Source organism: Canis lupus, chromosome X (genome assembly GCF_048164855.1).
Source record: "Canis lupus baileyi chromosome X, mCanLup2.hap1, whole genome shotgun sequence".
NCBI lineage: Eukaryota > Metazoa > Chordata > Mammalia > Carnivora > Canidae > Canis > Canis lupus.
In genome coordinates, this window is record NC_132876.1 from 109,872,474 (window position 1) to 110,108,848 (window position 236,375).

The 236,375-nt window shown below is 42.1% G+C and overlaps 1 protein-coding gene, 1 long non-coding RNA gene and 1 pseudogene across 8 annotated transcripts; 1 reads left to right on the forward strand and 2 right to left on the reverse strand.

Moving 5' to 3' along the window:
- Window positions 1-4,487: 4,487 nt before the first annotated feature.
- On the reverse strand, window positions 4,488-39,625 carry LOC140627621 (uncharacterized). Of its 4 annotated transcripts, none has more exons than XR_012026277.1 (5): window positions 39,523-39,625; window positions 27,597-27,791; window positions 24,527-24,689; window positions 23,221-23,434; window positions 4,488-4,999 (listed from the first exon to the last, which is right to left on the reverse strand). It is a non-coding gene; the product is annotated as an uncharacterized lncRNA (long non-coding RNA). The 4 variants fall into 4 exon arrangements; XR_012026275.1 differs by lacking the exon at window positions 39,523-39,625 and adding an exon at window positions 35,278-35,377; XR_012026274.1 differs by lacking the exon at window positions 39,523-39,625 and adding an exon at window positions 29,838-29,913.
- Window positions 39,626-47,270: 7,645 nt separating this feature from the next.
- On the reverse strand, window positions 47,271-47,370 carry LOC140628895 (U6 spliceosomal RNA; annotated as a pseudogene).
- Window positions 47,371-103,870: 56,500 nt separating this feature from the next.
- Window positions 103,871-233,793, forward strand: ADGRG2 (adhesion G protein-coupled receptor G2). Of its 4 annotated transcripts, XM_072815423.1 has the most exons (29): window positions 103,871-104,014; window positions 150,352-150,399; window positions 164,246-164,364; window positions 187,863-187,898; window positions 190,875-190,913; window positions 191,029-191,052; window positions 192,467-192,505; window positions 194,406-194,447; window positions 196,647-196,700; window positions 200,169-200,221; window positions 201,088-201,143; window positions 204,288-204,327; window positions 204,821-204,858; window positions 206,282-206,376; window positions 206,915-206,981; window positions 211,280-211,671; window positions 214,218-214,389; window positions 214,586-214,742; window positions 215,823-215,966; window positions 216,686-216,808; window positions 217,458-217,503; window positions 217,644-217,747; window positions 218,662-218,783; window positions 220,043-220,311; window positions 223,855-223,954; window positions 224,751-225,034; window positions 227,424-227,525; window positions 228,729-228,881; window positions 232,048-233,793. In XM_072815423.1, exons 3-29 carry the CDS (start codon window positions 164,247-164,249, stop codon window positions 232,230-232,232), a joined length of 3,054 nt encoding a protein of 1,017 aa, XP_072671524.1. In that variant the 5' UTR covers window positions 103,871-104,014; window positions 150,352-150,399; window position 164,246; the 3' UTR covers window positions 232,233-233,793. The 4 variants fall into 4 exon arrangements, with proteins under 4 accessions (XP_072671524.1, XP_072671525.1, XP_072671526.1 ...); XM_072815424.1 differs by lacking the exon at window positions 194,406-194,447; XM_072815425.1 differs by lacking the exons at window positions 190,875-190,913; window positions 191,029-191,052.
- Window positions 233,794-236,375: the final 2,582 nt, after the last annotated feature.

A 236,375-nucleotide genomic window follows, 5' to 3' on the forward strand; every position in this document is an offset into this window, starting at 1 on the left:
GCAGTGGTTTGGCGCCTGCCTTTGGCCCCGGGCGCGATCTTGGAGACCCGGGATCGAATCCCACGTGGGGCTCCCTGCATGGAGCCTGCTTCTCCCTCTGCCTGTGTCTCTGCCTCTCAATCTCTCTCTCTCTCTCTCTCTCTCTGTGACTATCATAAATAAATAAAATCTTAAAAAAAAAAAGAAATGCCACTGACTTCTGGGCATTGATTTAAAAAAATAAAATAAAATAAAAAGACTTTGTTTTTGAAGCCTTTGCTAAGTGTCCTATCAAAAGCTTTAGGGAAATAAAACTAAATTCTTCCCACTGATCTATCATTCCAGATGATAGCAGACTGGGGACTTTCTGGATGGTTATTTCTGCAAGCTGGACAGGTCACATCAATTCCTTGGGAACGTCAATTTTCAGTGGCCAGTCCAGCCTTTTCATTCCCGGATGCTTTGTGTGACATGACCCCCTGCTCCCCCTCCCCCCCGCCCGCAGTGACCAGCACTAGACAGGAACTTAAGAGGAAGCTTTAGTAGTCATGAGCAGCTGGTCCCAAGCTTGTCAGAGCTGGAGGATGCCCTAGAGATCAGGGACAACGACTAGCCTCCTGGTGCCTTTTGAGAGTTAAAAGAACTAAGGTACAGCCAAGTGAAGTGTGAGGTTTCACAGCTGGTGAGGGCAGAGGCGGGCCCAGGATTTGGGTGCCATTCCCTAAAGTAGTGGTTCTGGGCATTAGGGGCTCATTAGAATCACCTGGGGAGGTTTTAAATGTACACCTACCCAGGCCCCACTCCAAACCGATTAAATCAGAAAGTCTCAGAGGTAGGGTCCAGGCATTGAGTTTCCCCTCCAAATGCCTCCATAGTACAAGTCCAATATACTAGTAGTAGAGAACTGCTGTCCAAAAGCAGGATCAAAGTTAAATCGAAGATTGCCAGACCCCATCCCCAGAGCACCTGATGCAGTGGGTCTGGGGGCCAAGAATTTGCATTCCTAACAAGCTCCCCAGTGCTGCTGACGCTGCCGGTCTGTCCTTGAGGCTATGCATGTGGTCAGTCGCATTTACCCAGTCCCAAAGGCAAAGACCTGTGGCTGTCCCCACTTTCTGTATCCATCCCTCTGCACACTGTTCTTGAATTTCTTCCTCTTGAAAGGCTAATTTCAATAATTGTTTATTGCATATTTTAAACTGATTTTACTCATTGAAAAAGCACTGGGGTCTGGGTGAAGAGGAGAAATTGTATTTGCTCTAAGCTCTTCATCCTTCTGTGAAGTGGAAGAAGAATGACCTTGCTTATTCTGAACACAGTGTATCAATTTAAAGACTTTCACCAACCTTCTACACACACACACACACACACACACACACACGCACACACACTTTTTCCTCTGAGTTCTGTACATATGAATCAGAACATGACAATTTCATTTTCCTGAAAATACCCACTCAATTCCAAATTAATGACTAGGTTCCAGATTATACCAACCCCAAATACTTGAAAGGTCTCCTAGATGTTTGCCAAACTAAATACAAAAGCATGGCAACCACATCATGTTCCTCCAATGGATGTACTTTCCAAATCCAAGGAATGGCAAATTTGTATGTGAGGAATCTTCCCCAGCCTATTTGAACTGAGAACCTGGGAATCCAACCTCCAGAGCTTTAGGTACAGCCACATGAAGTGTGAGGTCTCACAGCTGGTGAGGGCAGAGGCAGGCCCAGGATTTGGGTGCCATCCAGGTATGGATGGAGATGCGGCTAAAGCAAAGGCAAAGGAGAAGATGATTTTTCCCTCCGTGAAATGAGGGCTGGGAGAACAAGAAGATCCTGTCTGTAGCAGTGAGTTGAGGGAGATTGGCAACGCTTCTGAAAAGGTGGGCTATGGTGGAGAAATGCTCCCAAGCAACAGGAAAGGCCTGATACTTGAAGCACTGACTGGGTCACGAGCCAATGGAAGATCTTCATGCCATCTTGGTGCAGTGTCAGAGCCTCCAGCTCTTGCCTCAGCTGCATGTATAGGCGGGACATTCTGTTTATGTGGACCGCAGGCTGGAAAGGACATGGCCTAGAAGCCAGAGCCTAGTTCAAACTCGCTTCCTTCCATTTACCATTTGTGAGCTTGAACATGTTCCCACTCTTCTCATCCTTAGAACAGGCCTAATATTTATAGGTTTAAACATAATGTATATATAGCACACAGTACAGTGCTTGGCACATGACAGGCACTCAATACGTGGTAGTTTTTAATTGAATCAACATCAAGTGTGGACTGAAGTTGGAGATACATCAGATTGGTAAGATGTCACTTGGACAGTTTTTTCCCCCTCATAATTCAGTCTGAAGAACACACATAAATGCACTGGAAAGAATTAAAAACAGAACATCTGGAGACTTGGATTACTGTTCCGGCTCTGACTTCAGCAGACCATGTGGCCTGGGCAAATCAGTTACTTCTGTTTTCTCATCTATAAGAGGGGGAGTTGTAGCCGTGCCTCCCAAGGCCCCTTCTACTCCAACATTACGTATGTATCTATGAGGCCACCAGAATGGCTCAAAAGCTCATTGTTTGGTATTCATCATTCCTTAAAGTGGCATTTTCTGAACTTACCTGATAAGAATCACCTGGGATGCTTTCGAGCATACAGATTTCTAGGCCTTTCCCAAGCACTGCCCTGTCCAAAATAGCAGCCACTAGCCATTTGTGCCTACTAAGTATTTTAAATGTGGCTGGTCCAAACTGAGATATGCTGTAAGTATAAAATACACATAGAAATTTAAGATTTAGCATGAAAAATAAGAATGTAGAACATTTCAAGAATTTTTTGTTGCTCACATGTTGAAATGATAATATTTTGGATATATAAGCAAAATATTTATATTTTAAATAATAAAATATTCCATTAAAATTAATAAAATATATTTAAGTTAAATAAAGTCTATTTCAAATATGTATTTAAATAAAATACATTATTAAAATTAAATATATTGTTTAAGTACTAGAAGATACATTCTTTTTTTTTTTTTTATGAGAGACACAGAGAGCGAGGCAGAGACACAGGCAGAGGAAGAAGCAAGCTCCCTGCGGGGAGCCCCATATGGGACTCGATCCCGGAAGCCCGGGATCGTGCTCTGAGCTGAAGGCAGACGCTCCGCCGCTAAGCCACCCAGGGAACTTAGAAGATACATTCTTGAAGATACGTTCACTGTTACTCTTCATTTTTTTATTTTTTATTTATTTTATTTTATTTATTCATGAGAGACGCAGGGAGAGAGGCAGAGACATAGGCAGAGGGAGAAGCAGGCTCCCTGCAAGGAGCCCAATGCGGAACTCGATCTCGGGACCCCGGAATCACGACTTGAGCCAAAGGCAGATGCTCAACCACTGAGCCACCCAGGCGTCACTCTCTTCATTTTTTAAATGTGATGACTAGAAAATGTAAAATCGCCTATATGTGGCTTGCATAATATTTCCACTGGATAGCACTGCCCTAGAGGTAAGAATTCAGAATGTCTACTAAAGTTGACATAATCTATAATTTTAACATCTGACCCGGGTTACTTGGGTGCATCACTATTTGGGAAACACTCCTTTAGGGAACCAAAACAGACCTCATAGCATAAGCAAACCTCACAGCTGTAAGATCTCATAGGCATTAGATGGATGAAGAAATTATCTTGGAATAGGATCAATCTGGGTAGATCTCACTTTTTTCCACTTTGCTTTTAAGAACTCTGCCAGTGCCCTGGTTTTGGCATGGAAATCACTGGACATAATTCCTGAGAGAGAAGGAAAGTCACCCTGAAGGGGTTAGAAAAAGGAGCCTTTCTACCTTGTTCTATGGTTTTACTACTCCTGGCTGCTGTAAGGAGCTTTCTTCAGGCCAGCAGGGTGTTGTCTTCAGGTCCATATCTGGTTAGAGCTAGGTGACCAGAAGCCCATGCCCTAGGAGGTCTAGGTCCACCTAGGGCATGGATGGTTCTTCCCCACTCCTGGGTGACTGGGTAACCTGATTCAGCGTGTGCCTTCTTGCTCTCAGCTCCACGAGTCTCCTGACATGTCATGGGGAGATCCTAGGGGTAATGTCACATTTCCTTCCCCACTGCCTGCCTCCTGCTGACACACAGGAGCACCCTGACAAGCGTCTACTTCACTCTGCTTACAGGAACTGTGAATAACTGAACTCCCCCCAACACCAAATAAAAATACTGTAAGCAGGGCGCCTGGGTGGCTCAGATGGTTAAGTGTCTGCCTTTCGCTCATGTCATGATCTCAGGGTCCTGGGATTGAGGCCAGCATCAGGCTCCCTGCTCGGTAGGGGGTCTGCTTCTCTCTCACCCTCTGCCCCACCCTGCCATCCCTGGCTCCTGCTCTGTCTCTCTCAAATGAATAAATAAAATCTTAACACACACACACACACACACACACACACACACTGTAAGCAAAATAAAGAAATTTCCAAATACTGACAATTTGACACACCAACAGAGGTCCCCATAAAGAGTTTATTTAGAATGTACCATGGACAGAAAGAAAGCAATCTCAGATGGAAGGTTGAAGATATAAGAGAAAATGAACAAATTAAGCAGATTTGTGAGCAATCTAAAACATCACTGAGTACAAAGGCAATAATGTTTTATAAGGTTGAAAAATAGAACCATAACATCCAATAACGGGAGCATGTACATCAGGCAGATGGTGATAAAAGTCAAAGTATGCTAAGTCCTTGTGTTTTTAAACAGGAAGGCAAAGATATTAATGTAAATATTGATGTTATTTTTGCATATCAAAACTCACAGGGTGACCACTAAAGCAATAGAAGTTGTAGGGGCGCCTTGGTGGCTCAGTTGGTCAAGCATCAGACTCTTGATTTCAGCTCAGGTCACGATCTCAGCGCTGTGGGATAGAGTTCCCTCACCCCACGCACTCAAGAGGAGTCTGCTTGTCCCTTTCCTTCCCCCTGCTTGCTTTCTCGTGCTCTTTTTCTCTCTCACAAATAAATAAATAAAATCTAGGAAAAAAAAAACAATAAAAAAGAAGTTGTATTAGAACAGGCTGACTGCTTTATAAAACAGGTCCAAAATCATAAAATAGCCAAAACACAGTAGAAATGTATTTCGTGCTCATGTAACAGTGGTAGGCAGACAGAAAAGGTCCTTGGAGTGGTTCTTCCTCCTCCGAGATCTCTTTTCTGGGCTATCTATCCTTTTCCATTGGTTTATATCACATCATCCTAATTACTATGGGTTTCAGGTAGTTCTTGATAATGGTAAGATGAGCTCCTCCTCTTTTTCTTTATTTTGCAATGTTTTGACTGTTCTTGCTTCTCTGATCATCAACAAATATTTTAGCTTGTAGAGTTCCACGAACACACCTTTTGGGGTCAGCCTTCTTTACTATATTGAATTTGCTTCTCTGTAAATGTGGTATTTCTCCTCAATGATTTGGACTTCTTTTGCTAATTTACAATGCAGAATTTTTACTTTTTCATGAAAGATCTATCTTTTGTCATGTTTATTTTATGATATGTTATACTTTTAGAAACTACAATTTTCTTTTTACATTTTCTACTGATTGCTATTGTATATAAATACAATTGCTTTTCGTAGTTTTTTTTATATACAGCAAAGCTGTCTAATTCTCTTATTAATTACAGATTTTTTTGGAGTTTTCTGGGGAAACCATAGCATCATCTTCCATAGTAGCTAACCAGTAGATAATTCTAAAATGGAAAACTTAAGAAATAAAAATAATAAAACTCTATACAAGGATATATAATTATTAAAGAAACTTGTAAAAAGATTTGAAAGGGGTTGCCTTCGAGAAGCAGAAAACAGGATTGGGAGGAGGGACAGGTGACTGCAGGCAGGGTTTCAGTTTAAGACTAATCATGCTACTGTATTTTTCAAAACAACATACTTACATAAAAATTTAAATTAAAAAATAAATGCTGGGATCCCTGGGTGGCGCAGCGGTTTAGCGCCTGCCTTTGGCCCAGGGCGCAATCCTAGAGACCTGGGATCGAATCCCACATCTGGCTCCTGGTGCATGGAGCCTGCTTCTCACCTCTGCCTGTCTCTGCCTCTCTCTCTCTCTCTCTGTCTCTGTGTGACTATCATAAATAAATAAAAATTAAAAAAAAATAAATGCTATGTTAGCTACCTTGATAGGATTTTGCATCACCCAAGTGTATGCATTTGTCAAAACTCAATGAATGCACACTTTAAAATTTGTATATTTCATCGTATATACATTTTACATCAAAAGAAAAAAAAGGAAAAAAAAAACAAAAGAAAAAAAAGGTAAACTAATACTGAATTCGAATTAACTGCATGCATACCAATGTCTGTAATTTACTTTGAAATCCTTCCAAAAATAAGTTGGGTCAGTGAATGGATTGAAGGATGGATAAATATGTGATAAAACAAGTAGTGTAAAATGTTGATGGTAGACTCTAGGAGGCAGGTATATAAGGGTTCACTGTAAAAATTTTTCAGTTTTGCTATGTATTTGGAAAGTTTCATAATAAAATATTGGAACAAATTTTTAAAACTCCAGTACTAAAAATAAATTCAAGAAAGAATCTTCTGTTTGGTGTACCAGCTTGGTAAACTTTAATCTGGAAGTGCTACTAGCTTTCCAGAAGCATTCTATAGCCATTTGACCCACAGACGACTGACCAAATCAAAAAGGGCAGTGACGTGAGAAGAGTGAGGGCAGGCCGATATTTCTTGTTGGCATTCTTACCAGTTTCCTTACAGGGTATGTGCGTGGTTCAGTGTTGAATATTTCATGTCTCTTAACAAGCTTTGTCCTCTGGTTATGAATATCCCTCTTGTCATATGTTCATCTATCTCTTAGCTCCAACTGAATTGTAAATTCATCCAAGCTATAGTTTGTAAACTCCAGGGTCACATAGCCAGTGGTTCATCAATATCAATTTTGCTCTAATACACCAGAGAGGAAATGTAGCTCTCTGGAATAATAGATGTAGGAAAAGTGTAAGCTAGTTGTCTGGGGAATAGAATCATACAATTTTCATTACAGTGGCTCTTAGGGCTTGGATCCAGTCTGGTCATTTTGTAGATGAAGAAACTGAGGGCTAGAGAAATTAAGCAACATATCCAGAGCTATTTAGCTAGTTAGTGTGGTTATCTTTGGATATTTTCTGCTTAAGGCCCATTTTAAGCTATGAAATAAGAAGCTTATAAGATGTGAACTCACATATATTTGAATTAACACCCACCCTTTGCCCAAAGAAGCACTTGATTTGAAAGGAACTATGGGATTTAAGGGACTATGAGATCCTATCCCACCTGTTTGTGGGGTGCAGCAGAAGTAGGAGAACATAAGTGATGGAACGCTCTCCCATACTCAATTTACAACCTCAATTAACAGTATCTGTGGTAAAAGTACTGATCCATGCTACATTGCAGACTAACCTCGAGCACGTTACATGAAGAAGCCAGACACAGAAAGGTCACTTATGGCATGATTTTATTTTTTAAAAAAAGATTTTATTTGTTTATTCATGAAAGACACACAGAGAGAGGCAGAGACATAGGCAGAGGGAGAAGCAAGCTCCCTGCAGGGAGCCCAATGTAGGACTTGATCCCAGGAAACCCCTGGGCTCACGACCTGAGCCAAAGGCAGACAGACGCTCAACCACTGAGCCACCCAGGCGTCCCTGGCATGATTCTATTCATATGAAATATCCCCACTAGGCAAATTCATAGAGACAGAAAACAGACTAGAGATTGCCAGGGTCTGGGGAGAAGGTGAACGGGAGTGACTGCTTACTGGAGACAGGGTTTTCTTTTGAGGGAATGAAAATGTTTGGGAACTAAATAGAGAGAGGTGATTATACAACATTATGAATGTACTAAATGCTACTGAATTGTTGGCTTTACAATGGTTAATCTTCCGTTATTTCAGTTTCACCTTAGTAAGGAAATATGGCTCTCACGAGAGGAAAAAAAGCAAATGTGACAAGATATTAGCCATTGACAGATCTAGGTATAGGCTGTTCATTGTACTATTCTAGCAACTGTTCTGTTAAGTTTAAAATTTTTCAAAATACAAAGCTGGTAACAAAAAAATATCTCTGGGAAACTAAGAAATAATTTAGTGAGATTGCCAAATTGAGGTCAACAGCTGCAATCTAAAATTCATACAGTTGGATATTTATCATTTGATCACTGACATGTCAAAATAGAAACAAACTATTTACATCCTTGGCCAAGAAAGTTTCTAGCAGTGAAAATTACCTTTAAAAAAAGTATGTATTTATTTGACAGAGAGAGAGAGAGAGCACAAGAGGGAAGGGCAGAAATAGAGGGAGAGAGAAACTCAAGCAGACTCTGTGCAGAACATGGAGCCCAACTTGGGGCTCGATCTCATGACCCTGAGATCACGTCCTGAGCTAAAAACAGGAGTCAGACGCTTAACTGACTGACCCACCCAGGCGTCCTGAAAATTACTTTTTAGGAGAGTCACAAGCCAACCATTGTTTAATGTGGGAGCCTATTAAGGTGCAAATTTCTGAACATCAGTGCCTAAAAAAACTTTATTGGGTCCTTCAGAACAGGTTATACTAACGTGGTTTAACTGAAAGATCTGAGCTTTTGAAATGAGGTGTGTATATTCTGGCTTTGTCACCCTCAGACACCCTCAGGTGTGTGTCTGGCTCACACACCTTCTGATAGCTAAAAGCAAAAGGGTACAAGCTGACTGGGAATGTCATAGGAGAAACATTAGGGGCAGAGGTGGCCATCCTGACCCTTGCCGAGTGTTCTGAGATTCAAGCAGTAATGTAGAAAAGATAATCCTGTAATCTCCCAACGTCACCCCATCCTGTAACTTCATGATGACGGGAGAGGATGGCTCATCTGCCTCCATTGCACCACGGGTCAGATGGAGTTTGTGCCTCCTTGGCTCCTTACAGGCCCATGACCTAACTCTAAATCCCTCATCCAACCATCTCTGAGACCTGAGACAATAAATCGACCCATCCACATAGGTGAGAACCTACTTGTTTCTCTAAAATACATGAAAAAAAAATGCACAAAGATGGATAAAGTTGCACAGAAATTCGAATATACTTAGCACTACTGAAACATACACTTAAAAATAGTTAAGAGGGCAACCTTAATGTTACGTATTTCTTACCAGAATACTAAGAGACTCATAAGATCCAAGTTTTATTTTTCATGCAGCAGACCGTAGAATTACTTCCCTTTTGTCTAAAATGGAAGTACACTGCCAATCTTTAAATCCCAATGCAGACTCCAGAAGAAACACAATCTGTGCCTACAGAGGGAAAATAAATCCGCTAGAAAAACACTCAGGCTTCTGCACATTCTTTGTTGAGCAAGAAAAATGGACACAAGAATGGATTAATGGCAGGACATTAAAAATAGAAAAGAACTATTGATTTGAAGGTGTTACCTCAAGAGATAAGTACCAATAAATATTGGAGAGCAGTGGTCTCCATACTTCAGATGATGATGGCAACTAATCTATTCTCCTCAGGGTTTTCTCATGCTTTTGAGATGCAATTATTGTTTAGACACAGCTTTGGAACTAAACAAATCATTAAAGGGAAGGAAGAGGTTCAGTTTGTAAGTATAACTTTTATAGGGTGACAGATACGAGAATGCTCTCCTTAAATAACTGACTTCTTTTTTAATTTTTCTGCAACATTTTGAATTTTCCCAGAATTTTTATCAAGCACACAAGAACAAATTCATGTCCAATCAACAAGGCCTAATAAGATCTTTAATATTTGTCTATTATAAGATCATTGTTGAGATTATAGAGCTGTGCTGACCCACTCAATAGTCACTATAAGCACGGGGCTCTTGAGTATTTGAAATGAGACTAGTCTGAATTGAGATGTGCCATAAGTGTGATATAATCACTGGATTGCAAAGACTTAATACAATAAAAAGAACATACAATATTCCACTAATAATTTTTATATTGATTACATGTCAAAATGATATTTTGGATACATTGGGTTAAATAAAATACATTATTGAATTAAGTTTACCTGTTTCATTTCACTTTTCTAACATGGCTACTAAAAAACTTAAAATTACATTATGTGTTTAGCATTGTATTTCTAGTGGACACCATTGTAAAGACCATTTGAATTTTCCATCTCATTCTCTCACCCTTTAAATATGTCAGTGTGTCATATGTAAGCCTATACATGGGTAAAAATATATTCTGATTGTCGAAGTAATGTATGTTGTCTTTTAAAAAGTGGAATAGGGGAGCCTGGGTGGCTCAGTTGGTTAACTATCCAACTCTTGATTTTGGCTCAGGTCACCATCTCGAAGCCCACCATTGGGCTCCATGCTCAGCACAGAGTCTGCTTATCCATCTCCCTCTGCTCCTCCCCTGCTCTCTCTCTCTCTGGGTCTCTAACAAATAAATTAATTGAACCTTTATTTTTTTATTATTTTGTATTTTTTAAAAGATTTTATTTATTTATTCATGAGAGACCCAGAGAGAGAGAGGCAGAGATACAGATAGAAGCAGGCTCCATGCAGGGAGCCTGACACGGGACTCCAGGATCATGCCCTGGGCCGAAGGCAGGCGCTAAGCCACTGAGCCACCCAGGCGTCCCTAATTAAATCTTAAAAAAAAAAAAAAATAGGAGCACCTAGGTGGTTCAGCGGTTGAGGTCTGCCTTCAGCTCAGGTCGTGATCCCTGGTTCCCAGAATCGAGTCCTGTATTAAACTCCCTATAAGGATCCTGCTTCTCCCTTTGTCTATGTCTCTGCCTCTCTCTGTGTGTCTCTCATGAATAAATAAATAAAATCTTTTAAAAATTACAATCTTTTAAAATACATAGATACATAAAAAGTGGACTATGTAAAAACCACTAAGAGAGGAATACCAAACATTCTTCCCTCTATAATTAAAATATCTGTTTAAGCATGACTTTTATGAACATAACCACAGTTTATATTAAACATTCCACTGGTAAAAGAGTTTACACTAAATAGTATTGGCACTGGAGTTGATTCAGTGCCACTAGAAATTGCTTTTGTTCCTCAGAAATTGTTTCCCAAAGGATTTCTTCTCCATTTGGATTAATTGGGGTGGAGTAAGAAATGCAAAAATATATTTTATTGTACTTGGCCCTATGCATCCTGGAGATGGCTTGGAAATTGTATCAGTTACCTGATGAAAAGTGATCTCTGGCTAAAAAATTGCCAAGGATCAGAGAAAAATTACACTGATTGTCAGCATATTCACAGGACTTAGTTGAAGAAGCCAGGATCTATTTAAATACCATTGGAAAATAAATAAATAAATAAATAAATAAATACATACATACATACATACATACCCTTGGACTTGGTAAAACAAACAAACAAGAAAAACAAAACAAAACAAAAAAAACAAAAATCACAACACACACAAATCATTGGACTTGGTAAAATGATGGCTGAGATTTTTTTTAATGCACTAATTATGATTCTTAAAAATTCATTATTGTCTAGCTAGCAAGCAATTGGCTGGAATGGAACATTTCCCCCTCAGTTTCAGCTGTCAGTACAGTGTTGTCAGATATGAAAGTGAGCCAGAGGCAAAACCCCACAGACAGGAGCTTTAGGGGACGCTTCCAGGTTCTGCTCCTGCAGCTCTGGGACCCTCAGCCAGAGCAAGGTTATCAAAAGAGGTCAGGGTGTGGAGAGGAAGGGCCTTTGTGAAGAAGACAACTGTTACTTGTGCTTTGGGGATGGAAGAATCACACCCTCCTTCACTTTTAACCTGGTCCTTGAGAGACTTCTGGAGGGCCTCTTGGGAGCTTTGGAAAGTGTTTCCTGCAGAGATGTGGAGAAAGGGGGCCCACGTCGCATCTAAGGGAGCAAAGGTGAGGGCTAGAGCCCGGGGCATCTGGAGCACCCGAGAACGGCTGGCCTACTGCGCCAGCGACCGACTATGGAGGGGCTGCTGCGATAGAAGAGCTTGAAATCCATGCTGGTCAAGTCAAAGAATCTAGGAGTGTCTCTCTGGGATCCGATGAGGCCCTTGTGGCTCATCTTGAGTCCTGTCCACTGGGACGCCCTAGAGGGAAGAGAGCAGTTTGTCAGCTAGCTCTTCAGTAGAAAGGATTAAAGAAATCCCTTCAGGGCTGCCTGGGTGGCTCAGTGGTTGAGCTTCTGCCTTTGGCTCGAGTTGTGATCCTGGGGTCTTAGGATCGAGTCCGACATCGGGCTCCCTGCATGGAGACTGCTTCTCCCTCTCCCTATGTCTCTGCCTCTCTCTCTGTATCTCTCATGAATAAATAAAATATTAAAGAAAAAAAAGAAAGAAATCCCTTCAACTGTGGCAGAGGCTGACTGCTGCCTTTTAGCCAAATGATTTATAAAATCTTTGTCCAAAATCATTTATGTATATGACATCACCAATCTATTGAGCAAGACTGACTCTTGCGGTAATCTGCTTATCACACATTTTCCCAGTCCCCAAAGTTCAAAAGCTCCTCTCTCTCTCCTCAGGCCGCAGACCCAGTCTGTCTGTAGCCTCTTGTATGTTTCTATGTCTGATCTTTCCTGCACCTTTCTGGCACCTCTTTATAGGCTTCCCACAGCTGGTTCGTCAGAGTGGCCTGCAGCTCCGGCACTGGAATAATTTCAGGATAATCCTTACGTGTCACCTGGCTCCCACCCACTGCTCCACCCCGCCCCCCCATGCCACCTGACACGTCCCACATATCACTGCCAGACTTGTCCTAACTGCACACCTCCAGTCATGTGGCATTCCTACCTTAAAACCTTGAATGCAGGGCAACCGGGTGGCTCAGTCGGTTCAGCATCTGACTCCTAATTTCAGCTCAGGTTGTGATCTCAAGGTCATGAGGTGAAGCTCCTCACCCGGCTCCACATTGGACACGGAACCAGCTTAAAATTCTTTCTTTCCTTTTCCCCTATTCCTCCTCCCCTCTCAAAACAAACAAACAAACAAACAAACAAAACCCCCAAACCTTAAATGCAATGGTTTGTAGCCCCAGGACAACATGTTACCCAGGGAACAGGGCAAAGGAAGGATTAGACCATGGGGGATTTTAAAACTATACATACACTTTTCCTAAGTCATTCTTCCATACCTGTCCTCCTCTCCATGTCTCCCTCCACCCCTAAAGAATTATTACCGATAGAAATATGTTGTCTATGTGACTGGTGGTGAGGCGGTGTTAGTTAAAGGTAGCAATGGTTTTGTAATAAGTAAGCCTTGAATACTCACTGGATTTCTCTCTCACACTGATCACAATCTACAAGGAGTGCTCTGCTTGAGCCGCCTCCTATGGACTCTTCAGGGACCCCGACTCCTGATACATTGTGGCTCTGCCCTCCTCTTTTGTGAGGTGGACATAGTGATACTATTTTTTTTTAAAGATTTTATTTATTTATTTCTTCATGAGGGACACACAGAGAGAGGCAGAGAGATAGGCAGAGGGAGAAGCAGGCTCCCTCCGGGGAGCCTGATGCAGGACTCGCTCCAATCCCTGGACCAGAATCATGCCCTGAGCCGAAGGCAGATGCTCAACTGCTGAGCCACCCAGGTGACTCTATAGTGATACTGTCTTTGTAAAGGGTTGTTGTCATGGTTGATATGTGAATGTATGCTGGTACAAAAGAGCTCCTCCATATTTCCTTCCCCCTTCCCTTTGTTAGGAGTTCCCTGGTAGGTCAAGTTAACTCTACTAACAACCTGTCTACTCCTCTTCCTGGGCCAGTTTTGAGCATTTTGAAATGTGAAGTTAACCTTTAGAATCTTTTCACCTTGCCATTCATTTTTCTCCTCTTGCTTCTAGCCTGTCCTATATCCCTCTTCCAGGGTATGGAGGCTCTTGTTCTCAGTCATCAGAGTAAGAAAAGCTCTGATATCTTTTTTTTTTTTTTAAGCTCTGATATCTTTAGTAACCTCCATCCCCCACCCCCCCAATATTTCCTCTTCATCTGCACTCCCAATCTAATCTCCAAGGGACGATATATTTTTTTAAAAACTGGGATATTCTTCTCTAAGTGGTATCTGTACCACAATAGTTTATTTCTATAGGTAGAAGCTCTTCAAGACTCAATAGAAGAAAAAGCCCTTACTGGAGGGACTTCAGGCATGGAAATAGAGGAAGGGGGAAACATTTGGGAAGGTGAATACCTGCCAGGTGGGTAGATGACAGCTCTGCCTCTCATTCTATTCTTCTTCTTTCCTTCCTTTTACCTTATGCAGAGAATTTAGTGTATGTAGACCCTTTCACAAGACAAAACCACTGTCTTAATTTTGGACCTAAAATATTTCAGAATAAATGCAAATTTTTTTATAAAAAGAAGAATTTTAGAGAGCATTTCTTCTAGGTATGCTTAGGTGGGTATCATTCATTCATTCATTCATTCATGTGTCCAGTGCTAACCTTGTTGGGGAAATTTTCACTTGATCTTAGCCAAAAGGCCGAGAATCGGTTGTTAGGGAAGTTTTAAAAGATAGCCACAGGGGTGCCTGTGTGGCTCAGTCAGTCGAGCTTCTGACTCTTGGTTTCAGCTCAGCTCAGGTCATGATCTCAGGATTGTGGGATCAAGCCCTGTGTCTGGCTCCATACTCAGCACGGAGTCTGCTTGTCTCTCTCCCTCTGCTCCTCCTCCTCCCCCACCCCCTCACTCTCTCTCATAAACAAACAAACAAACAAACAAATAAATAAGTAAGTAAATAAATAACTAAAAGCTTTTTTAAAAAAAGATAGCCACAAATTCTTTGACTATCCTTCCATAAATTGGTGGGGTCTAATTCTCCCCTTCCGCCATCTTGAATCTGGGCTGACCTTACTTGGAAGCAAGAGAACGAGTCAGAAATGATGTAAGATTTCCAAGTCCTTGTCAGAAGAAGCCTTGAAGCCTCTCCTAAGTTCTCTCTGAATACCTGCTCACCAGATAGCTTCCTCTTGGGACCCAGCCACCATGCTGTGAGAAGCCCAGACCACATGGCAAGGCCAGATGTAGGTACTCCAGTAGATCTGCAGTTGCACTCCCAGCTGACAGTCATGATTGACTGCCAGACTTGTGAACAAGCCATGGTGGATGTCCAGCCCAGCTGAGGTTCTGATAACTGTGAGCACACAGACATCTGAACATAATCGTGTGAGAGATCTCATTGAGCCTTCCCTGAATTCCTCATAAAATGGTGAGCAAAATGAAATGGTTGTGTTAACACCCTAAATTTGGGAGTAATTTGTTACACAGCAATTGATAGCTGGAATATTTGTCATGTTCATTTTTCTTTTATAATCCTGTCTTTTAAAAAGACTCAAATTTTGTTTCCAGCAAAGACTACAGGGCTCCTGGCCCCATAACATGTTAATACCCTTTCAAAATTTTCTTCCTTGGAGAAAGAAAAGAAGCAGGTTCCAGGTGATCTTCCAAAAACACATTCCTTGATTTCAAAATTTTACCTTCCTTCTGATGTCTCAAAGCAGTGACCATGAGTTAAGTTAATATCCTCATATTCTCTCAGAAGTCATACTTTGGGAATAGGAAAGGAACACCCAAATACAACCCAATAAAATAATGTTCCAATGTCCTAGTAAAACATGTTGCGAGAGAAGACAATTAGTTTTTCATTGAGCAACCCACCTACAGTGTTACCTTTTTGGGCACATTTTGCACATATTCCACCTGTGATGAAGCAGAGTGTATCTTGCCAGCATAGACATTTCTCTTAAGAATAAGAATTTTCTAGATTGATCAGGCCTAGAACTTGTATATAATCATCAGGGAACAAAGAAAACACAGTGTCTTTTAAAGTTCCAATGTTTACAATTGACTACTGAAGTTCCTCCCAAAAATGTTCTTTGTTGTATATTTTTCAAAGTAAGTCTGACCCAAAGCAAAGAATATTGACAAAATAGAGTTCAATGAAAGAAAAGAAGAGAACATACCGCTTTGCAACAGAAATTTTCATGCAAGGGGCACCTGGGTGGCTCGGTGGTTGACCATCTGCCTTTGGCTCAGGTCATGATCCCGGGGTCTGGGGATGGAGTTCCACATCAGGCTCCCTCTGCCTATGTCTCTGCCTCTTTCATGAATAAATGAATAAGTGAATGAATGAATGAATGAATAAATAAATAAATAAATAAATAAATTTTCAAAAAAGAAATTTTCATGCAAGAGAATAAAATTGAAATAATATGGCCATTTAAATGTGAGAATTTATAAATATGGGAACTAGATCCTACCTCAGTTAAGATATATGACTCCTCAGATGCAGAGACAAGCACTGGACTTTATGCACTGGCCCTCACACAAGAGAGCAAGAAGACAGTGTGGTTGCAATGGAAGACTACACATAGTGCTTGAGGCTCCAATAATTTGGTGTCAGAAGCGGGGTCTACCATCCATAGCACAAGCAGGTCTGGACCAAGACATGCTGGACCTCAAGGCAGACCAAGAATTTTGTGTGCTTCAAATGATATTTTTTTTCAATGTTAACACAACAATTTTTCAGTTGGGGAGCAGGCCTGGCACCAAGATCATTTTTTCGTTTCCATTGCCTACTTGGCTGGAATGGGACCAATGTATATTTTGATGGTTATGAAAGCAGTCACATGTGGAGATCTGAGTTTTTTTTTAAAAGCTTTAGTTCACTTTTATTTTTGTTATATGAAACTATGTGGTAACCACAGCTGGAGCTGGATCCTCTGCACGGAAACTCTGGTGTGGGTCTTTACAAGATGGTCAGTGAATTCCTGATAGGGAAATTTGGTGAACACAGTCTCTTTCCAGGAATCAGAGGTGAGATAGCTGCAGGTCTTGGAGATCGCATCAAAAGTAGCCTTGGCAAAGTTCCCTACAGTGGCAGTGCAGCCCCTGGCCGAAGTGTAGCAGTCGTCAATACCAGCCATCATCAGTAGTTTCTTGGGCACAGGGGCTGAAACAATGCCAGTGCCTCTGGGGGCAGGGATGAGATGCACCAGCACAGAACCACAGCGGCCGGTCACCTTGCATGGGACAGTGTGGGGCTTGCCGATCTTGTTCCTCCAGGAGCCTCACCGCACGGGGAAGATGGAAAGCTTGGCCAGGATGATGGCCCCACGGATGGCAGTGGATACCATGTTTCTAATTTCCATTGCGAATATTATCGTCCTTATAGATTGGTGCTCTGAGTACTTCTCCAGTTGGCTTATCTTTCTACTTGGCTCTGAGCACAAAGGATCCCAGAATAGGAGTGTCTGCTGACTGCCCTGGTGTGAATGGCCAAGGGCTGTCGTGCATGTGTGTGCATATGTGTGCGCGTGTATGTCTCTCCTCTGGAACAAGGTGGATTCTGACACGTTTGCCAATACAGCAGAAGGACTGGTGTTATAAAAATTATCTAAGTTTTATCACTTGAGATTTTAGAACTCAGTAATTTTTCTAGGTCTTTTTCCCCTTTTTTTTTCCAAACCCCAGAGCCTAGATTTAGGAGTCTGTAAACATGATAAAGCCAAGTCTCTGTTCCTTAAATGGCTCTTAGATCCTGGGAAGGTTACTTAACCCCGTTAAATGGTAGTTTCCTGGTCTATAAAATGGAGATAATGCTATTTAGCTCATAAGATGGTTGGGAGCACAAAATAGCATATTGAAAGCATTTGATGTGATTCCTAGGTCATAACAAGCACTGAGTAAGTAGAAGCTATCACTGTTAGAATTAAGGTACTGAGCAAGGGCAATGCACAACCATCTGCCGCCACAACTACAGTTGATGCTCATTTTACATTATGAGCAAAGTCTATAAATAGTTAAAACATTGAACTGACTGTAGACTTAACTAAACCAACCCACTTAAAATGGTCCATCATTTGCTACTTTACAAGGTACTCAAGAGCTATTCACTTCTCTTCCCGACAAACAGATGGCCTTCCCTCATCTTAAAATAGGCAGAATGACTTTGTGAACCCAAGCTGATCTGGCTTAAAAACCCAAGTATTTCTTATTTCTACACAGATTAATAATTCAAAACAAATTTTTCTAAATAACAAACTTCCATTTCGTTAAAAACAAGAGTCCACTAATGGATGCCTCTAAATTTAGCAACCACTCCAGATGTATTATCAGTGGCTTTGGGTTGTATCCCTCATAATGTACACTGATGGCCAGGCATTGGCAGCACTGGGTGGTGTCAGATGCAGCTGGGCACCAGGCCAGGACCATCTTCTTCCTGGGCTATAGATTCTAACACGGTTAGAGTGGACTTTTAATCCATTAATTAGCAATGAAAAAATAAGAGTGCTATTTTTCTGACATAAATAGTTTCAAACAGCCTAATGAGACATAGTAGGACGGCTTCCAAAATTGATGAGCTCAATCGCTGATGGGAGTAGCCGAAGAAAATGTTCAGCACAGCTGAGATAACCCAACCGTTCTTTCCTGAGCTACTTATGAATCCTGAAACTGAAGTTCATGGGAGTTTTTCAGTTTGTTTTGTTTTTTTTTGATTTAGAATGGGAAATGCCTCTAACTATCTCAAAGCAGAAAGTATATTTTTTTTCTTCCCACTGTCTGACATCATCAGGTGTCAGTCTACAGACAGTGTCAGTAGACTCAGGCTCGTCCACTGAAGTGAGTCTTTGGGTTAGTTGTTAGATTAATTACCAGGCTTCCATGTCTACACTTGAAGGAGGAGAACGGTAGTAACTCTGTAGTACTTTACAAATATGTTGCTTTTCCTCCCTTTCCCCTCCACCAAATACTACTCCACCATGGCAATGCAGAGAAGTCTCATGAACATCTCTGTCCTGCTGTCACCCATTTGTGGAGCAAAACCATTTAAAATGAGGACGTTTTGCCTGTGCCTGAATCTTAGCAAGTGTATTTCAGCTGGCTTGGAAGGCAAGCAAGGCACAAGTGCCTGAAGGCAGGAAGACAAGAGGGAGCTGGAGACAGCCCAAATTGGTTAAATGCAAAATGATGAGAATTTGATCTTTAAGTGTCAGGATCAGGACCAGCAGCAGGTAAACTAAAAATCTTAGCTCCTGGGGTGCCTGGGTGGCTCAGTCGGTTAGGTGGTTAGGCATCTAACTCTTGATTTCAGTTCAGGTCATGATCTCGGGCTCCTGGGATCGAGCCCCATGTCGGGATCAGCAGATAATCTGCTTCTCTCTCTCTTTCTCTCTCTCTCTCCCTCTACCTCTCCTCCTGCTTGCTCTCTCTCAAATAAGTAAATAAATCTTTAAAAAAAATCCTTGCTTCCATGTCTTATAGCAAGCAGCACAGTGTGAGTCCACAGCCAATGGGAGCAAAGTATATAAGGGGGTTGAGGGGGGCCCCTTATATGTTTAATGGATTTGTAGACCAGCGGACATTGCATCACTCTCCCGGCCAGTCTGTGGCAAGATGATGGATGTGGCTCCCTCTCTTTTTATTGTAACTATTGAAAACATATTCTGTAGTCTAGGGCCAGCTATATAATTTGCTAGGCCTAGGGCAAAATAAAAATGCAGGGCCCTTATTCAAAAAGCAGGAAAAAAGTACCATTTAGGTCCTGAAACATAAAATGTGTCCTCTGCTCTCTAGTGCTCTGTGTGTGTGTGTTTAGTTTCTATCTCATGTCACACTAAACTCTCATAGGCACCTGGAGATCCCATTCTGTGATGGGGTGCATGGGCTCTGCTGGCTGCCAGGTGCCCCCTCCCATCAGCCCCTGGGCCCACGTGCAGTGTCCCAGCCCCAGCCAGGAAGTCAGTACCCCTTCCTAGAGCCTGTGACAGACCCCCAAGGGATAGCAACTTCCATACCTACCAGATTGTCTGCTGAACCCACCACAGTGCTGCAAGCTCAGGGTTGGGTTGGCTCCTGCCACACACCACCTGAGACTCCATGAGGGGCACATATCCAACCCTGACCCCTACCCTGACATTCCTGCACCTGCGCCAGGTAGAATGTGGGTCTCCTTCCTGGGCACCAGTCCCCTATCCCACTCTACCCACACCATTCCACCCCCTCCCCCCAATGCTACCTGGATACTGACGGGGATTGATCAAGAACCCATTGGGGAAGGTGGGGAGGTGACAGGAGGCAGACTCAAGGTGGGTCAGGCTCCAAATGCTGGCACCCCAAGTGCTCCACTGTCCCACAGGACTTTACTTACAAAACACAAATCCAAAGATAAAATTATTAAGAATGTCAATGTGACAATTGTAGAACATTAAGCCACAGTCAGGGCCTTCGCAGCACAGGGCCTAGTGTGACAGCACTTATCAGACATCTACGGAGCCCTCTGGACTGTCGTCTCCAAACGTGTTCCCAAAGGAAGTCCTCCCGGGGTGACACTAACCAAATTCTCTTAGAGCCCCTGGCTTGTCAGCTAGCAGCCAGAGCTGAAAATATTGGGTCCCAGCATAGCTCCATTTTCTTTATACTCATTTATATGTTTCATCTGCTTTTGACTTTCTACATAAGTGAGTTGTTTGCTTGCTTAATGGAGAATAAATTCCCAGCAGGTAGGGACTATATCTTTCACAGCAGAATTTTAAAAGTCTGCACATCCCAAATTCATATACCTTGAGTCCAAAACTTAACCTGTCAAGAGTGAAGGGAAGAAATCATCCACTGCCAAACTCTCAAATGTTTTGAGTACTCTTCATGCAGAATTTTCTAGACCATAATTAACCCTCTTCATAGGCCTTTGAAATGGGGGAGCTTTGGGTCTTGATTACATTGGTTTACAGAAAGTTTTGACAACTCAAAACCTCCAGCACATCTGATTTCCCAGTCCAGTATTTCAAGGCGAGGGCGGCACTCGGACCCTGGTGGCTGCTGCTTTGACTTCTGTCTACCCCTGTAGACAGCCACAAGTTTCCCCCACACCCTCTTCAGTCTCAGGGCAGAGCCCCTAGAAGGTTCTCAAATACCACCATTCTCTCAGTCACCATCAAAGGCATTTTAAAAGAATCAATCAAATTCCATGATGAGTAAATTATGGAATAAAACTAAACCCCATGTTGTTTACCGACTGCCTGGCTCTTCTCTGGCAGTTGACAGTCCATTGTTCTAGCTTTCAAAGACAATGAATTTGACAGAAAAAGAACCTATCATTTGAAACAGACATTACGTTGTAGAGAGTGCATCTGGAATACGGTTGAGACAAAATACATTCATTTCCCGTCTTGTAAAAGTCATTTGAGCTCAGCAATATTATACATATTTCCTGGGAATTCATTTAATTAGCATCAATGAGTTAGCACTGAAGTGTTTGACACTATTTTGTAAAATCACCGTGGAAGTTGCTTTCCTAAAACACTCTCCTGGTATAAGGGTGTCTTCCTTCACTCGGAATTTATTTTATTTTTTAAAAAATTTTATTTACTAATTCATGAAGTGGGATTCGATCCCAGGTCTCCAGTATCACACCCTGGGCCAAAGGCAAGAGCTAAACCACTGAGCCATCCAGGGATCCCCATTTGCTCAAAATTTAGAAACAAAGAGGGGGATGCCTGGGTGGCTCAGCGGTTAAGCGTCTGCCTTCGGCTCGGGGCCTGATCCCGGAATCCCAGAATCCGGGAATCCCGGGATCGAGTCCCACATCAGCCTCCCTGCATGGAGCCTGCTTCTCCCTCTGCCTGTGTCTTTGCCTCTCTCTCTTTCATGAATAAATTTTAAAAATTATTAAAAAATAAATTAAAAATTTAAATTAATAAAATTAATAAAATAAAAATTAAATTAAAAATTAATTTTTTTTTAATTCTTAAAAAAAAAACGGACTGAAGAGGGTCGTACAGCCTGGGGGAGATATTCCCTCATATGATGTTTCTCTGTCATTGTGTGTGTCACTCAGGTGCAGCCACCTAATTTTTTTGAACCTCAGTTTCCTTCTCTGTAAAACAAAGCTAAGACTTACTCATCCTGCAGTTATTTTCAAGATCTAAGGAAAAAATACAGTTAAAGCACACTGCAAACTCTAAAGCCCACTTCAAATGTAAATGATTCTCCTTGCCCAAGGTCACAAGGAGCGGTTGCCTCAAACTAGATCGGGTCTGGAGAACCTGACTCCTGGTCCACACTCTTTCCACTCCATTTACAGAGATCCTGAGCCATGAAGAGGGAAGTCCCTTGTCACCCACTGCTCCGTCTGTTTATCCATTGTCCATCCACTCATCCATCATCCAGCCATCCATTCATTCATTCACCCAACTGACCCACAAATACTTATTGAAGGTCCCTGCTCTCGTGGACCTTACCAAGTAGGTAAATGTATCAACCTTGGAGTATTTACCACAAACAAACAAAAACAAAAAATAGAGTCTATTTCTTCAGTCTAGGTCCCCAAATGAAGATGATGTGTAGCAGAGGTAGCGAGGAATAAACTTTTGTTACCTAAGCCACCGAGATTTGGGAGTTTGTTTTTATTGCAGTATAACCTAGCTCATCTTGACCAATGCAGGGATTCACTACCCCATTAGTACGTTCAGGGACAGGAGAAGTTTTCCAGTAAAGAAATCGGTTTGACATTATTAAATCCAGGGTTTCTCAAACTATTTTGACTATTGAATCTTCTTTTCACAGAACACCCTAATATTATGGATGTAGTCCAACAAAACACAACTTGCATTATCTTATTCAAGAAGATTGGGAAGCATACTGTTTTCTAGAATAATTAAAATATTCCTAGCTCTTAGCAGTTTGGGGTACGAAGGATGTCACGTTAACATTTATCCTTCCATTTTTTTTAAAGATTTTATTTATTCATGAGAGACACACAGAGAGAAGCAGAGACATAGGCCGAGGGAGAAGCAGGCTCCCTGCAGGCAACCTGATGCAGGAATGGATTCCAGGACCCTGGGATCACGACCTGAGCCAAAGGCAGATGCTCAATCACTGAGCCACCCAGGTGCCCCCGAGGTAGACGATTTCTTGTCCCCATTTTACAAATGGCACATAAAAGTTAAGTAAGGTGCTCAAGGTAACAAACTTATTAAATAATAAAGCTGGAATTTAAATTTTTCTCTATGGATACTATATATTAATTACCAGTTCAAAAGGGCACTATGTGTGGTCAAATAGTATCTAGAGTTAGGAGACTGAGATCAATATTTTCAAATAAACAATGCATATTTTAAAAAAAACATCATTCCAGGAGATCAAAGAGGAACTCTCTGATATCTCTGGATCTTCCATCCTTTTCCAGTTCTTATCACAAACATCAACCTGATGAGTTAATAACAATAAGAGAAAATGATCAACTCACTCAGGCATATGAGATGGGTTCAGTGAGCTCATGCTTGCCTCCAGACAGGAGTTCAAAGGCAGAGTGACTGATGAGTATTACATGAAGGTGCAGTTTGTAGGAGGCATCAGAACAAAGTGTCCTTGGCTCTCTGGCCTCTGCATCTTCTGGATCACCCATTTAAGGGGGTGTGGAGAGCAAGTGAAAGCAGGAAATGGATTTCCTCTGTAGAAACCTTCAAGAATGAGGAAATTGAAATCTAGGGTGAGAAACCACTCCATGGGACATTCTGCTGAAGGGCAATCCCTTCTGGGAAGGGTTCGATGAAAAGGACTTACTCTAAGAGTCCTCACCACTCCTGCACACCCACGGACTCAGCCAGCCACTCCTATATATCTGAGAGGGATAGCCCAATCCACAATGCCCCATTTATCCCACTTCAGCCTTTGAGAGAGAAAGATCTCATCCACTGTCACACAGGCAATGCTTTGCCAGGGAAAGCACTAACTTTTGTTTGCTTAAGAAGCACGCCTATAAAAAACTTTCATCACTCCAAATGCCTTGGGCCAAGTTCTTTCAAGTAAGTTCCATAGGGAAGAACTTTTGAAACCAGATCAAAAATTATAATCAAAACAGCCACAAAATTCATCTCTGTATCAGACAAGACAATGGTTCCCCTCCTTGTCCCAGGCCATGAATCTGGCCACTTCACTGGATAAATAGAAGCCATGAAGTCGAAACCTCTGTTTTCCTTCTCTTCCTCTGTGTACGGCACAGAATTAGGGATAATTAAATATGAGATAGCTTTGGAGCTATCTTTTTTAGAGTTTTGTTGATTATTCTCTGGGGGAAATCATATTAAAAGGAACTAGGTTTATTTAATTCCTGAATTCACTCATCAATCATTGAGTGAATTTGCCTCCAGGTCTGATTTCCAGTTGCATTTTAAATCTCAAGCTGTTTTCAGAATCAGATTTATTCCCCCTTTACCCTCCCCATCACCTCTCCCATTCATGTCCCTTTCTCTCCATCATAGACTCACCATTACCCACCTGAAGTGTTTCTTTCCCACAAGGACTTAGTGGGACCGAGGCTGGGTTCCAACATAGCTTCTATGGTAGGAAGAAGTTCAAAGATCTCCCTGTAGATGAGTCTGGATACTCAAGTATTATGAAAAGTCCTCTACTCCCTTCTGAGCTATTGCCTGGGAACATTGCTTGCCACCTCAGCCTAGTGGTTTGGTGCTCTCAAGTTGGATATGAGACCGATCACCAACTTTCAATGACCTTAGGACAATAGAGTTGTGGCTTCCAACACCCATCATTACCTTGGACTGGATTTACTGAGGAGCTACAGAGAGGGCATGAAGGGTCCTTGTGAAACAAGGTGTCCCTGCTGAGTCCCAAATCAGTAGTCTGTGTCAGCAGATCCACCAGGCTGAGGAACCTGTCATCCTAGTCTTACTTGAGCTGATTTGAGGTGCCTTTCACCTGGGGACAAAAAGAGGAAGGGTAAGGGCACAGATCCTTGGCCTGGTATCTGCCTTGTGCCTGATCTGATGAAAGTTCTGAGACCTTAGAAATAAAGGGGTCAGGGCCTAAAGCTGAAGGGACTCCATTCATCAGGGACCTTCTGACATGCTGAGCCCAAGAAGAGGTCATGCTCCTCCTCCCCTACTCTGCCATATGGCAATGGCCTTGCAGGGGCTGGAGTGGCTACTAATGCAGAATGACAGTTCACGGAAGAGAAACAGGTGTCTACGTGGCAACTGTCAGGAACTAGGTACTTGGCAACAAAGATGGCTCACGAGAATGTGGGCAAATACTTTCTTGAAGAGACACTGGTCCTATGAAGTTCCAGGGATTGGTTGGGGGGATGGTTAGTGATGTACAGGAGTCCATGATTTGGGGATAAATGGGGACACCTGGATGGCTAGTGAAGCTCGTGACACCTCTCCCATTAAGTTAGCTGATCTCAGTTGTAGCGAATTTCTTACCAACTCTTACAGATTTTTAGAGTCTAGCCCTTGGCAAACACTGTTGTAGAAACTGACATAGATATGGATGTCGGGGGGATCCCTGGGTGGCTCAGCGGTTTAGTGCTGCCTTCAGCCCAGGGAGTGATCCTGGAGCCCCAGGATCGCGTCCTGCGTCGGGCTCCCAGCATGGGGCCTGCTTCTCCCTCTGCCTGTGTCTCTGCCTCTCTCTCTCTCTCTCCCCCTATGTCTATCATGAATAAATAAATAAATAATCTTTTAAAAAAAAGATATGGATGTCGGCAACTAAGTCTGGATTCAGTAAAGGAAGAAGAGACGATAAAGAACAATAGTAGGGGAGCCACTGTGTGGGAAGTTCAAAGACACACAAAGCTGAACCTCACTCCAATCTCCAGGTGCGGGCCACTGACTGGAGTTTTTTTCTTAAAGATTTATTTATTTATTTATTTATTTATTTATTTATTTATTTGAGAGAGAGAGAGAGAGAGAGTGGGAGGGGCAGAGAGAGGGACAAGCAGACTCCATGCTGAGTGAGGAGCTGGATGTGGGGCTCGATCCCATGACCCTGAGATGAAAACTTGATCTGAAACCAAGAGTAGGGTGCTTAATCGACTGTGCCACCCAGGTGCCCCTGGAATTGGTTTTTAATGTTAAATGTCAGCAAATACACTTTCTGTGTCCCATCTTCTAGTATAGTGGGATATGACTCTGGCTGTATATTAGAATCACCTGGAGAACTTTAAAAACATACAGATGTACATAATACAGAAATTCTGATGGAGTTTGTTTGGCAGCAGTGCCCAGATGTTTGTTTTCCTTAAGCCCCCAAGTGATTGTAATGTGCAGCCAGAGTTGGAAAATATTGCCCCTTCTAAGCATCAATGGTGACAATACTGGTGATGCCTTCTGAATGTGGTCAGAGGAGAGGTCCTGAGTAGTTTCTATGGAGTCTGTCTGCTTTGGTCAAGAAAGGCTCCAAACACTGGCTCAACTGGTTTTTATCTGGTACATTTTCTCTCATACCTATAACCTCAGAATATTCCAGTCTATTTTAAGCCTTCCTGTGGTTTCTAAAGCACAATACTTTCCATTTGAATCTCATGGGCTATGATTCAATCTTGAGAAGAGCTAATCAGAACTACCTCAATTTGTAACTGGACATTTTTTTATTAATGAAGAAAAGTACATGAAAATGCATCAAACTGTAAAGCCCTTCATAAAAGAGCAAAATTGTTACTTATATTGCTGGTATTGCTACCACCTGTGGTGTAAACTGCTGGGAGGTAGGAAACAGCCATGGAATAATCACTGATTTGGACAGGGGAATATGTGAATTTGAATTTCTGGCCCAGTCACTTCTTAGCTGTGGGTCCTTGCCCTCTCTGGGCAGATGTTTCTTTCTTTCTTTTTTTTAATATTTTATTTATTTATTCATGAGAGACACACAGAGAGGGAGGCAGAGACATAGGCAAAGGAAGAAGCAGACTCCATGCAGGGAACCCGATGTGGGACTCGATCCAGGAACTCCAGGATCACACCCTGAGCCACCCGGGTGTCCCTAGGCAGATGTTTCATGAAAGATGGAAACATCAATAGACCTCAAAATTTTGTAGATTTTTAAAAAGATTTTATTTATTTATTTATGAGAGATACAGAGAGAGTCAGAGACACAGGCAGAGGGAGAAGCAGGCTCCCTATGGGGAGCCTGGTGCGGGACTCAATCCCAGGACCCCAGGATCATTACCCAAGCCAAAGGCAGATGCTCAACCACTGAGCCACCCAGGTGCCCCAGAAATTTTGTAGATTAAAGGAGTTAGTGTAAATTATGCTTGATAAGGAGTGAGTCCTGAGTAACTGGCAGTTACCCACCTGTATTAGTCAGCTAATGCTATGATGCTGCTGCATAACAGACAACTTCCCACCCCAATCTTAGTGGCTTACTAAAGCAACACTTACTGTTCCCAGTCATGTGTCTATGGGTCAGTTATGGCAGCTCTGTTTAAGGCTATGAATCAGATATAGGCCTGCTCCACGTGTGTCTCATTCTGAAATCAGCAGCTTCCTGGGGCACGCTCTTCTCAGGGTAGATGACAGAAGTACAAGAAAAGTCTGGCAGAAAGTTGCAGTGCCTTTTAGCATCTTGGATCAGAACTCATTCATCATCACCTCTGACCACTTGCCCTTAGCCAGAGTAAGTCATACGGCCAACTCAAAATCCATGGGACAGAGAAGCATAATCTACCTAGTGAAGTATAGCACAGTGAAGGGAATAAAAGGAAGAATTGTGGAACCAGTAATACATTCTACTACACTTCCTTTCTTTTCTGCAGGGTGCCAACAGAGGAAAGGAAGAGGGGAAAGGAAGTAAATGGTTGGTTCCCATAGGAACTCTGTCTTGTACCTTATTTGTGAGAGCTTGTCTGGCCTCCTTTGCAGAGTGGGTCCAGCATTCACCCTGGGGAAGAAAAGCCATTCTCTGGTGCAGCCAATTCCTGATGCCTTCCTGCCTCCAGGTGTTTGTGATGAGGGATGAACTATTCAAAGGCAGTCCAGAATTCACCAGAAGCCTTTTCAAACATCGCTTGAGTCAACACATCTAAATTGATTTAGGAAGATAAATAGAAGGAATAAACGATGAAATTCAGCAAAACAGACTATACTATCAGTATCAGTTGTCAAAATAGCCAGGTCTTTGTCTCAACTCAACCCTTTCTACCCTTTTAACATCTCTGTAATATACAGGCACCATCTCTGAGTATTTTCTCTAAGTGATACAATCACTTTTCTGATATATAATGGTGATAGGCTATGAGCCCTTTGTTTGAATTCTAACATTTCATTTGGTTTTCAAAACTGGGTGAATAGGCAGCGCCACTGGTCTTATCTAGCTAGACGTTCTGGCCAAATATATAATGTGGTTAATAAACAGTTACCAGATATGCCCCTGTGTATTCACTAATTGCAGGAGGATTTTAGAGAATAACTCAAAGGTGTTTAACCAAACATAATTGTCATAATTGAGGATAATTCAGAATATGTTTTGAGATACTGAAGCTGTAGGAAAGTCATCCTCCCGAAGATCTTTGTTAGAGGATATTTAGTAAGAGCTGTGTTAGCAGAGGGTGCGGGGCAGGGCAGAGTTGGACCATTGTAATCTCAGACAAGCTACAAGACTGCCATTCTCCAGGAGTGATCCCTGGACCACCAACCTCAGAATCACCCAGGGCAGTTTGTTAAAAGAGCAGATTCCCAGGTAAACCCCCAGACTTGATGAATCAGAATCTCTGGGTGCAGGACCCAAGAACCTCCATCTCTATGCATGCCAAGGCTTTTGTATAACATCAAATGTAGACAGATGTCCTGCACATTCTTTGATCAGTTATGGAAAATGTGACCTTTTCTAATGCCAGATTAGTCACTCTTACAGATAAATGCAGCCAAAGGATTTTTCCCATTATTATTATTATTACTAAACTTTTTGAAAACTAAGTTTGTGGGCCCCTGGGTGGCTCAGTGGTTGAGCGTCTGCCTTTGGCTCAGGTTATGATCCCGGGGTCCTGGGATCGAGTCCCACATCAGGCTCCTCGCAGGGAGCCTGCTTCTCCCTCTGCCTGTGTCTCTGCCTCTCTGTGTCTCTCGTAAATAAACTCTTAAAAAAAAAAAGAAAACTAAGTTTGTTAACACTTTCAGCCAGGGTGCTACTGTAATAAGATTTTTGTGGCTTTAAAAAAAATACAGGGGTGCCTGGGTGGCTCAGTGGTTGAGTGTCTGCTTTCAGCTCAGGGCATGATCAAGGGGTCCTGGGATCGAATCTTGCACTGGGCTCCCCATAGGGAGCTTGCTTCTCCCTCTGCCTATGTCTCTGCCTCTCTCTCTGCGTCTCTCATCAATGAACAAATAAAAAATATTTCAAAATAAAAAATAAATAAAAATTAGAGAAATACAACCTGATCATGAGAAATTATATTTTTTCATTATGACCTGTATTTTGATGATAAAAGAATCATACCCCCACCGCCGTGCCATTTTCTCAAATACCAATGACCTACAAGACGTGTAGAAACATTGTTGGGTGAAAGAAAAGCAAGTTAAGACAAAATTATCGTGAAAGGAGAAGGTTTTATCTGTGTGTTAAATTTAGCACTTTTTTTTTCTAATGGATAGATGATAAACTGCCTTTTTATATTGTTTTGAGTGCAAGAATTATCTATAATGAAGGTAGTATGACCACTTAAGCCAGAATTCTTTCATTTTCCACTTGGTAAATGCATTTTAATATTTTTCTCTGTGTGCATGAGATCATAAAAAGCATTAGCTGCTTTAATAAATGAATGAAACAGAAGGATGACTTTGAGCACCAAAAGAAATATAGAAACTACAACTAGGAACAACTCGATGGAGTCCTTTATTCCCTCTCTACCTTCTTCTACCTCCTAGTTATTACATTTAAGTTTCAAGGTCCTCATATTGGTGGCTTCCCACTTCCAACTATGTGGAAAATGAATCTGAACCATTTGGAAGATTCTGAAAGCTTCTTATTGTAATCACTGAACACAAAGATGCAAAAAGGTGTGGGAACATCTGTTTCTTAGATTAAGAATGTTACTGGGATATTGAAAAAATATCTCTTCCATTATCTCACCTTTAATCCAATTAGCACACATAAGTCATTCTCAAAGACTCTGGTAACCATTGCTCAAAGAGGGAACAATCTAGAAAGGAAATGCAAAAGGGACATTTTCAGCATCTTTAGTGAAATTTCGGGACTAATTTCAGAACTACAGTAGGAAAGATCATGATAAGGCTCATGCATGTAAGCCTTTTATGCGCTTGGGCTGGGAGGTTTTTCACTTCATTTTATGACAAGTAAAGCTATTTTTTGAGTAGCAAGGGAAAAATCATGTTATCTCCAAGGTGATTTCAAGGGCAAAAAGATCATCCCTGACCAATGGGGGCTAAAATGTCAAGGGATCAAATATGTTCGTTAAGCACTTACTGCTCTTCTGAACTTTCCTAAACTATTTGCCTCAATGTATCCTCTAGCAGTTTTCAGAGAGGTCAAGGGTTTAACCAAACAGATCTCCTGTCAAAGGTTGAGTGTGCTCTAGCTGAACATAAAACAGCCCCATCTATTCGGCTACTGCTGATTTTACCTGCAGCATCCAGCAAATTGGGATATTATTACAGTGCTCCTGAAGTTAGGATCTGATTGTAACCTGATTCTGCTTTCTTTGGGTAGCAATTAATACTCTGAGAATACAGTGAGTACCAATAAAATGATACTGGAACATTCAGACAGGCAGCACATACTGCTTTTATGGTAAAAGGGGTTGATAATCATTTCTGGTTTTGGTACACATCTCTGCATAACAATCTCAGATTTCTTCTCCAGCATCTTGATGCCCTTCTTCCTCCTCCTCCTCCGCTTCTTCTTCTTCTTCTTCTTCTTCTTCTTCTTCTTCTTCTTCTTCTTCTTTCTTCTTCTTCTTTCTCTTTGATTTATTTATTTGAGAGAGAAAGAGAGAGAGAGAGAGAGAGTGCATGGGAGAGAGAATCTCAAGCAGACTCCCTGCTGAGCGCAGAGCCCAAAGTGTGGCTCAATCTCAGGACCCTGAGAAAATGACCTCGACCAAAATCAAGAGCCAGACACTTAACTGACTGAGCCACCCAGGCACCCCAGTGCCTGTTTCTAAAACAAATTCTGCACCATGAAATTGGTCTACACAGATACTTCACTGAATCAAAAGAATGAAGGATTTTTACCCTAATTTATTCATTTAGGTAAAGCTACTGTCTGAAGGACTCAGGACTCGTGTGTACAATTGTGACTGGAATAAATAGGGTACAACTCCTAACACACGTAACATGCTCTTGATCATTGTTCGTTGAATAAATGGGAAAAGAAAGAAAAATAGTGGTTTTAGACCCGGACTAGGACAGCAGTTTGCTCGTGCATGCGCACAGGTGCGTGCACACGCACACACACACACACAGATATATAACACAGACACAAACTTTTTTTGGTCATTGTGAGAATGAGCCAGAATTCTTTAAGATGTAAAGCCAAATTCTACATAGGGATGCCTCAGGTGATATTTAATTATTATGACAGCATTTCGAAAACCCCTGTGGTTCTCTGAATCTACTGGAGTACCTCTCCTCTATTGTCCTTATAGTGAGCCACAGATGCTTGATCTCTGGTGTAGATAGTCAAATCGTTGAGGGCAGAAGCCTTGTCTTACATCATCTTTTAAATTTTCACAGCACCAAATTCAGGGCAGTGGCATTATGTACACTTGAACATTGGTTGACCTGTAGCAAATAGGGTTTAGAAAACCAGAAACTAAAAATAAAATCCAGGGTTGTAGTGTATTAGTGTAGTTTATGGCAATTATCATTGTGTGTGTTTTCAGTGTGGGACATTCAGCTTTGCAAAGTATTTTCATCACTTCTGTTCTCACTCAAGCCCTCATGGACTAGAGGGTGGGTAAAAACAACACATCTGTTATCTTCTGATGTTGTAGGCCTACATGACTATCCTGTCACACCACCAAACCACAGGACTGACTTCATGCAGATAATGGTCAGTTGGTTTTAGAATCACATGGAAAGAACCTAGTAGTAGGTTATGTTTAACGATCCATGTTGGACATTTTGCAGTTCATTGAGCTGAACGGTACTAAAACAATAGGTAACTTTTACTGAGTACCTTTTATTGTGCCAGGTAATATTTCTTTAGACTCCCTATAAAGGAGGTATATTATTATGCCCATTTTTCAGGTGAGGAAACTGAGGCTAAGTGACTTTAGTGATCTTAAGTCAAGGTCAGATAGTTAGGGATGAAGCAATGCTAGGCTCTGGAGCCAGGTGATGTAGTATCTAAAGTTTCTCTAAGGTAAAGTAGCAGAAAGGGAGCTACTACTTTTTTTCTTTTTAATAAAAGTAAGGGAAATGATGAACTGTGAAATTACAATTCAAAGAAAGTCAGGGGTGCCTGGATGGCTCAGTCCGTTAAGCATCTGATTCTTCAGGCCAGGTTGATCTCAAGGTTGTGAGTTCTAGCCCCACATTGAGCTCCATGCTGAGTGGAGCCTACTTAAACAAAACAAAGAAAGTCACCTACAGATCTCCCTTATTAGAGTGTTAAAAAAACAAAATGTTCACAACCTACCTGCCAAGACATTGGAGTAACTTAGATAAAAATTGTGAAATTGTATTATTTCTGTCTTGGGTCTACAAGATCCTGAGAAATAAATATAATCCAAGGAAAGATCCAGTGGAAATCATTTTTTCCCCTCTCTGTAGACCCCACATTCCTCAGGTGACGAGAAAGACCTAAAAGGGAGCATAGTATAGGAAACTAAAGAGTGGGTGTCAAACTGAGGCCAGTCCTTTGGAATTGCCTGAAGCTCTCCAGTGAGTAGCAGAGGGGATTCTCCTCTAGCCTGCCAGTCCTCCACCCGCTGATGCCCTACCCCGTCTCTCTTAGCCAGTGTGCTTGGAACTGGATGGAGCATCCTTAAAGAAATGGGGTTTCTGCGGCACCTGGGTGGCTCAGTCGGTTAAGTGTCTGCCTTTGGCTCAGGTCATGATCCCAGGGACCTGGGATTGAGCCCCACATCAGGCTCTCTGCTCAGGAGGGAGGCTGCTTCCCCTTTTGCCTCTGCCCCTCCCCTCCTGCTCATGCGCATGCGTGCTCTTTCCCTCTCAAGTATATAAAATCTTAAAGATAAATAAATAAAAGAAATTAAGTTCCGCTACCTCACTACTTCTGATTATAAATATTAATCAACAAGTTTGGGAAGATTTCTAGAGTCTGTAGAAAACATGGACCAGTTTATTGAGAGAGATTGATAGAGAGAGAAGCTATGAAGTGACCCTGAAAAGTCCTTGGGAATGTATTGCCATTAGAAAGGCTTTTAAAAACCAATCACTAATTCAATATGATTAATTCTCTTAAAGCAGCTTGTAGAGTGTTTCCTGAGCAGCACTGGAGGTCACTTCAAACAAAGTAAATAAACCACAGCTAATGTGCTGACATTTTAAAGAGAAAAAACAATTGCTAAAAATGTCCATCCAATTTCCATTACTTATTCCAGTCATTAGAAACAGGGAATGTGTTTATTGATCTAACGTTGCTCAAACAGTATTTTTCGTTATTCAAACGGATTTAGCCAGAGGGATATTCAAGAGTTTGCCTCATAAGAGAGAGAGACAGCAGGAGAGAAGGATTCTTCAGGTAAGAAGCTGTTGTGTCTCAACCCTCCAAGCTGCTTGCCTAAGAGGAGTAACCGGCCTTCCACTAGAGCAAAGCCAGTTTTGCCTCTAATCCCAATTAATGTAGTTGTAGTTCCTCGAGATTCAAAGTAGGACTGGAATCAGCAACATTGGCATAACCTGGACACGCGTTAGAAATGTAGACTCTCGGGCCCCACCCCAGACCTAAGTGGATCAGAATCTGCACTTTGAGCAAGACTTTCTATGATCCATATCCATAGTAAGGTTTGAGAAGCACCGGTCAAGGCCAACATAAACGGTTACTGAAACATTTGCTAGAGAAGAGAACTGGTTAAGAAAGAGAGAAAATGCTACCTGATAAAAGCACCATTCTCCAAGGAAGTATTGATGTGGATAGACTGGCTCCGCATCCACTCATTCCAGCCTTGAAGTAAAAACTCAATAGGTCCCGTGGACACATGGCCCAACATATGAGCACAAAAGCCGAGTGTGAGTTTGTTAAGTGATATCTGAAATGCCAAGTAGACGCAGACTTCAAAGGACAAATCTTAATCTATTATTACACAGAAATGATTTAAAAGCATTTTTAATGGCTAAGGTTACCGGCCACGCAGAGTTTGCCAAGGTGGTACAGAAGTCTAAGGAGGAAGATTGCATTTGGTCTTGGACGTACAGAGTTTTGGGGAAATTCAGCTAGAGCAAACTTGAGTTTCTGCCAGCCTAGGCAGAGATGCCATCTCGGAAGACTGATGTAAAACATCTGGACCAGGTTTGGCAGCCACTGCACAAAACCGTTTTCGGGGAAAGGCTGTGTGAAAGAAAGCCTTCACACCCACAGCATCATTGGGAAAATTTCCCTTCGGGTGTCTTTGTTTGATAGCAAGTGGACAAATTTCATTTCTCTATTGGGATAGTTTTATTCAACTGTCCTGTAAAGGAACAATTGTTTCTCCCACTTTTCCATGTGGGCTCCCCCGGAATATTTGATTGTTTATTCCGAGGCTTTATCTGGAATTGGCATGAGGAGACTCATCCCACAGAATGAAGCAGAGCAGACACTGGCTGAGGCTGCAGAAATAATGGGCTAGAAATAGACAAAGGAGGGGCACCTGGGTGGCTTAGTCCGTTGAGCATGGGACTCTTGATTTTGCCTGGGGTCATGATCTCAGGATCATTAGATCAAACCCCCGGTGTCCCACGTCAGGCTCCATGCTCACTGGGGAGTCTGCTGGAGAGTCACCCTCTGCCCCTCCCCCTGCTTGCTTGCGTGTGTGCACGCAGGTACTCTCCCTCTCAAAGTAAATAAATCTTTTAAAAAATAATAAAAATAAAAACAGACAAAGGGCCCATTTCACTAACCCATCAGATGACCATATAGGCTTGCCAACTAGAAAATCTTCACAGGGGACCACTTTTGCCTCCGGCAAAACCAGCCAAAATCTCTATTTAGCAGATTCACTGGCAAGCAAAACATTTAACTTTTTTTGCTGTAATTTTCTTTTATGAAAGAGAAAGTGTGTGTGTTTTGAAACCAAGAAAAAAAAATATTTTCCTTCCCTGAAGCCAATCTACATTTTGTTCTTTGGTAAACACTGACCACTTTCACCTAAAAATTCCGGACTGTAGCAACACTTTGCCTGTCTTCACAGGTCATCCTAGAACAAAGGTTTAAATAAAATGGACTACTCAAGTCAATACTTTTTTTTAATGCTGAGATTGGTATCTAGTTTTCCCAGGTTGATAGAGAAAGGCTTGAGAAATACAAACCTAACTTTCATTCTAGTCAAGGGACCACCTCGAAGACACAAACAAGAACTGCCTCAAAGCAATTCATTGGCGCCTACCTGGAATCTTTGTGGTGCAGAGGTAGTTGTCATTACTGTCCATTTACCCGCTGGAGTGCCCTTTGCATTTGAGGAGCAAAGAGGTAATAGTGTTACCATGTTTGCAAAACTATGAGGGAAAGGCTGATAAATAATTTATAACTACCTTCCCAGCAAAGAACACATTTGTGGGAGCATTTGGAGGCTGCTATTTGCACAGTCGGTTAACAATTCACAAGGTAAAGAAAAAAAAAAAAAGTAAAAAAAAAAAAAAAACAATTCACAAGGTATGACAGGTTGCCTCCAGGATGGTCCCCAGGGATCCCCAGATATTGTGTACTCGTTTCCCCTGGAGTGGTGGCTGGACTTAGCAGTGACTTGCTTCTAATGAACAGAATAGTGCACAAGCGATGACAACTTGAGACTTGGTCATAAAAGGCAGTGAGGCCTCCCTCACTCATTCACCATCATCATCACCATCACCATCGCCACCACCATCATCATCATCTGCTCTGGGGCTGCCAGGTGTAAGCAGCCCTATGGTGAGGCCTGCATGACAATGAACTAAAGTCTCTGGTCAACTGCCTTGTGAGTATTTTTAGAAGGGGCTCCTCTGGCCTCATCAAGTCTCAGATGCCTGTTGTCCCAGCTGACACCTCAAGTGTAGCCTTGTGAGAGATTGTGAGCCAGAACCATCAGCCAAACTGTTTCCTGATTCTTTACTCACAGGAACTGTGAGATAATAAATGTTCATTGTTTTAAGATGCTAACTTTTAGGGTAACTGGCTGCACAGCAATGGATAACTAACACACAGGGGTATTATGCTTCTTCTAGATTGTTCAGCAGGTTATTTATTGAGAGACTACCACATGCCAGGCACTGCCAAGAAGTTAATGATCTACCAAACATAAGAAACCTATATTAAGGCACTCCTGGTTTCTGGGCACTATATACAGAACATACAGAGAAGGATTTACCCTTGGAAATGTGTGTTTGTGGTAGTCACCTCTGGAGATTCAATCTACCACCTATAGTTACTACAATCAATTTGCTATTTATCTATTTGTGACTCAATAGGTTATTTGTAGATTGAATACTTCTCTGTAAATTGTGCCCACTTGTATACTGTGAAAATGGAGATGACATTACAAGCCCCTGTCTCTGCTATGGACTGAATGTGTCCCCACCTCTGCCCGCCTCCCCCAGTTAATACAGTGAAACCCAACTCTCAAAGTGATGGTATTAGGAGGTGGGGCCATGGGAGGTGATTAGGTCATGAGGGTGGGAACCCTCGTGAATGGGATTAGCGCCCTTATAAAATAGACCCCAGAGAGCTCCCTTACTTCTGCCGTATGAGGGCACAGTGAGAAGACAGCCATCTATGTACCAGGAAGTGGGCTCTCACCAGACACCGAATCTGCTGGCACCTTGATCTCAGACTTCCCAGCCTCCAGAACTTCGAGAAATAAATTCCTGTTGTTTATAAACCGCCCATTCTGTTATTCTGTTATAGCAGGCTGGATAGATCAAGATACTCCCTTCCCTCACATATCCACTCAATCACTAGGTCTTTCCAAATTCTCCTGAGCATGATTCATGTTCTTTCCTTCTTTGCCATCTCTCTTCCACTATTTTATGTTTTTTCCCAAGATTTTATTTATTTATTCATGAGAGACACACAGAGAGAGGCAGAGACGTGGGAAGAGGGAGAAGCAGGCTCCTTGTGGGGAGCTGGATGCGAAACTCGATCCCAGGACTCCAGGATCATGACCTGAGCCGAAGGCAGACGCTCAGCTGCTGAGCCACCCAGATGTCCAGCTTCCACTGTTTTAAATCAGACCATTTCATCAACAGCAGTTCCTTACTGTCTTGGTATCCCTGCCTCCAGTCTTGCTGCCTTCCCCTCATGTTCTATGCACCACATTGCCAACAAAGGCGGTTTTTCTAATATTCAGATCCTATCCTGTTTTCACCCTACTTAGAACCACTAGATAGTTTTTAAATTTTTGTATGGATTTGTGACAGATCCCTGATATCTGCTTCTATCCCCCACCATTCCTCCTGTTGCCCTTTATACTCAGGAATACTGAATGATTTATAATTTCCTGAATGTGTTTATCAAGCCTCTGTGTTTTTGTTTTAATTTATGCTATTTCCATTGCCTAGAACACTAGTTTGTCCACTGTTAGTGGAGGACTCTCATTCCCTACTACTGAGTTTCCTTTCCATGTGAAGTGACTTTTTTATAAAAGATTTTATTTATTTATTTGAGAGAGAGAGAGAGAGAGAGAGAGAGAGAGATAGCACAAGTTGGGGCAGGGAAAGAGGGAGAGGAAGAAGCAGGCTCCCTGCTGAGCAGGGAGCCCAATGCGGGGGTTTGATCCTAGGGCCCTGAGATCATGACTTGAGTGGAAGTCAGATGCTTAATAGAGCCACCCAGGTGCCCCTCCATGTGAAGGGATGTCTATTAGGGTAACACTCCTGCCCTCTCCACCCCAGAGGTTGGGGAGGAGTGATTTACCTGATTAGTGAGTTTGGGAAGGATGTATTGAACTGACCTAAGCCAATTTGGCCGTTCTTTAGTGGTCAGGCTCTTTTGGCTCTAGCAAAGAAAGTAGGAAGGTGAAATATACATTACCATCTTCAAAACTTAGCTACTACGTGGCCTATTATAATGAAAGCTAGTCTTACACCAAATCGCACCAAATGTATATTTATCAGCAAGTAGGCACAAAAACAGTCCTGCCACATGTTCTTGTAAGTTTGTGGAAGGTCCACCTTTGGTCCTTCCACATTCCAACAACCACCTTACAGGAAAGACTTACTCTTTTTGTTTGTTGGGTGGTTAGTTGGTTGGTTGACTGTTTTAATTTAAATTAAATTAATTAGCATAATGTATTATTGGTTTCAGTAGGGGTCAGTTATTCACCAATCTTCTATAACACCCAGTGCTCATTACCTCGTGTGCCCTCCTTAATGCCCATCACCCAGCTACCCCCACCTTTCTCCCCTCCAGCAACTCTCCGTTTGTTTCCTGTGATTAAGAGTCTCATATGGTCTGTCTCCCTCTCTGATTTCATCTTGTTTTATTTTTAACTCTCTTCCCCTATGTTCCTCCATTTTGTTTCTTAAATTCCACATATGGATGAGATCATATGATAATTGTTTTTCTCTAATTGACTTATTTCACTTAGCATAATACCTTATTTCCACGAGGAAAGACCCACTCTTAAGATGGATATAGCAAAATTCTGGTGATGGGACTAGCCAATCCTAGAGTTAATCTCCAACTAAGTTCTCCATGAAAAGGTGAGCATAGAACCAAGGGAGATTTAGACCCAGGGCACTGCTTTAGCAATATTAGACTGCTCAGCTTACCAGATTTTTTAAAAATTTTATTTATTTATTCATGAGAGACACACACACAGAGAGAGGCAGAGACACAGATGGAGGGAGAAGTAGGCTCCATGCAGGGAACCCGATGTGGGACTCGATCCCGGGTCTCCAGGACCATGCCCTGGGCTGAAGGTGGCGCTAAACCGCTGAGCCACCCAGGCTGCCCAGCTTACCAGATTCTTATACTTCATTTGTGTAAAAAGCAGTTGGGCCAGTATAATCTTTCTATAATATATAATCTTTCTATATATATATATCAAATACCAGTTATTTCACCAATGAAAAATTATTTCTAATATATTTATTAACAAATCATCTCAGTATAGATTTAGACAACAATATTTTTTTAGTGCTCTCTGGAATGTGCATTCCTGATTAGGTGTTTCAAATGCTAACCAACCACCTTGAGGGATTACAGTTCATTTCTGCATCTCACTGTTTATACCATATAGACAACAGTAGGCATGCTTCATCCAATCACTACTTTTTGGGTACAAGTTGCCCCTAGGAAGCCCCCATTCTCTTCTAAAACTCCAGAGGCAAGCTCTGTCCCTGCAGCGGGCAGGGTCTGCCTTGGTCCAGGGGTGCTGGGTGGGTGGGTCAGTCTAATTCTGGGATTCAGCATTGGGAAGCCCACTTGTTGGCAGGTGTAAGCCACATTCTCCAATATCCATTGTACCAGGGATAAAGTTAATATTTTGGTCTCTAACTGCCAACTTCTTTGTCTTATTTTATAAGTAATTCAGATCTCAAGCTGGGGAGAGTTCTCTATTGGGCCCTTTCAAACACTCCAACTCCAAACTGACACTCTCTTGGCCCCATCTGAGAAGCCTTTCATGAATCCTACAGGTAGACCTATGAACTCTTACCTATTGACTTTCTTCACCTCCACTCTACTTGAAAAAGCAGGTCCTGACTGCATCTCTGTATCCTCAGCATCTGACATACAACCTGGTACACGGTAGGTACTCAGTGAATGTTTGTTTAATGAATGAGTCATTGTTAGCAGGACATGCTCTTCAAAGGGCTTTTTAAGAGGATTGGTCAATGGCTGTGACCTCATTAACAACCTGCTTGAAATAACTGAGATAGCTAACCTCAGATGATTCAGGCAAACACAAAGAATTTCCTAGAAACAATGTCTTTAACAACTTTAAGCTTTGTTGATTTGATGTTTGTTTTTATATTTGTCTTTTCCATTATTCGTTGAGTAGCAACTCTATATATTTTTTCACCTGCAAAAGGTAGATACTGGCATGTGAACTTAACCATTTATTCCACTGTGCCTGGGGCCTAGGCCAGGATGAGGCAAGTGAGGCACTCTTGACAGGAGGAAAATTTAAGGAGACGAGGAGACACCAAAAAAATTCAATAATCAAAAAATATATAATAATTTAATGCAATAATTTTAAGAAATCAAAATTAATGCAAGAATCCATGATTATTAAAATCTCACATTTAATGAAGGTCTGGCATTTACTAGGTAAGCACTGTGGGAACATAGCAGCCTTTTCTTTCAAAGGGCTCACAGCTTCATTTGGAAAAACAAGAGAATAAGCAGAAATTAATTTAGACAGTGTGAAAGTGTTGGGACAGAGCTACGCAATGAAGGCAATGATATCAGATGAGATCATATGTACAAAAATCTCAGCATCTCATCCCAAGCTGGATGCCCTGGGTTCAAGCCCTGCCTCTGCCAATTATAACTGCTCGTGTAATCTTGCACAACTTATCCTCAAACTTCTCTGTACTTTCCTTTCCTCCTTTGTAAAAGTGGGAATCATAATTATATCTACTTCATAGGGTTGTGGGGACAAGATGAGCTAGGACATATCGAGTCCTGAGAATAGAACCCAGGATGTGATGAAAAGTCAAATGTGCTAGCTATAACTAGGCCAGGCTCATTTTTGCAGCAAAGAAGTTGTAACAGATGAAAATTACAGCAAAATATCTACTAGGCAAGCTGGTAGGAATTATGGTGATTTCTGTCTTTCTCTGACTTGTCACTTACTGTCCCAAACCATTTTTCCCTAGTTCCAGTTGAGCAGGATAAGCTCTTTCATCTTTGGCTGTTCTTTCAAACTCAGTAGACTGTGACTGGATCATTTAGAAAGTTAATGGACAACTCCTGGCTCATGTACAAATGTACAAATCCTCATATTTTTTTTCCTTGAGCCTTTGATACAAAGAACAACAAGTGGACACTATAATATTTCCCCTTAGAATGTATAAAGAGTCTTTTATTTACATTGCCTCAGAAGGAGACTGATATGAACCCTCTGAGGTGGGTACAAGTGACCTTCTAGCACCTTACAAGATCCTGTGAACAGGAGCACACCATGAAGCCTGGAAGAACACTTTTAGTTTTTTTTGGACTGAAGAAGTATCAGAAGATAATTTGCTTTTGCAGCTTATCCAGACTCCACCACCTAAGTTTGGGTCAACTGGATGTTCTGAGGAGGTCTATTTCTGCTTCCCAAATTTATTACTATAAACTTGTCTACTCATATTGTAAAAAGGTCCCACTGTGTAAAAAGTACTTCTGTTTTCCCAATTATCTAGAAATCTAAATATGGACTGAGCAATAGATAATATTTATGAATTATTTGTTTTGTTAACCGTGATAAAAAGCATTGTGGCTATAGAAGAAAAATCTTTTCCTTCCTTTTTTCCTTCTTTCCTTCCTTCCATTTTTTTGAGATACACACTTAAGTGAAAGGATATGAGATTTGCTTTAGAGAAAACTTGGTGGGAAAAAAAAACGAGGATGTGAAGTACCTGATAGAACAAGAATAGCAAGGTATTGGTTGTTGAATCTGGGTTAAGTCCAAAACGATCACTTGTAGTCTCCACTTGTATGTGGTTTTGGAAATTTCCCAATAAAAAAGCAATTTTTTCTGTTTTTAGGCACTGGTTTTCAATCTTGCCTTGGTCCACTGGGTAATCCCTTCCTCAAGGGTGTAAGGTGGTTTCTCTACCCATACCACTGTGCCAGTGTGGATGACAGGTGTGGCTGAATAAAGACCCCTTAGCTCTGGGAGCAGCCAGCAGGACCTAAGGTGGGAGTAGGGGGAAGAGGCTCTCAGGCCAGAATTCCCGGCTGGTAACCTACAGTCCTGAAGAGTCTCATCTATCTACCCTTGCATGCCAGTTCAGATAATCACCATTGTCTTTGAGAGCCAAGTGGAGAAAAAAACACTGGTTCCAGATTGTTCCCATTAAGATGTAAATATCTCCTGGGAGGGATTAACTCAGCAAGCTATTATAAGCACTTAACACCTCAGGTGTTTCAGCAATCAGCTCTGGGGACTGACAGCTCAGTGACACCTTCCTCGGAAAATGGGTGAGTTTTAGACCTGGGCTGAGACTAGGGGGGATAAATGCTGGGGGAAGCCAGAAGGCTGGTTTCTGGGCTCCAGAATGAGTAGGCCTGAGGGGAAGATGCTGAGAAGTTAGAGCGTGGTGGTGGTAGGTGGGATCGTGGACAGGAGTGTCCCTGGGAACCCCAAAAGGAAAAGCCTCTGATCCCCCTCAGAAGGAATCTTCTAGTCTGCTACATGGCTGTGTGGTGTAATAGTTCCACATGCAGAAGTAATTTGTTGAAAACCTTCCCAGGGCTTCTTTATGTATGCCTGAAAATTAACCAAGTTGTTAAAGAACTGTGCTCAGGGGAATTATTATTTTGAATCAAATGCCCCAAAGTGAATCTTTACCCCTTTGTCTTAATGTGGGTCCCCTCAGAAGCAGAAACTAAGACCCGTGGGTGGGAGGCACACTAGCCCTGATCTCCTTTAGAGATATTCTTTTAATATAAGAAAGGAAAAACACTTCAAGCTTGTAAGCCCCAGTTGTTTCTTATTTCAGTAATTCATTACTGAACTGGATCCTAACTGAATCAGAATCCTACCAAGAATGGGAAGATCCTGGGGTTAAGTCCAACTCTAAGGTTGCACCAAACACTTTGAAGTGAGCCAGGGAAGCTGAGGTTTTTCTAAGCCAGAGGGACACGAACAAAGTCCACAAAGTCTCAGGAATTGGAATGAGCCCAAAAGGAGCAAATGGAAGGTTAAGGGAAAATCCAGGAGTCCCTTCTATACCTTGCTTTGTCAAGCACAATGCATGAAGGTAGTTTGCCCTAAAGGTGGAGAGGGTAGGAAAGAGATTAGAAGTTAGGATTGTGGGGCACCTGGGTGGCTCAGTGGTTGAGCTCAGGTCGTGATCCCAGGGCCCTGGGATCGAGTCCCACATCAGGCTCCCCATAGGGAACCTGCTTCTCCCTCTGCCTCTCTCTATGTCTCTCATAAATAAATAAAATCTTTTAAAAAAAAGAAGAAGTTAGGTTTGTAAAGACTTTGTGACCGATTAGGCATCAGAGGTGAGGAGAAGGAGAATGAAGGAAGGATGATCCTAGATCTCTGGCTTGGCAACCCAGATGGATAATACGCCATTTTGAGAGAGAACACTCAGGGAGGAGAGGAATTTAGAGAGAAGATAAGGTTTGGAGAGGTAAGTTTTGGACCTGTTGGGTTAAGGTGCTCAGGAGACCAAGTGGAGACATTCATTAAGCTGTTGGGTCTAGAATCCACCAAAAAGAGCAGGACTAGCAGTATCAATCCAGATTAGTCCATCTGTAGATGGGATTTGTGGCCGGCATGTGTTGAGGTTGATGAGAAGATTGTGTGGGATGAGAAGACAGATCACCAATATCTAAGTATAGGAAAAAGACGAGAAGAAGAATGGGAAGTGGCAAGAGAAGAGGACAGGAAACAAGTGGGGTGGTATGTTCCAGTATCCAAGGGAAGGAAGAATTCCAAAAAGAGTCACAAGTTGGGACACCTGAGTGGCTCAGCGGTTGAGCATCTGCCTTTGGCTCAGGGCGTGATCCTGTGGTCACGGGATCAAGTCCCGCAGCAGAACTTCCAACTGCCAGACCCTGCGTCTCTTTGCTTCTGGACTTTCTCTGGCTTCCTAAGTCTGCTTTGCTCATGGACGGTAGGCTGGGAGTGCCGGGAAATTAAGGTGCATCGTTCCCCCTCAAGCAGCTTTCCACCAACAATTTGACAGAAGTTGGTATATAGCTACCCCAGCTCCCTTGCCCCTTAGGTGACATAACTCTGAGATGCATGTCCTATGCCATTTCCCAGAGTTCCCCAGAGCAGGATTAAGCTCTGGTTGCCCATAGCACTAACTTGTGTGATAACGCACACTCTGGTGACTTCCTTCCCTTAGGTTTTCACTTCTTCACTCCTTTGCCTCTATTTCCTGGGCTCACCTCCCAAATAAACTTACGCTTGAATTCTTGTCTCTGGTTCTGCTTCAAGGGGAACCCAAACTAAGATATCTAGAAAGATAAGGCCTGAGAAACATCCACTGGCTCCGACAGTCCCGTTCAATTGGTGATTTGGGTGAAGAGATTGCAAAGGAATAGAGCAGCAGATGCCTCATTTCAGGGAGATAAGGAATGAATAGGAGAGGAATGGTGAAGGAGGCATGCCAGAAGCAAAGTTACCAAAGAAGATGCATAGTCATGACATCACATTTCAGTTCAATATGATTTCATCCCCCTTCCCAACAGTACCCTAGTAGTTTAGGGGCTGACCTTTCTCCCACTCTGCCTTGTCTTGGGGAGAGCTGGTGTCTGCCTGCCCCAGTGGAAATTAACAGGCCAGCTCCCTCACCCTGATGGAGACTGTGACCTAGGCTAGATCATGGGATGCCCTCACCTGGGACTTTGAAACCTGAGTGATAGAAAAATTTGAAGACTGATGAGGGACCACTCAGTGCTAACCAGGCTTTTCCAAGCCTTCTTTTGGTCTCCCAAATCCTTAACAAATTAACTTTTGCTCAAGATTGCCAGAGGCAGTCTCCGCAGCCAAGAATCATGATTAATAAAAGAGGGCTATAACTAAAGATTTTGCAGAATGAAAGCAATTTGTTTCTACTCAGATTTTTTCCTTTTTTATGATTTATAATCTAAAGATAGTTTTATTGTACTTTCATGTTTTTCTCTTTTTTCCCCAGTTTGCTGACATATGATTGACACATAACATTGTGTGAGTTTAAGATGTACAATGTGATCACTTAATACATGCATATATTGTGAAATAATTACAATAAGGTTAGCTAACACATCCATCACCTCTCAGAATTACCTTTTGTGGTATGTGTGGGAGTGGGTGGGTGTGTGGGGTGAACATTTAAGATTTACTCAAGTATATAATACAGTATTGGCTTTTTTAAAAGATTATTTATTTATTTATTTATTTGGGAGCGAAAGTGAGCAAGAGTGGGAGAGTGAGAGATTACAGGAGCAGTAGGGAGGGGCAGAGGGAGAGGGAAAGACAGGCTCTGCTGGGCAGGGAGCCTGATGTGGAGCTCCATCCCAGAACCCTGGGAATCATGACCTGAGCCAAAGGCAGATGCTCAACCAACTGAGCCACCCAGGTGCCCCTATAATACATATTGTAACTATAGTCACTAGGCTCTGATTAGATCCCCAGAACTTATTCATCTTATAGCTGGAAATTTATACCCCTTGACCAACATCTTCCCATTTCTCTCACCCGCCATAGCCCCTGGCAACCACCATGCTACTCTGTTTCTATGATTTCAGCTTTTTTAGATTCCACATGTAAAATCATACAGTATTTGTCTTTCGCTGTCTGATGTATTTCATTTAGCATAATGCTCTCAAGGTCCATCCATGTTGTCAGAAATGGTAGTATTTCCTTCCTTTTTATGGCTGAATAATATTATATACATATACATATATATCTGTGTGTGTGTGTGTATATATATATATATATATATATATATCGTATCTTCTTTATCCATTCATTATCCATCAGTGGACACCTAGGTTGTTTCCATTACTTGGTTATTGTTAACAATTTCGCACAAACATGGGGTGCAGATATCTCTTTGAGATAGTGATTTCATTTCCTTTGGATATATACCCAAAAATGGAATTGCTGGTAGTTCTATTTTAATTATTTTGAGGATCCTCCATTTGTTTGCCATAGTGACTCTACTGATTTATATTCCTACAAATATTGCAAGAAGTTTCCCTCTTCTTCACATCCTGCAAACACTGTTCTCTCTGGTCTTTTAGATAATAGTCATTCTGACAGGTGTGAGCTGATATTTCACTGTGGCTTTGATTTGCATTTCCCTGATGGTTTGTGATGCTGAGCACTTTCTCATGGACCTGAGAACCATTTGTATGTCTTCTTTGGGAAAATGTCTATTTGGGTACTTGGCCCATTTTTAAATCAGATTATTTGTTTTTTTATGCGATTGAGTTGCATGACCTCCTTATATATTTTGGATATTGACCCCTTATCAAATAATGTTTTGCAAATATTTTCTCCCGTTCCATAAGTTGCTTTATCATTTTGTTGTTTATTTCTTTTGTTGTGCAGAAGCCTTGTAGTTTGATGTAGTCCCACTTGTTTATTTTTGTTATTGTTGCTTGTGCTTTTGGTGTTCTATCCAAAAAAATCATTGCTAAGGCCAATGTCAAGGAGCTTTTCCCCCATGTTTTCTTTCTTTTTTTTTTTTTTTATTTTTTTCCCCCATGTTTTCTTCTAGGAGTTCTATGGTTTCAGGTCTTACATTTAAGTCTTTAAAGCATCTAAATTAATTTTTATGTATGGTATAAGATAGGCATACAATATAAATTTTTGCATGTGAATATCCAGTTTTCCCAACTCCATTTATTGAAGAGACTATTCAGATTTTTTTCTGATTATATAAGAAACCTGTGCTCAGTGTAGAAAGTTGGCAAAGTACAGAAAAGTATTCTGAAACAGAAAAAACCCAACAGCCTCTAATCCCATTACTCAAAGCAAACACTATTAATTTAGTTGAGGCGATACCACATATGCAATTGAGTATCCAGTTTATAGAGTATGACATACCTTTTTTTTTAACTTAACATTACACCATACATTATCTTTATTTTAACAATAATTTCTCAAATATAACTTTGATGATTCAGAATGCTTGGCCTTATGGATATACCACACTTTTCTAAAAATTTTCCACCATCTCTGAGCACAATGGGGGACTCCTTATAGTCCCAGCTACTCAGGAGGCTGAGGCAAGAGGAAATCCCAAGCCCAGGAGCTCTGGGCTGCTGTAAACTACGCCCATAGGGTGTCTGCACTAAGTTCGGCATCAATATGGTGACCTCCTCCCAGGGAGCGGGGGACCAGCCCAAGTCCCAAATGGAGCAAGTCAAAACTTCTGTGCTCATCAGTAGTGAGATCGCCCCTGTGAATAGCCACTGCACTCCAGCTTGGACAACAGTAAGACCTTGTCTCAAAGAAGTGAAATGAAATGAAATGAAATGAAATGAAATGAAATGAAATGAAATGAAATGAAATAATGAAATGAAATGAAATGAAATGAAATGAAATGAAATGAAATGAAATGAAATGCAATAAATTTCCACCATCATTGAATATTCTGGCTCTCTCAAAATTATACCAACTATAGGAATTTTTTTCTGAAAAATCTTCGTTCATAAATCTTGGCTTGGGCAGCTCTGATTCTGTCCATAGGCATGATTCCCAGAGGTGGAGTTATTGTTTTAAAAAGAATGAACTTTTTTAAAAAAAATATGGAATGCCTCACGGATTTGTGTCATCTTTGTGCAGGAGCTGTGCTAATCTCCGTATCATTTCAGTTTCAGTATATGCTCTGCCTAAGCGAGCACAGGAGTGAATATTAAAAGTACAGGAGGTCTTGTGCTGGAATCACATCCAGTTAACAAGATCCCAATTTATATTTCCTCCAGTGCTCTCGATAGGATTTTTTAAATGACTAATGCCAGGGGCACCTGGCTGGCTCAGTCATAAGAGCATGCTACTCTCAATCTCAGGGTGGTGAGTTCAAGCCCCACAGTGGGTGTGGAGACTACTGAAATAAATAAAACTTTAAAAATAAATAAATAACACAGTTAATGTGGAAAAACAAGTAATCTCATTGAGCGTCTAATTTCTTTGATTTAGATTGACTGAGTCAGTGTCTTTCTTTTTGAATTCCCTATCTTCAATATTTTTCTTAGAGATTTGCATAAACTTTTTATTTTATTTTTAATTTTTTAAAAAGATTTTATTTATTTCTTCATGAGAGACACAGAGAAGAGAGAGGCAGAGACACAGGCAGAGGGAGAAGCAGGCTCCATGCAAGGAGCCTGACGTGGGACTTGATCCTGGGTCTCCAGGATCATGCCCTGGGCTGAAGGCAGCGCTAAACCATTGAACCACCCAGGGATGCCCATACATAAACTTTTTATATATGAAAAATATTAACTCCATGTTACATCTGTGGAAAATATTTTTCTGTTAGTTATGTATCTTTTCAACTGACTGTGTTGCTTTTAGCAATTCAACCATTTTAAATGTTTATGTAGTGAAGTCTGGTGAACTTTTTCCTTATAAAAAATCTTTGAGATATTTTTCATTGTTTTAAGCTTGTAAAGTTCTCCCTCATCCTAGTATTTGATAAATACTCATTTTGAGTATGAGTATTTATCTTGAGTCCTCTGTTTAGTGATATCACTGCTGATGCTTTCTTTTGTTCACCTTTGATTGATGTGTCTTTCTTTTTTTTTTTCCAAGATTTTATTTATTTATTCATGAGACACAGAGAGAGGGGCAGAGACATAGGCAGAGGGAGAAGCAGGTTCCATGCAGGGAGCCCCACGCAGGACTCATCCTGGGTCTCTGGGATCACGCCCTGAGCTGAAGGCAAATGCTTAACTGCTGAGCCACCCAGGTGTCCCTGATTGGCGTGTCTTGATTCACCCTTTTAATTTTAACCTTTCTGGGTGGTCATGTTCTAGGTTGTCCTGTTTAAGCAGCACATGATCATATTTTGTTTATTTTTAGCCTGACGTGAACATCTTTGTATTACAGAGCTTAAACCATTTATAATCAGTGTAAGAAACGATGTGTTTGTTCTTATTTCTGGAATCTTTTTCATACCCTCTTTTTAGGTTTCTTTGCTATTTTCTACATTGTCTTGTCATTTGCTTTGTGATTCTGTTTTCTTTTCTTTAGTGGTAATTTGGAAAGTGTTCTTAATTCTAGTAGTGATTACCTTTAAGTTCATTAAATGTAGCCCTGAACCTACATTTCCCTGGTGCTCAATAGGAAGAGCAAAATTACTTTCTTAGGTCATCCATTTAACAATGAAGTGAGTTTTATTTTTGTGTGTTTTGTTTTGCTTTTACTTCCCACAAATTCCTGTCATTACTAATGTCATCTGGGGTCATAAAACTCAGACAATTATTATGTTATATTTACTATATAGTTTCAAGATTTGGCTTTGATTTACTAAACATATTTGCAACAATTATTTTCATTAAACTAAATATATATATTTTTTAAAATTTTATTTATTCGGGCAGCCCCGGTGGCTCAGTGGTTTAGCACAGGCTTCAGCCCAGGGCCTGATCCTGGAGACCTGGGATCGAGTCCCACATCGAGCTTCCTGCATGGAGACTGCCTCTCCCTCTGCCTGTGTCCCTGTGCCTTAAAAAAATAAATTTTTTTAAAGAATTTATTTATTCACGAGAGACACAGAGAGAGGCGCAGGGACACAGGCAGAGGGAGAAGCAGGTGCTTCACAGGGAGCCCGATGTGGGACTCAATCCCAGGACCCGGGATCATGACCTGAGCCAAAGGCAGAAAGACGCTCAACCACTGAGCCACCCAGGTGCCCCTCATTTAACTAAATATTTAAGTGACTTCCAAGTTTGCTGCCAACTTTTTTATGGTGTTACAATTTTCTTTCCTAGAGCATGCAAATGAGAATCACCTGGAGTGCTTTTTGGTAAGTTCAGATTCCCTGGCTCTACATCCCACTCACACATCTAGTTCTATGTGTCTAGAACAGCCTTTGTGCTACCCCCTCTGGCCTCAGCCCTACTCTACTGAAAATTGTAGTCTCTGAATGGCTACAGAGAGGATGTAGGAGAGAGCATCGGGAGGGTGAGGAAGGGCTTCAGGAAAGGGTTTCCTGAGAGTAGGAAGCATGTCTGGTTTTCCAATCAGTCCAAGTGCTGCCACAGCTTCTCTTGACACCCCCTCCCATGTTCCCTATGTCTCCAATCTCCAGTTGAGAACTGCTGGTGTAACAGGATGGGAATGAGGGCTAGAAACTGGCTTCAAATCTTTGTTCTGGGATGCCCGGGTGGCTCAGTGGTTGAGCCTCTGCCTTCGGCTCAGGGTGTGATCCCAGAGTCCCGGGATCGAGTCCTGCATTGGGCTCCCTGCATGGAGCCTGCTTCTCCCTCTGCCTGTGTCTCTGCCTCTCTCTCTCTCTCTCTCTCTCTGTGTCTCTTGTGAATAAATAAATCTTTAAAAAAATCCTTGTTCTGCCACTTCCTTGGTCCACTCTTGAAGAAGTTAATCTGTGACCCTCAATTTTCTCATCTGTGAAAATGGCTAAGTCTTACTTTCTAGGTTGTAATCACGGATATTCTGTGAAGCACTTAGCATGGTGCTTGATGATAGCAAGCTCCTAATAAAAATCATTATACTTGCTGTTTTGTATTGATACATCTGTTGTTGTAGAGCTCCATTTTTATGCAGTTCTGATAATTACTTCCTTCCCTTAAAATAAGTAAAGATCTGATGATAATCCATACCCACCACATGTTAAAATCCATTTCTTTGGGCTACCTTGGTGGTGCAGTTGGTTAAGCATCTACCTTAGGATCAGGTCATGATCCCAGAGTCCTGGGATCCTGTCCTGCAGCATGCTCCCTGTTCAGTGGGGAGTCTGCTTCTCCCTCTGCCCCTTACCCCACTCATGTTTTCTCTCTCTCTCTCTAATAAATTTTAAAAAACATTTTTAAAAAATCCAGTTCCTCCAAAGCAACTTGCTCTCCAGTGTTTTCCCAAACCACAGCTGCCCTCAAGCCTTCTTCCCATCCTACCCCTTACTCATCAAAACTCTATAGTGGTGCTGTCCACTAGAACTTTGTGTCATGATGGAAATGTCCTGTAATATAGAAGATATAGCTCCTAAGCACTTGATATGTAGTGAGTGAGACTAAAGAACTGGATTTTAAATTTTAATTCAGGGACAACTGGCTGGCTCACTGGTTGAGCATCTATCTGTCTTTGGCTCGGGCAGGGGTTCCGGGATGGAGTTCTGCATCAGGTTCCCTGGGAGGAACCTGCTTCTTCCTCTGCCTATGTCGCTGCCTCTCATGAATAAATAAATAAAATCTTTAAAAAAATAAATTTTAATTCATTGAAATTTAAGTAGCCACATATGGCTATTGGCTACCATATTGGACAGTTCAACTCTATAGAGTTTCTTTTTTTCTTGAAAAGCCATTGTGGGGCACCTGGGTGGCTCAGTTGGTTGGGTGTCTGCCTTAGGCTCAGGTCATGATCCCTGAAGTTCTGGGAGCGAGTCCCCACATCGGGCTCCCTACTCAGTGGGAGTCTGCTTTTACTGATGCCCCTCACATCGCTTGTGCTTTCTCTCTCTCTCTCTCTCTCTCACTCTCTCTGTGTCTCTCAAATAAATAAAAAAAAATCTTAAAAAAAAAGGAAAGCCATCATTAAATTAATGGTTCATCTTGCCATTAATGACGTTTTAGAAGGAAGAAATTCAGTGAAAAATTACGATTATGAAATTTGCACTTTAACATTAGATATAATTTTCTGTACTAAATTTCTAGCCTTTCATACATAGTTTTATTTTGTTCTTTCCTTCAAAAATAAATGCAGAGTTATTCTACATCAATCCAATGAGGGTCAAAATTAAGTAAAAGTTTTCCTGCTTAGGGACGCCTGGGTGTCTCAGCTGTTGAGCGCCTGCCTTCAGCCCAGGGTGTGATCCTGGAGACCTGGAATTGAGTCCCGTGTCGGGCTCCCTGCATGGAGCCTGCTTCTCCTCTGCCTGTATCTCTGCCTCTTTCTGTGTGTGTCTCTCATGGATAAATACATAAAATCTTAAAAAAAAAAGTTTTCCTGCTTAGAGCATAACATCTATCATTGCCTCAGTTATATTATGCTTGTGAGATTTTGTTTTTTAGTTTTGGTTTGAGCAGATTGACCAGAACATTTGGAGGAGGCTAAGTGCAGGGGGGATTCTGCTGATGATAGACCAGAATGAAAGAGAATTGGAATTTGGGAAGAGACAGAATATGGGGTCACATTAGGTCAGTTGCTTCCACATTTATTTTTACCATGACCCACAGAATGAAACACAGACTTAGGATGCACATATATACATATATAATGGAAATAAAGATTTCACAAGAGCAATACTTGCCTTTGCTACATGGAGTACATTCAGATATTTCCTATTTCATTCTATCCTCTTCTGTGCTGTTCTGCCATATTTTATTCTCTTCTGTTTTATTCTATTTAATCTTTCACATGCTGGTTGAGATTCATGAAATTGACTTCATAATCCACTACCGAGTTCCAACATGCCGCCTGGAAACACTGGATGAGAAGCTGTATGGAGCCATGTGGTTTGAGAGTTGGAGTGAAGAGAGGTGATGTGGGAGTGCTGGGCTTCAGACACAAACAACGATGGGGGTTGTATCAGTCCTCTCTGGCTGCCATAACAAAGTGCCACAGACTGGGGGACTTAAACAATAGGAATTTATTTTCTCACAGTTCTGGAGGCTGAAAGTCCAAGATCAAGGTGCCAACAGGGTTATTTTCTGCCAAAGCCTCTCTCCTTGGCTTGCAGATGACTGCCATCTTGCTGCCCATTCAGAGTTGCCCGTCTGGTACCTCTTCCTCTTATAATGAATGATACCAGTCTTGTGGGAGTAGGGCCCCATTCTAATGGCATCATTTAAACTGAATCACCTCCTTAAAAACCTTAAACACAGTTTAATATGGTTACATTCTGAGGTACCAGTGGTTGGGACTCTAACATGAATTTTGGGAGGACACAATTCAGTGAACAGAGAGAGGGGAGGGGGGGGTGAGCCTCAGTGGTCTTCAAGGCAGAGTGTAATGGTGAGGCTGTGAGTGTCAGAGAAGGAGGGTGGCTCTTGCTGGTGGCACTCAGAGTTTTGGGGCCCCTCTCCTTTCCCACCCTTGGAGGTTGAGAGCAGTGTACTACTTATCCTTAGCTTATCAATATCAGGTCTCATTTTAACCTGGAAGTTTTTTGTTGTAGTGTTGTTTTAACATGATAGAGGCATGAAAGTATTTATGTGCTGGAGTAAGGAGCCTATGAGACTTTTTTTAAAACTGCTTTTTGGGGGGTAGTTTTATGATTTTATTAACAAAAATATGACATGCACATGAGCCATCTATTCATTTTCTTCACCGTGCACCTGGCATTGGGATTGGTGACTCTGGTGGCCAGTTGCGCTGCTCTTTCCACAATGGCTTTTTTGCTTCTTGGAGGAGACACTATGAGCAATCTCTGCATAGTGGGATTTGTTGCCACCAGCAGCACTTCATGCTCCTTATCTTGTGAACTAGAAACTTCCAGAAGCCACTGGCAGCACAGGCTTTGTTTTCTTGTCACTCCCATAACCACTGTTGGGCATCAAGATCTGACATCAAGATCTGGCCCTTGACTCTCCTGCACACCCCCTTGTCAATGCCTCTGGGTTTCCACCAGTTGCACTTAATTTTGACACATTGGTCTTACTGGGGCCAGAAGAACTTCTTGGTCCTTTTTTTTAATGATCTGGGGCTTCGCCAGAGGTCTGAGGGCAGCCATGATGCTGAATAGGAGATGGCTGCCACCTCCACAGGCAGTGCCAAAGAAGACAAAAATCACTTTTCTTAGTTAGCTATTCAAGCTACAGCAAATGAAACAACTTGGGGATTGGGAGGTGAAGGGAAGCAAAAATTCAGGGAGGAGAAATCATACCATAAAACTAGAGATGCTGATTGGAGTGCCCCAAATCCTTTGGTTCTTATATATTTAACAAGTACCTGTGATACATGGTGTATCTTTATGTTTAGACAGAGAAGAAGAAGTGGATAAAATTAAAACTATGATTGCAATAATAGTTGAAGGAAAAATTATGCATTATTTTGACTTTGTGCAAAGCAACAATATAAAACTTAATAAATGAGTGCTAATGGTTCTTAGACTAAAGAAGAAATGAGAGCATAAATATGTTAAAACAAATTATTGTTATATAGTGAAAAGGAGTTGGTTAGGTTCAAGTGGTAAATTCTGAATTTAGACTATAAATGTATGTGCTTGCTTATATTCATATCTAACTAAATCTTCAGTTGCACTTGGCTTATTGATCAACGTTTGATTCAAGTGAGAACTGAAAGTTCTTTTGCAATTGGACAGGGAGCCTGTCTAGTCTCAATAAGCTATTTTTGAGAACATTTGAAGAACAGAACAGCATTTTCTTTGCAAACATTAATTTGCCACATCATACAAAACTATTCCCCTTGGACCACCTATATCAGAATGGTACCATCTCAGTTTTCCAGATACAGAACAGCTCAATTCTCTCCCTGAGGAAGCGTAAAAGCACCAGTGGCCCAAGCTGATGCCAAATTAAGCAGTCAACTGGTTCTCATCCAATACAGCTAAACCAGATGGGCTGCTTCAGAGACTTCCAGGCCAATTCCATTTATTTTTCAACCCACATTTAATAGATTTGTGCATTGCCTGCCTTTTAGGAGGAAGAAAAAGAGCACATTTTAAATACCTCCCTTTTGTAAGTATAAAATAATACCTTCATGTTTATGGAAAATGAAAAGTTAAATAAAAACAAAATATAGGTCATTCATAACCCTGCTTTAAGGCTTTAACATATTTCTTTCTAATATCTTGAAGGCATTTTTTAAAGATTTTATTTATTTATTCATGAGACATACACAGAGAGAGAGAGAGAAAGAGAGAGGGGCAGAGGGAGAAGCAGGCTCCATGCAGGGAGCCCGACGTGGGACTCGATCCCGGGTCTCCAGGACCACACCCTGGGCCGAAGGCGGCACTAAACTGCTGAGCCACCCGGGCTACCCTTGAAGGCATTTTTATAATGAAAATCATCTTGTATATACATGGATTTTTTTTCATCCTTCATTACTTAAGATTATTCCTATTCCACTTAAAACTCTTCCCAAGCATTAATTTCATGGCTTCTAGATATTTCTTTGTGTGTATCCAATAGAAGGAGAGAGACAGCAGGCCAGGGTGAGACTTAAACTGAGAAGGTAGTCCAAAAGCAAGCCAAGGGTAGATTAGTGATATGTCAAAAGGCCAAACTGATCATCAGGACAAGAGCCCAAGAGAAGGTCCAAAGCTGGGGGTTGATAAGCCATGGTGGAGAATGTTGGGGAGGAGAAAGCTTGTTCCACTTCTCTTGAACTCTCAAGCTGTGTTGCTAAAACCATTTATCACACCAAATTCTTTCTTCTCCAGGATCAATTATTTTTCAGGGGCGCTGTGGTCTTTTCCTACATGCTGGCTTTTGTTGGCATCCTCTTCTTCCCTACCGGAAGTATATCTACTATACTGGAGTATAATCTTTTTTTTTTTTTTTTTACTGGAGTATAATCTAAACTCCAACTGTGGGCTTCAGTTAATGCTTTTTCTGCTCCAGTGGCCATGTGTATGAGTTAATTCAGACCTATACTCAAAGGAGGGAACAGCAAACATATTTGCTTCTCTGTTCTGGCCTAACTGGGGCCCCTGCTGCAGTGATTTAGCTGTTTTCCTAGAAGGGGAGTTTAGAGCATTTCATGATTATAAATAATACTGTAATAGCACCTTTTTGCATTATCTCTGGCAATCATCCACATCTCAGGTAATTTCTTTCAGGAAGATTCAAAACAGAGGAATTACACAGTCCAAAGGTATAAACTTTTTTTTTTTTTTTTTAGAGAGAGCGAGAGTGTGCACGTGAGTAGGGGTAGGGCAGTAAGGGCAGAGGGAGAGGGAGAGAGAGAATCTTAAGCACATCCCACTCAGGCCCAGCTCAGAGTCCAACCTGAGGCTCAATCTCATGACCCTGAGATCATGACCTGAGCTGAAATCAAGTCAGATGCTTAACTGACTGAGCCACCCAGCCACCCCAAAAGGTATAAACATTTTAAAGGGTCTTGATACATAATGCAAATTGCCTTCCACAAAGGTGGTTCCAACTTTCACTCCCACCTGCCACAGAGGACAGAAGAAAAGGCACATGTGGGAACACATTCCTCTGTTTCCTTCTTTTTTTTAAAGATTTTATTTATTTATTTGACAGAGAGCACACATGCACAAGTAGGCAGAGTAGCAGGCAGAGGGAGAGGGAGAAGCAGGCTTCCTACTGAGCAGGGACCCCCCCCCCCCACACACACACACCTCATGCAGAGCTCAATCCCAAGACCCTGGGATCATGACCTGAGCCGAAGGCGGACGCTTAACTGATTGAGCCACCCAGGCGTCCCGCATTCCTGTGTTTCTAAGGGTAGGATCTGACAGCTGCAGTTACAGCCAGAAGCCTTGGTTTAAACTCTGAATTGTGACCTTGGTGGATCATTCACTTTTCTGAGACGTGGTTTCCTCGTATGTCTAATGGGACTAATAACATCTTCCCAAAGACTATTGGAATTTGTGAGAAACTGCACATATGAGGCTTAATTCAGATCCCCTTTCAGCTCTGCTTAGAGACCAATCTTGGAACACAATGAGAGTTTAGAATTTAATGGCCAACAATGGTCTAATGGACAACCCTTCCCAGCCACCTTCACAAGAGTTAGGTAAGTGAGAACAATCCTCTCCTTTCCTCTCCTCTCCTCTGCTCTCCTTTGTGACTGACCAGACATGGAGGCTGGAAGTGGGGCTTACCCAGAGCCCCCAGACCACACCACACCTGCACTGCCTGCCCTGCCTCCCAGATGTGTGTGTGTGTGTGGGGGGGGGGCTGCTACTCCACCTTGGTAGAATAAGAAGCCACATGGTGGATGCAAAACTTTAGACTAATGTTTCTGTTTTATAAATGGTTCCACAGTTTTGAATTCAGCTGAATTCCACACTTGCCAACAATAGCAAAGTAAGAACACAATTCAGCACCTCATTAATCCCAACATTATTACGTGTGTGGTTTTTGTTTCACATTAATATTTATTTATCTCAAAAAAAAGCCAGGACCAAGTTAAGCATGTTATAGTCATCCAGCCTGAAGGTCAGGAAGGTACTGGCAGAAGGGAAGAGACAGGAGTTTCTGGGGGAAGCAAAGACCGTAGCTGACTTTAGTTCATGTCCTGATGAGTAACACTCATTGATCATTTTTAAGGACTTCAAAAATTAGGTGAATTTTTGGACTGACTAAACTAAAACTATGAGATTCATGAACAAATTTAGAGTAGACTCTGAGCCTTTGAATCTACCTACCAACCTATTCATCCCCAACAACTAAAACCTCAAATCCTGGTGGCTTGTTAGTAGCATCTTAGCTCTTGAATGGATCTCAGGTACAACTTTCTGGTTTTACAGATAAGGAAGCTGAAGTTCAGAGAAGTTCCATGATTTGTTCAAGATTGCCCAAGTGCTTATGGGCAGAGCCAAGCTATGACTGAGGCCGGTTATTTTGCTCAGTCCAACATACACACTTCCTCCCTCTGTCTGCATTTGTGAAATGTTTATCATTACAGTACCTATTGTGACTTCAACAAAACAGAAAAGCAATCAGAAAATCAGTGGTTTAATTTTACTGGAATTAAAGTTAATTCCAGTATAAGAAACTGCAGTAGGATGGGACACCCGGGTGGCTCAGCGATTGAGCATCTGCCTTCAGCTCAGGGCGTGATCCCAGAGTCCTGGGATCGAGTCCCATATTGGGCTCCCTGCATGGAGCCTGCTTCTCCCTCTGCCCGTGTCTCTGCCTCTCTCTCTGTGTATCTCTCATGAATAAATAAATGAAATCTTAAAAAAAAAAGAAACTACAGTAGGGGGCTCCTGGTTGGCTCACTCAGTGGAGCATGCAACTCTTGATCCCAGGTTGAGTGTACAGCCTACTTGAAAAAAGGAAAGAAAGAAAAAGAAAGAAACTACAGTAGGACATGCACGTGGAGTTTTGTTCTAACTGAACTGATAAGAGCCCTATCTCAGGAAAGAGAGAACTGGGGGAGGCAAGGGAAAGCTGTTTCTAATCTATTTACAGAAAATGTGTAAGTGCAAAAAAGTACTTTGAACTTCTCTTAAGTGGGACAAAGATAGAAGTATAATACCCAGTTTCCAAGATCTATAAAGAACTTATTAAACTCAACAGCAAAGAAACAAACAATCCAATCATGAAATGGGCAAAAGACATGAACAGAAATCTCACAGAGGAAGACATAGACATGGCCAACAAGCACATGAGAAAATGCTCCGCATCACTTGCCATCAGGGAAATACAAATCAAAACCACAATGAGATACCACCTGACACCAGTGAGAATGGGGAAAATTAACAAAGCAGGAAACCACAAATGTTGGAGAGGATGTGGAGAAAGGGGAACCCTCTTGCACTGTTGGTGGGAATGGGAACTGGTGCAGCCCCTCTGAAAAACTGTGTGGAGGTTCCTCAAGGAGTTAAAAATAGACCTGCCCTACGACCCAGCAACTGCACTGCTGGGGATTTACCCCAAAGATACAGATGCAGTGAAACGCCTGGGACACCTGCACCCCGATGTTTCTAGCAGCAATGTCCACAATAGCCAAACTGTGGAAGGAGCCTCGGTGTCCATCGAAAGATGAATGGATAAAGAAGCTGTGGTCTATGTATACAATGGAATATTCCTCAGCCATTAGAAACGACAAATTTGACGTGGATGGAACTGGAGGGTATTATGCTGAGTGAAATAAGTCAATCGGAGAAGGATAAACATTATATGGTCTCATTTACTTGGGGAATATAAATAATAGTGAAAGGGAATAGAGGGGAAGGGAGAAGAAATGGGTAGGAAATATCAGAAAGGGAGACAGAACATGGAAGACTCCTAACTCTGGGAAACGAACTAGGGGTGGTGGAAGGGGAGGAGGGTGGGGGGTGGGGGTGACTGGTTGGCGGGCACTGAGGGGGGCACTTGATGGGATGAGCACTGGGTGTTATTCTGTATGTTGGCAAATTGAACACCAATAAAAAATACATTTATTAAAAAAAGAAGTATAATACCCAGCCGACTTTTCTCACCTTCCTTTATGTTTTCTGATTCTACAAATATTTAGCCACTGAGAGCAGGATAGGTCAGCAGAGCACCCTACACATTCAAGGGTTTGTGGGTCAAAGCCTCGGGAGGGGTATGGGCCGGATTATGAGTGGGGTGTGGACTTTTGTTACTACTTAGAGAATGGGGTAATAGTAAAGGATTTAGAGCAGGGGGAACAATACCTCTGAACTTTGCTTCACGAAGAAGGAAGATCTGGGAGCAATGTGTGCTAAGAAAGGAAGGAAAAGAGATCTCAGGTCCCAACCACTTGGCAGATGTATAAAATCATTGAAGAGACAAGTGGGAAAGACCTCACCTAACTTGCAGAACTAGGAATTATCTTAGTTTGGGATCCTTCCAGAAGCAGACAAGGATTCAAGTGCAAATTGCTTCTGTGAGAGGTGATCTCCAGAAACACTGGTTGAGGAGAGGGGAAACAGGAAGAGAAATGAAGACAGTCACGGGTGTGTTAGCAAGCCAGTTTGTAGTGTGGGTCACTGGAGGTCAATCCCACTGGGAAGCTCTGAAAGATAGAGGAGACACGCCTCAGACTTTTACCCACAAGGGACCAGGAAGGTGGAGGATTCCTTCACCAATTCCCCAACCACTGTTGATTTAGAACTGCTTCCAGAAACACTAACTAGCCAGCACTCAGGGCTTGCCCTGTCTATAAGCCCAATGTGCTCCAACAAAAAAAATGCTCCCTGGCACAGAGTCACTGGAATCCATGGGTGAAGAGTGAATGTCAAGGGAATATGGGTAGAGCACCGACAGTCTGATATGCAGACGCCTGTTTCTCTCCGGAGCTACTCAAGCAGGCCTGGATCCTGTCAATGGGATTCAGCACTCTGTAAGTAGCTGGGTGGGAAGAGCTCTGATTGGACTTTGTTCTCCAAATTCTGTGATTCCTTCACCTTCAAAAATAGGCCACCCTACCTATGAGCACCCTTTGCATTCTTGCCTGTATCTGATTCCATTTTTTAATCAATGCCCCTTTTAAAATTCTTCTCCACAGCACAGATTTACTTGAGGAACTAAAGAGGAGTGTTCTGCACATCTTTATACAATTGCATTTTTAAAACGCTTCTCTAATGAGATTACAGAAGACTGGAAATTATAGTAATGAAAGCATTAGGCATGTGATACCCAAGGTAGGAAAGAAAAACATATGAACTCAACGTGCCTTAACTTACTTCAGTGAAGCTGGCGACAAGCAAGCTATCCATCTCCATCATTTACTAGAATTAATTCAAAGTCCGTCTAGGGTTCGATCCAGAATAGAAACTTGCCAGGACTTCAAATTGGAAGCCATTCGAAATTAAAACCAGCATGACATATTTTATTTTCAGAACCACATGACTCAAAATTTAAGAAATTTGAAGAATTTCTGGAAAATTCCATAATAGGTTAATGACGATTTACTTCAAAAGGAGAGAAGGGACTTTCTTAGGGAAACAATACTTGCTTACATCTGTGGACCTTAAAGCGGATCTTTTTGTTCTCTTTCAGTTTATTAGAGGGGTAGGGGTGGGAAAGTGCTAACGGCTCCCAGGATGGATTTTTGAGTGCTGAGGTCCACCCAGTGAACTCCACAGCCAAGTAGCCAACCCTTGAAAATACATTTACATCATGGAAGTAGAAACGCCAAGCCCCAGATGACCTCTGTGGGAAGGAATAAACGTAAAGCCCAGGATGAAAACGTGGCATCTCTGGGTGAGACAGCTTTTCCTTCATTTTCGTTTGCCCCTTTGCCCTGGAAGACCTTAGAATCTGGTGGGGGAGATTAGACTCACCGATGAAGACCTCCAGGATAAAGTTGGGAGGAGGGCAGCCTGGGTGGCTCAGTGGTTTAGCGCCGCCTTCAGCCCAGGGCCTGATCCTGGAGACCTGGGATCGAGTCCCATGTCGGGCTCCCTGCATGGAGCCTGCTTCTCTCTCTGCCTGTTGTCTCTGCCTCTCTCTCTGTGTTTCTCATGAGTAAATAAATAAAATCTTTAAAAATAATAATAATGAAATTAGGAGGATTAAATTTAATCGTGTGTTCCAATTTCCCTTTGTACTTACAACGATTAAAATGATCATAACAACAATAATAATAGGAAGCCATTTGTAGAACATGTTCAGTAGCCTAGACTCTACGAGGTCATTATTATTACTACCTTATTTTAGAGATAGAGAAACTAAGGCAGTGACCCAAGTTCACACGGGCAGTTACTGGTGGAGCTGAGATTCAAATCCAAGCAATCTGGGTTCAGAGTCCACATTCTTAACAACGATACTATCAACCACACAGCAATTTTTTACTATTAAATTGTTCATGTACACAGCTGTTTCCCAGTTACTCCGGAAAGTTCTATGAGGTAAGAGACTCATGTTTTGTTTTGTTAAAGATTTTATTTATTTATTCATGAGACACAGAGAGAGAGAGGCAGAGACACAGGCAGAGGGAGAAGCAGGCTCCATGCAGGGAGCCCGATGCGGGACTCGATCCCAGGACCCTGGGATCACGCCCTGAGCCAAAGGCAGACGCTCAACTGCTGAGCCACCCAGCATCCCGAGACTCGTGTTTTTATTCTTGTGTTCTAGCACTTGACACAGAGCGTAGTCCCAGAAGATTCTGGATAAACATTTATTGAACAAATGAATGAATGAAGTTGAAGCGCAGGTGAGATTCTGTGGCTATTTGGAGAAGGAAAAAAATGACATTTATTCACATATATGAAGGAAGGCTGCATGGAAGAAGTAGCATTTAGTCTCTGTCTCAACTGATCAATAGGACCCAGGGAGGTGGAGGGATGTTTTTCAATTCTATGCTGAAAATGCAGACCTTTGGTCACTCGGGAAGTAACTGGCTGGTTGGAGTGTCTACAGCCTGTGACATAACAGGCCTGCTCACCAGAAGGAATGGATATCCTATTGCCAAGTGCTTAGAACCATGGGTCCATCTGCCTCCAGAGGCCGGAGACTGCTGGAGACACAGTGAGGGGGTCGACACTCCACAAGTGGAGGCCTATGCATGTGGGAGGCCAGGGAGTATGAGGCTACACAACCTGGCTCTGCTGGGCTGGGTCCCACCCTGAAGGGCCAAGGCTCTGGGCAGAGGCATCTAGTCCACAGAATGCCCAGCTCTGAGGGGCTGCTGCTGCTGGGAAACACCTGTCAAAAGGAATCTCATGGGTGGAACTGACCAGGTGACCACCATGCCCTATGGAACCAACCTAGTGGTGCTGCCGGTGGTGCGTGCATAGCAGCAAAGAAGGGAATTGGCAGATTGAGAGAAGCCCAGACAGCAATCCAGGCCTGAGGAGGGACTAGGAATAAATCCAGGCTCTGAGACACATCCCACCTATTGGGACTGGGTGAACATGTGAGGGGCCTTACTCGAGTTGGCAGCTTTGGAAATCAGACCGTAAAGGCACTTAATATCTTCATAATGAAGGGAACTTTTCACAGGGGGCCAGTGGGGAATCCAGTCCTCCTCCGAGGCTAGCCTGACAGGACTCCGGGAACTGATAGCTGGATTATGCAAATTCTGTTGACAGATACCAACCAGACTTGTGTAGGGACTCAGGGGTTCCTGGCTGGCCCAGTTGGTAGAGCATTTGACTCTTCATCGGGGTCATGAGTTTGAGCCCCATGTTGGGTGTAGAGATGACTTAAAAAAATAAAAGACTGGTTTAGGAATTTACAACCCTGCGTGATAGATATAGGGAGGACTGTTGGGGTTCGCCAAGGTTGGATTGTGTGAACTGTGGAGAGCTGACTCTCAATGTTAAATGACTGGCCATGTGTAGGAAGCAGCAGGAAACAACTGGAAAATCCCAGGCCCAAAATACAGGCTACCTAGTTTTAATTTCCCATTTGATGACATCACAACTTGGCAGTATCAGTAAAGCCAGGCAGAGTAGTTGGAGAGAACTAGAGGCACTTACCCAAAATCTTAAAATCTTTGACTCCACGGTCCCACACTCTGATTGCATCCTCCCTCCCTGCCATCCACAGTGACACTTTCAGACGTTCCCAGCACACTCGAAGTCCTCTGCCCTAGCTTGTGACCTCCCCACAGCTCACTGGGGGTAGGGGAGCCAAGCAGAAGGCCCTCTCCTTCATGCTGCCCAACACAGGTCAGACGCATTCCTTCTCTCCCTCCCTTACAGTCTTCCTTCCATTTCTGTCAGGGGGTGTCCACCTTCCATCCACCCTGGGAAGGGTGACCCCCCCCCTTCCCAGGGCTTCAGTCACCCGATTCTTCTGCATTTTCACCCCCATAGCTCTTCTGCCTTTTATTCATCTAGTGTTAAACTCTTTCAAATCAAACCCTCTTTTCAATGCCTCTCATCTTGCTATGGCCAATTCGTTTCCTTCCCTTTCGGTCCAGATCCAGCGTCTTTCTTCTGATCCTCACTTCTCACCTCCCATTCATTATTCAACCCCCTGTTGGTTAGTCTTCAACCCTGGGCAAGTGGGGCAAGCCGCTGCAAGCACTCCCCCTAAGCCAGTGAAGGACCTCTCTGCCAAATCCAGTTCACACCACAGGGCTGGCCACTGCCTCCTTTCAGAGGTCTCCTCCCCTGACTTAGGTGATATTGCTCTCTCCTCCCCTCCTGTGATCTTTGCTTGCTCTCTCTCTGTCTTCTCCATGGGTTTCCTGTGGTGGCCTCCTCTCTCCTTAAATCTTGCTCTGCTCCCGGGTCCTGCCCTGTCTTTCCCTCACTCTCCTCCTCTCACTTCTCCTCCCCTCGCCCCACCCCTCCTCTCACTCCTCACTCCTCATCTCCACTTTCCTCCTTCCCTCCCTCTCCCCAGCCAGGCCTTTCTCCATGGATGAGTCCATTCCCGAGATGTCCACCACCACCCATATTTAGATGGGCCTCTCCTCTGAAATCTACATTTTCCTGCCTGGACCACTCTCCTGAAGTCCAGACCCAGGGAGTCAGCCCATCTGGACAGTTCTCCATGGATGTAACCATGCTCAGCATGTCAGAAACTGAACTCCCCTTCCACAAAATTCTCTCTTGACCTCCTAAATCTCCCATCTTGAGGAATAATGCTAGTGCCCAACCAGTACCCAGAACCAGAAAACCCAGAAACCTGGCAGTCTTTCTCGATGACTCCCTCTCTCTTTCTCTCTCTCTTTTTTAAGATTTTATTTATTTATTCATGAGAGACTCAGAGACACACAGAAAGAGGCAGAGACACAGGCAGAGGGAGAAGCAGGCCCCACACAGGGAGCCTGACATGGGACTCAATCCCGGGACCCCAGGATCACACCCTGGGCCCAAGGCAGGCGCTCAACTGCTGAGCCTCCCAGGCATCCCAACTCCCTCTCCTTCCCCCCTACATACATTGAGCCACCACTGTCTAGAGTGTCTACCTGTCCCCTCTGTCATTTCGACCCCCCCACTGTGCATAGCTTTTTTTTTTTTATCTGGCCTGGATCCCAGCCTTGGTCCTCTAGCTGGCTGCCAAGGACTCCTTTGGAGATGGGCATGTGGTTATATCATTCCTCTGCTTTCTATCTTTACGTGGCTCCAAATGGCCCTCATGATTAAATCCAAACCTCTGACTATGACCTCTGAGGCCTCCTAGTCTCTTCCCAACCGCAACAGGCCACATTTGCCTGCTTCCCTCCTCTCTCCCCTGCCATTATTTCTACCTGAAATGCTCTCCCTCTTTTTCTTCCTTACTTCCCCTTCTTCAAACTCAGTATCCTCTGGGAAGTCTTTTCCAGCCTTTCTCTCCCTCCCCTCCTCCTGGCTAGGCTAGGTGCTCCCCATGCTGCCCACAGCTTCCATGCCCATCTCCAGCGTGGTCCTCGGCACACTGTCCAGTTTCCTTGACTGTCTTCCACCACCGATCTCTGGAGAACTTGACTTTTTTTTTTTAACTTGTGTACTGTAGCATCGAGTACAACTCTTGACACATATTCAGGTTGTTAGATCCACACAAGATTTTTCTTGCTTCAGAGGGCCACAGATATCACAAGTACACATCCCCAAAAGAAGTATCAAATACTTGGACACCACTGCCATGAGGTATCCACTGCTCAACCTGGCACAGCATCCCCTGTGGCCAAAAACATTTACTCTCGTGACTAACACCACTCAGGCTCCAGGGAAATGCTTCTGCACATCTCTCACCCTGTGTCCTTAAAACTAAAGGCAGCTAGCTATGTCCAGTCTTTGTAAGAGTTTGTAGTTGCACAGCAATGGACCTCAAAAAACAGCTATAGCTTTGGAGTACAGAGAAGATCTCAGTCATGGAAGTGCTTAGGCAAGAGAAAACACCAGTTAATCCATTAACATTTCTGTCACATGTAATGAATGTAATAGATCATTTCATAATGAAGTATCACTTCCACTACTCATCTCAGGCATCCACTCTTTCCCATCCCTTCTTCTTTAAGGTTGGGTTTCAGGCAGCCCCGGTGGCTCAGTGGTTAAGCGTCTGCCTTCAGCCCAGGGTGTGATCCTAGAGACCTGGGATCGAGTCCCTTGTCGGGCTTCCTGCATGGAGCCTGCTTCTCCCTCTGCCTCTCTCTCTCTCTCTCTCTCTCTGTGTGTGTCTCATGAATAAATAAATAAATAAAATCTTTTAAAAAAATAAAGTTGGATTTCCAAAGATACTCATGAATTACTGTGGCATTCAGTGTGGTTGCACACAATGACTGGCAAACATTTTGCAATATTAAACAATTCATTAATCTTGTTTGTGTGTGTGTGTGTAGAGACATATAGATGAAAAATGTGTGAAGCATGAATGATACGGAAGGCTGAATTGCATTTTCTTTACTCTGTGCTTTAGAAAAACCATTACTTTCTTATTATCCTCAAATCACTTAGTTGCAGTGGCTTCTAAATAATTCCATTCATGTGTTGTTTGTTATTAGTATGTTGTAACATGAATGTGGTAAGTGTGCAGTATGTTTTTTTTTTTTAAGATTTTATTTATTTATTCATGAGAGCCACAGAGAGAAAGAGAGACAGAGACAGAGACAGAGGGAGAAGCAGGCTCCATGCAGGGATCCCAACCCGGGACTCGATCCCGGGACTCCAGGATCACGCCCTGGGCCGAAGGCAAGTGCTAAACCGCTGAGCCACCCAGGCGTCCCTGAAGTATGTTGATATTAATAAATTCAGGAGGTTTTAGAGAATGGTGAAACAATAAAATCTGGATAACTTTCTTAATGTTCCCTTAAAATATCTTCAACATGAATCTTTTTGAATTTGAAAGAAAACAAAGAAACAATTTCAATAGTGAACTGCATGCAGCCTGTTACATCTTCTGGCAGCAAAAATCACAAACAGCCTGAAATATTCTTTGATACCGTGCAAGAATCACAAGTTCAAAGTAAAATAATTTGTAATTCTACAAATAACCAGCTTGATATTTTCAACAAAAAATACATGTAGCTTATTATTTCTAATGACATAAATGTTAAATGCAAATGGACTCAAAAGTTGTATTGCTAAAATTTGGAAGTGCCAAAGATTTTTTTTAAAGATTTTATTTATTTATTCATGAGAGACACAGAGACGAGAGAGAGGCAAAGACACAGGCAGAGGAAGAAGCAGGCTCCATGCAGGGAGCCCGATATGGGACTGGATCCCGGGACTCCAGGATCATGCCCTGAGCTGAAGGCAGATGCTCAACTGCTGAGCCACCCAGGGATCCCCCAAAGATGTATTTTTATCAAAGTGGCCAATCATGCTCTGTTCAAACTCATGGTTCAAGTAAAAAGCTCACCATTATCAATGAAGAAAAATTAGAAATAACATCAAGAATTATTCCCTAGGGGGATCCCTGGGTGGCTCAGCGGTTTAGCTCCTGCCTTCGGCCCAGGGCACGATCCTGGAGTCGGGCAACCGGCATGAAGCCTGCTTCTCCCTCTGCCTGTGTCTCTGCTTCTCTCTCTATCATGAATAAATAAATAAATCTTAAAAAAAAGAATTATTCCCTAAATAAAGCTTTTTAAGTAGTAAAAGCATCCCAAAACTATTCAAAATGTCAAAAAAGCAAATGAAAAACATTTAGGAAACACAATCAGAATTTTAAACAATGTCACTGTGTAGTTAAAAGTAATCAAGCTTATTTCCTAATCAAGGAAAGAATAATATTGATGTGAGCATATCAATGCAATCAAGACTTCAAGTTCTCCTTATTATAAAACTTACCTAGTAAAACGAGGAAATAATTCTAAAGAAAACATATGAAACAAGGAGCCACAAATTTCAATAATTATCTAAGTTTCAACTATTTTGCATAAAAGTATTTTAATAATGTATTTAAATTATGAAATTCAAGTCTGAATAAAGTTTAATGGGTTTTGTTGGTATTATAGAAGCAAAAGGAGTAATATATTAAACTGTATTGTTGGTGCTTGGGAAAAAATGATACAAATGACAAATATTTACCAAAAAACCCTTATTACCTGATGAGAAGAAATGAGCTTTAGCCAAAATTTTAGGAATCTCTCTGGATATATTTTTTTAAGATTTTATTTATTTATTCATGACAGAGAGAGAGAGAGAGAGAGAGAGAGAGAGAGAGACAGGCAGAGGGAGAAACAAGCTCCATGCAGGGAGCCCGATGTGGGCTCGATCCCAGGTCTCCAGGATCACACCCCGGGCTGAAGGCGGCGCTAAACTGCTGGGCCACTGGGGCTGCCCTCTTTCTGGATATTTTAATTTGGAAATAAGCCACTGCACTCAGTTATCTCTGGATGATGCAATAAAAATGTGTATCAGGGTAAAATCTGACCCACTGCCTGATTTTGTATGGCCTGAAAACTAAAGAAGAAAAATATTTTGTGACACATGAAAAACACATAAAATTCAAATTCCAGTGTTTATAAAGTTTTATTGGAACCCAGCCACACCTATTGATTTACATGTTGTCCATGACTGCTTTCCCACTACAAAGCAGACTTGAATACTTAATACTGACACCCCGTGTCCTGCAAAGCCTAAAATAGTTACCATCTGGCCCAATATGGAAAAAGCTTAACATTCTCTGAAGTAGAACATTTAAAATCCTTTCCCCATAAATTTTATAATATACTGCCATACAAAAAGTAATAATTGAAAAGAATTAAATAAGACAGCCAAAAATCTGGGTTTCCTGGCTGGCTTAGTTGGTAGAGCATGCAACTCTCAATATCAGGATTGTGAGTTCAAGCCCCTATATTGGTGTAGAGATTACATTAAAAATAAATAAAAACTGGGGCAGCCCAGGTGGCTCAGCAGTTTAGAGTTTAGCACTGCCTTCAGCCCAGGGTGTGATCCTGGGGACCCGGGATCGAGTCCCATGTCAGGCTCCCTACAGGGAACCTGCTTCTCCCTTTGCCTGTGTCTCTGCCTCTCTCTCTCTCCCTCTGTGTGTGTGTGTGTGTCTCCCATGAATAAATAAATAAAATATTTAAATAAATAAATAAATACATACATACATACATACATACTGGGGCACCTGGGTGGCTCTGTCAGTTAAACGTCCGACTCTTGATTTGGGCCCAGGTCATGCTCTCGGGGTCATGAGATCAAACCCCACATTGCATCAGGCTCCCCACTTAAAGCAGGGAGTCTGCTTTAAGATTCTGTCTCTCCCCCTCCCCCTGCCCCTACCTCCACATTTGCGTTTTCTCTCTCTCTCTGTAAAATAATAAATCTTTTTTAAAAAATAAATAAAATTAAAACTAATAAAAAACGGGATCCCTGGGTGGCTCAGCGGTTTAGCGCCTGCCTTTGGTCCAGGGCGCGATCCTGGAGTCCCGGGATCGAGTCCCACGTCGGGCTCCCGGCATGGAGCCTGCTTCTCCCTCCTCCTGTGTCTCTGCCTCCCTCTCTCTCTCTCTATGTCCAACATAAATAAATAAATAAATCTTAAAAAAAAAACTAATAAAAAACCAACTGTAAATCTGGAAATTGAAGTAGTGAAAGGGAGAATATTTGGATCTTCTGGAGCAGTCTGTAAGATTAGAATCTGCAAAAGCAGTTTGGGGACAATATCTAGCCTTGTATGGTCACTTTCATAGAAATTATTAAGTGGGATTAATTAAATATTTTGGAAATTTTAAGATTTTTAAGAGATTTGGCTTAAGCCAGTGATATTCTTCCTAAGATGTCACTTTTTTCAGCTCTCCGAAAAAGAAATATTTTGATATTAATGCTGGCAGATTAATATGATGAAAGCAAAATGTTGCTGAGCATATAAAATAAGTAAATCAAAGATTTAAAAGAGGTGGATGATATTATTATAGATGGAGAATTAAGACATACCCTTTGAAACTAGGCAATTATCAATTCCAAGAAGAAATACTATTCATTTGCCTTAAAAATTATTTAAAAATGGATTTGTTGCTCCATGACAAATATGAGGGAAAAAACACGTAATATTAAAACTTTGACTGAATGGTGTTTGTGAATCTCTTTGGATTGAAGGAGAACAAAAATTTCTAAAAATAAGACAACCAATTTTATATAAAATTCCAATAAGTGATTTTCAGGACTTAGTCATGAAAATAAGAAAGATGCTCAATCTACAAAATTCTCACCCAGAATAAGAGCCAGAGAGTCTTCCAATGTCAATGCTGTAGGTTCAGCAAAAGCTGAAAGAAGCATCAGCACTATGAACAATATGATATTAAGATGAATTATCTTGAGACTACAAGCTACCTAATGACTATCAAGTTAATAATGTAGCTGTTAGCAGAATTTGATGTTGCTCCCTGCCCCAAATCACTCGGAGGCATTATTTGGCAGTAACAGACCATGTGATACAAAAGACCACATAAAGATTTTCTTAAAATAACAGAAATTATTAAAACTATTTGATGAATGTTTTTTTTTTAATTTTTTTTTTATTTATTTATGATAGTCACAGAGAGAGAGAGAGGCAGAGACACAGGCAGAGGGAGGAGCAGGCTCCATGCACCGGGAGCCCGACGTGGGACTCGATCCCGGGTCTCCAGGATCGCGCCCTGGGCCAAAGGCAGGCGCCAAACCGCTGCGCCACCCAGGGATCCCTTGATGAATGTTTTTTTTTTAAGATTTATTTATTTTAGAGAGAGTGAGAGAGAAAGCACTCAAGCTGGAGGAAGGGCAAAAGGAAAAAGAATCTCAAACAGACTCCCCGTTGAGCACAGAGCCCAACACAGGGTTCAATTTCACCAACCCGAGATCACGACCTGAACCAAAATCAAGAGTCAGACGCTCCACCAACTGGGCCACTCGGGCACCCCTTGATGAATGATTTAAAAAGCAGTTTTATAATATATAATATATAATATATAAACATACAGAGTGAGAGAATAAAAGGATTTATATGCATTTAATTTTTGATTGATGTATAGTATGGATCAATATATCCAAATGTCTCTATCTCCATCTACATATATTATATTTCTGTATCTGTATCTCTATCTTACTATACCTGTTGTTAAATATTTTGACCATTGCCCCTAGGCAAAACTCACATTCCACACTAGTTTTCTGTCCTGGCTTCACCTTTTGGATGGCACACATGGAATTGACTTCCCAGCTCTGACCTTGGCTCCGGGCAGGAACTATTCTGGTTCTCCCCTACAGCTGGCTACACTGCCTCAGACTGCCTTGAGTCACACCCCTTTTAATTCAGCTCAGGCCTCAGGAGCCTTCCTCCCCTGGCACAGCCAGTGGACAGCATTCCCACTTATCTTTCCTAGGTCAGTCTCAGCAGGGCCTGGGTAGTTAAAGGAAGCCTGTTCACTCCCTTTCTGCATGTATCAAAACTTGCTGCCCGGGAATCGGCCGATCTCTTGGCCAAGATGCTCTTTTCCCAAGGGCCATTTTTTTTTTTTTCCCAAGGGCCATTTTTATTTCATGTCTTGACTTCAGTTGCAGAAGGAAAAGCTTTATTCCTCTACAGAAGAATTTCAGGCATCAGAGGCAGCTGGGAAAGAATTCTGGGAGCCGAAGAATCTAGAATGCTAATGTTTTATGAGTCCTTCTGCAAATCAAAAGAGAAAAAAATTAGACTTTTAACATATTTTTCCAGAGAGGGGAAGAAAAGTTCCCCTACATTCTTTGGTTTCTGCTTTATCACTGAATGCATCATGTGAGTACACAGGCTTAGATGAGATGCAGTTATTATCTGATACATCACTTGCTATGTTATAAGATATGAAGTTATGAAGTTTAATAGAAAAAGACAGCTTGGGGCACCTGGATGGCTCAGCCAGTGAAGCATCTGCCTTCGGCCCAGGTCATGATCCCAGGGTCCTGGGATGGAACCTGCATCGGGCTCCTTGCTCAGTGGGGAGCCTGCTTTTCTATTTCCCTCTGCTGCTCCCCTTGCTTATGGTCTCTCTATCAAATAAATAAATAAAATCTTTTTTAAAGAAAAAGGCAGCTTAAAAAGACATCTGTGTAAACCAGCTCTCAGAATCATGTTCAAGAGGTCTTAGATCTTTTTTTTTTTTTTAAGTAAGCTCTATGCCCAACATGGGGCTCAAACTCATGACCCTGAGATCAGAGTTGTGTGCTATATGCACAGAACCAGCCATGTGCCATAAGAGGTCTTAAATCTTTTTATTTTTTTAAAAGATTTTATTTATTTATTCACAAGAGACAGAGAGTGAGAGAAAGAGGCAAAGCAGGCTCCATGCAGGGAGCCCAATGTGGGATTTGATCCCCGGGATCATGCCCTGAGCCAAAGGCAGACGATCAACCACTGAGCCACCCAGGCGTCCCGAGAGGTCTTAAATCTTAACATCAATTGATCAACTGACCATAAGTTGAAACAAATAAGTATGTCTATATCTTCAATAGGGCATACAATAAAAAAAATAGCATAAATTGGATGCTTCTTTTACGCCGGGCATTGTGTTAAGAATTACATATGCACTAGAGCACCTGGGTGGCTCAGTCAGTTAAGGATCTGCTTTCAGCTCAGGTCATGATCCTGGGGTCCTGGGATGAGCTCCACTCGGGCTCCCTGCTCAGTGGGAAGCCTCCTTCTCCCTCTCCCTCTGCCTGATGCTCACCCTGCTTGTGCTATTTCTCTGTCTCAAATAAATAAAATCTTTTTTTAAAAAAAAAAAAAAGAATTACACAGGCACTGTCTCATTTAATCTTCAAAACAAATTTAGGATATAGGTACTATTTTTATTCCCATTTACACATTTTATAGCATGCTGGGTATTCTTTTTTTTTTTTTTTGAAGATTTTATTTATTTATTCATGAGAGACACAGAGAGGCAGAGACATAGGCAGAGGGAGAAGCAGGCTCCTCGTGGGGAGCCCGATGTGGGACTCAAGCCTGGGACCGGGACCACACCCTGAGCCAAAGGCAGATGCTCAACCGCTGAGCCACCCAAGCGTCCCAATATGCTGGCTATTCTCTACTTGAATCCCTCTCCTAATCCATTCTTGGCCCATGTGGGCCCCGCTCTGTGCCCCAAACTCCCATATCCTTTGGATTCTGTTTGGATTTGGCCAAGGGAGTCACCACAGGAGATGGAAGGGTGCAAGAAGACAGAGAGGTTGGGCCTGACTGAGGCCAGCCAGGCTGGGATATTTCTTCCCAGCTCCCTCTTCTCCCTCTATCTGGTTATGGCAGCAGCTGCCTCCCTTACAATGACAGCCTCTGTCAGCCCCTCTCCAGAGTACCAGCTCTCACTGGGAGCTGGAAATACCATTTCTTTCTCTTCTTTCCAACCCAACAGTCACAAGAGCTTCCCACTGCTGCTGGTATCTGGGGGCCCTGACTTCTCTTGCCGGTTCCTTTAACCCTGTTCACACCTATATAAACAGTGTCTTCATTAAATTATCTCTGCAGATCCCAGCTCAGTGTGCCTTCTGTTTCCTGCTGGAACTCTGACTAATACGTTAAATCTGCCAAAGATCCTGGTCCATTTAATTTCTTTACTTACTACCTTTTAAAAAATGCTATGTTTGTGTTTGTTTTGAAATGGCTATTTGGCTTTATTTGAAAAGAAGTGTTCTTACACATGAAGTTACCTGTTTTTTGGGTGGGCACTGACTAATTTGACCTTTGGCTGTAGAAACCATCTTCTGTAGCCATATATACATACTGATGAATATCAATCCTCTTCATGGGATTGCTCTTCTTATTCACAAATGTGTAGCTAAAAAGTCTCAAGGGCTGATGTTCAGTGTGACACAAGCACACATTATAGTAACTGGAAAGCAATTTTTATCCTTTTAAACCAAAATAAACATTTGGGGGCATTTCTGGAAAATGTGATTAGGCAACTTAGAGCAAGACACTGTTGACGGCTTTAGCAAGTTCTGTGTGGAGAACTTTATTGGCAGCTCAAAGGGTTCAAGAGCTCAATTGCATTCTTGGGAAAACTTGAATATTTATGATATAATTTCATATCATATATGGATAAATTTTCTTTTTTTAATTTTATTTTTTTATGTAATCTCTGCCTTCGGTGTGGGGCTTGAACTCCCGACCTGGAGATCAAGAGTCACATGCTATACAGACTGAGGTGAGCCAGGCACCCCAGGGATGAATATTCTCGGGTTTAGGCAAATTAATATGTTTTTAAAATAAGAGCAGAGGGTCACCTGGGTGGCTCAGTTAAGCATCTGCCTTTGGCTCAGGTCATGATCTCGGGGTCCTGGGATCAATCTCCACATCGGGCTCCCTGCTCAGTGAGGATTCTACTTCTCCCTCTCCCTCTGCCCCTCCGTGCTGCTTGAGTGCATGCTCTCTCTCTCTCTCTCTCTCTCTCTTTCTCAAATAAATAAATAAAATCTTTGAAAAAATAAAAGCACAGATTGGAAATAGAGATTTGAGTTGCAACTTCACACTGGCTCCCAATTTCTTAGAAGTTAGGTGGGAAAATATATTTAAAAGCTTGTCTTGGAATCTGTCTATATCCTCAGGCATAACTCAGTATCAAATAATGTGTAAGACAACCACACATAATAGATTTTAAATATCACATAAACGTAATCCAATTTTCCTTTTCCCAACCCTCATGATTCATATTTTCTTAGCCACTGGAATTCTTACGTATAGTTTCCAAGTTGATAGGGTTGACTTTTTTTTAATGGTGGTGTGACTAAGCAGAGATAGTTTCTGGGTAGAGCTCTGTTGCTCCAGGCACCAGCTCACCACCTGGACGTGCTCGGCCCTGGGCACGCACATGTGAAGATAATTGTGACTTTATCAAAGCCCAGTTCTTGGTTCTCCTTTCCTCAGCACAAGCCCAGGAAACAAGCCGAAAATACAGGTTGCAACATTATGTAAGTTTGCATTGCATTTTTAGAAAGATATGAGATTTTTATCAGAACCAATCAACTTAGTAATTAAACTTTTATATACTTATTTTAAAGTGTTCATTTTTGCACTTAATCATTTAAATAAATGGTTGCATAAGAAAGTAGCGCTTTAAATGTTATCTTAGGTCAAATAATATTGCAGAGTTGCTAAGGTAGAAAATAATTACAAGGGGCACCTGGGTAGCTCAGTTGGTTAAGTGTCTGCCTTTGGCTCAGGTCATGATCCTAGGGTCCTGGGATGAGCTCCACATCAGGCTCCCAGGGAGCCTGCTTCTCCCTTCCCCTCTCCCTGCTGCTCCTCCCACTTGTGCTCTCTCTCTCTTTCTGTCAAATAAATAAATATTTTTTTAAAAAAGAAAATATTACAAAACATAGCTGCTAATTTTATGGATATTGGACTACATTGGAAAGGTGATCTCAAGGTCTGAAATAAGATCTAAGACCTCAAAATCCTATCTGCTGATTTCTGCCTGAAACTTCCGGACAGAGTTTCTTTTAGGTGAAACTCTCAATGCCTGTTGAAATGAAAATACCATCACAGAAAGGTAGTAGTTTATATTAGATTTGGCTGCAAGTAACAGAAAACCCAAAATAACAATGCTTAAACCCATAGGAGTTAATTTTTCCCTCATGTATAATACATTTTTTAAAAAAGATTTTATTTATTTATTCATGAGAGACACAGAGAGAGAGGCAGAGACATAGAGGGAGAAGCAGGCTCCTTGCAGGGAGCCTGATGTGGGACTCGATCCCAGGACCCCGGAATCATGCCCTGAGCTGAAGGCAGATGCTCAACCCCTGAGCCACCCAGGCATCCCATGTATAATACATTTCGGAGTTGGTAGTTCAACATTGGGAAGGAAGTCCCATGGTCATCAAGAACCCAGTCCCCTTTGGTCTTTTTGCATCATCATCCTTAGCACATGCATTCTATCTCCAAGTTCCACTCAGAGTCTAAGATGGCTGCTGGAGCTCAAGTCATCACATATGTGTTCCAGCCAGCAGGAAAGAAGGAAGAAAGAGAGGCAAAAGGCCTATGCTAGTTTGTATCCCCTTCTAAAGAGGCTTCCTGAATATCCCATTCAAGAACTTCTCTTTATATCACATTAGTCAACCATGGCTGAAAGATAGGTTGAATAATAGAATCTTGTCACTGGTCTCAGTGAAATCTAGAATAAAACTAAGATTTGGTACCCAAGGAAGAAAGGTAACCAGTGGTCTCAGTCATAGAAGGATAACATTTTCAATCTTTTATCAGTCATTTGAGTGTTAGTGGAGATAAGGGACCTGAACAAATTATTTTAGGAGAGCATGAAAAGCAGTGGAATCTGAGAAGAGTGAAAGAAAAGAAATAAGACCAGGTTAGGGAAGGAAAGCTAAGGAAAAGATTCAGTGTTTGGCACTTACTAGTTAATCAAGAAGCACCTGCGGAAGGAAGGAGGCAGGGTTGAAAGAAGACAGGAAGGAAGGATTACTTTTTTGCGAATGCTTTGTTGATTTTTCTATCCCCAAAAGCCTCCAGCACAGGCTCTTGCCATTTAAATAGTTTTGGATGAGGGAAGCCTGGGTGGCTCAGTGGTTGAGCATCTAGCTGCCTTGCCTTCCACTACTCTCTCCCGCTAACCCATGCATTCTCAAAGAGAGTCATGTGGTCTCCAAAGGACCAAAAATCTTAGATATGACAATAATTCATGGCCCTGCAAAGGGCCACAAATACATAAGCAGGTAAGCAATATATTTGTGGATTTGAAATTTCGTGTGTCTGGGGGGCTGTCTATAGAGTGGGAGGAAGGTCAACGAAAGCACATTGAGAGGACATAATGAAAAAAAGGTTGAGAAACACTAAGTTATGAGTTCCTCGAGGTTGAAGGGGAGCAGAATATGCCACCCCAAAATGTGCCAAAATGTGTTCAAAATAATGTGGATTATTTTGAACTGAAGGCAATCATGACTTAGTAGACTCAAGGAAAACTTGTGCCTCTTCCTCACTGCCTAAAAGAATTCAGATAGGGGTCGTAGCCTGGAAAGTGAGCTACTACCAGAGATAACTTTGATCTGAAAGTCTTACCTTCATGGCAGGGCAAACATCTAATTATTGTAAATAAAGAACAAAAATGAAAGCAGGATTTAAATAGGACAAAAGGAGTAAAAAAGAAGTATTCTTTCTGAAAGTATCAGAAGAACAGAAAAGAAAAGGTCAAAGTGGGGAATGTGGACAATTTTCTGTCCCCATCTATCTCTTTGTTTCCCTCTCTCTTTTTAATTATTTATTTATGTATCTTTTAAGGAGGCTCTCTACCCAACATGGGGCTTGAACTCAGGACCCCAAGATGAAGAGTTGCATGCTCTACTGACTGAGCCAGCCAGGTGCCGCTCCCTCTCTCTCTTTTCTACTTTAATATTTTTTTTCCTTTTTCTCCCATTATAAAAGTTCTAAGATATGAGTAAACCTGCAGGAAGATAATGAAACTTCAAAAATAATTCATCTTTTAGAACTGTCAGAGAGCAAGAACTCCTGTCCCCTTCAAGGGTCCTTCCAGCTAGACTAAGAATCAAATTGACATGAGACATATTAACATGAGAAAATCAGGGACGCCTGGGTGGCTCAGTGGTTGAACATCTGTCTTCGGCTCAGGGCATGATCCCGCGGTCCTGGGATCAAGTCCCACATCGGCTTCCTGCATGGAGCCTGCTTCTCCCTCTGCCTCTGTCTCTCCCTGCCTCTCTCTCTGTGTCGCTCATGAATAAATAAATAAAATCTTTAAAAAAACACACACAAGAAAGTCAAATTTAATAGCATATGTATTGGAAGAATCCATATCGACATGGAAATTCCAGAAACAGGCAAAATGAGGTCTGTATGTCATTCTGAACATAGGAGCAGGGGGTAGGTGTCTGGGACTTCACAGGAAAGGAATGAACTTCACAGGATGATAAGAAGAGCAGATGTATGGTATTTAGATGTTTGCCCTACCATACACATGGGTCACTCAAATAAAATTTATCTCTGTTAATAACCCTTATTCTAGGAGAAAAAAAACCCAATTTAGATTCTTCTGCATGGTTAAAGAAGGGACAAAAGTTTCTCTTGAGCCCACAGGATCTCAATTGGACTCAGCTCAAAATAATCTTAGTGCGGGGGCACCTGAGTGGCTCAGGGGTTGAGCGTCTGCCTTTGGCTCAGGGCATGATTCTGGGGTTCTGGGATCGAGTCCCACATTGGGCTCCCCACAGGGAGCCTGCTTCTCCTTCTGCCTGTGTCTCTGCCTCTCTCTCCATGTCTCTCATGAATAAATAAATAAAATCTTAAAAAATAATAAAAATAATCTTAGTGCCAGAGCAGCCCATTTAGAGGTGGCCTGCTTTCTGCCCCTATAGAACACTGAGGGAAATTTGTATTCTCACAATGAATACAATATTAATCTGAAGCAGTGGCTCCCAAGATTTTTGGAGTTTTGATGTGTGGTTGTTTGAACATATGGACTACATGCAGATTGTACATAAATGCACAGACACACACAAAACAAATGTTTTATTATCCTATAGAAATAACTGAAAAGAAAACACTTTGTGCAGGGCTTACCAATTTTGATCATGCTGGGCATCTCTGATGTATTCATTTTGGTAAATCACTTCTAGATCATTCCAGCTGATAAGGACTTAACCAATGGCTACTTAATTTTTTTTCAATAGCAGCGTTATTAAGATATAATTCACAGGGACACTTGGGTGGCTCAGTCAGTTAAACATCCCACTCTTGATTTCAGCTCAGGTAATGATCTCAGGGTTGTGAGATCAAGCCCCACGTGGAGCTCCCCGATCAGCTAGGAGTCTGCCTGAGATTCTCTCTCTCTCTCCCCCTCTGCCCCTGCCCCTGCTCCTGTGCTATAAATAAATAAATAAATAAATAAATAAATAAATAAATAAATAAATAAATCTTTAAAAAGATATAATTCCCAAGGCATACAGTTTGTCCATTAAAGTGTAAAATTGTTTTTTATATATTCACAGAGTTGTACAACTAACTGTTCACCAATAATGAATTTTAGAACATTTCATCGCCCTAAAAAGAAACCCCTTACCCATTGGCAATCAGTTCTCATTTTCCCTGCCTGCTTCCCCCAGCTCCAGGTAAGCATTTAAAATTTACTTTCTACCTCTATAGATTTGCCTAGGCTGGACATTTCAGATAAATGAAATCATGCAATATATGTTTATGCTGACTTTTTTCACTTAGCCTCATGTTTTCAGGGATCATCCATCTTGTAGCATGTACCAGTACCTCCTTACTTTTCACGGCCAAATAATACTTTATTGTACAGATATTCCATATTTTGTTTATCCACTCATCAGTTGATGGACATCTGGGTTCTTTCCACTTCTTGGCTATTATTAATAATGCTGCTATAAACATTCATGTGCAAGTTTTTGTGTGGATATATGTTTTCATTTCTCTTGGGTATGTACTGAAGAGCAAAATCCTGCATCATATGATAACTCTGTGAAACTTTTTGGGAAACTGCCACACTGTTTTCCAAAATAGCTGCACAATTTTATATTCCCACTGGAATACTTTCTGTATATTCTTCCCTACAATCATATTATCATCTCTCCTTTTAATTGTAGCCATTGTAGTGGGTGTGAAATGGTATCTCATTAGGGTTTCATTTTGCATTTCCTTGATGATTAAGGATGATGGACAAATTTTCATTGTGCTTATTGGCTATTTGTATATCCTTGGAGAGATATCTATTCAGATCCTTTGCCCATTTTTTAATTGGGTTATCTTTTTATTATTGGGCTGTAAGAGTTTTTATATTTTCTAAATATAAGTCCCTTGTCAGATATAGGATTTGCAAATGAAGGGGAGCAGGATTTGCCACCAAAATATGCCTCTTTGACATATTGATTATCTGGGGCTGATTATTTTTTTTTTAAAGATCTTGTTTATTCATGAGAGACACAGAGAGAGAGAGAGAAAGTGAGAGAGAGAGAGAGAGAGAGAGAGAGGCAGAGACACAGGCAGAGGGAGAAGCAGGCTCCGTGCAGGGAGCCTGACGTGGGACTCGATCCTGTGACTCCAGGATCACGCCCTGGGCCAAAGGTAGGCGCTGAACCGCTGAGCCACCCAGGGATCCCAGGAAGTTGCCCTTTTATAAGAAACATTTACATGTATAAGGGAAATCTCCATCTGTAAGGGTGTCTCTCTCCGTACCAGGAAGAGAAGGATGATTATATCTCTAGAAACTCTTATCAGCAGAGAAGGTAAGGACTTGGGTCTGCATAACCTTACCCTTGTTTACTGTGCTTTTCCTGGTGACCTCCCATTACCAGATCTTTGTACCACCCCCTTCCCTGGCCCCTCCCTCCCCACAACATCTTTTGTCTTTACCTGAAGATGTTATTTATTTAAGGTGGTTGCTTAGGCCATTTCTGGGAGTTACTCAGTTGTCCTGGGTCTCTCTTGTGTGTACAGGAGGTATAAATGTTATTAGACATCTGTTTGTTTTTCTCCTGTTAATCTATCTTTTATTACAGAGGGGTCTCCACCAGGAATCTAAAAGGGTAGAGGGAAAATCATTTTATCTCCATTACACAAATATTTTCTTAATTAAGCTCTGTGAGTTGTCCTTTTATTTTCTTGAAAAAGTTTTCGATTTTGATAAAGTATAATTTATCAATTTTTTCTTTTGTTGCTTGTGCTTTTAGTATCATATCTAAGAGCCATTGCCTAATCCAAGACCTGAAAGATTTAGGCCTATGTTTTCTAGAGTTTTATAGCTTTTGCTCTTATATTTACATCTTTGTAAAGTAGGGATACAACTTAATTCTTTTGCATGTGGGTATCCAACAGTCCTGGCACCACCAACTGAAAAGACTATTCTTGCCCTGTTGAATTATTTTGGCACCTTTGTTGAAAATCTATTGACTGTAAGTGTGAGAATTTATTTCTGGACTCTCATTAATTCTATGCCATTAATCTGTCCTAATGCTAGCACCACACTCTCTTGATTAATGTAGCTTTGTAATAGGTTTTGAAATTGGTTCATTTGAGTGTAAATTTGTTATTCTTTTGTTTGTTACTCTTTTTCAAGATCATTTTGTCTATTCTGAGTTGCTTTCATGTCCATATGAATTTTAGGAACAACTTATCAATTTCTGTAAAAAAGCCAGCCTACATTTTGATAGAGTGCCTTGAATGTGTAGATCAATTTGATAACTATTGCCATCATAACAATATTAGTTCTTCTGAACAAGGAGATCTGTCCATTTATTTGGGTCTTTAATTTCTTTCAATAATGTTTTGTATTTCAGAATATAAATTTTTAATTTCTTTAATTTTATTGAGTGTTTTGTTCTCTTTGATGCTATTGTAAATGAAATTGCTTTTTAAGTTTCCTTTTCTGGGGATACCTGGGTGACTCAGTGGTTGAGCTTCTACCTTCAAAAGCTTGGGGTGTGATCCTGGAATCTCAGGATCAAGTCCTACATCGGGCTCCCTGCGAGGAGCCTGCTTCTCCCTCTGCCTATGTCTCTGCCTCTCTGCATTTCTTATGAAGAAATAAATAAAATCTTAAAAAAATAAATTTCATTTTCTGATCACTCGTTGTAAGTATACAGAAATACAACTGATTTTTGCATATCAATTTTATAACATGAAACCTTTTTTTAAATTTTTATTTATTTATGATAGTCACAGAGAGAGAGAGAGAGAGAGAGAGGCAGAGATACAGGCAGAGGGAGAAGCAGGCTCCATGCACCGGGAGCCCGATGTGGGATTTGATCCCGGGTCTCCAGGATCGCGCCCTGGGCCAAAGGCAGGCGCCAAACCACTGCGCCACCCAGGGATCCCCTAACATGAAACCTTTTTAAAATTTTTATTTAATTTCTTATTTTTTAAAAGGCAAAGTTGTGTATTTTAAAGATTTATTTATTTATTTATTTGAGAGACAGCACTCAAGTAGGGGAAGGGAGAGAGAGGGAAGGGAGAGAGAATCCCAAGCAGACTCCCCACTGAACATGGAGCCCAATGTAGAGCTTGATACCATGACCCTGAGCCAAAATCAAGAGTTGAATGCTTAACTGACTGAGCCACCCAGGTGCCCCAAACCTTTTTTTAAAAAAAGATTTTATTTTAGGGGCACCTGGGTGGCTCAGTTGGTTAAGCATCTGCCTTTGGCTCAGGTTGTGGTCCTGGGGTCCTGGCATCCAGTCCTGAGTCAGGCTCCCTGCTCAGTGGGGAGCCTGCTTCTCCCTCTCCCTCTGCTGCTCCCCCAGATTGTGTCTTCTCTTTCTCCCCCTCTCTCTCGTATAAATAAAATCTTTTTTTTTTTAAATAAAGATTTGGGGGGACCTGGGTGACTCAGTTGGTGAAGTGTTTACCTTTGGCTCTGGTCATGATTTCAGAGTCCTGGGATTGAGCCCCATGTCGGGTTCCCTACTCAGTGGAGAGCTTGCTTCTCCTTCTCACTGTTATTCCCCCGTTTCTGTTTTCTCTCTCTCTCTCTCTCTCTCTCTCAATCTGTCAAATAAATAAATAAGATCTTTTAAAAAAATTAAAGATTTTATTTTACTTTTGTATTTCTTTCTTGTTTGTTATTGTTCTTTGTTATTCTTTTAAGTAAACTCTACCCCAAGTGTGGGGCTCAAGCTCAAAATCATGATCCTGAAATCGAGAACTATATGCTCTGAGCCAGTCAGGCACCCCATATCCTAAAATCTATTTAACTACTTTGTTAGTTCTAATAGATTTTAGAGGGACGACTGGGTGGCTCAGTGGTTGAGCATCTGCCTTTGGCTCAGGTTGTGATACCAGGGTCCTAGAATCAAGTCCTGCATTGGGCTCCCCAAAGGGAGCCTGCTTCTCCCTCTGCCTATGTCTCTGCCTTTCTCTGTGTTTCTCTCATGAATAAATAAATAGTCTCTAATAAATAACTAAATAACTAAATGATAGATTTTAGAGGATTATTTGGGATTTTCTATATATAAAATCATGTTATCTGTAAATAGAGATGGTTTTACTTCTTTCCTAGTCTGGCTGCCTTTCCCTCCCCCCGCCCCCCAGCCTAATTTCCATAACTAGAACCTCCAGTGCAACATTGAATTGAAGTATTGTTCCTGATTTTAGAGGAAGCTATTAAGTATAATGCTAACTGGGAGTTTTTCACAGATGCTCTTTATCAGGTTCAGAAAATTTCCTTATATTCCTAATTTGTTGAGTGCTTTATCATGAAGAGGAGTTGAATGATTTTAATGCTTTTTCTGCCTCTATTGAGATGATTATGTTGTTTTGTCCTTGTTTTATTAATATACTGTATTGGAGTAATTAATTTTTGCATGTTAAACCAACCTGCACTCCTGGGATAAATTGCCCTTGGTTATGGTGTATAATACTGTCTATATGTTGCTGGATTTGTATTTTGTTGATTTTTGCACCTGTATTTATTTAAGATTTTATTTATTTATTCATGAGAGACACACAGAGAGAGACAGAGACACAGACAGAGGGAAAAGCAGGCTCCCTGCGGAGAGCCCGATGTGGGACTTGATCCCAGGACCCCTTAATCACGACCTGAGCTGAAGGCAGATGCTCAACCACTGAGCCACCCAGGTGTCCCGGGGATTTTTATTGTAGAGAAAGAATTGAAACTTTCTAGAATTCACTTGAGTCTGCTGTAGCTACTGTGTGCCTGAATCTTTAGAATTTGCATGCTGATTTAAGAGGTATAAAGGGCTATTATATATTATCTCATTTAATCCTAAAAACAACCTTAGAATGTAATGTCGATGAAAGTGGCAAATGTGTATGTCCTAATCACCTTATGCCCAGCACCTCCCACAGTACCTGGCACATTAGGTACTCAATAAAAACTTGCTGAATGAATGGATAGGCAACCTTGAGTAGATTAAGGACATAGAAAGAAAGGTTGACAAGAACCCACAAGCAGTTTATTTTTATTTTTATTTTTTTAAGATTTTATTTATTCATTCATAAGAGACACACACAGAGAGAGGCAGAGACGTAGGCAGAGGGAAAAGCAGGGTCCTCACAGGGAGCCCTATGTGGGACTCTATCCCAAACCCTGGGATCATGACCTGAGCCAAAGGCAGCCACGCTCAACAGCTGAGCCACCCAGGTGTCCCCCACCAGCAGTTTAAACCACAGTTCTTATGTCTAGAGCAATACTGAATGTAAAACATTAGTACCCAGCACATGATAGGCATGCAGTAATACAAATTATTTCTATATATATAATATATTTGTATTACATATATCATATATTCCATCTTCTATATAATAATATTAAATATTTTAATATAGCATAATTTTGCTAATTTATTTACATAAATATATAGGCTTCTTATCATAATTGGCATTAGAATAACTTTAGGACTTGACTATATAGCTTGAGTAAACCTGACAAATATACAGAATCCAATAAGAGGCATTTAAGTGTTTCAGCCCTATAGGATAGCATTTCGTAAGAGTGAAGCTGTAAAGAGATTAGGTAAATCCAATCAGACAATATGGCAATCTGGATTGAAGGGTCTCAGATTTTCAATGATTTATCAGATGAAAAAGGTAAAAACAGTTACAAAAGTAAATAAGCCTTGACTTGAATTTACTCAGGGGATTCTGAGAGCAAAACTAACTATGTTTACGGGATCAGAACTTGGAGTTGCCCATTGAGATGGCAACTATGAAAAACTCCATATGTAGCAGGGGGCGCTGTGAGGCAGTTTGGGTTGTAGGAAAGAGCACTCTGAATGTACGTAGCTCCAGATCTCACATTTTGATCAAAATCTCAGTCAACTGAGAAGGTGACCTCAAGATTCACTTGGGGAGTAACTCCAAATTTCTTATGATGACGTAATTGTCTTCTTTTGCTTCTTTTAAATTGAAGCATAGTTGATATGCAATGTTACATTAGTTTCAGGTGTACAGCATAAAGATTCAACAAGTTTATAAATTATGCTGTGCTCACCATGAGTGTAGCTGCCACCTGTCCTCATGCAACATTATTACAATACTATTGACTGTATTTCCTGTGCTGTACTTTCCATCCCTGTGGCTTATTCATCACATAACTGGAAGCCTGGACCTCCCACTCCCCTTTACCCTTTTTGTCCATCCTCCCTGCCTCCTTCTCCCTGGCAACAATCAGTTTACTGTCTGTATCTGTGGGTCTGTTTTTGCTTTTTGTTTATTCATTTGTTCTGTGTTTTTTTTTTTTAGATTCCACATATAAATAAAATCATATGGTATTTGCCTTTCTCTGTCTGACTTATTTCACCTAGCATAATACCCTCTAGTACCATCTGTGTTGTCACAAATGGCAAGATCTGATTCTTTTAAGGCTGAGTCCTATTCCCTTATATGTGTATATATGTGTGTATGCCTGTATATATATATATATATATGCCACATTTCTTTATCCATTCAATTATTGATGGACACTTGGTTGGGTTCATACTTGTCTCCTTAAATAGTACCTTTAACCTAGGGTTTCTCCACCTTGGCCCTATTGATAATTTGTACTGCCTGACTCTCTCTGGTGGGAGATTGTCCAACACATTGTAGGATATTTAGCAGCATCCCTGCTCCCTACCTACTAGATGCCAGCAGAAATTCTCCTCCGTCCCAACTGACGAAAAAAAAAAAGTTTCTGAACATTGGCAAATGTGACCTGGGAGGGAAAATCACCCTTTATTGAGAACCACTGCTTTAACCCTAATAAGATTTACCGTTGAGTATAGGGATAGATAAATAACTCAAACCCATAGTATTAATATTTTCATATGTGTGGGAATTTTTTTGTGGGTATCTACTTGTAATATTTAAGATAATTTTGAATATTTAATTATCTAACAGATTAGCTTTATGTTTCTAATTTAAAATACATAGATGAGGAATTGATTTAGGCTTGTGATGACTGGATTACCAAGTTTGCAAACAGTATTAGAATATTTGAAAGGACTTACTTAGAAGTTTTGTTTATTACATTTACTAGAATCAGGGACATTCTTAAGGAAGTTGTTAGGAAACAATTCATGCACTTAAACAGAAACTTAAATGTTAAATGTATAAATTTGGTTTAAGGGTATTTAAAAGAACTTAATTGATGAATTGTAAAAGTCCCTGTAAAATTATTGATAAAACCCAATTATATTTATAAACAAAACAAGATTTGCAAGTTGAACTTAAAGGCGTAAGATCTATTTTTAAGTTTTAAAATTTGTTAATTTGAAGCAAATATTATTTCCAAGAATCAAATTAGCCTCTGAATAATATTTTTTGTGTGCAAAGGCCATCCTTTAGGATGCAAAAAACACACTGACAATGAGAAGTTAGTTGCCTCATAAGGGGTGTGACTGATGGTTTTACACATAGTCCCTGGTGGTGCTGAGGAACACTCTTATGTCCTCTTGGTACGCAGAATCACTTTCTGGAATGATGAATAAAACGGTGACTAAAAATGAGAAAATCAAGGGGGAAGATGAGGGGAAAAATATTCCCTCAAAATGAGGGGAAATTAAAGGCTGTAATTTTTTTTTTTGGTTTTTTGAGGGAAAAATACAGAATAGGAAGATATTGTGTAAAGGTATCTAGAATAGTGTTTCTTAAATTTGAAAGTGCATATAAACCACCTGGGGATCTTGTGAAATTACCAACTCTCCTCTCGAGGGGATGGAGATGGTAGCTAATGCTTCTGTGGTAACTGATGGGAGGAACAAAGGCAAAAGAAAATGTAGACAAAATTAATGTCCTTAGAACCTGCAGCCCATTGACAGATTTTTGAGGTAGGCAGAGTATAACTTTCCTTCCCGAAGCTCCCAACTGTCCTAATGTTAATGCGTTGCTAAAGGAAAAACGACCTTAGCCTGATAATTGTTGTGCCCAAGATTGTGAATCCGAGAAACCACCAAGGAGCCAACACCGATGCAAGCGCACAAGGGTTTATTAGCAAGCTCGAACTTGGGTCCAAGTGTGCCTGACACAGCGGAGCAGGGACTTGGACCCCGAAGTGGGTTACAGCTGGGTTTTTAATAGGCTGGTCTAGGGGATTTTCAGAAGGGGTGGAGGAATTTCTCCAAGTTCTGTTTACATTCGGATGTGGGGCTTTCAAGGGCATTGAGCTCTGTTCTCATTCTAATATGGGACTTTCTGCCACTGGCTTGGGCTCAGTTGTCTTTCTGATATGGGATTACCTGCCGAGGACATTGAGGACATTCTGCAGTTTTTCCCATAAAGTTCAGCTCTTATTCACAGGGGCCTAAGATGGCTGTACTTGTGCTAATGCTAAACTTTAGGTGGGATGGTCTTAATTTTTCTCGGCCTCCACAATAATAGCTTGGCCTCCAGGGTCCTGCTGTCTTCTTTAGCATGTGGAAGTCCTTTTGGAAAGGTCCCTTTGTCTTTACCCCCACACACACCCCCAACTCCATAGTATATAATGAGCCATTCCTCACAACCCCAGCACAGCTCTTTCTGCCCAGGAGTCCTCTCCTTGGGCTTTAATAAGACCACCTTCTTGCGCCAAAGCCCTCTCAAGAATTCTTTCTTGGTCGACAGCTCAGACCCCAACACTCCAAACCAAGGCAGTAATCATTTTGCAATCTATACATGTATCAAGTCAACACGTTGTACGTTTTTTTTTTTTTTTTTTTTTTTTTTTTTTTTTTTTTTTAGAGACACAGAGAGAGAGAAGCAGAGACACAGGCAGAGGAAGAAGCAGGATCCATGCAGGGAGCCCGACTCAGGACTCGATCCCAGGTCTCCAGGGTCACACCCTGAGCCGAAGGTGGCGCTAAACCGCTGAGCCACCTGGGCTACCCCAACACGTTGTATGTCTTAAACTTACATGATGTCATATGTCAATTATATCTCAATAAACCTGGGAAATTTTTAAAAAGGTAAAAGTAGCACAATCAATTTTCAAGAGGGATGTGTTTATAATTAAAATTGCTGGTTTAGGGCAGCCTGGGTGGCTCAGCGGTTTAGCGCCACCTTCGGCCCAGGGTGTGATCCTGGGGACCCGGGATCAAGTCCAACGTCAGGCTCCCTGCATGGAGCCTGCTTCTCCCTCTGCCTGTGTCTCTGCCTCTCTCTGTGTCTCTCATGAATGAATAAATAAAATCTTTTAAAAAAATAAAGTCAAGATATCCTTCCTTGCCATATTGATCATTTTAAGTTGTTTTTTTGTAAGAAACTGCAAACACAAGAGAAGCTCTGAAAACCTAGTAGGAGTTACCCTTTTGTAAGAGATATTTACATTTATCTCCATTTGTATGGAGGGAAACCTCCATCTGTAAGGGTGTCTCCCTCCTAGTACCTGGAAGAGGAGGTTGACTCTAAATGTCTAGAGATTGTTATTTATGAAGAAGGCAATGATTTAGATCTGAATGACAACCTTACCCTTGTTTACTGTGCTTTCCTGGTCACCTCCCAGAACTGTCTCCCCACCCCCCAGCACCTCCTTTAGGCCTTAGCTGGAGATGGTGTTTAAGGTGATGGCTTTGGGCCATTTCGGGGTTACTCAGCTCCCTGGGTCTGTCCTGTACTTGCAGGAAGTATACCTGTTATTAAACTTTGGTTTATTTCTCTCGTTAATATATCTTATAGCAATTGAAATGTTAGTCTGGCCAAAGAACCTAGAAGGTGGGGTACTTGGGTAGCTCAGTCGGTTGGGCGTCTTTGGTTCAGGTCATGGTCCCGGGGTCCTGGGATCGAGCCCCGTGTGGGGCTCCCTGGTCAGTGGAGAGTCTGCTTCTTCCTCTCCCTCTGCCCCTTACCTGCTCATGCTTGCTCTCCCTTACGCTCTCTGTGTGTCTCTCTCTCAAATAAATAAATAAAATTTCAAAAAGAAAAAAAAAGAACCTAGAAGGGGAGAAGGGAGAACTTTTCTGTTCCTACAAAGGACTATCTTTAACTTATAAGCCTGTACCAAAAGAACTTCTGCCCTCCTAAGTGAGGGGAAAGGAGTGAGAAGGGTCTTGGTAACCTTCTTCGTTCCCAGCAGTGCCCACGGTGGCTCCCTTCCTCAGAGGCATGAAGTTCAGCAGCCAATATCAACTCTCTTCCATTGGACCAAGAGTGCTAAATATCAACACTTTTAGATGCAGGTGATGAGGGAGCAGAAGGCTAGCTGAGGACAGAGGGCCAGCTGACACCCCACAAACACCGCCCCCCCCAGGTGGGATATATGTGACATTCCTCCAGGAAGCTCCCAACGGTCTTAATGTTAATGCCTTGCTAGAGGAAAAAACAGCCTTAGCTTGACAATGGCATGGCCTCTAGTATCTTGTAGGACCTCTTCAGCATATGAGTTTTCTTTTTAAGATTTTATTTATTTATTCAGGAGAGACACACAGAGAGAGAGAGGGAGAGATGGACAGAGACACAGGCAGAGAGAGAAGCAGGCTCCCCACAAGGAGCCCCATGTGGGACTTGATCCTGGTCGGAACTCCCTGTGAGGAGCCTGCTTCTCCCTCTGCCTATGCCTCTGCCTCTCTCTGTCTGTGTGTCTCTCATGAATAAATAAACAAAATCTTAAAAAAAAAAAGTTCTTTTGAAAACCTCCCTTTTCCCTACCTCCCCCAACTCTGCAAGTATATAATCAGCCACCCCTCACAACCCCGGTGCGGCAGTCCTTCCTGCCCACGGGTCCAGTCCCTGGACTTTAATAAAACCACCAGACTGCACCAAAGATGTCTCAAGAATTCTTTCTTGGCTGTCGGCTCTGGACCTCACCCCACCAAACCTCACCTATATTCCAAAACTACAACACGTGGCCTCAGCCAAGGACTTTGAGTATTCCAGAATCGAATAGGGATTAGGGTTGAAAGAGGGAACAGGGCTAGCTGCACAAAGAATGGTTGCTATCCCCGCAAACAACCCCCACCCAGGGTGGGATATGTGTGACATTCTTCAGGAAGTTTCCAATTATCTTAATGTTAATGCCTTGCTAGAGGGAAAAGCAATCTAACTTGACAATGGCAAGGCCTCCAGTATCTTGTAGGTCCTCCTTAGCATATGAAAATCCTTTTGAGGGCAGCCTGGGTGGCTCGGTGGTTTGGTGCTGCCTTTGGCCCACGGCCTGGTCCAGGAGACCCAGGATAGAGTCCCATGTCAGGCTCCCTGCATGGAGCCTGCTTCTCTCTCTGCCTCTCTCTCTCCCTTTCTGTGTCTCTCATGAATAAATAAATAAAATCTTAAAAAAAAAAGAAAATCCTTTTGAAATCTCCCTTTTTGCTTAATCTCCCCCAACTCTGCAAGTATATAATCAGTCATCCCTCACAGGCCTAGGGCAGCAGCTCATCCTGCCCAGTGGTCCTGTCCTCATACTTTAATAAAACCACCATTTTATAAATAAAATCTTAAAAAATAAAAAAAAAGAAAAGAAAAGGGGGACGCCTGGATGGCTCAGCGGTTGAGCGTCTGCCTTCAGCCCAGGACGTGATCCGGGATCGAGTCCCCACATCGGGCTTCCCGCATGGAGCCTGCTTCTCTCTCTGCCTGTGTCTCTGCTTCTCTCTCTGTGTGTCTCTCATGAATAAATAAATAAAATCTTAAAAAAAAAGCCACCAATTTGCACCAAAGATGTCTCAAGAATCCTTTCTTGGTCACCTGCTCAGGACCTCACCTATATTCCAAACCTTCATCACGGGGGTTGGGCCAGCAGAGAAAATAGAGGGCTTCTCTCCTTCCCACAGAACATTAAGTTCCTTGCATCTCAGTGTCTGACTTCTCTTGCTGCTTGTTAGGTTCTGACAGGATACCTGGAGATCAGCAACGAGGAAGTCCTGGCTGGCTACCGGGAAGGCCCCAGGCCCGGGCCGGCAAAACCAGACAGGCCCAAGGTGGCAGATACCATGACAGGGAACGCTTGATCAAATTAGGAAGAAAAAACGTGAAATCCTGCTTCCCACCCCAAAGAATAAATAAATCTTCCACCCTCTAGTTAATACAGTCAATAAAAGATAGAAACTCAAGCCCCAGGGTGTGCAGCTCTCTCTTTCTTGAGCTCGCCTGCTCTCAGATCTCCAGAGTATACTTCTGGCTTTAATAAACTTTCCCGCTTGTCTTACTCATCTGCTGTGCTGCGTGTCTGTCCCTGACTTCATTCTAGTGACAAGACTAAGAACCTTTGGCCACTTCTCCGGGTCTGGCTGGGCCGAGGCGCCAGGCCCCAGTTTCCTGGGCAACTCTTGTGCTATAAGAATGTAAAAGAAATGGATCTGGTTCTGAAAATCCATGGTCAATAACAGTATTTAACAACCTTCTAGGCAAAAGACAAAAAGGAAAAATGAAGCATTAGAAGTATCAGGAAATAACTTTTATCAGGAGCTTATACAACAAGACTGATTTGAAAATACAAACAAACAAAAAAATGAGACTGATTTGAAGTATCTGTTGCCAGATGCCGTATTGACTGAACACAGGGTTTAGGGTTGTTCTGATTTCTGAATCTGTTTGAGAATATGGTGAACTCTAAGTCCAGAAAATACAAAATCTACTTTTATTTTATTTCATTTTAAGATTTATTTATTTATTTTAGAGGGAGAGGGAGAGAGCAAGTGTGGGGAGGGGGAGAGGGAGAGGGAGAGGGAGAGAAGCAGTTTCCCAGTGAGTGGGGAGCCCGATGTGGGGCTCATTCCCAGGACCCTGAGATCATGACCTGAGCCAAAATCAAGAGTCAGGCAGACAACCGAGCCACCCAGGTGCCCCTGAATAAACTGCTTTTAAATATATTTGCCAAATAAGGTAGTTTTAAAAAACAATCCTAGTTATGTGAAATGCATTTTTACTTTTCTGAACTGAAAAAAGGAGTATATGGCTGTCATGGGCACTGAAGATAAGCAATGCAGAAATAGATTAGATCTAATTTATCCAAAAAAACCCCAAAAACCAAAACAAAAAACTCAAGACTTGGTTATGGAGTATTTCCCCTTATAACGAAAACATAACTTGTATTTTACATCTTTCATAATGAGTGACTTTGGGAATACATAAATTTTCATTAAAAAACAGTCCAGGGACACCTGGGTGGCTCAATGGTTGAGCATCTGCCTTTGGTTCAGGTCGTGATCCTGGGCTCCTGGGATGGAGTCCCTGTGGGGAGCCTGCTTCTCCCTCTGCCTGTGTCTCTGCATCTCTCTGTGTGTCTCTCATGAATAAATAAATAAAACCTTTACAAAAAAAATCAGACTCTCTGAGGATGGGGCCTTATTATCAGTATTTATTTCAAATTCTCCAGATGGTTTCAATGGGTAGTAAAGTCAGAGTATTACTGATCTGGTCCAACCCTTCTTTTACAAATAAAGAAATTAAATGTACCCCCTCTCTCTCAACAGTCAGTGTTTGTAACAAAGAACCCTGGTTCCCTCATTCAGTCAATATCCTAAAAGGAAGGCACCGCAGTACAGCCTGGGGACGGGAATGGGGAGATGTTCATCTTTGTTGAAAAAAAAAACCTGATAATTGAAACCTTATTAAACTATCAACTACAAAGCCTACAGGGCACTCACTCAAAGACACTAAAGAAATCTAAATTAAAAGTTATTTACAGGGCAGCTCCAGTGGCTGAGTGGTTTAGCACTGCCTTTGGCCCAGGGTGTGATCTTGGAGACCTGGGATCAAGTTCCACGTTGGGCTCCCTGCATGGAGCCTGCTTCTCCCTCTGCCTGTGTCTTGCCTCCCTCTCTCTCTCTTTCTCTCTCTCTCTCTCTCTCTCTCTGTGTCTCTCATGAATAAATAAATAAAGTTAAAAAAAAATAAAAGTGATTTACATTATTTTGAGGGAAAAAGGTGCACAACTATGTTTCCAAAGACAAAGCAGGATAAAAGGAGCCTCAGAAACCCAAAAGAATGTAAAAGGTAGAGGATATGCTGGGTCTTAGCAAAATTCTAGTCTCTATTGGGAGAAAAAAAAAAGAAAGAGGAAAAGAACAAAGGGTACTTTGGTTCGGTCCTGTAAAGTTGTGTGAAAATGTCAAGAAATTTCCTATCTACCCCAGAGTGCATAGGATCACCAATTTTGAAGATTTCTGGATTCACTAAGAAAAGTTTACACCATTCATGAAATGACTCATCCATTCACTCAAAAAATATTTGTTAATCACCAGCTACGCACTAAGTCCTAGATCCTGAAAATACAGCAATGAACATGACAGATACAGATGTTACACCGGGGAAGGGTGCTGCCCACCCTAATGCTCTAGATCTCGACTTCAGGAGAAGGCATGTGACATAGGCTTAGCCAATCATAATACTTTATCCTCTTCACCATATGGTTGTCCAAGCCAGGCCAATGAGAATGTGTCCCTGGCATTATCATATGCCAAACCAGAAGTTGTATTTCTTCGCTGTGATTGTTACCCTGGCTGATGATAAGCTAGAAATGTCCATAGCCATGCCTCATGCTGTGTAGCATGGAAGAAGTCCTGTGTAAAAAGATGACACCGGAACTAACTATTGAGAGAGGGAGAGAAAGAGAGGGTAAGGGAGAGAAAGAGACCGAGAGAGAGAGAGGAAAAAGAAATCTGATGACATAATTTGAATTGCTGTATGAAGAATCCACTCCACCTCTGTCCTTCCCAGATATGTGAGCTGATAAATTTCCTTTTCTTACTTCAGCTAATTTGAGTCAAATTTCTGTCATTTATCCCAAAGAGCCCTGACTCAGACTTACAGATTAATTAAAGGAACAACTACCTAAACCTCTGAGTTCATCTAATACAGTGACTCTCAAAGTGGAGTCCCTGAGCCAGTAAGTTTGGGCCACTGACCACTTGTTAGAGATATAAATCCTGAAATGCTACCCCAAACCTCCTGCATCAGTAAGTGTGGAGGGAGAGCCCAGCCATCAGTTTTAATAGGCCCTCCAGATGATTTTGATCCACATGGAAGTCTGAGAAACTCTGTTCTAATATATCTCTTTCCATGAGACGGGAACATAGAAGTTCAGAAATGGGAGGTAGCTTGCTGAAGATCACCAAACTATTTAGAGGTGGCCTCAGACCCTCCTAGTAATCCAAGGGCTATGGGGTTTGGAAAAGGAAGGTCACTTGGAGTTTTGAGGGAAGTAACACATGGATTGGCAAATAGGAGGGGGAAAAATATTTTGGGTCAAATAATACAGTATGGTTGGAAACACTTGCTGTGTGTTTCCACAGGAGTTTGGAGAATATTTTACTCATCTTGGCTCCCCAGCTGAGCCAACAACAATGTGTTAAAGCTCCATGGCCAATGGCAGGGATCCAGGAGAGTCCTTTTTATGTGCCAGCAAAGAGGAATTTCTTAGAAAAGCTACAGAAATTATGCTACTATCACATTTCGCTTTGTGGAGTGAAGGAATAAAGAAGATGAAGGAAAAAGCAAGGGATGGCAGTTTTTCCCAAGTCCCACCTCTCCAGCTGGGAGAATGGGGTTGTATCATTGTTCTGGCCCGGGCGGAAGTTCCTCGGAGGGAAACTGGGCACTCAAATTGGTGACTTGGAGAATAACTTGCGTTTTTTGAACTTTCTTTTTCAGGTGGAGGGAGAGATGAGCAGCGTTCCAGAGTGTCCCTGGAAACTCTATTTAGTAGCTTGCTTTCCGATGATTTGTCCAGCCTGCCCCGGGGACTTGGCCTATCCAGAGGCAAACCTAAGAGAAGAAAGGCCCTGGCACCAATATTTCTGAAGACTTTTTAGGGTTGCCGTTGCCTACTCTGGAGTATACAGACGGTCATAGTAGGTAGCAGAGCAAAGGATCAAGGGAAGTTGCTGGCACTAGCAATTTTAGAGAGGACAAGCTTTTATTTATTTATTTATTTATTTATTTATTTATTTATTTATTTTATTTTTTATTTATTTGACAGAGACAGAGCATGAGTGGGGGGAATAGCAGGCAGAGGGAGAAGCTGGCTCCCCACTGAGCAAGGAGCTGGATGCAGATGCGAGGCTCTATCCTAGGACTCTGGGATCACAACTCGAGCCAAATGCAGACACTTAACTGACTGAGCCACCCAGGTGCCCCGAGGATAAGCTTTTTTTTTTTTTAATTTTTATTTATTTATGATAGTCACACAGAGAGAGAGAGAGAGGCAGAGACATAGGCAGAAGGAGAAGCAGGCTCCATGCACCGGGAGCCCGACAGAGGATAAGCTTTTACTAGTCATTATACACTTGTCCTGTGGTATATCTACTCTGGCAAGGCCAACGCCCTCCAGGAAGGTACCTGGTAAAAAAAAAAACAAAAAAAAAACAAAAGCATCACCTCCTCTCATATAAATCCATGATTCACACATTCATTCATTCATTATTTGTTGAATACCAACCATGTGCCAGGCACAGGTCTAGACAATGGGGGACACAGCAGCAACAAACATAGTAAAAAACCAAGCCAAAACAAAACCCAACATCCTTGCCTTTATGGAACTTGTTTTCTGTTTTTTGAGGGGACACAGTCAATAAACAAAACAAGTAAGTAACATTAGCTGGTTGGCAATTAGTGCTATGGAGAAAGAATAAAGCAGGAAAAGAGCAGAGAGAGAGAGCTGGGTATGGTGAAGGAGGAAGTTAAAAAAACATAAAAAACAAGGCAGTCAGGGAAGGCCTCACTGGAATCCGGTGTGGTCTTTGTCATCAATCCTCAGGAAAGATCTCTTGAAGCTGGAAAAGACCCTGAGAAAAAGATTCAGACTATTTTTTTTGTTTTGTTTATTTATTCATGAGAGACACAGAGAAAGAGGCAGAGACATAGGCAGAGGGAGAAGCAGGCTCCCTGCAGGGAGCCCAATTCAGGACTCCATCCCAGGACCCCAGGATCACCACCTGAGTCAAAGGCAGATGGTCAACCACTGAGCCATGCAGGCACCCCAAGATTCAGACTATTAATCAAGAAATAACTACTGAGGGGTGCCTGGCTGGCTCTGTCAGTGGAGCATGGGACTCTTGATCTCTGGGTTGGGAAGTTTGAACCTCAAGTTGGGTATAGAGATGATTTAAAAAGAAAATCAAAAGAAAGGAAAAGAAAAAAAAAAAACTACTGATACCTACTATGGTAAGACAAATGTCATCAAATATTCCATACAGTTAAGTTGGAGCCATAGAACTAATACTGGCCAATTAATTGTGAGCAGAAGTGAAGTGACATGTATCACGTTTGGGCTGTGGCATTTAAGCCCCGGTGCTTCCTTCCCCCCTTCTTCCCTGCCACCGCCATCATGGAGACACATGTTCCTGATGATTTTCCTTGAAGATGGAGAGGCTATCCTGTCCTGCCTCAGACTTCATGCGATGGAGAAATATACCTTTGCCAAGTTAAACCATTGAATTTTAGGGTTGTCACTGCAGCCTGGCCTAAATTTACTTGATAAATACATTTACTATACCCAGATTCAGGGATGAACACTCTAGGGGCAAAAGGAAGAACCAGGCTTTGGTCTCAAGGAACTTCAGTTCTAACTGGCAACTAAAACTGCAACTTAGACTCAACATTCAAGGCCAAGAATCATCAGAGCTTAATGAGTGGTGCAGACAGTGAGGGTTTGGGAATTTAGGGGAAGGAAGGACAGCTGAAGCTTCCTGGCACTCTAGGGGTAGGCAAATAATTATAGAATCCATAGAGCAGGGACACCTATGTGGCTCAGTGGTTAAGTGTCTGCCTTTGACTCAGGGCGTGATCCTGGGGTCCCAGGATCGAGTCCCACATCGGGCTCCCTGCGTGGAGCCTGTTTCTCCCTCTGCCTGTGTCTCTGCGTCTCTCTGTGTGTGGGTGTGTCTCATGAATAAATAAATAAAATCTTTAAAAAAAAAAAGGAATCCATAGAGCAGAGGGCAGAGGAAGCTTTGAAGAACTTGCCCTTGAGAGAAGTGTAGGATTCAAAGAAGCAGAGAGTGATGAAAGACAATTTGGGTCAGACGTAGAGCAAGTACAAAGATAAAGTTAGGGAAATGGGCAAGGCATATTCTAGGCGGGTGTGTGGGGATTCTGAATGGAATTGAGGGTTCACACAGAAGACTAAGGTAGAGGAAAGATCCTAATGGGCTATAAATGGCAAGCAAAGGATTCTGAGCTGGATTCTGTAGATGACAGGAACTGCTGTGTACTGGTCTAAGAAGCCATTTGGATTGTTCATAATTGAGATGCAGTGCAGGGGAGTCTGTTAGGATGTTAATACAGAGCATGTAGCTATGGAAGACCTGAAACCAGGGAAAGGGGGCATAGAGCCTTCTTCAGAGTGGGGTCCCTGGACTAGCAGCATCAGCATTGCTTAGTAGAGATGCAAATTCTCAGGCCCCACCCCAGACCTACTGAAAGAGAATCTGCATTTTTTTAAAGATTTTATTTATTCATGAGAGATACACGTAGAGAGAGGCAGAGACATAGGCAGAGGGAGAAGCAGGCTCCCTGTGAGGAGCCCAATGCTGGACTCAATCCTAGGACCCCAGAATCATGACCTGAGCCTAAGGCAGAAACTGAACCTCTGAGCCACCCAGGTGTCTCAGAATCTGCATTTTAACAAAATCCTTAAGTGATGTTTGCACATCAAAATTTGAAGAGCGATAGTTTGGCAGGCACCAGCTGATGGTCCACCCTCAATCTATTCTTCTCTTGCCCTGTTTTTTTTCAGGCATTCACCCTTCCTCCATGCAGGCCATGTGACTCAGAGTACACTGGTCCTATCCCTAGCTGCAGAGTTAGTTTGATGGGTCTACCCCTCGGTTCTCTAAGTGTGGTCCCCAACAACATTTGGAAAGTTGTTATAAATGTATAATCGGAAAAGTAAATTCTCAGGCCCCACCCAATAGTACTGAATCAGAAACTCCAGGGCTGGGATGCCTGGGTGGCTCAGTGGTTGAACGTCTGCCTTCAGCTCAGGGCGTGATCCCCGGGTCCTGAGATCCAGTCCTGCATCAGGCTCCCTGCAGGGAGCCTGCTTCTCCCTTTGCCTATGTCTCTGCATCTCTTTCTGTGTGTCTCTCATAAATAAATAAACAAAATCTTAAAAAAAAAACCAAAACCCTGGGGCTGTGGGCCCTGCAATTTGTATTTTAGTAAGCCCTCCTGGTGATTCTGATGCAGGCTTATATTTGAGAACCACTTGTCCTCACCAGTCAGTCATGCCAATCACATTCCTCTTGTTAGTGATTGGTTCCTGAATTCAGGCTTAAGCCAATCAGTTTCTTGCATTCCCCCTGGCCCCTGAATTGGTGGAGAGGTAGTCTTAGGACCTAAGTTGGCCCACTTTGAGTAAAGAGAAGGCTATTTAAGCCATAGTTGAAGGAAGATATATATATATATATTTTTTTTGTTGTTGTTCTTTCCTCTCCTTCCTTCCCTTAGCCTTCTTGATGAGCACAAACGAGGTGACCTGTTGCCCTCTTTGCTACTGACTGCCAACCTACGACCATGAGGGAAACCAGGCTGAGGGCAGAGCTGAAAGGATCGCAGTGAAGAGGAACCAGAATCCTTGCACTGTGCATTTGGTCTTCCTGTTTCCTGAAATAACACATTTCCTTATGATTTAAGCCAGTTGGATTTGTGGTTTCTTTTACTTATAGCCAAAAATGTCATAACTACAGATGAGATCAAGGAAGTATGGGGCCAATGGGCATACCAAAAATATTCTAGGATGAAGGATGTATTTACTTAACAGATATTTTTATTTTCATTAAGTTCCTCAAAACTAGATCCAGGTAGATCAATTGTTATAACCTGAAAAAAGCAGCTTAGGACAAATAAAATGGAGCATCACTTCATGTAGAGAATCCCCAGTCAGTGAATTGGCTAAGAATACACAAATACTTATTTTTAAATGGGAAGGGGACTTAAGGCATCTTCTTAGGTGAAATGAAAAAAAAAAAGGAGTAATATACAAGATGAGCCTGAAATATACTGTGGTTTCAGAAAGTAAGGAAGTGCTCAAAGAGGAATGGACACAGGAGCCAGCCTAAAAGAGCTCCCAGTGACTGACAAGCCAAGACAGTTGGACAACAAAGCGATAACATTGGATTATAACTCAAGGACTCCAATAATTATCTATGAGTTCATAGTGATATAAAGTAAATTGAATAGTTGAATAAATAAAGTCATAAGAGAGAAGGTAACAGCTCTTCCTATAGAAGAATTCCAATGAATGAATGTAGAAGCCATGGGGGAAATAGTAAACTACCATCAGCACAGCACGGTAATCATTTGCAGGCATGACCCACAGATAGATGCTCACGTTAATAAGAGATTTGAGGAGAAACAGGGTATTTGCATAGTCTCAAAGTATCTCCCTCAAGGGAGAAAATGGACATATAAGACAAATGAAGGTGTTAGAAGGGTGTATCTGTCCAGAGTTTTCTCCTGAAATATGCCCTGTGGTTTCAGACAAGGGTAAACCAGAGACTCGGTTTAAAATTGCATGACGAGCAGACACCTGGAAGGCTCAGTTGGTGGAGCACGAGACTCTTGATCTTGGGCTTGTGGGTTCGAGCCCTACATTGGGTGTAGAGATTACTTAAAAATAAAATCATTGGGATCCCTGGGTGGCGCAGCGGTTTGGCGCCTGCCTTTGGCCCAGGGTGCGATCCGGGAGACCCTGAATCGAATCCCACGTCGGGCTCCCGGTGCATGGAGCCTGCTTCTTCCTCTGCCTGTGTCTCTGCCTCTCTCTCTCTGTGTGTGTGACTATCATAAATAAATAAAAATTTAAAAAAATTAAAAATAAAATAAAATAAAATAAAATAATTAAGAAAGAAATAAATTGCACGGCCAGGACTTCGTGGGTTCCTCCAAGAAACAAACAGGGCCAACTCTGTTTGGAGAACTTCAATTACGACTCAGCTGAATGTGACCTGGCCCAGGGAGTTGTCCCCTGTCTCACTTCTTAAGAGATGGGCTCATCTTCCTCCCCCAGTCTCTACCCCAAGGCCCTGGATTGTTCACTGCAGGCAGGGTGGTGGTGAGTTGCACAAGCTAATGCCAGTGTGCAGATCTACTGGGATGCATTTAGTTTCCTCTTGATTCTGGGATTATTTGTGTTGGCATGGGGCCATGCTCAGCTCTTCCCAAGTTGGGACACATTCTCAGAAAGGGCTGGTCCCACCATCCTCATCTTGCTAGAAGCCAAAGTCTGGTTTCATTTTTCATTAAACTGCTGTTTGTAACTTTCATCGAACAGAATGACAACATGTCCAACTGTCTTCATTCAGTATTTTCACAGGAGAGAGCCTTTTGCCTCCCACGAGAACGTGTGATTTATTTATCTCCTCTATTGTGCAATCGGTTCATCACCATTAAAACTAACGCAATGTTCTAGAGAAAAATTTTGCTGTATCACATGGTGATGTCGCTCACGTCGGCAGTGATTGGGTTTTCACCCAGATCCACCAAAGCCTATAATACAGGGGATGGAATGGTGTGGCCAGAGGCTTCTCTGGTTTGATTGTGAGTGCCTAGGGGGCTGGGATCACCTCTTGCTCATCTTCATCTGTCCAGGGTCCAGCCATAGTAAGTAGGGTAGCATTTCTACCTGTCCACTTCCTGGGTCCTTATAGGGCTGCATTGCCTGGCCCTCTGTGCCTGCATGCAACTCTGCAAACAGTTCCGGCTGATGAGTTGGGAGCAGAAAGCGTTGCACATCAAGCGTGAGCTGAAGCATTTAAATGCTTGTGGTCCAGAGCTCTCTTTTTCTTCTGGCTGAGCAATCAGTAACATTTGAGAGGGTGGCTACTCAGACAGCTTGGGTCCCTGAGTGACTGCAGCAGGTAGAGCTCTCCCTTCTGACTTATAATGAACACTTAGTATGAGTAAGACAAAAACTTTTGTTGTGTTAACCATAGAGATTTTGAGTTGTTCGTTACTGCAGCATAACCTAGGCTACATTCATGTAAAATAAATGTTTATTGAATGGATGAATGATTTAAGCTAGAAAGGACTTTTAAGCAATGGTAGCTCTAGAGTTTCTAGAAAGGAGAAATTCAGTCCTGGTAATCAGATAACCATTGTGTGGGAAGTGGGGGCCATGTTGTTAGATGCCTTTTATTTAGGGTGTTGGAATGTTGGCCCAAAGTATCCCAAAGCAACCCTTGGCATTACTACTAGAATGTATTTATTTACTTAAAGATTTTATTTATTTATTCTTGAGAGACAGAGATAGAGATAGAGAGAGAGAGGCAGAGACACAGGCAGAGGGAGAAGCAGGCTCCATGCAGGGAGCCCGATGTAGGACTCCCTCCCGGGATTCCAGGATCACGCCCTGAGCCTAACACTCAACTGCCACCCAGGCATCCCAACCACTAGAATTTTGATTGACCTTATCACCGCCTATGTATTTTACAAATGGGGAAACTGAGGCCCAGACTCAGTGCAGTCTAAGTGACTACAACCCATTAGTTAGTAGCAAAATTGGTAGACACCAAACCCCTCATTTCCTGATTCTCTATTTAGTGCTTTGCCACCTCAACACTGTACCTTTTGTGTCTGGCCTTCAGACAGCAGGGGCTTGAGAGTCACACTCTGCTTGACTCCACTCCTGGCTCTACCACTTACCAGCTGTGGCTCTCTGTGCCTTAGTTTCCTCAGCTGGACAATCCTTAGTGGGTTTCCATGAAGATTTATTTATTTATTTATTTTTTCCATGAAGATTTAATCAAAGTATAAACTAGGGAAGAATCTAACATGCCCAGGATGGAGCAAGTATAGTGTTCATCACAATCACGGCTGTCATCATCATTGTGGTTTCTCATCCTGCCATCTTGACTTGCCCCCAAGTCCCATGTTGTCTTTGTGCTCATTTCCCTTGGAAAATAAGAAATCTGTTAGAGACCATTGTGCGGTATATTGGTAGACTATTTGGTCACAGGTAAAGTTGCATTTGAAGTTCTAAGGAGAGATCTGGGCCTTGAGCAATGGTGAGCTATCCTTTTCTGCCACTTCCCTTTGTGAGAGCCCACACGCAGGAGTCCACCAGAGGGAAAGGGTGAGGAGGACAAGGTCTTCCGTCCTCCCTGGTCAGTCTCTGCCATGTTTCCTGACCGATTGATGCTGGGGCTCAAACTCTATCACCAGCTCAAAGACCCTGTGGGGCAAGATCCAAATCACCCATTCTCGAGTTGCTGGGACAGCAGCCTCCAGACTGTGCTCCCATAGATTTAAGATTGAACTGCAAGTCCCGAGCACTCACAGCCTCCTTGCATATCACTGGACAGTGCCTGCGGAGGTGTGTGACCAGGGCCCCTCTCACAGAAATGGCTGAGGGCACCATGGCTGGAGTGCCAGCCACCTCTTCAGTCCCAGCCTCTCTCCTCTTCCTTCAGTAAGGATGGCAGAGTTATGTTGACCTGACAGTGTGTGCCAAGGGGAATGGAAGGTTGGGTGGAAGTGCATCAAAATCTGAACTTTAATTTTAGGCTAAGGAGCATCTCATTTTTGCGTTTTAGACATATTTCCTTTAAGTATTTTTTAAAAGATTTTATTTATTTATTCATGAGAGACCGAGAGAGAGAGAGAGAGAGAGAGAGAGAGAGAGAAAAGGAGAGAGAGAGAGAGAGAGAGAGAGAGGCAGAGACATAGACAGAGGGAGAAGCAGGCTCCCATGGGGAACCTGCTATGGAACCTGATCCTAGGATCCCGGATCACGACCTGAACCAAAGGCAGACACTCAACCACTGAGGCACCCAGGTGCCCCAACAGCAAAGTTTTTTTTTTAAAGGAAAACTATATTTATTCTGGCATCACAGCATCACACTTACTTTAGAAATTCAAGCAACTTTTCATATGATCTACACAGACGTTAACTCTTTTCTTGAAGTAAACATACGTAGGGAAAGTACACATATCATAGACGAGCAGCTCAATGAATTTTCACAAACTTAATACATCCATGTAAGTAGCACCCAGATAAAGAAACAAGACCACCTGCAGACATGACCTTCTGATCCCCCTTATAAGTCCCTCCAGTCACCAACTTCTCAATGACCACTAACCTGATTATTGGTTTTGCCTGTTTTATACTTTGCATAAACGGGATCACATTGTACATATGCTTTCATGTCTGATTTCTTCTGCTCCGTATTGTTTGTGAATTCCGTCTATACTCTGTAGCAATGGTTCATGCTTTTTCCTTGCTGTTTGGTGTTCCATTTTGTGACTATACCACCACAATGTTTTCAATCCATTCTACTGCTGAGGGACATTTGGGTAGCTTTTAATCTAGAGCTCTTAGAAAGACACTGCTATGAACATTCTCGTTCATATCCTTTGGTAAACATATGCACTCCTTTCTGTTGGGTATACACCTAGAAGGGCAATTGCAGGACATGGGGTAGTCGTATGCTGAGTTTCAATAGGTTCTGCCAAATAGCAGTGTCTGAGGTTTTTGGTGGCTGTACACAATATGAAGTCTACTTTCCAGTAAGTCGAAGATATGCAATTGTGAAGTTAATGCAAAGAGAAACAATTTAATCCTTTGGAGTATCATTAAACCTGTTTATTAAAATATACTGTCTTCCCCCTTAGCATAATTCTGCCTCCAACTTGTTATGTAACCTGGATGAGCTTCCGGATCTCCACTCCCCCTTAATCCAACCAGTCAAAAGTCTCTCTGAAAACACTTTCCATTCATTTATCCAGCTAGAATGTTGTGAGTGTTAATAAGTTGGCGTTTGCAAAACAAACTCAACCCCTCCTGGAAAGCAGAGTACATCTTACCTGGGGTTGTATCTAATATGGCAGAGTCAGCCAGGATGTGCTCTGCAGACCTGCACTTTATAAACACCTTCTCTAGAGCTGTGAATGCAGTTCAGAATCTAGAAGCTTGGTTCGGTGGTAAAGAACAATGGACTATTCTCCTGCAGGTTTTAATGAAAGAGAATTGTGCCTTTTTGAGTGATAAAGCATTTTGCAAATATAGATGCTATTTGACTATAAAGGGTAGGGCTGAAGTGGGTAGTTGGGCAGCAGTAAAAGGAGGCAGAGAGGGAATTCAGAGTGCTTATTTTTCCCCCCTCGTAACTACAAGTAATTGGAATTGTATTAACTACAAGTAATTAGAATTGTAGATCGGAGTCAAGGCCCCCAGGCCTCCATTTTCCCATCTGTAACATGGGGTACTTTGACAAGCTGGTAGATGATCTCTAAGTCCCATCCAGATCTGGTTCCTACCCTGTCAACGTGCTCAGGGAGGAGATGCTAACAGAAAAGATAGAAGGGACGAGAGACAGCTCACTCCATATACCACCTCCGCATTCTCCAACACATACATTCAGCAAGCCGAGGGCTGGGGATCCCAGTTTCTAAGGTATCCGCTGTAACCTGCGCTTCACCAAATAACCATGGAGCTAAAACCTTTCCCAGGACATTTTCCTCTCCGCCAGTGGCCTGACATATGATCTCTGAGTTGGGGCTACTGCGGCAGAGGGGAGACCTCGGGGTTCCCACGCATCACAGAGCACGGTGCTGAAAATGGTGGGACAGGCATGTGGGTACCAGGGCGACCTCTAAAGGTGAGGGGGGTGGTTGGAGGTTGAGGGTCTCCCAGGAGCGCGCCGAACGCACGCGGGGCATCCGAGGGTCGCGCGGTCCAGGGAGTCCAGGGGCGCCGTGGGGGTGGGGGGGCCGCCCAGCCCGCGGGCCGGATTTTCCCCGCCCCCCTGCCCGAGCTCCCCGCCGGGCTTCGGCCAGCCGCGCCAGTCGCTCACACCCTCCTCCCTCGGCGCCCCGCCCGCTCCCCACCTCCGCGCCCAGCCTCCGCGCCCAGCCTCGCCGCCGCCGAGCGCCGGACGCGCCACGCCGCGCAGGGCAGCTGGAGAGCGGGCGGCCGAGCGGTCCCGGAGCGGCGGGGGCGGCGCCCAGCCGGCGGGAAGAGGGAGGGACGCGGCTCGGGGGAGAGGGGACAAGGAGTGTCGGAGGGCGCCCGCAGCCAGTCCGTCTGCCGGGATCGGCAGGTAAGCGCGCGGCGCAGGGAAGAGTCGCCCGCGGGCTCCTGAGACCCAGCCCGGGAGCTGGCGACGGGCGCGGGCGGCCGGGGCGGAGCGCCTGGACCCGGAGGGCGACCGGACAGCGGGGCGAACGCCCCCTCCGCTCGGCTGCGGCGCCGACTCGGAGCCCGCGGCCGCCCTGAAAGGCAGGGGCAGAGCGGCCGAGCCCCGGGGCCCGGCCCCCCGACGTGGGAGAGTGCTCGCCACGGGAAAGGGGCTCCGGCGACGCGTTCTCCGAGGGCTAGGGGGCCGGCGTGTGTCTCCAGAAGCCTCAAACGGGCTCCAACTCTTCCCGCCCCTCCGGGAAGCGGAGCCACAGATCTTGTTCGCGCGGGCGGTCTTGGAGACCAGACCCTTGGGGTCTCAGTTTACCGCCCCGGGCGGGTGGGGTGTGGCGGAGCTAGCGGAGCGCGAACGCGCCTCGGGACCCGACGGCTCCGCGCAGCGCTGTGTGGCGGGACCCAGAGCAGGTGGCGGGGCGCGCGGCGGGATGGAGCTACAGCCCGAGGCCTGGGGGTGAGCACGGTGGGGAAGGAAGAGGCTGGAGGTCTCGAGTGACCGCTTTCCAACAGGGACTTGCCCTTTCGAGGCCCTGGAAGTATGTATAAGAGGAGGAGAGTCGATGGGCTTTGCCAGAGTCAGATGAGGCAGGCGGCAGAGGGTTTTCCGTAGCTTCCTGGAAAGTGACACTTAGTTTGTCTTGTCCCCCACGAATCCCCTGGGAATCTTGTTAAAATGCAGATTCCGATTCAGTAGGTCTGGGGTGGGGCCCGACAGTGTGCGTTTCTAAGAAGCCCCCACGTGATACTGATGCTGCGGCTCCCTGGACCACATTTTATATGGTAGGTACTGCAGAGGTCCTTTTTGTCCAACAGGCTGAAAACCTTAGGAAAAGTGAGAGATCGGTAGAAGAAGTCCTAAGACCTTATAGTCCCAGCTCCACCCTAGACACACACAGGAAATTGCTCTTCATTCAGAAGCGAAATGCTTTACTTTCCTTACCAGCTTACTAGCCAAATAAATTATCCGTTGATCGAGCTGGCTTCGCGGACGTGCAGCCTGTACTCGGTTTACATGCTTTGCTGTCGCTGTTGAAATTCTTGGTAATTTTTGAACGCCGGGCTTCGCATTTTCATTTTGCACCGGGTCCTCACAAATGATGTAGCTGATCCTGTCTATAGTCCCCGTAGGCAGAAAAAGGACCCGTTTCTTTGATCAGGTTTAAGAGCTGGTGGGTGATGGAGAGTGAAGATTTATTAAGCCAAAGGCTAGCTGATGTTGCAGTTCCTCCCATCTTTCTTCCCTTCTCTTTGGCTGTTTGAAGAGATAAGCCCGTGAGTGTAACCTCAGCTATACATATGCCAATACTTACCGCTTTATTAATTTTAATAGTTAGCAATTTATTAAGAGCAGAATCATTAGTAGGCAATGCAATTAAGTTCGACGTCATAACAATTTGTAAATTAAGTGACAAAGTATGTGTCATTCCCAAAGGATTTGGGGAGCCCTGTCTAGTATCTCAAAGTTTTGCTTAATTAAGATCTGAAAGGAGCTGGACATTGCTTGGTTTGGCTGCTTTTACAACTCAAATGCAAAGCTGGAAAGCAAAAAGTGGCCAAATTTTATAGCTGTTCAGGAGTATTGTTTTACAGGGCCTCGGGGCGATGCCAAGCCCTGATCGTATTCCCGCTGCTTTTATCATTCCCACATCCTTGCAAGGTGACTTTCCTTAAAAGGGGGATAGAGCAGATTTTGCTATTGAAAAATACTGAAGAAATGCAGGGTGTTTTCTGTATGGATAATGCTTGCCCAAGCCCCAGATTCCAGGTGTGTGTGATTTTCTAGAAAAAAAAAAAGGTTGGAAACAGAAAAGAAAAAGAAGTTGAACTTTAATTATGGACATGATTTTGTTCAGCAGAGGGAGAAAAACGTCTGAGAAAAGGAATTTCATTGGTGGGTTTGGCAGGGAAAGGAAAGCCGTGGTTTTGGTACCATGAACAGCCTTCCAGAAATGGCAAAGTGAGTTTGCTCAGGTGTTAGGGAGCCAGTTAAGAAGCTGCTTTTGCGTGGCCTGCGTGTTCCTTCTGGGGGCTCTGGTGTGGTTGTGGTGTGGCTGAGTCTGGTCTGGGACGCAGAGGGGGACATCACTGTGTAGGTTCCTGATGCTTTCATTGCTCACGAGAAATTGGCAAACACATTTTTCCATTTTGCTGCCTGAGAATGCCAAGTCCCTTTCAAATACTTGCTACAAACTCGGAAGAGCACCGTTAAAGAAGAAAAAAAAAATGTTGCGTGGGGGGGGGCAGAGAATGTGTTTCTGTGATGTTAATAATTCAGAGGATAGAAATGAGATTCTGCTTTTAGTAAAAACCCGGGAGCTGGTTTCGATGCCTTGCTGAGAAAGGCCTTCCCTACCTCAAGATAGAGGGCAAAAAAATTCTTTTAAGATGTTTATGGTTTTTAAAATATGTGGGTCTTTAATTCACATGGAACTTATTTTGGGAACATGGTATGAGGTGGGGGTAGTGGAAGTTAAGAAATAGGCTAAACATTTGGTAAAAATTACCATAAAATAAATCCTCTCAGTCAAATAAGATTCTGTGAACACTCTGTTCCATTTTATAAAACTACTTAATTAATTCTTGAGTTGATTCCATATTTCTGAAATTGAGGTATAATTTATGTATAATAACATTCACCCTTTTCGTGTATAGTTCTATACGTTTTGCCAGATACATATAGGCATCTAATGAGCACTGTAGCAAGATAGAGAAGAATTCGGTCACTCCAGAAGATTCCTTATTGACCCTTGGTGGTCAGCCTCCTCCACCACTCTCGTCCCCTGGCAACCATTGATTTATTTGCTGTTACTATCAGTTTATCTTTTCCAGAATGCCCTGTGAGTGGATCCACACATGATGTAGCCTTCTGAGTCTGGCTCCTTCCACCTCGCACAACGCATTTGAGATTTATCAGTGTCGTGGGAATCCATAATTTGTTCCTTTTTATTGCTGAGTACTATTCCACAGTTTTTTTTTTTTTTAATCCTTTTGCTGACTTTCGGTGGCTATAAACAGGGCCAAGTTTATTTGGGGCCAAATATTTATTCACATACAGCTTACACTCTCATTCCACTCTGGTGGATACCTAGGAGTGGGATTGCGGAGGGATTGTGTGGTAAATTTAACTGTGCCAGAAAGCGCCACACTTTTCCCAAGCGGCCACACCGCAGTGCACTACCACCAGCAGCAGTGCATGAGAGGTCCAGTTGCACAGCATGCTCGTCAGCAGTGCTAGGTATTGTCGGTTAATTTTATCTTAGCTATTCCAGTGGGTTTGTGGTGGCAGCACTTGTGGTTTTAGTTGGCACGTCGTTGATGACTAGTGATGTTGAGCATCTTTGCATGTGCTTTTTGGTCATTTGTGTATCTTTTCTGAAATGTCTGTTTTTCAAGACTGTATCGTTTGTCTGATTGAATCGGGAGAGTTCTTCACAGATCATATCTGGATACAAGTCAGATACCTATATTGCAAATATTTTCTTTTAGTCTGTGGCTTGCCTTTTCATTTTCTTTCTTTTTATTGTGATTCGAGAACCCTTAACTTGAGATCTACCCTCCTAAATTTTTAAGTGTATAGTATAGTACTATTAGCTATAGGCACTGTGATGTATAGCAGATCTCTAGAATGTATTCAATGTGTACAACTGAAGCCTTGTGCCCACTGAACACTAACTCCCCATTTCCCCCTCCCCCAGCCCCTGGCCACCACCATCCTACTCTTTGTTTCTATGACTTTGACTATTTTATTTGACTTATATATCATATAAGTGGAATTACTGATGTTTTTTTGAAGAGCGGAAATTTTCAGTTTTGATAGGTCTAATTTATCAGGTTTTGTTCCTTTTATAGATTGCAATTTTAGTAACCTGTCTGATGAATCTTTGTCTACCTCACGTTTACTGAGATTTTATCCTGTGCTTCCTTCTGGACATTTTATAGTTTTGTCATTTATTTTTTTTATTTTTATTTTTTTAGTTTTGTCATTTATAAGTAGGTTTATGACTTCCTTTCAGTTAAGTTTTGTATAGGTCAAGATTCACTTTTGTCCATATAGATAGCCAGTTGTTCCAACACCATTTGTTGAAAAGACTGTACTTCCCTCCTTGTATCCCCTTGGCCCCTTTGTCAAAAATCAATTGACAGTATATGCGTGGGTTTGTTTATTAATTTATGTATTTATTTTAAGGGGCTAGTGGAGAGGGGCAGAGGTAGAGGGAGAGAGAATCTTAAGCAGGCTCCGCACCCAGTGTGGCTTGACACAGGGCTCCATCTCACAACTCTGAGATTGTGACCTGAGCCAGAATCAAGAGTTGGACTCTTTTTTAAAAAAGATTTTATTTATTTATTTATTCATGAGAGACACACAGAGAGAGGCAGAGACACAGGCAGAGGGAGAAGCAGGCTCCTTGCAGGGATCCAGACGTGGGACTTGATCCTGGGACTCCAGGATCACGCCCGGAGCTGGAAGGCAGGCGCTTAACTGCTGAGCCACCCAGGCATCCCAAGAGTTGGACTTTTAACTTACTGAGCCACCCAGGCGCCCCTGTGTGCTTTTATTTTTTTCTTAAGATTTTATTTATTTATTCTTGAGAGACAGAGAGAGAGAGGCAGAGACACAGGCAGAGGGAGAAGCAGGCTCCACGCAGGGAACCCGATGTGGGACTTGATCCTGGGACTCCAGGATCACGGCCTGAGCCGAAGGCAGACACTTAACTGATGAGCCACCCAGGAGTCTCTGTGTGGGGCTATTTTTGAACTCTGTTATGTTCCCTTGATCTGTGTGTGTGTTTGTCCTTATGCCTATACCACACTGTAGGTCTTACACATTCTTGTCAGGTGAATTCCTAGATTGTTTTTGTGAGTGTAATTATTATTGCTTTTAGAAATTATATCATTTATCCCCATTTCATTTTATAATTACTAGACTCTTGTGTAGAAAGGCTATTAAATTTTTTTGTAGGTCTATCATATTCAAGCCACATTACTGAACTTTTATTAGTTCAAAGTCTCCCAGTCAGTTTTCTTGGATTTTTAAAGTAGACAATCAGACTGTCTGGAAATGAAACAATATAGGGATTGCTTGCCTTAGTGGCTAGGCTTCCCTCTAGGGCACAGTTCAGGAGTATCTGATTTGGATGGGAATGATTCTAACACTTTACTACTGGGTATTATGCTTGCTGTAGAGATCCGGTGGTTATTCTTACTACCTTCAAGGAAGTTTCTTTGCATGTGGAGCTTCTAAATGTCTAAAGTTTAACTTTAAAATTTCATATTCTGCTTAGACTCTTTTTTTCCCATTGAAAAAGCCCAACAGTTTAGAGATGAGTCACTCTTCCCAGCTTCTTTGGAGGGTCATATTTTGATCTCCCTGGAGGAGAAGGTAAGTGTAGTATAAATCAATCATTTTATTTAGACTATGAAGATACTACCTTTGGAGCTTTTTATAATGTCCTCATTTGGGGGGATACCAGCTACAGTGAGAAAGGGAGAAAATAAAGGGACAGATTATATGAGCTCCTTATGAATAAATAAGGTAGCTTTTGGTAGTGTTTACAAACTTTCCGGCCCGCCATCCATAGTGAGAAGTAGATTTTATAGCTCAGCCTGGTATAACCTACCTATATATGATTGAAATAGAATCTCACAGTCTTATGCATTTTGCCTTTGTGCAGTATATTCTGATATCTTCCGTTTTCTTCCATCTGTCCTATTTCATTTAAAAATGATGATCAGGGACGCCTGGGTGGCTCAGTGGTTGAGCGTTTGCCTTTGGCTCAGGTCATGATCTGCTCAGGTCATGATCCTGGGCTCCTGGGATCGGGCTCCTGGAATAATAAAACCTTAAAAAAAATGGTGATCATTGCCCTACAAATGGATTCAACCACTCTTTCATGAAACACCCTCTGTCCTGTTAGTTTCTAAGCCCCCAAACTGCTGAACTGGGTCCTAGACAGATTCATTTTATATCAGATCCTATTACCCTGCAAAGGGAGACATTTGTCTCTGGAATTACTGTGTAGCCTCTAAACCAGCATCCACCCTTGACCCCACAGAACAGGTCATAAATGCAGTCTTGTAAACCCACTGCTCAAAGCTCTCTCTCTCTTTTTTTTAGATTTTATTTATTAATGAAAGATATATATAGAGAGGCAGAGACACAGGCAGAGGGAGAAGCAGGCTCCATGTAGGGAGCCTGATGTGGGACCCGATCCCGGTACCCCGGGGTCATGCCCTGAGCCGAAGGCAGACGCCCAACCGCTGAGCCACCCAGGCGTCCCTGCTCAAAGCTCTCTAATAATCTCTACCACACTTCGAATAAGACCCCAGTTGTTCATTGTAGCCTCTGAGGCCCTGTACAGCCTTCACCCCTGTTCTCACCCTTCCCCCAAGCACACCAGCTTTGCAGTGCTGCTCGTCTGGAGCACCGTTTCATCAGATGATCGCCTAACTTGTTGCCATGTCATTCTCTTCTCTGAACGTCCTTCCAAAACAACATTCCCTCTTTACCACTGTGAATTCCCGTCCTGCATCCTGCTTTTGTTTCCTTCATAAAACTATTATCTGCAATTGTATCATTTGATTATTTGTTTACTGATTCCATGTCTTCTTTTCCCCGCTAGAATATAAGTTCCCAGAGAGCGAGGACTTTGTGTAACTTGCTCACTGTTGTGTTCTCAGGACCTAGAACAGGGGGACATAGTAGGTGCTCAATAAACATTTGTCAACCGGATGAATGAGTGTGCCTGGAAACTGGAAGAAATCAGGCCACTAATCCTAAGAGAAATTCAATGAATTCTGTCTTTCTGTTCTGGTTTAGTGTAGCACCTTCTGTTGGTTAAGGATGGAATATATTTTAATGTAAACAGTCCATTAATCGGGGATCCCTGCGTGGCTCAGCGGTTTAGTGCCTGCCTTCAGCCCAGGGCGTGATCCTGCAGACCCGGGATCGAGTCCCACTTCCAGCTCCCTGCATGGAGCCTGCTTCTCCCTCTGCCCTTGTCTCTGCCTCTCTCTCTCTGTGTCTCTCATGAATAAATAAATAAAATCTTAAAAAAAACAGTCCATTAATCAACAGACATCTGGTATTTACTCCATTTCTGATTCCGTGATGGTAATAATGATAGCTAATAGCTAATATTTAATGAGCAGGCACTGCTCTTACTGCTTTACATATATTCACCCATTTAGTCCTTCCAAGTTCTGGAGGCAGGTGCTATTATCATTTTACAGATGAGGAAACTGAAGCACAGAGGGGCTAGGTAACTTGGCCAGGGTCATCCCAAAAGATAACGGATCTGGAATTTGAACACAGACCATGTGATTTTAGAGTCTGTGTTCTTACCTACAGTGCTCATGGCAACAAGGAGCACACCCAATTCCGAACCTTTTTAAGCACGTCGTATTTATGGCCTTTATTCCTTAACAGAGTGGTTCTCAACCAGGGCCGCTTTTGGCTCCCTGAGGACATTTGGCAACGTTTGGAGACATTTATGGTTGTCATGACTGGCAGAGGTGGGGGTGCTGCTGACATCTAGTGAGTAGAGGCCGGGGATGTTGCTAAACATCCTATAATGCACAAGACCCTCTCCCCCTTTGCTCTGCAACCAAGAATGATGTGGCCCAAAAGCCCATAGTGTTGGGCTTGAGAAACCCTGCCTTAGTGCAGTAGTTCCGAAAGCTGGCTGCCCACTGAAACCATTCGGGGAGTTTTCAGAATAAATACGGACGTCTAGGTCTAGGTCTTGACCTTACTAGTAAACCTCAAGTGGACTTCCAGCATTGCCCAGCAAGCCTACCATGCTTGGGTGGTAGGTCTCCTTTTCTCTTCTCCAGAACAGCTGTTTGACACCTTTTATTTTCTCAGCACTCCTAAATCAGCTGCTGACTCTGGCTCATTAGACAGCAGCCTACTTTACTTAGATCCCTGGTGCACAAACCCACAACATGCTCACATTCCTACAAATACTGAATACTCATGGTGCTCCCCACTGGTGCTGTGAAACTGAATGAGACTTTCCCAGTGTGCCAGAGACTGGCTGCTTTTCTGGGCTCTGGGCCTCTTATCCTCTTTGCCTTCTTAAGGACATATTCCTTCTCCTCTGCCCCCTTTAAAAGCTTTTTATGTGGAGGGGTGTCTGGCTGGCTCACACAGTAGAGCACGCAACTCTTAATCTCCGTCGTGAGTTCAAGCCCCATGCTCAGTGTGGAGCTTACTTTAAATAAATCAAAGCTTTTTATCTGGAAATAATTTCAAACCTTGCAAAAAAGTTGCAAAAATTAAAACTGTACAGAGAAAACCCATATGCCCTTTATCCAGATTCTTCTATTAGCATTTTACCCCATTTGCTTTATGCTCTGCACGCACATCCCTTGTCTGAGCCCTTTGAGGATGTTACATGCAGCATGGCTTTACTCTTAAGCACTTCAGTATGGTTTTCCTAAGAATAAGAATATTCTCTCACATAACCACAGCGCTGCCGTCAACTTCGGTAAATTTAACATCCATATTATACTGTTACCTAATCTGCCATTTGTTTTTGTCTGTTTGTTTACCTAATCTGCTCTTTGTCTTCCAAGTTAGACAATAGACGTGATAACATCTTTGACAGCATTTTTTCCTTCTAGCCTAGGATTTGCTCTAGAGGTGTGGGCATTTAGTGATCTTGTGTCTTAGCTGCCTTTAGTCTGGAACGTTTCCATAGTCTTTGTCTTTTATGACATTGGTGCTGTGGGGAAGGAAAAGTGATTTTCCCTTGCACCCCCCCCCCCCCGCCACCCCATGATACGAGACAGATTAACAAGAGAAAAACAAAGAACTTGAAGAACACGTGCACCTCCTGTATACATGGCACGGATCCAGGACAACTAACTCACCGAAATGGCCCAAGTCAGCACCTTAAGCCCCATCTCCTGCTAAGGCCCAAAGGAAATCTGGGGGGAGAGGGGGAAAGGCAGTTCTGGGAGGCGACTCGCAGAGCCCAGTAAACACATAGGGCTGTGATGCAGAGTTAAGCCCTGCCTTCTCTACTGACAAGGGTTTCTAAAGATAGAGAGCAGCCCCCTCCCTTGGTACGGAGGAAGGCACCCTTACAGGTGGAGGTCTCCCTGATACTTGTAAGTGCCTCTTCCAAAAAGGTAACGTCTAATGGGTTTTCAGAGATTCTCTTGCATCTGCTTTTCTTAGAAATAATCCCCTTATGCCAAAGAGGCATATCTTGGGGTGGCAAATGCTTCTCGGCTTCAGTATTTAGGATACAGACAGACCGGCCCCCTCTCTTTTTTAGAGAACCTTCATCATTTTGGGTTTGTTTGATGCTTCTTGTGACTAGATACAGATTATGCATTTTGGGTCAGATACTGAAAAGATGATGTTGTGTCCTCGGGGTATCACAGCTGGTGGCCCGCGATGCCCGGATTCTGGTGCCTGAATGGGGTGTCTTGATCTGATGGGGGCCAACAGTCGAGTCTGTGGCGCAGGAGTTGAAAGCATTCATCCTAGGCAGAATAGAGGAGATAGACGCTTATTGGCTACACCGAGGGAGCAGAGGGAGCGGTGGGCGGACAGCAGAGGAGAGGGTCTGCAGTGAGGCAGTGGCTGGGGGCTGTTTTTAAAGGGGGAAGATGAGGAAGTATGGTGACATATGGAACGTTCCCCTTTTTGAGAACTGCTTGTAAGTAGCCCATTAGTTAGGGCCTGGGGCTATTTTGTGGGGGTTGCCTGATGGGCCTGTCTGTATTCAGCCAGGGGGTCACTCTGGCCCTCTCCGCGGTCCATTGGTCAAGCCTGTTTGCCTAGAAGTGGCCTCTACATGGACGTCTATCTCTTCCACCTTGGTGAATGTTAATTTTGATCCCCTGGTCAAGGTGTTGTCTAATTTCTCCACTTTGTCGGTACTGGTTTCTTCCTTCCAAGTGAGTCATCTGGGGAAGGACACACGTAGCCTGCTCCTCATCAGTTTTTCTCTCTAGGTTTAGCACACAGGGGTGATTTTTGCCTGATCCAGTCTTTAATAGGATGGCTGAAAATAATGATTTTCCAACTCTGATATTCCCTCCCCATTTGCCAGGTGGCCCTCAACAAGACTCCTTCCTTCTTCCCCATTGATTTTTTTATTCATGTATTTCTTATTGAGATGGACTCCTGAATTCCTATTTTCTCCAGTGTTTTGTACTTCATTATTTTTGTTCTCACATTGTGAAGACTGTAATTCTTTTTTAAAGATTTTATTCATTTATTCATGAGAGACACAGAGAGAGAGGCAGAGATGCAGGCAGAGGGAGAAGCAGGCTCCATGCAGGGAGCCCAACGTGGGACTCAATCCTGGGACTCCAGGATCAGGCCCTGGGCTGAAGGCAGCGCTAAACCACTGAGCCACCCAGATGCCCTGTCTCCCTCCTTCTTTCCTGCTTCAATGCACCCTCTCTCTTTTCTGGATCATTTCCATTAGCTTACAGTCAGTGCTCTAATGTATAATATCCCCTCTGGCTCCACAGCCCCCACCTGTCACCCCCGCAATACTCGTCACCCCTTCTCAGAGGAGCCTCTTCAGAGACCACACATACTTCATCACCACACAGTCTTCCAGGTGTGATCTAATCAGAGTCCTGTCCTGATTCTCTTCTCATCAGTTCTCTGTGAACACCACGTTCCCAAACATGGCAGCCGCCATTTCTCTGACTGTGCTTGACTTTGCAGTGGCATTTGATCCTGTCAGTCATCACCGCCTTCGGCGAACTCTTCCTCCCTGTGGCTTCCATTGCATACTTTCTTGTACTATGCTTTCCTACTCTTGCTGGTAACTTATTCTAATTATTCTAAGCCTTCATTTCTGACTCCTCCTTCTCTGCTCAACCTACAAAGGTCAGTGTCCCTCCAGGGCCCGGGGACTCCTTTTCTTCTCTTTACAGCTTCTCCTGAGATGACCCCCCCACCCCCACCCCAGTCCCATGGCTTTATGTTTCCTCTAGAGGCCAGTACCTGCAGCTGTGACCTTAAAGATCCACTAATCCGTTCATTTAAAAATGTTGTATAGGGCACCAGGGTGGCTCAGTGGTTGAGCGGCTGCCTTTGGCTCAGGGCATGATCCTGGGGTCCTGGGATCAAGTCCGGCATCAGGTTCCCCACAGGGGGCCTGCTTCTCCTCTGCCTATGTCTCCACCTCTATGTCTCTCATGAATAAGTAAATAAAATCTTTAAGATTTTTTATTTATTTATTCATGAGAGACACAGAAAAAGAGGCAGAGACATAGGCAGAGGGAGAAGCAGCCTCCTTGCAGGGAGCCCGATGCGGGATTTGATCCCCAGGACCCTGGGATCACGCCCTGAGCAAAAGGCAGATGCTCAACTGATGAGCCACCCAGGCATCCCATAAATAAATAAAGTCTTTAAAAAAATTATATATACTATCTCCCTCCCCCAACTTTATTGAGGTATAGTTGCTGAACACAAATTGTATATGTTTAAGGTGTACAATTCGCTGTTTTTATATAGGTATACATTGTGAAGTAATCCCCACACTCAAGCTAACATCCACCACCTCTCATAGTTTACCTTTGTTTTGGTGTGTGTGTGAACAGTTAGGATCTACCCTTTTAGCAAACTTCAAGTATACAATACAAGTATTGTTATCTGAAGCCACCATGCTGTACATTAGATTCCAGAACTCATGCATTTACACTGATTTTAAAAAGTGAACTCCAGCCTCCTTAGCATGGCATTCATACTGCACTAACTTCTATGAGATTAAAATGTAGAGTCAGTCTCATTATCTTAAAAAATAGCTTTGAGACCTTTATACTGGCTCAAAAATATCATCGAGAAATACTATAAAACAATGTTGATCAATTGGCCAATTCTAAGAATGTTGAAAATTTTGGGGGGAACTTGAAACATTAAAAGGCTCCTAAATGGGAACTATAGAAATGAAAAATGGGGAAGAAAGCACAGAGAGAATCACGCTCTTAAATATTTTAGGTTTTTTGAATATTAAAATTTAAAAATCTTGAAACAGAAAAAGACTAATCCACATGGCTATCGACTTGGCATCTCGAACTCAGTGTTTCAGAGCAAAATGGGATTCCCTGCCACCTGCCAGCCAAATCTGATTGTCTCCCCATCTCTGTCTATGGCACCACCATCCATCCAGTTGCCAAGTCCCAAGCCTACAAGTTTCATGCCCCACATCCAAAGCCCATCAGTGCATCTCGTCAGTTTGGCTCCCAAAGTATATCCCTAGATATACTCCTCCATCTATGTCAGTCTGCCACCATCTCATTCTTGGATAATTGTGGTGGCCTCCTATAATCCATTTCCCATACAGCAGCTAGAGCATCTTTTTAGAAGCATTAATTGGATGTCCCTCCCCTGCTGTTCACCTGTACCTGTTGAGGATCACTATCCTCCTTTTCATTCTTCCAGCACATCAAGCTCCTTTTGTATTAACTTTTCTCCCTGGAATGTTCTCTTTGTCCCCTCCCCAATCTTCCTATGGCTGGTTTCTCATCATTTATATCTCAGGTTTTTTTTAAGATTTTATTTATTCATGAGACACACACACACACACACACACACACACACACACACACTGAGAGAGAGAGGCAGAGACACAGTCAGAGGGAGAAGCAGGCTCCATGCAGGGAGCCTGATGTGGAACTAGATCTCGGGACTCCAGGATCATGCTCTGTGCCAAAGGCAGGCGCTAAACCACTGAGCCACCCAGGGATCCCCTATATCTCAGTTTAAATATCACCTATGATTACTTGATCTAGAATAACCAACAAGTCACCCTTTGTATCCTTCTCATCTTATTTCAATTCTCAACATTGCGCTTTTATCATTACATTAGTTTTCTTGTTTATTTGTATATTTATTGTTCCCCCTTTCCTCTCTTTCCTCTCCTTCTTTCCTTAAGCTAGAATGTAAGCAGGACCCATACTCTATGCCCAGTGCATAGAATAGTATTTGGTATATAGTAGGTATTCAATAAATATTTGATGAATGAATGATACATTTAAATTGCCTAATATAATTTCCAGCACTTGGAAGACACTAAATATTCTTTTTCTAACATGAGTGTCCATCTCTTTCTTGGGTTAAGTCCAAAAGCTTCTGGTGAGAACAGTGATTTGATAAACAGATGCATATGTATGTGTTAGGATCCTGATTTTTTTTTAAAGATTTTGTTTATTCATGAGAGACACTGAGAGAGAGGCAGAGGCATAGGCAGAGGGAGGAGACTCCTCGCAGGAAGCCGGATGCGGGACTCGATCACAGATCCTGGGATCACGCCCTGAACCAAAGGCAGATGCTCAACCGCTGAGCCACCCAGGCATCCCTAGGATCCGAATTATTAGAGATTCCAGACAAAAGGGAATTACATTTTGCCAAGAAAAAAAAAAGCAGTGCTAGAATTCCAGGAATCAACAGTGTCACATTTTTCAGTGTGGGACTTTCCTGGCCCTCCTAACTTAAGATTGATTCTCAGATTTTTAAATTGACATGTTTGGGGTGCCTGGGTGGCCCAGTCGTTTAAGTGGCCGACTTTTGATTTTGGCTGAGGTCATGATTACACGGTTGGGCTCTGTTCTCAGTGTGGAGTCTGCTGGAGATTCTCTTTCTCCCTCTGCCTCTCCCCCACTCTCTCTCTCTTTCTCTCTCTCTAAAATAATAAAACAAATCTTTTTAAAAAATTGAGGGCAGCCCCGGTGGCGCAGCGGTTTAGCGGTTTAGCGGTTTAGCATTATCCTGGAGACCCGGGATCGAGTCTCACATCGGGCTCCCTGCATGAAGCCTTCTTCTCCCTCTGCCTGTGTCTCTGCCTCTCTCTGTGTGTGTCTCTATGAATAAATAAAATTAAAAAATCTTAAAAAAAAAGAAGTACAAGCTAAATTAGAGCAGATTATAAAAAAAGAAAAAGAAAAAAATTGATATGGTGGGGTGCCTGGGTGGCTAAGTTAGTTAGGCATCTGCCTTCAGCTCAGGTCATAATCCCAGGATCAAACACCACATTGGGCTCCTTCCTCCCTGCTTGGCAGGGGAGCCTCCTTCTCCCTCTCCCTCTGCCCCCACCCCCCCACTGCCTTGCTCATGCTCTCTCAAATAAATAAATAAATAAATAAATAAATAAATAAATAAATAAAATCTTTTAAAAAATTGACATGTTTATCCTGGCATTTAGACCTGTGAATTTTCTAAACCCACTGGATATTCATGAATTGAATATGTGGGAGAGGGAGAGAAAGATTGGGAGGATGTGTTCTGAAGTGGTTTTCCTTTTTTAAGCGGGGAGGGGGGGAGGATTGTTTGAAGATTAGCTGTGGATTTTTTTTAAAGATTTTTTTTTTATTTATTCATGAGAGACACAGAGAGAGAGAGAGGCAGAGACACAGGCAGAGAGAGAAGCAGGCTCCATGCAGGGAGCCCGATGCGGGACTAGATCCAGGGTCTCCAGGATCAGGCCCCGGGCTGAAGGCTGCGCTAAACCGCTGCACCACCCAGGGATCCCTGCTGTGGATTTTTTGTAAACTCTTGTAGTGGATTCTATATGGTACTAAAGGTTCCAGGAAAAATCAGTACAAATGAACTCAACTAGTGATTTTGTTATATAGGTGATTAACTTTGACAGAATGTATCACATGTTTTAGGATATTTGGTTGGAGAAACCATTACCCTTGACCCAGTAGCATTTATATTTTTTAATTGAATCAAATTCTCATTGTTCTCATTGTTCACACATGAGTCCACAGCTATGTACCATTATTCACTCTTGTGATATTTATCATCTATGCATCATTATTAGTCATTTTCTTTGACTAATCATCCATCTGTAGTGAGAGTAGAGAAGTGTGTCAGGTAGCATTTCATGGATATGGATATATTGAGTCTTACTGTTTTTGACTCATCTGTAAAAATGGATTAAATGTGTATATATATATTTTACATTTATTATTTTCTAAAAGATTTACTTATTATTTATTTATTTATTAAAAGATTTTATTATTTATTTACTTGACAGAGAGAGAGAGAGCACAAGTCGAGGGAGTGAGAGAGGAAGAAGCAGGCTCCCCGCTGAGCAGGGAACAGGAAGCAGGGATCCCAGGAACCCTGGGATCATGACCTGGGCCAAAGCCAGACACCCAACCGACTGAACCAACCAGGCACCCCTACTTATTTATTTTAGAGAAAGAGAGAGCACACAAATGGGGGGAGGGACAGAGGGAGAGAATCTTAAGCAGACTCCCTGCTGAATTCAGGGGCTCCATCTCACAACCCTGAGATCATGACCTCAGCCAAAATCAAGAGTTGGCCACTTAACCGACTGAGCCATGCAGGTGCCCCTACATCTATTTTTAAAATTTAGCTTTTTATCGAAATACACATCATACATAGTATAAATTGACAGCTCAGTGACTTCATGAACTGCACACATCTGCTACCAGCCCCCATGTGAAGAATCAGAACATGAGCAGCAACCGAAGGCCCCCTTCACAGCTCTTTCTGGTCACTACCTCCCGAAGTAACTATTATTCTGGTTCAAATGTCACAGATGCATTTTGCCTGTTCTTGAATTTCACATATATGGTAATACACAGGACATCTGACTTCTTTCACTTGGTGCTGTTTATGAGATTCCTCTATTATTGTGTGGGGTCACAGTTGCCATATTCTATTTATGACTGTACCACAATTTGTCCTTTCCACAGTCAATGGGCCATTGGCTTTGTTTATAGTTTTTGGCTTTTATTAATTGGTGTTGGGAGGAACACTCTTGGACATATCTTTTGATGAACACACGCGTGCATTACCCAGTAAATATCGTAGGGGAGGAAAATGATTTCCCATCTACCTTTTCAGGTTCTTGGCTGAGACATCAACCCCCTCCCTCCCTGGAATAAAAGACAGATTAACAGAAAACTAAATTTAGTAACATGTATACCTCCTGATGCATGGGAGAGACCCAAGAAAATTGAGTAACTCCCCAGAATTGTGCAAGACATCATCTTAAATGCCATCTCCAGCTAAAGACAAAAGAAGATGTTGGGGTGGTGGGGAGCCAGTTATGGGAGGTTACCAGGAAAACCACAATAGACAAGGGTAAGGTTTTTATGAAGATCTAAGCCCTTACCTTCTCCATTGATAGAGTTTCTAGAGTTTAGGTATCTTCCTGGTACACAAAGGGAAACACCCTTACAAATTGATATTGCCCTTGTAAATGTAAATAAATATGCCTTACAAAAGGCTCACTTCTGGGTTTTCAGAGCTCCTCCTGTGTCTGCTGTTTCTTAAAAGTTATCAGCCTCAAGAGAATCCTTATGCCAAACAGACACATTTTGGAGTGTCCTATTCTGCTTCCCTTTAATACCTAAAAGAGTGCTTTACATATATATTTGACCCTTGAACAACGATGGGTTTTTGAACTGTGTAGGTCTTATATTGGATTTTTTACAATACAGTACTGCAAATGTTTTCCTTATGATTTTCTTTCTTTCTTTCTTTCTTTCTTTTTTTAAAGATTCTATCTATTTAAGAGAGAGAGATAGAGCATGGAGGGGCAGAGGGAGAGGGAGAAGTAGGCTCCCCACTGAGCAGGGAGCCTCATGCAGGGCTCAATCCCAGGGCTCTGGGATCTTGATCCCAGCTGAAAGCAGATGCCAGTAACCGACTGAGCCACCCAGGGGCTCCAATTTTCCTAAAAAAAAAAATATGTATTTATTTATTTATTTATTTATTTATTTATTTATTTAAGAGAAAGACCAAGCAGCAGGGGGCCGGGGGCGGGGAGGAGGCAATGGGAGAGGAAGAAGCAGGCTTCCCACTGAGCAGGGAGCCTGATTTGGGACTCGATCCCAGGACCCTGGAATCATGATTCAAGTCAAAGGCAGATGCTTAACTGAGTGAGCCACCCACACACTCCAGGGCAACCGTTTCTAATCATTTTTACAAGTTGTCCATTAGTTTCTCCTCTGAATGCAATTAGGATTAGTAGCCACCTTTGGACATAGTCACACATCTTTATCTGTATACAATATTGAAGCTTTTTATTCATTTTTTAAAAAGATTTTATTTTTTAAGCAGTCTCTGCATCCAGCGTGGGGCTTGAACTTACGACCCTGAGATCAAGAGTCACATGCTCCACCAACTGAGATGCCAGATGCCCCTCTAGCGTTTTATTCATAACTTGAATTCAGTTTTAGCATCAGTTGTTTTTCTACTTTCATTTTTTTCTGAGAGTCTGTTTCTATGCTCACTTATTCCTTTACTAACTACCTATATCCAGAGTCATTTAAAAAATATCTTAAGAATTTTGGTATGCTTTTTCTTTTCCTGCAGCACACACACACACACACACACACACACACACACACACAATTATTTTGAAATGGAAGACTTCTGAAACTGTTAAATGTATTTTGCAGATGTTGAGGCAAAGGTTTACCTACCTGAATAGATTTGGAATGGTACAGGTTTTTTAAGTACTGGTTCCTAATTTTGCCAAGAAGAAAAAGGAAGGAAGAGCAGAAAGAAGTAATTGTAAGTTTTGAAAAACTAAAGTATGCTTTATTTTGTTATGACTACACTGGTTCAGCAGACACCACTTTCTTCCATTGCCCCAAGTTGCATTCACTTACTCCATTCAGCAAATCTGAAGTTTATTCCACAAACTGGATAGAGCGAATATAGACAAATCAGGCAAATACCTTCCACTTGATTTTGGTGGGAGACAGAGTCACTGAATGAACTCTATAGAGAGCACATTTTTGGGATAGTATTATCTATAGCAGTGCTTTTCAAATGTAGGAACTAATCACCTAGGGATCTTTTTAAAATAAGATGCGGATTCTCTAGCTCTGGGGTGGAGCTGGAGATTTCAGGGGACCACACTTTGAACAGCAGGGCTTTGGAGCACAATTGGGGGTTATGTGGAACCCTTGTCCGTTGCCCATTTACAAATGATAAACATCCCTGCCCCAGTGCCTCTCTGCTAGTCCTCCCAGCACTGGCTGAGGAACCAGCCACATGCAGTCCTCTTTAGAGTGGCAGACAAAGCCAGTGCTCTTTGAATGTTTCTTTTATCCTCAAGTAGAAACTCCTTTCAACCTCTCTCATCTAGTCTCTCATCACACATTCCAAACACCTGAAGAAAAATCACTGATCTCCTCAAATGCACACCAACCCGAAACACATATAACACACACTCTAAATCCCAGCTACTGAACTGAAGAAAGGTGTGAGGCAGGGAGACATGAAATCACCATCTTCTCTCCTGGCTTCAACATTTGTTCTAGAGAGACTGGGTGTCCATCTCGACATCCCTGGCCCTGACTACTTCAGTACACAGCAGCTGCCTTCCAGCCACCAGCTGGTATTTCTTGGAGCCCCCCCCCCCCCACCGCTTGCCCATGGGGCAGGTTGGGAGTGCCAGGGAATGAACACTGGGAGCAGCCCTCAACCAATGGCTGATGACAGTTGGGAGATAAATAGTTCAGCTCCTTTGCCCACAAGTGGGATAACTCAGACAGATGGGCATTCTGTATGGCTCCCAGAGTTCACCAGGACTGATCTTCAGTTGCCCCCAGTGGTAACTGGCTAGGTAATGTACCTGTATTAGCTGCCTTCCTGCTTCCATCTCACTCCCCATTTTCCTGTTCACTGGAGTCACATCCCAAGTCTACCAACTACTTGCTCTTGAATCCTTCCTCAGTCACCTTCTGGAGGAACCCAAACTATGACAGGCTTCTTGAGACTAGCAGTCAGAAGGTGCTTTTGTTTGTTTTAATATAACTCCATTATGAGAAAACAGCATGGGAGGCCTGTGGAGTGTGTTCTAGGGGGTTTCACCAGCGTCTAGTTATTTTGTTGGCATGACACTAACCATTTAGGTGGCTAGAAAAATGTCTGATCATGGAGAGAGTGCTTCTGTGTTTCTGGGCTGTTTGGGGATCATGTCAACAGAGATGATATCCTGGTCTTTCTGATCCCCGCGCAGTGGGGTGCTTGTCTGAGTTCTGCCCCAGAGCTCTTGACCACATCTTGTGGTCCCCACACCTCATCCTGGCTGCATCCTACTCCATGCTTCTCTCCCTGCGATTCTCTATTGTGGGCTCTCTGCCCAGCCCCTTGGGACAGGAAGCTGTTTCTTGGACCATCCTTTTACCGTGAAGACATTAAATTTCAAGGGTGTACCCACACCTGTTTTCCAAATTTTGCATCAAGGATTAGCGCTCCTCTTAGCCACATCTTCAGCTTGCCTGCTGCTGCCTCCTCCTGCTGCCTTCCCCAGACTGGATGTGGGTCTGAACCTTGGCATAATTCAAGCCTCATTTAAGGACTGCCTGCGCCCACATTGGGGTTCTTAGTTCATCTGTATGTTCACAAGTATGCTATGACCCAGCCTTCTCTCCTCAAGACCTTGTATGCAGAGTCTCCCTTTCTGTGGTTCCTTCCATGGTTGCAACTCACAACATGCAGCGATGTTTGGAAGGGTGGCCTGACCTGCCGCTCTGGACTGGATTTCTCACAATCTTGCTGTACCTCTACCAGGGTGTGCTGCCTACCAGGTGAATGAATGCCCATGTCTTCCTTTGGACCTCTTGGGGTTCCCTTGGTTCTTTAGGTTTGATATTTTAAGGGTACATGCTACATCAACAGGGCTAGCTTTAATGTAAACATCTGTAAAAACATCAAGGATGGATGGCTAGGTGACTGCTTCCCTGTGACTTTAGGCTCTTCCTGGCTTGCAGACTGCCACCTTCTTGCTGTACTGCCTCAAAGGCAGTAGGGTGGAGGGGGGTGTGGAGTTTGTGAGAAAGAGAGATCTTTCTCTTATAAAGCCACAGACCAATCGGATTAGGGACCCGCCCTTATGACTTCATTTAACCTCATTACCTCCTAAAGACCCTATCTTCAGATACAGTCACACTGGGGAGTTAGGGCTTCAACATAAGACTTTTTAGGATATACAATCCAGTCTGTCCTAGCAATAACTGTGCCCAGCTTCCCCCTACCCCAGTATTTCTCCTGTTCATCTAACAGAATCCTAAAATTCCACAATTAGAGAGTCTTCCTTTGGTTTAAAGAATTGTTAAAATGTGAATGGGCATAGAATTTGGTTTATGTGCCTTGATGTGAGGTCTTCTAAGAGCAGATAGGGATTCAAAAAGTATAAGGTCACTGGACACATACGGGGGTGGGAGGTAATGGGCCTCACTGAGAGGACAGAAAGGGTACTAAAAATGAAGTTGGTTTTCTCCAAGCAGTGTCTGTCTGTTGATTTTGCCAAGGCCTGTTCAAGTCCTCAGAATTCTTTTCTTTTTTTTTAATTTAATTTAATTTTTTTTTGTTTTTAGAATTATTTTCTTATCCGTTCCCATAAAATAACCTTTAAAATGAGAGAATTGAGCATTTGACCCTGTTTGCTTGCTTACTTGCTTGCTTTCCTTCTTTCTTTCTTTTTTTAAAAGATTTTATTTATTTATTTATTCACGAGGGGCACACAGAGAGAGGCAGAGATATAGGCAGAGGGAAAAGCAGGCTCCCTACGGGGAGCCCGATGTGGGACTTGATCACAGGACTTCGGGATCACGACCTGAGCTGAAGGCAGACACTCAACCTCTGAGCCGCCCAGGTGCCCCTTTACCCTGCTTTCTTGGATGTGTAAGTGATTTGAAAGACACTGCCTTTTATTTATTTTTTACTAATTTTTTTTTAATTGAGAGAGAAAGAGAGGAAGGAGGGGTGGGAGAAACAGAGGGAGAGGGAAAGAGAGAGAATTTTAAGCAGGCTCCATGCCCAGTGTGGAGCCGGATGCGGGGCTCAACCTCACGACCCTAAGGTCATGACCTGAGCTGAAATCAAGAGTCTGACACCTAACCTGACTGAGCCACCCAGGAGCCCTGGAAAGACACTATCTTTTAAAGAAGGAGTCCTCTTGACTCTGTGCAAAGGGAGAGGGAGAAGTATAACTTATCCTTGGTTTATCCAGCCCTCTATCAACATGGACGTTCTGTTAGCCAGAAAATTTTTTGTTTGTTTGTTTGTTTCAGAAAATTATGTATAATGACAACAGATGTTTTTGTAAAGCCCCTATGTGCTCCTAGAGTCTAAAGTACTTTTTGAATTATTGAAGATTAAATCATTTATGGGATGATTTTCCTATTAACTGTGATTTTGATGGTCTTAGTTACTGTTTGTTACTCAATGGTAATTCTCTATTAACCAGGATATTTCCACTTTGGTACTGTAGCTTCTTCCTCTGCTAGAATCAAAATGGTACCTGAGGTGAAGTGAGCTCTTCTTATGGGTTATTGCTGGGATTAGCTGCTTATGGAAAATTGGCTCAGGTAATCAGAACACTGTGTATAGCAGGCCCATGGCTGTGACCCCTATGTGGCCTTGGTTCCTACAGGGACCCACTGAGGGTAGATCAGTGCTGGTTAAGTTCTGCTGAGGAAAGTGCATAGAATCCCATCTACTTGGGCAGCCCCAGTGGCGCAGAGGTTTAGTGCCACCTGCAGCCTGGGGTGTGATCCTGGAGACCTGGGATCGAGTCCCATGTCGGGCTCCTGGCATGGAGCCTGCTTCTCCCTCTCTGCCTCTCTCTCTCTCTCTCTCTCTCTCTCTCTGTGTGTCTCTATGAATAAATAAATAAAATCTTTAAAAAAAATCTTAGAATCCCATCTACTTTGGACCTGCTCCATCAATGGGGTCATCAGGAGATCCTCCACCGTGGCCATACATTAGCTTTAAAAAAGTACACAGAGGTAAGCACTGTCCTGAAATTGGTGTATATCTTCTCATATACTTCCTTACACTTATCCTACATATGTATACCTCCCTAAGCAAAAGAGAATGCTACTTGCATGCTTTTAAACTTTACATGACTGATTTCTTTTTACTGTCCTATTCTGCAATTTTCATTTTCAAATAACATTTTTTTGTGAGATCTGTCCTCATTGTTCCATGTAGTTCTAGGTCATTTCCATTTCTCTGTGGTATTCCATTATGTAAATATGTATTCATAAATTCTTCTGTTGATGGTCATTTAGGTTGTTTCAGATTTTGTTATTAAAAATGAAGCTACTATGAACAGCCTTGAACACATTTGCTTGTATTGATACAAGAATGTTTCTCTAGGGATTATATTTAGAAATGGAAATGCTGGATGGTAGGATATATGCCTCTTCAACTGTACTAGATATTGCCAGATTACTTTCCTAAGCAACAGAATCCTTGCCAACACAGCATAATCAGACTTTTGACTATTGCTGAGATGGTAGGTATGATATTGTATGTCTTTTGGTTTTGATTTGCATTTCTTGATTACTGGTGTTCACTGGCTATTTCAATTTCATCTTTGTGAAATTCTAGTTCCAGTTTTTCGCCTATTTTCTAACAGGTTAGTATTTTTTGTATTGATTTGTAGATGTTCTTCATATATTCTGGAAACCAATTTTTTGTGATATGTGTTGTAGACAGTGACCCCTGTCCGTGGCTTATTTTTTCACTTTTTATGCTGTGTTCTGATAAAGTTTGTTCTTTTTTAAAAAATATTTTATTTATTTATTCATGAGAAACAGAGAGAGAGAGAGGCAGAGACACAGGCAGAGGGAGAAGAAGGCTCCATGCAAGGAGCCTGACATGGGACTCAATCCCGGGTCTCCAGGATCATGCCCTGGGCTGAAGGTGGCACTAAACCGCTGAGCCACCCGGGCTGCCCCAGATAAAGTTTGTACTTTTAATGTAGTGAAGTTTCTTTTTTTTTTTTTCTTTTATGATTTGCTCTTTTTTTGTGTGTTCCTGTCCTGAAGACGTAAAGATATTCTTCTGTATTGTCTACTAAAAGTTTTAAATATTGGCTTTTGAAATAATTTGTCTAATTGGAATTGAAGGAGGAATCAATTGTTTTGTTTTTTTAAAAAGATTTTATTTATTTATTCATGAGACACACACACACACAGAGAGAGAGAGAGAGAGGCAGAGACACAGGCAGAGGGAGAAGCAGGCTCCATGCAGGGAGCCCGACGTGGGACTCGATCCCAAGTCTCCAGGATCACGCCCTGGGCTGAAGGTGGCGTTAAACCACCGAGCCACCCAGGCTGCCCTGGAATTTATTGTTTTTCCACTTGGAAAACCAGTTGTCCCAGGATGCTTGCCCTCCTGAATGTCTTTTACCCTGGCACTTCCTTTGCTATACCAAGTGCCCTTATATGCATGAATCTGCTTCCAGTTTCGCCTTTGCCTCCTTGTTGTATTTGTCTAATTGTGAGAGAATACTACATTGCCTTGATTGCTGCAGCTTTCTAATGAGTCTTGGTGTCTGGTGGGTGAAGCCTTCCTTCTTTGTTTTTCTTTGTCAATTTATCTTGGCCATGCTTCTACATATATACCTTAGAATTACCATAAAGTTCCATGGAGAACTTCATTAAGATTGGAGTGAAATCGTCTTGAATTTGTAGCATTACACATTATTTTAAAGATTGTATTTTTAAGTAATCCCCACACCCAGCATGGGGCTTGAATTCACAGCCCCGAGATCAAGAATCATACGCCCTTCTGACTGAGCCAGCCAGGAGTCCCTGTAGTATTGTACATTTTTTCCCAAAATTACTTTCACATAATCTCATCTACACCTTGCAACCACTTGGGAGGTAGGATAATATTGCCCCCATTTCTCAGATGAGGAAACATATTATAGAAATGAAATGCTTTCCCCACAGCTCACAAAAGTTCTCAATAGCAGAGCCAGATCTTTTTTTTATTTTTAACTTTTTCTTTTTGTCTCCCCTTTTTTGGTTGAGAAATAATTTACATATCATAAAATTCACCCTTTTAAAGTGTACAATTTAATGTGTTTTTAATTTTTATTTTTAAAATATTTTATTTATTATTTATTTGGTAGACAGAGAGAAAATCAGAGAGCACAAGGTGGGGGGAACAGCAGAGGGAGCTGGAGAAGCAGGCTGAGCAGGGAACCCGATGTGGGACTCCATCCTAGGACCCTGGGATCACGACCTGAGCTGAAGGCAGATGCCCAATGACTGAGTGACCTAGGTGCCCCTCAATGGGTTTTTTCAAGTTTTATTTATTTAAATAATCTCTGCACCCAAGGTGGGGCTCAAATTCACGACCCCAAGATCAAGAGTCGTATGCTCTTCTGATTGAGCCAGCCAGGCTCCCCGCAATTCAATGTTTTTTTAGTATATTCTCAAGGTTGTGTAACTATCACCACCATCTCATTTTCATTACCTTAAAGAGAAGCCCTGACTCATTAGCAGCCACTCCGCATCCCCCACCACCCCCCCAGCTCCTGGCAACCACTCATCTACTTTTTGTCTCTAAGGATTTGCCTATCCTGGACATTTCATATCAATGGAGTCATGCAGCGATGGCCTTATGTGTCTGGCTTCTTTTGCTTCGCATCATGTTTTCAAGGGTCCTCCCTGTCGTGAATCAGAACTTCCTTCCTTGTTCTTTTCCTTCTTCATTTTTTCCTTTCCTCATTTTCATCTTTTCTTTTTTCATTCTATTCCTTTCTCTTCATTCCTTCAGTCCTTCAGCCAAGTCTTTTGACTCTGGGTCCAGCTCTTTTCACAGTTACCATATTAAATCAATCAGTAAGTGGAAATTTATTTCTTCAAGAAGTAAGGACACAGTGAAACGATTACTCATGAGCCTAACAACAAAGTTCTTGAGCCTCACTGCCTGTTGGCTCGCAGTAGGCACTCAGACATGAAGCTGAGTGCACCACAAGAGAGGATCAGCGGAAAGAAGCATCTTGCCAGTGTTGTTTACTCTAATGTCACGCCAGACTTTTGCTAAGCAGTGTGTCTGGGAAGCTGAATATTGTTTAGGTTGTGAGCTGTGCATTAGACATGCACATTTGCTTTTGTAGAAATGATGTAGTACTTTCTACCAGCGAACATCGAGTAGCTCATTCAATGTGCTATAATAGAGCTTGGTTCAAAATACGGATGTAATGCGCTTTATGCAAAGAATCTTCTTAGAAACGTGCCTATTCAGTGAAGCAGTATTTTGCTGTTAACTTTAACCATGAGCTTGAATTGAACTATGAAGAACAAGTAGAACAAATGACAATACAACTTGCCAAGACCTGAGCCAAACTAGGGACAAATGTGTTTCCCTGCACACTCCGCTGAATCAATTCCTTGCTGCTCCCCAGATGACTCCCAGTGAACAACTGAACCTGCAATTGCCAGGGTGGTGGGGGAGAGAAGAGGGCTTAAACACACACACACACACACACACACACACACATAATTAGGTGAGCTGCAACAAACCTCAAGCTATTCCCTAAATTGAAATCAAGCCAATAATCCATTTAGATTTCATTTTTCTTTCAAAACTTTAAAAAAGATTTTATTCATTTATTTGAGAGACAGAGCAAGAGTGAGAGAGCAACTGAGAGAGCACAAGCTGGGGGGAGGGGTAGAGGGAGAAGCAGACTCCCCACCAAGCAGGGAGCCAGACGTGGGGCTCGAACCCAGGACCCAGACATCATGACCTGAGCCGAAGACAGACGCTTAGCCGACTGAGCTACCTGGATGCCCTCGTTTAGATTTTAACCAGCTATTTTGAAGATTGTTTTATAAGGCTTTCAGTTCTTCCAAATATTCACAACCCACAAAATTGTTTTTGGAAATACAGGTTTCCCATGGTATCCGAAAGTAGAGCAATCCCAAGAAACCTTTTATAAGTGAAAATGGTGTAACGCCGAAAGCGTAGAAGCAATTAGCATGACATAAAAGTGAAGTGGTGGAACTTTTGGAAACTGTAATCCTGTTTGCCTTTGCCTACAAAGGAATCACAAACTTGAGTTCATTTGGAGTAGTTTTTCTTCCTCTAGGCTTTTAGATATTCTTTCTGTTTCCTTTTTTTTCCCCCATGGCCATGGATTTGGCCTTTCCCCCCCCAAAATATGTCCAACTCCTTCAAGATCGCTCTGTTCCTTCATCCATTTGTCCTTTCAATGAATACTGATAAAATTCCTACTATGTGCGGGGCACTGGGGACTCAACAGTGAACCAAACAGACAAAACCTCTGCTTTCAACAAAGCTTATTTTCTGGTGGGGGAAGCGGATAATAAATAAGTAAAATAGACCTTATGTTAGATAGTGGAGGAAAATGAATCAGAAAACAGGCACAGGGAGCATTGAGGGATTTCGATTTTTATTTATTTTATTTATTTTATTTTTATTTTTAAAAAGATTTTATTTATTTACTCATGAGAGACAGAGAGAGAGAGAGGCAGAGACACAGGCAGAGGGAGAAGCAGGCTCTGTTCAGGGAGCCCGACGTGGGACTCGATCCTGGATCCCAGGATCATGCCCTGAGCCGAAGGCAGATGCTCAATCATTGAGCCATCCGGCTGTCCCTGCAATTTTTATTTTTAAAGATCTTATTTATTTATTTATTTATTTATTTATTTGAGAGAGAGAGCACAAGCAGGGGGAGCAGCAGAGCAAGAGGGGAAGCAGGCTCCCCGCAGAGCAGGGAGCCCAATGTGGGGCTCCATCCCAGGACCCTGGGATCATAACCTGAGCTGAAAGCAGATACTTAACTGAGCCACCCAGACACCCTGAAGGATTGCAATTTTATTTTTTTAATACTTTATTTATTCATGAAAGACAGAGAGAGGGGCAGAGACAAACGCAGAGGAAGAAGCAGGCTCCCTATGGGGAGCCTGAGGTGGGACTCAATTCCAGTACCCCAGGATCATGCCCTGAGCTGGATGCTCTACTGCTGAGCCACCCAGGTGTCCCAGAATTGCTATTTTAAATAGCATTTCTCTAGATCAGGGATTGGCTAACTATAATGGCTTGTGGCCCTCTACTTGTTTCTATAAATAAAGTTTTATTGGCACCAGCCACACCCTTCATTTATAGATTGTGATTGCTCTCTTGCTACAACAGTGGAGTTCAGTAGTTCCAACAGAGATCATATGGGCTGAAAAGCTGAAAATACTTACTATTTGGCCTTTTGCAGAGAAAATGCAGATTTTTATATATTTTAACTTTTTAGAATTAATGTCCCTGTTATGCTTTTCAGCTTCCAAATGTTTTCACAAACACTGCCTCATCTAAGTGTTGCAGTGGTGGTGTGAAGTGGGTTTCAGTAGCTTTGTTTTACAGGTGACTGACCAATGCTTAGGGAGGTTACTCTGATTGTCTAGGGCTGCAGACCTTGTCAAGTGGAGGCATTTGACTGGTGCCTTTTCCTACCCCAGGTGATAAACACAACCTAGGTTTTTAAGCTCCCTAGCTTACAAAACACAGAAAGGCGATACAGAACTGGGCATCAAGAGTGGGGGCTCTGAAGATTGGTCATCCAGATTCAAATCCTCACAATTTACCTCTGTGGCTTCAGGCAAGTTATTTAACCTCTCCGTGCCGTGCCTCAGTTTCCTTTTCTATAAAGCAGTTATAATAATATGCCTTCCTGGTGGGGTGGTGATGGGGCTGCTTGAGGCAGCCCCGATGTATGCCTGTTTCCTTTGCATTAATAGTGTCTCCTTTTACTCTCTGGTACCCCAGTCTAGACATTAAATTATAATACCTACCCTAAATAGGTCATTGTAGGGATTGAGTTAATTTGAACAAAGCACTTAGAATCCTGCGAGACCAAAAAAAAAAAAAAAAAAAAAAAAAAAAGAATCCTGCGAGACCCTAACCCACATTTAGTAGACCTTGGCTTTCCTTTATGTCGATGCCATGCCAACCCATCATTTCATTTTTCTCCGACTCATTGCTTGGTTCCATTAAGTCCAGGCTGATTGGGGTCAGAAGTAATGCTGCCTGTTTGGGTTAACGGGTGATCCAGGGAGCCGTCTTCCGGGGCCCAGGAAGGCATCAGCCCCTAGCAGGCCTCCAGGGGTCTTTCCTAGGCCACCTCTCAAAAACGGCCTTCCCCTGCCACACCTGCTTCCTATTCGCTTCCCTGCTTTGATTTTCTAATTGGTACTTATTACTAATAACCTATAGATTTAGCTGAGCAGCTGATAATGTTTTTATTTTGTTTATTTATTTTTAAAAAGATTTTATTTATTTATTCATGAGAGACACACAGAGAGAGGCAGAGACATAGGCAGAGGGAGAAGCAATGCAGGACTCAATCCCAGGACCCGGGGATCACGACCTGAGCCAAAGGCACATGCTCAACCACTGAGCCACCCAGGTGCCCCTGATAATGTTTTTAGTGTGGTTTTATTTTACTGTTATTGGGATAGAAACCACCCCCATACACTATACCGAAGAAGATTTATTTTTCTGTTTTTAAAAATAATGTATCTTTATTGTTAAAATTTTAGAAATTCCAGAAAACCTCAATGAAGCAAATATAATCCAGCCCGAGCCCCACCGCCCCCCAGATTTGGCATTTTGAGGTGTACTAAGAAAGCACGTTCATATCAGCTTCTAGAGGGAGTATCTTTTCTACTCCTATAACTTCAGCTAAGCTGCTCATAAGCAGATGAAGATTTACTGTGTTCTCTAAGTATTATAGTTTTGATCCCTTTAAGATAAACTCTTCTCCTCCGCATTTTCATCTGAAGCTAATCTGAGAGAAAATATCAAAGCCCTAGTCTGACCTAGTCCTGGCTCTAGAAGTAAAGAAAAAACATGGAGGAGCAGCTAAGTGAAGAAGAATGTTCCCTCACTTGGAGTTAGGGTTTCCCAGCACGTTGGCAAAGCATTGCCTGACTCTTGCCAACGTGAACATCTTAATTGAAATGATCATGTGGTGACTTAGTCTCTCTCTGCTGACTTTCTTTATAATAAGGAGTGAGTTGCACATTCTCTCAGTGTTGCCGTGTCCTCTAAGAACATGATTCATCCCCTGTGTTGGTTCACAGCGCTTTTTAAAACCTGTCATGGTTTCATATAATTGTCCATTTACATTTTTATGTGTTTGAGCGCCCCACTGGCATGTAAATTCCAGAAGGACACGGTTGTATCTGTCTTGCTCACTGGTGTGTTCCTAGTGCGTCACGCTGTGCCTGGCATGTGATGTTTACTCACTAAATATTTGTTGAATGGGAAGGCTCCTGAGCAGGGCAGCGCCTGCCCCCCTCCAGGCGCTGAGGCTGTCCTCCACTGGTGGCAGGGTGGGGATGACCCTATGGGCTGCGAGAGAATCAATCCCCGAAAGTGGCCCTGGCCCCTCAAATAAACTTTCTCTTCTAGTCTCCAAATGCCTTTAACAAATGACAAAGTCCATAATTCGACCATCCGAGTTGGTTTATTTAAAGTGGCAATCAGTGCCTTTGGAGACTGGAAGCTCCTTGGGCCTTCAGAGGCCTGGATTGAGTGAGGCTATTGGTTGCATTCCTGGGGGCACCTTTGCTGGGCTGGGAATGAGGAGCTGGGAATGGGGAGCTGGGAATGGGGAGCAGAGCACAGGGAAGGGAGGCAGAAGAGGGGCTGGACCAGGGTGGGATGGCCAGGGAGGAAAGAGTGCAGACAGGATTGTGGGCCACTGCTCGCATGGTATCTTCTGGAGAGGGGCACATCCCCTGCCCTGGCATGTGAAGCAATTAGCAGAGTTAAAGCCAGTGAGAACACGGAGAGCTAATCTTCCTGAGCATGTGCTGTGAGCCAGGCTCTCTGCTGAGCACTTGTCCTGTACTTAACACTTGCACAGCAGGACTTGAAGACACAAATACAATGATCATCCCTGTTTTACGGGTAAGGAATCTGAGGTAGAAAGGCATGGAATATCTGTGACCACTGCGTCCTGCAACTTGTCATCAGCTAACATTAGTCATTGGCCGTTCTTACCATGACTCTGGAAAAACATCTTGCTGCCTCCCTCTGCCTCCCTTTTTTTGCAATATCCTATATGTGTGACAATGCTTTGTCAATACCTTGGCATTATTACTATAGAATGACTAAAGGCAGTTTATAATACTTGTGAATGTGAGTTTTAACAGCATATATTTGGATACGTTGTACATATGTTTTTACTTGCATGAGCATACTTTATTCAGGCAGGATCATTTTCATATCAAGTGTTATTTTTCAATCTATGTTTCTTTTTTGGGAAAGATTTAATTTATTTGAGAGAGAGCATGAGCAGGGGAAGGGGAGGAACAGAGTGAGACAGACAAACAGACTCCCTGCTGAGCAGGGAGCTCCACACGGGGCTGGCTCCCAAGACCCTGAGATCATGACCTGAGCTGAAGGCAGCTGCTTAACTGAGCCACCTAGGTGCCCCTTTTAAGATTTATTTGTTTACTTGAGAGAGAGAAAACATGTGAACAGGGGGAAGAGCAGAGGGAGAGGAAAAGAATCCTCAAGCAGACTCCCACTGTGCACGTAGTCAGACTTGGGGCTAGAGCCCACCAACTTGGGATCATGACCTGAATGATCATAACATGAGCCGAAACCAAGAGTCAGATACTGAACCAACTGTGCCACCCGGGCATCCCTTTCAATCTATATTCCTAACTATAATACTGGTAACTGTTTATTGAGCATTTGTTATGTGCCAGGGGTCGTTTTAGGTGTTTTTGTTTCTTTTTAAGATTTATTTACTTATCTAGAGAGAGAGAGAGAGAGTAAGAGAGCACAAGCGGGAGGGTCAGAGGGAGAAGGAGAGAGAATCTCAAGCAGACGCAAGGCTTGATCTCAGGACCCCAAGGTCACGACCTGAACTGAAACCAGGAAACCAGAAGTCCGTCAATCAACTGACTGTACCACCCAGGCACCCCCTAGGCGTTTCATATGTATTTACACATTTATGTGTCCCAACGCATGTGCGATGGCCACTACTGCTGTTCTCTCCATTTACAGATGAAGAAACTGAGGTGCACAGAGAGACTGCCTTACTTGCCCAAGGTTTTAGGGGCAGCAAGTGGCATGGCCAGAATTCAAAGGCAGGCACTCATGTCCCTTGAAATGACTGCCATTTACTCATGAGTGGGCATGGTGATCTTTCTTCACTATGGTTAATATTTCTTGACAGTTTACAGGGAGTTATCAAGTTAGTGAATATTCCTGACAAAGCCCGCTAGCTGTAACCTGACTTTCCCATTTTGGTCCATTTCCTTTCAGCTTGACCCTTTCCAAGAAGAACCTGGGAGACCGTCTGAAATATTCTGTTTTGTATTCACCGTGCACTTTTTTTTTACTATAAAATTTTCCATCCATCCCTGAGACTAACCTATGTGACTGTTACACTTCAGATGAGAGAAATAATGTTTGCTCTTTTCCTCCACGTCCTATTTATCATTCTTGTTGAGTCACTACTTTTACCAGTAGAAGGTTTTTGGCATTCCATATGCTGACTAGCAAAGTGTGGATTATTGGTCAGCGTCTGGATGGCAGGAGGTCTTGGAGTCTCTGCCTCTGGAGAGTGGCCTTTCTGCAGTCAAGTTTGCTGACCCCTCATAAGAGTTCAAGGCCGAACTAGATGACATGTATATCACCACTGCTTTCCCTGCAGTGTATTACAGTGACTCACAGACCTTTGAACCAGCAGGCTCAGTGCATCTCATGGTTCATGGAGATGTTGGGGTCTGCCTGGTGGCAGGTGATTAGCTTTGAGAGTCACTTCATTGATGAGTTATATTCCCATTTCTCCCAAAATATCTGGGGACTTTAGACTTGTCCTGCAAGGGAAAAAAATAATACTCCCACATCACTCGGAACACCTCCGTTTTGGAAAAATCATTAAAAAAAAAAATAGTGTGAAGCCACCCATGCTGCATCATGTTGGAGGGTCATTTGGGAAAAGGCAGTGTTCAGACGCTTGTGGGAGGTAGGGTTTTTATGGGCTGTTTGTGTGTCCAGTTTTGCAGTCTTCAGAGGACTCTATTGGGGCTGTCAATGAAAACCATTGAACCTGTCAAGTCGTTTGCCAGCTCTCCTGGAAAAACACACTGACAAATCACAGCACTGGGTGGGTCAAAGAGGATAGTACTAAAAAAAGAAGAAGAAAATGGATGGCCTGCCCTGGTGTGAGGCCAGGGCATGGTGCCACAGCCAAGTTCGCCGGTGAGAGAGGAGTTTCCACCATTCCAGGCTTTCTCCACCCTATCTTACACCATCCAGTCTGCAAAAATAACTCTACTTCCGGAGGAGCCAAGTAGTCATTTGAAGGCAACACAAGCAAAAGAAGCAGGTGGTGTTGATGCTTTAAGGGAACATCCTGATGAGGGAGGAAACAAAATAAAATGAGAAGGCCAGTCTCAAATGGGAGATTTTCCTGGATGGACGAGAGCTGCTTAGAATGGCCTTGACTTCTAGTTTCTACGGAGCCACCGAGCAGACATATACTAGAGGGAGAGCCCCTCCTTGGGAGACTCTTCCGTGTCCCTCTCCTTTTGCCCTCTCCCAGTTAACAGCAGGTTCCTATTTCAATGCTCCTGTGTTGTCCATGCCTGACCCCATTGCCCCCCCCCCCCCAGTCATCTGTGCCTGTGGTATCCCAACTCACCATCAAAGCTGGCCTGATCGGTTAAGTCACCCCTACCTGTTAGTGACCATAGTAGTTGGTATTTGTGTTCTGTAATGGGTTGCAGTGCTTTAAAGAAAGGATCCTTGAGAGGTGGTCTTTTAGACAGCAGTTAACAACTAAGAACTTTGGGATGCCTGGGTGGCTGGGCAGTTGAGCGTCTGCTTTTGGCTCAGAGTGAGATCTTGGTCCGGAGATCGAGTCCCACATTGGGCCCCCTGCAAGGAGCCTGCTTCTTCCTCTATGTCTCTACTTCTCTCTGTGTCTCTCATGCATAAATAAATAAATAAATAAATAAATAAATAAATAAATAAATCTTTAAAACAAACAAAAAAAACTAAGAACTTTTAAGGTAGCAGAGGGCTCCTACTCTAGGCAAGTTTTCGTGAGCCTTCCAGGTCACCATCATCTTCAGGTCCTCTGACACAGAACATCTTTGCGGCCTCAAAGCAGTGTTCTTATGACTATGAGCACGTTGTCTGACACCACTCATCCATGCATAGGAGCTGACTCAGAGATGTTTCTTCCCTTCACAGAACCTGCCCATGTCTCCTTTCCCTGTGCAAACAGACTAGCTTCCATTCTGGAGTCCTTTTTTTTTTTAAGATGCTATTTATTTATTCATGAGAGACACACAGAGAGAGACAGAGACACAGGCAGAGGGAGAAGTAGGATCCCTGCAGGGAGCCCAATGCAGGACTGGATCATGACCTGAGCCAAAGGCAGACGCTCAACCACTAAGCCACCCAAGTGCCCCCACTCTGAAGAGTCTTAATTGGAAGCCACAACTAACTGCAGATGATGTGATAGCCGGCCAAGGCTGCTGAAAGGACAAGTGGAGGACTGGGAAGTGATGGCTGGGTTTAGTGAGGTGGAAGTAAGTCATGGGTGACCTTGACAGGAGCAGCCCAAAAGCCTGACTGAAATCCATTCGAGAGAGGCTGGAAGACAGAAAGTGGAGAGACTGAGACTGAGTATGGCCAGCCTTCAAGAGGGTTCCGTTAAGGACTAGCTTAGGGAAAACTTGGCTTCCTCAAAGGATTTTTAAAAAAATATTTCATTTAAAAATAATCTCTACACCCAACCTGGGGCTTGAACTCACAACCCTGTGATCAAGAGTTGCACGTTCTACCGACTGAGCCAGCCAGGCACCCCAACCTTGAACAATTCTTTTGTTTTCTTTTCTTCATGGATAAGAGTTCAGAAGGGAATATGATTGATTTCTCTTCTATCTGGCCACCAAAGAGCCACATTTACGGTTTGATAATACAAATAGGAAGGCCTAAGGACCTAGTTATTTGTTTTCTAGTTCCTCTCCTTGGTTGACCTCCTCCTCTGATACTTTTTTTTTTTAAGTTTTTATTTATTTATTTATTTGAGAAAGAGAGCGAGAGAGATGGTGGAGGGGGATGGAGAGGGACAAACAAACTCTGTGCCAAGTGCTGAGCCCAGCATGAGGCTCCATCCCAGGACTCTGAGATCACAACCCGAGCTGAAATCACCCAACTGATAGAGCCACACAGGCACCTCTTTCCTCCGATTTATATATTCTCCTTGAAGCTGTCTTTCTTTGTGGGGAGAGGGGAATACCGAGTGCCATTTTTGTCATCTGTGATCTTAGTTGTTAATTTCCTTTTGGCCTCCATGGAACAAGTAGGGTCTTTAAATAAAAATGTCACTAGAGCACATGATGTGATGAGCACTGAGTGTTATACTGTATATTGGCAAATTGAATTTAAATTTAAAAAATATATTATTAGAGATTCTAAGACAGCAGTCCAATGTGAAATTCTCTCTCTATCTCCCTAGAGACCTCTTGGGTTTGTGTAGCCCTTGAGGACAGGTGCAAGGACAGAATTTTAAGATGCTAGGGGTAAGTAGAGGGGGCGAAGCTGGAAAGCAAGAGCAAAGATGGGCCTGTGTACCTACCACTCAGAGCTCCAGAGCTGGTTTCCTTCTCTTCCCACATCACTCTACGTGCCTTCCCTGGTGGCATTAGGTGTTGGTTCTTAGATCTGCCCCTCACATTTGGGCTTGCCCTTCCTCCTCCTGCCTTTGCCCTTCCTCATCCTCACCAGACACTTGACTGTAAGCTCATCTTCTCCCCACCACAAAAAAGATTTATTTATTTATTTTAGAGAGAGGAAGTATGCACGAGCAGGGGAAGGGCAGAGGGAGAGAGAGGGAGGAAGCAGGCTCCCTGCTGAGCACAGAGCCCAATGTGGGGCTCCATCCCAGGATCCTGAGATCATGACCTGAGCCAAAACCAAGAGTCAGACACTTCACTGACTGGACCACCGTGGTGCCCCTAAGCTCATCTTAGGGCTGGTCTCTGGTTAATTCCCACTCTGGTTTTTTCATTCTGTGCTCCCGCCCCCAATTAGGCCTTGACCATCAGCTGTGCATTTTTGTTGGCGTTGATACCTGACTCTTTTCCAAGTTGGCCCTCAGGGACTGATGTGAGGGAGAGGTCTGGGAATTGATGTTGACCCTGGAGAAATTGTATGTGGCCGCAAAAGCCAAAAGCCCTTGGAGGAAGCATCCTGCACACTTGTGAGCTAGCAGCAGGGGAGCGCTGGTGCTCTGCTGGGGCCAGTAGAGGACCTGTGGCTGGGACTACCAGAGAGGCTGTGACTGTGGCTGCGGCTGGAAGGCATGCTGGACCAGGTGTGCGGAAGCCAGAGGAGCTGGGTTCTAGTCCACACTTGGCCGTTTACAAGCTCTGAGCCTCTCTCGCCTCAACTGAAATCTAGGCTGTGCCTTCCACTGGCTCACCCTGAATAGCCAATCCAGACACGAGGCCTCATCAATGCTCCCTTCTAAGTACTTCTCAAATATGTCTATGTCTCACTACCACCACCACCATCCTCCACCAAGCCAGTGGCTCTCTTCTCAAATACGACCATCCCTTCCTCATTGGTATAGAGCTGGACCAACTACTGCCCATGGGCCAGATCCCACCGGCCCCCTGGTTTTGAAAATAAAGTTGCATTGGTGTAGAGCCATGCCCATTTGTTTACATTTTGTAGTACTTGTGGCAGAGATCCTTTAGCCTTCAAAGCTAGAAATATTTGCTATCTGGCCCTTCACAGAAAAAGTTTGCTGAACTCTGGGAACACTGATTTGTATAATTATTTTGAATCTTCCTCCTTTTCCTATCTCTTAATTCCATTGTGTGTGTGTGTGTGTGTGTGTGTGTGTGACATAAACCTATAGTTTCTGTTTCCTTGATTGCATCTTTGGATTTCTGTTTTGTCGAATTGCTCAGACCTTCAGAACAGTGTTTGAGATTGAGAGTAGAAATCCTAGACTGGAACCCCCACTTGCACTCTGTCCCCCTCTAATCCAGTTTCCACTCAACAGCCAGAACAATCTTGTCAAAATGAGAACATATCACCCTCGGTTTAAAATCCTTAAGTGCCTTTCCATGGCCCCGAGAACAAGACACGAATCCTCACCTTGGCCAAGAGCCGGTATGAGCAGAGTCTTGCCTGCTCCTTCAGCCTCATCTCTGAGTCCTCCTCCGGCCCTCTGTGTCTTGGCCTCTCTGACATGGTTTTAATTCCTTGCATAGGTCATATTCTCTCTCTTTTCTGCTGCAGTGCCTTTGCACACACTGCTTGTACTTTGTATGGTCTTTCCCTGCCTCTTTTCTGGATTAACTTCTCCCACTTATCCTTCTGGTTTAACATAACTTTCGCAGGGAAGCCTCCTTGACCCCCTGGGTCAGATTTCCACTGTCTTCACTCAGAGGGCCACAGGCTTTTCTTGGCGGCACTTAACACAATTGCAATTTTGCATTTGTTGGTGTTAATTTTTGTATCACATCTTTTTTTCCCCACCAGACAAGACGCTTCCTAAAGGCAGGACTTAACTTTGCTTTCCAGTGTATCCCCACCACCTAGCATGGGGCTAGGAATTTGCTTGGCAACTCTTCTATAAACATCTGTGGGTCAGTTGGGATAATGTATGCAAAAGCAGCTTGTCTATCATAAACCCTTGTACAAATGGAAGAGGTTATTACCATTAGCAGATGGGAAGGAGGAAAAGTAATTCTCTAAACGGGGAAGCTAAAGATAGTTTTAGAACACAGGAAGGGGAATATCAGAAGATGTTTGAGGCAACAGTCTTCTCTGCTCTGCCAACAAGAGCATTAAGATATTGAGAAAAATCTTAGAAATGTGTACCAGAGGGTCTACTTCCAATTTATACTCATTGATAGAAACCATTAAAATTTCTGTCCACCTGACATTTTGGTGCTCAATTTCGAAAGACATTCACACATGCACCTAGAGAAGAGAACTTCTCCACTTCTCCAGGGAATCCTAAGGGAGACAGTCCCATTTAAAACACCTCTCTCAAAAAACAAAAAAACACCTCTCTCTCTGTGTCTCTCTGTCTCTCTCAAACACACACACACACACACACACACACACACGAACATTTATCCAACCCTGACATCTAATTTGACCTTTCTAAACATTAATGTTGTAACCACAAACAAATGGTAGGTTCCAGGCCAGCAGGGAAAAGTAAGCTTTTAAAAGTCTGAAAAAACATCATTTAGGGGAAAAATAAGTTAGAAAGGGAATAAAGTGCACACTATAAATATGGAAGAGGAAAGAAAAGCATTTTAAGAAATGACCTTCTGGCTTCTGAGTCGTACTGAGTGGTTTGATGTCATTAGCAAGATGATCCTATTGATTGTCTTTTATTCCTGTAGTAAACAAATGGAAATCTCAGCATTTTACCACTCACAGTGCGTTGTTTCCTGTAGTTATATATATATTTTCTGCTTACTTAGCCTGAGCAGCCACTTGACAGAAGGGGTCTTGGGCTGTGCCCTTTAACCCTTGGGTGTCTGGTTTGAAAGGTCCATTTTCTTTCTTTCTTTCTTTTTCTTAAAGATATTTATTTATTTATTTATTTGAGAGAGAGAATATGAGAGAGACAGAGACAGTACAAGCAGGAGGGGGAGAGGGAGAGAAAAATCTCAGGCAGACTCCCTGATGAGTGCAGAGCCCAATGCAGAGCTCAATCCCCAACCCTTAGACCATAACCTGAGCTGAAACGAAGAGTTGGATGCTAAGCCAACTGGACCAACCAAATGCCCCTCATGCAAGATTTTTGACCTGCCTAAACCTCAGATTCTTCACCTCTGAAATGACATTAACACCTACTTTCCAGCAGTTCTGAGGGCAACTCGAAATAACATATATAAAGTACCCAGTGAAGCACCTGGTACCAAGTGGTGATTGGGGTTGAGGAGAGAAATTGATCGGGGACCATAGACCACAACCACACACTCTGACATAGAAATGAACTGGAAGAAATGTGTATCCTACATAGAGGAAACCTTATTTTCAGATAGTTGGATCTGAAGACGTTTTGCACATAAATCTGTCTTCAGTCAGGAAGCTGTGGATATTTATTAGATTATCTGTTATGGCTCCAGGGATGAATTGTCCTGGAGAGTCCAGTGATGTGGGAGCCTGGCCTCTGGAGGACCTAGATGTTTCTTTTCTAGCACGGAGGCCACCAAGTAGAGTGTGGGGAGGGGCAGAAGCCGGGGGAGAGGGACAAGGAGACTCCATGCTTATCATGGAGCCCAATGTAGGGCTCGATCCCAGGACCCAGAGATCCTGACCTGGGCCAAAGGTCAACCATCAACCATCTGAGCCACCCAGGTGCCCTGAAAGATACATTTTCTTATGACACTTCCCCTCTGGCGGCAGAGGGGAGAGCTAGAACACCTTAGTAGCCCACTCAACAGGTCACACTGACAGATAGATGACTCCTTCAGGGAGATTATGGCCTGCTGGCCCCTATATCTTGCTGAATCACTTTATGAGTGGGGCCATAGACCTTGCAAAGTCTGCAGAGTTGGCTTGGCGGGCTTCAAAAGGAGTGGATTAGGAGAAAAAAGGAGGCAAGCTGTGAATTAGAGCTGGCCCAGGTCAGAGACTTGTACCAATGGGCCCTAAATGGATACTTTGTAGTATTTGTATTAGGAAAAGAAGAAAGCAAGAAGCAGTGGGGGAAAATAATGAAAGGAATGAAGGGTAGAGAAGGGAGAGAAAGAGTGAAGAGGAAGGAGGGGAAGAAAGAATAGGTATATAAATTAGCTTTCCCTGTGTAATAAATCGCCCCCAAATTTAGTGGCTTCGTAAAGCCACAGCCATTTCATTAATTGTCATTTCTGGAGTCTGCAGGTGGCCTGTGCTCAGCTAGATGGTCTTGCTGGCCTCAGTTGGGCTCATTCATGCATCTGCAATCAGCTGCCAGTCAACTCGACAACTATGCCTGGGGGTTGACACAGTGGCAAGTGACTGGGCATGTGCTTTCTCCATCTGGCAAGCTAGCTCAGGCTTGTATATGTGCTTACGTGGTGGTTCGAGGTTTCAAGAGCAGCAAAGACAGTGCAAACTTCTGTGCCCAAGCACTTTTCAAGTTTGTGCTTGTATGACATTTGCTGATGTCACATTGGACATAGCAAGTGGCAAGGCCAGCCCAGGTTCAGGGGTGGAGAGACAGACCCCACCTTTTGATAGGAGGACCTGTAAAGTCACCTTGCAGATGAACAAGCATACTGAGATAGCAAGAATATATGGCTAACTGCAATCTACTACCAAAGGGAAGGACTAGAAATTTCTTTTGTGGCCACAGTTGGCAGAGACACAACAGCATAGAGGTTGAGTGTGAGGCTCTCACGCTGAATTAAAAAATGATATTAATAAATCACCAGGTTCCTGTATTCCACACTTTATCTGTCAAATATAGCTGGATAATAATGTAACTCGTTACTCATTTCCAATGGGAACAATGAAACCTTTATGGGCAAAGTTTTCTTTGTTTTTTAGTCTCCAAAATTGGAGTAAGGAACAATTAAGTCCATCTCATGTGGCAAAGATATTTGGAAACAAAGACTTTAATGTGCCAGACTTTATGCTTAGCCTCAATATAGTGTCGTGTCCTATACTTTTTTAAAAAAAGATTTTATTTACTTATTCATGAGAGACAGAGAGAGAGAGAGAGAGAGAGAGAGAGGCAGAGACATAGGCAGAGGGAGAAGCAGGCTCCATGCGGGGAGCCCAATGTGGGACTCGATGTGGGACTCGATTCGGGGACTCCAGGATCCTGCCCTGAGTCAAAGGCAGATACTCAACAGCTGAGCCTGAGAGAGCCACCCAGGCGTCCCAAGTGTCCTACACTTTAACAAGCAAAGGAGAGATTGAAGTGGTGGTTTCTTAGTTGCTTGGTGGAACCCATTCCCGGGTAGAACCCAATTGTTTGGTTTTTATCCTCATGTGTGTATGCTTTCGTTGAATTTTATTTCATTATTGAAAATATGATATCAAAACATAGTTTAGGTAGAGAAAAATGCCCAGCATTTGTTACTACCCAGTAGGAAGAGAAGTTAAGAGAAAATGTCAGGTATGATAGTTGGGATTGATTTGAGGTTGTGATAGTTACGTAAATTCACTTTTCCTGGTGATATGTTTGCAAAGAAATGGAAGAGGGCTTACCTCCGGTTAACTTTGTATGAATACAGCTTTTTTTTTTTTTCAGAATCAAATATCTTTAATTATCTTATAAAAGGTGTAACTAATTCTTCCCTTCAGAAATTAGAATCTTAGACTTAGCAGTGACCCCAAATACCTTCTAATACATTGTATTATCTGAAGAAGATTCCCTTTATAAAAGATCCTGGACATGTGACGTCTGGTTTCTGCTTTTTTTTTTTAATTTATTTTTTATTGGTGTTCAATTTACTAACATATAGAATAACCCCCAGTGCCCGCCACCCATTCACTCCCACCCCCCGCCCTCCTCCCCTTCTACCACCCCTAGTTCGTTTCCCAGAGTTAGCAGTCTTTACGTTCTGTCTCCCTTTCTGATATTTCCCACACATTTCTTCTCCCTTCCCTTATATTCCCTTTCACTATTATTTATATTCCCCAAATGAATGAGAACATATAATGTTTGTCTTTCTCCGACTGACTTACTTCACTCAGCTGAATACAGCTTTTTTTAAAAAAAGATTTTTATTTATTTATTCATGAGAGAGAGAGACAGACAGACAGACACAGGCAGAGGGAGAAGCAGGCTTCATGCAGGAAGCCTGACATGGGACTCGATCCCGGGTCTCCAGGATCAGGCCCTGGGCTGAAGGTGGCGCTAAACCGCTGAGCCACCCAGGCTGCCCTGAATACAGCTTACTGCAAGACTTGCATTAAAAGTGTTTTGTGAAACCATAAACTAATGCTCTGAGAAAGAATTAGTCGGTGTATCCTTGCCTATGCATTGACTTTTAAGGTGGTCGTTATTTGTACACTAAAGAAAATCATGCCCTGTTTTGAAACACCTTTCATTCCACCCTGTCCAGTGGAGGGCTGTGGGTGCCTCCCTCAGAGGGTTGGGTGTGGTTATCAGGGAGTCATTCCAAGGTGGGTCTCTTACCATGTGGTCTTCAATACTGCTTCTCCAGCTCTGGACAGAGGTAACCATTCACATTCTAGGCCCTGGCATAGTTTGGCAAGTGTCCAGCTAAGGGAGGGGAGGGGAGGGAAAGAGGGAATGCCATAGGAAGAAGGAGAGTACTGGTATACTGCAGAGATTCTCTGGGTTTGGTGCCAGACCCCCACAACAATGCAAGTCAAGTGAAGTTTTTGGCTTCCCAGTGCATATAAAAGTCATGTTTATACTACAGTGTCGTCTATTAAGTATGCAATAGCATTAGGCCTTAAAAAACTACGTACACACTTTAATTCACAAATACTTTATGGCTAAAAAATGCTAACCATCATGTGAGCTTTCAGCAACTTGTAATCCCTGATCCCCGATCGTTATAACAAATACAATAATAACGAACACATTTGAAATAGTGTGAGAATCACCAAAAGATGACCTAGAGACACAAAATGAGCAAATGCTGTTGGAAAAATGTGCTGATAGACCTGCTTAATGCAGGGTTGCCACAACCCTTCAATCTGTATAAACAAAACACAACAACAACAACAAACCCTCTTAAGAGACCCCACAGTACGTCTGAGATGCAATAAAACGAGAAGGGAAGTGCACCAAAGAGATCAATGGGGAGAGGGGAGGAGAGAAAGGAAAGCTTTGAGTGCTACAGAGAAAAATAGCATGGTGCTAACCAGCTACTTTTCCTGGCCTGGTTCATTCCATCTCAGCATGATCACCACAGGGACTATGAGGTCATCTTTTTAGATGTTTCAGAAAGTGATTCCAAAAGCACTCCCCTAGTCACTTCTACAGTAGAACAATGATCAACACCAGGACACTCTTCCTCCTGTTTAACATGTCTTGGCCTATGGTATAAGCCACCTTTTCGACATCCTCTCTGCCCATGGTAGAGCTGGAGAACACCCAGCCGCCATTTTCTTTCTGTGGCTGCCTGTATACTTAGCAGCTGTTACCTGGAGACCACCACAACCTCCACGTGGACGTGCTGTGTGAGTTTTTCCCAGTCAGTTCAGATTATATTCTTAATATGTTCCGTTGTCCTTCTGCTCCATCTCTCCAGGGCCCTCCTGGCCATCCTCTGCTTCGCCCTTCATGCTTCAGCAACATCCTACTGATTGCAAGTCCTGCCCACTCCATGCCAGTTGTTGGCTCTGTGCTTTGGTTTAGGCTGTTTCTTTGGAATGCTCTTTCCCATTTCTTCATGTAAAGGGTGTTGCACATTCTTTGGGATGCAGCGTGACTCTTACCTCCTGGAGGAAACACTCTTGGGTCCATTTCCCCTTACTGGTTTAGTATCCTTCCTCAGAGCTCCTGCTGTGCCCGTGACAGAGCCCACAGCTGTCACTTCTGGAAAACTTGACATTTTGGATTCAGGCTCTGATGGCTCTCTTGGCCAGGTACCCTTGTACAGGGTGCAACCTGCACAACCATAGTCACCCTGTTTTTGGCATGTAGTAGGCATTCAGTAAATGTTTGCTGAATGAAACATCTTGAGAGCTTTCCAAAGCCTTGTCACAATTGAACTCTTCTTGAATGGTGGCATCCAGAACTGAACACACCAGTCCTTGTAGGTAAAGATCTTATTAGGTTAGGTCTGACCAGCAGTGGGGCTGCCAGAAGGTTCTAGAATCACCCTGTTAATCCCTCGATGGTAATACGTACTACTCTACAGTCAAGAACCTGCATATCCATGACCTTCTCCTGTATAAGCCCTCAAGCCTAACCTTCACCATCATCTCTATCTGTGTAATTTGCTTTTCCTACTAGTGTGGAGAAGCTTCTCTTTGCTGATTTCTGCCCTTGTTCCCAAAGTATCACAGCCTCTTTGTTCTCTGGTCTTTTCTTCCATGATGGTGTCAACACCAGGAACTGTCAGCCACTCTGCCCCTCAGTTTGGGCCACTAATTAGTCATTAGGTTTCAAGTGAAGTGCTGAGTCTTTCAGGATGCTGTATGTGACCAGCGGGTTGTTGTTGTTGTTTTAATCGATCCTTGGACCAGCATTGTATCACCCCCGAGGGCAGTGGTACAACCGTCTGGGCTGGCTGGCTGTTACCTGTGTACTTGGCCTGTTTTGTTGACTATCCCCAGGATGCTTGGGCCCCGTGGCCAGCACCCAGGGCCTCTGACAGTCTACGAGCACAGGAGTCCTGATTCTTCGATGTGGCTTGCCTCTCTCAGAGCTTATTCGATACTGAAACAGGGCTCTAACTACATACAGAGATCATTTCCTTCCCACCCAAACCACTTGTACACTCTGCTTGCCCTTTTTCCCCCCTGCTCACTCTGGTATTACCCTGGCTCTCAGCCAGCTTGATAAATAGAGGAAGTTGGATGAATTTCCAGCCTCCCTGATGTCATGGTTTGGGGCAGTCTGCAACTGGGAGGTTTCAGTTAATCCTAGCAGTTGGTGAATTTGCTGTTCTTCTCTGAGAAGTTTCTGTTCTGTGCCATGTCTTACATAAGTCGATACGGTTCCTTTTGTGACTTGCCCTTTCCTTTCAATGATGTAAGAAGACTGAACATTGGCAGTCACTATGTTTTGTTCCTGGAGACTGGTGGTGATTGGGTCCTGATTGCTGTTTAGTTTCTGTGGGAGATAAAGGATGGTGGGTGTGCGGCGACAGTGGCAAGGAAGGGCCCCGGGGCTGAAGGATGTGCAGTTCTTTCATTACATTTAGGCTTCTCTGTCCATCAAGCATTGCACATCATTACTTTTGACATTCTTTTCCACAACTTGCTCAAGTGAGTTCCTGCTCCTCGGCTGGGAGGCTGGTTTCTTGGCTCTGCAACCAGAAGTCTTTGTGCTTTCATTGGGGCCTTTCTAATTAGATTAGGGCAGGGCCAGGGGAGATGGCCTCCAGCTGAGTGAGTGATGGTATTACCTCCTACTTAGCCTCCCTCTGAGCTCCATTTGGGAGCTCTTTCTGGAGAACCTGGATGGCTTGCTCTCTGCTTTTCTTTGCTATAAGAAATGTATTTAATTGCATAAGTGATACACAAATACATGTCTTATGTTCTGTTGGGCTCCATCCTTTTCCTCCATCACACTGCTTCTGTAGAGGCTTGGTGGGGTTCCTTCCAGGCTTTTTCGTGCGCATTCTTGTCACTACACAAATAAGCATGCATATATATAGTTTTGCTTGTTTCTTAACAGAGCCTAGTATATGTATTATTAAGAAACTTGATTTTTTTTTCTTTTGGCTTACATGTATTCACAATCTCTATATGTCAATACGTGTAAATCAACTTCATTTTCTCAAGCATTGCATAATATTCCATAATATGGATGGACCATCATTTATGTATCTATTCATCCACTGATGGAGACTTAGGCTTTTTCCCCCCTTTACACAAAGCTGCAATGACAGCTTTTTTGTGTGTCAGTATTTCTGTGCAGACAACCTCTGGAATGAGAATTTCTGGATCAAAAGGTATGCACACTTAACATTTTCAAAACCTAACTAAACTATTCTCTCAAAGTTGACATTTCCACCAATAGTGTATGTGACTGTTCATTTCCCCACGTGCTCTCCAGATTTGAATATTACTAGCCTTTTACATTTTTTCATTCATTGGGCAAAACAAATTTTGTTGTTGCTGGACTTCTTTTTCTACCTGAAAGTACTCCAAAGGAGCAAAGAGAGCCTTATGTTGTTGTTTATTAATAAATTTGGTGACCAGGAACCATGAAGTGTGCTTCATTGTTGCTGTCAAAAAGGTTTTGAAGAGGTAATGTGCTAGAGGTGTGAAATTTCATCAAAAATCCCTAGGTAGAAAATCTTCCGTTTACACAAATGTGAAGTGAAATTATTTCCATACTCAAGTCACAATCAATTTGTTTCTTTGTTTGATTATTTGAATGTTTTTCAATTGTTAATCCTACATTCATTCCACTTGAGCATTGTGCCATGTGTTTGTAATTTGTTCATCTTAAGACAGGATGACATGCTTGGCCTTCATTTTTGTCTTCTTTAAACATTGCTTAATGAAGTTTTCTGACATATCAGGCTTTATTAAAAACTACATTTAAAAATATTTTTATTTATTTATTTGAGAGAGAGGGAGAGTGAGAAGCAGACTCCTTGGTAATAAGCGGGGAGCCCAATGTGAGGCTCTGTCCTAGGACCCCGAGATCATGACTTGAGCCGAAGGTAGATGCTCAGACCAACTGAGCCACCCAGGCGCCCAAGAACTACTTTTTAAAAAATATATATTTTATTTTTTTAAGTAATCTCTACAACCATTGTGGGGCTTGAACTCGTAACCCCAAGATCAAGAGTCACATGTTCCACTAACTGAGCCAGCTGAGTGCCCCAACAACTACTTTTTTTTTTAAAGAATGTATCATGATCAATAGAAACTCACATGACTCCTTATTTCTTCACTTAATTTATATCTTGGATTCCTCCCTGAGCATTGAACTTCTGTCTGTTGACTGAAACCAGAAGTAGGTCAGTTGGTTCCAAGATCACCTACAGATTGTTTCCTCTCACACATCTTGATTTGAAAATCATTATTCTTGTATTTCACATGAGGGGATACCATTGTGTGGCATGACTGTCCTCTTCGAATTGATAGCTATACTAGTGTTTTGGTTTTGAAGTAAAGCATAATGGAATATTTTGAAAGATACAAGTCAAGTTGTCAATAATGTGGTCTGCCTTGGGTGGGCATACTCTTCCTTTTTGCTGGTATGCATCTGTCTTGTCCCTCATTCTTATCGTTGCCAGTTACCCCCACCACCCCCTTTCAACTCTGAGCCAAACTTAAAAATCAATAGAGTTCTCTTTTTGGCCCCTCTGTGGAGAAAGAATTCTACCTTTGGCTTTAGAGGCACAAGAGACATAAATGGCCCAATTGTTGGTACCAACGAGTTTAGGTTCTAGGGAAGTTAAATCACAAAAACATGTTAAAGCATCTAACAAAGAATGATTTTTAGAAGAGACTACCCACCGCACCCCCCCCAGATCCAGTCACTGCATTGTCCAGTACCCCTGTCCTGCTGTTAATGAAGCCTGAGACGGAGCAGTAATAGACGCTATTATAACATTAACATGGTCAACCCCAACATGGGCTTCCAGCTGGTCTTCCAGTTCAAAACGAGTTCCTGAGGAGCAGGGTTTACTTCCTCCATTTCGTTTGTTATCTCTGCTTCCAAGTTCAAGCCCTGGTATACAAGCAGAGGGTCTGCGGGCCACAGCCGAGGGGCTGACAGTAGCTTGAAGCATTATGGTGCCGAGAAGGCCCACTTTCCATTGATCTAATTTTCTTTTTCTCATTTTCAGATTTGTGCAGAGTCTCTCCAGCTTTTCTTTTGAATTTCCTGCTGTCAGGTGAGTGAGGCTTTTTTTTTACATGATAATGTTGTAGACATAACGAACATGTTTGGTTGTTTTCTTTATTTCTCTCAAATGACCTCTCTCCATTTCAAATCCCCATCCCCTTAACCACTGTATTCCTTTTTGTTTTGTTTTGTCTTTAAGTCCTCACTCCTACTTGGAGCCTTTTTCTTCAGACATTTTCTTTTCCTTGGGGATTCTGTTGCGGACCCATTTCTCTTTGCTAATCCATTTGTTTTTTAAGAACTTTCAGAAATGCGTACATGTTTTGAAGTCACTTGGTGCGGTAAAATCTGGGGAGGGAAAATGATCATTTCCAGAGAATCTCTTTGGGATTTGGTTTCACTCTTCCCCTTTCCTTCCTTCTCCCTGGACAGGCTTCGCTGTCTCCAACAGCTCTCCTCATGCTTTGAAGTGGGCTATTGAACATTCTCTGTTTTACTTAAAGTGCTGTGCCCATGCAGTTTCCAAAGGCTCCTCCCAACCAGATTTCTGCTCCTAACTCTCTTCTACACAGAAATTTTTATTTTCTTATTTTTAAAAGAATTTATTTATTTATTTATTTATTTATTTATTTATTTATTTATTTATTTGACAGATTGAGAGAGAGAGAGAGAAAGAGAGAGAGAGAGAAAAAACAGGGGGAGCAGGAGAGGGAGAAACCAGCTTCCTGCTGGGCAGGCAGCTCCATGTGGAGCTTGATCCCAGGATCTGGGATCATGACCTGAGCCAAAGGCAGACACTTAACCGACTGACTCACCCAGGTGCCCCTATACAGAAAATTTCAAACCACTACTGACTTACACTTTCTGTTTCCTTTGAGACTCGTAAATATTGGTTATTTCTGGGACTTCACTGTTGTAAACAATAGAAATCTTGTAACCAATGCAAGTATTTATTGCAATTAATATAAATTATAATGATCCTATTGTAATTTAAATGATAAATAACAACATGGTTATTATGTTAAATGCTGATACCTTATTATTATAGATAAGGTTAAAGTATCTGAGCAGGATCACCCAGCTAGTAAATGGCCAAGCTGCGACTTGAAGCAGGAGTTGGCATGATGTGATGACAAAAGCAAGGAAAGGCACAAAATATTGGTGGCTGGTTCGCTTTTCTCAGTACCTCACTTCTAATCAACTATGATCTTCTGATGATACAAACCATGTACTTCCTCCCCATCTCCCAGTGCAGGTCACCATCTTGAGGATGCTTTTAAGGAGAGTCTCCTATTTTTCTCTTCTACATATTGATGGAATTATTATGCAGTCACAGATTCCAGACCAAATCAATTAAAAAATCTTTTTTGAGTGCCTGCGATGGGTGGAGTTGCATGCTGCTGGGCTTGGGGTGAGGTGGAGACCGAGAGTCTATATATACAAGGATATTGTGTTCTGGTGCCTTGTTTTTGTTTTCAGGCTAAGTTGAGTCTCATGGACCATGAAGAGAAAGTTAAACTCGCTATTTATTTGGCTACACCAATGACCAATTAATCTAAGCTCATTGGTCATAAGGCTATAAGTTCTTGAGGGCAGGAAAGATATCTGTCCTGTTTATTGTAGTATCCTAAGTCCCAAGCTTAGTACCTTGCATGTAATAGAACCTCAACACATTTTTATGAACTAGATGATTGATCATAGGAAATAATTCCCCGATCTATTTACATTTAGGACCAGAGTATACTATAAACTTGTCTCATAATTATGCTTATAATAATAGCTCACACTTCTTGACTATACAAAGACCTTCATTATATTACTTCATTTCATTTCTATAGAACCCTATGAGGTAGAGTCTATCATCATCTTCAATTTTTAGATGAAGAATTTAGGTCCAGAGAGCTTAAGGAACAGATGAAGGTTACACTCTAAGTGGTGGAGCCTGGGTTCGAAGGCCGACAGATGGCTCTTCCAGGCAAGCTCTTGTTCATCATATTTATCATGCATGGGAAAGGAGCCTAAAGAATGAGGGGAGAGACAAGCAGGTTTTCGCTTTGCCTTGGGCAATTCATGCATTGGGTAAAGAGGCTGGCCGATTGTAGGTAGGACAGTGGAGGAGTTTGGATGTGAGTGAGGGAGGTGGAAAATATCAGACCTTTCACAGAGTTTTGTATTTGTTTACTTTAAGTGCACAGTTTATTTCTAATCTTGCACATCTGATATTGATTCACTTATTTTATTGAATAAAGCTTTTCCCCCCTGAGTTAGAAAGCACTTAATGCTTATTAAGGAAATCACTTTGCACTGCAGAAACCAAACAAATCGTGTCCTTCCTTCCATTTGCTTCTAGAGACATGAAAGCTTCATATTACCATCTCATGCTGGATGGTTCCCCATTGACCTGACTTTGTGCTATGACCAATGATATGCAAGGCTGCCATCTTGGAGTTCAGATGCATCACATACCAGTTAACCCAGTTTCTGTTGTCATTATTAGGACATGGGCTTTTTTGGGCACATGAGTTGTCATCTCTCTTACTACAGCATTGTTGGCTTTAGTTCTTGGTGACTTTATCTTCAAAAAATTTTGTTGCTGAAGTTCGGAATGGTTCCTTTTGTCCTGTATTTATTCAGATTACCCCAGTTTACAAGATTTGAAATTGCTGCTAGACATTTCTGTGAGCATTCCAAAGACTTCTGTAAATAGTCTCATTTGATTTATAAAATGAGTAAAAAGTGCGAGGACTTTCCTTGTCAGGTTTTGGCATCATGGTTATCTTAGGTTGGTAAAAATGAATTAGGCTGTACTCTCTCTCTCTATTCTTAGAGTTTTTGTGAGATTGGAATTCTTGTTTTTTAAATATTTGATAGAATCATGGGTGAAAACATCTGGGACTGAACTTTTCTTTGTCTTTGGGACAATTTTTGAGACTTTTAATGATTATACATATATTCATATTTACTATTTCTTCTTGATGGTTATATGCATAGGGATTTGCCCATTTCTAGCTAGAGTTTCAAAATTATTGAATAATGTTATCCCTAAACTCCTTTTATCTTGTATGTTTATTTTTTTTAAAAGATTTTATTTATTTACTCATGAGAGACACAGAGAGGGAGAGAGAGGCAGAGACACAGGCAGAGGGAGAAGCAGGCCCCACACAGGGAGCCTGACGTGGGTCTCCATCCCAGGTCTCCAGGATCACGCCCTGGGCTGAAGGTGGCACTAAACCGCTGAGCCACCCGGGCTGCCCTATCTTGTATATTTATAGCATTTTCAGTTATGTTGCTTTTTAAATCCTTTTCATTGGCTATTTGCTGATACTCGCTCTTTCTTTTTCCTTCCCCTCTCCTTCTGTCCTCCCCTCTTCTTAATTTTGCCAGAATTGTCTTCCCAAAGAACAATCTTGGCTGTGTTAATAACCTGTATTTTATGTGCTTTTTTCTATATCACTGTTTTATGCTTTTGTTTTTATTATTTTCTTTCTTCTTATTTGGGTTTAATTTGCTGTTCTTTTACAAACTTAATGAGAAGGAGTTTAACTCATTAATTTAAAGCCTTTCTCTTTTTTTAATAAATTTTATTTTATTTTAAATTTTATTTATTTATTCATGAGAGACACACACAGAGAGAGGCAGAGACACAGGCAGAGGGAGAAGCAGGCTCCCAGTAGGGAGCCCGACGTGGGACTTGATCCCAGGACCCCAGGATCACGCCCTGAGCCAAAGGCAGATGCTCAACTGCTGAGCCACTCAGATGTCCTGCTTTCTCTTTTTCTAATATGTACATTTATTTATTTATTTTAAAAATATTTTATTTTTAAAAATTTTTATTTATCTTGAGAAAGAGGGTGTGAGCAAGGAATGGAGTGGTGGGGGGAGAGACATAGGGAGAGAATCTCAAGCAGACTCCCCACTGAGCACGGAGGCGATGCAGGGATACAGGGTTTGATCCCAGGGCCCCCAAGATCATGACCTGAGCCTCAGGTAGACCTTTAACTGACTGAGCCACCCAGAAGCCCCTAAAACATTTTATTTTTAACTAATCTCTACACCCAGTGTGGAGCTTGAACCCACAACTCCAAGATCAGGAGTTACATGCTGTATGACTGAGCCAGCAGGCACTCCTCTATTAAATTTACATTTAAAATGTAAATTCACTCTAAAGATCTTTAGTTCTATCCCACATGCTTTGAAATACAGTCTTTTTATTCTTGATCAAGTCAAACATTTTCTAATGTATGTTATGACTTCTTCTTTGACCTGTAAGTTATTTGTTAAATAACAATGATTGATTGATTTTAAAGATTTTTATTTATTTATTCATGACAGAGAGAGAGGCAGAGACACAGGCAGAGGGAGAAGCAGGCTCCATGCAGGAAGCCCGACATGGGACTCGATCCTGGGTCTCCAGGATCATACCCCAAGCTGAAGGTGGCACTAAACTGCTGAGCCACCAGGGCTGCCCTATCTTTTTTTAAAAAAATGATTTTTATTTATGCAATCATGAGAGACACAGAGAGAGAGAGGCAGAGACATAGGCAGAGGGAGAAGCAGGCTCCTTGCAGGGAACCCGATGTGGGACTCAATCCCGGACCCTGGGATCAGACCCTGACCTGAAGGCAGAGGCTCAACCACTGAGCCACCCAGGCGTTCCAACAATTTATCTTTTTATTATGGTTTAATTGTCTTATGGTCAGAGAACATGCTCCTTTTCCCTTCTCCAATTCTGTAAAACATTTTTGAGACTTCTTTTTTTTTTTAAGATTTTATTTATTTGACAGAGAGAGAGAGAGAGCGAGCGCCAGAGAACACAAGCAGAGGGAACAGCAGAGGGAGAGGGAGAAGCAGACCCCCTGCTGAGCAAGGAGCCCGATGAGGGGCTCGATGAGGGGCTTGTTCCCAGGACACTGGGATCATGACATGAGCTGAAGGCAGACACTTAACGACTCAGCCATCCAGGCCACCCCTGAGACTTCATATATGACTTGGTTTTCATAAATACTCCCAAGTGTAGTAGAGGGTTCATACATGGTCTTTAAGTCAGATTGGTTAAATTTGTCATTCAATATTCTATATCCTTAATGACTTATTTGAATTTTACCAAATAATGATAGAGATGTAAATTTGTCATCTTTCTATTTATTGAATCAAACCTTTTATGAATGAACCATTTTATTTACAGGTACAGCTTTTTGCTTTAAAATATAATTTGTCTGATATTAGTATAAATGTATTTTCTTTTGATTAGTATTAGCATTACATATCTTTCCCATTCTTTTATTTTCAAACATGTTGTATCATTATGTTATAGTTGTGTCCTTATAAATAGCATATTTGGATTTTGTTTTTTTTCCAGTCTGATGATTGTTGCCTTTTCATTGAATCATTTAGTCCATTTATATTTAATGAATCATTGATTCGTGTGTGTGTGTCTATGTATGTGTGTTTACATTTACCATCTTCTATTTTTCCTAATCATTCTTTGTTTCTTTTGCTCCCTTTTGGAGCCTTTTTTCAAATTGACTGAATATTCTAAAGCCCTCCCCACCATCCACTTGTTAGGAAGTTATGTACCCCATCTCTATTTTTTAGTAGCTGCTATAAAAATCACAGCATCTACCCAACTTTTTCACTGTCTGAAGATAATCCATACCTTTAGCCTCCTCTAATATAAGGATCTTAGAAGATTTTAATTTCTCTTCTTTGTTTTATTTTAAAAGATTTTATTTATTTATTCATGCAAGACACACAGAGAGAGTAGAGATATAGGCAGAGGAAGAAGCAGACTCCCCACAAGGAGCCTGATGTGGGCCTTGATCCCATGACCCTGGGGTCACAACCTGAACCAAAGGCAGACACTCAACCACTGAGCCATCCAGATGTCCCAAGATTTTAATTCATTAATTTCATTTTTTATCTCCTAATTGAGATATATATCTCCTATATTATGTAATGTATATGTAAATAATATAGTCATTTTTATGCTATCACGTTTCACTTATCCCTGCAAGATATTATTATTAATGTTTTATATAGTTAACCTTCATTTGTTATGCTAAGCTAAACAAATCAATCAGAGAAAGATCATTATATGGTTTAACTCATATGTGAAATTTAAGAAACAAAACAAAGGATCATAGAGGAACAGAGGGAAAAATAAAATAAGACAAAATCAGAGAGGGAGACAAACCTTAAGAGACTATTAACTATAGAAAACAAACTGGGGTTGCTGGAGGGGCAGTGGGTGGGGGGATGGGGTACGTGAGTGATGGACATTAAGGCATATGATGTAATGAGCACTGGGTGTTACATGCAACTGATAAATAACTGAACTCTATATCTGAAACCTGTAAGACACTATGTTAATTGAATTTTAATAAAATAAGATAATTTTAAAAAACCCATTCATTTGGATTTACCAGTATATAGTGCCACCCTTGGCTTTGGGCACCTGGGGCCTCTGGCCTCTGTCTCATGCTTTAGAAGTGCCCTCTCTGGCCCTTCCCTAATCATACCCCTCACTCCAAGGGTGAGAAGTGTGTGACATAAAGAAATGATGCCCACCTGGAACCTGCCTTACTCTTCCCCCAACCCATGTTCCTAGATCTTGCTGTGGGAACCTGGGACCCTGGAATTCCCTATCCAGTCATTGTGTGCCTATTTCCAGGACCCAAGCAGGCCTCTTCTCCTGGGCAAGTCATGTTGCAGATGTCCATACCTTTAGACTTAAGGGATGACCAAGGGGTAGCTGCTTACAGGGAGAGAGAGGAGTTTGGATGTACAGGCTGGGGTGTCCACATACATGTGCACAAACCTCTTATATTTTGAGATGGAGCCTTAGTGGAAGAATAAGGGCAAATTGGACCTTCTTTTATTTATTTATTTAATTTCAAAAACTTTTTTAAAAGTAAGCTCTACGCACAATGTGGGGCTTGAACTCAACAACCTCAAGATCTAGAGTCACATGCTCCACTGACTGAGCCAGCCAGGCACCCCTCGACCTCCTTTTAAACTCTTGACCTGTTTATCACAAGTGTTCAGAATGGGCCTACTCATATGCTAACCATTTTCTGTGTTCTTCATTCCTTGTTGCATCTCAGATCTTACATCTTTTGCCTGAGTGCATCTTTCAGGATTTGTTTCAGGGAGTATTTGCAGGTAGTGAACAATATCCTAGTTTCTGTCTGGCTTCTGACTTCCATTATTTCTTCTGAAAAGATTACATGCTCCTTTGAAGGCTAACTGCCTCGTTTTCTCTGGCCACTTATAAGGTTTTTTCTTCGTCTTTGGTTTTCTTTAGTTTCGCTATTTTGTGTCTAGGTGTAGATTTCCTTTTATTTCTTGTAAAGATTCTTTAGACTTCTTGAATCTGTGGATGGATGTTTTTCACCAGTTTGGGGTCATTCAATCATTATAGTTTCAAACATTGACTTTACCCTCCTTTTTGAATTTTTAATAAAAATATTTTATTATTTGATGGAGAGAGAGAGAGAGCACAAGCAGGGGGTAATGGGAGATGTAGAAGCAGGCAACCCACTGAGCAGGGAGCCTGATGCAGGGCTCCATCCCAGCCCCTGGGATCATGACCCAAGCTAAAGGCAGATGTTTAACCAACTCTTTTTTGAATTTTAAGTGTATGTTAGACCTTGCATTTTTTTTCTCCATGTCTCTGAACTTTTGTATTTCATATCTGGAACTCAGGTTTGCCCATAACCTCTGGCATAAATGGTTTGTTTCTATTACCTCTCTGAGTTCCTGTTTTCACTTCACCTTTGGCCTGGGGATTCTTTTCTATCTTGTCAGCTCTTTGATTTATTTAAGAAAATGATCTTAATATTTCATTTGTAATTTTTTATTGTCTTCAGCAGAATGTTTGGTCTAAATAACTGAACCCAACATATTCTTGGAACATGGAAGAAATTTTTTTTTCTGAGGTATTTGCTGTATCAGGGTCTTTTAGAAGAGTTCAAATAAAATTTAATTATGCTATTTTTTCTTTTTAAAGATTTTATTTATTTATTCATGAGAGACAGAGAGAGAGGGGGGGGAGAGAGAGGCAGGGAGAGAGGCAGAGACACAGGCAGAGGGAGAAGCAGGCTCCAAACAGGAAGCCCGATGTGGGACTCGATCCCGGGACTCCAGGATCACACCCTGAGCCGAAGGCAGGTGCTAAACCGCTGAGCCATCCAGGGATCCCCTAATTATGCTTTTACTAACAGTTTCTTGGTGCCTTTTTTAGAGTAGTTAAGCATATAACCAGAGACTCCAGGGAATAAAAAAAAGCAACCTTGAGATCTCTGACTTTGTTGACAGTTAAATGATCCAAGTCAATGGCTTTAATTGCACTGAGATCCTCTTCAGTACCTCCCTTTTAAATTTCCCCTTGTACAAGTCTGGTTAACCAATACTTATAACTCTGTAAATATGTCAAAGGCACAAAGTCTTCTAGGAGACTCAGGGAATAATTACCACACCTCTTGTTACTTAGGTCAAAAATATTGCTCATTGCATATATCATAGCCACCATGGTATAATCAAATATATCATGGTATACCAGTCAACCAGAGGTAATAGAGTATTCCCCTTACCCAGACCTACCCTAAGGTGGTATCAAGCTATTACCCCCCACACACACTTTTAAATCTTCTTCTTCAATTAGATAGATAAATTTATCATTTATTGCCATTCAGGGTTACACTGATGACATACTTTAAAATATGTCTTTGAAAATATGATGAGTGATAGTATTTTTAAAGAAATTGAAGAGATCTAGAAGAATTTCTTGGAGGATTACAAGCAGGGCCATGGTATACCAGTCATGTTGCTTGTGTACCGTACAACCCCAGGGGCTGCCATTCACATCAGTTTCCACAACCATTAAAGGGGGCCTGGGACCAAGGTGAAGCTTGGATAATCTTTTATGAGTGATTGTCTAGTGGCAAGGTCTAGATTTTACCATTTAAATGCCAGCAGATAGTTTTCTTTGCAATTGATGTGATCTTACCAGCCATCTTTAGCACCATGAAAATTTGCTAAGCATCAGTGGCTGTTTAAATCATCTTTCTTGGTGATCCGGATAGCATTGAGCTAACCCAACTTAAAATTTTTTTTAATTAATTAATTAATTAGTTTATGATAGTCACACAGAGAGAGAGAGGCAGAGACACAGGCAGAGGGAGAAGCAGGCTCCATGCACCGGGAGCCCGATGTGGGATTCGATCCCGGGTCTCCAGGATCGCACCCTGAGCCAAAGGCAGGCGCTAAACTGCTGCACCACCCAGGGATCCGAGCAAACCCAACTTAAACCACAAGCTGAAGAAAAGTTCTAGCTCAAAAAGATAGAAATGACTTTCACATATGATGAATAAGGCTTTCAAAATCCATAGATTTCCCTCTTTGATCAATGATCCTAGGACTTTATGGCTTAACAGGGTGTTCTCTAGCTTATAAGAAGGCAGTAGGAGCTGCATTATTTTAAATACCATAGAACTTCTATTAGGAAATGTATATTCAGTCTTGAGGAAAGATATTTCAGGCTTGACCATTGAAAGCAGTTTTTTCAGTGGTGTCTGGTCTGTATTAAGTCCTTGATCCATACTCTTTTTTCAAGATGGTTGCTGGAATCACCCCTCATTCTGGCCTTTCCTGCTCTCATCTGAGAGTTGAGTACAAGCTCTCTTCAGTGAAAAGGCTCACGCCTTTATTTTGATCAGAGGCCCAAGTTACAGCACATAATAACCAGTCACTGTGTACCATGACTAATTTAACTTTGACCCTATCTTATATACTACTTAGGAGGTCCTGCCCTAGGAGTTGGCAAAGCTCAAGAATGAGTTTGCAGAAATTTTGAAATTATATAACAGAATTTTGAATTTGTCGATTCATTTCACCTGATGGACTCAGAAGTTTACTTCCAAGGAGATACCTTCTCAGGAGGCCAGTACTGTGGCCTGGTAGAAAGAGTAGGAGTCCCACCAAATAGCCACATGGCCTTGACCCATCTCCCAGAGCATATTGGGCTTCTTCCTTCATATGTAGAATAAGTGTATGAGGCTAGGTGAATTCTGAATTCCTTTCCAAAAATAAAACTGCCCTGATACTCTTTCCAGAACGAAAATTAGGTACTTGCATAGTATATCTTCTAAGTCTGTTTTACAAATTCTAGGTAGAATTGAGCCAAGGCATTTGTATAGGAGAGAATTTTTTGGTAGAGGTTTGATTCACAAACTATAGATTAAAAAAATAATAATAGCAGTGCTTTTGGAGGGGGAACTGAGTTGAGAAATAAAAAAACAGATTAATTTTTAAACTTTTATTTTATTTTTATAAATTTTTTATTTTTAAACTTTTAAATGAAACTTTTTGTGACACACGCTTAAGTGTACATGTCAATGAGTTTCAGGAACTGAACACACCCATGTAATCAGCACACAGAATTTACCTGTACCTCAGAAACCCCTTCATGCCCACTTCTAATTATTATTACCCGCATCCCCTTCAAGGATAACCACCCTACCTGCTCTTTGCTCCATCGATTAGTTTTGCCTGCTTTTGTATCTCATATGAATGGAATTCTGTACAATATGCATTCTTTCATGTCAGGCTTTTTAATCTAACTTTATATCTCTGAGATTCATCAATATTGTGTGTAGCTGTAGCAGACACTTACATTTTCCTCTAGAGAGACATTGCTACATCTTTGCATTCTGGTTTGAGTGACTCATTTGGGAGGGTCAATAATATGCCATTATGAACAGAGGATAAAAGTGCTGAAGTGGAGAGTCAAACCAGAGGCATTTTACAACTTATTAACACAGTGTATTATTAATGGATAATATAGTTTATTGATTTAAAAAAATGTGAGTCCTCTTTGAAAGGAGAAGGACTTGCCTCTTGTCTAAGGCCTTATCATGCCATTTCCAAGGAAAGAATTACCTCCCTGGTTCTGGTGATGGCTATGAAGTTACAGGATCCTTAAAGATTACAGCTTTGGGTACCTGGGTGGCTCAGTCAGTCAAGCATCTGCCTTTGGGTCAGGTCATGGTCCTGAGGTCCTGAGATTGAGTTTTGCATTGAGATCTGCATCGCTCTGCATCTGCATTGCATTGCTCTGCATAGGGCTCTTTGCTCAGTGGGGAGTCTGCTTCTCCCTCTCCCTTTCCCCTTCCTGCTCATGCGCGCGTGCTCTCTCTCTCTCTCTTTCTCTTTTCCCCTGTCAAATTAATAAATAAAATCTTAAAGAAAAAAAAAAGGTTGCCAGCTTTTCCCTGAGGCTGAGAAATTGTTTTTTACCCCCGTCTTTCCATGCCCTCGTCTCCGTAACCCTGCCCTGTTTTACCCTGCACGAGCTAGGTGCAAAGTAGGCCCCTGCCGGCCGAATGAGTGAGGAGGCCCGCTAGCATTTTTTTAAAAATTGGAGTTCAATTTGCCAACATATAGCATAACACGCAGTGCTCATCCCGCCAAGTGCCCCCCTCAGTGTCCGTCACCCAGTCACCCCCACCCCCCGCCCTCCTCCCCTTCCCCCACCCCTAGTTCGTTTCCCAGAGTTAGGAGTCTCTCATGTTCTGTCTCCCTCTCTGATAGTTCCTGCTCATTTTTTTCTCTTTTCCCCTTTATTCCCTTTCACTATTTTTTATATTCCCCAAATGAATGAGAACATATAATGTTTGTCCTTCTCCGACTGACTTACTTCACTCAGCATCATACCCTCCAGTTCCATCCACGTCGACGCAGATGGTGGGCATTCGTCGTTTCTAATGGCTGAGGAATATCATTCTTAGCGGCCTCACGGGGCTTCCTTAGCGCAGCGACACAGCGGGGCTGGCGCCGTGGTCGCAGTTTGCTAGATGGGGAAGCCTGGCCCCGGAGAGTAACCTGCCCAGAGTCCCTCAGACGTCGCAGGCCAGAGCCACAGCCTTGGATCTCGCGCCCTTTAGCGTTCCCCGCCGGCGGTGGGCGCCTGGACCCGAGGCCGCCGGAAGCTGCGGTGGCGGCCGGGCTCCCGGGCGCGCTGTGGGAGCGAGTGCCGTCCGCTGGGTCCCGGCCCTTGCCCCGCGCCCTGCGCAGGCAGCCTGGCGGGGGGCTCTCACTTCCCCGAGCCCGTGCCCGAGCCCGCGCAGGCTGCGACTTCCGGCGGGCCTCTTCCGCCTCAGCACCCCGCGCCCGCCTCGCCTCGGCTGCTGGTGCTGCCCGCCCGCCGCCCGCCGCCCGCCGCCCGCCGCCCGCTGCCTGCCCGGCTTCCCCGTCAGCCCCTCATCGTGCGAGACGCAGCCCAGCACAGGATTTGCGAGTCTTGCTGCGTGCCAGGCCCCCTCCAGAAATTTCCTTAATTGCCCCTCAGTAAATATTTGCTGAGTGAATGAATCCGCGAATGGTAAATGAGGCTCTTAGAGATTCAGTTTGTCTTTTGTTTTTAAAGATTTTTTTTATTATTATTAATTCGTGAGAGACACAGGCAGAGAGAGAAGCAGGCTCCAGGCAGGGAGCCCGACGCGGGACTCGATCCTGGGACTCCAGGATCACGCCCTGGGCTGAAGGCGGTGCTAAACTGCTGAGCCACCCGGGCTGCCCTTAAATTCAGTTTTGATACGAACTTTGCTTTTTAAAAAATGTTAACTCTGTCCTGATTACTAAAGATGCAAGCAATGATGATGAACTTGTATGTAATAAAGAGGAAATCCTTTTACAGTATAAGACATAAATAGAAGAAAACAGGATTCTCTGACCCCTTCTGAATTTTTTTAAAAGATTTTATTTATCTATTCATGAGAGACACACAGAGAGAGAGAGAGAGGCAGAGACACAGGCAGAGGGAGAAGCAGGCTCCATGCAGGGAGCCTGACGTGGGACTTGATCCTGGGACCCCGGGATCACGCCCTGAGTCAAACCGCTGAGCCACCCAGGCGTCCCATCCCTTCTGATTCTTAGCATAGTTTTCAACCAGGCTTTATATAGTGGTGATAATTATATATGCGGCGATTTGCGTTTTAAATTTCTTCTCTTGATAGTTTGCATGTATTGATGTTTTCAATAACCAAGGGACCACCTTGCTTATCTTTTTAAAAAATTTTAAGTGAAGTATAGTTGACATACAATATTATATTAGTTTCAGGTGTACAACAAAGTAATTTGACCATTCTGTACATTACCAAATGCTCACCACACTAAGTGTAGTTACCATTTGACATCATACAAGTTTATTACAATATTACTGTATTTTTTTAAATTTTTTTATTGGAGTTCAATTTGCCAACATATAGCATAACACCCAGTGCTCATCCCGCCAAGTGCCCCCCTCAGTGTCCGTCACCCAGTCACCACAACCCCCCGCCCACTTCCCCTTCCACTACCCCTTGTTTGTTTCCCAGAGTTAGGAGTCTCATGTTTTGTCACCCTCACTGAAATTTTCACTCATTTTCTCTCCTTCCCTTTATTCCCTTTCACTAATTTTTATATTCCCCAAATGAATGAGACCATATAATGTTTGTCCTTTACTGACTGTATTTTTTATACTGCACTTCTCATCCCCGTGACTTGTTTATTTTATAATTGGAAGTTTGTCCTTCTTAATCCTCTTCACCTATTTTGCCTGTCCCCTCTGGCAACCACTAGTTTGTTGTTTGTATTTATGAGTCTGTTTCTGGTTGTTGTTTTTTAAAAATAGCTTTTAATGTAATATGATATCCCACTGGGTGGTCCTTCCATAATAAACATAGGTTTTGCTTTTAGTAGCCAGTGCCCCATCTGGGATTGCCAGTTCTCTGGAACCAGAGTAATTTAAAGGAAGCAGGATTGCAGGTTGCCTTGGTTAAGTAACTGATCTCTTGGGCATTGCTGTGTTGTGATTATGGCATGCTCTGATGATATGTTTTCCCCTTACTTTATTCCAGGATGTTTTTCTCTGGCAGGCAGTGGGGCCATGTTGGCAGACTTGAAGAAATTTTACTGATGTTCAAGATATTTCTAATTATCATTTGTCTTCATGTTGTTCTGGTTGCATCCTTGGAAGGTAAGGTGCCTGGGTTTTTGTTTTTTTTTTTTTCATTTTTTTCCCTATTTTATCTCTGTGTATGTGTATTCATTTACGATTTTTTTTACGATAAAATAAACATAACATAAAGTTTACCATTTTAACCATTGAACCCCTGGCATTAAATATATTCCCAATTTTGTGCACCCATCACCACTATCCATGTTTAGAACTTTTGCATCATCTCAAATAGAAACTCTATACATCTTAAACAGTAGCTCCCCATTCCTGCCCCTTCCCAGTCCCTGGTACTCTCCATTCTTTCTAGTTCTATAAATTTGCCCTTCCAGGTACCTCAGATAAGTAGAATCATAAAGTATTTGTCATTTTGTGCCTGGCTTCTTTCACTTAGATTGCTTTCAAGGTTCATCCATGGTATATAGTATGTATTAGCATTCCACTCCTTTTAAGGCTTAATAATAATCCATTGTGTATATATACCACATTTTGTTTATCTATTCAGTGTTGATAGACATTTGGGGTATCTCCACCTTTCAGCTATTGTAAATAATGCTGCTATGGATATTGGTGTACAAGTTTGAGTTCATGCTTTCAGTTCTTTTGGGTACATATACCTGGGAGTGGAATTGCTAGATGATAACTTCTTGAGGATCTGCCACACTGTTTCCCACAGTGGCAGCACCATTTTACATCCTACCAGCAGAGCACAAGGATTCCAGTTTCTGGGATCCCTGGGTGGTGCAGTGGTTTGGCGCCTGCCTTTGGCCCAGGGCGCGATCCTGGAGACCCGGGATCGAATCCCACATCGGGCTCCTGGTGCATGGAGCCTGCTTCTCCCTCTGCCTGTGTCTCTGCCTCTCTCTCTCTCTGTGACTATCATAAATAAATAAAAATTAAAAAAAAAGGATTCCAGTTTCTCTCTCCTCCCCAGCACTATGATTTTCTGTTATTTTGATAATGGGCATGAAAGGGTACCTCATTGTGGTTTCGATTTGCATTTCTTTAATTATTAGTGATGTGGAACATTTTTCATGGGCTTATTGGACACAATGTCTGTTTTTTAGAGAAATGTTTATTCAAACCTTTGGCCCATTTTTGAATTGGGTTGTTTGGGTGTTTTTGTTGTTGTTGAGTTTAAGAGTTCTTTATATATTCTGGATATTAAATTCTTTACCAGATAATATGATTTGCAAATATTGTCTCCAATTCTGTATTGTCTTTTCATTCTCTTAATAGTGTGCTTTGATGCACCAAAGTTTTTATTTTTGATGAAATCCAATTTATCTGTTTTTACTTTTTTGCCTGTGCTTTTGCTGTCTTATCCAAGAAATCACTGCCAAATCTGATGTCATGAAGATTTCTCCTACATTTTCTTCAGAATTCTAGACTTTTAGCTCTTGTGTTTAGGTGCTTTGATCTGTTTTTAGTTCATTTTTGTATATGTGTGAGGCAAGGACCCAGCATCATTCTTTTGTGTGTTGACATCTGCTTTTCACAGTGTTATTTGTTGAAAGGACTGTCTTTCCCCTTTGGATGGATGGTCTTGGCACCTTTGTCAGAAATCAATTGACCACATATGTGAGGGTCTATTTTTTGGTGTTCGTTTTTAGAAGTATATACTTGAAGGCACTTCTGCATGGAAATGTTAAAGGAGGTAGAGAATCAGCCAAATGAAGCATCATGGTTTTCAGAAGAGAGGGTCTTTAGAATGAAACCAGGAGAAACGTTACCTAAGGAAGGCAGCAAAAAGGTCAGAAATCCTGGATGCAGCATCTGTAGGTACCACAGCCCAGAAAATACAATGCTATGTAAATAGAATTCTTGCCAGCAATTTTTTATAAAGATTTTATTTATTTATTTGAGAGAGAGAGAGCGCACAAGCAGAAGCAGGGGGAGGAGCAGAGGGAAAATCAGACTCCCTGCTGAGCAGGGAGCCTGACTTGGGGCTCCATCCCAGGACTCTGGGATCATGATCTGAGCTGAATACAGATGTTTAACTGACTGAGCCACCCAGGTGCCCCAGGAATGTTATTAAAAAGAATTATTAAGGGCACACAGAGAAATACCTTTCTTACTCAGAGGAGAGGGGCAGGATCAAGGAATCTTCATTGGAGAAAGCAAGTATCTACGAGCAGCAAACACTGACATGTAAACAAAACACCTACACAGCATACACACACGCAAACTAAATGGTAAACCTCCCAACAGGCTAAAACACAATTGACAATACTTCAAAAAGCAGGCCCTGGGACATGTCAAAAAGCCACAATACTTTACAAAAAGAAACAGTAAGAGCTAAACGTATACTGACTGCTTACAATGTTCTGGATCCTGTGTCTCCCCCGCCCCCCGCCCCCCGCCGTGCTTTATACCTACTCACTCTCTTTAGCTTCTCAACCACATCTATGAAGGAGAGATCCTAGTGTTAGCCCCATTTCCCAAATCAAGAAACTGAGTCTCAGAGAGATAGTAAGTTGTTCGAGGAAGTGGCTGACTGAGATTTGTGGCCAGCTCTGAATTTTGTGCTCATAATCAGAAAACCAGAGTTCTCAAACTCTGAAAACATCAGTTCTTAAAATATCAGAATCCCCTGGAGTATTTGTTAAAACATAGATTTCTGGGTCCCTCCCCCAGCGTCTTTGATTCAGTAGGTATAGGGCCGGACCTGAGAATTGACATTTCTAACAAGCTCCCAGGTGATGTTGATGTGATTGGTTCAGAGACTACCCTTTGAGGAAGACTGCCTGTGGTCCTCAAAGACGTAAGCAAGCAGAGCAAACTCCTCCAGATAAATATCACGGGGTGCAAATTCTGTTGTGGTATTGTGATGTCCATGTAAACTATGCTCGCACATCATCTTCTTGGGAGCATTAAAACATCACTGTGGGATTGGCAGAGCAGAAGTCCAATGTCCCCACTCTACTGATGAGTAAATGTCCCCAGGGATGTGATTGGTTGAGAAGTGGTGGAGCCAGACTAGATACTAGATCTTCAGTCTCACATTTCAGTGGTTTTTCCACCACAGGGGTAGATGAGGAAGGAAAGTGAAACATAAGGGGAAAACAGTCATCAAAACCAGAGCGGCTTGGTAGAAATAAGTCTTTTTGAAAAAGTGTATGTAAAAGTGATTAAAATGAGGCAGGTAAGGTGAGTAGGAAAGTGCATGCATGCCGAGGGCTCCCCATGTCTCTCTGACCAAGAAGGATCTATGCCTATATGACAGTGCGTGGAACAAGCCAGAAGTGCCAGGGAGCTAACCCTCCAAATTAGTGAGGGATGAGAGTTGGTGTTGACCTGTGCCAGCTTCCTTGTCCCTTGCTGAGATGATGCTGAGCTGTGTGCTACACACCTAGTAGATTGTTGGATTGTGTCCTACCTCTATAAAACCTGCCCTGATCTCTTCAGAAGAATTAAATCTCTCTCTCTAGTGCTTCTTTTTCTCTTTAGCCATATCTTTTCATACTTTTCACTTATATTACAGCATTAGGTACGTCCTTTGCATCACGAGTCCTTTTCTTGCATTGTCAGTGCCAGGTGAGAGAGGAAGAGGAGGTTTTGGTGGGGCGGGTGGGAAATGAATGGGAGGAAATGTAATGAGGATGGAGGACTTGCTCTGGGCCAGGCCCTGGTGGATACTTTATGTATATCATCTCATTTAATCCTCACAAACACTCATCATGGATAACTTTTAGTCTCAGTTTGCAGATGAAGAAACTGAGTGTCAGAGAGATTAAGTAATTTGCATAGGGACTCCTAGCTCAGAGGATTCCCCATTAGACTCTGTAGCTGGTACTGTTCATACTCCACGAGGCTGCCTTGAAAGTGTCTGAAGCCTGAATATACGTGTCACTGAGGTGTGGAGGGAAGATGGAGAGAGAGCCGGGGTAAGCTGCCGGAGAGCAGCCATTTACCCTGGCTCTGGGGGATCTGGACTACAAACACAGTAGCTTCACCCTGGAAGCCTGAGACATGACTCAGTAGATCTTGACAATAAGAAGAGGTAGGTCTGACACTCTCTTGTTAGGCCGCTGGCCAACAGAGAGAATCCTTAGACCTTAATCTCTCAGTTGTGTAATTTGGTGATGTGTGAGGGAATCATCCCTGGTCTACCCGAGGCCCACATGAGCTTTGATAGGTAACTATACTTCTCTAGCCTCCAGTTCTCCTGGGCTGTGCCAGTGCCTTTTTTTCTTTTTTCTTTTTTTGTCTTTGAAGGAGGTCTTCTTTTAGGTACAACTATTTTCCAGAGGATGAGATGACATAATAGTGGAAGATGGTTATAATTTCATCCTTGCAGAATTGTCTTCCCCATTTGGAAACAATTACACATTTGAGCCAGTTTGGTGAGCTCATGAGCTATAATCCCCAACTTTCTCTCTCTGGTCTGGGCCTAGATCTTTCTATGCTGCAGGCATTTCCAGTGATAGGTTCCTTTATAATTCCCCTCTTCTAAAACCTCACTATCTTGTTTCCTCTTACCTTCTCATGTTTTGTCCATCCAAGTCTTTGTTCTAACTTAGGCAGCACATGGTAAAGCTATGGGAGGGTAGACTATCATGCTCCTAAAAGGCAAGGAACCTGTCTTGTTTGGCTTAGTCCTCCAGTACCAGACCGGGTGCTGTACTCCTCTCTCAACTCTGTGCAAATGAGATGATAAATACCATGGCATTGATCTGATGTCCAGCCAACCTTACAGCCTCCCACATTCCCACTACCCCCACATGGGCACTGGGCCACTTCTGGTAGGCCCTGACTCTTTCCCTGGCAGGTAGAAGTGGTAACAGGGAACAGTAAAGGCTCTGGATTGGTTGAGGGGGAAACTGAAAGTAGAGGCCATTGTGTCCCACTCTCCACTTAGAACTCCTCGTCAGAGCTCATAGCAGCCTGTACATCAACATGGGGCCCATGGTAGAGATGAGAGATGGTGACATAGTGTCTTTAGGTAGAGAGAAGGCTGGAGACAGTGTCTCTTTCAAGTCTTTCTTGTCTCTTGTGGGCAGGGTAGAGATTCTAAATGGCCCTCATGTTCCTTGTGGGTAGCTGTGTTGTGAACCAGGTGCAGGGACAGGGCTGTGAAAGTGATGGTGTGGACAATTTAGACCAGGGTCCAGATGAAGAATGTGACAGACACTCAGAGGTGAGACCTGAGGGGACCTGGGTCAGCAAGAGAGGGCCCCCCCACCCCTGGCCAGGGTGGGCTACTGAGAGGATAGACCATGGGTGCAGTGGACACAGCCTTCAGTGGTGGATGCCAACTGGATACTCAGGGACCCCACAGGGTGAGGGAGATCTCTGGAGAGGCCATTGAGAATCCAGTGCTCAACACGGAGTGGTCTCACAGACCTGGGCGCCCTCTCCCTGCTGCCAGAAGGACACTAGCACCCCATTCCCAATCTGGAAGCCATCTTGATTGCCAGAAGGAAGAGGAGGCTAAACAAAAATTGTGCATTTATCTAAAAGACATTAATTTAACTGGAGATCATTGTAGAGCAAAAGAGAGAAAGCTACCTTAAATAATCAGGTTTAAGGATCCCTTTCTTATACCTCTGGAATGGAGGTATCTTAGACATTAAAGGAAGCTCAGGAACATTTTTTTGTGTGTCTGTGTTTGTTTATTGTTGCTATTGTTTGTACATCTAAACTCTATTTATGAATTTTAAACTAACTCTAAAATGAATACATTTTAAACACTTAAGATGTGTTAGGATACTCTGCTATGGATTTTGAAGGTGATCATCATATCCTGAATTCTGCTCCTCCTTCTGGTTTTATCTTTTCAGGTATGAAGAAATATTTAGTGAGGTCCTTGAGGGTAAGGGTGGCAACTTTTTCCTTTCTGTATCCTCCATAGTCTAGCACATAGTAAGTGCTCAATAATTTCTGGTTGTTTGGTTTTGATTTGTGACTCTCGTCTAAAGCCTAGAGATACTCTAAAACACGGGCCTCTCCCTTTAACTTACAGCACCAGCATTACCCTCATCTAAACCTAATGAGTTCCTGTACAACATAGGTTACTCCTCTAATGTTTTGCATAGACCTCAATGAAGTGGCTGTCCGTTGGCTAGAATTACCCTTGCAGAATGGTTTCCTTTCCTCCATATGATAAAGAGGGTCAGCTGATTGCACGTTAGGATTCCTTCACACTCTTCACATTCTGTGAGTTCAATTACCCGGTAGGGACGGTCTTCAGATTCCTAATACATTGTCCTGGGTTACCATGGATCCTTGGAGTCTGCTTCGAACTGAGAACCACTCATCTCGGCTATCTCATTTTTTAAAAAAGATTTTTATTTAAAAAATAATAATAATAAATAAAGATTTTTATTTATTTATCTATTCATGAGAGAAGAGAGAGAGGCAGAGACACAGGCAGAGGGGGAAGCAGACCCCCCGCAAAGGGCCTGATGTGGGACTGGATCCCGGATCCCAGGATCGCGCACTGAGCTGAAGGCAGATGCTCAACCGCTGAGCCACCCAGGCATCCCTTGGCCATCTCATTTTAAGGCTGCTCTTCTATTCAAAACTCTTTAAAAATATATTTATTTATTTTAGAGGAGGAGGAAGAGAGAGGAGAGAGAGACCCTCAAACTGACTCCTCGCTGAGAGCAGAGCCTGATGCAGGGCTTGCTCCCAGGACCCTGAGATCCTGGCCTGAGCTGAAATCATCAGACACTTAACCAACTGAGCCACCAGGGTGCCCCTCCTATTCAAAAATCTTAATGTGAAATTGGAAACAATTAAAAATATTTTTTAAACCACATTGTTTTTACATAAAGTAGTTTCAAAGGCTCTTCAAGTTATAATGAAGCCAATGTATCTCTTGATTTTTAAATTGATAAAAGCTCCAGAAGTGGTTTTTCCTGACTGGTAAATCAGCCAGTTGCCAGTGCTAGCCTTGCCTTGCCCTTCATGGAAAAGTCCCAATATCTCATGGTAGGATCCAGTAGCAACAGCTCCTAATACTGAACATGAAAAATATGAGCAGCAGCTGCAACCCAACTGGATATTTGTGTAAGTCTTCATGGTTTACAGAGCACCTGGGCATACATCATCTCGCCATGTCCCCAATGACATAGGCCAAGAGCATTGCATTATCCTCCCTCAGCTGATGAGAAGATTGAAGCTTAAAGCAATGGGTAAATTTCAAAGTTATTCAGCAAGAAATAGTATCAAAGTTCTGAAAGCAGTTCTCCAGAACTCTGTCCTCTACCCCAGCATGCACAGAGAGCTTGCTTTTGGCCATATGACTATGCTGTAGCCAAGATCCTTAACAGTGGTGATTTTAATCATAAGGAATGTCCTTTTAGACCAGGGATTGGCAGACCTTTTCTATGAAGAGCCAGATAATATTTTTGGAATATTGGGCCATACACAGTCTCTGTGGCAACTACTCAACTCTGTTGATGTAGGCAAAGCAGCCATAGGCAATATGTAAATAGGCGTGGCTTTGCACCAATAAAACTTTTATTACAGACACAGTTGGTGGGCGGGCTTTGGACCGTGGGCTGTAGTTTACACATCCCTGATCTCTAAAACAAGCAGAAGTGGTGTAGTACATACCATCATTTATATGACAACCATCCCTTGCTTTTTTTTTTTTAAGAGTTTATTTATTTATTTGGGAGAGAGAGAGAGAGAAAGAACACAAGTACACTAGCATGGGGAAGAGGCAGAGGCAGAGAGAGGGAGAAGTAGGCTCCCTGCTGAGCAGGGAGGCCAACCTGGGACTCAGTCCCAGGATTCTGGGATCATGACCTGAGTTGAAGGCAGGTGTCCATTCAACTGAGCCACCCAGGCACCCCCATTCCTTGCTTTTTACTTGTTGGCAGAGCCCTGGCTTCATAGGGTACTCACCTCTTTCCACATCACTCAGGAGTAAATCCTATTTGTTCTAAGCCAACTGTGGAAATACTGTTCCTTGTCAGTGTTTGATTTAGGAGTGGGCATGTGACTCCCTTTTGACCAATAAGACAAATGGGAAAAATCTGCTGGGAGAAATTTCCCCACTCTTCAGTTGAGACTCGAGGAGAAATAGTTCTTCCTCATGACCCACACTGTCCAATATGATCGCCAGTAGGCAGCACATGTGGCTGTTAAATATAAATTAATTAAAATTGAATGAAATTAAAAATTCAGTTCTTCAGTCACACTAACCACATTTTAAGTGCTCCGTAGTCACAGGGGGCTAGAGGTTGCTGGGCTGGACAGTGCAGGTGCAGAATACTTCCATCATCAAGTTCTGCTGGATAGTGCTGTATCCAGACAATTTTGTGTCTGGATTTGATATCTGAAACAGTGGTAGCTGTCTTCAGAACATTGAGAGGAGGTAGCAAGTGCCAGTGGAAAATGTGGGTGACCTGAGATTTTGAAGACGTTGAGTCCCTGAATGAACAGCATGCTGAGGATGAAAGAACAGAAGGATGGAAAGGACCTGGGTCTCCCTCAGCTGCAGGACCAACCCTGGAACTGTCTGCTTTTGGGTTTCTTGTTAAGTGGGCTCACTGAATGTCCTTAGTGTTTATGGTACTTTTAATCGGGTATTCTGTGACTTGCCCCTGAAAGCATTCTAATGAATATGAGTGTACTTGACAGGATGAGCACTGGGTGTTATTCTGTATGTTGACAAATTGAACACCAATAAAAAATAAATTTATTTTTTTTAAAAAAAAGATAGTCTATCTTTCTTAAAATAAAAAAATATTTTTCTTTCAAAAAAAAGAAAAGAGTTAACTTTACAAAGGTTTATAGTTAACTCTTGAAAAACAACAACAACATGAGGGTTAGGGGTGCCTGACCCCTGTACAGCCAAAAATTCGCATATAACTTTGACTTCCCAGAAGCTTAACTACTAATAGCCTACTGTTGACTGGAAGCCTTACTGATAACATACACAGTCAATTAATGCATATTTTGTATGTTATATGCATTATACATTATATTTTTATGATAAAGTAAGCTAGAGAAAGGAAAGTGTTATTAAGAAAATCATAAGGAGGGGCTCCTGGGTGGCTCAGTCAGTTAAGCACCTGCCTTCAGCTCAGGTCATGATCCCGGGGTCCTGGGATTGAGCCCCACATCAGGTTCCCTGCTCAGCAGGGAGCCTGCTTTTCCCTCTCCTTCTGCCCCTCCCTACCACTCGTGCTTTCTCTCTCTTAAATAAATAAAGAAAATCTTAAGAAAAGAAAAGAAAAGAAAAGAAAAGAAAAGAAAAGAAAAGAAAAGAAAAGAAAAGAAAGAAAGAAAGAGAAAGAAAGAGAAAGAAAAATAATAAGGAAGAGAAAATACATTTGCAGTACTGGCCTGTATTTATTGAAAAAATCTGTGTGTCAGTGGACCCATGCAGTTCAAAACCATGCTGTTCAAGGGTCATGCTACATGTCACATCATTTTAAATGCTTCATATGTTTCCTGACAATAGTGACAATCAGATGTTAATCCCTTGTTTCTTAGATGAGGGAACTGAGACTTGGACAGTTTGAGTCACTTCCAAGTTCACACAGCTAGAAAGTGGAGGCAGTGGGATTCTAGAACTTGTGTCCTTAACCATTTTTTCAGTGTTTAGTTGAAAGCAGTTGAAAATGGTTTTCAGTTGAAAATGGTTTTCATACGACTTTGACTGAAACTTAGCCATATTCATTCATCCTGAGATGAGTTTGTACCCCTAGAGGACCAGATAAAGATTGAGGGAGATCTAAAGAATAAAAGCAATAGTTCCACTGTTCTAATCTATTAGAGAGAAAGTTGATACTCCAAGAGAACATGCTATTGAAATGTACCTTGATGCAGGTGTATTCTTACTTCAAGCAGATAATGAGAAACACATTGATCTTGGTAAAAAGTCTTGTGTTCATAAGATCACAGTGCTGTAAACAAACACCATTATAAGTCAAGGATGCTTTTGCAGTGATGTCTGGGGCAGTTGTGTTAGTTTCTTTTAGGAATACACCTGACTTGAAGGAAAAGTTACTTCCTTGTTGCTGTAGTATTCATTATAGTATAGAATTTTGTTAAAGAAGAAATGAAAACTATGAAATGGGCTATAGTCTTGCTTTGATGAATAAATTAGAATTGCTTACAATTATCTCATTAATTGGAGGAATAAGAACTGAACACATAATTCTTATACTCTGTTGTATTTCAACTGCATAGTCTTTTTTTGTCTTGCTCCTGATATATGTTTTGTTATTACACTGATTCAGATCCACAGTAAAGTCTAACATTCTGGGTTTTAGTGGACAGGCAGGAAGGGATGGGTTTGACTTAGTGAAAAATGTTCAGTTATGGGATATTTTTGAAGTAGAATTTTATTTTCCTTTTTAGAAAGATTTTATTTATTTGAGAGAGAGCACGCATGAGCAAGAGGAGGGGCAGAAGGAGAGGAAGAAGCAGACTCCCCACTGAGTGGGGAGCCTGTCACAGGACTCAGTTCTAGGACCATGGGATCACAACTTGACTTGAAGGCAGATGCTTAACTGACTGAGCCACCCAGGCACCCTAGAAGTAGAATTTTAAAACTTTCAAGTGACCTGCATAATATCACTAGAATGTAAACATAGAGTTTGAGGCCAGGATATAATTCCAATCTGTGGCATACATAATAGGCCTTAAAAAATTGTAACAAATAGGGGCACTTGGGTGGCACAGTTAGGCATTGGACTCTGGGTTTCAGCTCAGGTCATGATCTCAGGATTTTGAGATCAAGCCCCGTGTTGGGCTCCATCCTCAGCGTGTAGTCTATTAAGACTGACTCTGCCCTTCCCACTGATGCTCTCTTTCTCTCAAATAAAGTAAATAAATCTTTATTTTTTATTTTTATTTTTAAAAGATTGTATTTATTTATTCATGAGAGGTACAGAGAGAGAGAGAGAGAGAGGCAGAGACACAGGCAGAGGGAGAAGCAGGCTCCATGCAGGGAGCCTGACATGGGACTCGATCCCGGATCTCTGGGATCAGGCCCTGGGCTGAAGGTGGCGCTAAACCGCTGAGCCACCTGAGCTGCCCAGTAAACAAATCTTTTTTAAAAAGTTGTAAGAAACGAGTAAACTTTGGGCAAATCCCTTCATGGTTCTGAGTTTGCTTCCTCACTTACAGCCTGAGGGTGATGACTAGTTTGGCCTCTAGTCTTTTCCCTACCCATGACCTATTTTGTAATTCATTTCTTCCAGTGAGCTCCCAAGTCCTAAAAGATACTATCTTTCAAATGAATTTTTTAAGAAAAAAATTTTCCTTATTTTTGTGTTGAACAAAGAGCTATTTAACTGTATCCAGTTTTTGTGATCAGCAATAGACAACTAATATAAATATAATTTTTTTAAAAAATCACACTCTAATTTTCTCATGCAGCCTATTTGGATAAATAAATACTTTGAAATAATGATATCTAGTCCAAGTGACTACCTTGAACAATTTTCTAGATTTAAAAAATTGTGCTTGGTCATCTTCAAGTCTCCTTAACCTCTGAAATGAATTTCTATGAACTTCAGTTTCATGACGTGTAATGCAGAGATGGAACCCCATGATCTTTCTGGGAGATGCCTTCCTCTCATCCTAGCTACGGAAATTTGAATTAGACAAACAGCGTTGTAATAGAGAGTCCCACTAATCAATCATTAATGAATGATAAGAATGTTTTATGGTTAGATGGAAATCATATACATGCAAATTTTGGAAAGAAACTAGCTTCATGATTTTTGTTTAGATTTTATTTATTTGAGAGAGAGAGATTGGGAGAGAGTGGGAGGAGGAACAGATGGAGAGGGTTAAGCAGACCCTGAGCTGAGCAGAGCCCGACCCGGGGCTCCATCCCATGACCCTGAGATCATGACCTGGGCTGAAATCAAGAGTCGGAGACTCAACCAACTGAGCCACCCTGGTGCTCCAGCTTCATGATTTTTTAAATGCCACTCTATGAGTTACTGATCTGTTGTTTGCATTAAGAAAAAAAAAACTAGATTATTACCTAAAAGTGAACTTTATCCAAAAGCACAGAATCATAATCTGTTATTAATAACAATTACAATTTATCGCTGGAACTGTGATAAAATACTTCATAAATGTAATATAATTTTATGCAAAGTAATCACCCACATTTTACAGATGCACAAATATAAGCAGGGAAATGTTAGGAACTTACTCAAGGCAGAGTCAGGATTTGAACCCAAGTAAGTCTACCTCAGGAGCCCAGTCTCTTAATCACACTTAAAGCTTGGTTAAAGAGGCATGCTCATTCATCCATCGGAAATAAATGGACCTGGGTACTTTATTCATAGGGAGATCACCTCCAGATCAATCTTTCAATGCTCATGACAAACCAAAGACAATACAAGGTGAAGACATTAGAACATGAGCCACTAATATACAAAGGCCAAAAGGCCTGCTAGTGGTTTTCTTTTTTTTTTTTTAAGATTTTATTTATTCATGAGAATACAGAGAGAGAGAAAGAGAGAGAGAGAGAGGCAGAGGGAGAAGCAGGCTCCATGCAGGGAGCCCGACGTGGGACTTGATCCCAGGTCTCCAGGATCACACCCTGGGCCAAAGGCGGCACTAAACCCCTGAGCCACCCGGGCTGCCCTGCTAGTGGTTTTCTATCCAGAAGAGCTAAGCAAAGGATATGGCCTCAAAATAGAGGTAACTCAAAAATACAACTTTTCCTTTTTTTTCTTTAATTTTTAAAATTTCCTTAAGTAATCTTTGCCCAATGTGAGGCTTGAACTCACCATCTGGAGATCATGTCATAAGCTCTACCAACTAAGCCACCCTGGCGTCCCCAAAATACAGCTTTTCCAACTAAGTAGGCTACAACAGGAATATCCGTACTTTCAGCCTTTGTTAGTGGCTTTTACCAGTATGTAGCTGTTTATAGAAGTGGTTTGTCATATGGGAGTCCTGCTCTTGAGGGTCATGAAAAAATCATAATATGAATGTTTGCTGGGAGCAAAAAACTAGGGAGGGGAGTCACAAAGAAGGGGAATTCATATATTTAGCCTCAAAGTGGCAGGGACTCCACCTCCAATTCCTATTGATTCCTTGACTTTTGATCTTGTCAATATCATGACAAAGAAAAAGAGAGAAAGTAGTGGTTGGACAGAGTAATTTTAGCATTAATTTTGCCCCATCATTAGTTTAATGGATATTAATTACTCCATGGCACTCAAATTAAATCAGTGGGGCAGAGACTGGCTGGCACCTCACCAAACTTTAATTTTTTTCTTCCTTGTCATACAGCTAGACTCTGTTACCCAGTCTTCCTTGCCATTAGGAGTGGCTATGTGACTGAGTTCTGGCTAACCGATGTGGGTAGAAACAATGTTGGCCCCTTCCAGGCTTAGCCATTACAAATCTCCTGCCTGATTCCCCTCACTCTCTCTCATTCCCTGTTTGCCTGCTGGATGTTGCTCTCCGTTTTAAACATGACAGTGCCTCTGTCCTCCTGGGCCCCTCAGCGACTGCATGGAGCAGATGCCCCTCTCTCTGCCCCACCCTACTCTCCACTCTAGACCACTGATTGCACTTTACGTATGGAAAAGAAACTTCTATTTTTTAAGCTCCTGAAATTTTAGGATTTAATTGGTGAGCAATTTGTCTTACGTTAACTAATACATCTATGACCCTTTGGACCAGGGTTGTTGGTACATCTCTCCCATTCTGCCATTGGAAGGGGGGTGGGGTGAGGTAGGCATCTCTTCCTTCTTGAGATCATATAAGAACCCAGGTTCATACAGTCCAAGCTGGGGGAGTCTATTATGGTCCGTACTGAGATGCTTCTCATCTGATCAGGAGAGAGTCTTCAAGTGCAGAAGGCCCACTAGAGCCATTCGTTCCCTCTGTGCCAGCCCCGGCCACTCAGACCTTCACAGTTTGACATACGGTGAAGACTATAGGCTGTGGGCTTTCTGGGCATCTTAACTTTGCCATTTATTAACTCTGACTATATCAAGGTATTGAGTCATTGTGGTTCAATCTCCTTATCTGTAAAGTAGCAGTATCTCTCACAGAACCACACGCAGATTAAATGAATTAACCCATGAAGAGATGCCTGTAAGGCATCTGACACATTGTAAGAACTCTATTAAAAATGGCTATTATCACTAGAGACCAGCCAGTGAGAGATTTTTTTTCAATAATGGGAGTATTCTGTATCTGTGCTGCACTATACAGTAGCCACCAAGCACATGTGGCTATTGAGCACTTGAAACGTGACTGAGGAACTGGATTTTCGTTTTATTTAACTTGAATTCATTTATTATTTTTTAATTAAATATATTTATTTATTCATGAGAGAGAGAGAGAGGCAGAGACACAGGCAGAGGGAGAAGCAGGGAGCCCGATGTGGGACTCGGGCCCGATGTGGGACTCGATCCTAGGACCCCGGGATCACATACTGAGCTGAAGGCTCAACCACTGAGCCACTCAGGGGCCCCAGCCCCCTCACATTAACGAGGGGAGGCAGCTACTGCTCTGCTTCTGTCCACATCTCCCACACGAAGCTCTCGTGTCCCACACAATCCAGAAACATACAGAAAAGGGAATTCTGGGAAATCCAGCTTTTTTTTTTTTTTTTTTTTTCTTTTTTTTTTTTGGGAAATCCAGCTTTGGCTCACCGTGATACTACATCACCAAGACACCACACATCCTGGAATGCTAACGAGCTCAATTTTGTATCTGTTAATATTTCTAAATAAAACATGATGCTAACATCTCCCAAGGCTCTACTTAATTGTTTCTGTTCTGCAGCTGGCCCGAAGATGTTCTGAAGATCCTTGCAGCCAGCCAACATTATCTTTGAGCAGAAGGATTATGAGTAGTTTTTGAAAGTTTTTCTTTCTACTTTTCTGTGGTTTCGAATTTTCACTACATACACGCACATTATTAGAATTAGAAAAGAAACTAGCGTTAATTTTTAGAAGCTAGCCAGTGACCCCTGGGGAGACTGTGCACCCCACTAGAGGGCACCCTAATAACATCACGATTGGCTGCGCCTTTCACTTTTGCTCTGAAACTTTGCTGGGTCTTGACTTTGTGCAAGAGCTTGAGAAACAGAAATTAGAGTCACCAGATCTCCTGAAACCCTTTCTTTGACTTCCTACTCATATTTCCAAAGTGATCCCGAGGGTGTTTGAAAAACAGAAGCAACTAAAAGGAAATGGAAAGAAAGTGAAGTGGAGGGTTTGTTCAATAGAAGGGAGAACTCAGTTTTAGGAAGGTCGTGGAAGACGAGGAACAGAGGGCATGATTGTGTTCATTATGGATGGGAGCAGGGTTTCCTGTGTGTGCTCCTTGGTGCTCTAATGGTACCTATGAAGTTTGTCCTACTGTGATTATCTTCATCCCTGTTTTCTGGATGGGAAACTGCAGTGCAGGTGGTGTAAGGAAGTTGTCCAGTTACCTAGTGGCAGATTACAGAAGTTGTCCAGAATTAATAAGTCTTGGATTTGGACCTAGGCTATCTGGGCTTCATAGACTAGCTTCTTGACCTGTTTACCGCTTGAGGGATTCAGGGCAACGTCACATGGACTGTTGAGGCTGATGCCTGTTTCCTCCACACCCCAACTTCCCAGGGGATCCCCCCATCCTCTCATCTTACCTTAGAGTGTCTGTTGAACCTCTTTTCATGGCAGTTTCCCAAGCACAGATTCAAGTTCTCAGCGTGTCTTGGCCAGTCTACTGCAGCAGCCTCCTCTCTGGCTGCCTCATGTATTTTGGAGCTATATAAAACAATACATACTGTTCTGTGCTGGGGCTGGGGAGAGTGGGGAGACTATTTTGCATCCAAGTCATTATCTTGGGCTCTGCACCCCCAGACAACCTAAACTAAGATGCCAAGGGGGTCGCTGCTCGACTATGAGATGGCAAAGAGTGGTAAGAACTGAAAGAGACTAGAAAACTCTCTGTACCCTAACTTCTAGAGCCCCCACCTCTATGTTTCCAGGTGCTTCTGCACTTAAAACTACCAGAAGAAACTCTGGCTACCCCATAAATTACAGGTGCTTTGGCATGGAAGACTATGTCACCTAACTCACAGCAGAATTATCCTAGACAGGAGTGGGAATTGGGGAGGAGAGGGGCGGCCAAGCAAAAGTTGCTTTTCTTAAGCCACATCTCTTCTGAAAATAAGTAGAGATAAACCTAGAGCATGCATTCTCTCCAGGAGAAATATTGCCCCCACAGGAGCGAACATTGGCTTTTGGAGGCAAAAAAAGTCTTACCAATTATACAGGGCTGGGACTAAGATGAAGCAAGTGAAGGGTCTAGGGCACAAAGTGTTAGGAGATGCCCACTCTTAGCACCGCATATGAGTGTGCACACCTACAAAATTATACACTTGCATAAATATGTACATATGCATTCGATGGAAGGAGATAAAGGGATGGAAAGGGTCAGGCAAAGAGGGCAAATGTTCGATTTTAAATAGAGTGGTCTGGATTAGCTTCTCAGCAAAGGTGACATTTGAGCAAAATTTCAAAGAGGTGCCCAGGGCATAAACCAAGGGGCTCTTGGGAGGAACAGTGTTCCAGGCAGAGGGAACAGCAAGTGCAAAGGGTGAATATGGCCCTTGTGTTGGAAGACTAGCAGGGAGACCTGTATGGCTGAGTGAGGGGAGAGTAGGAGAAGAGGTCTGGCTAGAACGTCCTCTGTGTCATGAGTATGTGGGGTGTTTCCATGTAGAAGTAAGGCAGTCTAGTAAGTGTTCAATAAAAGCCAGTGTTCACTGAAGTGTTCAATAAAGACCAAGGCCCACCTAGAATTGCCGATTGTTTGGGAAGTTCCATTAGCTCACAGCTGAAGTTTTCTCTAATGATGTCATTATTAATCATTTAATAAAAATGTTATGTCAGAGTACTTACTGAGCAGTGTGACGTGAAATGGTCACAGCTCAAGTAAACACTTTTCTTTGGCTGTGCCAAGGAGAATTGTTTTCATTCATTTGGTTGGTTATGTAGTAAAATCTGAAAATACGTTTTTTTGGAATAATATCTGTTGTTCCGGGCCCTGAAGAGCCAATGTAATAACAAAACAATATTGTTTTGTTTGGGGTTCCCATATATGAGTGCCTAGGCGTGGCGCCTAGTTTTGAATCATCTCTCTATGGAATAGTAATTCAATCCAGAGGAGGACGGCCACCAGATTACAAGTTTCAGCTGCGTCTAAAATATTTATGCAAGGGGGGGCTAGTCGTATGTTTTATTTAGATCCACTCCTCAAAGATTAAGCCTTTAACTTTCCCATTCAACTTGGGGCACGTGTGTTGGAAGGAAATCCTCATTCGTGCTCTAACAGTCACGGGTTTGAGATATAATAAGCATCAACCCCCCTGGCATCAGAGAATGGGCAGCAAAATGAAAATGTCAGAAACGGTCAGCCGTGACCTCTCCTGACTTGCATGCAGGTAGTTTGTTGGGGAGGGGATTTCAGGAATCAGGAGTGAGGGAACAGGAAGAGAGCATTAGGAAAAATGAAAAAGCCAATAAAGGATCTGTTACTGAGGTCACTGCTGTAGGCAGTGAAGGCTCAGCATCATTGCATTTTTTTATGTTGTTCGTGACACGTATTTGAAGGGCCGTTTTAGCACACATTTGTACGGTCTGCTAAGCAATCTGTCTGCTGTGTTTGGCAGTTACGACAAACTTCAGATTCTGGATAATAACTATCCAAGAAATACTCTGAAGTCTTTCCTTCATAGGCTCTGTCTCACTACTCTCCGCTCCATTCCCTATCTTTCCCCTTCTGTGCCTTGTATCCTAGGGTCCTGCCTCCTTGCACTATTTGTGTTAAGTTCCTGCTCTTCAACTACCATTCCTGGGTTCCAGACTCATCCTTGACTGATGGAGACTCCTTAGTGATGTCATCAGTCAGTCCCCAAATATTTCTGAACATCTACCAGATGCAGGGCACTGCATTGGATTCCCAGAGAATAATAAAGCATCGAGCAGCTTCACATCTAGTTGGGAAGAACTTGAGACCTACAGTAGAAAAGTTAAGTAAAGTGCCCAGTAGTGTATGTCCCACAAACAGCAAGTGGATGGTGTAGTCAAGGAATAAACTTTAGGATAAAGAGAGGACAAAGCCACCTCCACTGGCTTTTGTAGCCAGAGCATGCTTTAGAGGGTCAGAGAGCTGACCCAAACAGGTCATCTTCTAAAACTCCCAATTTTGAAAGGGTGAAAATATGGAATTCCATTTGAAATCACCTGATTTCTAAATGTTGGTTAGTTATTCAAACTTTCAAAAACTTCCGGTGTGATTCTCACTATGTGGGCAAGATTGAACTTGCCTGGGAGCCGAATTGGGATTGAGAGCTAATGGTATGCTTTTGTTGAAGGGCTTTGTGCAATGGGCAAGAAGTCAAAATGTAAAGAACATTAAGATCCTTTCCAATGAGAAGATTCTGGGGATCTAATATTTCAGTCACATATGAGGTGATCAAAACCTGGGCTTGGAAGTTGGCAGTGGGCATGGAAAGAAGGGACAGATGAGGGAGAAATTAGGGAATATTAATAATAATACCCTACATTTATATACTAGTTTATGGTCTACAGAGTTTGTCATTGGAAGCAGGACAGAATGGAGGCTCAGAGGGTAGGCTCTGAAGTTGGACTGCCTGAGTTCAAATGTCAGCTGTACAGTGAATTACTGGTGGGGCCCAGTACACCTTACCCGGACTGTTTCTCAAGCACTAAAATGGATTGATGCTAATGAATTCACATATCTCATGGAGTTGTTGGCTGCTTAAATAATATATTGCATATAAGGGTTAAGCCTGGCTCACGGGAAGCATCAACTACTGTTTTCTATGTATCACACATACATCATCTCTCTTTAATCCTTGCAATAGCCCCATGTTATGGGGAGAAGAATGCATGGGAAGGATGCCTGGACATAGAGGTAGGGGGTGGGGGAAAGGGAGGGGTCAGAGGTAACAGTCAAAGAGTGAACATTTGGTTTGTACACTCAGCTCTCCTGCTGAAACAAACTCTGGGTTTCCACGTCCTTTACTTAACCCCTGTGGGATTTATTTTTTCCATTGAGGGTGGTTCCTTGCAACTCCTATTTTCTATAGTTTAAAAAAACTGGATTTCTGAGTATGGTAGGAAGAATAATGGCTCCTCAAAGACGTGTCCCTGTCCTAATACCTGGGATCTGCAAATATGTTACCTTATATAACAAAAGGGACTTTACGGGATCCCTGGGTGGCGCAGCGGTTTAGCGCCTGCCTTTGGCCCAGGGCGCGATCCTGGAGATCCAGGATCGAATCCCACATCAGGCTCCCGGTGCATGGAGCCTGCTTCTCCCTCTGCCTGTGTCTCTGCCTCTCTCTCTCTCTCTCTCTCTCTCTCTCTGTGACTATCATAAATAAATAAAAAAAAAAGGGACTTTGCAAGTGTGATTGAAGTTAAGGACTGTTGAGATGGGGAGATTATCACGGATTACCTGGGTGGGCCCAGTCTAATCGTGGGAGTTCTTAAAAGTGGAAGAGGAAGGCAGAAGAGTGAGTGAGAAGGATGCCCCAGGTGAAGGAGTCCCCCTCCCATTCCATCCCACTGCTGCTGTCTTTGAAGATGGAGGAATGAGGCATGAACGGAGAAATGTGAGTAGCTTCTAGACTGGGAATGGCTCTTAATTTATAGCCAGGAAGCAAATGAGTATGTTGGTCCTACAACTGCAAGGAACTGAATCCTGTAGTAACCCAGATAAGCAGGACACAGATTCTCCCCTAGAGCTTCCAGAAAAGAATGTAGCCTGTTGACACCCTGATTTTAATCTGGTGAGACCAGTATTGGACTCCTGACCTAGAACTCTAGCATCATACATTCGTCTTGTCTTAAACTGCTAAGTTCAGTGGAGGTAATATGTTATAGCAGCAGCAGGGAGCTAATATACTGAGATTTCCACCTTAAATTATTTGGCTGATGTTATCAGCAACACTATCAAATTCGAGAAGTCAGCAGGTATGGAAATGAGGAGAGGTGGTGAGCGAGGAGTTCTGGGATATATGGAATTGGAGAGGCAAACACAGCAAGGCGTTCACATGGCAGTGCTTAGACCACACTTAGCCGCATGGGATTGGAGTTGAGGAGGTGGTGACAATAGCTGAAAGAAAGTGCCAGGAAGGTGACGGAGGAGAAGAGACTCTGTTGAGAGGCTGGTGTCTTGAGTTTCCAGTTGCTGTCTTTGGCTTTCATTCTAAGCATATGCATGCCAAACTCCTGCTCATCATAATTGGAATATATGGACTTTGTTTTAAAAAAATCACTAGAGTCATAACTGGGTAAATTTTATAGACAGACCATAAGAATTTTATTTATGTATTAATTTTTTAAAAGATTTATTTATTTTAGAGAGAGAAAAAGAAGAGGGAGCAGGGTGGGGAGGAGCAAAGGGAGAGGGAGGGAGAAACTCAAGCAGACTCCCCACTGAGTATGGAGCCCCGACTCGGGGCTCAGTCCCACAACCCTGAGATCATGACCTGAGGTGAAACCAGGAGTTGGATGCTCGAGCCACCCGGGCACCCCGAATAATTTTATTTATTGACTTAAATGGAGACTTCAATAAATGAATAATGCTTTAAAATGTGCTCTTTGTAGGTTTCCAAAGGAAAATCTGAAAAATTTAAATGTTTTTCCTTTCTTTGTTTATGAATCCTTGTAACAATGGAAATGTTTTGTCTCCTAAGAATGGCATGGAGCTCAACTATATGACTCAGTGGAAATGACGACCACCTCTTTGGTTGTAAGAAATGGGAAGTGAATTAGGAGAGCACCCAAGAGAAACAGGCTGATAGTCAGGAAAATGTAAGGCCTATGGGAACATCTCTGTTTTGGACCAGGAGGAGTGATGTGGAGTATTATAATGAGAGACAGAAAAAAATGAATAAAATGTTAGTCACTAAGCAATCAGGCCCCTAGAAGAAAAAAAAAATGCCAAAAGAAAAAAAGTGGACAATAACAATTTGAGAATCTCTGGCTTTTATTAACCAGATTTCCTCCCTTCATCAGTGTAGATTGTTGCTGGGAGCCCTGCAAGGTTCCAAGATGGAAGAGGCCAGCTCTGCCTATGGGGTCAGAGGATTTAGCAGTGTAGGAGGTTGGAACTATTGGCGGCTATGGTCAGCCACTGGTAAATTTGTAGAGGCAGCAGTATAAGCCTCTGTTGACCTTGAACATCACTCTCCACCCCTCTTTCCTGGTATGCAACTCTTCCTCAGGCCTTCATGCTCTTCTCTGCCTGTGCCACAGTCCTGGCCCACTCCACCTCACCTACCCACACTGACAAGTGCCATTCTCAGAGTAGCCCATACTGAATATTGATTCTTCCCAGTACTTTTCAACATGGTGCAGTATGGTAGGTCTTTACTACATGATCAGAAAAATTCAGCTGGTTAGAGGTAATTCATACTAAGGTGTGTATGACTGATTTTCCCTTGGTGCTCCTAAGAGTATTTTAAAAATTAAGCCATTAACAGACACTTTAACTGGTGGAATGTTAAAGTAGCCCGAGAGAGATATTGGAGGACAGAGACTAAGAGGAGGCAACTCCAATTAAATTGAAGCATCAAGGCACTAACCATTGTGCATACATTTGCCTTGTTGGCTGTGGAGTAATTGGGAACTTGAGCACTCATTCAGTCTTGTTTTCAAGCAGAATTGTATTTTAATGATCCCAGAAAATAATCAGTACCCTACCACCACTTCAGGAAAATGGGCTCCTGGAGCCTACCAGCTATGTTTCACTGTGCAATTTTAATTTCCAAATATGCATATTTTTTTAAAGGATGGATTTATTGGGGCACCTGCGTGGCTCAGTCAGTTAAGTATCTGCCTTCAGCTCAGGTCATGATCCCGGAGTCCTGGAATTGAGCCCCGCATTGGGCTCCCTTCTCAGTGGGGAATCTGCTTCTCCTCCCTATGGCCCTCCCCCAGCTTGTGTTCTTTCTCTCTCTCTGTCAAATAAATTTTAAAAAATCTTCAAAAAAAGAGAAAGATTTATTTAGTTTAGAGAGAGAGCGAGAGAGCACTCTTGAGAGAGGCAGAGAGAGAGAGAATCTCAAGCAGACTCCCCTGCCCAGCAGGGAGCCTGACATGGGGCTTGATCCCACAACCCCTGAGATCACAACCCAAGGTGAAATGAAGAGTCCCAACACCCAGTCAGCCGAGCCACCCTGGCACCTCCATACATATTCTTTTTCTAAAATTGTGTTTTAAGATACCCACTATAGAAATAATCATTCCTTTGTAATTAAATTTTTTTAAATTTTAAAATAATACCTCACATGGGTGAGAGTTTGGGAAAGTAACACTCATGTGCTGCAGAGGGTTGTATAAATTGGTTTGTTTTCTGTAGGGCATTTTGGCAATCAAAATCATGGAATTTCTGAAGGAAGCAGCCAAGTATGTATTGCAAAAATTTAGCCAAATTTATTGCAACATTGTTTATAATCATGAAAAATTGTATGCATTAAAGTGAAATTTGTTGTGTAAATTAATGGTATATCCAGTCAATGAAATGTTATACAGTGATCACAAGTGTTATTGTGGTAAGTTGCTTAATGATATAGAACAATGTTCAAGATATACTGTCATGAGAAAAATCAGGTTACAAATTATGTAATATGATCTTTCTCACACGTATAAATACATATCATACACATAGACATATAAACATAGAGAAAGAGAGTGAGCAAAGAATATATGCCAAAATGTTAATGTCATTTATATCTGGGTGGTGAAATTATAGGTGGTTTTAATTTTCTTTTTTGTTTATCAGTAATTTATCTGTAGTTGCTCCCGTAAGTGTGTGTTGTTTTTTAGAGAGAAAAAAATAGAATCCCTTTTAAGGAATCTGAGCATCCTCGGAAAGTAAATATCAGCAGTTCTTGTAAACTTGTTATAAACCCAGAGGCATCTGAGCTGGTTTAACTCCTAAGAAAGAAGTAGTGGCTTACTAGGTATACCGTAAAGGCTGTGCTAATAAGGAAGCACGGTTAATGAAAGTTTAGTTTATGCAGATGTATACCTTTATTTTTACAAATTCTTTTCTTTTTCTTAAAGATTTTTATTTATTTATTTTAGAGGGAGAGAGAATCTCAAGCAGACTCCCTGCTGAGGGGGTTGGGCTTGATCCCACTACCCTGAGATCATGACCTGAGTGGAAACGGAGTCCGACGCTTCACCCACTGAACCACCCAGGCACCCATTTACTTTTACAAATTCTAATGAATATTAGCTGACAATTGAAGTTCTTAGTCATCATTTTAAGTTCAAATACACTTATATTTGTGATTATATAACAGAATAGAGAGAGCACCGTCACCATTTAAATTGGAAGAATTGCTTCACCAGAGATGTGTCTGTAGAGAATTGAGTCGAGAAGTACTGATGAGGCGGTTGAAGATAATAGTAAATTAATACACTGCCCTCTTTTGGTAGCCATTTGGAACTCATTTTACATCAGTCCTGTTAAAGATGTTCATCTACAAATTCATGCACAAACTAACTTTAAATAACCTTTTTCCTCAACAGAGAATGCTGATAATTCCAGTTTGTTATCACCATCTGGTAAGACTATTTTTTCATGGCTTTGGGGAATTTCAGGAAAATATTTCAAAAGTTCTCCATGCAGTATGGCATGTAGTCAGATACAGCAAAATTGCTTTTTTCCATGCAGGTTGATTCAATTCTGTCATGAAACCTACAACTGAAAAGTCAATAGCACACATAGACAAGAGGACAGACATCTTGGTCCCCCCACATTTATGGACAAAGCTGAGGAATAAATTCTGGGTTTTCATTTGGAGGCCTGCTTAAGTTCTTCAACATTATTTTTAGTCTAGTTCACAGGTCTCCTGAAGAGTATCAAGAATGTAAACCTGCCGAATGTTCCTGCATATTTGAGGGATGAGATGTTCTCTTAAATATACTTCCTCAGTCGCTTTTGAACAAACACTTTTCAAAGGACTTCTGAGGGCTTAGTCCCCAGAGAATGGGAAGGCAAATAAAGAGAGAGTTTTAACTAGGATCCTGTTGGCAGGAACCAGTAGAACCCACATTTGAGACTGCTAGCCAGACCGGAACTGGAACTCAGTGATAAAATGGTCCAGCCCTGTATGGTGAGAGGTGACAAGATAGTGAAGCCCGAGTAACTTACCTAAGGTCACACAGCTTCCTGGCCCCGTTATGCACAGGCAGCAAATGGCTTTTCTGCCTCCTGCATTCTTTCTGGTATACCATATATTGTAGAACAATCCTTTATGGTAAGGAGTGAGTCCACTCACATGCTATCCTTAGTTGTATCAAAATGAGCTTCTGTTGTTAATTCATTTAAATAAAATTAATAATGATAGATTACTTCTTATGCACATACTACATGCTTGGAAGTCTTCAGACCTCTCATTCAGCTTCCAGTCTTATGGTATAGGAATTATTATTATTATTATTTTAAAGATTCTATTTATTTATCCATGGGAGACAGAGAGAGAGAGAGGCAGAGACACAGGCAGAGGGAGAAGCAGGCTCCCTGTGGGGAGCCCGATATGGGACTCAATCCCAGGACCCCGGGACCACGACCCAAGCCGAAGGCAGATGCTTAATCACTAAGCCACCCAGGTGTCCCACAGTATAGGAATTATTATATTCCTAGACAAGGAAAGCTGAGGGTCAGAGAGGATAAAACTTGCTCACGTTCACATATTCTGTGGAGCCACTACTTGTATTTGACTTGGCCACCACCTTCCTACCCCATTGCTAGCTGTGTGGCTTTGGGCAAGTTTCTTCACCTTTCTGTGCCTCAGTCCTTTCATCTATGAATAGGGTAATGTAATAGTACCTGCTTCATAGAGTAGTTGTGAAAATGAAATGAGATAACATATGCACCTGACCCAGGGTAAGCCTTTAATAGGTAATAACGATCATTATTATGAGTGATTAAGTAATGGGGCAAAGATTCAAGCCAGGGCTGCAAGGCTTCAAAGCCTAAGCTTTTTTGACTATGCCAATTTGCCCCCTTGCTGTTAAGCTCCTAGGGTAAAATGAACCACTGTATTTTTCTCCTAGTACAGTTACCATCCTCAGACTTCATCATGGTGCTATCATAGCCAAATCTTGTTTGCATGGAAATATGGGTTATGGAGATTTGAAGGCACACACTGGGTCCAGTCAAAGCCTGGGTTCTGGGTGCCCTGCACTAACTGGAATGTAAGACCCTGTGCACATTCAGGGACTTGCAGGGGATTGTGTACACAGGCTTCTTCTTACCATTCATCACCTTTCAGAGGAATTAATACTCGTTCATTAACAACCAGCTTTGGCCAATTATTTTGTTTTGCTCCAAGATTCCCCCAAAAGATTCCCCAAAGGATTCCATATCCACACTTTGAATCTTATTGCTCAGGAACTGTCATATTTCTTAAGAAATATCCTTGGTAATTAAAAAAAAATGTAGTAACTGACAACATATGGAAGCAATAATGTAGGACAGACAGGGTGTGTGTGTTTCAGCCAACGCATGAGTGGTCTAAAACACACCGGCCAGCCAAGCGCCTTGACACACCCAAATGTTGTCCTTACCCACTGAATATCAGGCTGCCTACTACAAAGCTTGTATGTCTTGTAAAATGTTTGTTTACTTTTCCTGTGTATACATAGAAGTCAAGCCATGGGATCTTTTAAATATTTAAACATGCAAAATGTGTGTAGTAGATTGACCTCTTAGCTTAGTGGATTTACTCCATGGGAAATTTATAACTTGATTGATTGCCTTAATGGCAGCCATATTTTATTTTTAAAGATTTTATTATTTATTTATTTGACAGAGAGAGAGAGGGAGTGCACAAGCAGGGGGAGAAGCAGAGGGAGAAGCAGGTTCCCTGTTGAGCAGGGAGCCCAATGCCGGGCTCGATCCCAGGACCCTGGGATCATGACCTGAGCCAAAGGAAGACGTTTAACAGTGTGCCACCCAGGCATCCCAATAGCAGCCATATTTTAAAATAACTTACCAGGAAATTGTGTTAGGTGGTACTGTACTGAATGGTAGCAGAGTTGTTGTTTTGTGTTTTTAATCCTCAATTCACAATGGGAAGTGTTGCCAGGTGTTAGTATGACAAAATGGAGCCAATGTGCTTATACGTTTTATAATTGTAGTTTGGCAATATTTTAAAATATAAAATATAGAATGTTTTTGAGAATTCTCTGGCTGAAAAAAATTGAAAGTGGTATGTCACATATTTTTCTGTGGTTTCTAAAGTTATTTCCATAATATTGCATAGGTAGGAGCAGGCTTTGAGGGATGTCTCAAGTTCTTCATCTGTAAAATGAGACAGCTGCACTCATTTCATTTCTTGGGTTCTTTCTCCATAATTCTCTGGCTAAGTGTATATTCTCTGAGTGATTATGGGGCTTGCGGATTCATATTGGTCTGAAAGCATGTTGTCTACTTCTTTTCATAATTCTATCTCAAAAGTTTTAACTCCTTAGAATTCAATCAATAATTGTTTCAAAATATTAATTTGAAAATTTTGTTGTTTTTTCCTCTTACAGTTGAATCATCTTTTGTTGGTTTTGTCCCCTACTCCAATGGTACTCCAGGCAAGATTTTGAAAAAATTCAAACCTAGATTTAGCCCAATTTGTTAAGCTTTGGATTTAATTATACCTTTCTATTGTTCCCCTCCCCCCCCTTCCCGGGGCCAAAGAGGTTGAAACTACAAGCCTAAATGGTAAGAATTTTTCTGAAGCAAGTGAAAATTTAATATGAATTATAGATATAATGAATGGTATTGAAGGTTTTCATATTCAAATAACAAAAAAAAAAAAATCCCACCAAATCAAATAAACCCACAAACTGTCAACCCTGCAGAGCATGCCATACTTTTAGGTTAAATGAAAACATTCTTCTTATCACGGAGGGAGGCCAGCCCCTAACCACGCTAACTGTTCTGTAAAAGAGAAGAAATACTGATCACATTTTGAGTACCCTATTTCTCTTGCTTCAACACAGTGCCAGTACATTTTATATGGCAGATTGTTTAAATGTGGAAAGCACATCCAGTGACTTCAGTATGATTCAGCATGAATTTGGAGGCACAGAGTTTTTAAAGACAGCCCTTTTACAGATAATTTTATCAATTTTTAAGTAGTATGACATGATCAAAAACAAACCTGGCTGCTTCATCATGATGGAGAAAGAGGCTGTGTTTGAGGGAGGTGGACAGGTCAACCCATTCTGTGCCCTCCCCTTTGTGAGTAGACTGCTTTTATCTCTGTGCAGGCAAACCCCAACACTTTTCACACTCCCTTACTTAATTAAAATAAAAATCTCACCATGTGGTTAGTGGTTAAGTTGCTAAACAATCATAGATGGAGTTCAGACTGATCAAAACTGGTTTAAATTCATATTTGGTCCAATGGGAAGGAGAAGGTATTATTGTTTTTATGATTAATGACTTTTTACACTGCAAGAAAATCTTCAAAATAGCTTTGGCAGTAGTTTTTGGATTTATTGTATGTGGTTTTATAAGTGTGGTAATGTAATATGTGTTTTTCGCTCCTAATGTTTCATCCAGAATAATAAATTACAGAATGATATTTATTTAAAGAAATAGCAATTAGAATAGAGTTTCAATTGGATTTTAAGGGAAACGAATCAAAATGAGATTTTTCAAAAAGTTAGTTAAATGCAATGTTCAAGAATTTCAATTTAAAACTAGAATTACTTAAAGATTGCTTTAGAAGAGTGTACCATTAAGCATCCACAGGGCTATAAAGTTGGTATTAACTAGAAACATATTCCTTAGGGACTTGCATTATAATGGAGTAAAAAGGAACAAAATATGAAGTGACATAAATGGGTTTAAGTCTAATAATTACAGGAATGTTGCTATGTTTTAGACACAACCTATGTTCAGGAAGCACATTTTAAATGAATAGTCGCTCAGGAATTGTGTCTGAGGGTTGAAGAATGGCTAGTATGTGGTGGGGTGGGCAGCAAATACATGGTAGTGTCAGTTGGCTTTTGCAAAACTCTAGCTTCCCTGGGATTGGGGAAAAGTGAAATGTTTAAGGAACCTAGAAGATACATGTGTTTGTTAATCATGTCAATACTTAGGTTTAATTTTTATTATTTTATTTCAGATGCTACTTCAAGCGTATTATCTACTTTAAACAAAACAGGTAATATCAAGTTCTTTCTAAATATACTAGCTTGTCTTCTGTGTCTTCTTGGGTTCTCCCTTGTGTGGTCAGTCTTCTGGGTTGCTAAAGGTTGTCTCCTTGCCTACTTCCTGTGCCTTCAGTTGTTGATTTACTACTCCTTTTACTTTGATATTGACATTCTGGTGTTACCTCATTGCTGAACTTCCAAACTGTTAACGGCCATAGCACTCCGTTTAAAATAACATTAAAAAAAATCGTGTAATAGTAATATATCTTAGCTCATAACAAATGGAGAATATAGAAAAATACAATGAAAAAATAGAAATCATCTCTTAATGTTACTTTCCTAAGACTATTCCTATTAATAATTTGGTATATTTCCATTCAGGATCATATATAATCTTTTAAACAATAGTCATAGCATATATTTTTATGTCTTGCCCTTTTGACTTCATATTAAGTTATAAGCATTTTCCATCGTCCATTACTATTAATGACTTGATAGTATTCCATTGTGTACCATATGTTGAGCATTATTAAAGCTGTTTTTACTTTTTTAATAGAAATTGTTGCAATGAACATACTTGTGCCAACATTTTGCATTCATTCCTGATTTCTGTAGGATGCGTTCTAAGGATTGAATTTAATAGGTTAGGTCCTTGATCTACCTATTGCCCAGTTACCTTCTTGAAAGCTTGTACCCAGCAACATTCTTGCCAGCAGTGAATGAGAATGTGTCACTATACCTTTGCTAAGAGCTGAGACTATATCATATATTATTAGATCTTTCAATTCCTTTGGTTCTATTTTATATTCTTGATTGGTGATGTTGAACATTTTTCCCCAAAAGCACTTATGTTACTAGAACCAGAAGTTCATTTCACAGATGTGTTTTGTTTGTTCTGGGAAGAAAAGTATCAGAGCAACCCAAATAATATACTTAAAAGATTCTTAATGATAATGCAAAATACCATCAGCCTTTATAATTACCACCAGCCATTACCCATGAGTCAGGCCCACATTGAAACATAAATTCACCAATAACACATAACACAAATGAGGTTCCAGAAACTGTTGGTGTAATGTCATCATGCTTAAGTGCTTCTCCAAGATCTGAGCTTTGTGTTTTCTTCAGAATTTGCCACTCACCCTAGTAGATAGATCTTTGCAAATCTGTGCCCTGAATACAGCCTCTTCCAACTGGCCACCTTAAAGCATGGATTTCTGAACCTGGTTCTCCATTATCTGAGAAATGAACCATGGGCTTTGTCCCCAGGGTGTGTTGGGAAGATATATCTAAGGTTTGCTGCTTCAGAGTATATTAATATTTGCCTGTGGTTTGAACAGTTCCATCTTGGTTCTGCTGTGAGCTCACTGCATGACTGTAGTTGAGTGGTTTTAACCTCTTTGAGAATAATTTTATCTACCCATATAATGGTGATAATATTGTATTAGCTCCTAAAGAAAATAGCAGGACACTTTCTTGATTGTAGAGTATACAGTATTTTACGTATTGTGTTTCCATTAAGTCTTATTCTGAATCAGCTTTTCTTTACAACTTGTCACGTGAAGGTTCTGATAGTGACTTAATTCTACATATTTGATGTGTAAGTCCACGTTAATTTGTCTATCAGCAGCGCATGGAAACTGCAGTAGAATTACACAAGCAGCGGGGTGTGTGATGGGTGTAATATAACTCAGCAAACATGGGAATCCAAATCCCAGACCCACCTTATTCCAATGCTATATGATCTGTGTATGCTCTTCCCGTTTATTCTGCTGCTGGGATGACCAGTAGAGTCTGAAAGATGTCAACAGTATGATCTTCTTAGCAGTTCACTAAAATGGTACTCGTGGAAAATTGTTTTTTAAAAACAAGGAACAGTTCTGCTCTAATATTTAAATTGCTTCTTTGCAGAAAAAACTAAAATCACTATAGTAAAAACCTTCAATGCATCAGGTATGACTTACTATCAATATCAAGAATTTGTTTTTTATAACTAAAGTAAAATCAAACAAATGGCTGGTATTTATGTTTTCTTTCTCTTTTTTCCTACTTTTTAAAAATGAAATCTGTTCTTAATGAATAAATGTTTATGCACTGGGTACCTGAAGTTGTTCTAAGTGTTTGGGGCTATGTAGTCATGATCAGGTACAGTGCCCACCCTTAAGAATCTTCTAGTTTGGGGAGAGATAAGGCAAACAAAGAGATAACTGACATGAGCATGTATGCAGATAAAAGGAAATTATTACACAAGTGTTTCTGAGATGGTTAAGAAGCATGGGAGATTAAAAGGCTGGTGCTAGTGGTTATCATTGGGATGTAATTTATGAGGGAAAGAGTCTTAGAGGAGTGAACCTCAGACTCTTGAAATAAAAAAAAGGGATGTAGTTTTAAGTACCTAGTGCAAGAGTAGGAATATGTGATATTTTTAACAAAGGCTTCTGGTTGATGAAAAGCAGGGATTGGCAGACTGTGGCCTGGGGGGCAAATATGGCCCACTATCTATTTTTGTAAATAAAGTTTTATTGGAACACTGCCGTGTCCATTTGTTTACATGTTAATCTATGGCTACTTTTCCAATACAATGAACAGGAGAGTTGAGTAGTTGTGGCCCACTATATGGTCCACAAAGCCTAAAATATTTACTTTTTGACCCTTTACAAAGTTTTCTTACTCATGACTTAAAGGATGACCTGTGGCCATGTACTTGGGGGAAATGACAGATAACAGTCCTAGCAATAGGAAAAAAAAATTCTCAGGATTAATGAATAGCCAAAAGACACATATCACTGGAAACAAAGGCACCCCTAAAACTTAGAGAAAGATGAGATGATGGCATATAACACTTAGTGAACAATAATAGACCAATGGTTGTAGAGAACACTTAAAGCATTACTACTCACCATCTAAAGCAAGTATATTTAAAATGAAATCTGCCTCTTCAGGTGTGATTAACATTGCTGTGAAACATGTCAGGTAACTTTGGGGAGCCAAATTCAGTTTGCTCACAGAATCAAAACTCTTAGTTGAAGCATGATGCCTATACCACAAATGTCACCTAGGTCATTCTGGCAGAAACCATTTCATGTACATGAACACAAGTTGTAATTTTAGTTTGTGTCCGAACTTGTTCTCTTAAGAATAATTAAGCACTCATAAAGTACAACAGAAATAAAATAGCAATCAGGCATTGCATTCATAATTCTGACCAAACCAGACCTAACAAGGACAGCAAAATATCCCTTAATATAACAACCTTTTCTCCTTGGCACTTTGCTTAATACATTATCAGCATTTGCCTCTCACATTTACTATAGATTTCTTATACTTCACCAAAAGGATGAAATTAATGAAGGCAAGATTTTTAGGGGAGTAAACCTTGGGCTCTTTTCAAATCAAAGAAGATACGTACTTCTCCTTTTACCAAAGGAGAAAGTGCCTTTTAGGTGAATATGTATGAAGTTTTTTGTTCTAACATGGCTTTATCTCATCTCCCATTCATCTCTGCTTCCTCTGTACGCCTATGTGGTCTGTTGTCCTGGCTGTCACTCCATTTTGCCCTTATTATAACTTACTATATTGCATGTTCATTGAGAGCAGGGTCTGTATCTGGAACCTTCCAAAGTCTGTAGAATATGGTAGTTGTTGAGCAAATAGTTTTTAAATTTTGTGGTTTTTGCCTATGTGTGATGACATCATGATATCAATATTATTTTTTACATACATTTGCATAAGGAAATAAGACCAGCATTAGAGGGTTCATGGACTCCCGTGCCCAGAGAAGGAAAGAGGATCTATCAGTAAGGGCTATTGCATTTAAAGTCTCTATGCTCAATTTGCAATCACACTGTTCTTTTTATGTTGGACAGAAGAGGGATTGATTGGACATGGGACAACAAAAATTTTGAGGGAGGAGTAAGGGATCAGACAGTGACATACTAAAGAATAGTAAAGAATCAAGTTCTATAGCTGACCAACTAAAAAATGAAAACACTCTTATTCCTTTAGTCTTTGTGGAATTCATCCAGCCAATTATATCCAACTTATAATATTTTTGGTCCACATTTGATGCCTGAATTTGTGAATTCTCTTGACAATGTAGGAGATAAGTGTAGGTGTTGACATGTTTAACCGGCTGGGTTATTTTCTTTGCAGGAGTCAAACCCCAGAGAAATATCTGCAATTTGTCATCTATTTGCAATGACTCAGGTTAGTTCTTGTGTACATTACACATTACCAGATAAATGAGCTCCATAGAGAGAAAAGGTTTGTTTTTCTCCTGTTGAACATGTGATGTGTATCTCTCTGATCTGTCTCTTTTCATATCGCCTGGCTACTAAGAGGTCCCAAATGAAAACAAAAGCAAATTTTAGACCTGCCTGAAATTATCTTCCCATTGCTTTAGTGAGATGATGGATTAACTTCCTTAATATGAGAACATGAAGCTCTACACTAAATATTTTCCACCATAGCTTTAAATCCATAACTAATACCTTTAGAATTGATTCATGGATATAACTAGCAATGTCCTTAATTATTGAAATCCACTTCTGGTATGTAAATCCCTCAAGCTTTTCCATAGGACCTGAAGTATTATAGCTTAGAAATAGGATGTTGTCTTTTACTAAAAGTAAAATGAGCTGCTCTACTAGATTGTTGAAAACCTCATGTACACGTAGTTTAACTGGATGCTAATTCCAGGAGTGCCCAGAGTGCATTTTGCCATCTTTAAGCCGGACTGTCCACTATTTTTTAAAAGATTTTATTTATCTATTCATAGAGACAGAGAGAGAGAGGGAGAGGCAGAGACACAGGCAGAGGGAGAAGCAGGCTCCATACAGGGAGCCCGATGCGGGACTCGATCCCAGGTCTCCAGGATCATACCCTGGGCTGCAGGCGGCGCCAAACTGCTGCGCCACCAGGGCTGCCCTGTCCACTAATTTTTAAATTTAAGATGGAAATCTCTTGAGAACACGCTATTTTTGAAATGGGAATATTTTCCCTTCTGCCATGGGCCAGAAGGAATGAAACAACCATTTTTGCCATGTCGAGTTGGCTCCCTGGGCTCCCTTATTAAAACCAATGAAAGCAGATGTGAAAAACATAAAAACATGGTGTGGCAGGGAAGAACTGGATCATGGGAAGAGAGAAGAGGAAGGTAACAAAGTATTTTGTAATATTGCAATCTTAAAAAACAATCCTTATAGGAGTGTTTTCCTTTTCTTCTGTTCCTTCTGTTCTGTTTCCTTTAATAATTTGTTTGAAAAACATAGGAAACAATTTCAAGTAAAATAAGTTAAAGTTGGGTAGTATTAGAAAACAAGAAAACTTTGTGTTCAAGGAATGGTCCACAAACATTTTCTGTTGTGTTAATGTGAGCTTTATGTATATGAGCATTCTGCTGATAGGCTGCATCAGGTAGAATTTATTTTATTTTATTTTATTTTATTTTATTTTATTTTATTTTATTTTATTTTATTTTAATTATTTTATATTTATTCATGAGAGACACAGAGAGAAAGAGGCAGAGACACAGGCAAAGAAAGAGGCAAGTTCCATGCAGGGAGCCCGATGTGGGACTCAATCCCGAGACCCCAGGATCACACCCTGGGCCAAAGACAGGCCCTCAACTGCTGAGCCACCCAGGCATCCCCACCAGGTAGAATTTAGTAGGAAGGTACTAGCTGGCTTTGATTGAAGGGAAAAAAAAAAAAACCACTTGTTAGATACATTTCACTTTCATACATTGTGTAACTCCCCTTCCCTCCTTCTTCCCTTACCCTTCTCTCATTGAAATCTCTATAATTTCATTATTTTTACGCTTCATCTGCGTTTTGGACTGGTGACTAATGTCTAGTTTAGTGGTGTGTCTACATGGTGTTTGATAACTTTGAAAATTGAACATTTAGTAAAAAAAAAAAAAAAAAAAAAAAAAAAGCCGTCATCTTGAATAACAGATGCCAGGAAGCTGGCTGGAGTAATGTTTTCCCCAATTAAGCGACTGAATTGACCATTTGTTTTAGTGTCTGGTGAAAACAACCTCATCAGGGAACCAATTCTTTTGGCACCAGAAATTCCATGGTATCCTGCCAGAAACTAGAAACCTTCACTCCTCGCAGGTTCCAATCTGAGTTCCTTTAAGGGAAGTGGAGGCTGGTGAAAAAACTGGGAGCGGACCAGGCAGAGTTAGGCTGAGGGTCAAAAGCTTCCCAGTTGCTCTGCTACCACTGTGCTCCCAGCACATTTATGAAATTCAGCATGCAGTCCATCCCCATCCTGAGGGATGAACTCGGAGAACGGGCAGATGGGGGAGAGGGATTGTAGGTGTCGGCATGCGCACACATGCATGGACACACTGAATAAATCTTTAATAGCTATGTATATCTATGTATAATCTATGTATATCTCAGGTATCTTTACTTTTAATAATTATATCCTGCATAAATTGAGATTTCAGTATCCATCTGCAGAAGTTGAGGTCCTCAGTAGAAGAGTCGCCAAAATAGATAAATCCCCTTAATCACTGGGCCAGTGGCTTTGTCGGCTATTTTAAGTAGAAGTGGACCATTGGGTACTTGGCTGTGGGAATCAGTTGTACCTTGGGTTGCTATAAAAGATGAGCTGAGAAGGCATTCAGCCCTGCAGCTCAGGTGTTGACAAACAACTGCCCATAGTCTAAATAATGCCTGCCACCTGTTTTTGTAAATAAAGTTTTATTGGAATATAGCCATGCCATTCATGTACATATTGCTTGGCTGCTTTCATGCTACAACTGCAAAGTTGATTAGTTCTGATAGAACAGATGGCCCACCAGACCTCAAATATCTGATCTGATACCAAAAAGATGGTTGACACCTGCACCAGTTTGTATGACCTCTTTGCCCTTCTGCTCAAGAGGCCAGTTTTCTGTCTCTGTAGATTATGAAGTGCACACAGTGTACTTCTGTTAAGGACTCTGTATTTTCTTTTTTTCTGATCAAGTCGGAGCCCCTCCAAGTCTACCCTGTAGAAAATAGGTTGACTGAAATTGAGTTCTGTTTTTCCCAAGTGAGCATTTTAAGAACAGGATTTTCTGGCATTTCTGGGATGAAAGCCACAATGAGTTGTTCAGCTGAAGAAAGGATTCTCCCTGCATACCATTCAGGTATGCAAAATCCAATGCAAAAATCTCAACTTTGTTCCTAGGGAAGAGATTGCATTTGGTAGCTATATTTAAAAAGGAAAAAAAAAAAAAAACACAAGCAGCAAGGAATAAATAGACTCTCCTAAGGCTACTTAATTTCTGAGAAACACTTTTTCCCTCCTGCCTTTTTGTATGTAACTGTAACTAGAACAACCCAAAAAGATTTTTAATGTCAGAGCCACAATTCCCCAAGTTAGCATCTTTATGGGAAGCCAAGCTCTGATGAGCAGCATGTAGGATTAAAATTTCTAGACAAGGAGACAGGTTTTTTCTCTTTCTGCATTCCTGCATAGAATTTATGGTTCACATTTTCTGAAAATTATATTGATGGTCATTGAGTAACATTCTAATAGGAAAGACAGTCAATGTGAGTCCCTGCAAAGAATTTGATGAAACTGTTTATAAAATAATCTGATAATCTTTTCCTGTGTTGTATTAATCCTTAAGCTCTAAGGATGCAAATCTCAAACTTTGTTTTGCAAATTTATTTTTAGCATTTTTTAGAGGTGAGATAATGTTTCAATATGAAGAAAGCAATGTTACTCAGGTAGGTTTTAAAGATTTTTTTTTTACTGCAATCTTAAAAAGCAAGTGCTTGTGAATTTAAAGATTTGTTTTAAGGTTCAGATTATTCATGGTATTCAGCATATTTACTTTTATGACAAAATTTAAATAAAATATGTGTTGTTGAATCACTGACTTTGTCAAGAGGGTTTGACTTCATAATAATCATGGTGCTTTGTTAATCAGCCTATTTCAGTTTTTACTAAGCTTGCTGCTGAATGTTTACACGATGGAACCCTATGGCCTTTAAAATTTTAAAATTATATGAGAAACTTGGTATTACCAATAAGTAATATATTGAATCTAAGAGTAGTCTTATGAATCTCATCCTTTTTCACCCCATGGGGGATTCAGATGCATTAGTATCAGACTTCCCATGACCTAGATTGGTTCAGAGGATCCCAGCTAAATATGGTTTGTTCTTTCAGTGACTATTTCCTGAGCACCTACGATGTGCCAGGCAAGGATTGAGGGTGCTAGAAAATGCAGTGAAGGCTGCTACCAAGTTCCCTCTTTACATTGGGATCTTGTACTTAAGTCCAGGGCTTTTCATGGGGAGAGTTTTAATCGGATTCTTTTGGGGGAACCCTTGGAATAATGAAATTAATTAGCACATTAGACTTGCTGATTCAGAATATTTTTTATAGGAAATGTAAAAACAAAAACTAGCGCAGTCAATATGTATTTCATCATTAGCTAGACAATAAATACTCCATGCAATTAGTATTCAGTCTTTGAGGTGTATTTTTTTGGGTGATCAATGAAATTGAAGAACAACTTCTTGTTAGAGAATATAAAAAACACATGACAATATTTGTTGTATTCTTAATGATTTTGTGTTCCTAACAGAATCAAAATATGGCTAATGGCACCTTATCTGGAATCCCATCTCTAAGGGAATCAAAGTGAGTAATCTGCTGCTTGATTTAAAGTTATGGCATCAACAATGGAAAGATATTTGTTGAGCTATCTTCCTCTTGGGAACTGAGAATAGGAAATAGACCCAAAAGTTATAAAGAATTAGTTCTCAAGTTCTTAGCAAATAGACGGTGGTCACTTGTCATCAAGTAATAGCCCCATGAGGCTGTTCTCTTTGATGCTCTGAAGGTATGTAGGAGGTCCATTTTCACTGGTTATTGAGCTGCAGTATGATTTGGTAGCCAGAAAGGTTGGAAGAAGAGTTTGAGGTAGGATGCCATGTATTCCATTTGTTCAGGTGTTCATGAAGTATCAGTCATTCAAAAATCAGAGGGGGTTCTTCATGAAGTAGGTACCAGCTTCCAGGGACAAGCACGGACAGTGAGAGAAATACATTACAAATATAGATGCTCCTGGTCAGACACAAGGTCAAAATGTCAGTCTAGGCCTGGAGACCATCTTACCTGAGTGTCAGTGGAAGGGGAAACATTATGTCTTCACCCTTGTGCAGGGAAGCAGCATAGGATCCTAGATAAAATCCATCTACTCTCAACCTTGCTACTACCTCTCAAACGAGTGTCTCCTCAACTTTTGAACCAAATCCAAAAGCTTTTGGGAGTATCTATGATGACATGGAAGAAAAAAAAAACCTTTCCTAGGTCAAAACAAAACAAAACAAAACAAAACTCTTCTAAAGGGTCATCTTTTCTTTTCTTTTTTTTTTTAAGGGTCATCTTTTCAATTAGCATTTGACTTGACTGCTTCCACTGAGTCAGCAATGAGTCAGCAATGATGAGTCAGCAATGCATAGGTGGAGAGGACCCTTAGGACTCCGCCTGATGGATGTCAAACATCTCAAGGGCTCCCCTGAATGTGTAGCGGCAAACAGTTAAACTAGTGATAACTGGGATGGACTGGAGTGGTATTTCTGTCCTTTCCACTTATTTTATGAACTCCTGATAAAAATGTAGCTTCCCTAGCTATTCAAAGTATATGTGTGAAATAAAGAGCAGGAGATATCAATGTCCTAAAAGTATCTTAAACTTTAGACAGGAAATAATATTAATAGGATAACATTTTTAAAACTTCTAAATAGAACACAACTTAATGACTAGACTTGAAACACAGAGGAGTTATTTAAAGCCACGGTGCATTTGTTGAGCACCTACTATGTGTTTGGCCTTGGGGATAAACCCAACGCTCAGGATGGAAAACATTCTAGAACAAGGGTTCTCTACCCTGGCTGCATATTAAAATCACCTAGGGAGCTTTTAAAAGTCCTGGTGTCCAGGCACAATCTGTAACAATTAGATCAGTATTCAGGGGCTGGGACACGGATGTTGGTATTTTTGAATGCCCCCTGGCAGTTTCAGCATGAGGCCAATTTTTAGAACCAGGAGTCTAGAGTCTGGCAGGACAGACATAGGATACAAACAAATAACAATACAGTACAATCCCTCCAGTGAACATGACATATCCAGGGTACCAAAGGATGTTCTGTGTATCTAAATATAGAGCAAGAAGAGCGGTGGGACTTGATTGCAGGGGCCAGGGAGACCCTCAGAAAGGTGGCTTCTGCTGGCTAGAAAAGCCGGGTGACTACCTACTGTTGCCACAGTCCTTCTCTTTTTTCCTTCAGACCTTCCCTGGAACCATCTAGAACTTTTGTGCATTCCTTGGAGCTGGGCTTGTCAGCCTTGGCACTATTGACATTTTGGAGCTGACAGCTCTCTATTATGTGGTGTGACAGATTCCTAACCTCTATCCACTAGACGCCAGTAACACCCAGCCCCCAATTGTGACAATCAAAAACCTCTCCAGATGTTGCCCAATGTCCCTTGAGGGGCAGAGTCTGTCCCTGCATGCCCCCCTCCCCCCAGTTGAGAACAATTGCCTTAGAGTAAATTCTTTGTCTTCTTTTTAAAAAGATTTTATTTATTTGAGAGAGGAAAGCACAAGCGAGGGGAGGGGCAGAGGAAGAGAGAAAGGCAGGCTCCGCACTAAGCAGGAAGCCAGACACAGCTGACCCCAGGACTCCTAGATCTTGATCATGATCAGAGCCAAAGGCAGATTCTTAACCTGCTGAGCACCCCGCCCCCCCCCCCCCCGCCCCCGGCTCCTCTAGAGTGAATTCTTTTTTTTTTTTTTTTAAGATTTTATTTATTTATTCATGAGAGACAGAGAGAGAGAGAGGCAGAGGCAGAGACACAGGTAGAGGGAGAAGCAAGCTCCATGCAGGGAGCCCGATGTGGGACTCGATCCCGGGTCTCCAGGATCAGGCCCTGGGCTGAAGGCTGCACTAAACTACTGAGCCACCTGGGCTGCCCAATAGGGATTTTCTTAGAGTGAATTCTTTAATGATTTCTTTTATCCTAACTTCCTGTGAAGCTCTTCTACATAGAAGAAATAAAAGTGTTGTTGGAGGGGTGGTGCCTGGGTGGCTCAGTCAGTTAAGAATCTGCCTTTGGTTTGGGTCATGATCTCGGGGTCTGGAGATGGAGCCCCACGTGGGGCTCCCTGCTCAGTGGGGAGTCTGCTTCTCCCTCTCCCTCTGCCCCTCCCCCCAGCTTGTGAACTCTCTCAAATAAATAAAATCTTAAAAAGAAGTGTTTACAAGTGTTACTGGGAGTGGGATTGGAGGAGAGGAATGAGGAAAGGTCTTAAAGAGGAGTGGTGAGGAGGGGATCAGGGACTGGAGAGCATTAGATAGAGGACAGGAGAGGGCAGGTGGAGAGGGAGTGAGGAAGAAATCAGGGGTGCAGGGCCCCACGTTGAGTGGTGGGCCCCTTTCAGAAATTTCACCTCTGGCCAGCTCTTCCCAGGGCCCTCTGCCAGAAGAAGCTGCCTGGGGGGTTGCCCGAGCCTAATGAATAACAAGATTGTTCAACCATAATTTATATCTTGCTGTTGGCTGGAACTATACAGCTTCTGACTGGTTAGTTTCCCTTGTCATATAAATAATTTATTTTTCTCACGTGGGAATCGCTTAGTATACCCAGTGTTTTCTTCAAAGTGAACACTGGAAGCAATAAATGCCATAGGCTTAATTTAATTGCTAAAAATCTAACTTGTTTTGAATTTAACATCACCAGTGATCTCCTTCATGTCAATTTCTCTCGTTTTATTAACAGACGATCAGAGCTCAACAAAACCCTGCAAACCTTAAGTGAGGTAATCATAGTACATCCTATACTTTGTTTATAATTACTGTTTCTGTTTGGGGGAAGGCACGGAGTTCTGTGTTCCTGAGGAGAGATGTATTCAAACTTTCCCAAATCTGTCCTATTAAAGATTGAATAGACTAGTGCCATACTCCAGAAATCAGAATGGGAGGGATCCAGAATCAGAACTGGAAATCACAATAGATGGATATTATATGGTGATAGATTTTACTTCATGTAAAACCTAAAGCTTCTTAAAATGAGGGCTCCAGAATGAGCTCCTTTGTGTGGTAGCAAGTTCCTCGACAGTAGCAGGATGCAAGCAGAGCCTGTTTGTTCCAAGTAGCTTTGACGATACAACAGGAATCTGATAGCAATGTGAATTGGATGATCCCTAGGGGTTCTTGTGAGTCTAAGATTCTATGATGCTGTGATAAGTCCTGGGTTGTTTGTCTGACATTCTCAACTGTCAAAGTAACCAGTATATTTTTTATTTGTTTCAGACTTACTTTATAGTGTGTGCTACAGCAGAGGCCCAGAGGTCAGTCATTTTTAATACTTTTATCCGTATTAGTTCTCTATTCATGAGAAATAAAGTATTGAGGGGTCTTAGGTTGCAAATTCAAATATTTTCCTCTAAAATAAATACATATTCATGACATTTTGGATATATGGTTTTATTCTTTGAAACACATCATTGTCACATCTATCTTCCCATTTCTTTCTTTCTTTTTTTTTTTAAAAAGAATTATTTATCCATTCATGAGGGACACAGAGCGGGGGCGGGGGAGTAGAGACACAGGGAGAGAGAGAAACCGGCTCCTCACAGGGAGCCCGATGTGGGACTCAATCCTGGGACTCCAGGATCATGCCCTGGGCTGAAGGCAGACGCTCAACCACTGAGCCACCTAGGTGTCCCCATCTTCTCATTTTTTTATAACTCACAGAGGGGTGGGTGGGATTGGGCCATTGCCTCTGGTGTGGCGATGCTAAGGATTATCAGTGTCCTTAGCCCCAAGGGCTGCCGATATAACCAAGAAATGTTTCCCAGGGGTCCAGCCTAGTGAAGGCCAGACAGAGAAGAAGCAGTATAATAATGGTGCTTGGGAGAAGAAGGAGAGAGAGGAATAGATTGAAAAGTGTGCAAGGTGAATCAGAGATTACCCAACAATTATTTAAATTGCACAGATGATCATTTATAAATTGTGTCCATCGGCTGTCTTGGCTGCATAAGCGAATGACTTATATAAATCAGTAATCTTGCCCCTTGAATCCTGGGCGACCTATCAGAGTGCAGGACCTAGAAAATTACAGCTTCTGCTCATGAGGCTATTCTTTGGTACAAATAGTGGCAATTATTCATGAAACTATAGATTGAATCCTTATCCACTATACATATTTAGTTTATTTCACTTACCACTTTTTGTTATTTGCAACATTAGTAATTTTTCACATAAATCAAGACTAAAGTAAAACAAAACAAATCAGTAATGTCTTAAATTGCTAGTTATCTGATAATCTAGATTGAATTGCCAGAGAGATTTTGGATTTAAGAGACCTCAACGTTCACCTAGGCTGGTATATGACAGGGCTTCCATGATGGAAATTCAAATGCCTACAGATAGATACCAGGTGAGTAGCTAGCTGAGGGTAACACTCTAGATGTTGAGATGCTTGTCTTTGCAAACAAGTTACACCCCTGCCAGATCATAGTTCCTGCAGGCAAAATGTTTCAGTAGTTGTGTGGTCAGAGGGTCTCTGGTTTGCAACCTCTGCAACTGGAAACCTCTATAAATGTCTCATGGTTGAGAGTCGTGGGTGTTCACAGGCTTATTGGGCTGACGTTGCAAGTTCACAGCATCAGTGTCTCCTTTCCTCATTCCCAAACTTGAAAAAGCATTTACAAATATGTAGGTAGGTTTCCAGTTTAGTAACATTCTGGTTATATGTATTTCTCTTTACAGCACATTAAATTGTACATTCACAATAAAAATGAATAAAACAATGAACATATGTGCTATAATGGTTGCTTTGAAAAAAGTAAAGATCCAACCAATGGGTAAGTTGTCTCTGCCTTTATTGCTGTTTGTTTTCACATGACTTTTATGTGTTCTTTTTAAAACTGAAAATACAATCGATAAACTTAAGTATGTTACAGCTTTCTGTTTTGACTCTCAGTTTTTGGAGAGCTCTAAAAAGTGATTTTTCACACTTTTTCAATAAAGTTTCAGTATACTGTATTTGAAACATGATAGAAAAAACCCTACTGAGAGAGGGAGACCTCTGTTTGGAGTGTTTGATAGATTGCTACTGGTTCTATTTACTTCGAAATTCTTCTAAGGAGCTGCTGAAGAGCAACTGATATTGCATGTATATAACCTCCCCCAAAGTATTTACTCAAAAAATATTTTTGAGCACTTATTATGTATGTATGATTGTCAATATAATAGTATCCAGTTTTATTTTATCATCTGTTTTAGACAAATGCACTATAAAATACAGCCAGTGTAGGAACCATAATATTTGGTGGATCTGAGCATCTGTCTTGCCTTACTCTTGACCATGTATTTTCTTCTTTTCTTTTCTGTTGTCTCCAGAGCAGTGCTGCTGTTCTGTCAGGACACCCTGCCCTTCCTCCCCGGAAGAGTTGGGAAAACTGCAGTGGTATGTAGCAAACATGCTGACTTTTTTCCTAAAATTATTAATTATTATAATTAATAATAATAATATTTAATCACCCTGCTGGCTAAGGAAGTTTGGAATTTTGACAGCGAAGAAGGGCTTTCAGTTTTAGGGGAAATGCAGTTTTTTGTTGTATCAAGTTTCTATTTGGACCATTACCTTGAAATAATGGTTTGCAATCTTGGTTGCACATTAAAATCACCTGGGGAGTATTACAAATATTCTGGCCCCTGCCCCTCACCCAGCCTCACTAACCAAATGCCATCATATTTTTTCAGTGTGGTAGTTGAGAAAGGGTATCTCAGTGGTATTTTAATTTGCACTTCTCTTATGAGGACTATTTGAACATTTTTCATGTATTTGGGGGTCATTTTTTATATCTTTCTTGTTAATTGTTCGTGTCTTTCCCACTTTTTTCTACTGAATATCTGATCAGTTGGGTTTTTTTTTTTTAGGATTTTATTTGTTTGTTTCTTTGTTTGAGAGAGAGAGAGAGCAGGGGGAGGAACAGAGGGAGAGACAGAGAATCTCCCGCAGACTCAACACTGAGCACAGAGCCCAAAGCAGGACTAGATCTCATGACCCGAGATCATGACCTGAGCCAAAATCAAGAGTCCTATGCTTAGCCAACTGAGCCCCTGATCAGTTTTTAAGAGTCCTTTATATAGTCTCAGGAAAATATATATATTTTCCTCCTCTGTAAAATAAGGAAGTGAGCCCTATCAGCACTTCTCAGGAGTTGCTGAGTGTATTAGTCACAGAGGATCTTGTTAAAATTCTAATCCAGCATGTCTGGGAAAGACCTGAGATTCTGAATTTCAAACAAGTTCCCAGGTGAAGCCAGGGCTGCTGGTTCATGGACCCCACTTTGAGTAGTGGGTCTAGATCATACAGCAGTGGTTCTCAACCCTGGATGCACATTGGAATCATCTGGGGAGTTTTAAAAGCACCAAGGCCTGCCTCCCACCCTCAGAAATGGTGATGTCATTGGTCTGGGGTACAGCCCAGGCTTCCAGATTTTTCAGGATTCCTGGGTGGGGTGACTTCTTAAAAAAATATTTTATTTATTTCTTTATTTGAGAGAAAGAGTGAGACTACGAGCAGAGGGAGGGGCAGACTCCCCACTGAACACAGAGCCTGATGTGGGGCTTAATCTCATGATTCTGAGATCATCACCCGAGCTGAAATCAAGAGTCAGACACTTAACTGACTGAGCCACCCAGGAGCCCCCTGGGTGGGGTAATTCTAATGTGCAACTAAATATGAGAACCACTAGGCTAGAATTAGGTGATGGCTCAGGGTGTTTATAATACATTGGTTTTTAAGATTGGCTGCACATTGCAAATACCTCGGGCCCTTTTATTTTAATTAATTAATTAATTTTAAAAGATTTAATTTATTAGAGAGAGAGAGAGAGACAGATAAAGAGCGAGAAAGGGGAGGATCAGAGGCAGAGGGAGAAGCGACTCCCCGCTGAGCAGGGAGCCCAATGTGGTGCTCAAACCCAGGACCCTGAGATCATGACCTGAGCTGAAGGCAGACACTTAACCGATTGAGCCACCCAGGTGCCCTATTTTTAAAATTTTTTAAAGATTTTATTTATTTGAGAGAGAGAGAGAGAGTGCACGGGCAGGGGGAAGGGCAGAGGGAGAGGGAGAAGTAGAGTCCCCTCTGACGTGGGGCTCTATCCCAGGACCCTGAGATCACGACCTGAGTGTAAAACAGATGCCTAACAGACTGAGCCACCCAGATACCCTGTCAGGCCCTTTTAAAACCTACTGATACGTCAGAGTGGCCTTTTTGGTGTTGATCTGGGTGGTGATGATATAGGTGTATACATGTATACAAATCCTCAAGCTCTAAATATAAGATCAGTACAGTCTACTGTATGTAGGCTGGACTTGGGTGAAGAAGCATATTAAAACCAATGTGGATGCCTGCACCCACCCCAGAGAACAGTTTGGTTGGTTTGGAGTGGGAGCCCTTGCACCTGTGCTAAAGCACTCTGAGGTTTCTTTTTTTTTTTTTATTTATTCATGAGAGACAGAGAGACAGACAGACACAGGCAGAGGGAGAAGCAGGCTTCATGCAGGGAGCCCGATGTAGGACTTGATCCTGGGATTCCAGGATCACTCCCTGAACCGAAGGCAGACACTTAACCGCTGGGCCACCCAGGCGTCCTTGCTCTGAGGTTTCTAATGTATGGTTGCCATTGCCCACCACTGTTCGGCCTCTCCCGGTGTGCCTCTACCAACAGATGGGGGGCTCTGAGTAGCAGAAATGCCAAGAGCATTAGAGAGAGGGTAGCCTCTTCATGCTGGAGCCCAGTGAATGGGAACCCTTATGCTGGGGGATTTGGTTGCTGTAGGACCCCAGATGCAAGAAGGAAATTTAATTTATACTTTGCAAAGCACCTTTGCCATGACTTGGCCTGATGAGTTGCTACCATATACAATTCAAAGAATGAGTCTCAGAGCAGTTGGGTGATTTCCTAGAAGACTAAGGAGATCTGGAGCCTCAGGCAAGGCTCCTTGACTCATCAGCTTTCTGACTGTCTGGCACGCCTTCGTCCGCACTGCTGTCCTGAACCTCAGGCTGTGTAGCGAGGCTTCTGGCAGTTGTCTGGCCAGACTAGACTGAGCCAGCATTTCTTTTTATGGGCATGACCTGCCTTGAATTCCTCAACCTAATATTCCTAGGTCCTCTCACCCAAGAGAAGCTCTAAAGACACATTCTAGTTGGTGCTCTTAGATCACCGTATAAAACTGGACCCATGAGAGGCTTCCCTAGGTAATAATTTTTTGCCCCCCTCTGCTTGCTCTTCCCCTAACCCCAAGACTGGTAGATCTTGATAGTAGATGAGTTCTTCTCAACCTTCCATGCTGTGAAAATATATGGCCCTGGGAACCTCACCGCTGCACCAAGACCAACCAAAACAGATGCTGGGGAGTAGGCCACAGAAATCTCTCTATATTTTTAAAGTCCTCTGGGTTTTCTCATGTGCAGCCTAGGTTGAGAACCACTGGGCTAAAGCAACATTGGGGGCATAGCTGGTTTACAAACTGGGGACCCCTTTGGCCCCAGCTTAATTCATTATTTCATTCAATGAACATTTCCTGGTCACTTACTATGTGCCAGTTAGACTCTGTGCCAGTTAGCATCATCCTGGGCTATTGCAGTCTAAAATTAATTAGACAGATTCCTACGTTCATCAATTTCACAGAAGTTTATGTGTTATTGACCTCAGTTCAAGATTTTCTTGAAACAAAATTCAGTACATCAAAGAAAAAAAAAAGGCAGTGTGAACTACCTTTCCCAGCCAATATTACACTGCATGTGAGTGAGCTAAATTTGAGGTTTCATGGAAAGGAAAGGCTTACCTGTGACTCACTAAGACCAGTATGAGTATTTGCCAAAATAAAAAATTCCATTCTCCAAATCATTAATAATGATTTTTGCACATTTTTCTAATATGGATCAATACACAGAAGATTGTAAATGAAATTGACTGAATTGTGTGCTTTGCAAAAGCTACAGGAAAAACCTGAAGAACAGTTTATTGTTATTGGTATATTTAAGGCCGCTTTTAAAATTTATGCCATACCCTTTTGTACCTCATGTTAATACTGAGTTGACTTAGAGTTTATGAATCTATTCTGTGCAAATATAGTTTTGAAATGGATATGCTTTGGCTTCAAAGTCAAATCAGTTGTTCTGAAAATGATGAGCTGGTTTTGTTAATGTGGATTTGAACATTAAAGAAAAATTATATTTTGGTATTTAAATTTCTAGAGAACTTTACAGTATGTTAGGAACAGTTTGGGCATGAGATTCTACCTTTTTTTGAGAATACATTTTGTAAAATCTAAAGCAAACATATGAGACAGAGCCCTAATATATGAAAACCAACCAGGTGGGTAGCAGCATTTAACAGCTCCCCTCCTCCAGAAGCACGTAGAAATGTTCCAGGATCTCGGCAACTGAGTGATAAATGATAAGGCACAAGAGCCCAAGAGCAGTGGTGAGTGAGTGAACCAGAACTGGCAGTTCATAGAAGAGCCTCTCGCCTGCATAATCTTCTCCCAGGTCGTAGAAGTGGGCAGGTCCAGGGGCTGGTGGCAAGGGCACAGAGGGCACGCAGGGGCAGAGGCTGGGAGTAGTGGCAGGTCCCTGATGGAGCCAAGTCACCTTGGTGGTGTCAGATGGTTGCCAGAGGAGGAGATTAGCCTCTCTGTGACCCATTCGTATCTCACATGCATCTCTCTGATTCTTTCCTTTAGCGACCTGCAGGATCCTGTTGTATGTCTTGCTGGTCATCCAGATGGCTCACCATTTTCTTCTTCTAGAAATTCCATCCCAGCTGCTCCCCAGACCACTATTCTATCCCAGGTCTCCAGTACCTTCTCTTTTGCTGAGCCTCTAAATCCTCCACCTGTAACCCTGAGCCCTCCCTCTCCAACACGAGTGATTCAGCTTCCTTCTCCCCAGCCTTCAGCTTCCCTATCTTCCAGCCCTGCCATTGACATGCCACCCAATTCTGGAACAGTCTCTTCTTCTATGAACCAAACTGATCTTTCCTACACACTACCACCTATGAAATCCTCACTTTCCTCTCTTACCACATCTGCCCCTGTGAATGTCATCACGACCAGCACACCTCCTGACAAGACAGGTAAATATGAGGAGCCACGCTGCTGCTGTTTGTTATAATCTGGCTTCCTGAAATGCAGATGCCAGCCTGCCAAATCAAGATATCTGTAATAAGACCATGTCAAACTTTCTTTTTGTGATGTCTGCTTGATTTCGAGAGATTTCCTGAAGATTTTCATAGAACATAGATATAGCGGAGTTTGATTGCTTTGACCAAGAGAGTGGAGAAATAGCTGAGGCATATCTCATTTTATTATTTATTTATAGGTTTCTTTCTCCTACAAAAGATTATTAGGTCACTGTTTTCAACATTCTGAATAGGAAACTTTTGAACTTTTTTTTTAAAGATTGATTTATTTAGAGAGAGGGAGAGATAGAGAGAGAGCGTGGTGGGGGGAGGGACAGAGAGAGAGAGGACAAGAGAATCTCAAGTAGACTCCCTGCTGAGTGTGGAGCCCAGTGCGGGGCTCAATCCCAGGACCCTGAGGTCATGACCTGAGCCGAAACCAAGAATTGGATGCTTAACCAACTGAGCCACCTGGGAGCCCCCCAAAACTTTTGTACTATTAAATACAGTAATTCCATTTAGAAAGATGACAAAAGAAAAACTTAGCATTCTTGAGAAAAGGTTCATCGCAGAGTGACAGAGGTGGGACTGAGCCCAGGTTGCTGTGAGTGGGGGAGAAACATTCAGAAGACCTAGCTTTGAGTCCTCACTGGCAATGATCTGGGATAAGCCAGTTAGCTCTTCCTGACTTCAGCTTCCATGACTTTAAGATGGAAATAGTCACACTAGCTGCACTAGGTTTAGAAGGATGGTCTATAGGAGAATGCCATGGAACCTGCAGAGGGCTCCCACACACAAAGTAGTCTTGGAGGTAAAGAGATAAAGACAAGAAGCAGAAGATGCAAGAGAATTCTGGATGCAGTGAAGGTTCAATTTAGTGAGTAAGGAGCAGACCTTCCTCTATTGGGGGAGTGGGAGACAAAACCAAGTTCTTGGTGACAGATTAGAGCTCAGGGTGTGGTCTCTGCCTCCTCCCCCGGAGCATCCCCAGGAGGCTGAGAGTGGCTGTCAAATGACTTGATAGTTCTTTGAATCTGCACTGCTCTCTCAATTTTCTTTATACATACGGACATTTTAGGCCACGTTATAAAATCATTGGGGCTTCAGTTTAGAGAAAATTTAATGACTGATGGTGAATAAAGTAAAATTGAAGTTCGTTAGCCAATGAGACAACAGGACAAAAGTGACATACATACAAAAGATGTGAGAGTATTACCTGATGGCTAAAAAGTAGATACAAACTAACAGTTCCACAAGAGAGGACTAAAGAGGTACTGTAAGCCACCTTAGCAGGATAACTGTTCGCAGCCAGGCATAAGAACAGCTAGACGAAACTCTAAACTCGGGGCGGGGGGGGGGCATCTTTACAGTCTTGAGTGAAATGAAAATGCAACAATAAATAGTTCATACACTATGTTTATAGCAGTATAACACATGGATGAAGATTAGAAGGGAACATGCAAAATAAGAAATAGGGTGTTAGGTGGTGGAATTAAGAGACTTTCTTGTTGCTAGACAGGTTTGTAGCATTGTTTCCCAATTAAAAACACTATTGAAAACCATTTTACAGGTGGTCATAGAGCTATTAATTTCATGATACTTTCTTTTTCACAAAAAGAGCCACTTGTTAACCATGTGAAATCCTGTACACATGATATAAATTAGATAGAAGTATATTTATACTTATATAAATACACACTAAATACACTGATATGCTTTTACATTTTTTTCAGTTAGGTGTCTCTCTTTTTTTTCTTTCTAAGATTTTATTTTTACATAATCTCTACACTCAACATGAGGTGCGAACTCATGACCCTGAGATCAAGAGTCACATGCTCTTCACATTGAGCTAGCCAGGAGCCACAGTTAGGTTTCTTGAAGTATAATTTACATGTGGTAAAATTCATCCAGATCTATGGATAGATGAAATGTTTATGGTTCCATTAGTTTGGATTAAACACCCATAGTCACATAACTGCCATCATGATGTATAACATTTCCACCACCCCCAAAGTTCCTTTATGTTCTTTGGTAGTCAACTCCTATCTAAGACCCCAGCTCCTGGCCACCACTGATCTGTTTTGTTTTCCAATACTTTCAATTTTTCTAAAATGTCATCTAAAGAGAATCATATGCAGCCTTTTGAGACTGGCTTCTTTCAGTTAACATAATACATTGGAGAATTGGAGATCCATCTATGTTGTTGCAGGTATCAGCGGCTCCTATTAATTACTGAGTAATAAATAGTCCATTATATAGATGGATCACAGTTTGTTTATCCATTCTTCAGTTGATAGACATTTGGGTTGTTTCCAGTTTGGGACTATTACGAAAAGGGCGTCTATAAACATTCACAAACAAGTTTTCTTGAGACATGTTTTCATTTCCCTGGGGCAAATACCCAAGAGTAGGTTGGCCAGGTCATAGAGTCTTATGTTGTGTCTCTTTATTAGTGGTTTTTCCATTATGTGTTCATAAAATTATTTTGTTCTCTATTATAGAAATTGTTCATACCAGCAGCATCAGTGATTCTGATCTTGAGAACCAAGTGTCCCAAATGGAGAAGGCTCTATCCTTGGGCAGCTTGGAGCCTAACTTCGCGGGAGAAATGATAAATCATGTCAGTAAACTCCTTCATTCTCCACCTGCCTTGCTGGCTCCTCTGGCCCAAAGGTATGACTTAGCAAACTGATGTGGTCGGGAGAGGGGACCCTCTAATGATAACGATACTTCTTATCAGGATTAATTATAGCCAAGTGTTTTTCTTCCACGTAAGAGGTTCATGATGACTGGCTCAATTGCTACTGCATATTCTGCTTAGAATGGAGAAGTGAGAGTGCTGAATTTGAGCTACCACTTATCTTTACAGATTGCTAAAAATAGTGGATGACATCGGTTTACAACTGAATTTTTCAACCAAGACCATAACTCTAACCTCCCCTTCTTTGGCTCTGGCCGTGATCAGAGTCAATGCTAGTAATTTCAACACAACTACCTTTGCTGCCCAAGACCCAGCAAATCTTCAGGTACATCCTAATCTATTGTGGTAAAAACCTTTCCTTGTATATGATTGTAGTCTCCATGTACTTCATGATGGAGGCAGGTACTGCTTATAGTCAAGGGTGATACTCAAAATATTTAACATCTAGAACAGTGAGGCACCACAAAATCAGAAACAGGACATTGATCTTAGCGGGAGCAAGATCTGAGAGGTCCTTGTGCCCAGTGTTAACCCTCTAGCAGCTATATTGTAGAAGTTTTGTGGGGAAGTAGGGGGCTCAGGTGGGAAGAAGTGTCCAGTGGAGGGTTCTAGGCAGTTGCAAGACAGTGGGGACATCAGCTACTTATCAAGGCATTGCAACATTTTAACAAGTGTTTCGACTGCGTTGCTGTCAGTAGTGGTGTATCAATCCTGCTTCTAGTGTTTTCTATCCACCTATTAGAGGGATTAGGGGTTGGAAATGCCCAAATCAGACCAAATCATGCCTTTCTTGCCTTTTAATTTAATTTTTATAGTCTTCCCTTTATGAGTTTAGTGCATGTGGTTCTATGAAGACTTTGTCCTAACAGGTGGCCGAGTTGGTGTTTGCAGTTGCCCTGCACCTCCCCCTCCCCCAGTTTTGTTGAGCTATAATTGACATATAGCATCCTACACTTTCTGATAGTTTCTGTGTAGCTTTATTTTTTTTATTTTTTTTAAATTTTTTATTTATTTATGATAGTCACAGAGAGAGAGAGAGAGAGAGAGAGAGAGGCAGAGACACAGGCAGAGGGAGAAGCAAGCTCCATGCACTGGGAGCCCGATGTGGGATTCGATCCCGGGTCTCCAGGATCGCGCCCTGGGCCAAAGGCAGGCGCCAAACCGCTGTGCCACCCAGGGATCCCTCTGTGTAGCTTTAAAATGTTCCCTTTCCTGCTCTGAGGCCTCATCTCCCTATTATACATCCTTTCCAATTTCATAGCATCAGAGAAATAAGAACCAATTTTACAGAGGTACCACAAATAAATGCTTTTATAGGATCCTCCATCTTAATTAGTTCTTGTGTTTTCCATCTCTTCATTATACTAGCCCCAGGCATTTTTATTATCTTTTCCTTGATTTTCAGGTTTCTCTGGAAACTCAGGCTCCTGAGAACAGTATCGGAATTATTACTCTGCCTTCATCACTGATGAGTAATTTACCAGCTAATGATGTGGAGCTTGCTTCCAGGGTTCAGTTCAACTTCTTTGAAACACCTGCCCTGTTTCAGGTAAAGTTAATTAGCACTGCTTTTTGTTTAAGTTTTATTTTGGAGTGGGGCGGTTTCGTTTGTTTGTTTTTTTTTCACATGAAAGCTGCAGTTTGTTTTTATTTATTTATAATTTTTTGCAGTTTATTTTTATGTATTTATTTGAAAGATTTATTAATTAATTAATTTATTTATTTGGGAGAGAGTAGTGTGGAGGGGCAGGGGGAGAGAGAGAGAAACTCTAAGCAGACTCCCCGATAAGGACAGAGCCCAACATGGGGCTCGATCTCACGACCTCATGATCATGGCCTGAGCTGAAACCAAGACTCAGATGCTGAACCAATTATACCACCCAGGTTCCCCTGCAGTTTCTTTTTAATTTTTAAAATTTTTATTTATTTATTCATAAGAGACACACAGAGAGGGAGTGCAGAAAGGTTAACTTGCTCAAGAATACACAGTGTAAGTGGCGTAATGTTCTATTCCCTTTACAGTTCATGAGGGTCCTGTTGTGTCAGTTTGTGAAATTTAAGTCTGTATTTAAAGCACTGTATAGTAGAGTAAGCTCTGTTTCTAATTGTAGTCCTTGGAAAAGTCACTTTGTGACTCTTGATTTCTCACCTAGATTATAAAATCAATGGTGTGGACTTAATGGTCTTTGGGGTCCCTTCCAGCTCTAAAGTTCTCTGATGACATCTCATTTTTACCCTTGCCATCTTGTTGATTCTTTGGTGTGCTAGGACCCTTCCCTGGAGAACTTCTCTCTGATCAGCTACGTCATATCGTCCAGTGTTGCAAACCTGACCGTTAAGAACTTGACAAGAAATGTGACGATTACATTAAAGCACATCAACCCGAGCCAGGTGGGAGAGACCTGTCTGGTCTATTCATGACCGGATACACTTGCACAAAGCACATCTGTCAGACTTGGCCTAAGGAAAGGATATCCAGCCGAATCCCAAATTCAGTTAAGGCAGTGTGTGAGACTAGGATCATATTGTCTGTGGGATCTTAGCATGCCTAATAACTGACCACCTAATTTCTAACAAAGTGCAGTGCAAAAGCCAGCTATCATCAATCCCCCAATTTTAGTGCATTTAGGTCTGTGGCTACAGGTCTGATTCTCACCCCCAAAGAGAAGACATCTCTCATTTCAGTTAAGACTGAGCATTATCTATGACTTTACTACTCATATGTGGCCTGCAGACCTGTACTTTCAGCATCATCTGGGAGCTTGATAGAAATGCTGACTCTTAGGCCCCACGCTGACCCCCTGAATCAGAATGTGCATTTTAGCAAAGCCTCAAGGTGATTTCTATGCACAATTGCTGAGTTTAAGAAATGCTGACCTATATGAGACTTGCTTGCTTCTAGGGACTAGAATAAAATAAGAATTCTCCAAAAATCAAGAGTGATATTCTGAAATAAAAAATTTCATAATTTTTTTCTGATTGCTTATCAGTTTCTTCATTTCAATAAATTAATTATTTGTCACTTATCTTTCCGCTGCAGGAAGACTTAACAGTGAGATGTGTATTTTGGGACTTGGGCAGAAATGGTAGGTTCTGGTCGTTACCTTTTTTCAGTCCTGAGTGGGCAGGGGCAGGGGCAGAGGGAGGAGGAGGACAGAGGAGGAAGGGGCAATCATTGATGCCATGGCCTTGCTGATAGGACAGATACTCTTTCTAATACCCACAGGTGGCAGAGGAGGCTGGTCTTCAGACGGCTGCTCTGTTAAAGACAGGAAGCTGAATGAAACCATCTGTACCTGCAGCCACCTTACAAGCTTTGGTGTCTTGCTGGTAATAACCCCACACTACCTGGCTTTAGATTCTGGGTCTGAAGGGTAGCTGGGTGTCACACCATGATGTCTAATGTGATGGATGACTGATTAGCAGGTGTGATATTGTGGCAAAGTTAGAGATCAATGAAATTACTCTTCCAATGAGCAAATGTAGTTGAAAGAAAATACTTGAACATGGAAGTTTTTTTATCCCCAGTGTATTTTTATACATAAGTTTTCCTCTTTTAAATAGCATGGCCTACGGAATTCAGATTAAAATGTGTAAGAAAAATTGTTTACTTTGTACTTTAAAGTTTTCATAAAATGCTCTGTCCTAAGTTATCTTATGTAGTCTCTTCAACAGTCCTACAAGATAGGTGGAATGGGGTGTTACTATTGTCATTTTAAGAAGTTAGAATTAAAAAAAAAAAGAAGTTAGAATTAAGACTTGTTAGACCATTGTCCACAGTCATAGAACTAAGAAATAGAAGAGTCTGAAGCCAAATTCAGCTCTTTAGGCTCCTAGCCCAGTGCTTTTCCAGTGCATCATAATGCCAAGGCCTTGCTGATAGGATACGCTTCCCAATACTGACAGGTGGCAGAGGATGCTGGTGATCAGATGGCTGCTTTGTTAAAGATGGGAAGCCAAATGAAATCATCTGTACTGATCATGGACATGGGCTTTAGAGTCAGCCAGACCAGAATTTGGATCCCAGCTCCTCCATTTCATACTTAAGTGACCTTGGGCAAATTATTTAACATCTCTGGTTAACCTTCCCTTTCATATTTTGACTTGATGATAATAATTGTGTCTACCTCGTATGTTTGTTGAATGAGCCATGGTTGGGCACTTAGAACATTCAATAAATGTAAATCATAGCTCTTTTATTTATTTAAAATACTTGGTCTTGAAAGCAGTATTTTATTTTCCAGGACCTATCTCGAACATCCTTGCCACCTGCTCAGATGATGGCTTTGACATTTATCACATATATTGGTTGTGGGCTTTCATCAATTTTTCTTTCGGTTACTCTGGTCACCTACTTAGCCTTTGAGTGAGTATCCACACTGGAAACTTGGATTATAGGATGCTGTACTCACCTCTGTTGCCAAAATGTATTAACTAAGTGTGCTCCTTGGCCTACTTTATGCTACATACCATATAATGGTGCCACCTATATGCAAAACTTCATGGGACTTTTTGTGTCTTAATCATCTTTTTACCCTAGAATGATACCTGCTACCTAGCTGACATTAAGTGTGAAATGAAAGATTGATGCAGGACCTTGAAAGCTAAGAGCTTATAATCTGATTTAGACCATGGCTTCATGTACAGCAAATGAGCTATGCTTAAGTTACTAAGTTTCGAAGTTACACAGGGCAAACACAAAAGATTAAAAACAATAGCAGGTATGGGGATGAGGATGAAGAAAAGGTGTAAAGCCTCACTGAAAAAGATAAATATTCCACAAGTGCAGCAAGAATGACATTCTAAATGATAGCATCTCCTTCTTGGTTTACCTGAGGGGCCACTTTGGGGAGTGGGAGGGATTCCAATAAATTCTGTTGGAAATAAAGCAATATAGGCACTTTTATTACATTAAGTAAATCAAACAGTATGTAAGGTCTGGGGTTTAGATTTTGGACACTGATCAGGAAATGCACAAATTTCCTTGCAGTGCCAAACTCAGAGTTTAGCTGTCACTACAGATCTTCTAGTTGACCTTTGGAAATAGGATTAATGAGACTAAATTACCATCAGGCCAGCCATTACTCAGAATGATTTCACCAGGTCTAATCTCACACATGTAGACTTGCACATGTCATCAATGAGCTCTAATTTCCTCTGCATGTTTCACTTAGCTATAGTTTAAACTCTTCTTTCCATGATCTCATTTTAACTAATAACATAATATGGGACCAGCTCTGTGTTGAAGATCTGAATATAGGAGCCTATTGTATGAGAAGCAACAGCAGTGCTCCTAGAAGTAGTTTGGGAGAAATGAGGGTGGGTGCTCCATCGATTCCACTACAAATTATTCAAAAGGGTGAGTCAGCCGTCAGCATATAAAAAGTTCCACAGAAATGTAAATATAAATTTTCCATATTGTTATGACAGAGGATATTCTGCTTTGATTTTTCCTTTGTTGTTGTTATGGTTGTTGATTTTAATGCCTGCCCCTGGTGCACACACACAGAGAAGAAATTTATGCATATAGACATTTACCAAAGAATAACAATAAATTTCTTAGATATGCTCACATAAGGGTTGTCAGAATGTGATGCTAATTCTTTTCTTGTCCTTTCCTTTTAGAAAGGTTCGGAGGGATTACCCTTCGAAAATCCTCATCCAGCTGTGTGCAGCTCTTCTCCTGCTGAACGTGGTATTCCTCCTGGATTCTTGGATAGCCCTGTATAACATGCGAGGCCTCTGCATCTCAGTGGCTGTATTTCTGCATTATTTTCTGTTGGTCTCATTCACATGGATGGGCCTGGAAGCATTTCATATGTATCTGGCCCTCGTGAAAGTGTTTAATACTTATATCCGGAAATACATCCTTAAATTCTGCATTGTCGGTTGGGGTATGTATAATCTTGCTTGCACATGGCCTAGGCTTTCTCCAAAGCTTTTTCTCCAGTATTTTGGTCTTTAATCAGATACAGATGATGATAAAGCAGGTCATACTTGGCAGGTTTCTAAAACAGCTATATTGTCCTTACCCTTGTCCAGTTTCTCTTTTTTTAAAGAGTTATTTATTTATTTTATAGGGGTGGGCAGAGGGAGAGAGAATCTTAAGCAGACTCCGTGTTGAGTGCAGACCCCGAATCGGGGGTGTGGGGGACTCGATCTCAACCCTGAAATCACAACTTAAGCCAACACCAAGAGGTGGACGCTTAACCACGTGCACCACCCAGGCACCCCAACCATGTCTAGTCTCTTTCTAGAATACCTGTATATTGGTTATGAACATTAAACTCTTTGAGGTTAGGGCTATGAATATTCTCTGTATCTGCAATAACTAGACTTAGGGCTGGCACACAGAAGGTGCTCAGTAAATTGAAGATGTGAGCTTGGTGATAATGAGGCCAAGCTTTCCATCCCTGACCTCCCAGCTAGCCTCACTGGTTCTAGATCTCTCAGATATCATACACACACTCAACACTGGGCTAAGAATAGCAGAGTGAGATGAACATACAGTTGAAACCTGTTGTGACTTCATTGCCTCACTGACACAATTTTCAGATCATGTCACCTGTTGGTGGTGGGTCACAAAGTCTTAGACACCACACATGTCACAAAGTCTGAGACATCACACATGAAGGTTCCTGCATTCAACTCTCCACCAAATGTAGGAGCCCCATCAACTTGACTGAACTTAGCTTTGGCTGAGATAATCTAACCTCTGCTTGAACACTTCTATTATTAGGGAGCTCATTATCTTTGTTAAAAAAAAAAAAAAACAAAATTCAACGGACTAAATTTTAGTATATGTGCTGCTGAAGCGAGCACTCAACTGACTAAATTTTAAAGACCTTATTGGCTCTATTCAGTGATTCATGAATCAGCAACATCCAGTCTCACAGATAGAAAGGAGCTGTACAAAATGAGAGATGTTGGGCAGCCTGGATGGCTCAGCGGTTTAGTGCAGCCTTCAGCCCAGAGCCAGATCCTGGAGACCTGGGATCGAGTCCCACATTGGGCTCCCTGCATGGAGCCTGCTTCTCCCTCTGCCTGTGTCTCTGCCTCTCTCTCATGAATAAATAAATAAAAATATTTAATAAAAAAAACAAAATGAGAGATGTTTATAGGTAGAAGGGAACAGGAATAAGCAAGTTACGCTAGGCAAAATAGTGGGTTCCTTATTGCAAGGTTATCCTCCTTTAGGGGACTCAACAGAGGAGTCTATCAGGCAGATTACCTAACTAGTGCTAATAATGTGATTCCTGATTGACTGGTTTAAGATTCCATTTCTGGGAGAGCTGAAATTGTAATTAAGTCAAGTCTCAGTTTCATGACCTGGGGCTTAGCATAAGTGACTCAATTTTAGGCCTGTTGTCTCGTTTTTAATACCTTACAAGGCAGCCAATAACCATGTTCTAAAGCCCTGCAGTTCTGATTTCCCATTAAGTTCACTTAGCTCTCTGGTGGCACTTACCCAGTGGTATTGTTTTTGCTCTCTAAGTTAAAAAAATAATAAGCTAACACCTCTCTGCCAGAGAGCCCTTTAGATAATCTACAAGTAATATATAACATTAAGATAAACACCCTTTTTCAGTGTATTTTCACATAAGTAACCCCATGAAAGACAAGCCAATGAGGTTAGCACAAGGCAGTTATTGCTAGCACCAGGGAAAGAAACCAGCTCAAAATGATGACATTGATTTACCCAATTCACTCAATTTGAGAAAAGCCCAGCCTGGCTTTCTGATTTCTCATGTGTATATTTCCCACTGAATTACAGCCGCCATCCTTCCCTATCCTCTTTTTCAGGCTAAATATTCCCTCAGATATTCCCTACACAATAGTACTGCAGACCCTTTACCACCCCTGTCACCCCACCTGTCATTATATCTTTGTCAAGAATAACAGAACAGGGATCCCTGGGTGGCACAGCGGTTTAGCGCCTGCCTTTGGCCCAGGGCGCGATCCTGGAGACCCGGGATCGAATCCCACGTCAGGCTCCCGGTGCATGGAGCCTGCTTCTCCCTCTGCCTATGTCTCTGCCTCTCTCTCTCTCTCTCTCACTGTGTGCCTATCATAAATAAATAAAATTAAAAAGAAAAAAAAAGAATAACAGAACACCTTTCCAGAAAGATGAGTCACTTCTTCCTAGAAAAAATAAATCATTGCTTCTGACATTGAGCATGGATTCTGTCTTTCTGGAATACCCAAGGTCACGTTCTTTGTCCTGGACAAGCTCCACAACCCTAATATTTTATTTTTAGGAAAGTATTTCACTTAGGAAGCCATCATATGTCAGTGTCTCTGTAAGGTACAAAGAAAAAAAGAATTAAACGAAATATTATTTTAGATTGTACCAGATACCCCAGCTATGAGGAGGAATTGTTTTTTATTTACCAGAGCCTTGAGATGGATGTGAGGCGGGTCTGCGTGCTCAGGGTGTGAGATGCCCACATGGAGTGGGGTGAGGGGTGATGGCATGGTGGGGGATGAGAGGGACTCCTTCCCAGCCAGACGCCATTTTGACCTGGGAAGAGCCTTGTCATTGTGCTTTTTAGTGGAAGTGCCAGTAGGCCCTTGAGAGAGCCAGTATAATGGCAGTCAACACCCCTAGATCAACCAGGTCTGCTCCTCAATCCATCAGTGGCTTCCAGCTAATCAGTTGAGGATTTGGGGTTCATAATGAAAGATTTGCTAGGAGTTGCTGATAATCTTAATATGTTGATTATTTGGTTTACATTTTGGGAGTCCTTCACTTTGCCTGCCACCTGAGCCTCAAAATTCCATTCCAGATGTGTATAAATTAAGGGTAACTCTAGCTGCTGTAGGCGACAAAAATCTCAGGAGACGATAATTTCTCATGCACAGTCCAGTTAGCAGGAGTGTAGAGGTCTGTGGTCTCAAGACTGGATTTCTAAAGTTGCCCTGAATTTGGGAGAAAAAAGAGCAGAGGATCTCATAGAAAGTTTTTTTTTTTTTTTTTTTTTTTTTTTTAGATTTTATTTATTTATTCATGATAGTCACAGAGAGAGAGAGAGGCAGAGAGACACAGGCAGAGGGAGAAGCAGGCTCCATGCACCGGGAGCCTGATGTGGGATTCGATCCCGGGTCTCCAGGATCGCGCCCTGGGCCAAAGGCAGGCGCCAAACCGCTGCGCCACCCAGGGATCCCTCATAGAAAGTTTTTATGGGACCAGCCTAAAGGTAGAGCAAATCAATTCTGTCCATATCCCATTGACCAAGACCTAGTTTTGTGCCCACACACACCTAGCTGCAAAGCAGGCTGGGAGAGGTCCAGCCATGTGCCAAGGAGAAAGAGAAACTGGGTTTGGTGAACAGCTCAGCAGTTTGCTCCCAGAAGAAAATAGAATGTAATCTCTAGTCTTTCTTCTCACCGACCTTGGTTATTAGAGCTCTGTGTGACTGATGTTTCCCATCTTCCAGGGGTACCCGCTGTGGTTGTGACCATCGTCCTGGCTATATCCCCGAATAACTATGGCCTTGGATCCTATGGGAAATTCCCCAATGGCTCACCTGATGACTTGTGAGTACAAAGCCCCTGAGGGAATGTTAAGTGAACTGGAAAACAGAATAATCCAACAAAGTGGAGTATGTAATCAGCATATCGACTCTGACTCTCATCCTAATAAAATCCAGTCACATTTACAGCAGTCTTCGCAATTATGTATGTAATGAGATAAGCTAGTTGGAAATGCCACGCTATTACTTTTCTTGTTAAAGATTTATTCATTTATTTATTCATGAAAGACAGAGAGAGAGAGAGAGAGAGGCAGAGACATAGGCAGAGGGAGAAGCAGGCTCCCTGTGGGGAGCCTGATGCAGGACTCGATCCCAGGACCCTGGTATCACGACTTGAGACAAAGGCAGATGCTCACACCGAGCCACCCAGGTGCTCCATCACACAACTACTTAAGTATTAAAAAAAGTAATTGGAGGTATTTTGAAAATATTTTTTAAGTGTCTGATAAACATGAAATGCCAGCTACATTATATTAGTAAAGACTCATAGATAGGATTTTAAGGGGATAAAATCCTGAATGTTTTGTTTTCTTTCTTTCCTTCTTTTTTTTAGTCCTGATTGTTTTCAAGGAATATTTTTAAAGTACTTCTAATCACCAAGTGTCCTAAAATAAACTCTTAGGTTTTTTTCTCCCCTTAGAACCTTAAGTGGGTATTGGAGAACAGCTGGTTTTATATTTTTTTATATCTCTTGTACTTTTAGGAAATGTTTCAGTAAAACGATATAGATTCATTGTATCATTTTGAACCATATTTCAGCACTGTAATATGTTCCCCATTGTTTTCCCCCCACATTCCAGTTGCTGGATCAACAGCAATGCTGTATTCTATATTACAGTTGTGGGATATTTCTGTGTGATCTTTTTGCTGAATGTCAGCATGTTCATTGTGGTCCTGGTTCAGCTCTGTCGAATTAAAAAGAAGAAACAACTGGGAGCCCAGCGGAAAACCAGTATTCAAGACCTCAGGAGCGTTGCCGGCCTTACATTTTTACTGGGCATTACTTGGGGTTTTGCCTTCTTTGCCTGGGGACCAGTTAACGTCACTTTCATGTATCTCTTTGCAATCTTTAACACATTGCAAGGTAAGCTCTACAGCACGATCCATGGACCAATGATCCCAGTGGAACTAAAAATGTCTGGAAGTTAGAGTATCTGCAAAGTGGCCTATTTTGTAGCTTCAGACTTACTTGTTGACAACCCAATTCACCTTTGAAAGCCTTGGAAGAAATGGGTGCTTTTTTCCTCCTTATCCATATTGTCTCCTCAGAGAGAACATATTGAAGGGGACCTGCCAGGAGCTCGTTATGGGAGTCAGTCTTCCTTCACTTGGTTCCCTGCCCCTCTTTTTGGTTGTAAATCTTACTGAGGTAGAAAGTGCATACTGAAAAGTGAACCTAACCATAAAGGTCCCTGTGATGTCTGGCCACGCCCACCTTCTAGGTCTGTTTGTTGACTTCACATTTACCATCATCTTCACATCAAACAGCCAAGTGGCCACAGCCTGGCCCAGCGGCTCACCCCGAGAAGTTACTGTGCTGGGCAAACCCGTGGGATGGGGGCGGGGCGGGGGCGGGCTCTGTGCAGCCTCTTCACTGTTTTCCATTTGTTCTCCAAGCCTAGCTGCAGTCATTTCCCAACCCATCAAGTTATGTTGTTTAGAAAAGCAAATTACTAAAGATCAGCGTTATAAAAGACTTGTCAGCTGCAATTAATTTGTATTGGAAGTACTTTGACATTAAATGCTAAGTGGGTGAACGATAATTCATGTCCCTTGGTTTCCTTTTATTTCAAATCCTTTGTTGGGATGCCTCCCTTTTTAATTCATTCTGCTTGTTTTCATCTTTTTCTTCCTGTTGCTTTCAACTCCCCTAGAGTCCTCCCATAGTTCTGTCAGGTGGTAGATCATTTTGCTGGTTTTCAAAGAAATCCTAACCTGAGACTGAATTTTAGCTCTCTGTTCTTATTTGGAGGAAGCCAGTCAATACGCTTGCTGGTCACATGCAGTTTGTTAAGTTTTTTTAAAAAGATTTTATTTATTTAGAGATTTATTGATTTATTATTTGAGAGTAGGTAGGGGTGCAGGGGATGAGAGAGAAGAGAAGTGGAGCCCGATGCAGGCTCCATCTCAACCCTGAGATCAAGGCCTGAGCTGAAATCAAGAGTCAATGCTTAACCAACTGAGCCATCCAGGCACCCTTGTTAATTTTAACTTACAATGTATCAGTTCCTGATGTGGTATATCCAGGTGTTAATACTACATAGCATTAAGTAGAAAAGTTTTATTTGCCATAATAGCATGCTAAAAGAGAAAAAAATAATATGCCTAAATCACAGTAATCACAAACACAAAAGCAAGGTACCTATCCTCATATATTTATTGTGGAAACCAAACCTGCCTCTCTGCCTTCATTTCCCCAGAATGTATTCTCATTAGAATATGAATAAATGAAAGGAATGCACTATTTCATCTATAAAAAGGAACTAATGCCTAATTCTCAGGGCTTTAGGGTTGAGTAAAGGAAAGATGGGTTTAGGTTCTGATTTGGGACTTAGGCCCATTTTGATCTCCTGCATACTTGTCGTTTCTCCCCGTATGCAACCAAGGGGGGCTACCCAAGGGTGGCAAATAAACAAAGGTGTATAGTAGTCAGGAGAGCAGTTTTTAGGACATTGTACTGTACTAGAAGCAAACCTAATATTTAAAAGGAAGATTTTAAAGTAGATCCATTGGGGTTTCAGGAGAGGGAGAATTCAGAAATTCATTCATTCAGCAAATAGTTATTGGCAAATGCCTTGAGGGGCCCTGTGCCGCACGACCAGGAAGACTGTGGGTGGGAGGCAGAACCCAAGTGCCTCCTCAGGTCTGTGTGTTACTCTCTTCGTGGAGAATTTCCTCGAACAGATTAGAGGGAGGCTGGAAGGCAGGCAAGGACATCACTGCGGGGTACCAGGCTTGGGAGGAAGAGGGAAGGGCCCAGGCAAGGGACTCTGCCGTGGGCTGGAGAGGAGGAGCCAGGAATCTGAGACAGAAGAGGATGTGGCACTTGACAGAACATGAAAATGGATCATAAATATATGGAAGGGTGGGGAAGTAGGAGTCTAGATCTGAGCTGGCATCCTGAGTGGATGGCTTGTACTTCCAAAGATAGGGAGTGCCAAGGATGGGAAGTGAGAGGAGAGACAGTTTAATTTTGGAAATAGGGAGTTATCAATCCTTTTATAAGTGTTTGTTTTTTTTTAATCTTACAAAGAGAGTCCCTTCAGGGTGCCTTTCAATAGCCAACTTTCGTAGGACTTTAGTTTTTTTTTTTTTTTCAATTTGCAAAATTTACCTTTGCCTATAGCTGCCAAAGATTTTATCTTTTGTGCACTATAGCTGCCAAAGATTTTATCTTTTGTGCAAAGGAAGCTCATGACATTCAGGTCTTAGTTTGGAACTAACTATGTTACGGATTTTTCTTTCCTCTGTAGGTTTTTTCATATTCGTCTTTTACTGTGTAGCAAAAGAGAACGTCAGAAAGCAATGGAGACGGTATCTTTGTTGTGGAAAGTTACGGCTGGCTGAAAATTCTGGTAAAGAGTTACCTTTTTCTCCTCTTTAAATCTTGAGGGAAAGACACAAAGTTAAGATCTAAAGCAATCAATGCCAAAAGGCTGTCCCATCTGGAAATCAGTGAATGGATCCCAATTGTAAATGTTGGGGGGGGGGGACACCTAGTGAAATAAAAAATAATTGCTCATATCTGGGAACTTTGTGAGCCAAGAGGATTAACGGGCTCATTGCTGTTTAAATGAAACAAGAATGAAATTTTAGAATTTCTTTCCTTTTGAGCTAAGGTTTTCCATTTGCCTGGAATAATTTTTCATATTTGCCTTCATGACCTCTTGAGACTTGTCTTGACCTGAGGGGTAGGGGTAGGGGTGAAAGAGATGCTGGGATTATGGAGAGCACGTGCTGTGATGAGCACCAGGTGTTGTGTGGACGTACTGAATCCCTATGGTGCACACCTGATACTCATAGTACACTGTTAACTAATTGTAATTAAAATAAAAACAATTTTAAAATTCTAGAATTCTTTAATAAAACATTAATTCTTATTTAAAAAAGTCTTGGCTCAACCTTTTTACCATAGGTCCTGATTGTCTGCTGCTATTTGTTACTGGGCCAGACTTTGTATATAAGCTTCAGCATACCTTTCGTTATTTTGAAGTTATTTTCAGGTGTGCCCTGCTGAGTTGTAGAGCAAATTGCTGATTTTCAAGAAAATAAGAAAAATGAAGTACTGTTTGAAAACATTAATTCCTCTTCCATGAATACCACCCCTGAATACAGCCTTTGCAGTATGGCAAAGATCTGGTTGCCTGAGAGATTCACTCAGAAAATGGCAGTACCTATATTATAGTTCAGTCGTTTAAAGTCATTTAAGAACCACCAGTCACCACAACACAGTTGTCTTGTTCTTGTTAAGACAGCCCTTGGCTCTGGAGTACTGCCTAACTCAGTGGGTATTTATAGACACAATCAAACGAGCATGGCCTTTAATCCAAGAGAATATAGGTTACTTTTAACCCAGTGTTCCTTTAAAGGACAAAATATATGTAGTGTTAAATGAAAAGACATTTTCTCGCACCAATGTGTGAAATGTGTGACTTCTTTTGTAAGAAGTGGAAGTGGGATCTGGAAGCAGTTGCCAGAACGAGTTCCACTGTGATCTGTCTCTTGCATTGAGCTTCAACATTCCGCCCTGTTTTTCTGAAATGCTTATTCTGCTGTAGACTGGAGTAAAACTGCTACTAATGGTTTAAAGAAGCAGACTGTAAACCAAGGAGTGTCCAGCTCTTCGAATTCCTTACAGTCAAACAGTAATTCCACGCACTCCACCACGCTGCTGGTGAATAGCGATTGCTCAGGCCTTGCGAGCGGGAATGGTACGTATCTCTCAACATAGCACTTCTCAAGCTAGTGTTTATTGTACTAAAGTAGTTTTATCCTTTCATCGCATTTTTGCTAAGCAAAGGGGAAAAATTACATATGACTAGTGGATCAAAATGTGGCTCCCTTATAGAAGAGAAAGCTTATTAATCCAAATTTATTCATTTTAGAGCAAATAACAGAACTTTTTTTTTTAAGATTTAGCTTTTTCACGATGGAACTTAATGATGACCTAAAAGTGTTCACGTTGCTAATCCTGATTTAAGTACTGCCCAAACACCTTAGTGCTGTCCTCCTGCTGTGCAAGCAGAACCTAAAATAGTTAAGACCATATTGATTTTTTAATACATCTACAATCATACATATTTTCAATACTTTTAAACCTTCCTATTTTTTGTTTGTCATGTTTGTTCATTCTTTTCCATAGCATGGCTGCCTTGTGGCAGTGCCCAGATCCCCATTATTATGTTAAATACTGCCAAGATGAATTGTGACCATTACTGGTGACCATGTATGTCACCAATAGGTGAACAGATTATTGCTGCAGCGCCTTCTTATGCTAATTCTGACATTTCCAGCTAAAACATCCATTACATTTTCTTTCTTTCATACAATTAGGCTGTCCATTACTCATAAAAGCTTATGTGTTTCATTGTTCTTTGGCTTCTTAATACATCTTTTGCATTTTCATAAAAGCTTACATTTCTGCTCCTCTACTTTCTCCTTCCCGGAGAATTTGCCTTTATTCGTCATTTTAGGATATTGGTTATTTTCATGATGAATTCAAATAAATTTGTGAGAAGGTTCATATACCTGTCAAATAGTTTTCCAACCTCCTAAAGATGGAAGGTCCTGCTGGTTTATACAGAATGTAAAAATACAATAGAATGCCTCCAAATCGAAGTTTCTCAACCTCGGCACAATTGACACTTGGAGCTAGGCTATTCTTTGTGGTGGGGTGGGGTAGCTGTCCTGTGCAGTTGGGGACATTTAGCAACATCCCTAGTTTCCACCAACTAGATACCAGTAGCATCTACCCACTCTGCCCCCAGTTGTAACAACCAAAAATTGTCTTTAGACATTGTGAAATGTCCCCTGAGGGCTAAAATCACCCATCTCCCCTTCATTGAGAACCATTGCTGTAGAAGATGAGAAACACCTACTATCTGGCTTTAGCTCCTTACCGTAGATGCCAGGATAAGAGCTCTGGGTTCTAGGACAAATGGCTCTATCGAGAATCACTCAATGTAAGGAAACAGAGTAGAGGTAGTAGCAATCAAGACTGGTTGAGAAGTTAACATGAGAAAGCAAGCTGATTTCACATCAGAGGTGTGAGGTAAGCCACTGTGAATCCTCAGAATCACAACATATCAGAAAGCCTGTTGGCTTGGACAGAAATGTTTGGAGCTCTTAAAGCCAGATTTTTCCATATTCTAGAAACAACTCAGAGATGAAGCCTCCCTTGCCTAGCCTGTGTTGCCATGCTTTGGGGAATCATATTTGACTGAGGCAACACTTTTCTTTTCTGAAGCAACATTTTGCACAGCTGTTTGACATGGCTGATTTGACATAGCTGATTTTGATGGCCGACAGTAAGGGTGGGGGTACATTTTCGGCCACCCAAATGGCCAAGTTTTAAATACATGCTCATCAGATAGACATCCCCAACTCCTCAGGCTGCACACTTAGGATCTGGGATGGATGAGGGATGGGCTAGGCAATTCCAATAAAGAAGCTGGAAGTTTAGTGTTTTATTATACCAGGTCAAATTGTCCCTGCACCAAAATGTCCTTAAACCAAAATGCCTAAATCAGGACAGCTGTCTCAGTCATATGTCCTATTTGGGCTGTGTTAACCATATCCATCACCTAGTTGGTGTGAACGCTACATATTTGGTTATGCCTTGGAGGCTTGGGTGCCAGCAGCCATCTCACTTGGCTCATGGGGCCACAAACTCACAGTCTGAAAGAAATGTCACATATTGACTCCATCAGTTCTGAGCTGCATAACTTTGTACAAAGCACTTGATTTCTGAAAACTTAGTTTCATCGTCTGTGAAATGGGGATAATAATAGCACTCAACAAGTAGTATAATAAATGAGATAGTACTTATAATGTTCTCAGTACTGTTAATCATTATTCCTTTGATTATAGCATCAACTGAAAAAATGGGCTTATTATTCAGCTTTCTTTTTTAAAGATTTGTTTTAAACAGAGAGGAAGTGTGCATAAGTGGGAGGGACAGAGAGAGGGAGAGAGAATCTCAAGCCAACTCTGCACTGAGTGTGGAGCCTGACACAGGGCCCCATCTCATGACTCTGAGATCATGGGTCGAGAACTAAGAGTCAAAACGGAGAGTTGGTCACTCAATCGATGACACCACCCAGGCACCCTGTTAGTCAGCATTCTAGATTGCCTTCCAGTTGTATGATGGCCAGGAGGATGGTGCCAAGTAGCCAGAGGGTCTCAGCAGCTGTGGCTCCATCCTACTGGCATACACACAGTTCAGGGCCTGTTTGTGGTGTGGAAGGCCTAGGTCCAAACTTTGATGTCTCTAGAATGCCCAGCTCCACCTGGCCTGGGCTCTGAGGTTGTAATTGGTGGTTTCCTTGTGGGTGTCATTCCTGTCCTGATTTAGTCAGAGGGGCCGATTTAGTCTACCGGAGACGTTTTTTTCTTGGCCATGACTGTTGTTGCTCTGGGTTTGTCTGGTACAAAGTCTTATTTTATAGGATTCTTAAGGAACCAAAAACCTGGTAAGGGAACATATTGGGGATCTCTGTTAAGCTTAATCTTTTGGGGGAGACCAGAATATTATATTGGGTTATACTACACATAAGCTGCTACTCGATAATACAATCAACTAGAGTTAGGAAGTGGGCCTTTTCAAATCAAATATATTGTTTTGCTTCATATTTTGATCATTTCATTAAAAAATTTGCCATAGAGAACTGGTTTCTGGTACATTCTCCAGTTTGTTTTGCTTACTTTGAGCAGCTTTAGGGAAGGAATGAAAAGTAAAACATGACAATATATCATAACTATATTAAAAAACATGTACTGCGTGAACCTACTTCAGAATAAAATGATGTTTAACTGTTGATTTATTTGATTGCTTTCTGTGGATACTCCATGACACCAAGTTTGTCTTTCCTTATACAGGGAATGCTTCTACCGAGAAGAATGGTGTTTCTTTCATTGTTCAGAATGGAGATGTGTGCCTTCATGATTTCACTGGAAAGCAGCACATGTTTAATGAGAAAGAAGATTCCTGCCATGGTAAAAGCCGTATCGCTCTCAGAAGGACTTCAAAGCGGGGAAGCTTACACTTTATTGAGCAAATGTGATTCCTTTTTTCTAAAAATCAAAGCATGATGCTTGACGGTGTGAAAATGTCCAATTTTACCTTTTACACAATGTGAGATGTATGAAAATCAACTAATTTTATACTCAGCAACCTCTGGAGGAGCCTATGCTGATTGAGGGCAATGGTTATTAGAAGAGGAAACCAAGACATTATACATGGTTTTTAGACATTTGCCATTTGGTTTTTTTATCCTTCATTTAAAAAGTAGATTGGGTTTAAACAACACAGTAAGAATAAGTCTCATTTAAAAATCAAAGTAGTTCACTTCTAGCCGCATTTTAAAGAGGCTAAGTCATATTTGATTACGTCCTATAAGGTAACTGTTGACTTCAGCCTGTTGGTGAGTTTAGTTGTGCCTGCCTTTGTTGTAAATAAGCTAAATTTTAGTGACGCACATGTCAGATGCCTTCTACATTTTTTGTATTTATTTTCTACTGTGTAAATTGATTTCTTTGTGGAATCGTGGTTGTGTTATTGCGTCTAATGTGATAATTCAGAAAATCCTTGCTGGTTCAGTGAATTCTACAGCTCCTTTTGGAGATTATATGGGATGTGAAATATAGATGCTTCACTGAAATCAAGAAATAACGATGCCAGCCAGACTGGAGAAATGTAAGCAGACAGTGCCACAGTGAGCTCATATGGGGCCTTGAGCGAGTTGGAAAGAGGTGCCCTCCACTGGGCAGACAAGGCTCCGAGGGTTTATGGTTTGGCAGACAAAGTGGGGGCCATATTTTAGCTCCATTCATCACTTGGGTACACCCTCATGCAGGGCACCATGTGTACAACCACGCACAGCATCCAATACCAATACCCCTCTCCTGACCTCATCCCTGATCACCAGATTATGAAATCTGCACCAAGATGATTAACTTAGTACCTTGGCCCCGGAGAGGGATAGAACTGTAATCTAGACCATCTGTCAAGAAAATTGTGAATGTGGACGAGATACATACACTGCCACTTCTCAGATCCCCAGAGCCTTTCAGAAAAGGGGAATAGAGTAGGATTCATTTTTAAAGGAGATGTATATGAGGTTAAAAAAAATCATATTGCTGTTCTTTAAAGGGCAACTGCATAGTACATTAGTTGCTATGACTGGTACATTCTGGCCCAGCCAGAGCTATAATTATTTTTTAAAAGGTGTCAAGTCTTGAAGAATGTGTAGTGACAAGGGGGAGCAGCTGCTGGGAACTATCCTGCAATGCTATTGTTGCCATATGTATCAAACCCTGACTGCTCCTAGTTGTAAAGGGTTTATCTTGCTTCCCACCTATTGCTGCCTGAGCAATGCCTCAAGTGTGTCCTGAATAGGAACCTTGCAAAACCCTGTAGTTAGGTCTTTCACGATGGTTCCCTTGCATATATTTCAAGTGAATGTTGTATCCCCGACTAACCACAGTAATAATATAATACACCTCTGTGAGTGCTGATTTGCCTTTGCAATATTTCTTCTGATTTATTTAATTTTCTTGTATTTATGTTAAAAATCAACAAAAATGTTCAAATCACCAAAATAAATTTGTAGTTCAGTCCTTTGAGTTTGAAAGTTTTCACTGAAAAGGCGCCTGTGATCTTTCCCTGGGGGCGTGGCATGGGAGTGGCCTGATTAAGATGAATGTGATGGTGACATCTTCTGACAGACAGCAGACACACAGTGACTGTGAGGCTAGAGCAAGGTGCCTCCTCAAGAGATCAGTTTCTGAGATCTCTTCCTCATTTTCCCCTTACACTCTTCCAAGATTCCCTCTTTATTAACACATGTTGCCATTGGCCTACACAGCCCCACATTTGCATTCCCCCCTCCATGTCTCTGTGTCCTCAGGAAAGGATTAGGACTTTCTGGGGGAGCTGATTATTATGGGGGAGGCCCAACTTGGGGAAGCTGGCCTTGATTTGTAAGAGGTCTCTGAGATGTTATGCTCAGCTGCCTCAGAGATCTTGAGGATTAAATTGATGAGGAAGGTGGTGAGATACTTGAGATTTGGGTATGAGATCTCAGAGACCAAGACTCCTGGAGATGATGTAGTCAAAGTGTACCCCAAAGGATGCACAGTGTCCAGTGTTGTTTAGATCCTGTCCATGCCCTCTCATTTGTCCTATTGTGTTTTGTGTCTGGGCTCCGGTACCTTTTTTTTTTTTTTTTTTTTGAGGGCTGTGGTCCTTAAGCCAAATTCTCGTCTGTTTTTTTCACTTCTTGCAGATAAGGGGCAGGACAGAGAGAATGTTCCTGAGAAGCATCCTTCTTTGAGTTTAAAATTGGTCTCACAGGGGATCCATGGGTGGCTCAGCGGTTTAGCACCTGCTTTCAGCCCAGAGTGTGATCCTGGAGTCCCCATACCGAGTCCCGCATCAGGCTCCCTGCATGGAGCCTGCTTCTCTCTCTGCCTGTGTCTCTCATGAATAAATAAATGAACTCTTTAAAAAAACAATTGGTCTCACAATCTGAGACTCCACTGAAGGAGACAGAAATGCTAGTATGAGGAGGCAAGGAGCATCACAGCAGTGACCAGTATTTGACGAAGAATTTTCTCAGAACATTTGAGAAGTTTTTCCCAAAAACACACTGAAATCATTAATCCCACAGAGTAACTCTGAGCTTCAGTGAGCAGCATCAGGACTGTTCTCAGCAAAAATGGTGAAATGGCTTCATTTGGGATACTGGGTTGTATCTAATGAGGTCACCTAGAAAGCAGATTAGTTTGAAGGCCATTTTGGCAAAGGGCTAATTTACTGAATGAACAATTTACTGAATGGACAAGTGTGTAATCATTTTTTTCTCCATTTCTCCATTTTAAGGACTATTCAGTTTGTCTCTGCCTCAGCTCCAACTGATGCTGTTAGAGTCTGAAGGACAGGAAGAAGGAAAGACCAGATGGACATAAAAACATAATCTTTAATGGGCAGAATTCTTGTCAGTAGATTCTTTTTCTTTTTTCTAGGTACAGCATCAAAATGTTGGGGCACACAAAATTGAATACATTCTTCCAGAACATGTTCTTTTAAATATATCTATAGATTCTTCACTGAGAAGAAATCTTACATTTCCTGGTATCTCCACTCTTTACCTCTTAGTCTCAAACCAGCTACAGGAATCTGGAACAGAGACAAATTGTACATTCTTTAAAATATTGCAATGAAAATTATCTCTGGTCCACAAAGATTTGTCATGGAAATAACAAAATTTGGCAAATTGGTTCTTTTCAGAAAATTCATTCAGAATGGACCATCTCCTTTGTATCAGAGATGGAATGCTTTTATTTAGAGTAAAAAAATTGAGCCTTCCAGAAGAAACACTGGATGGTTTCTACCTTGGACACAGACATGTGGCTCTCTGGGAAAACTTCATTGGCCTAAGCCCCTGTGGTAGGACAATGAGGCAGACCCTCTGGATGAGGTCAGAGGAGTCTTATGTGGGTGGTACTACCCTGGAGTCCAGTTTTGGGCTTTCATGTTTACAAAGATCATGAATTGGTTTCAGAAACAATAACATATCCCATCATGTTCCATATCTGAATTTTTTTTTTAAGGTTTTATGTATTTATACAAGAGAGACAGAGAGGCAGAGGCATAGGCAGAGGGAGGAGCAGGTTCCCTGCAGGGAGCCTGACGTGGGACTCTATCCCAGGACCCTGGGATCATGACCTAAGCCAAAGGCAGACACTCAACCACTGAGCCACCCAGGTGCCCCCCATATCTGATTCTTGACAAATATTTGAGAAATGACTTGGAGACAGGTTTCTATTGGATCACAGCCAGAGAAAGGCTTCATGGATATGGAAACCAAGATACGGAAGTTTTGTATCTTAGGGACATAGGCCACTAAGATAGGAGTCTGACTTTTATATAGCACAGCTTATGGACCAAAATTTGCATGGAAATTTAAAAGCTAAAAAGTAGTAGCTTTCATTCTTGGTTTTATCCTTGAATTTCAAGCTTATGGAAAAAAATATAGCTTATTTGATAATATTTATTAAAGCATAGACCAAAGCTTAAGAATGTGGGCTAGCTATACACCAACAGAGGTGTATGTTGGATAGAAGAATTCACTAAGAATGAGATAAACTGAAAATGTTTCTATACTGAATGGAAATGCCAGGTAATGAGCAAAGGTTATCAGTTA

Excerpts from the sequence above, each read along its gene's own strand:
- ADGRG2 (XM_072815423.1), top strand. The coding sequence starts at position 164,247 with ATGTTTTTCTCTGGCAGGCAGTGGGGCCATGTTGGCAGACTTGAAGAA. Across the intron at positions 217,748-218,661 it reads CAAGCTTTGGTGTCTTGCTG|GACCTATCTCGAACATCCTT; the intron begins GTAATAACCCCA and ends TTTATTTTCCAG. Across the intron at positions 218,784-220,042 it reads GTCACCTACTTAGCCTTTGA|AAAGGTTCGGAGGGATTACC; the intron begins GTGAGTATCCAC and ends CTTTCCTTTTAG.